The sequence below is a fragment of the Myotis nattereri genome, assembly GCF_964212035.1.
Source record: "Myotis nattereri genome assembly, chromosome: 10".
Taxonomy (NCBI): domain Eukaryota; kingdom Metazoa; phylum Chordata; class Mammalia; order Chiroptera; family Vespertilionidae; genus Myotis; species Myotis nattereri.
In genome coordinates, this window is record NC_138085.1 from 79544900 (window position 1) to 79833257 (window position 288358).

At 46.5% G+C, this 288358-nt stretch overlaps 1 protein-coding gene across 1 annotated transcript; it reads left to right on the forward strand.

The window, feature by feature from the left end:
• Nucleotides 1-11958: 11958 nt before the first annotated feature.
• NBAS (NBAS subunit of NRZ tethering complex) lies at nucleotides 11959-217560 on the forward strand (the record flags this gene model as incomplete). Its single annotated transcript, XM_081100575.1, has 52 exons — nucleotides 11959-12075; nucleotides 14151-14205; nucleotides 16253-16289; nucleotides 17281-17358; nucleotides 17677-17724; nucleotides 19509-19552; nucleotides 29875-30008; nucleotides 30994-31127; nucleotides 32080-32178; nucleotides 45974-46112; nucleotides 49658-49726; nucleotides 52487-52615; nucleotides 59187-59250; nucleotides 60368-60561; nucleotides 61918-62175; nucleotides 63325-63450; nucleotides 66246-66397; nucleotides 67537-67674; nucleotides 67929-68007; nucleotides 72613-72717; nucleotides 73254-73390; nucleotides 88590-88673; nucleotides 93455-93608; nucleotides 99362-99547; nucleotides 100809-100982; nucleotides 105805-105938; nucleotides 110541-110603; nucleotides 112419-112541; nucleotides 117722-117824; nucleotides 121846-122075; nucleotides 126129-126241; nucleotides 128959-129072; nucleotides 131702-131815; nucleotides 134159-134316; nucleotides 135024-135113; nucleotides 148280-148447; nucleotides 150403-150516; nucleotides 150836-150959; nucleotides 153704-153780; nucleotides 154114-154251; nucleotides 161719-161948; nucleotides 162479-162589; nucleotides 170443-170693; nucleotides 173363-173697; nucleotides 187792-188010; nucleotides 192678-192880; nucleotides 194927-195016; nucleotides 197692-197887; nucleotides 206600-206739; nucleotides 209879-210023; nucleotides 212408-212536; nucleotides 215915-217560. 52 exons carry the CDS (start codon nucleotides 11959-11961, stop codon nucleotides 216188-216190), a joined length of 7122 nt encoding a protein of 2373 aa, XP_080956701.1. The 3' UTR covers nucleotides 216191-217560.
• Between the last annotated feature and the right edge of the window lie 70798 nt (nucleotides 217561-288358).

Below are 288358 nucleotides of genomic sequence, written 5' to 3' on the forward strand. Positions count from 1 at the left end.
GCTGGGGAGAGAGGATTGGGGACCAGCCAGGCTGCTGCCCGGGAGAGGGACAAGCCACCCGCCCATGGTCCCCTGTGGCTGCAGCCAGCCTGGGCGAAGCCGGCCCAGGTCCCAGGTGCCTGCGACTGTACAGAGGAGGGAATCCTGGGTCCTGGGTGCGGGATGAGGCAGAGGCGGTTAGGGGTGATCAGGCCGGTAGGGGAGCAGTTAGGGGTGATCAGGCAGGCAGGCAGAGGTGGTTAGGGGGTGATCAGGCAGGCAGGCAGAGGGGTTAGGGGCAATCAGGCAGGCTGATAGGTGAGTGGTTAGGAGCCAGCAGTCCCAGATTGTGAGAGGCAGTCGGACATGCCCCGAGGGGTCCTGGATTGGAGAGGGTGCAGGCCAGGCTTAGAGACAGGCCACCCCCCCACACACACAAATTTCGTGCACCGGGCCTCTTGTTACATATAACAGGATTCACCTGACACTCCAACAGCCGAGGATGACACATCAGGCCAGCAGCTTCCCACCTCCAGGGCCACCTTCACACTGTGTTTTATATCCTCCTTGTATGTCATATAAGTTTACATGAGTGATAACCCCTGAAATTATTCAATGTATCTGTTCTGAAAAGATGCCATGTACCCCACATTCCAAAGACAGGCACAGATCACAGATTGTGGGGGACGGGCAAAAGGGGAATCAGAAATCTGATTCTTGTGCCTTGAGCCAATCCCTGTCTTAAACATATAAAAGGCTTGAAGGTGCAAGCTAGAGAAAAGCTTTTCTGAAGAGAGTCGTTGAGGCACTGGGCGTGTTTCCTCCCTCAGAGGAGAAAGTGTTTGCCAGGGGCTGCTCAGGGGCCTTTTGGTCCGGAGTCTGGGAAGCAGAGCCATGCGACAAGAGGCTATGGCTAGCGAGCTTCAAGGTGGCTGGGCGGGGAAAGAGACAGAGGGAGGCGGGAGGGCTGCTGGGGAAGCAGACCACGTCTCCGAACACGTGGCTTTCTCCTCTGAGGGCCAGCTGGGCCTTGGAGAGTGGACCTGCAGCTCTCTGCACACAGAATGTGCCCAAGAGAGCTGCCCAGAGAAGCTCATCACACAGACAGCACCCCCCCCCCCCAAGAACCCAGCTGTGTTCACCTTATAACTGGAGGACAGGCATCTATCACTTGCCTGGTGTAAGTGGCCCTTGGAGAAGACCAGCAGAAGAATCTCCAAGACAATCCCAAAAAGTACCCACTGAGTGGAAGAATCAGCCTTGAGTGCGATGGAGCCAGAGAGCACAGCAGCGCATCACCATGGCACCAAGTGAAGGTGGGTATCTCCCCACCTCAGATTTTATCTCCTAGCCCCCCTCCCCACCCCACCCCCGCCCCGGGCGGGCTCAGAAACAGCAGCTAGTGGGAGAGGGGAGGGCAGGGAAGAGGCTGACTACACCCTCCACCTCATTGCAAGCTGCAGGGGGCGGGGGGGGGGGAGGCTATAGTTTTGGTTAAAGTTGTGGATTTTTATCACTACACTGTTTAAGTGCAGATATGAGCTATACTGGTGGTGAGTGTAACCAGACAACTTTTCACTATCTGAGAGTGACCAGAAAAGCCCTGGAACATGCTAGAGCAGTGGTCGGCAAACTACGGCTCGCGAGCCACATGCAGCTCTTTGGCCCCTTGAGTGTGGCTCTTCCACAAAATACCACGTGCAGGCACACACATACAGTGTGATTGAAACTTCGTGGCCCATGCTCAGAAGTCGGTATTTTGTGGAAGAGCCACACTCGAGGAGCCAAAGAGCCGCATGTGGCTCGCGAGCTGCAGTTTGCCGACCACTGTGCCAGAGGCTCCATCTAGGCCAGGGAAAGAAATAGCCCAGAGAAAGGGTTTCAGGGTAATGGGAAATGTTTTCTGCTTATGATGTATCAAGTTTAACTCATTTAATATACTGCTTTAATACATATAAATGAGAGAGAGAGAGAGAGAGAGAGAGAGAGAGAGAGAGAGTGCTAATGCCCTCAATAATGTGAATTGGGACAAAATGTGATTGGCTATCCTCCTTGGCAGGTAGGACAAGACCAGGCAGAGAAGTAGCAGGCAACCCTTTCACCAAACCATAAAGTATGGGTACCCCCAGTCCAGTATCTTTCTGGTCCACTCTCCCCAGAGCAGGCTGATTAAATGGGCACCTGCTAACCTGGAGACAGGCCTGGAATCAATCCCCTTACCTGGCCCCAGAAACGCAGCTACATAGCTAGGTGGGAAGACAACTGCCACTAGGTGGCGCCACAGTGCAGCTGAGCCAGGTGACATTGGAACCTGTGTTAAAACTCCCAGCTTGGGACTTCCCTGGTACCCCCTCCCCCAGCGTATTTCTGTAACTGCACAGTCACCCCACATCTTACACGTTGGATCTTTTGGACCCCAGGATATCACAGTAATTTCACTATGTTATCCATGGACCCAGAAGATTGTGCTCTGTATTTTCAAGTAAGCTATCGATAGCTCGCTGCAGAGCATGTGGTCTTGCTACTCCGAGGACAGACTTCAGAAATATGCCCTTCAGTTGCCCAGGGCAGTGAAGGAGGATAGGCCCTGGGAAGGGCTCTGTAGCCCAGTCATCCCAAAGGCACACAGTCCCCTTCCCCCTTGCTGTCTCATTCCTATTCAGCTCAGCTAGCACCTTGCAGCAAATCCTGATTAATGTCAATCTCCAAACTGCTAGTTTGCCCCAGTAATTATTTCTCCTTTTCCTTAAATTTCTGGCTTTCAGCTGGACATACGGCTGCCCAGAATAAAGACTTCCTTTTCCAGCCTCCCCTGATAGCTCAGCATGGCCATCCCCCTGCGTTCTTGCCTGTGGCCTGTAAACAGAAGTGTCCTTAAGGGAGAGGGCATGTCCTCCTTGCTCTTCCTCCGTCCTGTTGGCTGGAATAGGGATGTGACGGCTGGCGCCGGAGCAGCCATATTGGACCATGAGAAGAGACCCCATGTACTGAGGACAGCAGAACGAAACAAGAGAAGGGCCTTGAGTCCCTGACACCCAGGAGTGCTGTGCTAGCCGAAACTGTGGCTTTCGGGTTCTTACCTGTGTTTCTGCCCCACTTGGCTGAAGGTAATCTTCATTACATGCCCCCATTAGTTATCTCTTGCTACAGGACAAATCGCCTCAAAATCTAGTGACTCAGAGTGCAAACACTCATGCTCCCTTGCCACTTGCATGGCGAGGGAGTGCAGGAGCCGCTTGGCTGGGCTCCTGGCCGGGACTGCAAGCTTCTGAGGCTGCTGAGGGCGGCTCAGCTGGTAAAGGCAGCTGGCCCTCGTGACCGTCCAGCAGGGACCTCATCCTGGGCCGCTGGAAGGTTCTCAGGAGGTGGCTGCTGGCACCCCTGCCCCACCCCCTGGCCACCAAAACAAGTGAGCTTGAGAATAAAGCCGAGTGAGGGATATCTTTTATGACCTAGCCATCAAAGCCACCCACTGTCACTTCTGCAATATATTATTGGTCACAGATGCCCATTCAGCGTGGAAATACACAGAGGTGTGAGGGCAGGTAGACAAGGCTCATTGGAGGCTCCCACGCCCCACGTCTTCCCTGACGACTCGGTATCTGTTCAAGTAGCCGGTGATAATCCCTCCAAATCAAGGAAAGGTATTTTTGTGCAGTGGCCTCGGGGATAAATCATGTCCCTTCTACCCCAGCTATTGTTGCCATTAAATTTGTTGGCTCAGCTTACTTAGCCTATTTTTCACAATTTACCTGATTCAGAGAGCAGTTTGGAGATGGCTCACGTTTAAACATCCTCTTTTTCCCCTCTGAATTTCCTCCAGCTTCTCGGCTGAGCCAGAGTCATTGAATTTTATGCCTTTGTCAAAATAAGCTGTCAGCAACTGGGCCGGATCTATGAGAGGGCGCCATCGTTTGCGCTGCCCCAGCTTTCACCTTGCAGTGCGTGGGCCGGAGGGGGCCCGGCAAACAGACATAAATCCGGAGCTCTATAATTCTCTCTCCCCCAAGAAGTGGCCGTAAAGCCCATCACTCCAGATATATGGGGAGAGAGAGACAAAGGACAGCCTGCGATGAGTTTCAGAGGGGCCGTAAAACAGAAAGAGAGACCTCACTCATGGTGCCGGGCTCATTAGAAGCCAGCCGGGCAGGGACGCGATTGACGGTGGGCCTGAATGTCACTCCCTGTCCCACCCCCGCCACCCTGAGCGCTCCTCAGCCCCTGTGACTGCTGCTGATGGCTCTTGGGGAAATGGTACTGCCTTCGGAGTCTGAGCAGGAGAACTTGGCCTGGAGGGGGTTGGTGTTTAAGAACAGACTGTGCGCCAGACGAATAAGTGGTCTGAATGCAGCCGCCCCAGCTCTGCCAGGACCCTCGAGTCCTGTGACCTGCAGGAGAGACTCGCTGTGCATCACACACAGGCCGCGGGCCTGTCTTCTCAGCCTCCGCCCCAGCGTCCTTGCTTCACCCTCCCTCCTTCCCGTCTGTGAAGGCTGATCACAGCTTTTCCTCTTAGCAGAGGCTTGGGTTTTTATTTAATGCAGACCAAAACAAGACAACGTGATATACTTTAAAAGGGGGGGGGGGGGTAAAGATGGTCAAGATTTAAAAAATATATATTTTTTTGTGGATTTCAGAGAGGAAGGGAGAGAGAGAGAGAGAAACATCCATGATGAGAGAGAATGATTGATCGGCTGCCTCCTGCATGTCCCACACTGGGGATCAAGCCCACAACCAGGGCATGTGCCCTGACCAGGAATCGAACCATGACCTCCTGGTTCCTAGGTCGACACTCAACCACTGAGCCACATGGCCGGGCAGGTCAAGAATTTTAAAAAATGCCCGGAGAAACTAATTTTGATTGGAAATTCATACTGCCTGGGCTTAGGTACCGATGATGTTACAATAAGACTGGGAACGTGGGAAAGCTGCTGCACTGCAAGTGTAGGTCTGAACAATGATGTTCGGGTTACTATGGCTACATAACAAATTACCCCAAATGTCAGTGGCATAAACCATCCATGTATCATGCTCATAGATTCTGTCGGTGGGGGGAGGTGGGGGGCGGGTGGACCTGGCACAGCGGGAATGGCTTATGTCTGTTCCTCAATACCTAGCACCTCAACTGAAAGACTCCCGGGCGAGGGGTTGGGCTCATTTGCAGGTCTCTTCACTCAGGTGATGGTTGATCCTGTGCCGAGACCCTAGCTGGGGCGCCTCCACGTGGCCTGGGCTTCCCCACGGCATGGCGGCTGTACTCCATGTGACCAAGCTTCAGACGTCCAGCGGTGTCACTTCCTCCCGTGTTCTTCCCGAGGCAGTTACAGAGCCCTGCTCAGGTTCAAGGGGATCATCGATCCCACCACCCGAAGGGGGAGTGTCCATATGTCATTGGAAGAAAAGCCGGTGGGACAGGGTATACGTGGGCGTGGGCGTGGCCGTGCTTGAGAGTTCTCCAGAGCTTGGCATTCAGAGGAATGGCTTTCAGGCCCTCAAGGAAGACACTCCTGAGTGTCTCAAAGGGATGGAAGAAGAATTCACAACTGTAAGCTCCTTTTATTGACAGCTCCAAGAAAGGGTCTCAGGGGCCTATGTCAGGTGTTGGGTAGGAAGAACAGTCAGTTCTTTTGGGAGCCTTGAACTTTCCCAGGCAGGGACTTGGAGGAGGGGAGGGGGGCTGTGGTGAGGACCAGCCTAACATCCTGAGCTGTCAGAAACTACGCCAGGATGTAAATCTTTTACATGTAGGGGGCAGGGAGTGGACAAAATCCTGTGTGCTGAGAATCTGTAGTTTCTAATGGGCCCAGACCGAGTCCTCGGGGAGAAGGGGGCTCGGAGGAGCCTGGCTGTTGTTCGGTTAGGGAGAGAATCTTACGTCCCCCAACTCCGCGGATTAAGGAACCAAAGCGCAGACGGATTGATCTGTGCCAGGCCATCGAAGAGTCCGTAACAGAGCTTTGGTTCAGAACAAGGCCTGTTCACGCCGCTCCGAGAGTCTACGCCGGAGGCAGCAGGAGAAGGAAGACTGCACAGGTCAAGATCAGGGGGGAGAAGAAATGACATTCCACACCTGTGTGCTTATGGCCACACCGTTGAGTTTTACCCCTGAGGTTCAATGTCAGTCCTAGAGAAATTTCTAGCACGGTGGTACATTTAACTTCAACATACTTTTCTCTTATTTCAGTGGTTCTCAACCTTGGCTGCCCATTACAGTCACCTGGGAATCTTTTTAAAATCCTGATTTCTGGGCCTCATCCTCTGGAAATTGTTTCTTTGTTACTAATGTTGTGGCCCCACCCCATAACAAAGAAACGGAATTTCCGGAGGATGAGGCCCAGAAATCAGGATTTTAAAAAGATTCCCAGGTGATTCTAATGTGCAGCCAAGGTTGAGAACCACTGTCTTACTTGGTTACTTAAGACTGGTAAAGACTTTTGTCTGTCCCTAAATGCCTTTAATTTTTACTTATTTATTTATTTAATTATTTAATTCCTTCAGGGCTTAATTTGGCTGCCAGGCGTCCTTTTAAATCATTAATGTATGTCTTTCCTGGGTTAAAATTGCATTTAAATAACAAGGTAGACTTTAAAAACTGTAAGAATTTGATATTGGGCATTCATTTTTATCTAAACAGAAACCGAAAATGATGAGGACTTCAACAGGAAACAGTTTGCTGCATGAAATTCCACCGAGGAGCGAACATCATTAAAGTGGAGAGACATTTCATAATTCCACCGCAAATGGTCCGTAATCCTTGGTGTTTAATTTAGCTTTGCCAGAGAGGTCGGATCCTAATGTTTTAATAGCTTCTACATGTTCAGTTAGTACTTGGCCTTATCAAAACACATTATTAATTCCTCATCTGCTTCACTGAATCCTTGTTCTGTTGGTTAATGTTTCCCCTGTCATTTTTTATTAGAGGAAGCTCAAGGATAAAGTGAAGGACTTGGCCATAATTTCATTACCACAGGAGAAAAAAATCAGAGCTCACGAATGATCCACTTATGGGGAGAACATTTTCTTGAATCTCGATTATTTTGCTGGAGGAAATAAATGATTTTTTAAAGCTGCAGCCTCTCTTTTTTAAGCCAAAAGGGTTAATCTGGAATAGCCTCAACATAACCATGAATAATTCATGCAGTCAATACAATTGTAGTACTCAGGGCCTACCTGCAACCTGGCTTTAAAAAGCCATTGTCCCTGTCTGCAAAGAATTAGAGTATTTTGGTTTTGTAGCTGCCTATGGGATTTTTGAAGGATCGGTGTTATCTGAGACTCCCCAGGCGACCCCAGACTGTGGACATGAATGGTAGTCATCGCTGTAACGGGAAACACTGTCATGTCACTGGTCCTGCTCCAGCTGGTGACACCGGAGCCTCAGTCTTTTGTAAAGTCCCCTACCAACCCCTGCTGGGGAGCCCAGAGGCGTCTCGTGCATGTTGGCAAACACATGCATTCCTCCTGGGCGCTGCCAGTCTGCCCCTTTGGAGCCACTGTGGTGCCTCGTGGACCTGCCGGTGTGGCCTGCACACCTGGGAGCTGCAGGGCTGTTTGTGGCCAAATTCCAAGAAAGCCTTCCCCCTTGGGCTTCCCTCTCTGAGGTTCAGGGTGTTTCACTTCAGGCAATCTGTCAGACAGGACATCCTGAAAGACTCCCACAAACGCCCAGAGGACTCGCTAACACGTAAAAACAAAACCACAACCTTAAAAATGAACCGATGAGCCCAGCTGGTGGACGCTCAGTGGTTTTGAGTGTCGACCTATGAATCAGGATGTCACGGTTCAATTCCTGGTCAGAGCACAGTCCAGGTTGAGGGCTCAATCCCCAGTGGGGGGGCGTGCAAGAGGCAGCCAATCTATGATTCTCTCTCATCATTGGTGTTTCTATCTCTCTCTCCCTCTCCCTTCCTCTCTGAAATCAATAAAAATGTATTAAAAATATATTAAAAAACGAATGGATGAATTTGTCAGAAAGTAAAGGAAACCCTAATTCCAGGCAATAGGCAGAAGATTCCATAGAAGCAAGCAGTGACATCATCAGTTGCTTGGGGGAGGGGAGTGGAGATTTAATCTTAGGGCTGAGGTAGGGTGGGAGGGGGAGGCCAGGTCAAAGCCAGAGATCTGTGAAGGGAAGGGTGTTGGGTCACTGATCGCCCCACGTAAAGGTAGGGCCTGAGAAGAGCTACACAGTGAAAAGAAAACCCCATAAAACCGAGTCAGACAGCAACCAGACCTGTCCGCTCAGCCTGGGATCCAAGTGGATGTAAAAGTCTGTGAAGATTTGTGAAAACAGTCTGGTCCTTTTGCAAGTTTGGGGCCTGAATTTACATTATTTGTTGTGGAGAGCGGCTACAGCGTTTGGAGGTCAAAGCCTCGGACTAATGAGAGGGCACAGTCCTCTCGTGGCAAAGCCACGTGCAAGTCCCAGCTTGGAGGGCAAAGCCCTCCCAGCACAATTATGGCCAAAGGCTATGGCTGTAAGCTTCACCTTATGGTCCGAACCTGTGGTCCCACGTGGCTGAGTGATATGGGCTGCGGGAGGTGCAGCCAGTGCTGCCAAAACAAAGCTTGATCAGGTGCAGGTAATCGAGTAGATTCGAAACCCGCAAGAACATTGTAAAGATCTTGATCTCGCCCTTACTTTGCCTCGTGGAATCTGGCTATAAAATAAAGACTCGGCTTGCAGGTGGTGGCACTGTCTCTCCATCAGAGAGCAGCGTCCCATCTAGCCCTGGCTTTATTCTCTTGTCTTCTTTAATCCTTCACTGCGCCCCCTCAGGTTCACCCCTGGCCGTACTTAGCGCAGCACCATTTGTAACTTTTGAAATAATTTAGAATCTTAGTGGACCCAAGTCTCACAGGTACTTGTGAAAGTGAAGGCAAGTTTTACGGGGAAGGGACCCTCTAACCCAGCCGTGGGCAAACTATGGCCTGCGGGCAGGATCCAGCCCATTTGAAATGAATAAAACTAAAAAAAAAAAAAAAAAAAAAAAAAAACCGTACCCTTTTATGTAATGATGTTTACTTTGAATTTATATTAGTTCACACAAACACTCCATCCATGCTTTTGTTCCGGCCCTCCGGTCCAGTTTAAGAACCCACTGTGGCCCTCGAGTCAAAAAGTTTGCCCACCCCTGCTCTAACCCCATGGCTTGAAAAATGCTCACAGATTGGATATTAAAGCATATGAGCAAACAAGGTACACACACACACACACACACACTCACACACACACACACACACTCACACACACACACACTCATTCTCTCTCTCTCTCTCTCTCTCTCTCTCCCTCTCTCATATAAAGAAACAAGCCACCATGAGCAAGAGTCAGGAGAAAAAAAACACACAAAGATCTTTAAAGATGTCAGGTATTAGGAATAATCAGGTAGAAATTTAGTTCCGTTGAGGCATACTTGGCATGCTATGAGAATATAAAAAAATGGGAACATTTTTCCATTTTTTTTCCTTCCCCTCATCAAAGGCTTATAAAAACGAGATGACTTCTTGTGAAAATGGGTATGTTTTCCTTATTAAAATCATCTTTTGCACTCTCAAAAGTTTCTCAGTTTGGACAACTCACTCTACCTGTACAGTCAGTGTAAGTAAGACCAGCTAGCAGTTGGACTTCAGCCAGGCAGCCTGCCTGAAACCTCCCTGTTGAACCTTGATCGCTTTTCTGCCTTTTCTTTTCCAGCCCCAACACCTGGCATTCTCCAGGACAGCTCTTCTCACGCACACGTATTCTTACCACCTGCTTCCCTTTTGCTGGCCACCGCACGGCCTTCCCCTCCCAGGCACTCTTCTGGGTTTTAATCAGTGGAGGAAGCTTCCTAGCCTGCCCGTGTGCTCAGAGCACTTCTGGTAGAATTTCCCTCCCGGGAATCTCTCCCGGTTAAATGCACAGTCACTTTCCAGGTGTGGTAGTGTCAGCACAACAACATCAGCCCCCAGGAGTCAGTCAGGCATGGCCTTAGGGTTCCTGTTCTGTTATACGAATCGGGTAGCAAATGGGGAAGGGTGAGGATGAACACAGGAATTAACATAATGTGGTGATGGCAGAGGAGAAACACCTCTTGGTGGTGTATTTGCGATTGTCCCCTTCACAGCTAAGAAGGAAGCATCCTTGGTGGGTTTGGCCAGCCACCTCCGGGCTGTGATGGTGCTGGTCAGTGATGAAGAGAATGGATGACGCAGAAAGCAACCCCACTTCTATCTGAGAAAGGATGAGACCGGGAACTTGGTGTGCAGAAATGGTAAGGGACAGTGCTGAGGCCATGTCCCAGCCCAGGGGCCTCCCCTCCTGCTTCCCCAGTGAATGGCGTCCCTACCTGCTCACGTTCTACAGCCTACCACCTGAGAAGCTGGGCACCTTGTCAGCCCTGGTGGGATGGGGAGGGAAGTCTGGTGTTTGCAATGGAGGATTTGAGAAAAAGACAGCTGTTGGGAGAAGTCCTTCGGGATACAATGTGTCAAATAGGTTTTCTGGACAGTTTTTCGTTTATTCAACAAATAATATATATTTTGTCCTGTGCTCTGTTCCAGGCACTGTTATAAACTCTGAGGATATTCTTAAGGGACCCTATGTATCTAGCCGCTCATCATATCCTTTATAAAAGGGGTTCTGTGAGCTGCTCTAGCAAATGACTGGAACCCACGAAGGAAGTCTTGGAAATCTCTGATCTACAGTCGATTTGTCAGACGCACAGGTGGTAACCTGGGTTTCCATCTGGCATCTGTGGTGTGTGTTGGGAGGTGGGTCCGGTTGGGGGTGGGCAGTCTGTGGGACTGAGCCCTGAGCCTGTGGGATCTGTGCTGTCTCCGGATAGACAGTGACAATTTTTTAAATTTGCAATCACCTTCCCTGAACTCGGGTTCCCAGATCCCCCTCACCTTCTGTGTTCTTTTCCCTAACACTTGTCATCCCCCAGTTTTTTGCCCTCTGCAAAAACTAAGCACAGACCCCGCTGGCCCTCACCGCCTTCCCCAGCTTCTGTGGCATCATTCCTTTGATACCTGTGATTGGCTTAATCTGTGGCGTCGCCTGACTTCTGGGTGCTTATTTAAAAAAACACTATTTGCCATCTTTCCATGTATTAGGCAACAAACCCATAGAGGAATGCTAGCATCTCAGGGGGGGCCTTTTTACCATTTTTTTTTTGAAAACTTTGTCTATATTTACTTCTTCTTTTTTTTTTTTGCTTAAAGTATTACAAAAAGTATTACATATGTCTCTTCCCCCCCCCCCCCCCGCCCTTGACAATCCCCTGGCCTCCCCTACCCCCCAGTGTCTTATGTCCATTGGTTATGCTTATATGCATGCATACAAGTCCTTTGGTTGATCTCTTACCCACCCCCCTCCTGCCCTCCCACCCTCCCCGGCCTTCCTGCTGTAGTTTGACAATCTGTTCGAGGCAGCTCTGCCTCTGTATCTATTTTTGTTCATAAGTTTATAATGGTCTTTATTATCCATGAATGAGTGACATCATGTGGTATTTTTCCTTCATTGACTGGCTTATTTCACTTCGCATAATGCTCTCCAGTTCCATCCATGCTGTTGCAAATGGTAAGAGTTCCTTCTTTTTTATAGCAGCATAGTATTCCATCGTGTAGATGTACCACAGTTTTCTAATCCATTCATCTACTGATGGGCACTTAGGCTGTTTCCAGATCTTACCTATGGTGAATTGTGCTGCTATGAACTTTTACCATTTTCATGTTACAGAAGCTGGCGGGGGAAGAGAGGTGCAGACTTGGCTGATCGCACGCAGATGAAGACGCAAGGAGCGCAGAGAAATCCAGTCATATTCCAGACAAGCCACAGTCCTCGTACTTCCCAGGCACGACGGGGTTAACCTAACATTTCAGGCCAGGAGACTCCGCCCCTTCCCCCGGGCAGGAAGAGCGGTCGCGGTCGGGGAAGCTTGTCCCTCGCGGGCGGCCGTAGTGTGGCTCCCTCCGCTGCCAGGCCCGGACAACATGGCGGCCTCCGAGTCCGCGCCGGCTGTCACTCCAGGCGCCGCGGAGGGCGAGGAGGAGACGATACTCTATGACTTGCTGGTCAACACCGAGTGGCCCCCGGAGACAGAAGTGCAGGTGAACCGGGCTCCTCTAGACCCGGGGCCCGCTTGGCGCGACGGCGCCCGGGCAGAGCCACGTAGGAAGGGCCACGTAGCGTGGCGGTGCTGGTGGGCGGGGGAGCTGGGCCCGGCCGCGCGTCTCGTTGCCTAGCAACGGCGCGGCGGGTGGGCAGGGGTCAGGGTCCCGGAGCCGGGCTTGGTGTGGCCAGGCGGCACCGCGGGCTCTGGTTCTGTCCCGGGCGGCACCGCGCGAACTCTGGTTCTGTCTCGGGCGGCACTGCGGGTTCTGGTTCTGTCCCGGACGGCACCGCGGACTCTGGTTCTGTCTCGGGCGGCACTGCGGGTTCTGGTTCTGTCCCGGGCGGCACCGCGGACTCTGGTTCTGTCCCGGGCGGCACCGCGGGTTCTGGTTCTGTCCCGGGCGGCACCGCGGGTTCTGGTTCTGTCCCGGGCGGCACCGCGGACTCTGGTTCTGTCCCGGGCGGCACCGCGGACTCTGGTTCTGTCCCGGGCGGTGCTGGGAGGGGGCTGCAGCATCTGACGCCAGGGCCCCTCTCACCCGTGACTGCGTGTCCCCTCCCCTCCCGGGCGGGCCCTCCTGCAGCGGGACCCGGAGTCCGTGGACCTTCCGGCGGCTGCCACGGAGCGGGCGTCAAGCCTTCACTCCCGCCGGGAGCTGAGTTGCGCCCGCTCTTGAGTATTTCACTCAACAAGCACTTACCACGTGCAGGTGTGTGTGGGCCCGTGTCCCAGGTACCGCGCCCGGTGCTGGGCGCCCAGGTGAAGCACTTGCGCGGGGCTTGCAGTGTGGAGGGGAGACAATCGGTCAACATTTCACCCCCTTCCCCCCCCCCCCCCCCAGCCATCAGCGCTGAAATAGCCTCAGGTGTGAGGAGGGAGGCGCTGCTGCCACGGGCTGGGTTCTCTGCGGGGAGGGAAGTCTGGTGTTTGCAATTGAGGATTTGATAAAAAGACAGCTGTTGGGAGAAGTACTTGGGTCACTGGGGCTGTCAGTTCCCAGAGAGGACCTCCCCGGCCCGGCCGCAGGGTGAAGAGAGGAAGCGGGCATCCACGTCTCCCCGGCAGATGTGTATTGAGAGCCTCACCTGGGCCCGCACGGGCTCAGACTCCGAGGGTGCAGCAAGATGGAAAAGGACTTTTACCAAAGATTACGGAGTCCAGGCCATATAGATTCTCTTCTACAAAATCTTTCAAAAGTGTTTCTGTACCGGAGAAACTACTCATTCTCCTGTGCAGTTTGTCTTTCTCTTTAACCTTCCCGTTGCAGTTCCTGCTCGTCGCGAATAACGTATTTTGTAGGCTGGCAGAGATCTGTATATATTACTGTTTTTCAGGTATTTCTTTAGTTTCTCTTTGTTTTTTACCGGTGTGAATATTTTATAGGTTATGCAGCCAGGAAGCAGCCGCTGCTGCTGTTGGTTGGATAAGTTTCTGCCCCTTTAGCACTCATTGGTGAATTACAACAATGATTCAGAATACTTAACGTTATACATTGATTTTTAAAAAAATAAGCACAGCATCAACTTACATTGAAACCTCATGGCACTCAGCATGTGTAGTGCCTAGAATTGTTTAGCCCACACAGCCTGTTTGAAATAAACTTAACTATTTAATGTAGCAATTATATATCAGTGTGGGCCCCACTAGTATTTTCTCTGTGGATATAAAACATTCAGTGCATTTGTCTCCAGACATGAACTTATTTAATCTAAATGACCCCTTTTCCTGCAAGCAAAACGTGGTTAGGCCTCTCTGTCCCCCAACTGGTCTTTGCCCTGGACTTCTCTTGTCTTTGGACTGGCGTTTTGATATGAAATAGTTCCAGCCTGAATCCTCCCTTATCTCTGCAAGATTCATCCTCGCAGATGCCTGTGACTCCGTTATGCTCCCTTGTACGCCCACCTTCCCCAGGCCTGCTTCTACCTGTTTCTGTCTAGGAGTAGTTTTTAAATACTGGTAATTTGTACCCAGTGCTCTGAGTAGCCACAAAGAAATAGAACTTTACATAGTGTGTAAGGATTGCTAGAAAATTCTCAAATGTAAGTTTTTTGTTTTTTTTTCCTTCTGCAGCCTAGAGGCAATCGAAAACATGGTGCATCCTTCATCATCACAAAAGCAGTTCGAGGTACGGATAGCTTGTTTATTTTTTCTACATGTATTTATAGACATCTAAGTATATGGCTAGCAGGTAATTCCCCCCACCCCCATCCCCACCCCCCATTTCATTCATATCTGTGCCATTTTAGGAAGTGTAGGAATTTAACCCTTTGTGGTCCAGTGTTATTTTTGGAATTCAAACAGTCTGGTCCAAATTAATTGACGGGATTGAATGTTGAACTTTTTATTGTTCTTATTGCTCAACGTTGGACCTGCTCCTAGCGCCTGGTCTGTCGAGTCAGCCTCGAGGTTGGACCGAAAAGGGTTAAAAATGTGTTTTTTAGACTTTTAACATGATAAGCGCCATGTCAGTCACCAGTGACTGACACTGTCCATCGAGACTGGTCGGTCACTGGTGCCTCCAGCGTATCGGTGAAATCGGATATTGCAGGTTAAATGGAAAGGAAGACAAAACAGGCTTGGCGCTTAACGTGTTAATGTAGAACCTGAGAAAAGTGACGAGCATACATGTTACCTGAGTTTAATTTTGTATATGTATCTTCATGATAGATGATATGTATATATAGACACATATGTCTGCATGTATATGTGTGTATGTGCACACACTTTTAGTGCAGCGTACAGCTAATGTGTGGCCTGAGTTAGCCATTATGGATGTGTTCAGGAGGAAATGAAGACAATCAAGCCGAGTTTGAGCCTCAGAGAGTGCGGACATTGAAGGTGAAAGGACAGTGGCAGGCTGTTCTAAGTGGCTTACATGATGTTTCAGGTACATCGGGCCAGGGTTAATTAAATTGCAAAATTGACAAACCAGGGCATTCTTTAACTGCTGGTGGACTGTACACTGTGCTCACAGGATCGCACTAGCCGCAGTGAGCGGTGCTGGGAGGGCTTGTGGGCATTGGTACAAGGCTTTACCAGGCCAGCAAGCTGGTGTTGCTCTGAGTGTATGTGTTAGGTGAGGAAGCTTGCCCAAGGTCATTCATTTGGAATTTGACTGCATGCCTTTCTGGTCCCAAAGCCTATCCTTTTTTTTTTTTTTTTTTTTTAAATATATTTTAATTGATCTTGGAGAGGCTGGGAGAGGGAGATAGAAACATCAATGATGAGAGAGAATCATTGATCGGCTGTCTCCTGCACGCTCCCTACTGGGGATCGAGCCCACAACCCGGGCATGTGCCCTTGACTGGAATCGAACCCGGGACCCTTCAGTCCACAGGCTGACGCTCTATCCACTGAGCCAAACCGGCTAGGGCAAGCCTATCCTTCTTACACTGGTGAATGTGAGCTACTCATAAAGAGGAGATTCAGTTTCCAAGGAGCTGAGTACTTGAAATTAACTGTAACTTTACTTTCTGAGAAAGGTAAAATAATTTTATCTCCTGATACAAGAATCGCTAGCATATGCAATTTTCGTTATCATAAATGCTTTGAAGTTCTGGAAATTCAGAAAATATATATGAGTCATAACATTTATTGTAGAAAACTTAGAGAATATAGGTAACCACAAATTAGAGTAAGTAAATTACTCATTTTGCCACCCACAGGCAATCTGTTATCCTTCAGACCTTCGCCCACTTAACTGCATACACATATGTTCACACGCACATATGTTTTAAATGAGATACTATAAAACATTATTTGTCAAAAATGTGTTAGAAATTGGTTTTCATGGACTTCCCCACTTTTAGATATTATTTAAATTTTTACTATAAAGTATAAAATGGTATCTTAATTTTTTATTAAAAATACGTTGGTTTTAAAGGGCTGTTACTATGATTTTTTTCTCCATGGTTTTATTAAAGCCTGTTTGGCAAAATTTAGCATTTCAAATCACTTTTACTTTTTGTACTGTTAGGAAATACTTCAAAGTTTTGAATACACCAGCTTGGAACTTAATATAAACAAATATATGATCTTGTAAAATACATATTTATTCTCTTATTTTAAGAGTTGTAGTCTGTTTTGTAATGACTCATTCTACAGTGTATTTTGGATTTTATCAACAAGAAATATTTGGCTTTGCTATTTATTTATTTATTTATTTTTTACAGATCGCTTATTATTTTTACGCCAGTACATCTGGTACAGGTGAGTCATTAATTCCACAGAGAAACGGTATGAACATCAAATACAATTTTGTCCTGTTTATGATTTAAGTTTTCAGAACTGAAGTGTGATATAGATGCTGATAATAGGTGAACCCAGTTTATAAAATAGACATTTCGTATATTTGGCACACTCTGGCGGGGTATCTTACAGACTTGGGGTGATTTCCGTCCCTTAGTCATTATTCAGATAGTCTCCTGACAACTTGTGCTTTCACTGATGAGCGTCTGAGCCTTATCCTGAATGATGAAGGCTCTCTGCCTTATCTCGAATGTCCACACGAGGGGCTGCAGCTTGCAAAGCTTTTAAACAACTTTTGTGTCCTTATTGTCGTATCCCCTCTCGTGCATCAGAGAAGGTTCTTTTGCTTTCAGTTCTTGAGTATTTTTGAATTCTTTTGAGTGTTATGTGTGTTTTCAGGCACAGTGCTAATTTTGAGTCCTAAGAGGAACAAAAAATGATTATTCTGACAAAGGATATAATTCAGCTTTTAGATATGTGTGTAGGAATAGTTTTATGGAACTCTTTACCTTGGATTGCTTTTCCCTTGAGGACGTCTAATCTTACAAGCTGCAGAGATAAGATAGATAATATAGTTCTATGAAAGAGACCTTTGGCTCTGCTCTAGGGCTAGCTCCAGTGTTTTCTGTTTTCCTCTGGGGTGTGTGTGTGTGTGTCCTTCACGATTAGATTTTAAGCTCGCTAATGTGTTGTGGTTTCAGCCGTGTGTGTGTGTGTGTGTGTGTGTGTGTGTGTCTTTCACAATTAGATTTTAAGCTCGCTAATGTGTTGTGGTTTCAGCCGTGTGTGTGTGTGTGTGTGTGTGTGTGTGTCTTTCACGATTAGATTTTAAGCTCGCTAATGTGTTGTGGTTTCAGCCGTGTGTGCGTGCGTGCGTGTGTGTGTGTGTGTGTGTGTGTGTGTGTGTGTTTCACGATTAGATTTTAAGCTCACTAGTGTGTTGTGGTTTCAGCCCTGCACCCTTTTTGCTCCCTGATGGACTGGTTCGCTTGGTTAATAAACAGATAAACTGGCATTTGGTCCTTGCAAGGTAAGGATGTATAAAATTCATGTTTCTCTACCTGGGTAAGCATTTAAATTTCATTATGGCATTCATTTTGGGGTGTTTATGGCTTAATAGTCTTGACATTTATTGTATATAAATTCCCTTTGACACATTGTTTAAATGTGTTAATTCAAGCTATATTTGAATCATTTTGCCTGCTTTTGTACCAAATGTCATCTAATTTCAAGGTCTAAAGATGAAAACATTTAAAAATGATTTTAACTTCTTAAAATCCCTCCATGTGTGTGGAAGACTGTTACAAATGTGCATACAGATTTTCTTCTTCTTTCTCCCCTATGAAAGCAATGGAAAGCTTTTGGCTGCTGTTCAAGATCAGTGTGTGGAGATCAGGTAATTGTTAATATTCATATTAAAAATGTCCTCTGAGAAGCATTTTACTTGACGGATGAGAACTAAGAGTTTTAAAGGGGGCACATTTAAAGGGACTTTACCATTAACTCATGTTTCTGCCTCACTGCTTCTTTCTGGAGAACCAGGAGTTAGGCCTTGTCTGGATCAAGGGGCAGTTCCCAATTTTAGGGCGCCACATGTTTTGCCTGCTGTTCCTAATGTCCCAAAGAATGAACTGGTCTTCCGTAGTTAGTTGCATTTGTTTTATCGCTTTTGTCACTGATACATTAGTTAAAAATAAAGCGCACGGAAAGCCCAGCTTAGAAGCCTTCTAGATGCGTACGTAATGCCCCCGAATGTCTCGAGAGAACAGAATGTCACTGGTCTCAAGTAGTGTGTCTTGGTCTTGTGCGGACCCACTGTCCGTCTACATACAGCTTGATGCCGACGGAGCAAAGCGGCCCCTCCTTTTTCATACCTTCCTGAGCGTGTGCTTAGCTGACTTCACAGCACATAGTCCAACAAGGGTGGATTCCGGAGTTCTGGAAAATACACATTGTCTACTGAGAAAGTAAAGTTCCTTAAAAGACAGCAGAGTGATCTGGGGAAGTGGAAAGATGAACATGCCCCTTTAAGAAAATATCCTTCATCATTTAATTAGCAATATGGTGTTTGACAGCCTTTTAAATTTGTTTTATTAATTTTACAGAGAGAGAGGAAGGGAGAGAGAGAGAAACATGAATATGTTGTTGCACTTATTGATGCATTTATCGGTTGCTTCTTGTGTGTGCCCTGACTGGAGATTGAACCCACAACCTTGGTGTATTGGGATGATGCTTTAGCCAACTGAGCTACCTGGCCAGGGCCAATAATGACAGCCTTTTAAAACTACATTACTTAATTTGGCATGGCTGTCCCAGGCGGGTTCCTCTTCTTTAACAGTATGATTAAGCACCATGTGGGTACAGTGTTTGAACTCACGTATGCATAGGATGGGCTAGCATTTCCTCTTCCATTTGTTGCAGCAATGTGAAATGCATCTCTTTGAGAGTTGTGCTGATAGTGTGACTCCTTTTTTCAAAAATTAAATTTATTGGGGTAACATTGGTTAATAAAATTATATAGGTTTCAAGTGTGCAATTCTATGATATATCATCTGTATATTGCACTGTGTGGCCGCCACCCAAAGTCAAATCATCTTCTGTCACCACACTTTTGACAACCTTTACCCTTAACTCCCCTCCTCCCCCTTCCCTCTGATAACCAGCATGTTGGTGTCTATGAGTTTTTGTTTGTTTCTTTGTTCATTTGTTGCTTTCAGTTTTATAATCCACATATGAGTGAAGTCATATGGTTCTTGATTTTTTTCTGACTGACTTATTTGGCTTAGCATGATATTCTCAAGGTCCATCCATGTTGTCCCAAATGGCAGTATTTCATCTTTTCTATGGCTCAGTAGTATTTCATTGTATACATGTGCCACATCTTCATATCCACTCATCTATTGAAAGACAGTTTGGTTATTTTTATGTTTAAACTCACTTGTGCTTATGTCACTTCATTCTTGTTATAGCTCCATTCCTGATGAAAAGAAATGTTGGAAGAAAGTAGTATCCCTAATGCAAGGGTCTTATTTGAGGCACAGAACCCCGTCTGTAAGAGCAGGAATGATTTAGTGCTGTGTAGAGAAGTTGTCCAGTCTGTAGTATCTGTGGTGGTGAATGGTAGTATACAATACTGTTGTTATGTAAAACTATTGTCTTCATTTTGTGCATACATTGCAGGTCTGCCAAAGATGATTTTACATCTATTATTGGGAAATGTCAAGGTAAGAGTTTCCAAAATTTCTAAAAAATGAAAATTTCAAGTCTGCAGTAGTTTACAGTATCTCTTAAAAGTCAGAATAGAGATTAAATAAATATTTATTAACAAAGACTGTTAAAACTGCTTATTAAAATTTTAAAAAATCTTAACTGACATCTTTTACTACCTTAATTTTGCTTTAGGATGTGCATTTTGGAGAAATTTGAAATTGAAACTTTTTTTTGAGTCTGTGTTTTACTTTTCATTTACAGTTTACATTCAATATCACTTTGTATTAGTTTCAGGTGTATAGCATAGTGGTTAGACAATCATATACTTTACAAAGTGTTTCCCCAAATATTTCCTTTCCACTGGTTTTTATGCTATGCTGACAGGCTCATTTATTTCATACTCAGGACCCAAGACCTTTAATGAAAAGAAGAAACCTCTGTTTTTGCCATTGTTCTTACCTTAGCCTTTCCCCACACTGGGTAATCATTATTGTCCAGAAAAATTTTACTGAACCCCTCAATGCTGCTTAAGTATTAATATAAAACTATTAAGAGAACAAGTTTTTTTTAAAAAATCTGAATCTAGATTTTTTTTTTCTTTTTTAAAATTTCTTTATTGATTAAGGTATTACATATGTGTCCTTATCCTCCCATTACCGCCCCCCCCCCCACTGATGCCCTCACCCCCCTGTTGTCTGTGTCCATTGGTTAGGCTTATATACATGCATACAAGTCCTTTGGTTGACCTCTCCCCCTTACCCCCACCCTCCCCTACCTTCCCTCTGAGGAGAATCATCGATCAGAATGAAATTGAAACTTTTTAAAAAGTCTAAGCCAGTTTTGTGATAAAGTATTTGTATGTGTCTGTAGTCTTTTATTTTGAATTCAATGAAGAAATAAATATTTTGGTGTAAATCAAGAGTTGGTCAGATGTGGCACAAGCCTGGCCAGTGTTGCTCAGTGGTTGAGCATTGACCTATGAACCAGGAAGTCACGGTTTGATACCTGGTCAGGGCATATGCCTGGGTTATGGGCTTGATCCCCATTGGATGTGCAGGAGGCAGCCAATCAGTGATTCTCTCTCATCATTGATGTTTCTAACTCACTCTCCCCATCCCTTCCTCTCTGAAATCAATAAAAATATATTTATAAAACAGTTGGTCAGATACATACTAGTAAAAAAAGTCTGGGATTTGCTCATTCTTTGATATAGTCAGCAAGAATTTACTGAGTGTGTTTTATGTAGTGTGAATCATTCCTGGTACTAGGGGTATTACTGTGAGCAAAAGGTGTGGTCCCGTACCTCATACAGACACTCAAATACATGATTGTAAACTTTGACAGATCTGATGAAGGAAAAATACAGAGTTGGGTGAGAGTCTCTAACAAGGAGTGTGAGATGAGAGTGTTGAGAAAAAGTGACTTTTGGAAAGCAGCCTTAAGAGTGAGTAGAGGGTGGGAGCAGTGGGGGAGGTGGGTGGGTGCTTGACCTGCAGGAGCGGTGTGTGAAAAGGCAGCTGGGAAGCGTATACCGGGAAGGCAGTAAGAGGGCATGATTAGGTGAGTGCACCCATTCCTTCTGCTTATTTACAGGGCCTGCAGTTCGTCTGCATGACCTTGTGTTAGTTTAGCTGTGGTAGTTGTGGGAATCGTAATGATGACAATCCTGGTTGTTGTGATGACAAACATTTACAGTGTCCTTACTGCGTCCCAGGCGCTGCATTTTCTCATTTAATTGGAAGAACATGGCACTCATGTTTTATCTTAAAGCAGCGTTAGGATGAAATGAACATTTGACAGTGAAAGCGAGCATGGAGAAGGGAGGCATCGATTGTTTTGAAATGTACAAAATGGTGAAAGACAGGATTCCCCAAGCCCCCCATGGAGATGCTGGTCTTGAAGCTCTTTGTCAAATGCATATTGGTGGCCTGGGGCCAGTTTTCTTCTAGTTTTTCTCATTCTCAGCCATCCAAATGCATTGAGAAGATTAAGAATTAAATGTTTTAAAAATGTTTTGAGTTCCCATATGAATGGTGATTTTCTGTTAGTATGTCAGAGAATCAGTATTCTTAAATAATCCACATGTACTAGTGGATAAGGTAGTAGTAATAGAGTTCTTATAGAGTTTTCTTTTATTAAAAATTGAATTTATTGGGGTGACATTGGTTAATAAAATTATACAAGTTTCAGGGGTACAATTATATATTACGGAGTTCTCTTGACGTACAAGATATACATTTTATGGCTTAAAGCAAATGTAAAACTTATCCCTCCCTGTTATCTGTTCCTTCTGCTCAATTCCCTGGATGGTCAGTGGTACCCTTATCTGTATCAAGCTGGAAATGTAGACTTTTTTTTCTTCTTTTTCTTTCTCTCCCTTCTTTCTTCAACAAATAAACATTAAGCTTGCCACTGCGTGCCAGGCGCTGTCCTAGGCCCTGTGTATGTCTGCAGTGAGGCATGATACCAGCTCCCTAGACTGAAGGTCTGCAGCCCCTCAGGCGGAGAGAGATGGGAGTTTTTGCAGTGGTGCCGACTGGCACAGTGGAGCAGCATCCCCGGTGACTCCACCCGGGCCTGCGAGTGTGTTTAGGTGGCTCTTGCTCCTGCTCCTGCGCTCAGCCCTCGGGCCCCAGTTCTGGCTTTTAACATTTTCACTTGCTTTCTCGTGACTGTCTCCTGACGGTTTTCTTCTAGATGCTCTTCACTAATCCAGCTTTGCACAGCTTGCCCAATTGGTCACTCATAAAAGAGAATTACCATGTTACCTTCAGATCTGGCTCCCCTGTCCTCCAGATAGGTGACTTTGGACAAGTACCCTTACCTCTCTGCGTCTCAATTACCTGTAACATGGGTATGATGTGATAGATGGGGTTGTGGAAAAGTTATGTGAGCGTATGTAAGTATGTTAACCTCTGGGCCTACGAAATAGGAATAAAGCTCTTAGCATAACGTCTGACACTTTGCAGGTACTCAGGAGACATGAAGCTATTACTGCTGTTGTTACTCTGCGGAAAATCTGTCAGTCATTTGCCATTGACTGTAGAATGCAGGTTAGAGTTTCTAATTCAGGGCATGAGACCTTTCACAGGCTGTTTGTCCTGTGGATGCCCCTGCCACATGTCTGCGGTTTTCCAACCCCATCGTGCTTTTTTGTTTGGATTTGGTAATCCTCACCCGAGGATATTTTTCCATTGATTTTTAGAGAGCGTGGAAGGGAGAGGGAGAGACAGAGAGAGAGAGAAGCATCGATGTGCGAGAGACACATCAGTTGGTTGTCTCCTGCATGCGCCTGACTGTGGCCAGCTACGAGGTGTGTGTCCTTGACCAGTATTGAACCTGCGACCCTTCAGTCCTTGGGCCGACGCTCTAACCCAGTGATGGCGAACCTTTTGAGCTCGGTGTGTCAGCATTTTGAAAAACTCTAACTTAACTCTGGTGCCGTGTCAGATATAGAAATTTTTTGATATTTGCAACCATAGTAAAACAAAGATTTATATTTTTGATATTTATTTTATATATTTAAGTGCCATTTAACAAAGAAAAATCAACCAAAAAAATGAGTTCGCGTGTCACCTCTGTCACGCGTGTCATAGGTTTGCCATCACTGCTCTAACCACTGACCAAAATCGGCCAGGGTCCCAGCATTCTTTTTATGACTTTGTACCAATAGTTCCTTTTGCCTAGAAGTTCCCACCATTATACTTAAGTAGTTGCACATATTTTAGTTCCAGCATCAGTTCTTCTGGAAACCTTTCTCACTGGATCCTAATCTACTTTCTTTTTCTAATTGTTTATTTGCTTGTCCGATTCACAGTTAAATTATAAAGGCAGAGCTCCTGTCTTACTCAATGTTTTTTTAAATTTAAATTAATTTTTTTATTCCTAGTGCCTAGCATGGTGTCTGACTCATAGTAGGTACAGAATTTTTGGCATACAAATTTTGACCCTATCAAGTGGGTATTGGCACTTGAGAACTATTAAAATGATTTTTATGAGTGAATATATGAATACAGTATACTTGCCTATATCCTATGGGTCAATTTTAGAAATTCATGTATAATATGTTTATGTTAAGCATATATAAATTTATGGATAGTTGTCATGATATGGGTTTTATTCCTAATGTACACAAATGTATGTACATACCATGAATGGAACAGTAAGGACAGATAAGGAGTCCTGTTTGCATAGTATCATCTTGAGAATAATAGAAGGGAGTAGCGAATTTCTAAAGCTTGGGGCTTTAGCATTTTCTGAATTTACTTCCTATGAAAGTAGGCCAGACCTGGCTTAAATCATATACAAGGATCAAAAAGTTCCCAGAAGAATAACTTGAGGATGATATTCAATTGCCTTTCCCTCAGTGCTGCCCTGGTGTTGAGTGAGGGCTTGGAGAGCCGTCTGTGGGCGTCTGAGCAGCTGCTGGGAATGCCCAGACTCAGACAGACGGGGCCCCCTTGAGCTTTGGCAATAGACACCTGCCCTTGGCCAGGTGAGAAACACACAAGTTAACATGAAAATGGGAAGCCTCACCCTTCAGTCTTTCACCCAAATGGTAGTACTTGTTAGAGTTTTAGTGTGTACAGTTAATGTGGCAGCTTGGATGGGATAATGATGCTTTGAGAGCTAATGTTTTATTTTGTTGGCTTCTGAATGTGTGAATTTATGACCGTAATGCTGCATTAATGGCTTCTTTCCATTTCATATAATGTGAGGTAACGATCATTTGCTTATTATCTGGCTCATCTTTATGGGAATGACTCTCATATGCCAAATGATGTTTCACGCCTCTGCCCGCAGAAACGCAGCCAGTTGTACTTAATGCATTTTTGAAACTACATATTTCGGAGTCTGTGGACCGAAATAGGAGCTGTTTGGTTCCACTTTGGCATTTTTCAGTTATTGTTTTATAAGATGTAGGCCATTCGAGAATGTTTTAAATGTGCTTTGCAACTTGTTTGGGTTCTGTTTGCCAGGCCATAAAGAGGAATTCAGTCTTTCCCTCTCTGGAAGAGTGCCCTGCAACTAGAACATGGAATTGGACGTTTTAAAGCCTTACTGTGTTAATAAAGAGGTTTTCTGCACCTCCTGATTCTGAGATACCACAGACCAGGGCTTCCCAGTGCTGAGCCGCAGCCTGCTTACTCTAGGTGTGTGGGTCCCATTGGCCTCCACTGGCCCAGGGCCCTGTGACAGCCTGAGCTCAGACTGGCTCCCTCTGGTTTCCAGCAGCCTCATCCCTTTACCTTCCGGTGCCACACATGCAGCATTTCCGTGTGTGTCTTGACCTGAATAAGGTTGCAGAGCATAGACTACTTGGAGCACCCAGATTTGGAAACGAAACATTTCATTATGGAGCCTCTGGTTTTACAACTGTTTTCCCCTTTTTGTATTTTGTTGGAGAAAAAAATCTTCTGTGTTGAAAAAATAATACACATTCTCAGAAAAAACTTTAGAAGCTAAGAATGAGCAAAAAGTAGAAAATAAAAGTAAATGCACCATCCAGAGATAAGTAGTAGTAACATTTTATGGTCTATTCTTTAAGACATTTTTCTGCTAGTACCCATTACTGTCAATGTGATCTGTGAAAATAAAATGTTAAGTCTTTTAGGTTGAAATTTAAGAACTTTCCAAAGTATCTTTTTTTTTTTCCAAGTGAATAACACCTTAGGTGTTAGGCTGTAGGTGTCCTAAGTCATCCAGAAAGTGCCTGTAAATTTGACCTCTGAGCAGTAAGCAGCCCAGTGCTGTACTTGGTCCCTCATGCCAGGCGGGAAGGAGCGTCACTAGGCCTTGGTGCAGACGGCCGTGTAGAACACGGGCAGCAGATACTGCATCTACGTTCCTGGGGATATTGGTTTGTTGATTTTATTTTCCTTAAATCTCCTTCTGGTTTGGTATTGGAGTATTCTTTCTGGTCTCAAAATATAAGTTGGCAATGTTCTTTCCTTTTCTGCTTTAGCAGAGGTTTGTGTAGAATTGGAATTATTTTTTCTTAAATGTTTGATAAAGTTCACCAGTGAAATCAAGTTTTTTTGTATGCTTTTAATTTTTTTAAAAAATATATTTTACTGATTTTTTTACAGAGAGAAAGGGAGAGGGATAGAGAGTTAGAAACATCGATGAGAGAGAAACATCGATCAGCTGCCTCCTGCATACTCCCCACTGGGTATGTGCCCCCAACCAAGGTACATGCCCTTGACTGGAATCGAACCTGGGACCCTTGAGTCCGCAGGCCGACGCTCTGTCCACTGAGCCAAACCGGTTAGGGCATGCTTTTAATTCTTTTTTAAAAAATTTTTATTTATTTATTTAATCCTTAATTAAAATTTTAAAAATTATATAAAACGTTTAAAAAATTTCTGTTTCCTTTTGTTCTAGTTTTTCATGGAAACTTCTTCTAAATTATAGAATATATTGGCTTTAAATTATTTATAATATTCCCTTATTATCCCTTTACTCGTTATCCTATCAGATCTGTACTGATGTCCCCTCTGTTGTTCTAGGTATTGGTAATTTGTGTTCTCTCCATTTTTTCTTGATCAGTCAGGCGAGGGTTTTTTCAATTTATTAATTTATTCTTCAGCAAGAAAACTTCAGGTTTTGATTTCTTTGGTTTGTTTGATTGATTTTTGCTATTTTTATTATGTCATTCCTTCTGTCTATTAGGTTTAATTTGCTCTTATTTTTCTAGATGAAAGAAGTTTAGATCATTGATTTTGAACCCCTCTTACATAAGTATTTTAGGCTGTTCTAATTTAAGCATCTTTTTGTTACTGGTGTCTAATTTAATTCTGTACTGGTCAAAGAACATCTACAATATGATTTTAACCTTTTAAGTTTATTGAGTCTTGATTTATGGTCCAGCATGTGATCTGTCTTCATGAACCAAAATTTTTAAAAAATAATTTGATGAAAAGAATTTAAAAGAATCTGATTTTGGGGTATGGTGCAGTTATTGGTTATAGTGTTTTATAATTGTCAATTATATTTTTTGCATTAGAACTGTTCAAAATTTTATATCCTTTCTGATTTTCTCTCTAGTTGTTCGATCAGTTGCATAGAGAGGTGAACTGAAATAGCTAATTATAATTGTGTATTTCTTTATTTTACCTTTAGTTCTGTCAGTGTTTATATACTTAGGAGTTCTAATTTTCAGGAGTGTATACATATTATTCTGTCCTCTTGTTGAAATGGGCTCCTTTGCCATGAAGAACTGTCTCTTTTTAACTTTAGTAATACTCTTGTCCCAGAATCTGTTTTCATTAATGATAACATGGTCACTCCAGATTTGTTCTGATTAGTATTTGCATAACGTATCTTTTTCTCGCATTTTACACTTAATCTGTATATTTGTATTTAATGTAAATCTGTATAGTAAGCGTATAATGGAATTTGCTGCTCCCCCCCCCCCCCCAGTCTGAAAATTTTTGTCCTTTAATTGGAATGTTTAGAACATTTATACTTAAATGTAGTTACTGGTGTGGTTAGGTTTAATTCTACCTTCTTGCTATTTGTTTTTCTCTGTTTCCTTTCAGCGTTTGCTCTGGGTTTAAAATGTGTAGTTTATTAAAAATTATTTTATTGCATAGTATATATCCATTCACTCCTGGCTCTTTTGTACTCTTTCAAATTTTTTTACATATGTTAAACCCCCACAATATATTGTTATTATTGTCAATAACTTTAAAAAATGTTTCTATTGATTTTAGAGAGGAAGGGTATGGGAAAGAGAGATAGAAACATCAGTGATGAGAGATAATCATTGATCAGCTGCCTCCTGCATGCCCCCTACTGGGATTGAGCCCAAAACCCTGGCATGTTCCCTGATTGGGAATTGAACCCTGACCTCCTGCATAGGTCAACGTTCAACCACTGAGCCACATCGACTGGACTGTCATGTATAATTAAAAATATTTTAAAAAGTTAAAGAATGTATGTGCGAGATTGTTTATTGAACCCTTCATTTTGCAAAAGGAAACTGCTCCCCAAGGTCACACTGAGCCCTTCCGTGGCTGTCCTGAGAGTAGAACCCAGAGTTCCTTAGTTTCCAATCCTTGGCAATGCCCATTTCGAGTTTGGGCACATGGGCACTGGATTGACGCACTCCTTTAGCACCCGAGCACCGATTATGGACCAGAGGGCACGAGGTCAAGTTACTCCCTAAATGGGCACAGGGCCTGACATTTTGGAATTTATAGTTTAATGAATAGGAAGGCGATAAAAGTAGACAAACGAAGGTATTATTATTTGGGATAAGAACGGTGAAGGAAATGGAATCGTTGGAAATGAGGACGGTGATGGGCTTTGAGGCTCCGTGGGAGGGGGACAGAGAAAGCCTGCTGAGGACGTGATACTGAGTGGAGCCTGGGAAGGTGCTGGGAGCCGGGAAGGCTTCAGCGGGAGTGTCCAGGCAGAGGGAGACTGACCTACGCTTTGAGGTGGCAAGAGCTGGACCACGTGGCAGGTGGAAGGGCTGCGGCAGGGCAGGATGTGAGCAGGTATGCCAGCTTCACCAAGCACCTGGCAGGTGTCAAATGAGGCTAACATTTTAAAAAATATATATACTTTCATTGATTTCAGAGAGGAAGGGAGAGGGAGAGAGAGATAGAAACATCAATGATGAGAGAAAATCATTGAGTGGTTGCCCCCTGCATGCCCCACATTGGGGATTGAGTCAGCAACTGAGGCATGTGCCCTGACTGGGAATCGAGCTGTGACCGCCTGGGTCATAGGTCGATGCTCATCCACTGAGCCACGCCGGCCGGGCAGATGAGGCTAATTTGACCCCAGCCTTTGGAATACTTTTCAGACAACTCCAAGGACACTTGCAGCTCTCCCAGACCACACAGGCAGCTGGGAACATCCAGTGATAAAATCTTTATTTTCCAGTTATTATGTAAAAGCTTACCTTGTAATGAAAACATCTTTATCCGAGTCAAACACATGCTGAAGTTTCCAGAGCCCCTGGTTATAACCAGGAGTAAAAGCAAAAACAAGTCCCCTTCAGACGGAACTTATTTCCGAACAGATACAGAATGTGGTGCGTAAATCTGTTTACCCAGGAAAATGAAATAGGAGGCAAAGCCTGTTGTCACAGGGAAAGCAGTCATAGTGGGGAAGTGGGGCTGTGTTTGTGCAGTGCAGGAATATTTTCAGGGCATTAAATTGTCGTCGTGTTTATGGAGAATCTGTGTGTGTGCACATCTTGTATTCTTGTGCAGTTTATCATTTTGTTCCCATGTTGACTTCCAAGTTTGATTTTTTTTAAAGCTATCTGAAGACAGAGAACTCATTTCTTTACCCATTCTATTACCGTTAAAAAAGATTGCTTTTCCTGAGTATATGCAATATCTTCGTAGGCTCTGAGAAAACCCACCAAACCCTCCTGTATTCTGCTCTGGATTCATTTCACCTTGATTCTCCTGATCATCTGGAATTTTAAAAAACGTATTTTTATTGATTTCGGAGAGGAAAGGAGAGGGAGTGAGAGGTAGAAACATTAATGATGAGAGAGATCATTGATTGGCTGCCTCCTGCACGCTCCACACTGGGGATCGAGCCTACAACCTGGTCATGTGCCCTGATCGGGAATTCAACTGTGACATCCTGGTTCATAGGTCAATGCTCAACCACTGAGCCACACAGTCTGAGCTGGAATTCTTATTGGTAAAAGGAAGGCACTGCTCCTCCTGTCTCTTCAGTTCTGATATTCTAGCAGGGGGAACTGAAGCAAAAACAAAAAACCCAAAACCATTGGAAACCTCAAATACAGGTGTTGGGTTATTAAGGTGCTGATTATCAATATTTTATAATTGTGTGATTAAGAACAAGTCTCAGTTCACCTGCCTAATATATATTTTATATGTGTGTATACATATTTCTGATACTTTCAGCATAATCATGCTATTTCCTTGGCATCTATAGTTGATATACTAGTATTAAAAGCTCTCGGTTGAAATGTTTAATTTTTGCTTTTAGAGGAATTGCAGTCATTGGATTGGAATTATTTTCTGCCCATTCTCTATGCTTTTAATCTCTTAATTCCAAAGTATTGGAGGTGTATTATTCCTGAGCCTCTACCAGGCCAGGCATTCAGGGCGCTGGTGTCCGTGGGCTTTGCTTCTCAACATGTGGGCAGAGCTGGCCATGGTTCAGGTTTCCCACTCCTACCTGAAGGGGCTTCAGGGAACTGTTCCCATCTGTGGAACCGAAGCAGGAGAGATCCTTAGGAGGTGATGTAATATGATTGAATACTTCATTGTAGTGGCAGTAACTGTGTTAGCGTTCTTTATAATTTATTGGCCAAAGCACTCTTTCCTCTTTGTTCCAGTTCCAAAGGACCCGAAGCCCCAGTGGCGGCGTGTGGCCTGGAGCTATGACTGCACGCTGCTGGCCTACGCCGAGAGCACCGGCACCGTGCGGGTGTTCGACCTCATGGGGAGCGAGCTCTTCGTGATTGCCCCGGTGCGTACGTGCCTTCAGCCGGTAACATGGCTTCTCATGTCCTTTTTGTGTAAGCACTTGCGTGAGTGAATGTGAAGAGAGGGGAATAGGAATATAAATCTGAATAGTAAATGGTGAACTTAAGATGTGCTGAATCTAGGTAGATATGCATACATGAAATAGTTTATTCTTTTTTTTTTTAAATATATTTTATTGCCTTTTTACAGAGAGGAAGGGAGAGGGATAGAGAGTTAGAAACATTGATGAGAGAGAAACATCGATCAGCTGCCTCCTGCACACCTCCTACTGGGGATGTGCCCGCAACCAAGGTACATGCCCTTGACCGGAATCGAACCTGGGACCTTTCAGTCTGCAGGCCGACGCTCTATCCACTGAGCCAAACCAGTTAGGGCGAAATAGTTTATTCTTTGTATTTCGTAACGCAGTATCCAGATGCAGTCCACCGTTACTAACACGTGGTAGTAAGTACTGAGTAGAGATACCAAAGGATGTTATAAGCTTCCAGTGAGGGGAGAAGTTGGCAGTAAGTGAGTACTTTTAAATGTCCTTTCCTTTAAAGGGAAATGGAAAGTAATTGGAGACTTTTTTTTAGCTTTGGTTACTGCGGGAAGTAGAAATCCACATTTGAAGGCTTCTATCTGAATTCTGTATCTCAGAATCCTTTGAGGCTGAATGGTGGCATTGCTGTGTGTGTGTGTGTGTGTGTGTGTGTGTTTGTGTTTGTGTGTGTGTGTTTGGCTATGGATCTCCAGTGAACATAAGTTCACTTATCTAGGTGAACATCTCATCCAAAGAGGCAGCTGTGGTCCCAGCTGTGGTTGGAAGGCTGGTCTAAACTTGGGTGTCTACTTGTAGGCACTCTGACTGGCAGATCAATTCTGGGGCTCTCTGATGTAGAGTCACCTGGTAAGGCCAATGTCTCGGATATCTTCACTTACAGATGTTAACTTCTATCTTTTTAATAACTTAATTTCTCCCTCTTTAGGCATCGAGTCTAGCAGGTGATTTGAGCTATGCCGTTGCTGGGTTGATCTTTCTGGAATATAAAGCAAGTGCACAGTGGTCTGCAGAACTCTTAGTCATCAATTACCGAGGAGAACTTAGAAGTTACCTTGTAAGGTGAAAGTAAAATACTTCGTTTGGGAAGACCTATTTGACAAAACAATGTTTATTTCTCTGGATTAGTGTCAGCTTTTGTTGTTTCTTTTTTTTTCTTTCAGCATTTTATTATGAAAATTGCAAATATAATAGGAAGTTTGAAAGAATTGTATAGTGAAGACTCATATACCTCAACTTACATTCTACTAGCATTTGTACTGTACCTGCTGTCTCACATTCCTATCCAGCCATTCATCAATCTCAGTTTTTAATGAGTTTCAGAGTCACTACTTAAATACGTTAGAATGCCTGTCATTAATTAAACTTCAATATTTGCTTATAGTTTTTTTCTTTTGAGATAAAATTTGCATACAACAAAATGCACAGATCTTAAGTGTACCAGCCAGTGAGGTGTGGCAAATGCATACACTTGTGTAGTTCAAACTCCTGTGAGATGCAGAACATCGGCGTCATGCCGGAGCGTCCCTCATGCCCCTTTCCAGTAAATCCTTATCCACACGCACTCCCGGAGCAACTTCTGTTTAGATGTACAGGGGGGCGGGGTGGGGAGAGGGATGGTCACCAGCATTCCGTCCACAGCGCTCATGACTTGCTTATCCATTCTTCTGTTGTTGGACTTCTGAGTTTCCAGTTTTGGACATTGCAAATAAAACTATGGCCATTCTGTCTAAGTCTTTATGGATACACATGTTCATTTCCATTGGTTCACTATCTCTGAGTGGAATTGCTGAGTTACAGGGTAGATGTAGTTTATCTTTATAAGAAACCACCCGACCTTTGTCTAAAGTTTTTATATTATTCACATTCCCACTATAATGTATGAGCGTTCTGGTGGTTTTGCATCCTCGGCAGTATTTGTGTATCTGCTGTTTAGGTTTAATTACAGTGAGTGTTGAGTGGCCTCTCACTGGGGTATAATGGCGTGTATTTCTTTTCTACCTCCTTCCATTAGCGTTGGGACAAATCAGAGCTATCAGGAGAGTCACTGTTTCAGCTTCAGTGGCCGTCATCCCCGTGGCGTCAGCACAGCGGCCTACCACCCCGGCCACAGGTACGCAAGCACTTGTTCTCTCGTTGGGCGGAGTCTCGGGTGGACGTGGAAGTCGTGGCACAGTTTTAGAGAGAAATTGTCTGTTCTGACTCTTCTTTTTTTTAAATTCTCATTTCACGATATGCTGAGAGAGAGAGAGAGAGAGAGAGAGAGAGAGAGAGAGAGAGAGAGAGAGAGGGAGAGAGAGATCGAGATATCAGTATGAGAGAAACATGGATTGGTTGTCTTTTGTACATGCTCCGACGGGATGGAACCTGCAACCGGGCATGTGCCCTGACCGGGAATCAAACTGCCACCTCCTGGTGCGTGGGACAAGGCTCAGCCAACTGAGCCACCCCAGCGAGGCGGTTTTCTCTATTTAAATGTGTGTGTATGTTATACATGTGTTTGTGTGTGCGCGTGTATTATATGGGAACGCAAGGTACAAAGAAGCAAGGGTCTTAACGGTGCAGATAAAGTGATGTGGGACCTGGATGGAGGAGAGCTTCCCTCCGTGTAGGATCAGGGAAGTGTGCAGGTGGCACTTGCTTTGGAGAATGGGTACGGTCTGGGCCTGAGGGGCATCCCAGACAAAGTGACAGTGTGAGCAGTGACAAGGGGAAGGCAGCTACAGTGCATTTTTTTTATTGCTTAAAGTATTACAAAGAGTATTACATATGTCTCCTTCCCCCGCCCCTTGACAATCCCCCAGCCTCCCCTCCCCCCAGTGTCTTATGTCCATTGGTACAGTGCATTTTTGAAACCGCAGGAGGGGTAGCCTGGCTGACACTGCAGGGTGTGTGGGAGGGGAGGACAGGGGGTGGGCGTGATGGGAGATTGGGCATTGGAGACAGCTTGAGGTCAGGTGATTGGAAGCACTACGGGGCTGCCTGCTCTCTAGGGCAGGTACGTGTTTGAGACGAGGACATGTGATCAGGTGTGCTTTCAGGAAGGTTGATTCAGTTGGGAGACAGTAGAGCAGGGGTCCTCAAACTTTTTAAACAGGAGGCCAGTTCACTGTCCCTCAGACCGTTGGAGGGCCGGCCTATAGTTTAAAAAAAAACTATGAACAAATTCCTATGCACACTGCACGTATCTTATTTTGAAGTAAAAAACCAAAATGGGAACAAATACAATATTTGTATTTGCATGTGGCCCCGCGGGCTGTAGTTTGAGGACCCCTGCATTAGAGCCTGGGTGACCCAGGTGATAATGGACTAGTTCAGGCCCCAGGCAGTAGGGCCTCTTTATTTTCTTACACAGATTTGCTCTTCTGTGTTTTGCCACCTTTGGGGCACTGTTTATGTACGTATCACATTTTATTATTATTTTTATTCTGAAGAATAGGTCCTATATCTTGCATTAGAACGCCAGGTACTTGAAGGCAAAGAATGCGTCATGTACGTCCTGGTCAGTCACAGCATCTAGTGTAAGCCTGTTAATTGATGCCTCTCCCTCTCGGGCTCCCTGGACTGTAACTCTAATTTCCCGAGTGCAGAAGAAAATGGTCTCTCTGTTTTGATTTTTCTCTTCCCTCTTTCTTCTCTATTTGATATTCTGGTCCATCCCCCACTTTCTTCTGTTTTATTTTTCTTGTCCCTTTTCCAAGAAGTATATTTTATGTCTTAATCCTTTGCTGTTTTTTCTTGTTTATTTCACACTAACTACATTGTTTGGATATTTTACAAAGGTCAATATTTGTTATGTTTTTTCCTAGCAGTATTTCAGGGGGTTAAGTGGGGTTTACTTGGGACCCTAGGTTTGAAATGATCATAAAATAGTTGTTACATGATACCAGTTTGTTGTAAGTCAGATTACATTCATTATTCTGAATGCTTTCACTTTTGGCCCAGGATCTAAACAAACTGTAGGCATATTTTTAGGGGGAGAATGGTCTTTACATATAAAGTTTGGAAACTTAATTATTTTATCAAACCACAGAGGGGTGGGTCTCTTCTTGGTTCTGCAATCATATACAGTGCAATTCTTGATAGCAGTCAGCGTGGGATGGATGATTGCATTAAGGTTTCTGGATGGAAATTGTTCTAAAGTAAGGAGTATGTGTAAATGCCCTGTTGTGCATGACCAGAATCTTGCTAGGTTGTTCATGTTTTCCATTAGGTGTTCTTTTTAAATGAGAGAAGCGAAAATGTTCCTCACATTTTTATTTATTTTTGCTTGCTCTAGTAATATGAGTCTGTGATATTCATCACCCACAAGGATTTTGTAAATGTGAGCTAAATCGGCCCGAGTGGAGCTGGGATAAATTGGTGATGTACAGACTCAGGGTTTAAAGAAATGCATTGTTTTGCCTGATGCTGTGAGCCCGCTGCAGAAGAGAAAGCAAGGTGGTGAACGGGTGATATAAAACAGAGATTGATAGAGGCTGTGGGATAAGCTCTGTGGGTTTGGTGTTTTGATTCCTCCTTTTCACGTTTCCTAACTCACCGCCTGATGACCTTGTTTCATCCTCCCCGACTGCCTCCTGGGCCAGTCCTGTCCCTCCTACAGGCACCCAGCTCGTTCCCTCTGCTCTTTTGGGTGCTTCGTGTTCTCTTCGTCCTGTTGATTTTGGCTCACGTTGTTCCCCGGGTCCTTCTTAGAGAGGCGGCTTTGCACTTTCAGTACAGGTGGGCGCAGTGCTTGGAGCTGGGGATCCAGCTGTCATGCCCGCTCTCTGAGTGGACAGCCCTGCAGAGGAGTCATGTAGTCACAGATGAGGGCATGCCCTTGATGTGAGTTCATTCAAATACCAGACTCTATCTGTGTATGTATTTTTAAATGACATTGCTTTCAACAGCTTACCGCTTGTAAAGAAGCTTGTATTCCTAATTTCATTGTGCATTTCTACAAGCAAAAGCTGACTTACTCAATTTTGAATCTCAGCCATTCTTTGGAGCTACACAGAGATAATTAGTGTTTGAAGGTAACATCTAGACGGGGGGGGGGGGGCAAACTTTTTGATTCGAGGGCCACAATGGGTTCTTAAACTGGACCGGAGGCCGGAACAAAAGCATGGATGGAGTGTTTGTGTGAACTAATATAAATTCAAAGTAAACATCATTACATAAAAGGGTACGGTCTTTTTTTTTTTTTAGTTTTATTCATTTCAAACAGGTTGGATCCGGCCCGTGGGCCATAGTTTGCCCACGACTGATCTAGACTCTAGTTTACATCACAGCAAAGAGAAAAGATAGAAAACACATCTCTCTTGGGCCCTTTTAGGAGCAACCCATGCTCAGAATCCTTGGTGACTCACATAATTGATTTTAAGTGTGTAATCCAGTGATTTTCAGCAAATGTATAGATTTGTGCAACTGCTACTACAGTCAGGTTCAGAATATTTCATTATCCCTAGAGATCTCTCCTGTCTTTGAATTTTATGGAATTCAAATTGCATCTCAGTAAAACTGTAATAGATAAAGGAATGAATAAGAGGAAAAAAGACCCTTTAAACAGGCTTTCATTTGAACACTTTTATCTCTGTTAAGAAAGATACTCGGGTTTATGGTAAGAGAGGCACTCATGTTTCCTGCCGTCCGTGGGCGGAACCCTCACTGAGTGATGTATGTCATGGTTATGCAAAGGGTGAGTCCGAGCACTTGGATGATTTAAGTTTTTTTATCTCTCTCAATAAACCATGTTTTAGGCCAAGTACAGCTTCTTCAGAAAGAACTTGAGACGTTGTTTACAGGGAATAAGAAGTGATGGTTTCAGATTGCCTTATAGTAGGTTGCAATCAGATGACAAGCTACACTGGCCGAGAGTAGTTAGGGAATGGCATTCTCCCAGCATGCAGTAGGGACTGCTGTCCTGGGCACGGCTGGAGTAGGGCATAGTCTATAGAAAGCTGTTCTTTAGGGGAGACTGAGAAATACCTTTAAGTAAGGGCATGCTGAAGTGTTGAAGGGCCATGCTCTGGGTATATTGGTTTGTTCATCTTACCTGGCTTTCCGACTTCCCCTAAACAAAACGTTAAGCATTTTAACTCATGAGTCTCTTACACTCATGGGATAAAGGGAGTATTCCAAATAAAGAGCTCATACTTAGTGGGGGATCAAAAGTGCTTGGTGTGTGCATGAGCTCTCCATTGACGTGATGCTAATTTCACTGGCCCAAAATGCAAGGGAAACAGTCTTCACGTGGAATGGGAAGGGGTGCCGTAGAGCACAAAGAGGGGCCACAGCACTCTTATCTAGGGAAATATAGGCTCATTCCACAAATGATTAAATTTGATCTTGTGGCGAAGATAGTGTTGAGTCCCCTACCTGAAAGCTTCACCCAAAGGCAAGGGCAAATTCTGCTGCCCTCCAACGGGGTGGACCTTCCATCTAGACCTGCGAGATACTTCTACAAGGTAGTCAGTGGACTTCCACAGCCATTACATCACCGTAACGTGGCCTGTCTTTCTTTCTGGTTCCTAAGTCATATGTATTCTGGGAGAATCAAGGCACTGATACGTGGAAAGATACACTATATTGACAGCTAGAGGAGAAGATAGCTGTAACATGCATACTAAATTTTTCATAAACCCTAACTAGATAAGATTAATAATTTTCTGAAGGATTGCAGGAAAATGAGCACGGGGTCATGGTCATTGCGATTATCTCCCACTGCGGGGAGAGAGAGCACTTGGCCTTCGGTAATACAGGGTCTGTTGGCATTTGGGAGATTAACGTGCAGCCTTGTGCCTGAGAAGTATGAATGTCAGTAATCCAGTTGACCTTATATTAAGGGGTTTTTCATTTCGCTTCTCAATTTCTCATTCCTCTAGCATGAGAAAATTCTTCTTTTCATATTTCAGGTTGGTTTTTTGAAGAGAAGTGAAGCTGTTGTCTGTAGGAAAGCTGCATTGTCTTGGTAGAGGTGAAAGCCCTTAGATGTGAATTAAGGGGCTTCTGAGCTTCACAGACTAATTTTTTGGTGATGGTGGGGGTGGGGGGTTGCTTTATAGGCATTTGTTTCTGGGGAGGCAGGGAAGTGAGTCTTGGCCACATCGTATGGTCTGTTTTGCCCAGAATGTTAAGGGTGGGTAGACATGTGTGACTCAAAGTATCTTGGTTCTTAACAGCCTCCAGCTGCCTGCTTTTTAAAAGTAGAAGACAATGCCTTATTAATTTGAACATTTTTAGCTTAGTATTGAAAAACATTAAGTTTTTTTGGAAATCATCTTTCACCCATCCATCACTCCTACATTCAGAGATTCTTTGATAGGATGGGCTCATTCTCATTATGTTACCATTGCAATTAAATGGGCCTTTTAAGATCTTTATAAATTTTTGAACCTGTTCAGTTGGTAAATCAATCAGTCAACCAATCTCTCTATCCCCTCTTTCTTTCAGAGTGTTTTGGTGGTAGTTTAACTTGATCTGACTTGGGTCAGATTGACTTTCTTCTTAAACTCGGAGTGATGCTAGCTGGGTGGGTCCCTCTTGGGAGCAGAGAGTGGAAAGAAGGCTGTTGAGTCTGTTTTATAGGAATGAGGACTGATGCATACCCAGGCTCCTCTCTCCAAGACGTGATCAGGTTGTTGTGGGATGGGATCCCAGCATCTGATTTGATAAAAGCCTCTGTAGGGCATTCCGATCCCTTACTCCCCCTTTGAGAATCCTTGGCTAAGGCTTTGGGAGATTAAAGAAAATGAACAGGAGGTAGCTTTTCCTTTGAGGTTGCCCTAGTGAGGAATAGGAGTACATTTTACTGTAGGTGTTGCCTGCCTTCCATGGGTTATGGCTGCCTAGAATGCTGGATTGAGAGGTGCCATGGAGCCGCGTCTAGCCCATCAGGAGCTGCCCGTGTATGACACAGGTGTGCAGTAGCAGAGGCAGGCTGGGTGTTTCTCTCCTCTTCCCTAGCTCGTGAGGGGTGTGTGTGTGTGTGTGTGTGTGTGTGTGTGTGTGTGTGTATGTACACTTACGCTCCCCCCTCTGAGTGTTCATTGCTGGTATATAGGAATACAATTGATTTAAGTATATTGATCCTGCATCCTGCAACCTTGCTGATCCTGATTATTAATTCTAGTGGGTATTAGTGGAATCCTTTGGCCATATTTTTCTTTTACCTACTCTATGAATTCTTTATAGGCAGCTTTAACCAAACATTCAACCACTTAAGTGCATATGTATTATCTCCCAAATCTGTGTCCCGTAAGTCCCCCCTGGGCCCCAGAGCGATTGGCCCAGCCCCACAGAACTTGTCTTGGATAGCCAGCTCACAGGTACCTCATATTCATTACATTCTAACTGAATTGATCATATTTTACCTCCAGCCCTACATTTGCTCCTATATGCCCAAACTTGATATATAGCATTTCACCAGGCCAAAACCTGAGATTCACTTTCGATAACTGTCTTAACTCATTTTTATGGATCTTTAAGACTTGTTGATTATTCTTCTCTCATAGATCTCAGATTTTTCTCCTCTCCATTTCTACTACCATCTTATAGTTCAGAAACTCATTACTTCTCACGCAATTTATTATCAAGTGTGTTCCCTGCTTTCTGTCTGATCCTCCTCTAATTTGTTTTCTGTTGTGTTTCTGGCAAGGAATATAGGTCTTACAACACAAGCCTGAGCTTAAAAATTCACCTCTAATTTCCTTTAGCCCTGGGAGAGAGCGACAGCTCCTGGGTTTAGTATTAAAGGCCGACTGTAGTTTGGTCTTTTGACTTCTCTAGGCTCCTGTCACTGCCCTTCATGTTTCTTTGCTCCAGACCAATGGTCAGCACACTTTTCTGTAAAGGGCCAGTCGGGCTCTGTTGTAACTGCTCAGCTCTCCCCTGGCAGTGTGAAGGCAGCCGTAGAAACACACGAATGAACGCGTGTGAGTGTGTTCCAGTGCAGCTTTATTTACAGAAGTAGGTGGTGGTTTGGATTTGGTCCAGAGGCTATGGTTGTTGACTCCTGCTCTAGATAACTTCAGACATGTGTGAATTCTTGCATTTCTCCGTGTCTTTGTTTGTTAAAGCCTTCATGCTGCTGCTTACTTGTTTTGTCCTCTGCCTATAAAGCCCTTCTTGCTCTTTTTCTGACCTCTCTGCAGTAGAATGTCTAATGTATGCCAGTCAACCATCTCTTTGAATATGGGTCCAATTCTGCTTGAAAGGTATAAAACGAGGAGTGTTGACTTTTACAGATTTCTTACACCTCTTATTCTAAATTCCAAATTACATGTGAAGGAATTTATAACCAGGTACCACTCAATTTTAAATACACTTAATGCCTAATTATGAAATTGCCAGGAAAATGAAGTTTTGCTTCTGAACTAAGCCGTCTCCATTTCTCCATTCGTGCTTTCTCCATCTGAGCAAAATCCTCAGGTTTTGTCTTCACAACTAACGATTCAGGATAAGCAGTTTTCCTTGGTGATCCTCACGCATGTGTCCACTTGATAGTAGGATGCTTCGTATTTCTATTCATGGTGAACCGTGTCCTGCGGAGCTCAGCTCATGGATTTCAGCGTAATGGAAGTGTGCATTCTCAGAGCGTGGTGCCTGCCCGGCGGCATGCATCACCGGGAGAGGCTGTTGAAGATGCAGATTCCTGGGCTCTGCCCGAGGCCCACTGAGTCAGACCTCTGAGGGGTGGCCCAGCAGTCTGCGCTTTCACAAGCCTCCAGGAGATTCCAGGCGTGCTGATGTTTGAGAGCCACTGATGGGAACCGTCGTGGTTATGCGTGTTCCCTTCTTATAAGCTCTTTATCTAATACACTAGGGGCCCGGTGCACGAAATTCGTGCACTGGGTGTGGGGGGCGGGGGGGAGAGTGTACCTCAGCCCAGCCTGCCCCCTCTCACATACTGGGAGCCCTCAGGCGTTGACCCCCATCACCCTCCGATCGCCTGATCGGCCCCTTGCCCGGGCCTGACGCCTCCGCCAGAGGTGTCAGGCTTGGACAGGGGACCCCCATCTCCCCCCGATCACTGGCTCTGGCCCCTGCCCAGGCCTGAGGCCTCTGGCCCAGGAATCATGCCTGGGCAGGGGACCCCCATCTCCCTCTGATCGCTTGCTCCACCCCCCGCCCAAGCCTGACGCCTCTGACCCAGGCTTCAGGCCTGGGCAAGGGGACCATCATATCCCCCCAATCCCCGGCTCTGCCCCCCACCCAGGCCTGATGCCTCAGCCAGAGGAGTTGACCCTCATCACCCTCCGATCACCAATCACCGGATCGGCCCCTTGACCAGGCCTGAGGCCTCCGGCAGAGGTGTCAGGCCTGGGCAGGGGACCCCCAGCTCCCCGCAGTTGCAGGCTCCGCCCCTGCCCAGGCCTAACGCCTCTGGCCTAGGCGTCCGGCCCAGGCAGCGGGGACCTGCAGTGGCAGCGGGGGGCGCCGCGATCATGAGCTTCGCTTTAGGCCCAGGCAAGGGACCCCTAGCTCCTGGGACTGCCAGCTTCGACCTTGCCCAGCTCCCATCGCTGGCTCCACCCCTACTTCCTGCTATCACTGGCCAGGGCGGCAAAGGTGCCTGATTCTCCGATCTTTGCCCTGCCCCCCAGCTCTTAGCTCCCCCCTGGGTTTCCGATCACTGTCAGTGGCAGGGGGCTTCTTCCTGCTTTCCCTTTCGCCTCCCTGCATTGTGCCTACATATGCAAATTAGCCGCCATCTTTGTTGGCAGTTAACTGCCAATCTTAGTTGGCAGTTAACTGCCAATCTTAGTTGGCAGTTAATTTGCATATAGCCCTGATTAGTCAATGAAAACGGTATCGCCGTACGCCAATTACCATTTTTCTCTTTTATTAGTGTAGATAAAAGTAATCAGAATTTAAAGTATTGAATGAGTAACAGTTTTATAGTAAAGAATATTTAAGTTATACTAAAATGAATTAAAATGGGAACCATTCCAATTATTCCAAGAGAGGAATGGCTTCTAGCTTTAGAGTGGAAGGCAATGATTTTTGAGCCCTTACTTTGGTCGTAAGCATAGTCTTAAACACTTCTCAATTTTGAGACATGTCGTTTTTTCTTTATTTACTTTTTCTTTTTTTCCTTCCTTGCTGATTGTATGCCACAAGCACATTGGTCCTTGGACAGAGAGTATCAAAGTGTCTCTGCTAGTATTTCAGATTTCTCTCCTTGGATTGAAGGAGTGTCAAGCCACTAGATGGCAGACTCTTCCAACAATTATTAGCTTGAAGAACCTCAATAAGCCATTTATAATCCTTGGCAATAACTGTAGCGCCCCGTTTAGATCATCGTTGTTATGTATGTGTGATACTTAGGGGCCAGCTGTCTGCCCACCTCCCGCTCCTCAGATGGTCTTGTCCACCCCATTATTACTGCCTGTCTCTCTGCTTCCGCCTGCACTCCTGCTCACTTAGCCCACTCCTCCCTGTGCATTTTTGCTGCATCAGTCACAGTTCATTTTTGTTGTCTGGCACCTATGCTCCTGCTTTGAGTTTGAGACTCCTAGAATGTCAGAGCTGGAAACAAGATCATCCATCACGGGGCCCAGCCCTTCATTTCTCAGGTGGGAGAGCTGAAGCCAGAGAGGGTGAGCCACGGACAAGGACTGTGTTTTAGTTATCTTCGTGTCCCTGTAGTTCTCTGCAGAGTGTGCAGGTAGGTGTTTCTGGAGTGAAACAATGCTGGGAAATGCTGTGAAGGACACACACACACAGTCTCTGCCCAGGTGGCTCTCCGTTTGGTCCTGGGGGCATGATGTAAAGCAGTGATCACCAACTGGGGGTCCGCGGACCACTGTGGTCCATGGGGTCTGAAAGGTTGGCAACCACTGGTTTAAAGAACTGTTGCTGTATAGAGCAGTGATGGCGAACCTTTGGAGCTCCGCGTGTCAGCATTTTGAAAAACCCTAACTTAACTCGGGTGCCGTGTCACATACAGAAATTTTTTGATATTTGCAACCATAGTAAAACAAAGACTTATATTGTTGATATTTACTTTATATATTTAAATGCCATTTCACAAAGAAAAATCAACCAAAAAAATGAGTTCGCGTGTCACTGGTATAAAGGATGGAAGGTGATACATGCCTAGGAAGGGAGCAAGGTGAATCGTTTTGTGAAGAACCCTTTGGACGTCTGTCCTGCTGGCCTCGCTAGAAGCACTTTCTGCATGTCTTACCTCTCTCTGAGCACACCGTTCTCACACTGGTGTCTGTGCTCTTGCACATCAGGTTCTCTCGGCTGAGGATGCTCTTTCTGCCCGGGAAACTGTTTAAAGGGCAGACTTTTCTCTGGCCTCTTCTCCATGTAGTTCATCCATCCTTTAGGCTGTGTTTGCACCCAGCTCAGAGGTCGTGATGAGGTCCTGAGCAGTGGTGGTCTGCTTGGACCCGCCCTCTCCCCGGGCCTGTGCTCATTTTCCTTCCCGGATAGGAAAGCACGCCCAAGGCTGTCCGAGGAAAGGAAGCGGGGACGGGACCCGTCGATGAAGGCTGTCAGTCCCCCCTTTAGATCCACATATGCACACGTGCATCCTTGTAGCTGGAGCACCAGCGTCCCCAGGTTGCCATACCATCTTATGGGGACAATACATGATTGGTCCATCATTCTGCCTCTTTCCCCACTTACTCTTCTGTTTGCCGTGAATGGTGGGGGGGTTGTTTGGAAGCAGGTACTGAATCACTTTTGTTCATTCTGATCTTTTCATATTGTAGCCAATTTGATCTTTGCATGGCCATGATATTTGTGAGAATTTGATAGAGAGGAAGTGTTTCCTAGTATCAAGACCAGGCGACAATAGCTCTGAAATCTCAGCTCTGTATGTCCTTTCGTAGCCAGGCAACTTAAAGTTCCCTATGTCTGTTTTTTAATCTGAAAATTGGATATGACATCTGTCCCCTCCACAACATAGTAGTGCAGATTAAACAACAATGCTCAATCTCCTGAGAAAATAATTACAGTGTTGGTGTAAGTATATATGTTACATATTCATCAGACAAAAATTATTTTAGTTATCAGGATCTGCTGTATCGTGGCCTTTTGGGTTTTGTTGAGTTCTCAGAAACTTTTTATTATAATTACTAGAGGCCTGGTGCATGAAATTTGTGCATGGCGGTGGGGGCGGGGGGTGTTCCTCAGCCCAGCCTGCACCCTCTTCAATGTGGGACCCTTTGGGGGATGTCCGACTGCCGGTTTAGTCAGACATCCCTCTTGCAATCCAGGACCGCTGGCTCCTAACTTCTTTTTTTTTTTTTAAATATATTTTATTGATTTCTTACAGAGAGGAAGGGAGAGAGATAGAGAGTTAGAAACATCGATGAGAGAGAAACATCGATCAGCTGCCTCCTGCACACCTTCTGGGTATGTGCCCGCAACCCAGGTACATGCCCCCGACTGGAATCGAACCTGGGACCTTTCAGTCTGCAGGCCGACGCTCTATCCACTGAGCCAACCCGGCTTTGGCGGCTCCTAACTTCTTGCCTGCCTACCGGTTCGATTGCTGACTAACCGCTGCCCTGCCAGCCTGATGGCCCCCAATTGCCCTCCCCTGCTGGCCTGATGGCCCCCAACTGCCCTTCCCGGCCGGCCTGATGGCCCCCAATTGCCCTCCCCGGCCGGCCTCATGGCCCCCAACTGCCCTCCCCTGCCAGCCTGATTGCCCCTAACCGCCTCTGCCTCAGCCCCCACCACCATGGCTTTGTCTGGAAGGAAGTCGCATGGTCGGAAGATGTCCGGTCTCCTGGTCTAATTAGCATATTACCCTTTTATTAGTATAGATGTTACTGACTTTTAATGATATATTTTATGCACGACGTGTTTTCTGTTTGGAAAAAAACATTACATTTGGAAATGTAGATATTCAAAATTACCTGTTTTGTTTCTATCTAGTCAGAGCAGTTTTTCCTGACAAGTTTACTTTCAAAAAAAAATATTTCTTTATGGAAAATTGGAAGCGTGTTCATAGAGAGTAGGATGCCGACTCCCTTGTGTCTGCCGTTCAGTGTGATGATCAGCTCATAGCCAGTCTCGTTCTGTCTGTATCCCCAGTCATTCCTCCACCTGTCTGCTCCTGCATCATTTCAAAGTAAATCATTGAAAGCATAGGATATCATTCAGTATTTCAGTTGTCTATCTAAAAAATAAGACCTCTCATAAACATGAACATGAAGCCATTATCATATTTGAAGATAATTAACAATAATCGGTCAGTGTCATCAAACATCCAGATTGTGTTCTTTTTATTATTATTTTTTTATTTTTATTGATTTCAGAGAGGAAGGGAGAGGGACAGAGAGGCAGAAACATCAATGATGAGAGAGAATCATTGGCTGCCTCCTGCACGCCCCCTACTGGGGATCAAGCCTGCAACCTGGGCATGTGCCCTGACCGGCAATTGAACCGCGATCTCCTGGTTCATAGGTGGACGCTCAACACTGAGCACGCTGGGCTCGCCTTCATTCTTTGTCTTTTGCTGAGAGAGAGAATGAGAAGAGGAGAGAGTTAGTTCTGAAGGCACCAGGTCATTCGCACTGTATTTCTTACTGTCTAGATTTTTAGGGCTTCCGCTGTTTAGATTGCACCTTTGTAGTGCTGTTTAAAGTATTTTTGTCAACTATATTTTCTTCAAATTGGTAGTTAGATCCAGGGGAATATTATGATTTTATCTGCAGTGAATATACCTTTTGGGGGAAATTACTTTAGTGCAAAAGAACCATTTGAGCAGAATGGCTGCTCGAGGCAAGGACTGCTCAGATGCTCGCGTGACTTTGGACCCAGGCCTCCTTCCCGGTGAACTGGGCTAATTATCCGCTCGCTCTGAGGACGGGCTTTGGGTAGAAACAGCTCTAGTAGGTTTGCTGCAGGCCATCTTCCTAAAGTTTGTTGCTTGCCTTTTGCGGTGATATACACTTGTTAGAGCCGTATATAAAAGCAGTAAGAGCGTGGCTGCGAGTGACGGCTCCAGGTGTATTTCTGTGAATAAGGCACATTGCCAATACTTCATGAATTTTGAGATTTTGAGTTGGGCTGAGCTCCGTGGCTACACCTAGAAGGATTTTATGCAGTTTTGAATGATTTACATTTGACAGTATGTGGTAGAGATGAGGGTTGTTTTTTGTTTTTTTGTTTTTAATGGTTGCTGTTCGCTTAGTTAGAAAGGAAGTGATGAAATGAGGAGAGACAGTGGTGGAGTTAGAGTCCGCCAGGTCGCCTGGGGCTGGGAAAGGAGCAAGTGCACCTTAGATTTCTGGGTTTGCTCTAACAGATGCCGCACGCGTGGTGGCTGAGAGCATGTTCACTGTCTTACGGTCGTGTGGTGAGAAGTCCCGGATGGGTCTCGCTGAGCTGAAACCAAGGGGTCAGCGGGGCTGTTCTTTTCAGGAGGCCTCTCGGCATCTGTTCTCTCGCCTCTTCCAGCTTCCAGAGGCCGCCCTGCTGCCTTGGCTCATGGCGCCTGCCTTCAGCCAGCCTGGCCTCGCTCACGTCGCTCTGGCACCGACGCCCGTCCTCCTCTTCTGTCTTTAAATCCCCTCATGGCACCCGGTGCTTTGCTGCGATTCACACACTATGTGTCTGGGTGAGGAGGCACGTCTGTTTGTTAAAGTTTATTGGTGTTGATAGTTTCTTTGCTATTCAGTGGCCAACCTTGAAACATTTTTTCTCATTTCTAAGTCCCCATCGGGGTTTAGGTGCTGAACTGTGTAAACCTTACCCCTGCATAAGGAAAGGTGAAATTCTAATGGAAAAACCTGGCTTTCTTTGCTTGTTTCTTCTAAAATATTTACCTTCTAGGTTTAGTATGTAGTGATCTGACTTTAGTTTTCTTTGAGAAGGTAACTGTGTCTGCTCCCTTTGTTTCGATGTTGTCTTGTTTATATTGGCACCTTAGCAATTCTTTTCGTTTTTCTCTTTCGTAGACTTTTGCTGGTGGGCGGATGTGAAGCTGCCGAAGTGGGCACCTCGAAAGCGTCCAGCGCTGGCCTCTCTGCCTGGAGGGTGCTGTCAGGGTCGCCTTATTACAAGCAGGTCACCAGCGGCGGAGACACGGTTGCTGTGGTGAGTCTCAGTCCCGGCATTTCACTTTGCTGCTGGGCCTCGGGCAGGCACGCCCTGGGCAGGATAAAGAGGACGAAGTAATTTGTCCTGAATGAGGAAAAGGACTTAATGCTAGTGACATTTTAGTGCTCCTTTCACATATCCGATTTATCTAAAGCGTATGGCATGTGACTTATCTTCATTGTTAGGAAACAGTCAACCTAGCCGTAGTCCTGTTACTTGAACCTGCTTATTGGACATTATCATTTTTTAAGCACTTTTTCTGTCTGGCAGCTGTGCTGAGTGCTGCTCTGTGTATTAGCTCATTTAATTATCAGCGACCCTTTCAGGCAGGGATTGTTACTACCCAAGCCTGTTGATGAGCCATGAAGTTGGTCAGCTGCGAAGCCCGTAGGACAGTGGGGCAGGTGTAACTGACAGAGGGAGCGGTCTGGGGAAGGGGCAGTCACGGCGAGGCCTGCCGTGGCCCTGGCTCTCTGAGCCCTCTGTGCGTTCACTCTGTGTGTGTGTCTTCCCCCTGCCCTGCAGCTTTGGTCCTGGCATCTTTTTAAAGACAATTGCCGGCGCACTGACAGAGTAAGTGGGGAAAGGAAAATATTGATTGCCAGCTGAATGCTGTGCCGTGCGATTAACTTCTTGAGATGCTGCAAGTGCATTTTCGTTATGTTAGTGGCTTTTACATAAGTCTTGCAGCTAAACGTATGGTCATTCTCCATGGCCTTCCCCTGCCTCAAGGTCACCTGCATGATAGGGTTCGTTCCTTTTGTCAGGTGGCAGACATCGTCCTAATGGAACCTCCTCTGATTGTTTGTTTAAGGTGGCTATTGTGTTGGGGTGGATATTGACCAAAAAATGCTGCTGCCATATATTCTAGGCTCTTGCGAGGCTGCTAGGTTGTAAAACAGACTGTACAAAATTCAATATATGCATTGACCCAAGTTCCCAAATTAATGCTCCTGTCATCTGTGTGATAGTTTATTTATTTGTTTGTTCAACATTGAATCACTGCTCTAGGCAATAGAAGGTGAAGGTAGGAGCTCTCCGGGGCTTTCTGCTCGGGAGGGTACAGCTGTGTCCAGAACTGAGGGCGATGAGCTGCACAGGTGCCAGGCAAGAGTTCAGTTCCTGGGAGGAAGGGAAGAACCCGGGCTCAGGGGTCCTTTGTATGTTGTTTGGCCGTTGTGCTTGGAGGCCTTGAAGATTTTCTTTAGCTTTGAAATCTAATAGCTTACTTAGGGTATTTCTTAGAGTTGGTTATTCTGGGTTAATGTTCTCAGGGTACCTCTTTCATTGTATAAATTCAGATTTTTTCTGTTCCTGGGAAGTCCTTTTGGATTATAAATTTGAAAGTGATTTTCCATAGGCCTCAGACCCTTTGTTAGTTTCCTTTGTCTGGCTCCCTGGGCTCTGTAATTTTTTTCATTCTGCTTTTGCTCGCCACCAGGCCTTGAAGTGGGCCTGGGGTGGGGGTGGGGATTGTGGGGACATGACAAGAGCAAGTGAAGTGACACCCTGGGATTTGGTGATTTTTCTGTTTCTTCTTAAAGTTATTATGAAGATTGGCTGTCCTCAATCTTCAGTTCCAGCTGTGGCGGGGTTTTTATGTAGAATTAGTTTTCCGTTCTTGTTCTTTCTTGTCATTGGAGAAAATGTTGGGAGCTAGGCTGTCACTAACGTCTTCAGGTACTCAGTTCTGTTAGGACAATTTTAACTTCAACAAACAGTACCTCCCTCCCCCCCCCCTTCCCTTTGCCTTTTTCTTTGAAATTAAGTACAATTCACATTATGTTAACCATTATCCATTTTGGAGTATACAGACCGTGGCGTTTAGTACATTTATAATTTTGTGCAACCATCCGCTGTCTAGTTTCAGAACATCTTCATCACTGGCAATTGCTAGTCTGCTTTCTATTTCTATGGATTTACCTATTAGTGTTCCATGTGAATGGAATCATGCCATATGGCCATTTGTATCTGGCTTCTTTCATTTAGCATAATATTTTCGGGGTTCATCCAAGTTGTAGCATGTATCAGTATTTCAGTCCTTTTTATGACTGAATAATATTCCACTGTGTACATATACTACATTTGTCTATCTATTCTTTAGTTTATGGACATCTGAATTGTTTCCATTTTCTGGCTGATATGAATAGTATTTCTATAAACATTTGTGTACCAGTATTTTGCCGGAAGCTGATCCATCCTTGTTGCTTGACACAGTCACTGCAGGGAAGAAACATCTGCATAGCATATGTTTCAAGGGACCTGGCGTATATGGCATACTGTTCTTAATATCTTTGCTCCCCTTCTTAGCACTGTGTGTTTTAACCAAGGTCACCTCTCAGAGAAAGGTTGTTTCCCCAGGTGGGGATTTTTTCCCTGGAGTTAGGGATTAACAGGACTACGGAAGGGAATAAATCCGTAAGACCCCTTAACTAAGTGCCAGGCGGGTAGTTAATCACTTTAACTATGAACAATCACGATTAAACTACATAATCTTTACTTAGGATAATCTTCAGTTACTTCCTTGTAGCTTAACAGAACAATAGAGTAACCTTGGAATGGAGGTAAGAAATGCCCTAACCTTTGGAATAGAATGGATAGGATTAAAATAAACTGGTATAAATACAGATGTAACAGGACAATACAGACTGAACCTGGCTGGAGAACCTGGATAGAACCTGGCTAGAGAACATGGCGAGAGAACCTGGCTGAAGAACCTGGTTAGAGAACCTGGCTAGGCTGCTGATCAACTGAACACTGTCTCAGTGTCATTCCCTCTTTGCCAACTCCGTCCACACCTTTGAAAACCCCTGGACCTGCTGGGGGTGGACCCCGGCAGTATTTGTTTGAAAACATACATTGAATTATTTTGGGTATATGCTTACATGGAATTGCTGGGTCCCATGGTAATTCTAAGATTAATTTTTTGAGGAACAGCCATACTTTTCCATAGCACCGGACCATTTTATATTCCCACCAACAATGTGCTAGCATTCCGAGTTCTCTACATCTCCAGTGACACTTGTTAGTTTCCATTTAAAAAATTATACCTATCTCCCTCTCTTGCTTTTATAAATATATTAAATCTAAAGACCAAAATAATCTTGTGTTATTTAAAATGCTGGTTTCTAAATGGTGATTACTTTTATGGTATTTTTCATGTGTAGAATTAATTCCTTAATGAATGAAGTTTCTGTTGGAAGTTTTGATCTTTTCCATAGTAAGGCCAGGATAGAATGATAACCTGGGCAGTGTCTTTGCGTAGAGCTAGGAGTAGATTGCAATTTGCATAGATTGTATTAGACTTATTATGTATGTATTTAAATAGCATTTGATTATGGGTGTATTTATAAGATTTACCGCTTAGTGGATTTTTTTCCAGATAAAAACTGTCTCACCGATATCTCTGACACCTATCGATGATGTTCTTAATCATTTCTTTAAATACTAGAGTTGCTATAGTTTTCAGTTTATGATAAAAAGGACTTTTTACAATGAGAAAATATTAATCTTTCTTTGTATGATGTGCCCTTATGCTGTAGGTACCGAAGACACTGGGATTATTAAGGATGCTAAATGTCAAGTTATACAGTCACCCAGGACAAGAACAGGTAACTCACAAGCTTAACCTGTGATTCGCAGATACGTTCACCAGTGTACCATGCAGGGCACCGCTGAATGAACCTTGAATGTCACAGATCTCCCTCTGCATGTTCTCTTAATTGTACCCTGTGTGGGCACATGCAGCAGTGAGACTTCATGGAGGTGTTCACTGAAGATTTGTGTATTTTACTATTTTTTTAAAAATCCCTGCGGGCATTGTGGTGTCTGGGGACGGACTCATAAAACAAGCTTGAAACGTGGATATTTGTTTAAGCTGGCTATTGGGTCCATGGGTATTCATTTTACTATAATTTCAACTTTTCGTGTGTGTGAGTGCAAATTTCTACAACAAAATGCTTCAAGAGGAATGATAAGTTTGCAGTATGTATGTCATAGTATCAAAGGAAACTAAGAGGATCAAGAACCCACCCCATTAAAAGCAGTTGTTACATTTTACTTAATACAGTGATTGCTTAAGTGTCTGCACAGAAAGGAAGGAAAGGAGGGAGAGATTAAATCAAAAGAAAATTGCACATGTTCATTCATTATTTTCCTGATCACAATGCTATTGTAAATTACTTATATTATTGCATTCAGTATACATTTTTCTGTTTGTTGTTATTAAATAGATTCATAAACTTTCTCCTTGCTTTGAGAGCATTTTTAGTGGAGTTGTTTAACGAAGCCTTGGTAATTCCTGGGAGTTACCATATAGGTCACACGTGACTAACTATTTTGATGACAAAAACAGTAAAGGATCCCTGAGCCATCATGTCTACTGAGGAGCATGCCTGTGACACTAGGAAGGCATGCCCAGCTGGCAGTAATTGTGATGCAGCAGAAGTGACATGGACTGGGGTCAGAAACTGCACCCCGTTCAGCAGAAGTGACATGGACTGGGGTCGGAGACTGCATCCCGTTCAGGTTCTGCTGTCTGCACTGAATGCTCTTGGGCTGGTGTCTTAACGCTTTTAGGCCTTCAGGTTCTTCCTTTGTAAACTCTAAAGCAGGGGTTCTCAAACTTTTTAAACAGGGGGCCAGTTCACTGTCCCTCAGACCGTTGGAGGGCTGGACTATAGTTTAAAAAAAAACTATGAACAAATTCCTATGTACACTGCACATATCTTATTTTGAAGTAAAAAAACAAAAAACGTGAACAAATGCAATATTTGTATTTGCATGTGGCCCGCAGGCCGTAGTTTGAGGACCCCTGCTCTAAAGGATGGTGAGAGATGCGTCAGCTCCTAAGCGTGCACGCTTCTGAGGCTCACTTGATGCCAAACCATAGGCTTATGAACTAGAGCTGTGGGAGGAAGATGCAGGTCCTTCTCCTTCTAGCCATGCCTGTCTCCATCGCACGGAAGGGAGTGCAGTAGTCAGAACTCTGCTGGAGTGCTTTTGCTTCTGTTGCTTTCCTTTCCCAGGCATCTGTGTTTTAATCTTTCTTATGTTTAGTTTTGGCTTTCTGGGGTAGAGCGTTCTATCCAGGTGAGGTGAGACTGGAGGATGCTAATCTTCAGTGAGCTTAGAACATCCTGATGGTTTCTTCTATCTACTCATCCAGCAATTTCCTCACTTCCTCAAATTGTACTGTTTGTTGATGACCACTAATGTAGATAACATGGTGAATTGAGTCAGATGTCATTCTGGATTTTTAGTGTAGTCATGTTTGGGTTTTGGTTCTGTAGCTGATATTTGGCACTATTCTTGAGCCATCACAGGGAATGGTGGGGGCATGACCCTCCTAAGGGCATGCATGCTACCTAGTCCCTCCTGATTATTGCCGTCTGGGGATGGGGGCCCTGTGTTGCCAGATTTCCTAAGGGTTCAGGAGAAGTAAGGTTCTGGGCTGCCATTTTCAGGTCTCTGTTTGAGTCTCGAGGGTAAGCTACCTCAGGCCCTGTCCTAATCCATGCTGACTGAGAAGCAGGTGTCCAGTCAGTGTGTTGGGTTCTTCTGAGTCTGTTGTTGGGGTTAGACAGGTGATATCCCTGCTTGTGTGGTTCCTCTCATGGTAGCTGAGCAAGACTGGTTTTCTCGTGGGAAAGGCTTGAGATTATTTGAATGAGTAGGACTTGAAAGATAAGATTTTCTCTGTGAACCATGAGGTTGGCCATGTAAAATCAGTGCATACACGGTTTCTCTCCTCTGTGGCAACAATTATTGGTAGTCTTTAAATGGGGTAATTTGCCAGCTGAAGCATTCATGGTGCTCCCCAAGTTAAGAAATGCCTTTCTTCCCCCGGCTGCCGTAGTTCCGTCACCCTTGGGTCCTCTTCTCCTGTCTCTCTCTTCCTTCTCCTCCCTTTCCTTCTCTTCCGCGGCATGATTTGTGCCTGTCTGTGATAGATAGCATATTCCAGACATTGTGTGCAGATAGAATTTTGTAAAGATGTGAACCCAAAATTCAAGAAATTCATAACCTACTTAACATCAACCCATAAAACTTAACATCAACTACCATTGAGAACTCATGGTAGTTGATGTGTGGTATTAAGGAATATTTTTATAATGATATCATATTTGGTTTTAGGGTGATATGTAAATTATTACGCTATAAAACGGATGTGAAAGTCCTCCCGAAGGTTAAGAGTCCTGTTTCCATATGCCGGGGCACATTTGTAATGTCACGAAGCTGCTGGAACCCTTAGTTACGAGAGATCATTGATGGCACGGCACCCTCTGAAGCATGTTATTAAATCCTGGAAGTCATTTCTGTCGAGCTGCAAGCCCTCGGCCTGTCATTAATGCCGGGTAATTTCTGTGCAGGACGGGATCTTTAAGATGAGCCTCTCTCCAGACGGGACCCTCCTTGCAGCCATTCACTTCTCAGGGAAACTAAGCATCTGGGCCGTCCCGTCCCTGACGCTGCAAGGCGAGTGGAATCAGCACGAGCAGGTACGTCTCTCAACTCTGATCTTAGAATGATTCTCGCTTGAGGGTGAGCCCTGGTGATGCTGACTTCATTTTGTTGATATTTTACTGTAGTGCGCTACATAGTTTATTCTCATCATTCCAAACTTTAGTTAAGTTATAAGTGTAGTAGGACAGATAAAAACGGAGCAGCCCTGTGTACTGTTGTTAATTTCCAGCATGGTGCACTCTGAGTGCGAGTGTACCCTGTCCGTTAATTCTCCATTTCCCCCCTTTTCTTATTCCAGAAATACAGAGTGGAGATGTTAGGTTTTTTTTAGCAAAAGTCAACTAATGTGATTAAAGCTTTGGAGGGTCAGTATTCTAAAAGCATTACAATGCTTCCCAAATTTTGCAATGCTAGTAATATTGGACTGACTTATTGGCTTGAAGGAAATTATCACTCAAAAGATGGATCGTGAAGATATTGAGAAAGATAGAGCTGCTAACTTTTTAATGTCTTACAATGACAGGTTTTTAAATGAGTTGTTTAGGAACAGAATCAACATCAATTATAAATTAGAATCATGATGGGCAAGTGAGGTCAGCTTGTAGAATGCCATGTATTGTAGTAGACTGAAGATTTAAAGAAAATCTTCTCAGTGGCACATAGTTTATGTTACAGAGCTTTTCCTCTTATCAGGGTTATTGTCCATTTCAGCACTGTAAGGGTTAATTTCCCTTCTTTCACTTCCCAGTCCCCCTTTGCCTATAGAAATACCTTGTCACCAGCTTTGGTGGATAGTTCTGTAATTCGAAGATTAGAGCATTTTCCCTGAATGATATGAATGGAGTGATATCCGTTTTGAGAATTCTTTTAAATTTCATCTCACCAGTTAAATTGCACTATTGAAATCATTCTTAATGAACTAACCACATTTTTTTTTCAGATTAGTAGAGGAAAAGAGAAAGTGTCTATACATTTTCTTTACTCTTTTCACTGACTTAATTTACTCATTTTTGCTATTCAGTTCTTTGATATTTTTAACACAAGTTTAGGAAGATTATTTTTCCCCCTTAGCTCCTACCTTGAATTTAATTTGGTCTCTGCATCTCTACCACTCTCTCTCACTTACCGAGTCTACGCTTGTTCTAAATGGAAGAGGTGCTCATTGGTCTTCGTCCTCGGTAGCTAACCAGAAGGGACAGTCTCTCTCCTGAAATTATAGCTAATATGACTTTATCTTCATTCTAGAAGTGGAATGGGTCAGCTCTCAAAACTGGTCCTTTAATTTGTTTTAGCTAAGCATGCCAGAGAATGGGTCGAAAAGGTGCCTGTATTTTACATGGTGGTAAAGTATTCAGCTTTCGTCATTTGGGAAGATCCTGATATTCTGTTTTATGTGGGAAATTTTACATTTGGGCAAATTTTTTCTTAAATGGTGAAAAATTTTAATATTAAAGGCATTTCCCCTCTCCCTGATTTTCTGTTTTCTTAAATTATTTTCATTCACCTAATAGAAAGCACACTTAATATTTCATCTAGTGAATACCCTAGGACAGTGGTCGGCAAACTCATTAGTCAAAAGAGCCAAATATCAGCAGTACTTCTTCAAAATAGACTCGCCCAGGCCGAAAACCGACTTCTGCACATGGGCCACGAAGTTTCAATCGCACTGTACGCGCGCCTGCATGTGGTATTTTGTGGAAGAGCCACACTCAAGGGGCCAAAAAGCCGCATGTGGCTCGCAAGTTGCAGTTTGCTGACCACGGCCCTAGGATGTCATACATGGAGCATAAGAGCTATTTGAGTAAAAACCATTAGTATGCTTTTTGTTTACGGAAATTCTGGATAGCCTTTTTGTGTGCATCTAAAGACAACTTACATCTCTTGACCTACGCTCATTTTTTTAACTTTTTTTTTGGTCTTAGTTGCCAATTAATGCCAGTATAATCCATTACTCTTTAACTCATAATGTTATTCACTAATTGGAATTTTATAATGATTCTATTAAAATAGTTTAAAAATCTTGAAACTCAGGAATGAATAACTAAATATCTCAGTAGTTGGACTAGGTCATCAGTAAAGTAATGGGAGAGGAATGGAAGGGCATTCAGAAATGGCAGAGCAGGTGCATGGTGGGAGGAGATGACATCGGGCTAGAAGTTAGTCTCTAGTGTAGAAGGCGCTGCTGTGGCCTGATTGACCTGGGGTACCTCAGTGAGCTTCCCTCTCACCTCTCGTGGCTGGGATCCAGGGACCCCAAGCAGTCTGCTTATCTCCTGAGCACTTGTCCCCGGGTTAGTCTCAGGTAAGCAGTGGAGCTGATGCCCATGCTCTTTCCATTACCATGTTGGAAAACAGATGCATTTTAAAAAGGTTGGAAAAAAAAGCCTGTTTATTAGACTTTATTTATTGGCTGATCTTTAAAAGAACAGAGACAATCCTTTCTTTCAGCGAATGTAACACGAATCTCTTCTCTCCTCAGATATGTTGAACTCTGAGCTAGTTAGTGTGTCCCAGGTTCTAGAATAAATAATTGAGATAGCCTGTCATTGCTAAACCCTTAACTTTATAATAATGTCCACAGCACATGCTGGGGTGGGACAGGAGAGGGTGGTAACTCTGTCCCACAAAGGGAGTCTGAGCACCCACACATTGCTCAAGTCTCCCACCTGTATCCTGGGGATCAATCACATTGGATTGGGCATTTTAGATTTGGCCTTTGATATGCGAAGGAGTCATTAAAATCTAGCCTGCTAGAGTAAGTGCTGTAAAGCTCGTAACAGTACTATAAAGAGTAAGTAGCTACTATATTCATAACAATCATCATAAAATAAAGTTCAGCGATTTTTTGAATCTCTACCAAATGCCATAGTAGAAAATGCAGTAAGTCCCAGTCCTTGCCCTTAAGATGTTCATAGTCTTGCAAGGGAAATGATAAACAAATCAATAACATAACAAGTTCATATTATGAGAAGATAAGCTCAGAGGAAAGGCACATCAATTCAGCTGATGGTGTCGGCAGGAAGGACTGTTGGGCATAAATAGCATTTGTGCCTTAAGGGTTGGCTGTCCAGAGAGCAGTTTTCATCTGTTTCATTTGCTTCACAGAAACCCTATTAAGTTAAAAATGGGTTTATACTCATTTTAATAGATAGGAATGCGGTGAGCTTAGGTCATTAAATGTTAGTTTTAGAATTAAGATTTCATTTTGACCAGGCCCTGTGACTTCATAGGGCACACCTTTTTTCAGAGTATCTTCTGATAGTGCTTACATGGAGACATTCCGACTTCATCTGAGCAAAGCAGGTACGAGCTGCGGGATTGGTGGGAAACGGGCAGAGAGCCCGTGCCATTGACAGAATGCCTCCCCGTGGAGTTCTGCTCTTTACTATGTAGAGACGCTGGGGAGGTGATGTGAACATGTGAGACATGTGAACAGCTTCTCTCCCTCCGCTAGCCATGGTCAGGTGACGCCGGGCCAGCCTCGCAGGTCAGGGTTCTGTCTCTCTCTATGGCTGCCCTGGAAAATGAGTGCACAGGCCACTTAGTTTAACATGTGAAGCGCCCAGCCTGTTGTGTCTTCTGGACAGAAAGTATAGTGTCAGTCACCAGTGACTGACTGGGCACTTGACGTGTTAAAATAGATGCTGTGACAATGTATAGGGTATAGCTAGAGCTCCTAATTTTTCCTGCAGCCTTGCCTGAGAAGAACTGATGTTACAGTTGCCCTGTACGAACGTAAACTCTTTTATCAAACTGTGGGTTCAGCTCCTCTGGGCCTTTCTTTCCGTCATTTGCAGCTTTAGTAGTTTTTATGTTGTGCTTTGATTATTTTCTCTATAAAATCTAATGATTAAAGATAGCAGTGCCAGTGCCTGTTCTGATTTACTACTCTCTGGTTTTGAGTTATTCAAGACTTTGGCTTTCATTGTCAGTACGAAAATCCATCTGGCTGGAAATCTGCGCGTGGGGAGCTTTGTTCATCTCTGGAATACAGTAAACTGCTAAGTGATTTTCATTTCAAACACTTCCCATATGTTATGTTTATATATTTACATCTCATTTTTGGCCTTAATTTTTCTCTGAAGAAGTTTTATTACTTGCCTCTTTGTTCTTCCTTAGACATAGTACACAGAAAACTTAACTTTTTCACTTCCATTTTCTTTTCTTTTTGGCTCATAGTAGGTAAGGACTAGTGTTGTTAGATGGATGAGTCAATGAGGGATGAGTAAGAAGATGACCATTCAGGTGCTGAATGTTGGTACAATTCACAGCTGATTCCACGGCCTCACTACTGTGAGCTCCTGGACATAGATTCTGCATACGCGCTGCTTCCATGGGGTCTAACATGGGGCTTGGCATGTTAAATGTTAATAATGTTTGCGGAATGAATACACTTTTGAAAGGTGGTTTTATGTTGTCAGAGGCAGGGGCTTCACTATATTTAGCTTCTAGCCATTAAAAAAAAACAGATAAAAATTCTTACATGTGAAGAAAATGCTGGTTTAGCCATCACAGCCTTTCTATACAAAATCTATAACTGTTTCTTGGGACATCCTTCTCCAGGTGACCATGACGCTAAAGTGAGGGCACCTTAGGCTGTTTGCAGACATGTGGTAGCAGGTCATACAAAGAGGGGTAACATGGAGATTCTCTTCAGAACACATCAATGTGGTGCCAGGAATGAGTCCCCTGCTTTGCTCTGCTGGGTCATGGGAGCTTGGTGATCTGCCCTCCGAGCACCAGCCGACTGAGTGTGTACCACATGTCTAAAGCATGGCCAGCTCACAGTTCTCTGCCTACAGAGCGTGTGTCACATGTCTAAAGCATGGCCAGCTCACAGTTCTCTGTCTACAGAGCATGTGTCACATGTCTAAAGCATGGCCAGCTCACAGTTCTCTGTCTACAGAGCATGTGTCATATGTCTAAAGCATGGCCAGCTCACGGTTCTCTGCCTACAGAGCGTGTGTCACATGTCTAAAGCATGGCCAGCTCACGGTTCTCTGCCTACAGAGCGTGTGTCACATGTCTAAAGCATGGCCAGCTCACAATTCTCTGTCTACGGAGTGTGTACCACGTGTCTAAAGCATGGCCAGCTCACGGTTCTCTGCCTACAGAGCGTGTGTCACATGTCTAAAGCATGGCCAGCTCACGCTTCTCTGCCTACAGAGCGTGTGTCACATGTCTAAAGCATGGCCAGCTCACGGTTCTCTGCCTACAGAGCGTGTGTCACATGTCTAAAGCATGGCCAGCTCACAGTTCTCTGTCTACGGAGTGTGTACCACGTGTCTAAAGCATGGCCAGCTCACGGTTTTCTGCAGAGTCCTCGGAGTTGAAGGCTGATGAGGTCAACCAGGACAATCTATTTCTTCCCTTAGTATATAAACTTAGCCTTCCTCTCCCTTCCCCAAATAAATGTAGTCTTTTATGGTAAAGTTTAAAGAATTAGATCTTCTGTTCTCAGGGACTACTCTGAGTGACTTATTATAGTAGTAGAGGATAGGAAGTTCTTTCAAGCCATGGAAAGAAATAGCAATTTTAATAGTGTCAATAGCCACTGATAAATTGCTAATAGCATATATATGTTTACAGTGTTATATTAGGTGAAAGCATATCTCTCTATCTCTCTATCTCTATCTCTATATATCCATATATCTATATCTATCTACATCTAATTGATTTCAGAGAGGAAGAGAGAGGGAGTGAGATAGAAACATTAATGATGAGAATCACTGATCGGCTGCCTCCTGCATGCCCCTTACTGGGATTGAGCCTGAAACCCAGGCATGTGCCCTGACTGGGAATCCAGCCTTGACCTCCTGGTTCATGGGTCAATGCTCAGCCACTGATCAACACTGGCCACGCATGAAAAGCATATTTGACTTAAGTATAGAATCACTTTTTTAGCCTGAAGATTTCAGATAAATGCCCAAATGATTCTTATTTTGGGACCGGTCTTTTTCTGTACTATTGTAATTCTGAAGATTAAGTAATTAACTGGGAGCCAAAAGGAGTCTGGTAGTGGTGTAATTGCAGTTGTTTTAGGATATTTGAGAGATAATGATGTGCCCTTGCATCCACAAAGGTGGATAGAACATTATGTTGCCGTGAGATTAGAACATGAATGGACTCAGTTTAAAGATTGCATGCTTATATACTTAACTTAGTAGATTTTTAGTCATAGTCAGAACTGGATTGCTTAGAGGTTGTGGAGTCCAAGCTCAGAGCCATGGAAGCTGAGCCTGAAGGGGTTGCTCAGTGACAGTGGCCGGGGTCGGACTGGTGTTCCCAGGGGCTCGGCTGTCCTCCTGTCTGTCAGGGCGAGTGGGTGTGAGTGTGAGCAGAATCAGTCGTTAGTGTATCTTGCTTCCGTTTGTGTTAGTTGTATCCTTCTGTCTTACTGGTCTCGTGCATACTGTTTTCTTCAAATTCAGTCCCAACACCCAATGTGCACATTTTAAGTGTAAGAACAGTTGCTTTTCAAGCGTAAGGAGAGGAGATTTTGACCAGGTGAACGGAGCGGTCAAAGGGAAGCAGCGCCTTGATGATGGTCTCATCCCTTTCTCACACTGCGGACTCAGCAAGTCATGTGCATGTTTTCCCATGTAGCCAGGGTATGATGACCTCAATCCCGACTGGACACTCTCTACAGAGAAGAGGAAAAAAGTCAAAGGTGAGTCCAGTGAAATATGATATTTAAACACCTTAAGAGACTCCGATTGTATAGTAAAGGTGCTCTTTAGATGACGTGATGGATGTAGGGGAGGGAACAAATCTTTTTCTTTTCTTCCTCTTGGGTTTTTACTGAGCCCTGAAAATTAGACAAAAGACAGAGTAACAAGAGGAAAACAAGTAGAAGCCCAGTAGCATGCACAGGGAGCGTGCCCGTGGGAGCACCCCCAGATGAGGAACTCCAAGGGTTGGTTGGAAATCGTGCTTCTGTAGCATCTTAGAAAAGGGACAATGCATTTTAGAGAAGTGACAAGACAAAGGAAAAGAACTTTGAGTTTCTTGAGTTCCTTCAGCTTAAAGTATTTATGTCGAAGTGGCGTGTTTTGCGTCGGCCCTTACCCTGATCCCCTTCCAAGTGTGAGAGGCAGTCAGCATTGAAACCCATCATACATTTGCCTTGTATTTTTAAAAAGGGTATAATTCTCATATTACTGTTTGTCTGAAAAGTGATGTATGAATATTTTCCAAAATATTTTATAACCTTGATGATTTGTGCACTTTGTACCCACCTACCTTTTAGTTTGTTATGCTGAAAATGTGAAATAGAGTGCTGTATGTTTCATTTTCTGAGAGGAACTCTGCATCCCTGTAATTTTGAACTTTGGCAAATTCTTGGCACTCAGGTGTTTATTAAATAAGCTAGCGGCCCAGTGCATGGAAATTCATGCAAGAATAGGCCTCCCTTCTCCCAGCTGCCAGCACTGGCTTCCCGCCGGCACCGGCTTCCCTCCGGCACCTGGGACCCGGGCTGCTTCCCTCTGATTGCCACTGGCAGGCACCCGGGACCCAGGTTGCTTAGCTCGGGCCCCGGCTTCGTCCGGAAGGACATCCGGAATGACGCCCGAAAGGACATTTGGTCTAATTAGCATATTACCCTTTTGATATTACAGATTACCGTTTTGTTAGAATTAGAGTGATGACTTGTAATTCATTTGTTCTCATTATTTGCCATATCTTTAGCGCCCCAGTCTGGTGGTTAAGTTGGTTATTGGACCAGGTGTGTGGTAGCGAGCCCACACTGGCAGGTGCATGAGCATGGGCTCCCTTTTCCCCGTTAGATAAAGAGTCCTTGTACCCGCTTGTCGATGTGAATTGGTGGGCGGACAGTGCCGTGATCTTGGCTCGCTGCTCAGGGGCTTTGACCGTTTCCTCCGTGAAAACTTTGAAGAATCTACTGGGAAAATCCTGTGAGTGGTTTGAACCGGCACCTCAAGTCACCGCTGCCCACGACGGGGGATTTTTAAGTTTGGAGGTAATACTTTCCTTCCAGAGCCCCTGTGTGCTTGAAAGAAAACATGAATTTCACCCACAACCTAAAGCTCTGTATTTGTTAATCCTCACCTTAGGACATTTTTCCATTGATTTTTAGAGAGAGAGGAAGGGAGGGGGAGAGAGAGAGAAACATCGATGTGAGAGAGATACATCGATTAGTTGCCTCCTGCAGGCACCCTGAGGAGGGCTAGGGATCAAGCCTGCAACCATGGTACATGCCCTTGACTGGAGTTGAACCTGGGACCTTTCAGTCCACGCTTTCTACCCACCGAGCCAAACTGGCTAGGGCAAGATCTGGTCTTTTTGTTGTTGTTTTTCTAATTTGTTATCCCATTTTCTAATTTTGGCTTTAAGAACAAAAGTCTGTGATTGGAATCACGGATTGAGTGCAGTAGAAAAAAGATCTATTGTTTAGTCAATTAAAATTTTTGCATTGTAGAAGAATGAGGAAAATGGATAATCATTTTGCTATCTATAACTATTTTTTCTTCACTGACATGATAGATTTTTTCTTTTTTTCTAGATTAATCATTTTAAAATGTAAAAGTTATTGCTACCTAAGAAATATAGACTTTAACCTATTTCTATGAATATGACAATTTTAAAAAATTGTTTTTTTTCAGTAAGAAAAGCTTGTTTATCATGACAAAAGACTGGAAAATAGAGGCTAGTAATTTAAAGTTAGGTCTTGGTCATTTAAAATTCTGATTGTAAGTCTTTGAAGGCTAGCATCCTTCAATAGCTTTCACTTCGATGTAGATGGACAAGTATTTTTCGCCTCAAAGTTTGTTACGCAGTCTATGTTATTTGGAGAGAATTAAGGCCTTGCTTCTAAGCCAACTCTGCTAAGTCTGAAATGAAAGTTATCTTTACCAGTCAGGCTTCCAGACTCAGAACTTTGTGAAGCTCCTGGACACTTTTCTCAGTTGAGGAAATACATACGTTCATGTTCCTTTTCTAAATAGATAAGACAAATCATCGTCTTACTTCTTCACAGCTGGTATGAAAATAGCAGCAGTGAAGAAATTAAGATTCTCGACTCCTTCATGTCCCTAGAATTATCACCAGGCGTGTATGCACGAGATCATCCTAATGACTTATTATTACAGCGGGCTTTAGTTCAGAGATCAGCAGCCAGCAGTGCATTGGGACGCTCCTGGAGCTGTTGACGTAGACCATGTTTGTTGTTGGTGCCTTTGAGTTCCATTTTTAGTTTTAATCACACGCCTGATGAAAGGAATCAAACCAGAGTAGAATTAAAAGTGTTTTTCTCGTTAACGCTAACACTTGTCTTTGGTTCCTCACTATTAGTTTAACATGTCTCTGTACCGTTCAGTGTGAGATCAAACTTGCCCCCAAACGCTCTCGTTTGGAGACGAGGGGTGCAGAAGACGACGAAGGGGAGGAGGACGCCGACTCTGATCAGGAAGTGTCTGCCAAGGCTCGCTACTTCGGTTATGTCAAGCAGGGCCTGTACCTGGTGACCGAGATGGAGCGGTTTGCCCCGCCACGGAAGCGCCCGCGGGCCATCACCAAGCACTACCGCCTCGTGAGCCTGCGCTCCACCACGCCCGAGGAGCTGTACCACCGCAAGGTGAGCCACCCTACGCCATGCTCGGGGAGCCCGAGTTCACCCATGGGATTGAGACCAAAACCTCTTTCTTTCTTTTTTTTTTAAAATATATTTTATTGATTTTTTACAGAGAGGAAGGGAGAGAGATAGAGAGTTAGAAACATCGATGAGAGAGAAACATCGATCAGCTGCCTCCTGCACATCTCCCACTGGGGATGTGCCCACAACCCAGGTACATGCCCTTGACCGGAATCGAACCTGGGACCTTTCAGTCCGCAGGCCGACGCTCTATCCACTGAGCCAAACCGGTTTCGGCAAAAACCTCTTTCTTTAATAAAGGAAGGAATTTAAAGAGGAATTGTTGTGCCCTGGTTGGCTTTGCTCAGTGGTTAGAGCACCGGCCCTCGTTTTGAAGGGTTGTGAGATCAATTCCAGGTCCAGGGCCTGTACCTGTGTTGCAGGTTCAATGTCTGGCCCTGATAGGGGCAGAGTGCGGGAGGCAGCTAATTGATTTGTCTCCTTCACATCAATGTCTCTCTCTCTCTTTCCTCTCTTCTCTTCCCTCCCCACCTTCTTTCCACTCTCAATGGAAAAAAATATCCTCGGGTAAGGATTAAAAGAAAAAGGGTGGGGGGTGTTATATTATCAACATGTTTAAATCATCAGTAGTATTTAACTTTTGAAAATAATGCAGGTCTTTGTGCCTGAGTCCTGAAAATAAAAGTGATGAAAGATGAATCACTTAGCCTGTCCACGCTGTGGCTGAGCCCGGGATGCTGCTGCCCCTCCCGTGGCCTGTGTGGGTCCCTGCAGCCGTGTCCTCAGGCTCCAGGTGGTGCGGGGGACCTGCTCGTGCGCTTTCTCACGGGCTCTGCGTGGAGGCAGAGGGGGCCGCACAGGTGCTCCCAGCGGCGCTGCTGCTGAGGGACCTGGGCCGAGCCCCTGCACCAGCGCAGGCTGCTGGCCCCGCCCCTCCGGGTTTGCTCTGTGAGCGTGGGCATTCCTCCTCTTCCCTCCGCTTGTGTGAAAGCACTCAGTCAACGCTGGGTCCGTCTGCCGTGAGACTGGTTAGGAATGCTGACCAGGTTAGAGGCGTTCATCACTCACCACATCATCCCCGTGACCCGGGGCAGCTCGGTAACGCTCCTGTGTCCCTTTCCTTGTCCAAAGATCGAGAGTGAAGAGTATGAGGAGGCCTTGTCTCTGGCGCAGACCTACGGCCTGGACACTGACCTCGTGTACCAGAGGCAGTGGAGGAAGTCGGCGGTCAACATCGCTTCCATTCAGAACTACCTGGTAGGTTTCAAGATCTTGGTAAGGTGGTAATATTCCAATTTATGGAACATCTTTTGGCTAAAGGGCTGCATATGAGAGTACTTTATATTGCTGACTTCTCTGAAGCTGATGAAGTATGTTTTACTCAACCCAGAAAAATGACCTTGTTACCCTATTTTATTGGCCCTGTTGCTGGACTTTGGTGCTGGAGACACAGGAATGAATATTTACTGATAAACCAGCCGACTGCCTGGTTTTGGGCTAATCCTTCCTCCTCATCTACCTCAGTTACTTCTCTTTACCTGTATCAGTCAGGGCCCCACCAGGAGCCAGAACCCATACAGTAATTAGGGCAGGGAAAGTGTGAATGTGAGAATTATTTTACAGTAACAACAGATTAACTATAAAGGGGTAAAGAGGATGTCAAGGAATTCCTTCCACCTAGGGCTGAAGGAGTGTACCCGGGAGGCAGGGCGGGGGGGGGGGGGGGGCGGCCTCGGAAGGGAGGCTCCTCCCCGGCAGGGGTCCAACCCTCTTTGGACAAGGAGTGGGTGCAGCACACTGGACAGAATTGCAGTCCTCCGGATGTTGTGGGCCAGGATTGCTCCTCAGATGCTGAGCTCGCTTCATAATTGCCCAAGCTGGCAGGCAGAAAAAGGCGGGGTGGATGGGCAAGCCGGGTGCCTCTTGCTGGGGTACGTCAATGAGTGGGGATTGGAAAACCCTAGAGCAGGGATCCTCAAACTACAGCCCGCGGGCCACATGCAAATACTAATATTGTATTTGTTCCCGTTTTGTTTTTTTACTTCAAAATAAGATATGTGCAGTGTGCATAGGAATTTTTTTTATTAAATCTTTATTGTTCAGATTATTACATTTGTTCCTCTTTTTTCCCCCCCATAACTCCCCTCCTCCCAGTTCCCGCCCCACCCTCCGCCCTCACTCCCCACCCACTGTCCTCATCCCTAGGTGCACGATTTTTGTCCAGTCTTTTCCCGCATCTCCCACACCCCTTTCCCCCCGAAGAATAGTCAGTCCATTCCCTTTCTATGTCCCTGATTCTATTATAATCAACAGTTCATTCTGTTCATCAGATTATTTATTCACTTGATTCTTAGATTCACTTGTCGATAGATGCATATTTGTTGTTCATAATTTGTATATATTTGTTCATAGTTTTTTTTTAAACTATAGTCCGGCCCTCCAATGGTCTGAGGGACAGTGAACTGGCCCCCTGTTTAAAAAGTTTGAAGACCCCTGCCCTAGAGACTGGCAAGCAAGAAACCCGCCATCAGCACTTTTTCAGCTCAGGGCTGGTAGATAGGAGCCATGTCTAGGACTGAAAAGAAAAAACTCCCACTGGAGTGAGCGGGCATAGTCTGGGAGGCTTCCTCCTCACTGGGAAGTGAAATTCAATGAGAGGTGGTGCTGGGGACGGTGAAGGGGGAGTGGAGCCTCTGTATAATGGGTTTTTCTATGAGGAAGCTTGTTATCTGACTGAGAGGACAAGCTTCATGCCCAAGATATAAATAACTGCACAGAAGATTCCATGTAAGTACTGTGGGAACCCAGTGAGGGAGCGGTCATTACAGACCCAGTGGTTATGGGAGGCTTTAGCTAGTGAAGACGTTTTGAGCAGGGATGAGAAAGGACTCAAAGTAGGCCTTCCAGAGATGGGAGAGGGACCACATTCTTAATGAGACACATGTCTGAGCAAATTGGAAGAACATGAGCATGATTCATGAGGCCAGTGACCACATCTGTCTTATTCATTGCTGTGTCCTCCAGTCTAGTCCAGTGCCTGGCAGTAAATATTTCTTGGATGAATAATGAGCTCTGTTAGTAAACCAGTCTGCTGGGTCTGATGGTCCGCAAGAGGGAACACTGTGAAATGTGATTAGAAAGACACATTGGTTTGGGTTTGGGGGGTTGTTGAAAGCGCATGATGACTTAGGCCTTGCTTCTTCAGGGCGTGGAGGATGATTGTGGCGGTCTGACTGTGGAGGTGCAGGGGAAGGTGGTGTAGAAGGTGAACTGGAGTGGAAGGAGCAGGTGGGGGAACCCTGCAAAGGGTGAGGACTCCTACAGTGTCGCAGGTGTTGGGTGTTGGTGACAGCCACTGGAATGCAGGCCACAGACACGGAGAAGGGGAAATGAATTAAGAGACATTTAAAGAAAGAATTGATATGCTATAATGTGTAAAAGAATATAGGGTACGAGTTGGATCTTCAAATTTGTAACACTAATGAGTTTTTCTATGAAGAGGGCAAGTCAAGGGTTTTGAATGGAGTCAGAGGAAGCAGTTGGGAGGGAGGAATAGGCCGTTGGTCTTTCCAAAGAACAGCATGATATGACTTCTGTGATTCAGTTATCATCCATACTTAGTGACACATCTCATGGTCAAATAGACACAGAACCTCGATGTGCTCTGCCTCATTAGATTTGTTTCAAAGTTACGCACGCTGGTTCCACCTTATCTGGGCTTTCTGCTTTATTTTCTACTCTATTATATAGTCCCAGTGAAAAGTAGAAAACAACTATAAATGTTTGGAAAGTTTTTTCTTTTCTGTTTCCAAAAATGAATATGTAGCTTTGTGTTTCATTAAAAGAAGAAAGACAGCAGTTGGAACCACATTCGCACCATTGAATTCTAATCATCACTGGGGAGTGGGAATTACCTTGATTCTATTGACCCTCTCCAGCAGCTGCCTAGGCTCCTTGAGGTATAGCTTTACAGTTCTAGATGGCAGCTGTCAGCTGCTAATGGATGGTCTGGGTTGATTGATGGCTCTGCGTTTCATTTTCTTTGCATCCAGAGTAAAATAAAGAAACGGTCCTGGGTTCTTCATGAGTGTCTGGAAAGAGTTCCTGAAAACGTAGACGCTGCGAAAGAGCTGCTGCAGTATGGACTGAAGGGCACAGACCTGGAGGCGCTCTTGGCAATAGGAAGAGGAGTGGATGAGGGCAGGTTGGTGACAGAAGGATTAGGGCGCAGAAGGGCAGCTGACGTGAATGCTTTTAAGCTGAGACATTGGGAAGGGTAAACATTCCTCTATTTAGGTTATTCTGTGATGAAGCAGTTGCCTTTGATCAATGTTGTCTTATTTGAGGTCCCAGTTGTCTTTTCTTTTAGTGAAATGTATTTACATATGATAGCCTGATGATAGGAAAAGAGCAGATGCTACAGACATTTACCGAACACTGGCCACTTCTAAGCTCTGGGCTTAAGGCACATACCTAGTGTGCCAATAAGGCCAATGAGTCCCCTTAGGCAAGTATGAGCTTCATTCACTTTCTTTTTTAAAATAAATATATTTTTATTGATTTCAGAGAGGAAGGGAGAGGGAGAGAGAGAGAAACATCAGTGATGAGAGAGAATCATTGATTGGCTGCCCTCTGCACGCCCCATGCACTGGGGATCGAGCCTACAGCCCAGGTATGTACCCTGACCAGGAATTGAACTGTGACCTCCTGGTTCATAGCTCGGTGCTCAATCACTGAGCCATGCCAGCCGGGTTCATCCACTCTCTTTATCTGTGACATCATACCAGCCTCCCAGAATCACCTGGAGTGATGAAACTGTATATCTGGTGGAAGCACCTGATAAACCTTTAAGCCCCGTACAAATGTCAGTTTATAGTAAAACAAAGTGATTTGCTGAGAGCCATTGCTCATCAGACATTTGGAACATTTTTGTGAGATATAAATGCCATAGGATATCTGATACATAAATAACGTAAAGGAGACCTACATTCATTATCATTCTGAGACCTTAAATAGAAGTGATTCAAATTGTAAACTTGGGCACCATTTTCTTCATAGGCTGTTTCACATTGGGTGCATTTTTTTCCTAACTAGTTTTTATTTTCTTGATTTGAAAAATTTCTCGATGTGCTGATCATTGATAACCTGGTGGCATTGTCCATCCCTAGGGGTATAACCAGTGAGCCACTTTGTTACAATGGCAACAGCTTTCTTTCCAGTGAGGAGTTGTTTCCATGGAAATCCAATTAATGATAAAGTCAGTCACCGAAGGGAAGAGTGGGTTTTCACTACATGAAATTAAAAAAAAAAATCAAAATAGATGTGTGTTTTCTTTCCCTGCAGATTCACGTTACCTGGTGAGATAGACATCGAGGGCATCTCCTATGAGGAGCTCTTGCCTGAGGATGAGCCCGCCCAGAACGCAAAGGAGAAGGAGCGCAGGAGGAGAGGAGAACTGCTTCGCTTAGTGCACTTTTCAGAGTAAGGGGTGTATTACTGCTCCTTTGGCAATTTCTCTAAAAGAATGAGTCACCTAACCCTGTCCTTTGCTGGCGATAATTGCTCTAAATGGTTTCGGCAACTTGCATCAAGTGCATTTCATATTTTACCTTTGTGCTTTTGTCTGCTATTTCATGAATTGGGGGCTCAATAGAATATAGATCTTTTTTATTTTAACTCTTAGAGAAATGTGCTTTTTTGGTAACTAAGTGGCTTGATTTATTCATTCGAAACAGGTTAACGCTGGAACAGAAGGAACTCTGCCGTTGTAGACTGAAATTATTAACCTACTTAGACCGGCTGGCCACCTATGAGGTAGGGGCTAGTTTTAATAAGCCAGTTATGTTTATTTGGTCTGTCATTACAAATGCTGTGGCTTCTCTGATACCTGACATTCTTGGTCTTTAGAACTACTGAGGTGGGAAAAGTTCATTATGTCCAGAAACAGGTTCTCTTGTGTACCAGTTTTGGTAAAGTTAAAGGGTGTGAAGGGCCAGAGTGATGTTGTTAGTCTAGGGAACGGAAGTGCTTTAGCCACGTCCCTCTATCTGTTCCCTGCATCTACAGTCCTTTCACTTACTTTCATTTTACATTTCAATTTTAAGGTTATGGAATACAACTGTCTCCAGTACATTTCAGTATATATTATGTTTTAATAATCCTAATGTGAATATTTTGTTTTAATGATTTGTTAGTAGGTTGAACTTAGTTAATTGAACTTGGATCCAGTTATGGCCAAAATTAGGCACTTGAACTTGAAAAAGGAGACTTCATATCTGTTTCTTCAGGTACACACACTCTCCACGTTGGCCATTTCAGTGGCACTCTGTACTGCAAGGCCAGTTCGGGTGCTGTTAAAAGTGAGAGAAACATTTCAGGACATCCCCAGCTCAGCTTGCTCTCCCACATGTCCCCACAGCTGAGGTTACCCAGGATTTCCTACATTTCTAACCGTGGAAGTGTGACTTCACTTGCAGATTACTTTCTCAGCCTGTGTATGTCTCCTCTCTGGGGCATACCTTTACTGACCCTTGGTACTGGCACATAGTAGGCACTCAGGATGTCACACCTGATGATGTGATGCCTAGCCCCAGAATAATGGAGGTGTTTAGTCCTTCTGATGCCTGCAGGCAAATCCCAAAGCATTTGATTCCCTGCCTGCTAATATGATGGAAATGCTTTTAGACAAAATACTAGTGACAAAAGAGGGCTATTTCTGCGCTTATTAAAAATCATAGCAATGGGTATATCATTTCACACGAACAGGTTACAAAAACTTCCTAATCTATAATACAGCCAGTTTGAATGTTGGAGGATCATATTTTTAAAAGCATATCATTTTAATTATATCTGGGCTCTGTGATATTTAATATATATAAATAATATATATATATAAAAGCATGATGTGAACTGCGGAAGTCAGTATAAGATATAGTTTATCATTCTTGTATTGTTAGCCCTCATTTTACCAATGACAAGATCTTAAAAAGAAAAGTTCCAGTTACTTTTTTCATTATTTTTTAGTTATTGAATTGCTTTTTCCTGTTTGACAGTAGAAAGGACATTTATTATTACATGGTAATAGTGATATTTAAAGTATTTGTTAAACCCACTGTTTAAAGGAATTAAACTAAGCTTTTGACAAATAAATAAAGTTGAATTTGGCTGTTGAAGCTTAGAAATGGAGATATCCTCCTATATAATAAAAGCCTAATATGCAAATAGACCGAATGGTGGAACAACCAGTTGTTATGATGCGCACTGACCACCAGGGGGAAGATGCTCAATGCAGGAGCTGCCCCAGCCTGCAGGCCCCAGGCCAGCCAAGGCGGGTGCCAGCGGGGGCCCCCCCGATTGCCCTGCCAGTTGCCCCGCTGAGGGAGGTGACCAGCGGTGGTGGCAGGGGTCAGGGCCGGCCAGCAAGTGGTGCTGGGCCAGCCAAGGCGGGTCCAGCGGCCCCCCCCCCCCCATCACCCCGCTGGTTGCCCTGCAGATCGGCCTTGATTGTCGGCCAGGCCTGCCTCTAGTACAGGTATAATGGCTAGTAAGTAGATAGTGGTAGAGACAGACCATTGCATTTTCATCATAGGGCATGGCTTATTTTATTAATTCTGTGATAGATGAGATGAAAATGGACTCATTTGCACTTTATTCAAGTGCCTACTACATGCCAGATATTAAGCCAGTGCTGGAGGTTGAGAGATGACAAAGGAACAATCCTTCACTAGCTAGGAAATAACTGATGATAATGAAGGTGCAAAACGTTGATGAGGGAGCCTAATGGAGAAGAATGTTACATTTTTCCTGGAGATGTCCGAGGCGACACTACATCGGGAGAAATGGGAGTCCTGTTTCAACTAGTCCTGAATACAGGAAGGCAGGTTTAGGGGCTGCGGGATGCGAGAATGGAGGCTCCGTAGAGGTAGGGGTTTGTGTTTGCTGCAGTCCCCAGCTTGGAATGATGCCTGGTTTGTTGAGGAGCTCAGTAAATATTTGTTGAGGGGTCCAGTAGGGAAGAGACTATCTTAGATATACCCACACATTTGCTGAGGACCTTTGTCGTTGGTATCTTATGTACGTAATCCAGATAGTTTCCCAACAATTCCCAGAGTAGATACTATTAGCCTCTCAATGTTATGGATATGAAAACAGGCTTAGAGGAGGTAAATAATTGGTCTAGGTCAGTGGTTCTCAACCTTATGGCCCTTTAAATACAGTTCCTCATGTTGTGACCCCAACCATAGAATTATTTTCGTTGCTACTTCATAACTGTAATGTTGCTACTGTTATGAATCGTAATGTAAATAGCTGATATGCAGGATGGTCTTAGGCGACCCCTGTGAAAGGGTTCAACCGCCAAAGGGGTCGCGACCCACAGGTTGAGAACCACTGGTCTAGGTACACACGGAGCAGGAATGCATAGCTGGCCTTCCTGTTGAGAATCCGTGGCTGGACACAGAGAGGCCTGTGGTGTGAGGTAAACCGTGTGCTCCTGACACGGTGAGCGGAGGGGAGGAGAGGTGTTAGGATGGGTTGTGGCCGCATTTGGAGAGGCCTGTCCTGCTGTGGCAGGAGTTGCATTAACTTGCATTTTTGTCAGCGGCTACATTTAGGAAGGAGTAGGGAGTGGGCATTGGAGCCTGTGGTGTGGGCTGCTCTCCCGAGGAGTGGGGCAGGGAAGGTAGTTGTGGCTAGAGACCTCAAAAGAGTTAAGGGCTGTTTTCACAGAAGAAGGAAGTGTGGTTTATTTGAATTTGAATGGGAATGAACCAGGAGAGGGTGAGGGGGATTTACTGAACAGAGAGAGCGGGATGAGTGTGCATGGAGTTCCTTTCCCCCCACTTCTCTGTCTGCTCCTCCGCCTGCATTTCAGATCCACACTCCCTTTCCCTGTGCACCTTTTCAGTGGTGGTGTCCTAAGCTCCTTTCATTTCATCCCGCTTACTTTCCCTGGAGTCACACTCGCTTCTGCACTAGGAACTGCATCACATGTGTAACTCATGTCCCACTCCAGACTCCTCACCTGTGTACCCACCTGCCTCCTGGGCAGCTCCTGTTCCATGTGCTGTGAGCCCAAACTCAACGTGTTCCCAAGGAACGTCTCCCTCCCTCCCCTCCTCCACATGTCCTCATTCTGCCCTCTTTCCCCTCCCAGTGAATTCACTCAGAGTTAACATACTTATCGGTTATTTATTATGTATGCTATGGATCTGGGGTCAGCATTGAACATGGCAGACGTGAGCCCTAAGTCATACATCGTAGTGGGGAGACCTACACTTGCAGTCGCCCTGGCTAACTCCTTCCTGTTTCTGCGTCATGCTGTTTCTGGAAAGCCTTCCCTGCCCTCCTAGACGAGTGTTTCCCTTTGCCTGGTTCTGTTGGCTTGTTTGTCTTCATACTAGATTTTTTCTTTCTTTTTTAAAATTTAAATTCTTTATTCTTTAAAGTATTATATAAGTCTCCTTTTCTCACCATTGACCTCTCCCCCAGCTGCTCCCACCCCCTGCACATGCCCTCACCCCCCTACTGTCTGTGTCCATTGGTTGATCTCTTACCCTCATCCCCCCTCCCTTCCCTCTTAGGTTGGACTGACTGTTTGATGCTTCTGGCTCTATTTCTGTTCATCAGTTTATGTTGTTCATTATATTCCACAAATGACTGAGATCATGTGATATTTATCTTTCTCTTGACTGGCTTATTTCACTTAGCATATTTTTATTGATTTCAGAGAGGAAGGGAGAGGGAGAGAGAGAGAGAGAAACATCAATGATGAAAGAGAATCATTAATCGGCTGCCTCCTGCACGCCCCCCACTGGGGATCGAGCTTACAACCCAGGCATGTGCTCTGACCAGGAATTAAACCAAGACCTCCTGGTTCAAAGGTCAATGCTTAACCACTGAGCCATGCTGGCTGGGCCCGTACTAGATTTTAAGCTACTTGAGGGCAGGATCCATATACTTACTGTTCATTGCATCACTGCTGCCTGTCCCAGTGCCCGTAGCACATAGTAGGCACTCTGTAAACATTTGTTGAACGATTAAATGGTTCCTTTCACATGTGACCGAGTTCACTGCAGCAGCATACAGTTCTCAGCGTGGCAGGTGCTCATAATGCATGCCAGGCGTGGCTGTTGCTTATTTGTTTTTGCCAGGTGGTGGCTGTTAGTTGTCCTACTGTAATTAATTTAATTTTTATTGTCTATTTCATTTACTTCTGGATTTTAAGATATTAACAGCATTTATGAACATCGCCATTTTCAAAATAAAGGCAGGACTGCAGATGTAGTACTTTAGTTAACAGTTGATAGTGTAATTAATTCAGGCCTTATTTATTTAGGTGCACAGAATCGTAAAGGTTTTTAATATATCCCTGTCATTGGTATTCAAAAGGCTTTTCATTAAATCACTGTTTTCCTTCAGCAAATCCTAGGAGTGTCCCATGCATCCGAACAGAGATATGACGCAGAATTCTTCAAGAAGTTCAGAAATCAGAATATTGTTCTCTCAGCAAGAACTTATGCGCGGGTAATTGCTTTTTTATAAATAAAACAATTGTGGTTACTAACAATTTCTAAATCTCTGAGCTATTCAGTTGATGTTATCGCATACATATGCCATTACATTTCCTTTTTTTGTTGTAATATTAGTAAATGTATACAAAATGAAATCATATTTAAAAAAATTGTATGCTCTCATCCTCCTGTTGTCCATGTCCATTGGTTTGGCCTCTATGCATTCATACATGAGAGCATGAGTGGCGGGGGGGGGGGGGGGATGGAGTATGGGGGTTTAATGGAGGGGATGAGGACACATTTGTAATACCTTAACTAATAAAGAATTAAAAAAATAAATAAATAAAAATAAAAAATTTTTATTCTTCATTCTGACTTTTAAAAATAAATGTTTTTGTAGCTTTAGATTGAGAAACATGACAGACTAGGAAGAATCAGGACTATTTCACAATACTTGACATCAGATCTGCATAAAAAGTCAATGAAAAGGTTTTGAATGTTGTCAGACTTTGTTTCTAAAGTTTCTAAAGGCCCTTGCCTTCTGCACAGGAAAGTAACGTACCGGCCCTGGAGATTCTGTTCACCTACCACGGGTCGGACCTGCTCCCTCATCGCCTCGCCATCCTCTCCAACTTCCCCGAGACCACGTCCCCTCACGAGTATGCTGCTCTGCTGCCCGAAGCTTGGTATGTGCCACTGTTAATGGAATTTTACCTACTTTCTAAATTATGACAGTTTTTGTTTCATGCTGAACCCCTTAAGTTGAACAGTAATTTTAATGTAACCTATTTAAACCTTTTTTCTGATTATAAAGTTATTTCTGACTTATTTTAAATGATCCTGAAACCACACTGTTTTTGCACAAGCAGGGCCACCTTAACTTAATGGGCATGCACGTCCCTTTTTCTAAAAGCCCCCTGATTTGACTGCGGTGAACTCAGCATGTACTGTTTTCTGGTTAAGAGCAGGTTTTCAGGATAACGAGATCTGTTTGACTTAGTTATAACTTTCAGAAATTGAGGTGTGGGCTGACCACATTAGGAGTAAGACCAGGGGCCCAGGGCGACTGAAGCCTGCTTCTCTCAACAACCCTTTTTCCTCTGAAGTTCCAGAGGCAAAAGGCCAGTGCGAGATCAAAGCAGCATGTTCCTGTTCCTTAGACTAATGCTCTTATCTCAGTTCGAGGCTGTTTGATTGTGTTGTAACATGTGACATAGACTTCCAGCCCACTGGCTCCACTTAGTCCCTGTGGGACCACCCAGGGGGCTTCTGGGGGTCAGCACATCTCTTTTGGAGAAAGAGGAACAGAGAAGGTATTGCCTCAGTGCACAGCCCAGAGATGGGTAGGCCATCAGGCCAGGCCTGAGCAGACCCGGGGGAGAGGGGAGGGCAGGGCACACCTTGCTTGCCAGTGACTGCAGAGCCAGAAGGCAAGGCTGTGCAGCCACTGTGAGACCCCCCACCTCAGGGCACCAGCCCACCGTACATGTGGCTCCGTCATCAATTGCATGATGCATCCTTTCTGACTTGGAGTTGATTTACCTTTAAAATGAATGGACAGTCCCTGTCTTGCTTATTCCCATTGCATGTTTTTAGTAACAGGTGAATTGATAGACAGGAAATCTGTTCACACACTGTAAAACACCGTAAAGGATTATGACACACCTGATTGAAATCATTGTTACAGCCCTTGACCTACTGGCAGCGTCTAGCTTTAAGGCATGTTATTGGAACTGGGATCACTTGGCTTCTTAATTCCTTCCCCGCCACCCCAACTCAGTGTCATGGTTGTAGGCTTAGGTGTCGATGATGATGACCAACATTTATGGAGTAATTACTGTGTATTGGCCCGTACTTCTGTCTGGTTTCCAAACACTGTTGGTATTATCCTGCTATTCTAGAAAGCTGAGATTTACAGAGGCTTATTAATATGTTAAACTTCATATAAGTGCAGCCTGGATTTGAATCTATATTTACTTAGAGTCAGTAGGCTCTGAAAATATAAATTATAAGCTCCTTATTTTGCACTACTTATAGTGCTAAAAAGTTACATTTTTGTTATGATAAAAGTGAACAAAAAGAAAATGCTGGGAATGCCCTTTTGTTTTCCACACTTTTGCTTTAGATCTGAATAGTGATATGTAAGTGTATTTTATAAAAATGTATTTATAAATATTTTCTAATATAATTAATTTCTTCTTTTTTTCCTCCTCACAAAGTAGATCTAATTTGAATGGAAAGGACTTTTCTACTGTAAATTGTTAATATAGAGTGAGGGCTACTGTTTCTTAAAGTGCTTTTAAAGGCAATTTCTCCTTAGATTTGAATACATTTATTGTTACTGTCTCCTGATGATTGCTTAGCTAAACATTTGATTTTCACCTGAAATTTCATCACAAAATAGTTTTACAGTGCAGTGCTACATTGTCTTTGAATGCCCTATGTTTTCTTTATGGGGTCTTCCATAAACTGATTTAAAATGTGACAAATATTTCAGGTATACTGTATTGCAGTGGAGGATAATCAGAAGATAAAGTTATTTTGCATCTTTGTTTTGAGATATGTTGCTTAGACAAACTTTGAAAAGACTGATTTCTTCTGGGTCCATAAGTTATGTCCATTTTAAACACATTGAAAAAACACAGACATTTTTTGGGTTAATCTTTGTTTTTCAAGAAAGTCTTTCACATTGAGTCTACTCTGTCTCCCAAAGTAGATGTGACTGCAAAGCCAAACCGCAGCTATGTCTCAGGCCCCGCCTCTTCTGCGAGGTCTTCCGTAGTTATGCCTTTCCCTGTGTTCTCATAATTCTTTGTTCATTCTTGTAGTAACCACTTTTTCTATCGCATCACAGCAGTCATTTTTATATCTCCTTCCTCCCTCTTGTTCCCTTCTGTAACAAACGCTCAGCTTCAAGCCCAAACAAACTTACACGCAGAGACCATCGCTTCCTTATTTGGGGATCCCCAGGGCCTCAGGTGGTGCTTGGTAGTGGGTTCTCTGAAAATGTTTGCCAAGTGGGTCAGGTCCATCCTGTGCCCATTTGAATAAAAGACTAAACGATGTCCCGAAGGGGGTTCACTTTGCTTCCCGGCACTTACACCGACGTGATATGGCCATTTGTCTTCTTCACTTTCTCCGATCATCCTTGGCCATCCTGTTTACAGTTTACCACACTTGCATCCTCCCCTCCCGTTCTGTTTCTTCCTAGCATTAATCACTATCTACTTCAGGTCGAGTTTTAACTGATTTGTCTTGTTCATTGTTTGCATTTCTAAGATGTCAGCTCCGATAGGAAAGGGAATCTTATGTTTTGTTTCCGTCCTTACCCTCTGCACTTAGCATAGTGCCTGGCACCTTGTAGGCACTCTGACTGCTTGTTGGATGGGTGAAAAAATGAACGAATGAGCATAAATTCCATGAGGATAGGACTTTGTATCTTGTTCACTAATACAGCCTTAGTGTCTAGAGGAGTGCTTGGTACAAAGCAGGAACTCAGAGTGGTTTTGAATGAACGTGTGGACTGGTGTAAGTTGGTTTGCATGAATGCGTGTACTAATTGAAATAGGCGGGGTTTTACGTTTTAGAGTTCAAGCTGTATAATATTTTGGAAAGCAATAGTAAGTTGTGCCAACAAGTTGACCGTTTAGTCTGTTTTGAGAGCCCATTGGCAGAACTTTTGCCTTGGCATTTAAACACAATTTCATTTACCAGTTTTCATTCAACAAAATTTCAGGATTATGATTGCTGGGAAACTTCCCTGGTATGTGTTATTTTGTGTTTTATATTGTCACTCTTAAATCACCCTGTGTATTTGACATTGATGGAATGTGACGGAGTTTTGTAAAACTTTGGAATTATATTTTCTGTCATAGATGTCATCTTTTTATTAGCTACTGTCTCAGTTTGTCACTGCCATAAAACATTGACACTTTATACTCCAGGTGACTGCTTTAGTTTTTAAGTAGAAAGGTGACATTTTTACCATCTTTATTAGCTCCCGTAATTTGTGACAACAAATTTTTTTGTAAACCAAAAGAAATATATTTTTTTGACTTTTGGTATTTTTGATGTTTATAGCACATTTTATTTTTTATTTTTCAATTACAGTTGACATTCAATATAATATTAGTTTCAAGGATTATAGCACACTTTAGAAGGATTATTTGGAGTTTTCATTTATGCCTCTTTTTCCGTTGTAAGACCTTTCCGGAATGATGAAAGTATCTCGTTTAAAAGGTTGTATTTAAACAGTTGTCTGTGAAAGAGTACGGCATAGGGTGAGGGCACTGACACCAGAGCCACGTTGCCAGATGCGTGGTCTTGGGTAAAGTTTTAACTGTGCCTCAGTCTACTCATTCGTCCATTGGTGATGCTTACAGTACTTATTTCATAGCGTTGTGAGAGTGATTAATAACCTAATGTATATAAAACACTGAGGCCAGTGCTTGGCACCAAGTAAGGGCTACTTTAGTGTTAGCAGTTATTATCAATGCAGAATTTCATGCTGAGACCATGGCCTCATACTAGTATACTTACATACGACACATACTTATTATTTTAAACTTTTAATTGGAATAATTCTATAGTGACAGAAAAGTTGCAAAGATAATACAGAGACTTCATGTGCACCCTTCCTCTAGCTTGCTCTTTCTTACATAGCCATCGCACATTTATCAAAACTAAGAAATTATTGCTGGAATAGTCTGCTCCAAATATAATGTGACAAACGCATTCCTAAAAACCACTGCACTATGCAGAATTGTGCAATGAAAACCACAGGGTTTATGGGGAAAATAGGGTTAGGGCCCAGCATTCAAAAACTTTGTGCAGTTTAACGAAGTTAGGAACCTAATAAAAGCTGTCCCATAGTTTTACACATTAAATGGTGAGAAACACGTAAGTACAAAAATATGGCACTTGACCTTGAGTAAGACCTGAAAAAGACTTGGCTTGTGGGTCTGGGTGTCTGAAGAGACGCAGCTCATGTGTTCCTGGGAAGTGGAGGGAGAGTGCGATTAGCAATCTGACTGGGAGCTGTATGTAACAGATGTGGATGGGGAGCGGGGAGGCTAACTCACTCCCGGAACTGAGGTCGCTGTTGGGTGTCTGCACACATGATCTGACGTGGCACGGCCCAGGTAAGAGCAGTTTTCTATGTTCACCTCATGTTCCTTGTGGATGAAATTGTGCACTAGCAAACACGAAATTTGTGTCATGCTCAAATTGTTCCCCAAGGTATCAGTTTATTGAAACATATCAGCATTTTCAAAACATTATTGCCAAGGTGGCTATACAATAATATTGACTGAACTACATATTTATCTGGGTTTAACCCGCTTCTCTAGTGACGCTTTTTCTGTTTCAGTGTCCGATCAGGATAGAACCTTGCATTCAGACTTCCTTTCACTTATTTTTTAACATATGGAAATAAACTGTCCTTTAATGTCTGTCAGTCAGAAATCCGTTGACATATATTTACTAGACAATGAACATTGATACCCATATTTATATTCCTGGATTATCTCCAGAATCAACACAGAAAGATTGAATTGTATTTAGTGTGTTTTGAGATATTGCAATATTTAAATATTTTATAGTATAAGTTGCAAAACCGTTGATAGAAATAGAATATCCAGAACACCTCATTCTCTTCATCCTCCCAGAAAAGCTGTTACTATAGTAACTTGGTGGCTTGTTTGCTTGTGCATATCTAAGCTGAGACTGCTTGATGGATGACTGAAAGTTTGATCATGAAAAGCATACTGGGACATGCAGATGGACTGTGCTTGTGTGAGCCATGGAGACGCTTGAGGTGTTTCCATTTTCCTGTCTGAATTTGTGCTTATATGGATTATTTGTTGACTTCTAATCATTCTCTACCTTTAGTTCCACTGCCATTTATGTGACACATCGTGAAGGGTAAACATGAAAAGTGGCTCAGTGAAAAATGTTACGTCACCAACTATGGAGATGACGTGGCATGTCACTGATCTTATGTCAGTTACACCCGGTCCCATATTCAGAAACTGCTTTGTCCTGGAGCATGAACAACACTCCCACCTACCTTCATTAGAACAGCCTTGAAAGCAGTAGTCAGCCACAGGAGAGACCTCCCTGAGACTGCACACCCTAACTCCTGTGTTTGTCCCCGGCGTGGCGTTTCATTCCCTTGCCAACCCAGATCACCCTGCTTTTCTTAGCCTCTGTCCCTTTTGTGCACTCTGCCCCAATGCTGATGCAACAGAAAACCCAGGGTCTCCGGGAACTTCCTCATTACCGTTTTTCATTGGGCCTTGCCGGCGGGAGAATACGTTTTATATCCCTTTCTTCTCACTGATCAGTCGTTGCCACTCACCCAAAGCTTAGAAGGCCTTTGGGTAACGAATTTGGAGGATGTGTTTCTGTTTTCAGAGGTTGCTAGTATCCTGCGGCATTATTTATTTACTTTATGACCAGACTCACATATATCTCTTAATAAAGTGCTATGAATACATTGACACACGCAGTGATGCTTAATAACTGTTGAATGAGCAAATGATCGTCATGTGAAGAGATTTGGAAAACAGGTGGTTGGTGCGGCAAAGGCAGTAAGATGCAGTTGAAAGCAAGCTCTCTGAAGCAATCGGGAAAGGATGGTTTCAGACCGCAAGCAAGTGGTACCCTGGTCTTGTTCCCCTGCCACCCTGTCACATGGGATGTATGCGTATCTTTCGTGCACTCATAAATCACATTTTTGTCTATATATTTTTGATTCTGTGTTAAGCATAAGGGACCATTAGGCTCATTTGGCCATGATACACTTTTCTTTTATTTAAATGTTTTAAAATTGTAAAATGCACATAACAGAATTTACCCATATTAACCATTATCATGTGCAAGTACATTCACATTGTTGTGCAACCAGTTTTCAAAGCTCTTTTTTTAAAAAAATATTTTTATTGATTTTTTACAGAGAAGAAGGGAGAGGGATAGAGAGTTAGAAACATCGATGAGAGAGATCGATAAGCTGCCTCCTGCACGCCCCCCACTGGGGATGTGCCCACAACCAGGGTACATGCCCTTGACCGGAATCGAACCCGAGACCCCTGAGTCCGCAGGCCAAAGCTCTATCCACTGAGCCAAACCGGTTCGGCTCAAAGCTCTTTTTATTTTGTGAAACAATGGTCCCCAGTAAACAGTTAACTCCCCAATTCTCCTTCACTCAGCCCCTGACGACTTTCTGTCTCTGTGAATTTGACTATACAGTATTTCTGTTTTTGTGGCTGGCTTAGTTCACGTTAACACAGTGGTTCTCAACCTTGGCTGCACGTTAGAATCACCTGGGAATCTTTTTAAAATCCTGATTTTGGGGCCTCATCCTCCAGAAATTCTGTTTCTTTGTTACTAATGTTGTGGCTCCACCCCTAACAGAGTGACAACACGTCCTACAGGAGGCCGAGAGCTACAGGAGAGGGCAGGGAACAATTTGTTATGGGTGGGGCCACAACATTAGTAACAAAGAAACAGAATTTCCGGAGGATGAGGCCCAGAAATCAGGATTTTAAAAAGATTCCCAGGTGATTCTAATGTGCAGCCAAGGTTGAGAACCACTGACATAACATAATGTCCCCAAAGCATGACACCCTCTTAGTGAAATTAGCATGACTGCTGGGAAGATTTGAGTGGCTTCCACCTGTGGGCCATGATTCTCTTTTTGCTGCAGAAGGATTTCTTAATAAAATAAGGGGTGCAGCTAGATTCTAGTTCAAGATGGGAGTTACTTCACCATGATTGCCCGACGCCGTAGGGAGAACCTCCTCTTCATCTTTTGATGATAAACTGAAGGGAACGTCTGACATCTCTCCTAATACCTTGTTTTCTAAGTCTTGGATTTGAATAGCCAGAATCTGGAGACTTTTTCTGTTACTATAACAGCATAAAATTTGTCATAAAAGCAAAATATCAATATGCATTTTATTTAAATTCCCAGTAGGAGAAATCTGATTTAGGTGAAATTGATTTACTGTATAACTTAAATCACCAATAAAGAATTTACCTTTAAAAAGGTCAGATGACATTACTCTTGTTCTTCACAACTGAACAGTAGTAGGGGTTTACTTTTTACCATTTTCAGTTTCAAATTGATGTTTTGATATTTTACATTTCAGCGATTAAATAATTTGAACCATCTTTTCCATTGAAGTCAAATTTGACCCTAGGCAGCTCACAGTTCAGAAAGTAAATTATTGTTTGGTTGATATTTTTCTTTTTATCCTTGAAAGACAGTAGACGACAGTATCAGAGTCAATTACTCTTGCCTTAGTTTCATAGTTTTAAGGATATTGTAGGTATTTTTCTCCCATAAGAAACATAGCAGTGTTTCTTGCAAAGCAGATGTTGATTTTGAATTTCAGCTGCTTTTTGGTGAAATTTATAACTAACGATGAGTACATGTGAACTGATTTAAAACTTAAAGCATTTCTAAATTGCTTTATTATGAGTTTATTTTCTTGAAGGAACATTTTATAGAAGATGAATGAGTCCTAGAAAATTTTGTGTTATTTAATAAAAATGTAGGGAATACTTACATGCCATATAGAGACATTCTGTTACAGGAAATAGGTGGATACAAAATGAGTCAGATATGGTCCCTGTCCACAGATAAATTAGAATCTAGTAGGGAAAATCAGACAGGGTAGGTATAGATATGATACCATAAAATTAAAATGTGTCTCCTAGGAGGAATATAGAGAGGGTCAGAAATGGGAGAGATTACTTGCTGTTACAACAAAGGTCAGTGAATAAGAGGCAAGGTGTGTTCTACGTCTTGGAGGTTGAGTGTGTTTCTGATGTTTGGAGGTTTGAATAGGTAAGAGTCTGAGTAAATATTTAATGTGAAGTTGTTCCATCTACTTAGTCCTCACCTAAATCATACTGTTTAGTCACAGAGTCCAAAACATATTCCCAATTACTAGTAATTTGTTAGTGGAAAATGAATTAGTGTAGACGATTTCCAATAAACAATACGAATCTCTTTTTACTTTTGTTTTATGTAGCCTAGTCCTGTTCATAAAGATTTTTTTTTCTTCCCTGAAATTTTTAAAAAGCAGTTTTTATTGGGCATTCTATTCCCACCATAATTTTGTTGTTGTGATGAAATATCACCACAACTGTAGCCTCGATCGTTAAATGTTATGGAAAGATTGGGGCATTGCATTCACTTTTTGGTTCTCACAGGAAACATAAAAATGTTCCTTTTCCCTTTAAAATGGAAAAGTTGATTAGTTACCTAATCAGAATTCAATTCCCATATGTGCAGTTTATTTCTGAGCTGCTCTGAGCAAAGAACAATAAATTGGTTTGTATTTTAGTCTTGGAATAAGCATTTGGCCTTCACGATGACTGTTAATAGAGAGGAATACAGAGAGTACTTTACGGAATGGGCTGTGTCGGCAGTTTCTGATCCAAGAATAACCTGGTGTTTGGATCAGGAAAGAAAGGCCTAATAGCCTCTTTCGTCTGGGCTCAGGGTCTGGGCTGGCAGTGGGATAATTGATTGGCATGTCTCCTGGCACTGTGGGCATGTTAGATCTTGACTCAATTAGCTTTTGTCTTTCTGTTTATTTAAAGTAACAACAAAATTAGGATTTAAGGCAATTTCTTTGATTAAGAAGGTACAAACAAAATTATTTCAGAGTAATTTTTATGGGGCTTGGAAAGTATGTTGATACTGATATTTGTTATGCATTTGATACCCTAAAAAGTGCTAGGAAAATGAGGTTGTACTTATTAATTCTTTTCCTGTTTCATTCCAGAAACATTTCATGATTGAGTATGGAACAGGTTTTAAAAATTTACAAGTTTTATGTTTTACATATAATTCTCATCGCATGTTTATGAGAGAAGCAGAAAAGGCATTATCATCCTGCTTTAAGAGGCATTAGTGAAATATGTTTGGAGTTAATGAATTATTTAAAAATACTTTTAATTATATTATTGTGTTAGTGTGTATATAACTACTGTCAAATGTTTTACTGTGGCTTAATACAGTTTATAGTTTCTGAATTTTATTCTCCTAACAGTTGTTATTAGGTTCAGCATTATCTAGTGATTCCACATGGTACTATTTTCATAGAGATAATATTTTTCTTTCATTATATATTTTCTTCCAAAATTTAAATATCTTGACCAATAATTTGAGAACATGTGATCCTGAGGAAGATTATAACATCTTCTGAATGGTTGAACTCCCTCTGGAAATAGTCCCTATAATTCTTTTTGATCACACTATATCTTTTCCAGTCAAGATTTCATTAATATGTAAATACTTGCCTGTAACTGCAGTGAATCTTTTTATCACACTATGTTTAATTAACATATAAATAACCCTGAGAGACACTTTCCCAATTTCTGATATGGGCACGCCTGTGTAAATATTGTATTTATAATAAGTAAAGTGCTATTAAGAATCAAATTCATATTTTGTAGACAAAGCACATGCATTAGCTTAAGAAATGTTTTGACCTCGACGTGTACCCATTTTTTAATCCTAAAAGTTTACATACTATCTACTTACACCGACTTTGGGGAGAAAATCTGTGGCGCACATAAACGTTGGGATCACAACACGATCCTGATGTATTTGATGTGCAGACGTGATAGTGTGGTCCCCTGGGAGAGCAGAGGCTCCCACCAGAAACAGGTGTATGTCTTGGTCCTGATCCCTCCCGGCTGGGTTACTCTGGGGAAGTCACTTAGCTTCTCTGCACTTCAGTTTCTTTTCGTGTGAAATGGGAAGTTGTATCGGTGTTGTGGTGATAACTTAATCTCAGGGCCATATCCTCTGGCACAGTGCCTAGCGTGTAATTGTTCAGTGACAGCAGAGGTGAAGGTCAGAGAGGACACATCTGCAGCAGCAGCAGCAGCAGCAGCAGTTCTTGGTACATTTGGTGGGAATGGCATGCTATAGATACCTTTTAGTGTGGAGTGTATTCCGTCTTGCAAAGGATGAGTAAACAAAATACAAAATTATACCAGGGACTCGTCCTCCCTGATGCCACCAATGGCTTGGTTTCTCGTCAGGGGCAGCGCCCTGTTCCTAGGATCAGGCACCTGAGATTTTATATTTGTCATTTGTTGTTCAGATGAAGTTTCATGTCTTCATTAAGTCTTCTTCTGGTTCTTAAGAGTTTTGTTGTTGTTATTTTTGAGGGTTCCGATTTTAGAATGAAAATGTCAGTGGATCTGTTCCCACTGATTGTGAAATTGTTCGTTCAGAAAGTCAGTGATGAGTTTTGAGCTCATGCAGTTTACTTACCTGCGAATTTGTCATTGTAAATGGGATTTGTGGGGAGTTTGAGGGGTCCAGGTCCTCGAGGGGTGTGTTTCCACTCTTGCCTCTGTCTACACATGGCAAACATCCGAGAATGCTGGTTAGTTCAGGACGTCTTATTAGTCTCTGCTCTATTTTCTAAGTAATTTATTAATTAAATTGAGTTCCGTTGGTCCAGAAGAGAACTCTAAATAATGCCTTTAGATGGTTTTTCCATCTTGGCATTCTGAGTGATAACTAACTTTTTAATTGGTTTTCCATTGAGTGAGATTTGTTCAGTGATGGTAACAACAGTGTAGGCCCAAATCATTATTTTTTTGTCCTTTATTTACCGGAACATTTTCTTCAATGCTAATAATAGGAATAAATACATCTCCACATCTTAAACCCAGTGCCTGAAAGGGGCAATTAGCAGTAACTCACTATTTAGCCTATTGTCTCCAAGGCATAGACTATGAATAAAAGAACTTTTGTATGTTTATTCTTGATAATGTTTCTTTGAAATAAAAACTTATATTTAGTGTGAGAAATAATTGGTAAAAGAATAGTTGAACATAACAGAACTTGTTATATTCATTCTTTTCCTGCTGACAGGTAAATGTTACCTTCAAATGAAACCAGCAAAGTTTATTGTTTGGAATAAAACAATGAACAGGGTTCAGAGCTAAAGCAGTCATTGTTTTGTGAAGAAATAATTTAAGTTTACTGTGTACTTTCCTTTTTAAATGGGGATGATGCATTTAAATTTTAAGACTTCCCAAGCAAAGGAGAAATAACAGAAAAAAAGAACTAAACCAGTGGTCGGTAAACTCATTAGTCAACAGAGCCAAATATCAACAGTACAACGATTGAAATTTCTTTTGAGAGCCAAATTTTTTAAACTTAAACTATATAGGTAGGTACATTATTATTAACTTAATTAGGGTACTCCTAAGGCTTAGGAAGAGCCACACTCAAGGGGCCAAAGAGCCGCATGTGGCTCGCAAGCCGCAGTTTGCCGACCACGGAACTAAACTATGTAAATGTTTATAGAATTTCAGATCCCAAGTTTAAGGTTTGCAACTAACCAAGCTTTGTACAATCTTTAAAATGAAGCCGTATGTCTTCTAGGTTTTGTTTTGAACCCCAATTTCACATAACCCACCTTAGTGATAAATTTACATGACTAGTATTTTTGTTGTGAACAGAATTAATGAAAAGGTTTTCTCTGCATTTTATTAAGCATTCTATCATTCTGCCTACCGTATGAAAGAATAAGTAGCTAAAATTTGGGTGTGTTTTTTTAGAAGGTAATGAGAGAACTAACCAATTATTTTGAAATGTAAAATTCAAAATAATTGTGACATTTAGGGGAATGTATATTCTGAAATATCTCTCCACCCCGAAGCATAATGACATGTTTAACTATGTAGATTGTATGCCATTACTAGTATAGCTTGCCCTTCCTTCAGTTTAGTAATCTAAATTAGGAAAGCATTCATGTTCTCATTCTCATATCTGCAGGTCCTGTGTAAATGTACCTCCTGACATGTCTGTTTCTTATGAACAAACTGTCCCCTTTCGTTGCTCTATTCAGTTTTGAATTTTTGTGATACTCATGAGATCACTCATGAAATCTTATGCTGTCAACTAATTCAGTTGACACATGTTAGTTTAGAGTCTGCTAAGTGCCAGGTACTGTTTTGCTGAGGATGTGGCAATAGACAAAACAAAGATGTTTTTACTTTAAACTCCTAACGTGGGTTCTAAAATAATTTGCTTTATAGCCATCCTGTAAGAAAATAAAAGAGCAGGGAGATTTTATTTTTTTAAATAACCATTGATGATGAAAAATAAGGTCAAGCCATATTTGGTAGTAGTTTCATTTGACTAATAACCGACATTCTGGTGTTGAGATTGGCTTTATATCTTACTTTAAATATATCCTTTCAGTATGCATGTAAATGGTCCTTATTCACAAATCAAACCTGGTGGCTCCTATGTATGAAGCAGAGGATGCTGGGAATGGGGATGGAAATGTGTTCGGGGCCAGATAATAGTCCCGTGTCCCTTCTGGAGGCAGGAGAGCGTGCTAGCTCAAAGTGCAAGCTCTGGGCCCGGCCCTGATCCTGTTGAAAGCCCAGCTCTGTCATTTATTAACTTTATGAGGAGGGGCAAGTTAAGCTAGGCCTCAGGTTTTCTCGTAATAATATCAAGAAGGTAATATCTGCTACATTAGATTAGTAGGGCTAAGTGAGGGATTATGTGTTAAAACCATTTTATCCTGTCTGACCCATAGTAACAGATCAGTGAATGTTAAAGATTATTACTGTTACTGATCATCACTGATCAACTGCTAGCACTATTATCGGTGGTGATCAGCACACTTAGAAACATTCAGTTGTGCTGAGTGCCTTGAAAGTGCAGCAGAACCACTTTATATTAACCTGGGACTCTTCAGGCCTGCCTTTCGGAGTGGGCCTCTGCTCAGAGCTTGTTTTTAATACATGTTCTGATAAAACTGGGAGTGTTTTCTTACCCATTTCTGCTCAGTGAAGCTTAACAAAGTTTTACAACTTTCTAGTGTTTAGATACCAAGTACATATTATTTTTGCTGAGGGTTCCAGGCCATTACTAATCATTTTATTAATAACCCTTGTATCTAATGTATACTTCATATAGAAACTTCAAATCTCAACTTGTGATACATTTTTCTAAAATTCTTTTAGGAAGCATTTTGTGTAGTCTGTGGAACCATATCTGCATTAATTAGAATTTTCCAACTTCCTCAGTTCATTGCTGTCATTTATTCTCATGTTGGAAGAGTGAACATTGCCGTCACTGGATCCAAATGTTCTTTTTTACTTTCCATTTCAGTGGTCTGTGATAAAATCGTTATTGACAAGGAAGAAAACGAAATAGTTTTTCACTTGGTGACATTCATTGTAAATAACCACCTGTGTGCTTCAGAAATTTAAAAATCTGAACTCCAGTGCCTTAAAAATATATCTGGTACAAAGTTAGCTAGGGCATTACATGCTAGCTAAAAAATGGGTAAAATACTGTGTTTTTAAAATATTGTGTGATGCATTTTGTATTGCACGTATCTAACGGGGAAGTTAGAATTTGGGTAATTTGCTCCAGTAATAATACTGCAGGGGGTGCTGCCCAGCACTGCCCACTCCCAGGCGTCCCTCTTCCGCTCTAAAACCCTCCAGGGGTCTCTTGCCACCTTTTACATGAGGCCTATCTCTTCATCAACATAATTTTCAAACATTTACAAACTGTTTTTTGTGCAAGGCATGACTTACAACTTAATAGGACAAGAGAGTACAAAACATAACCTAATAATACACAGAAGTGCGATTCTTTCTCTTGGGCTATGGTCAATTTTAGGAAAATGCTACTGTTGGTCTTCAGAAATGTGACAGGGAATGTCTTCATAAACTATAAGAGTAGGCAGTTGAAATTTGATTTTGCGTTTTTGTGTTTTTTCTTAATTCAGAATGTTTCTGCTGTTTTCATGGATTCTTGGGTTGTGAGAGCTAAGAGGGACCTTAGAGATCATGTTTGGAGGGCTTCATTTCCGAGGGCCGCGTGCCGAAGGCTGCGCAGCTATCAAAGGCAGGTGCTTCTGTTTGCCGGGCCTTGGGCTTTCCAGCACGTCTGTTTTACCTCACTTTCCCTTGCTGACTTAGTCTCTGGTTTTTGGTCTCCTACATTATTTTTTAATTATGAATGTGTTTGAACAGCTTATTCTTTTTATTGCTTTTATTGGGGATATTGGTTAACAAAATTATACAGGTTTCAGGTGCACGATTCCACACACATTATCTGTACACACGGTATCGTGTGTTCATTATCCCATCAGGCCTTTGCCACTTTAGGTTCTTCTGTTCGCTTTTAATGATATTTGTAATCTGCAAAATCATTTCTTTACTCTTGCTATTTCCGATCTATATCTATGCTGTCCAATACGGTAGCCATTAGTCACATTAAAATTAATTAAAATGAAAATTCTCTTTTTTAATATCAGTAGCCACATTTGCAGTGCTCTATACATGTACTTGTAGCTAGTGGTTCCTTCTTATGGTCACAAGAAGTTAGGTAATTTTTGAGGGCAAGGGACCATTTATGTTGCTATTAACATAAAATATGGGCTCCTGATAAGTGTTTTAGTGTGAACGAACTCATACCCATACCATCATTGAGTTCCTTGCCAAATGTTGTTTTTAATTTTATTTTTTTTTATCTTTTATTACAGACGCCCCCCCATTATCCCGTCATCGTCCCTGTCCTCCCCTCTCCCTCCCCATCCCAGGCCTTCACTGAACTATTGTCTGTGTCCTTGTCGGATGTTTTTGTTTTGAGTTTTTCTTTTCTTGTTGAACCACTTTATGATAGAAGAGAGATCTGCGGTTTGGTATCTCCATTTCCATTGTATCTAATATGTATCACGCACCACGTAACATGCCATAAGCAGGAATCTTGGAGATGAAAGGTTATAGAGATCTTTGCCATGTGTTCCTTGTGTAGCCAGTCATTGTGGTAACGTGTCATTTAAGTTCTTATGTGTTGTTTTTTAATTTAAGTTATAGCGGTGACTCCTTGCTGATCATTCCTTGGCATGAACGGAAACACCGAGATAAAGATTGGTGCGAGGAGGCGGCGTGCAGGTAAGAGCGGGCCGGCCCAGCGCTTCCTCCCACCGGGCGCGGACGGGTAGGCGGCCCTGGGAACGGGCTGTGCTCAGTGACCACTTACTTGATGGGGGTCCCTGACTGACAGAGTTTGAGTGAACTTGAAAAAAACCCCAAAAGCTCGACGACTCAGTTAGCATTATTTTAATGGAAAAACATGAAAGGCTGCAAAGGAATCGCTCTCACAGTGGTTCGCACACACAGTCGATTCATTCTGGGAGTTCACTTTCAGTCTTTGACATATACCGCCATTGTCATCGTTGTTAATATGCTCTGCATGCGGATTTGTTCTTCATTCAGTTTTGTTTTTCATTTTTATAAGCTTTAACCCTGGAAAGCCTCAGAGTGTGGAGGCATCAGGTACTGCAGAAGGGGGTGAGCGAGGGGGTGGGGCTGAGGGCCGCACGAGGTGTGTTTGGACCCTTCGTCCCCACTCCTCAGAGTCCGGGAAATACTCCGTCACCCGCTCTCCGCCATGTTCTCCCGATGCGAGAGCAGAGCTGTAGTGTGGGAGCCAGGCAGTGAGCCAGAGGATCCAGCACTAGGCACTGGCACAGCCTGGGGTGGGGCGGAAAATGCGGGCACGTGGTGAAAGTTTCTGTACCGAATGTTGAAGCTGTTTAAAAACCCATAGTCCTCGGCTCCCTTTCCTTGGTATTCTGCTCACCAGAGCAGCTATTTTCAGTTCTTTTAGAAGATTATTCTGGCATTTCCTCCATATCGCTGAATAGCAACGGCACAGCTATTTCTGGACTTTTTAGTTCTGGCTATTACTGCGGACCTCCTCGGATGAGAAATTATGGCTTAGTTTATTTTTACTCCTTGTACCCTGTCTTCCCTGAGTGTTTACATCCCCTCCCTTAGAAAATCTTTTCCTGTCGTTTCAGTGGAGTCTCAGGAGAAAGTGGAGCTCAGTGCCTGGTATTTCCAGCCACACTTAATAGAAGTCTTTACTTACCAGTTGTACTGAGAGTTTAAAGGGACGGAATCATGGAAAACGGTGGAGGGTTGATGCCAGTGGCCATGGTTGTAGGGAAAGGTGTGCCGACTTGTTGCCCACAGTTCTCTCAGCGTGCGATGGGCTTCCTGACAGAGCCACGCTGACCCAGCACCTGCCTATTCACCCGGTCCTTCCAGACCCCGAGCTTGTGCCTTCTGACAAGTAGATAAATCGCGTGAAAGTATTTCTTCTCAGACCAGGCATGGCAAGCTACAGTGGGAGTAAAACTTGCTGCGCTGGAACTCCCAAAAGTATAAAAATGAAAAGCCAGGAAAAACTTGACCGAGGAAAGGTGCTTTTGAAGACGATAGAGAGTTTCAGTGGGACAGGTCACTTCCTGTTGCCCAGTCATTTAGTGAGTGCCTGCCCACTGGTAGATTCAAGGATACTGAGGGGGGGCCAGGCACAGGCCTGGCCTCTGCAGGATGCAGCAGGGGGAGGGTGCTCACACAGGATGCAGCAGGGGGAGGGTGCTCACACAGGATACAGCAGGGGGAGGGTGCTCACACAGGATGCAGCAAGGGGAGGGTGCTCACACAGGATACAGCAGGGGGAGGGTGCTCACACAGGATACAGCAGGGGGAGGGTGCTCACACAGATTGCAGCAGGGGGAGGGTGCTCACACAGGATGCAGCAGGGGGAGGGTGCTCACACAGGATGCAGCAGGGGGAGGGTGCTCACACAGGATGCAGCAGGGGGAGGATGCTAACAAAGGATGCAGCAGGGGAAGGGTGCTCACACAGGATGCAGCAGGGGGAGGGTGCTCACACAGGATGCAGCAGGGGGAGGGTGCTCACACAGGATGCAGCAGGGGGAGGGTGCTCACACAGGATGCAGCAGGGGGAGGATGCTAACAAAGGATGCAGCAGGGGGAGGGTGCTCACACAGGATGCAGCAGGGGGAGGGTGCTCACACAGGATGCAGCAGGGGGAGGGTGCTCACACAGGATGCAGCAGGGGGAGGGTGCTCACAAAGGATGCAGCAGACGGGGGGGGGGGTGCCCACACAGGATGCAGCAGGGGAAGGGTGCCCACACAGGATGCAGCAGGGGGAGGGTGCCCACAGAGGATGCAGCAGGGGGAGGATGCTCACACAGGATGCAGCAGGGGAAGGGTGCTACACAGGATGCAGCAGGGGAAAGGTGCTCACACAGGATGCAGAAGGGAAGGGTGCCCACAGAGGATGCAGCAGGGGGAGGGTGCCCACAGAGGATGCAGCAGGGGGAGGGTGCCCACAGAGGATGCAGCAGGGGGAGGGTGCTCACACAGGATGCAGCAGGGGGAGGATGCTCACAGGATGCAGCAGGGGGAGGGTGCTCACACAGGATGCAGCAGGGGGAGGGTGCTCACACAGGATGCAGCAGGGGGAGGGTGCTCACACAGGATGCGGCAGGGGAAGGGTGCTCACACAGGATGCAGAAGGGAAGGGTGCCCACACAGGATGCAGCAGGGGAAGGGTGCTCACACAGGATGCAGCAGGGGGAGGGTGCTCACACAGGATGCAGCAGGGGGAGGATGCTCACACAGGATGCAGCAGGGGAAGGGTGCTCACACAGGATGCAGCAGGGGGAGGGTGCTCACACAGGATGCAGCAGGGGAAGGGTGCTCACACAGGATGCAGCAGGGGGAGGGTGCTCACACAGGATGCAGCAGGGGAAGGGTGCTCACACAGGATGCAGCAGGGGGAGGGTGCTCACACAGGATGCAGCAGGGGGAGGGTGCTCACACAGGATGCAGCAGGGGGAGGGTTCTCACACAGGATGCAGCAGGGGGAGGGTGCTCACACAGGATGCAGCAGGGGAAGGGTGCTCACACAGGATGCAGCAGGGGAAGGGTGCTCACACAGGATGCAGCAGGGGGAGGGTGCTCACACAGGATGCAGCAGGGGGAGGGTGCTCACACAGGATGCAGCAGGGGGAGGGTGCTCACACAGGATGCAGCAGGGGGAGGGTGCTCACACAGCATGCAGCAGGGGGAGGGTGCTCACACAGGATGCAGCAGGGGGAGGGTGCTCACACAGGATGCAGCAGGGGGAGGGTGCTCACACAGGATGCAGCAGGGGGAGGGTGCTCACACAGGATGCAGCAGGGGGAGGGTGCTGCTGTGTAGGCACCAGTGTCATGAGTGGAGGAAAGGCTGGGCGTAGGGGCATGGGTCGGGACACCTGTTTCAGTTTTCGACTCAGTTTCAATCTTGCGGCATTTGAAGGCCCTGCAAAATATCTGCAGAGCACCTGGGAAGCGTTTTGGGTATCTAAGGGAAGTTCGGGTTAGGGGTAAAAGTATGGCAGTTACGATGTCTGTGCTAATTTGTATTTTATAGTTGAAAGGGGAACCCAGAAAGAGTATAGAATGAGAAGAGAGCGGGACGAAGTGTTTGGAAGAACAGCTATTTAATGGTGGAGGGTATTCTAACCCAGACGAATGAAAAGAGCAGCCGGGAAGAGGAGAGAGCAGACCCATAGCGGAGTGGAAGGAGAGAAGCATGTGAGTGGAAGGAGAAAGTGGGTGGAGTCTATGAAATGGTCAAAAGGAAGGACTGAAAAATATATCAAAGGTGCTCCAGGTGCTTGCGGGGATGTGTGCTGCCGCAGTGGGGGGATTGCGGAGGGCGCCATGTGACGTTTCCACTGTGGGGAAAATCCCTGGTCAGAATGCTAATGGCAGTTGTGAGCCTAGGGGAGTAAATGGCTTCCAGTTACAAGCCTTAGAGGTTGTCTAAGGCATGTGGATACGAAGTCCAAACATCTATGGGCTTTGTGTCTGGGCAAATATTACAGCTACTAATCTTTCCGATAAAATAATACCCATAAATCAGAATTAGGCACCTGCCTGGGGGCCAGCTGGTGTTCTCCTTGGACTTTATATTATTTAGACTATTCTTGTATAGTATTATTCCCATTTTTATCTGAATTAAGCAAATCTCAGACTACTTTTCACTTACGAATTTAGACAAGGTTTCACGGCTTTTCATGATGGAATTATGCTTCATCTTCAGTTCTGACTCCAAGCCCGCCGCCTTATAATAGTAACAATTAGAGCGCCTGTCATGTATTGCCAGCCTGCTGTAGATGGATGGATGTCCCTAATGGAATGCAGCGTTTTCCCTTATGTCTCCCTGAGATATATTAGTTTAAGCGAAAGTTCCTCCTTTTTAGTCCTTAACCCTGGAAGGCCAGGGTCATCCTCATACGAGCCGTTTCTCTTTCCCTCCTGATGGCGAGGGGTGTAGAGCGATGGCATATTTGCACATGCCAGTGTAGTACTATGTTGTTGACACCTACACAAGGTATATTATCATCATAAGGTATATTTCCTTTTATTTTTATAGAAAACAAGCATTTCTTAATTTCTGTTTGCATCAAAATCACCTGGACATTTCCCCCCAAACAGGTGATCTTGGTTTGGCAGCCCTGCGGCAGGCACCTAGCCGTGTGCATTTTGTGAAAGCATCCCGTGGTGACTTTCATTTTGCTAATACTTGTTTGACTGATTTGGGGCATAGTTGTTTTGATTTATTGTCCATTCTGATTTTTTTTAATTTGGGAAAACTAGGAGGAAAATAAATTAAGCACCTCCCAAAATGCCCCATTTATCTTGTACATGTGCACATACATATAGGAAAACACATGTGTGCATGCACGCGCGCACGCACATACATACACACATATTTCCTGTTTCTGTAACCGAGCCCACTCCCAAATGATAATCTTTCCCAGCATTCCAATCAGTTACTAATTGTTCCTTTTTGCTTTACAGAATGGTTGTTGAGCCGAGCCTCCAAGACGAGAGTGAATTCTTGTACGCTGCTCAGCCTGAGTTACTGAGGTTCAAGACCACCCAGCTTGCAGTAGAGAGCGTGATGGACTGGTACCAGACCCGAGCAGAGGAGATTGAGCATCATGCTGGACAGGTGAGGGGCGGTGGCAGCTGCCTCTCAGAGGTGCCAGCAGCTGCCTTGGGTCCTGAGGGCTCAGTGCGCGGAGTGGCTGCCAGCAGTGGTGCCAGGGTCGTGTGCATAGTTTGCGAGGGTTGAATGAACATTTCTTACCACTTTGGTTCATTTATCATTTGTCTAGAAAGTTTCTGTGGCTTTTTGGAAATTATTAAAGAGCAAACATATGCAAGAAAAGTTGTTAAAAATCTTTCTTTAAAATGTAAGCTGTGAAATATGGCACATACTGTTCGAGATTTTCCATGTATTTTTAGTAGGTTTAATACCATGTTAATTAAAAAGATTGTATCAGCCTAGAAATGCTTGACAGTCCCCTGTCACATTGCAGTAACACAGTGAATCGTAATGTTGCTTCTCCGAAACCCTGCTGGAGGCTCTGTCCTAACGTTTTCCTTAACCAGCCTCCGTTCCCACGTGCCGTCTTACTGACATGCATGGCACTGCCTTAGAGAAAGGGTGTGGAAGAGAGAGGGAGGGGACTCTACACTCGCAGACATCCAACTGCTAATCTCGTCTCTTCCACCAACGCACCTCGTGACTCTGGGCCTGCTACCGACCTTTTTTAGTACCTTAGTTTTTTCATGGGAGAACAGAGGCAATAAACGGGAGGGAACATTTCAAATTCTGCTAGTTGAGTGATCTGCTAATGTAAGCAACAGTTGTCTTCATCTCAGAGGGCAGAAGTCAGCGGTTTGGAGCAAGGGGTGGCGGTTGCACTTAGGAATCTCATTCGGGGTCGGGCCAGTGGGTGTCTTTTTTTTTCACGTGCAGTCTTAGCACTGGACCATCCATCCTACCATCCGTTTTCCATCTGATGGGAAGGGTGACTTCAGGGGGTCTGACTTCTATACTGTGGGAGGGAATGCGTACCCCCTGTGTTTAAATTTCTGTGCACTGTCTCTGGCCTGGCCCTCTGTCTCCATTTGATAGCCTGGAGTTTCTGCTTAATCTGATTCCCGTTTTTATTATTCATAGAATTGAAGATGATTTATTTGCAGGAGCTGATGGGAACGTAGGGGATGGCCAAGAATACTTATGATTTCTGAGTTTTTGAAGATGACTGCGGACCATAGTAGAAACTGTTTAGAATCGCAGGCTGCTGTAATGAAGAGAGTCCCTGGAGATGGTCTGGTCTGATTTTCTGGGTGGTAGTAGGTAAACTAAGGCTCACAGAGAGGACAGCGAGCAGCTAGCTCAGGGGTTGCAGTGACGGAGCCAGGTCTCTGTGATAGTTCTCTTAGAGCCCACATGCAAATGAGCAAGTGCACAAACTTCAGAGCAAGAGGAAGTAATTAAAAAGTGGGCTCAGTAGTAAACATTTTGTAAGACATTATCCTGCTGAGAAAATCATAAACATATCTTATTAGTAGAAAACTTCCAAAAAATTAATATAATATGACTTTGTGGCAATATATAAGGTAAGTAAAATACGTAAATGCTGGGTCATGACTGTGCTGGAAGTGTAGTTGGTGAGAAGTCACCTTGAATGAGAGGGCGGGAGCTGTGATTCAGGTGTTGTATTGTTTGAGTTAAATATCACAGATTGACGTCTGGGATGTGAACAGCTCATGGTAAGCTTTTTAACAAAACGAAATAATATCCTCACTTGATTATATAGTAGTTGCATTCCAGGACATTCTGTGTAATTTAACCCATACAAAAAAAGACTTGTGTAAATACTAAATGAAGTCGAGGTCTGATCCTTGTAAGTAGGTTTTGCAGAACACCTGAAAGGTAGGCAGGACTCAGGACAAGGTGGTTACGTGGGCTGCCCTGCACGTTGTGGGGCATCTGGCCTCGCTGGCTCCCACCCACCAATTCTTGTGATAGACAGAAACGCCCCCTCAGAGTTTCCGGGTGCCTCTGGTGGACCCTTCTGCTTCCATTGGGGACACATCTGGAAATGACCAGTTCATATTGGTCAGATTAAGCAAAGGCATTTTAGTTTGCTAATGCAGGAGAAACCCACTTGGGAATAACTCGTGGAGAAAGCTCTCAGGTGAGCCGGTGAGGCACATGTTTGTCCAAGTGAATGTGTCACTCGTATCTAGACATCTTTTCACCTGGTTCCCAGGACGTGCCTGGCGTTTACCTCTGTCAGTGTCACCAGGAAAAGGATTCCTTGTGGACCAGTTCAGTCTGAGCACTTGGTGGTTTCTTAACTGAACCAGCGAGAGCTTTTTGAGAGTAAGGAGGAAGGCGGTGTGAGTGTACTGATACATACATTTAAATAACTGATATCTCAGTAGCTCTGTTATTTGAACTGGGAATGAGAATGAAAAACTTCTCATGTCTAAAAAGTGCTGGACAGCCACCTTGTGCATTTCAAAAGATCAGTAATGGCTTCTCAGTTTGTAGTTTTTAAATATTTCATAACCCAAATTTCAGTCATTATTCAGGACTTAAAAAAAATAGCAGTAATGCAAAGAGAAAAAGGGCCACACTGAAAAGTGGAATAAATTGTCATTTTTACACTTATCTATATTCTTATTTATTTGTTTATTAGTACTTTATTTATTTAATTTTTTAAAAATATATTTTATTGACTTTTTACAGAGAGGAAGGGAGAGGGATAGAGAGTTAGAAACATCGATGAGAGAGAAACATCGATCAGCTGCCTCCTGCACACCTCCCACTGGGGATGTGCCCGCAACCAAGGTACCTGCCCTTGACCGGAATTGAACCTGGGACCTTTCAGTCCCCAGGCTGACACTCTATCCACTGAGCCAAACTGGTTAGTAGTACTTTATTTTTTTAAGAGAAGTTTTTAGGTTTATAGAAGAATTGAGTAGAAAGGACAGAGTTCCCTTTCTTACCCCCAACCAGTCATTAACATCTCACGTTTGAGTGCTGCGTCTGTTACAATTGATGAACCAAGATGTCCTTTAGCAGGTGAAGGGGAGTGAACATCAGTGCAGCCACACAGCGGATATTCCTCAGCACTGAAAAGAAAGGAGCTACCGAGTCAAGAGCAGGCACGGAGCAGCCTTAAGTGCAGGGAGTGATTTATTTAGCTGCCTTCGAGTCTCTCATCTCTCATTTATTTAAAAACATTTCTAATGGAGGTGTTGTTCTTCAGCTTCATTTCAGGGGTTGGCATTTCATGTGGCTTATGCTACAATCAAAGTGATATCTAGCATAGTTTCATCTTTTTCATTTTAAAAATTTAATTGATATGGGACTTCTTTTTCCTCAGTGCCTGCAAATACCTTTAGCAAAATATTTTTGTTGGCTTAGAATAATGTATCTCGTGGTAAAATTTGTCCAGGGAGGGCTTGGGGTTTGTGCTATAATTCTTTGAATGGCATGAGCACCTACTTTCCTATGAGGTGTCAGTTATTTGATTCTAAAACACTTTTACTTCAGTAAGTATTGGGAAAGCAACAGTTTCAAGGTTGATATGAAAAAGATGAGTCCGGATCACAAAATTGGTGAGTGTATTACATCGCTAATGTGCGTATGAGTTAAGTTTTATGCATCAAGTTTTCTTGTTTTCTGAAAGCGCACCTGAGATAGTGTTTTTAATTGGTAAACAGGTAGATGGGTCCATTCAGACACGACTTGAGTTTTCATTGTTAGACATCGGGTGAAAATGTGATCTGTCAAAGCATTACTGGGTCACTCCCGTTGTGCCTCAAACCTCCCTATTCTGGTTCCCTCTCATGTTTATTCCACTCTTTCCAACTGAACATGCATTTCTTCTTTCTTTCGCTTTATCTTCACCTGTTGATCCTGGGTCTCTGAGGGCTGTGGGTGGATCTGTAACATGCTACTCCCTCTCCCCTTCTCTCCTCACCCCCACCACCTTCTCCGCAGTGAATCGCTTGTATCATTGGGAAACTGGAGAGCCTCTTGCATTATTCCTACTCTTTCCAGCCTTTCCCTGAAGGCATGGTCTCTTCCTGCCTTCCAGCTGCTTGCTTTCCCTGTGCTCTGGACCCCACTCCCACCTGCTCAGCCATCTGGTCTCTCTTCTGTATCTTCACCCGTCCTCACCTGTGTCTGTTGCCCTGCGGGCCCCCCCCCCCCCTTTGACATAAAGTTCAACTCGGTGCTATTTTATGCGTGCAGAACCATCGAGCCCCATTCCCAGCTCAGCTTAGCTGACTCCTTTCCGTCACAGCCCAGCTAGTCGCTGTCTCTGGAGTCACTTGCTCAGTGTCCTGTGACTCTTCGTTTCCTGGAGTCTGGCTGCTCCCACCCCTCTACTGAAGCCGCATCATCCCAGCTCCCGTGGGCCTCTCAGTGCCTGGGCTCCTGCCTTTGCTGTCTAACAGACTGTCCTTTCCCTTCCTGCTTCCTCCCTCTTGCAGTCTCTCCTACCGAGGCTCCTGGGATCCCCTGTCCCTTCTTGTCTTTGTCTTAGCCATTCCTGTTAGTCTCCTCCACGTGGCTCCTGTTCTTTGGTTTGTCCCTTAAAGATTGCTGTCCCTCGGGTGCTGCGCTTGCCACTAGTAGCGAGTCTTCTAGTGCTCGTAGCTGCCATTCTCCCAGCGTCAGGCCTGTTCGCCCCCAGTTCATTGTTCCATACGTACTTCCTTAGGATCTCTCCGAAGTGTAAGTTTATGACATGCCTCAGTCGGAAGTCCGTTGGTAGAATTGCATTCCAGGAAACTGCAAATTCCTTAGCTCTGCAAACAGTGTCCTTTGTCATCTGGCCCCTCCCTGTCTCCAGCCACGTTTCTCCTGCTTCACCTCACACCCCTTTCCAGTTGTAGGGAACTAATTTGCTTTTGAACAGATTGCGCATCTTTGCCTTCCGCTGCTCTCTTGCCCTTCTCCCTCCTTCACCTGCTAACCCCACTGATTCTCTAAAGCTCTGGGAGACTTGGCCACACTCTCAGGGGGGGCTCCGGGCCCTCTTTTTTGAGATCATACTCACCCACATACCTCCCTCCCTCCACTTCAGGCATTGTCTTACTGATTGTGTTCCCTGTGAGATGGAGAGATCTTGGAAGGAGAGACCTCTCTCATTCAGCTTTATATTCCTAACTCACACAGTGGTGCTTAGCTCATAGTAGGTCCTCACTGAATACCTGTTAGTCTGGGAGTGGGAGTAAGTAAGGAGTAGTAAGAGGCACTATAGGTGTAGGCCACCTTAGAAATTTGCTATCTATCAAAATCTGTCATTTTGTAAATCTTGTCAAATGATAGAGTCAAATTGCTGTCTACTGAGCATCTGTAGGAAAATCATTCTTCATTTTGTCTAGGAGGAGTCTGCATATGTGAATTAAGGCAGAGAAAATATAGATTGAATGGAAGTGCCATATGGAAGGCACTGGGAAAGGCTGGGTACTGGAGAGGAATATGAAAGCAAAACAGTATTTTTAAAGCAGAATGTTACAGTGAAAATAAGATTAATTTGGTATTATCACTAACTAGCTATGATTTCCCCCTGCCTGTTAATGTTGTCAGTTAAACAGATATTTGTAAAACTACCCTGTAAACTATAATGGTCTATGGATTTAAGATGGTTGTCTTTCTCTTACCATCTTTATCTGCAGAATTTCTTGCTGACTGTATGATTCTTTGAAACTGTATGATTGTGATATATTTGATAAGTAACTCTAAAGTTTTGTACTAAAAATGTATAATATTGATGATGTGATTTTGTGTAAATTGGTTACAAGAATTAGCTTCTATGCAGAAGGCTTTTGCTTGAGGACGTTGGCAAAGCCTAGCTCAGGCTTACTGCTGCCTTTCTGTTTTAGGTTGACTGTGCATTGTCCCTTGTTCGGCTGGGGATGGAGCGGAACATCCCTGGCCTGCTGGCCCTGTGTGATGATTTGGTTACTCTGGAAGCGCTCGTCTACGAAGCTGGCTGTGACTTAACCCTGACCTTGAAGGAGCTCCAGCAGATGGAAGACATTGAAAAGCTACGGTTACTGATGAATAGTGTAGGTGTAATTTTAACTCCTGTTTTAAGTATTCCTTATATACTTTAATGTGTGTCTCAGAGCCAAAGCGGAAATGTCCTCCAAACCCAAGAACTTAGTAAATTAAGGAAGGGTTCTTGACTTTCTAAAACTGTTTTCAGTTTGATGGGTAAGTTACTGAAGGCCTCCAACACTGTTCTGGTTGTTTTGTATCCTGCCGCCCTTTATTCATACGCATCCATATGTAACCACCCCGCCTCACCCCATTCCAGCAAGGCATATTTCTAAACTAGCTCTCATTCTAGTATTCATGATTCTAATCCTCCACCGTGTTAAAAGACACAGCTACTCATTTATTTCAAGATCTGAAAAAAAGATTACTGGAGGACAGAGGGCTGGGTGTGTGTGTGAAGGAAACATCTTGACTTCAGGGTTAGTATGTTTAGGAGAATTTGCCTGTTTTCTTAGATTTTTTGGAGGGGTCATCCTGGGGAGAAAATACATTCCTAAAGTTAGGAATTGGTTTCTGCTAAGCCCACCGAGTAGAGAGATACCTGTGACTCAAGAATGATGGGGCTGAGGAGGTATTCACTGCTTTTCCTGTCTCTGCTCTTGGGTGGCTGGTGTGAATGGGCCAGGCCTTCATGGTCACAGCCACCCGATAGCTTCCCTTTCTCCCTGACTCTTCTTTTCTCTCCTGTGCTTTCTCTCCATCTTCCTTTCTCTCTCTCATCCCTCTCTCTCGTCATCTTTCTCCCTCTTACCAATCCCCCTTTTGCCTTTCCCTCTACCCCTACCTTCCCTTTTTCTAATTATTAATTTCTTTTCTGGGTCTGAACACCTGTCTCTGGCTCTCGCTTCTTTATTACACACTTCTGTTGGTCTGTGGTGTCTCTCTGACAATATACCTGCCCCCCACACATACACACACTTGTGGGATAGAATGTGTCTTCGCTCTGGGAACCTCCTGACTCAGCGCTGGCCTGTGCGGGGCGGGGGTGCGGGTGCGGGGGTGGAGGGGGGAGGAGTGCGTAGGGACCCAGAGGGCGCTGGTGCCGAGGGGACAGGCTGCAGGCTGGAGCCACTCTTAGCTCCCCGACCCCAGGAAGAGGTGGTTCTTCTACCTCCCAGGCCGCGGGGCGAACCGGAGTGTCTGTTTTAGGGCGCGCTGGGCTTCCTCTGTTGACTCAGTACGATCATCGGGGACTTCTGGAGCGTTAGTCTGGAATAAGCAGGTGTTTAATGTAATTCAGTGCGGGCTTATTTTTCATTGCATCTTCAGTGTTCCGAGGACAAGTACGTGACAGGTGCCTACCAGTGGATGGTCCCGTTCCTCCACCGCTGTGAGAAGCAGGCCCCGGGCGCGGCGCAGGAGCTGCTGAAGGAGTACTTGGTAACGTCAGCCAAAGGGGACCTGAGACTTCCCCTGAAGATATTTCAGCATTCCAAGCCAGACGTAAGTAGAAACTCTAACGTCGGAGAAATCTCTGCACTGCTTCCTCTGTAGAGTTAGGTTTTGTTTATTAAATTTTAATAATAGGCTTTGCAAGTAATTTCCCTTTCAACAGAAAAGGAAATGGTTGTCATTTAATTCTTTAAACATGTTTCAATAGTTCGGTCCAGAATTGTTTTGGAATTCTGTAAAATGTTTATTTTAACTGGTTTACTCCCATGTTTACTGACAGTTATGTTTTGGAACTGGCAACACCAAAAAGACTAACAGGTGATAGGCATTGAACTCTATCGGCAGGTGCGCTGACAGTGTAAACTCATTTAATCCTCATAGCGATCCTGTGAGGTAGCTGTTTTCATTATGTTATATCGCGAGAAAAGAGAACCGCGGGCTAGAGAGGCTGTGCAATTGCCCGGCCCCATCGTGAGGAGTGGGACCTGGCTTCAGACATTCTAATCTCACAGTCCCGTTCTTAGCCACGTGCTTCCTGCCTTTGAGGGCCTTCAAGTATTTAGGGAAATCTTTGGGGTCTCATAAGGAGATCTTGTCATTATTCTTTTTTTTTTTTTTAAATATATTTTATTGATTTTTTACAGAGAGGAAGGGAGAGAGATAGAGAGTTAGAAACATCGACGAGAGAGAAACATCGATCAGCTGCCTCCTGCACATCCCCCACTGGGGATATGCCCGCAACCCAGGCACATGCCCCTGACCGGAATCGAACCCGGGACCCTTCAGTCCGCAGGCCGACGCTCCATCCACTGAGCCAAACCGGCTTCGGCGTCATTATTCTTAATAACTGTTTGCTTAGGATTGCTGATTGATAGCTCTGTATGTCCACTGGGCTCAAGCAGTTGTTGAGGTTTTGGGGGTAAGCCATTTGGTTAAGGGCAGCATACTCCTCCAAAGCAAACCATCTCTTAGTTTAGCCAGAGGTGAGATGTGCTGGTTCAGAAGGCAGGACTCCCTTTCCTGGGAGGGACTCAGGCGGTGGCCCTGTCACGTGGGGCACAGATTTTGTAGTGAGATTCAAGCATTAGATAGGGATTCAAGCAGAAGTCATTCAGGCCCCTCCCACCCTACGTTCTAATGGGGGCACTTCCTTGCGCTAGCCTTTGTTACAACCTGAAGTCCTCCAGGGCATGTGGTCATAACCATAGAGTTAAGATGAAAAGGAAAGCATTGCTTATTAATTAGCATGTTCTTTGGTTTCTGGAAGCTCGTCTGTCATTGGCTGTTTGAAAGTTCCCATCTCCTCATATGCAGCTATGACTTAGTATTTGGATTTTAAATCTGGGGAGCTTCCCTGGGAGCCGGGTGAGCTGCTGACGCCCGAAAGATACTGTGAGAGCAGGATGGATCGGGTATGAATGTTTTATGAGGAAGAAAGAATGACTTTAAATTCTTGTCAGTAATCTTGCATGTGATACTTCTTCCTCACAGAATCTTATAAATCCTTTGTGTATAGTCAGTTTTTTGTTGTTTTACTTGGCAATTTAGCATGTGCCTTTTGAATAAAACATAGAGCCCTTTGAAATATGTAAGCAGCGCAGGAGAGAACAATGGTGTTGCTGGGCTTTTCTCTCCGGCTCCAGCTTCTCTTGCTCCCGTGTTATCTTTCTACCACACACATTGGACCACGTGACCGTCGACAGAGCGCCTCCAGGGGCTGCCATTGCCTGCAGCGTAAACACTCATCTCTCTCGGGTGGCCTGGAAGGTTCTTTGCGGTCTGCTCTTGTCTGCCTCCTCAGCCTCACTTCCCTCCATGGGTGCACTAGGCCATGGCTCCGACCGTCTCCCGTCGTCACCCCGCCGCGTCTGTCAGGCCCCTGTGATCTCATGGGCCCTTCCTTCTGCTTGGTGTAGGCAGCCCCCTTTCCTGCACTCACACAGCACCGCCTCCCCCGGGCCCTGCTCTCCCAGATCCCCTCTCCGGTGAACCCTCTGGGCCTTACCCGGAGGGCCTGTTCCTGCCTCTGTAATAGCTTGTCTCATGCTGTCGTGCAATGATGTGTTCACACCCTTGTCTCTCCCCCTGTTTCCTGTGTACGGTCTCTATGTCTTACGTGTTTATTACAAGGGGCTAACATGTTGCCTTGTAGAGAGCAAACGCTTGGTAAATGTTGGCAGGGCAGATGGATGAATGAATGATGCGTGCATGAAATCGGGTCTTATTTTTCTGCTAGAGTGACTTGATTACATTGCTTTTATTGTACTGGATTGTTTACAAAAAGAGCGTATCTGGGATCTGCCATGAGTCATGCAGAGTAGATTTAGTAATGTGGCAGGAACAATGATTTTTTGTATTCGACAGTTTAGGCTAAGTTATGCTGAATTAACAAATGAGCTCAAAATCTTAGTAGCTTATAACAGCAAGTATTCATTTCTCTCAGGTGTCATGTAGGCTGTTGATGGGCGTCTGCTGTGTCCCAGGTCTTATTCGTTCTGGGACATCGGTTGAAAGAACAGCCCCCTTCTCTAGCTTGTGGCACAAGAAAAAGGGCAAAGTTAACCACACAGTGGCTCTTCAAGTTTTAGCTCAGAGTGGCTCAGGTTACTCCTCTCACACGTCACAGGCCAGAAGCGGCACATGGCTGAGCCTGCTGTTAATGGAACAGGGAAGAATAATCCTCTCTTAGGGAGTCGGGAGTGTGTAATTGGCAACTAGAATACAAGCACATTTGTCATCTTTACATTCTCACATGCCTCAAACTTTTCTTCTCTTTTACAGCATCCTAAATCACTCCTCTCTGGTTTCTCTTCGCTTGATCTGCCTTTGGAAAGTGAACCTGCCTAGAGAAGATTTAGGAATAAAATATTCTTTGTGCTCATACTGTCCTGTGTCTTCTATACTAGTATACTTTGAATGCCCTAGTGCATCAGGCTATGTGCATTTTTAAAATTTTAATTTTCTAATTTATTATATACCATCCCAGATATATAATAGATTAGAATTTGGGGAATAGGGGTTCTGTAATACGTGTTTGGCAATTTATCCAGTGATTCTGAAGGAATGCTAGGGTTAGGACAGTGATGGCGAACCTGTGACACGCTTGTCAGAGGTGACATGCAAACTCATTTTTTTGGTTGATTTTTCTTTGTTAAATGTCATTTAAATATATAAAATAAATATCAAAAATATAAGTCTTTGTTTTACTATGGTTGCAAATATCAAAACATTTCTATATGTGACACGGCACCAGAGTTACGTTAGGGTTTTTCAAAATGCTGACACGCCGAGCTCAAAAGGTTCACCATCACTGGGTTAGGAACAGCTGTTATAATTGGGAATTCACTGTATATGATAGTTTCTTAGGTGCAAGATTTTAGTTCTTTCTGATTAAATAATTCAATGGGCAATTTTAGTTTTAAAATTACTTCTAACTTAATGCTTATCTATATATAGAAAAGGCTAATATGCAAAGTGTCCCCTCGGGAGTTTGACTGGGAGACTGGGAGTTCGATCGCTTGCTGTGATCACCAAGAGGCGGTGCAGAGCGAAGGAAGGCTCTGGCTGGCAGCCAGCAGCTGGCAGCTGGGGAAGGAAGGCACCAAGGACCCTACCTGTGCATGAATTTCATGCACCAGGCCTCTCATTGTAGAATATTTAGAAAACTTAGAAAAACATAAAGATGGAAATATATTTTTTGGCAGTATTATTGACGAGATAATCTGAAATCAGAAAAAGGTAGCTATTTTAATTAACTTTTAATAATACTTTTATTACTGCTACCTGTCCCTATTTTACCAGTTTGTCACTTTGAAACCTTGGACAACTTTTTGATGCCACATTAATGTTATATATTTTTTTTCTTAACACCTTGAAGAAAGGTATATAAAGGCTTTAACCCAACTACTTAAAAAAATCTTTATTTCTCAGGTAACCTTGAATGTTTCTTTTCTCCATCTATTGATGTGATTTTTCTACGGAGAAAATGCCTTTGTTCGACAGTTTCCCTCCATCACTTTCCTATCTGTTTAGTGTTTCTATTAGAAGGTTAAAAACTAGTAGATATTATTATGGAAATGATCTTAAACTTATTTTATTATTGAAAAGGTCTCTAAGAAAACTGTTGGAAACTTCCATTTTTTTTAGTAGTGGCAATAATATAAACATTCTACACTTGTTTTATTTAATCCACACAACGATGTTATACCTCTTAGGAAGTTGTTCTTAATATCCAGGTTTATAGATGAGAAAAACAAAGCACAAATCTGTTATTTTTATGCCCCAGAAATCTAAGATTGGAACCTGTGGTTTGCAGTGGGAAGTGGTATATCCTATATAGAAAGTGACTCAATGTAGCCATTTTCTGCATCAGAAATATGGAGTATATTCTTGGATTTGAATAGTCCTGCATTACAATGTGACTTTGGGTACAATGTCAGTATTGTTTAGTTAAATGACTAATATATTATGCATCTTGAAAAATCGAACATATCTGAATATTACTTAAGGAATTTTATATATTTTTGTAGTTGAAACACATAAAATATGGCTTTAGGGTTATGTTTTTAATGAGTTGCCTTTTTAATTCACTGTGTCTCTTCTATCTTGAATGGGTTGTAAATTGAATCTGCTTTTAGCAGATGCAAAGCTTATGGGTACAAATTATCTTTTCTAGCTGATTCTATAATTAAAATGTGATTTCATTTAGAATTATTAACGATCCCCAAAGTCTGTAAGCTAAAGAAATATCAAGATTTGTTTCTGCAGTTGATTAATTGAACTATTTAATATTCTATTGACAGTGGCGCTGGGGTGTGGAAAACGTGCCTGTAAATCTATTGACATTTAGTACAGTGTGCTTTATTTTCCCCAGCTGCAGCAAAAAATTATTCCTGACCAGGACCAGCTGATGGCAGTAGCTCTGGACTGCATCTACAACTGTGAACGGACTGACCAGCTCTTCCTTTGCTATGACATATTAGAATGTCTGCCACAGAGGGGATACGGGTGAGAAGCTACATTGCCAATCTTGCAGTGTCTCTGTATTCAGTGTCTCTATATTCTCACGGTTAAAATGAAAATGTTGCTTCCTTGAATGTTCATTGCCGAGAATTTGAGGAATATAAAAAAAATATAAAGAAGAAAAAGAAATGATCTGCAAATCAGTTGCTTACAGATAAACTTTTGTTTTTCTAGTAGTATATGGGAAGTCACTATAATTTCCTCAACCTTGATAATTATCCATTAAAACAGAAGCAAAAACACCACTATCACCACAACAAGAAATACTTTTTAAAAAGTGTATAACAATGATATGTCTTTGTTTTAAGTTATGTTTCCAATTAATCATTTTCTTTATTTGTATTTCTTCTATGAATTGTTTGTTCTTGACTCTTGCCTATAGAAATCCCTTTAAGCAGAATGCATTAATATATATAATTCACTTTATTTTTTTCCTTTCAGTCTTACTGAGATATAACTAACATACAGCACCATATAACTGTAAGGTGTACAGCATAATGACTTGACCTGCATATATTGTGAAATGATCACCATAAATAAGTTAACATTCATCACATCATATAGATACAAAAGAAGAAAAAAACCCAAATGTTTTTGTGATGAGATCTTTTAGGATTTACTCTCTGAGAAATTTAAACATGCAGCAGTATTGACTATAATTGTCATGCACATTACATCCCTAGGAGTACTTATTTGTCTTATAACTGGAAATTTGTATTTTTTGACCACCTTCATGTAATTACCCCACCTTCCATTCCCTGCCAATGGTAACCACAAATCTGATTTTTTTTTCTGTGAGTTTAGTGCTGTTGTTTTTTAATTCTACGTATAAGTGAGGTCATACAGTATATTTGTTTGGCTTATTTCATGCAGCATAATATCCTCAAGGCCCATCCATGCTGTAAGTGGCAGGATTTTCTTTTCTTTTTTTATGGATGAATAATATTCTTTTGTGATATATATCTCAGACACACACACACACACACACACACACACACACACACACATGATAGATATGGGAAGTCACTATGTATGTGTCACACACACACATATATCAAATTTGCTTTATCCGTTCATCTGTTGATGGACACTTAGGTTGTTTCTATGTCCCAGCTATTGTAAATAATGCTGCAGTGAACATGGGGTGCAGATATCTCTCCGACACAGTGATCTCATTTCCTTCATCTATATACTCAGGAGTGGAATTGCTGGATCACATGATAGTTCAGTTTTTAATTTCTTGAGGAATGAATTTACATAATTTCTAACTGGGCTTATATTTAAGTGGGAATTTATACAACATTCCTTTGTTTCATTTAGTTGTATGCAATCATTTATATTTTCTTTTTGGAAGTCAGACAACATTCATTCTTTTAATCACTCCTTCAAATCTAGAAAATGTTATAAACTTAACGTCTGGAGAAGTTAATACCAACATATGGAAGGGCACGGAATGCAGTCAGTGGACCTGTTTATAACCCTTTGTGACTTTAACCAACCCACTTAACTTCTTGGTCCTCAGTTTCCTCATTTAAAAAATCAGATATTGATTCGTGGAGGCCTCCTCATGCTCTGATTATTCTCTTTGCCCTTCCCCCCCCTTCTCTCTCTTCTTTTCTCCCTGCCTTTTATCCTGTGTGTGTGTGTGTGTGTGTGTGTGTGAAATGAATGGTAGAAATCACCAGTTTTGCAACCCACTGTGAAATACTTGTTTCATGCCTGAATTCAGGCGAAAGGTTTTCTAAAAAATAAATTTTGCGTGTGTGTAATTTCACTGAGGAATTTACCTTTATAAACCTTTCATCAAGCTCTGAAATGTAGCTTCACTGGGAGTCAGACTCCTGGCAGCCTGTGCCTCCTGGAGAGAAACAGCAGGAAGTAAAATTGTTTCCCCGAATCTCATCAGTCCTTTAAACTGCACTCTGGCTTACAGTACATGCAGGGGAAGAGGAACAAGTTAAGCAGAGTGTGAGCTATGCCACAGTCACGGGACTTTTCACGTTGAGAAGTCAGTGTCCTGGAGAAGAACAGTGGTGAGGTGGGGTGCTACAGTTCTAAACCCAGCGAGTCCAAAGGGACATAACCCCCTTCAAAGTTTTCACTGGAATCATGTGTGAAGCAGGAAAAGTCAGGAGATTGGAAGACAGTGGCTGCCTCACCTTTCCCAGCCTTGAGATCCTGTCTTCTGAAAGCAAGCACTCACTGTAGATGCTGTTCTTCTTGACTTGGCCTCTGCCAGCTTGAGGCCTCCTTTGTTGCCCCTGACTCAACTGGGTAAAAGTTGACTTCCTGACACGTATATCTTCAAAAACTAAATGTCTTTGACTTTTTTCAGTAAGATCAAATAAGCATAAGCTTATCAATTTTTAAACAGTAATTTGTCTACCATGAGGAGATAGTCATAGTGCCAATAGGATGAGGATATTATTATTTGTTTAAATATATTTTTATTGATTTCAGAGAGGAAGGGAGAGGGAGAGAGAGACAGAAGCTTCAGTGATGAGAGAGAATCATTGCTTGGCTGTCTCCTGGAGGCCAATAGGATGATGATAATAAAATAACTTTTTAAATTGTAGACATGACAGTTCAGGAGTTAGTATATTTGTTTCAAAGAGTATATAGGCTAAAAAATGCCTCTTCTCTGTATGAGGCTGAAAGCTATTTGAGCTTCAGTTGAATGATTTCTGATCTAACAGATTTTTTTTATTCTTTTGTAAACACACAAAAAACACGTGATGCTCTTTTGTTACATTTCTTCCTTAACGGCTGTATATCCCAATTATAATGTTTAAAATAGCTTGTAATTGTACATTAGCTCACTATGAAAATATAGGGCTTCGGAATATTTTCCATGATTCTCTTTGCTCTTTGTGCCCAGTTTGCCAATTTATATTCTCCCAGTGATTGGTTGTTTTTTCTTGGTGGTTCAGTGGTTGTTACCAAATAGTAAACAATTTTTTTATTTTTTGCCATTTAGAGAATGAACAATCACTTACTAAATTTAATTAAACTTTTGTGCATCTTACCTAGGCAGCATACTTCATCTGGCTGAAAGAAACCTTTTGTCATTGTGTTTGTGAATGTCAGTTCACAAAGGAAGAACTACATTCTTGCCAATCAATGACAAATGTTTATTACCAAGCTATTAACTGATAATTTAAAAAATATTATTCCTGGATGTTAACGGAAGTTAGATCTGACAAATGATCTTTTTTTTTTTTTTTTTTTTTGGAAAGACTTTAAATGTAATATACCTTAATTTATCACTCTAGTCCAAGTCTTAAAATTTGGTTCAAAAAGATAGTATAATCTTTGTAAATTGCACTAAGTAACTGCCAAGTAGATTTAGAATCAGGACAGATCGTTTCCAAAATAATGAGGCTTTTGTGTTCAAGTTAGGTCATTTTTAATTGTCCAAGTCCAGACAAAGGCTCCAGGACTTGTCATTATTATTTTTTCTGGGTATCTCGCCTTTATACTTTCCTGCCGCTTTATACTTCCCTCCCTACTGCTTCTCTTCTCTTGGTCTCTTTGTTAAGAAAACCCTCCAATCTTGCGGGAATCCAGTTGGGTCAGTGCGGCAGCTCTGTTGCCAGCGTCCTCTCCGTGGGTGGGACACAGCTGTAGAGGATGGAAGAGGACTTTGATAGCAGCTGCCAAATTGCTGCCTTCACTTGTATGTGCTAGAGCAGGGGTGGGCAAACTTTTTTACTCGAGGGCCACAATGGGTTCTTAAACTGGACCGGAGGGCCGGAACAAAAGCATGGATGGAGTGTTTGTGTGAACTAATATAAATTCAAAGTAAACATCATTACATAAAAGGGTACGGTCTTTTTTTTGAATAGTTTTATTCATTTCAAATGGGCCGGATCCGGCCCGCGGGCCGTAGTTTGCCCACACCTGTGCTAGAGCCATGCGAAGGCTGCCCGACCGGCACATTTGCACCGGTGTGTGACTTTTTCATGATGATGTTTCTCTCAGTCCCCTGTCCACGTGCTTCCCCACAAAGGGTTTGCTTTTACTGATGGCCCTGCTTCCCCCTGGTTCCTTCATATTGAAGTGGTTGCAGAGGGAGTGACGATATGAAGAAGAGCCAAGAACTTAGGATCCTGATGGAAGCTTCCCAGGGTATCACAGGTGGTGTAGACAGGCCGGGAGGAAGCCATCATGCGGGGCCACTTTCTTGCCTGTTTTATTGGTTCAAAGAACAGAAATAAATGACAGTTTCCTCCTTACCTTCTTAAAAGAAAAAAGACAATTGGTTTATAATTCTTTTTTTGCGTGTGTCTTTTGGTAGAACTGAACTTAGAGTTCTTTAGAAAATAGTTGCCCATGTCTTGCTAATGTAAAATAGAGAATTTTGTTCTACTCCGTTATGTTTTATCTTAGTCTCTTGAGGCATGAAAGATGCTGAACAGGTTCAGGAGATAGGCCTGGAATTTCACCTGGACTGTGGAAAATTGTGACGTATTAAGTTCAGGAAACAGCGTGTCTTTTTTTTTTTTTTTTTCCAGTCAAGTGAGTTTTGAACTTTTTTTAAAGAACTACTACTGGAATTTAATTGTAATTTATTTCTTAATCCTTTAGCCCTAAGACAGAGGCAACCACCGCTCTTCATGACATGGTAGACCAGCTGGAGCAGATTCTCAGGTGAGAAGAGTGACAGTCTGTGGCTCTGTGCCGATTGAGAAATGCCACTCTAAATATGCTTAGCAGCCATTTCCAGTTGGACCGATGCATGTGTGACTCTTGTGAGTGAGTTGTCTTCAAACAAATACAGTGCTAGCTTGTTTTACAAACGGCTAGAGTAATAAGATCGTGGGCTTCGAAGACTGGTAGACCTGTGTTCAAATCTAGGTGTGGCCATTTACCAGTGGTGTGATCTTTGAGCCTAGGGTTTAGTATCTCCGATGTTGAACTCATGAGGTTATGGAATTAACATTAGAGTAAGCATTTAAAGTACTTTGCACACTGTAGGTAAACAACAAAAAAAATTAGTTCCTGTACTAATTACTGCATTTATCAGCAAACAGTGTTCTTTATACTTCTAATTTCGCTTTTTGGGACAATACATTTGATTGAATATCCAGATATAGCAAACTGCACTAGTGCCTTTAAGTAACTGTAGTAATATTCTTTTACTGTCAAATGAAAAATTAAATTGTCTCTTTTGGAGACTGAAATTTCCCAGTTTTCATTTAGGAAGTCTAATATTTATTAGTATTTATTTTTATATAAGTATGTAATTATGGTTGTGTATAATTTTTAACTATTTGTATTAAAAATAAAATTTTAGGAATGATAAACTTTGTTCTTCCTATATGTAATTATAGAAATTATAGGAAATAAATAATAACATTGACTTATTGTGGTAATATGTATAGTAAAGTATAATAATTTGGAATCTGTGAATTAGAAATTATTTTCATTCAAATTAAAGGACTTTAGTATAAAGATATTTTGAAGTTCACTGGGTTAAGTCAGTATAGATTTATTCCTTACAAATCTTCATGGTTGCCTTTGTCCCCTATGAAACTGAACTGCCTCAAAGATCTACAGTGAAATAAACAATTTATTTCACCCTCTGTCACTGGTTGTAGCTGTGGGCGGTCCTCATAGTCGCTTATACTCTCAGTCCCTCCAGGGAACAGTACCATCCTGTAGGTTCTGGATGATACCGGCCTTCCACTATTGACCTTAACTGCTGACCTTTTAAAATAATAACTTTTTAGTCCTGTTCCACCTTATAGTCATTAATAGGTGGTAAATGTTTTGACGTGGCAGGTGACATGACCCATGAAACCTGTCTTTGTGAAGAGTGATTAAATGCTAACCAGTCTCTCCGTAAGCCCAGAAGTATTTAATGCATAAATGTGAGGTCTGGCGAGGTATTCCCGGTGTATGTCCTGCTGATAGTCATGGAATGGAATATCTCAAGAAGGTTCATATGAGACCAAGAAAGTCTGTGATATATTTTGTATGTTTATAGAATGGATTCTGGAGGGAGATTGAGTCTTATGATATTTCTGTGGCTTTCCAACTATGAAATTCTTTGCTTATTGCTTTTTTAGCAGCCTTGCCTGTAACAAAATACTCAATAGGATTGTTAAGAGTTAAAGCTGGGTATTGAAATGATAAATTTGGCTTATTTTACTGACTTGATGCTTTTAGAGTCAGGAAAAGTGTATTAGAGGATTTGGAGAGAAAGATATGTTATGCTTGTGTGTGCTTGTTACTTCTTCCAAGCATATTGTAGTAAAAGTCAGTAGGGAAAAATGATTTGATATATAATTACTGGTTTGTTTGTTTGTCTTTTTCCTGAGAAGTAATGTAATATATAAAATTGGGTTGTTCTATGTGTGTGTGTGGTTTTTTTAATAGGAAATACCTAACTGCTACTTATATATTTAAGATGCTTAGACTTTGTTTGGTAGCCAGACTTGAAAAGTCTTCTTTCACTTCCAGCGTGTCAGAGCTTCTGGAGAAACATGGCCTTGAGAAGCCAATTTCATTTGTTAAAAACACTCAGTCGAGCGCAGAAGAGGCGCGCAAGCTGATGGTTAGACTGACCAGGCACACCGGTCGGAAGTGAGTAATGAAATTGGTTGATGCTTGTATATGGTTAAAAATAAGGCTGCTTTTTTTTTTTCTTCATTGAGTTATACATGACCCACAATAAATTGGCGTATTTAAAGAGTAGAATTTAAGTTTTGATAGATGTATATGCCCATGAAACCGTCATTACACTCAAGATAATAAGCATCTGGGTAAATCCTAACTGTCTTTCCTGCCCCTTTATACTTCCCTCCCTACTGCTTCTCTTCATCACACTCCATCCCCTCTCCAGGCTGCCACCCACCCACTGTTTGGTCCCTATATATTACTTTACATTTCCTAGGATTTTATGTAAAAGGAATCAACAGTAAGCACTTGGGCGGGGGGCGTTGTCACTCAGCATAATTATTTTGTGATTCGTCTATGTTGTATCATGGATCAATAATTCATTCGATTTTACTTGCTGAATAGTATTCCATTGTATGGATTTATCACACTTTGTTTATTCACCTGTTGGCAGACATTTGGGTTGTTTTGAGCTTTGGCTCTTACAAATAAGCCATGAATTTCATGCACCAGTCTTTGTATGGACATGTTCTTTATTCTGGATGAATCCATAAGAATGGAATGGTAGCATCATTTGGTAGGTGGATGGTTAACTTTTAAAAAAAACAACCTGCCAAACTGTCTCCCACAGTAATTGTATCATTTTCTCTTCTAACCAGTCTTGTGGGAGGGTTCCAGTCGCTCCACATCCTCATTAGCACTTGTTATGGTTTGTCTTCTTAACTTTAGCTATTCTAATAGGTGTATGGAGTGGTCTCTACTTTTGGTTTTAATAGCTTTCTCTAATGAGTAATAATGTGCTCAGTTGCCATTTGGTCATTTTTAAAATTAGGTTGTTTGTGTCCTTATTATTAATTTTGAGAGTTCTTACATGTTCAGGATACAAATCCTTTATTAAATATGCTTTGCAAAGATTTTCTCTCTTCTGTGCCTTATCTTTTCATTCTTTTACCAGTGTCTTTTAAAGAGCATACTTTTAAAATGTTGATGAAGTCCAGTTCATTCATTTTTTCTTTTTTGATTGTGCTTTGGACATCATATTGAGAGACTTTCCCCACAAAGATTTTCTATAGCTAGAGAAATTTTATAGCTTTGTAGATTTATACAGTGGGCCTCAAAATTAGATAATATTTATACAGTGGTCCTCAAAATTAGATAATATTAGTTGTTTTGTTTATTTTGGGGTCTTTGTGTTTACATATGAATTTTAGAATTAAGTTTGTCATTTTCTGCAAAAAACAATCTTGTGGATTTTTGATGGGGATTATGTTGAGTCTATAGATTCACTTGGAGAGCATTTCTGTCTTAAATTAGTATTAACTCTTCAAGTCAGTGAATTCAGCATGGTTTTCATTTACGTACATCTTTAATTGCTTTTAATGATCTTTGCTGTTTTCAGTGTATAAGTCTTGTACTTATTTTGTTAAGTGTATTCCTAAATATTTTATTATTTTTGGTGTTACCGTTTTTCATTTCATATTTGTATTGTTCATTCCTAATGTGGAGAAATGCAGTTGAATTTTGATATGTTGATCTTGTGTCTTCCAGTTTTGCTGGACTCATTTAGTAGCTCCAGTAGGTTTTTTTTTGGAGATTCTACAGAGTTTTCCATGTCACCCATGAACAGAGATGACTTTACGTCTTTCTTTCCAATGTGTGTGCTTTTTATTTATTTTCCTCTTTTTTTATTGGTGTTAGCATGCTATATTTTGTGATATACGGCATGGTTCACAGGTCCTCCCGTTAGCATGGTATGCCTTTCACTTTTAGTTATTTTGTGTTTTTGCGTTTGAAGTGTGCTTCTTGTCGGCAGCATATAAATTGGGCCTTTTATGCTGGGATTATAAGGGAATTAATACCCATTATACCTGCCCTCAAGCAGTACCAGCCATGAGATGGCAGAATAAACCTATACCTCCCAGGCAACTCCTGCAGTCAGAGCCTCAATTGACAGTGAAAATTGCTTATGGAATACCGCCAGTGTTGGCTTGTCCAAGGACTCTCCTGCCTAGCACGTCCCTGCTTTCGTGTCTGCCTCTCTTTCTACCTCTCTCTTTCCACAGTGCACTGTAGTGATTGACATAGTTGTCATATATTCCCTCTGACCATACGCTTCTCCAGGGCAAATGTCATAGTCACATACATCTAACATGGGATCTTGCATAGCAGTGGCCCTCTCTTAATAGTTACTAAGTGAGTAATTTAGAAGGGTTTGGCATCTTACGTCTTAAGATTTTTTTACAACTATAAACGAACGGTCACTATTTCTGATCATGCCAAGTTTGAAGCTACTCGTCAATAGGAAAGCTCTGTTGTTGCTGGTAGATTATCTACTGTCTTTCCGTTGAGTCCCTCAAGTACTTCTGACGTCCTGAAGGTGATTTCTGTCCTGGCGGTCTGCTTCCTGTGAATGTGTAGGATGGCCAAGCATGCAACACACTGAAGATTCTCAGAGGGAAGGGGGTGGGAGCGCGGGAAGAGATTAACCAGAGAACTTACATGCATATATGCATGACCCATGGACACAGACAATAGTGCAGTGAAGGCCTGGGGAGGGGGTAGGAGTGAGGAGGGGATCAAGGGGGAAAAAGAGGGGGCATATGTAATACTTTCAACAATAAAGGTAAATTTAAAAAAATGAAAAGAAAAAACCCAAAAAACAAACAAACAAAAAACCAAAGTAGTCAACTTGAAATGTACCATTTCACATATGCTACAGTAGCTGTGCCTTCTGTACCCAAGACTGCTCTCATTCACGTTATACAGGTGGTGGATTTCTTTGTCACACATCAAGTTTTACCACCTTGAGTGTAATACTCTTTCTCCCAGGAAAATGCACTTCTATTGCAAAGCTGTAACTAACACATAGTGTTTATATGCAGAGATCTCTCTCTTAATTTGCAAACCCCTTCAAGTTCTACTCCTGGTGTTTATTTACTGAACATGTTTTGAGAAGGCCATTGTAAATAATGCCCTATAATCTATTTTAATTAGAACCTGTACTTATGGACAGCCATGTGTGAGGAAACAATAATGCCATCTGTCCTAGCCTTGATGGCTTCCAGGAGAACAGCTGGGCCGTGAGAACTTGAATTCAGCTAGACGGTACCTCGTCTGATTTCATCCTCAGGTGCCAGGTGGACACTCGCTTCATCAAACCCTTTGCCACTTCTCCGCAGCCAAATCTGAGAGCGCCTCTAATTCCTGGAGGCCCACCTACAGAGTTCACATACCAGGGTCTCACTGTTGTGAACATTGCAGGGATTTTCCTGGAAGACTTGCCAATATATCAGTTTTGTGTATTTGTATGCTGGGGGGAAAGTTTCCTTTTATGCTTTATTGAATGTGGGAAGGAAGTAACTTTTTATTTTATGTAATAAATATTAAATGCTATAAGCAAAATAAAGCATATACTTATTAATAGTTTTAGGTGAAAAATTCCTGAAGACTAGAATTCTCATAGGAATGATCCCACATATACACTCTCCCCCTCATGGCAATGCTATTATAAACAAACCGTTTGTTTGCCCTGTTTCCAATGCATAAAAAAGAAAAGATGCGTGACAAAGAAACATTCACTTGGCATTTGACAAACACAGTGCAACACAAAACAAAACCTGCCCTTTTCAAACAATGAGATTCATGATCATGTAGAATTTCAAGATTAGAAAGTAAAGATAAATGATGATTCCAGGCTCATATATATTCCACAAAGATGAACAATCGAAAGAGGCAAGAGGATTTCAAAGCAACTCTACTCCCACGAGACCATGCGAGTAGCCGTGCATGTGACTATAGAAAACCAAATGTTTTTGTAACTTTCAGATTCATTCATTCACATTCACATTTATTGAACATAATTTTATAGCAGAAAAATGGGGGGAGTGTCTTCACACATTTTTGTTTAAGTTAATCCTCCCAGTGTACAGAAAGAGAATCTGAAGCTCAGAGAAATTAAGAAACAAACATATTTAAATCCACACAAGTGATTGTTTTTATAGTACTTAGGGACATCTTGCTTCAATGCCTATGTTTCATCAAAGCTACACTCATCCATTCCTGTCCCTCTCTGAGATGGGCTCTAAGTGAGGCAACTGAAATTCAGGGATATTAAATGACTTGCTCACAACCATGCAGCTGAGAGGTGACTGTGGGTGAAATTGTTAACAAAGCCCTTTCCTCGTCTGCAGGGAAGTCTGAACTGTTAACTCTCTAGCTCTGTAACCCTGGCTACCAGCGTAAATGGTGTCTGATCACCCGGCTCGGGTGGGCCTCGCTGCTGGTGTAGCACCTTCCTGCTGGGTATCTCGCCTCTGCCCGGGAGGGGTTGTAAATGAACTAGGACACCTGGGTGTGGTCACCGGCGTGTCCTGGAGGGGACCTGGAAACTCTGCCTATGGAATTGTTACAAAAGATACAGGCTCTTGTGGGGCATGAGCCCTTCCCAAGCTAGAAAGGCTGGATCCTGCAACTACCCTATGAGGCTCCGTCGTCTTCCATCTGGGCTGACACCTGGGAGGGAGGCAACCCCTGCAGTATCCTGTGACGACTTGCTCTGTGGACTGCAGTGAGGTCTCCCCCTGAGAGGAACAGCCGATGTCCCCTGCTGGTGATGTCCTTGCTGGTGTGCTGTGGGTCCAGCGTCTGGACCGATGCCACGTGTGGCCGGTGGTGGCCTCTGGGTCCACATGTGTAGTGGAAGTGAAGCAGACCCCGGCTGAGGGCTGCAGAGTGAGGAAGGTGGGATTGGAGACCCCGACTCCCGTGGCCCAGTGCTTTCTCTGCTAGATGCAGCCGCTTTCGCACTGGGCTTTGGTTGGCCCCAGGCCCTCCCAGGGGTTTCCCTGGGCTGTTGCCTGGTAGCACTCTCCCAGTTTCATGTCTAGGCGGCTGATGAGGAGCCCGCCTAGCAGCATCTCTAGCACTGAGGCAGTGCTGCCCGGCTTTCCTGTCTTCAGCCCAACATTATTCCTGCAGATTCAGACGAGATACGTTTCTGTTGATTATTTGGGAGCTTGTGGCATAGAGAATGGTGGCACCGGTTTTCTGTGTGTATGTGTGTATGTGTTTTTGTTTTTTCCGCTCTTGGCCCGTTGGAGAGATTTCAGGACTTGTCATTATTATTTTTTTCTCCTCTGTTCCCCCAGGCAGCCCCCCGTCAGTGAGTCCCACTGGAGGACGCTGCTCCAGGACATGCTGGCCATGCAGCAGAGCGTTTACACGTGCCTGGAGTCGGATGCTTGCTACGAGGTAACCCATGGTGTGGCTTCTCTCCTTGGATGTAGAAATCTGGCTGATACAGATCGTTTATTGGACACACTGTGGGGACCAGTGACTTTGCTGGAAGTGGTCCTGTGGAGTAGTAGCTGGTGATGGAGTAGCACTTCATAGTCTGAGTGCCCTTCTACCTCGCTTCCTATCTCCCCGCTCTTTGTTCATTGCAACCCCATCTAGTTAGTGGGTCAGCAGTCCTCGGCTAGGAAACTCTGAGTCACACCTGACCCCTCTCCCTTCCCCAGTTCTGGTCACTGAAGCTCACGTACTGTGCCTTATTTACTGAGAAACCCGTCCTGTCTTCATCTCTCCTGCAATAATCCTCCACCTCGTCTCTCTACTTCCACGTCTCATGTTCACAGGGACCCATACCCTTCTTTTAAAACAGATCTTTCCAGACAGACACCCTCCTTCCTAACCTTTGCTGCTCGTTCCCTGTCAGTTACCAGCAGTCACCCCCACTTCTCGGCCCGGCCTCGGAAGCCGCAGCGGACTCCCGCCTCCCTGTCCCCGCTCACCTCTGACATCCACCAGGCCGCCAGGTGCCGCGCCCCGTCCGCTCCGGCAGATCTGGCTCGGATCCCTCCACGCGCTGTGCTGCTTCACGTTTCTGCGACGGCACGCCTGTTCCCTGTGCCTGGATATACTTATTTCTCCTGCCTTTGTTTGAAAATCGCTGATCATTTTCAGGACTCAGCTCACTACGCCCTCTACAAAGCCTCCCTTTGTCCTCTCGGGCGACTTGCCTTTCTTTTCAGTGCAGTTCCTTGTTTCTGTGTGTTTCCTCCGCTTGGCCATGAGCTCCTCGGTGGGCACCATCACATCATGCTCACCCCCGCGTTCCCCAGTGCGTCTCGGATCTGGGACACAGAGGCTCCTGCAGGCGGGTCGTTAATGCACTGGGAGGCAACCGACGGGGGTTTACTCGTTCTTTTGGGAGAGACATGTTTTACACCAAATTTCTCATAGTTTGTATAGAAAACGTATCTAACCCATTTTTATTTTTTTTTTATTTTATTATTATTATTTTTTTAATATATTTTATTGATTTTTTACAGAGAGGAAGGGAGAGAGATAGAGAGCCAGAAACATCTATGAGAGAGAAACATCGATCAGCCGCCTCCTGCACATCCCCCACTGGGGATGTGCCCGAAACCCAGGTACATGCCCTTGACCGGAATCGAACCCGGGACCCTTCAGTCCGCAGGCCGACACTCCATCCACTGAGCCAAACCGGTTTCGGCCCATTTTTAATTTTAAGAACAAAAAAGGGTTCTTATTTGAATTTTCCTGTTAAGCTTGATACAAAATATAGACTATTTCTTGTGTCACTGTGCTCTGCAAAGCATGACTTGTTGATAAAACGAGAATTATAAAAATAGGTGCCTCTTTTATGAAGTAGGTTGGTATTTTAATTCAAGGCAATTTTAACAAAAGAGCATGCAGACTGTTAAGAAATGAATGGCTTTAAATTTGAGCTTCACGTTTTTAAATGCTTGAACGAGTATAAAGTTTTTAATTTATGGTTACAGTGTCAGACCATTACAACTGCCAGCAACTTCTCTTTTGTATCTAATGTGGAACTTGAATTCCAGTTTCAGGGTAAAAATATCTGTATGCACCTGGGGTTCAAACCTGTCATTTGTATGTCTGAATTGGTGTCTTTAAGTTGGAGTCACATTATTTTAGTATTTTCCTGTTTCTGATTCTGATTAAAAAATTGTTAGTAAGTATATTACACTTGAACTAGCTCCTGTGTGGAGCAACGTGTCATAAACAACTTGACATATTAAATCACTTTTATTACATTTTAACACCTTTTCATTAGGCTTTGGCATTTCAGTGACTTCTGGCCATTAGTTTCTCACCTTGGAGAAAACATTTGAAAGCATATTGTAACAGTTTTGAAACGGTTCTAGAAGCAGGTAATATAGATTTGGCAAACTTACCTTGTTAAATATTGTTTAACTAGAGGCCCGGTGCATGAAATTCATGCACTGGAGGCGGGGGGTCCCCTCAGCCCAGCTTGTACCCTCTCCAATCTGGGACTGCTGGCTCCCAACTGCTCGCCTGCCTGCCTGCCTGCCTGCCTGCCTGATTGCCCTTAATCGCTTATGCCTGCCAGCCTGATAACCCCCAACCACTCCCCTGCCAGTCTGATTGATGCCTGACTGCTCCTCTGCTAGCCCGATCACCCCCAACTGCCCTCCCCTGCCGTCCCCAACTACCCTCCCCTGCCGGCCTGGTCACCCCCAACTGCTCTCCCCTGCCAGCCATCTTGTGGCTATGGGTGCCATCATCTTTGAGGGCGTGACAGTCAATTAGCATATTCCCTCCTTATTGGCTGTGGGTGCCACCATCTTTGAAGGCGGAGCAGTCAGTTAGCGTATTTCCTCCTTATTGGCTGTGGGCGCTGCCATCTTTGTGAAGGCGTGAGGGTCAATTAGCATATTCTCTCTTTATTAGATAGGATATCCTTTAAATTATACTGTATTATCTTACTGACTTTTGGCCCTTATATTAGGTTTTGCTGTCCTTGGAAAATAATTTGTAAGCTCATTGGCACAATTTTGAAAATATTTTACAGCCTAAAGAGCAGAAATTTGTATTCTTCATTTTAGCAAAGCCTTTTACATTTTAGTGAGTAAATTGTATTTTTCAGAATTGGGCATTGACTCCTTCCAAAGGATCAGAGGGACTGTTACATCGAAGTTATTTGGGTCACTGGGAGTGAGCCATTTTCACCAGTTAGGTATAAGTGGTTAGGGTGATGTGCTTTCTGTCACAATTAATACTTTTATTCTTACCAGTAATTTCAGTAAAGGCCTGTCTAAAGATGCTTTCCTCAGAAGCCTAGAAACGTGAAAATCGGACAGTATTACTAAAGACAAGGAAACTCTTTTTCTTCATGAAATCTTTTTTTCATTTTTTTCTATTTCTGTGCTATCTGCATCCACAGTGGCATTTTTGGGCAGAGCATTCTTAGGGAAGTCCTTGTTCTAATTATATATTGATATTATTAGTGTAGGTTTAAAAGGCTGTCTTTATTTAAGACATTTCTGAAGTAAGTAATCTTCCTTTTTGTGATTAGTGCTGGTTTTAATTTTTTTGCACTCACACATTTTCTATAATAAATTCTACATTCATAATTGCAGTATTCTTTTGTTTTATTTCAATTATTAAATGTATTGGGATGACATTGGTTAATAAGATCAGATAGGTTGCCAGTGTGTAATTTCTATGAAACATGATCTGTGTATTGCATTGTGTGCCCATCACCCAAAGTCAGATCATCTTCCATCACCATATATTGGCCCCCTTTAAACTATCTTAATTATAGGAAACAATTTATGTCAGTTGATGATATTTGTTGCCTAGTGGAATACAGTGATATTTGCATGAGTACCTCCCATCAGGGGCTCTTGTTTCATTTAAATAACTTTAATTTACAGATTGGAAAAAAAAGCCTCCATGTTATATGGTACATTGTAATTTCAGTGGCTAGGTCTAGGTATGACATTGGTAGCTTGGCTATTTTAATTAGTAAGACTGAGTTTAGATGCTTTAAGCAGTCGTGAATTATATGTATTATATTCAAACATTTTATTTTTAAAAATTGAAGTGGTTCTAAATACTTTAAACAGAGTGGCCCTGTTGAGTATAGGACAGTATTCTAATAGATTCTGTTTTGAAATGAGAATGAACTTTAGCTATTTTACTTAAATATTCATTGTAACACAATTAGAATATTATGTTTAATATTGGTTTGCTTGGTTAAATTATTCCTTCTAGAAGAAGGAGTTTTTTAATTGAGGTGAAATTTACATAGCATAAAAGTGTGCTTTGTTATCATTTAGTGTATTTGCAACATACACAGCTGCTACCTCCAGGATGGGAGTATTTGTAATTTATTTCATTTGGACGGCAGAGCCTTCACTGAGTTGAGAATCGAATCCTCTTTTTTTAAGCATTCATTCCAGTTTCTTGTTTTCCCCAGATATTCGCAGAGAGTCTCCTGTGTTCCAGTCGCCTTGAAAACATCCACCTGGCTGGGCAGATGATGCACTGCTGCGCGGGCCCCGCACACCCGCCAGCGAGCGCTGCCCAGAGAGGGAAGGCCCCGCACAGGGTGAGCTACGAGGCCAGCGTCGACCTGGTGCTGGCTGCCAGCAGGGAGTACTTCAATTCTTCCACCAGCCTCACCGACAGCTGCATGGACCTGGCCAGGTAGAGGGCCTGTGTTCTTCCATCCGAGGGGCGGGCGTCAGGACACAGACAGCATCGTGGGTTTTATTCTTTACTTACAACATCCACTAACACGCCTGTACCCTGTCCGTGCTGTATGGGGCACAGTTATTTATTGCTCGCATAGAGAATAAGCTTCATTGTGTTATGAATATTCATCAGCTTCCTCGCAACCCTTTTCCCCAGAACGCTTCCCCATCGTCACTTCTGCTGATTATCTGTAGGCTGTGTTCCTCTTCTGTGGGAAGAGATTCGGTGACAGCCTGGAAATTCAAGTTCTGGCAGTTTCCAGCACAGTTAGGTGATGTCTGCCTCCCTCCCATGGCTTCCGCTCTGATGAGATGATAAAGCTCAGAATTCCCTTACAGGTGGAAATTTCTCGAATATGAATTCAGTTCCCCATTGGCCTGTTGTACTGGAAGTTTAGAGTTCACCTTTTTACTGTTGATTCTTAGGACCTTTTTTTTTTTTGCATAAGGGACATTGCCCTTTGCCTGCCTTAAACATTCTTAACTGTGTTGCCAAGTTTTTATTTTATATAATTTATCTTTTAAGTTGCTATCAGAATTTTTTAAAAATTTGATTGTTCTTCTTTCCTCTTATGGTTGTGGTCTTTTGTGTCATCCTTTGGAGGTTGTTAATTCCTAAGGCCATTAAAATAGTTTTTATTATCATTTCTTACCACTCTGATGGTTTTATTTTTACATTGGAATTTTATGCCCATTTGGAATTTATTTTGACATAATGATTGTGGAAGCTATTTAGATTTATCTTTATCCCCAAATGACTAGTTATTTCAACTCTAGCAAAAACTTCAAGGTAACTGTTTCTTCCAGTGATATCTTACCACAGAGAAAAACCATGTTTTCTCAAACCATGAACTTGATGAAATTGTTTAAATAGTAAATTTTTGTCTTCTCTCACAAGGGATTGCATGTCAGATGATGAAAATACCAAATAGAGTAGCCTTTGAAGCGGGGAGTGGTTTGACCTACATGTTTTTGGCAGGTGTTCTCAGAGACCATTTTAAAAACTGCCCTTCCTGTATTTCCCCTTCATTCCATCCCTTTTTTCTGCCATAGGACAACCTTAATTTTTAAAAGATGTCAAAAGTCTATAATGTGGCACCAAACTGATGGAGACCTGTGAGCTGGATGTATTTAAATGTTCCCAGTGGTATTAAATGTAGAAATAGCCCATACATTCTTATTGGTTAAACTGTTATTTATTAACTAATATTTCTTTTTTTTAAAATTAAATCTTTATTGTTCAGATTATTACATTTGTTCCTCTTTCCCCCCCCCCCCTAACTCCCCTCCTCCCAGTTCCCGCCCCACCCTCCGCCCTCACTCCCCACCCACTGTCCTCATCCATAGGTGCACGATTTTTGTCCAGTCTCTTCCCACATCTCCCACACCCCTTTCCCCCCCAAGAATAGTCAGTCCATTCCCTTTCTATGTCCCTGATTCTATTATAATCAACAGTTCATTCTGTTCATCAGATTATTTATTCACTTGATTCTTAGATTCACTTGTTGATAGATGCATATTTGTTGTTCATAATTTGTATCTTTACCTTTTTCTTCCTCTTCCTCTTCTTAAAGGATACCTTTCAGCATTTCATATAATCCTGGTTTGGTGGTGATGAACTCCTTTAGCTTTTCCTTATCTGTGAAGCTCTTTATCTGACCTTCGATTCTGAATGATAGCTTTGCTGGATAAAGTAATCTTGGTTGTAGGTTCTTGGTATTCATCACTTTGAATATTTCTTGCCACTCCCTTCTGGCCTGCAAAGTTTCTGTTGAGAAATCAGCTGACAGTCGTATGGGTATTCCCTTGTAGGTAACTGAGTTTCTTTCTCTTGCTGTTTTTAAGATTCTCTCTTTATCTTTTGCTCTTGGCATTTTAATTATGATGTGTCTTGGTGTGCTCCTCTTTGGATTCCTTTTGTTTGGGGTTCTCCGAGCTTCTTGGACCTGTAAGTCCATTTCTTTCACCAGGTGGGGGAAGTTTTCTGTCATTATTTCTTCAAATAGGTTTTCAATATCTTGGTCTCTCTCATCTTCTGGCACCCCTATAATTCTGATGTTGGTACACTTGAAGCTGTCCCAGAGGCTCCTTACACTATCCTCGCATTTTTGGATTCTTTTTTCATTTTGCTTTTCCAGTTGGGTGTTTTTTGCTTCCTCGCATTTCAAATCATTGACTTGATTCTTGCGCTCCTCTGGTCTGCTGTCGGGAGTCTGTATATTATCCTTTATTTCAGTCAGTGTATGCTTAATTTCTAGTTGGTTCCCCAATATAACATCGAGGGTCTCATTAGTTTTCTTGTAGATCTCATTAAGTTTATCGGTGGCTTCTAAACAGTTCTTAAGAGACCTTAAAAGTGTGGTTCTGAACTCTATATCTTCCATTGACAATTTTGTCCTGTTTCTTTGTCTCCACATTTGCTTTCTTGGTGCACCCCCTAGTGGTCTTTGTTTGCAGTCTTATAGTTAAATCTTGATTGTTGTAGCTAATTCCAGGGAGGGTTTGACCTCCAGGCCAAGTGGCTATGAGAATCAGCTGTGTCTGCAGTGAGAGAACTTCTGTCCTCTAGGGAGGTGCTAATCTAGCCTTTGCCTGAGGCTATCCGGCAAATGCCTCTGTGCAGGGCTTGGGCGGGGCGGGTCGCACAGGATCAACAGGGTGGGCTGGAGAGAGCAGTTATGGCAGCTCTCAGTCCTGTCCCCAGGGGCTCTGCCTCTCTGAGTCCCAGCACCCGCTGCAAACCTCGGAGAGAAAGCTGCACTCGCTCTGACCGAAGCCAGACAGTCCCGCTTCTCCCGTTTGAGTCTGGGTCCCTAAAGACTCGCCCGGATCTGGAGCTCAGAGTCTGCGACTCCCTCCAGATTGAAAACGCCAACCGCGCCCTCCGCCGCCAGCCCGCTCCAAGCACTCCGCACCTCAGAATTTGACTTCAGCACTGCGCCTCCTCTGAGTGTCCGTATGCGTTTCTCTTTCCTCCTAGTTGTAGGACTTCCACTCAGCCAGCGTTCCTGTGGTTCTGGGTGATGTCCCTTCCGTTTTTTGGTTTCACTTTTGAAGTAGTTGTTCAAAGCAGCAAACTCCGGTGTTAACCTATGCCGCCATCTTGGTTCCTAATATTTCTGATAGAGGAAGCAGTTATGAATATTCACAAGATAAAATAGTCAAACAATCCAGAACGGATATACATTAACAATAAGTCTCTCTCCTCATTCTAGTTTCCCTGACTTTACCCCTCAGCTATTTTTTTATATTAGTTTCCTATGTGTCCTTCCAAAATATTAAATGTTACCTTCTTTCCTAAGTCACAAGTAAGTGCTTACTACTTCTACATACTTTTCTGTATCTTGCTTTTTTTTTCATTTATGATCTATATTGAAGATTTTTCCATATGAATACATATAATTTTACTATATGTCAGCTTGTTTTATTCTTCTTTAATGGACTGGGAATCCAACTGTGACCTTCTGGTTCATGGGTTGATGCTCAACCACTGAGGCACATTGGCCAGACAGTCTCTGGATTTTGAAGAATTTGTTTAAAATATTTCAAAGTTATTACAGATTCTTAAATTAGCAAATCACTTTCTCCTATTTTTTATTGCCACATTAGTACATTACCAACCGCCTCTTCCTTTTTCAGGTCTCAGGGGAGACAAAATTGTCACTGAATCAAGACATTTCTGTTTTTGCTAGAAGAATAGCTGGAAATTATCTGCATCCTGTCTTTATTTTCATCCTTTCTAATATCTTGCTTCCTATCAGTGTAATCCTGCACAAATCACTTACCTCTCTGAGCTCCGATTGTGGCTTCCTCAAAAAGCAAGTGATGCTATTTGCCTGTCTCATGGGCTTGTCCTGAGGACTGAGAGAGAACAGAAAGCATCTGCGGAACACTTGGAAGTAGTAGGTTTTTGATAAATATGTGCTGGATCTTATGTTGTTCAATATACAAAGGCAACTCAGCCAAACTTGTTACTGCTTTTTAAAATGGGTCTCATTTCTCTTAGGTGCTGCTTACAGCTGATCATAGACAAGCCCCCTGCCATTGAAGAGGAGCTGGACCTTATCCAAGCCGTCGGATGCCTAGAGGAATTTGGGGTCAAGATCCTGCCTTTGCAAGGTGAGTTATCTGCTTAGTGTTGTACTGATCACTTATTTTGCATTAATTTCCTACTGTTTCTTTTTAGTTTTTTAAACTGAAGAGTACCTTTGGTTATTTAATCCATCAGCAGTAGATCCCAGCCATTTTTCAAATGAAACTTAAGTGGAAATCCAGAAGAAAAAAGAAAACGGACATTTTATCATAATTTTATTTTTTCAAGGTTACATTTATAACACTGAAAGAAATAACATTAGTACCATCAGCGAGGCTACTGGATAAAAACAAAGACAGAAATTGGGATTATGGATGAGAATTGCAGATTTACATCAATTTTCGTATATAGTTTATTTCTGCATTTTGTTTTATTTGCATAGATTTAGAAGTAGCTATATATGATAATATTTCATTTCTTTTCATGCTTACTGAAGACTATTCTTTAATAGCTCTATAATGTAATTTTAAAGAGGGGGTGACAAGAAGTTCCTGTTGAGAGTCTAATTGTTAGCAATATCTTGACATTGCTCAAGATCTTTCACCTAAATGTAAGTATCAGGTGAGTACCAGCCAACACAAGTTACTTGTCCTTGTCTGCTGTGTGCTGTGAGTACAGAGTGCATCTCCCCCTGCCCTGACCTTCTCCTCACAGGTGGGAGGGAGAGTTTCTGTTACTTCAAACCCTGGACTCACCAGGCCAGTGCTGTTCAGTGGTTGAGTGTTGACCCATGAACCAGGAGGTCTCGGTTCAATTCCCCCTCAGGGCACATGCCTGGGATGCGGCTGGATCCCCAGTAGGGGGCGTGCAGGAGGCAGCTGATCAATGATTCTCTCATCATTGATGGTTCTATCTCTCGCTCCCTCTTCATTCCTCTGTCTTCATTCCTCTGTCAATAAAAAAAGATTAAAAACCCTCCCACAACCCTGGACCTCAGTGCCCTAAAGGCAGCAGGTAGCTTGGTTCTTAGGGGCATGCTTGGCTGCCTTCAGTGTAATCTCTGGTCTTTATTCCTAACTGGAAGTGCTTGGAATTGGGGGCGGGAGGATAGCTGACGTCCTTCCACCTCTAGCTCTGAAACGCTATGGTGCTCTGCTAGCAGTGTTTTTGCTGGCAGTGTTAGCACAGCAGCTGATGGGTTTGAGTATCTGCAACCAGACCTACAACCCTGCAGCAGCCTCTGAGGCACTTCCTGCCGTAGGAGAGTCTGAAGGAAGATGTTTGCCCTCCTGTCCTCCCAGCTTGATCTGTTGATTGGGAGTTTCTGTTAGAAGACCTTCCGGATGTGGAGACAGAATGTGTCCCTTGTATGCTGTCTGCTGTTTACGCTGCCTTTGTATTCGTCAGGGACACTGGACCGACAAAGGAACTTGATATTGCGAGATTTAGGGCCCGGGTATCGTGCTGTCGTCAGGGAACAATGTTCTTTTTGTCACCTTGCTTTGTTTTGAAGTCCTCTTTGCCCGCCCTTCAGGAGTTACTGTTTCTCATCAGGTGAAGGCTAGTGGTACTGGCTGAGTTATAATCAGTGAGTTAATAGGAAACAGGAGTGAAAATATTATATAGAAATGATTCCTAATGTATGAGTCTCCTACGAATTATTTGTATGTGTACACGTGTGTGCCTTTCCCTATAGCTTGGGTGCTTATGTGAATTATTCCTACTATTCACATGAGCAGATTTAGGACATTTTAGTTGTCTCCCAGGTTCTTTCTGTAATAGGATGAGTCAGTTTTCCGGACGAACAGCACACGGTGAAACCCAGCCTTGGGCCAGTTTTGTCGCTTACCACTGGGTAGATGGACAGGCAACTCAGCCTTACTCGGCGCTTAAGCTCTCCAAGTCTCTGCTGTCATTGTTGTTCTTTTAGTTGAATGTACTTGGCACTTTCTACTTGAGGGTGGAATCAGAATGGTGTCACCTGCCTCCTCGTGCTCCCTCCCTCTTTTCCTCTCCACCATCCCTTCCTGCTCCTCCCTTCCTCCCCTTTCCTTCCATCAGTGAACACTGAATTCGGCACTTTATTCCAGGAACTGAAATAGTGAAGGGAAGAGTGAGGCACACTTGCTGGCTTGGAGGGACTGGCATATTGATAACAAGACAGAGCCACACTGGGGTGTCCTGTAGGGGTTTAAATGCCGATTCAGCCACTTGGCGCTCAGTGACCTGTGGCAGCTTAAAGTCTTTGAACTTCTCCTTCCTCAGATGGGGATAATAATAAAATATTCCCCTGACAGTTACATCTTGAAACATTAAAAATCCTTACAGTCGAGGATATCATACTTAATAAGCATTTCTGTGACTGTCAGTAGTAATAATAATAACTAGTATTTACTGAGGATTTTATGTTCTCTGTATATATACTTCATGTGTGTTTATGTGTATTAATGAATTCTCATACATGCCTTACGAAGTAGAGACTATTCTTGTGCCTTGATTTCATCATCTGGAAAGCAGAAACAGCAGCAGTCACTTAAGCTAGCTGTTAGGAAATAAAACGCTTTCTTCCTGCTTCCAAATGCCAGTTCATTTGCTGCTTCAGATGTTTGGTGGGAGGAAAGATCCATGTTGTACGTTTTTTATTCAGAAGCAACAATAATTTTACCTTTTTTAAAAGTTGTGTCTTTCACTCCTTACTGATCTGGAGGCCAGCACAGTTCTCATTCCGTGTCGTTGTCTCTCGTTAGGGAGGTCATGTACCCGCTGCTGATGCCTGTCATTTGGTCTCTCTCTCTCTCTGCAGTGCGACTGCACTCCGACCGGCTCAGCCTCATCAAGGAGTGCCTTTGCCAGTCCCCCACGTGCTACAAGCAGTCCGCCAAGCTGCTGGGCCTCGCCGAGCTGCTGAGGGTCGCTGGTACGTTCCGATGCTAAACTGCAGAGTAAGGTTTCTGTGTTACTCTCACCACTGTCCTGGGCGGACATCAGAAGATGGGCATATTACAGAAATGTCACGTGGGCCTCTCCGTAGGACTTCTTGAGTGTCCCCTTAACATAATGCCTTTACGACCTCGTCTCAGAAGTCACACACCATCTTTTCCACCTCACTGTTTGTCAAAGTAAATCGCCAACCAGCCTCCATGCAAGGGGCGGGCATTAAGCTGCATCATTAGAGACTCGCATCTGTGGATGTGGTGTCAGTTCCGTTTCATGGACCCAAAGCCTCGTCATGTCCTCCTCAGCCTTCTCTGCTTCCGGCCAGACAGCGGTGTTTTCCTCAACAGCTTCCCGTCCCGCCACCCTCCTGGCCGTTCTCCCTCGGAGTCTTATTTTGTTCTGTTTGGAGCATTTTCCTAGGAATCATTCTTTTCAGGCCTATTTTTGGTTATGCTTTTCCTTTTAATCACCTGCTCAGATGGAACTTTCTAGAATTAAAAGCAGTTTACTATTTCTACTTTGGACTTCAAGATGACGGACCCATCTTCACATAAAAGTTTACATGAAAACAGCAGTCATTCTCATTTTGCGCTCTTACACTTATCTAAGTTACTTCTTACTGTGTCCCTTATGGCGGGACTCTGAATCTCACTTTGCACATGTGGAAACAGGAATAAAGAGGTTAAATAATTTATTCCTTACTTTGAATCCTTTACTGTTACTGTACTTTTCCACCTTTTTAGACGTTGGATGAGGGTAATCAGTGGACCCTGACTTAACGTCAGCTGATTAGGGGCTTTCGCTGCACTTCACATTGACACCTGGATTAGTGTCTATAGCCCAGCCACGCTGCCCAAGGAGGGAAGTCACACCTGCCCTCTCACTTGTGATTAGATCTTTTGAATAGACGCAAACATTTCAAGAGTATTATCTAGGAAATAGGTTTTCCATTGATTGCGATATGTGCATTTGTTATTGATAAACTTACACACATTGTTCCATTTCCTATATTACATGTTACTGCAGGGGTGGAAGATGTTCCCTTCTTTCCTTCTAATCATTAATTTGACACAAAAAAAGATTAATAGGGGAAACACACATTTCATTTCATTCCTTCCAGAGCCCCATAAAGACATGAGATTCAAAGGCAGTTGAGGCTTCTATGCCATCCTGGGCAGAGGGGAAAGGGTAGGGGTTTGGGCTTCCGAGGGGAGGAAGGCAGTTTACAGGGTGGTGGGAAGAGCAGGTGTTTGGTGAACAGATGTTTGCCACACCACACAGGTAAGTCCTTCTGATGTCAGAGTCATCTCTGGCAATAGCTCTCTGCCGGGTACAGCCCCCTTGTCTACCCAAGTTCTAGGCAGTTGAGGCAAAAGCTCTTCCCGAGTCAGCCTGGTCTTGACGGCCCCGCACAGTCTAGGGAGGCGTGTTCTAACACGAGTGTGTTGTTCTCATGATGGGATCCCCGTGCTGGAGCAGCTCTTTTCAGAAGCAGTTTTTAGACGGCCTTGAGCCAGTACTCGCCTTGGATTTTATTTAAACCTGTGAAGCACAGGAAAGGTTCATGGGAACAATTTTAAAGTTTCATTCAATCCTTTCTGTGATATGTTTGCTTTTTCTTTCAACCATTTTATAGCTTAAAAATGCAAAGACCATATACATATTTTTTCCTGGAAATATTAAAAATAATTTTAAGGTTCTATTACCTCATTAAAATATAAAATATCTTTTTTCTTTTTAGCCTAAATAGACAAATTGTCTTTATTGTAACTTTGAATTATTTGTCTTATAATTGAAAAGTACATTCTGAATTGAATCTGTGCCCATTTCACTGAGGATATTTTTTTGAGCCTCTGTTCTTTGCAGGACTTGGGCTGGGTCTTTAGGATTCAATACGAAGCAGCCCCTGTCCTTCAGGAGCTTAAATTCTGATAGAAGGTGCAGATTGTTAGAAATATAATGGCAATAAATTGTATTCGGTGAATGGGAAGTAAAGGAACATGTAGGAGGCACACCTAACCATGGATTTTATACGAAGAACGTGTGGAAATGCCCAAGAAGGAAGTGATGTTCAAGCTGACTTCTAAGAATGTTCTTGGGAAAGTGATTTAAGATCTCTGTGTTAATGTAAGCTGAATTTGGTATAATTTCTTAGTGTCTAGATGTTCACTATGATAAAAGATGAGCACTTCAGTGAAACAATAAAATTATATCTATTTTACTTTGTGTTTAAACTTTTCCCTCCTTATATCTGTCATTTTAAATTATTATTAGAAATAGAACATTCAAAGGGCAACATACAAAAGTGAAATTTGTTTGTAGCAAGAAGCTTAGAATCCAAGGAAGTTTAGAGCCCAATTTTCCTCCACGCCCTTGGGTTGGGGTGGTGGTCTGGCTGCTGTTAATCACTATTGCTCAGGAGACAGACCTAATTCGATGATTCATAAGTAGGTTAGAAAGTAAAAGTTGCTGTGACCTTTTGTCCTATCATCTTTTAAAATCAGTTCCATCTTGACTTTTAATTTTTAAATTACTTTGAGAGATGGGTTCGTGAGCTCATTTATGAATTGATGCTGCGAAACCATGAAGTCATTTGTATGTGTTTACAGGTGAAGACCCAGAAGAAAGGCGTGGCCAGGTTCTGATCCTTCTGGTGGAGCAAGCGCTCCGTTTCCATGACTACAAAGCAGCCAGTGTGCACTGTCAGGAGCTGATGGCCGCAGGTGAGCTCGGCCACCCTTAGCACTTTGCTCGTATCCCCTTTAGGCGATGCGGATGGCAGGGTCTGCTCTGAGATCAGCTGGCCTGATTGGTCAGCCGGCATATGGTCATGAGATGGGAGCATCTGTGAGCACTGATGAGTGCTTACGCCACGTGCTTGTATATGTATCTAAATTCTTTAATGGACTCAGAGCTTGTATCTGAGATTTTGGTTGCTTTCCATTCCCCATTAAAACAGCCTCATAAGATTAAGAACAAGTTTATGTAAAATATAGTGTCTCTTTATGTATTTGTTATTTAAAAGTAAGTCTAAGTTTTCAAAGTATCTACCATTTGTGACTATATAGTCAATATTTCTATTCTTTAAATTTTTTTTAGAAGATGGGATAGAGCTTTTTAAACAGATATTGAGAAATTGGGAAGTAGTTTGAAACCCTAAAGTTTTGGATATTAAAATTCTAACTCCGGTCTGTGGAGGATAGGCAGGTGTTATTGTAGAATAGTTTCTCTAATAAACAGCAGCACATTCCCCAGTGGTATCGTCTTATGCCGGGCTCTGCACGGAATGACAGACTTTTGCAGCAGTGCCTGACTATATGGAAGCCCAAGCGCATCTCTTGCTCCATCTGTGCTTTCACACCAGCGGTTAAAGTGCATTGCCTCACTCTGTGATCATTCACAGAGCCGTGCACCTATGACTTGTGCACCTTTGGTATGTATTCTGTTAAAATGTTATTTTGCCACTTGTTAAAAATGATAAGGAAGACTTTATTCAGGGCTGGTGCAATGGATGTTGAGGCAGTTGCAGTAGGGGAGAGAGACCGAGCTGAACTCTGAATGTAAAAAAGACAACTGGGGGTGTATAGCCGAGGAACAGAGCGAGCGGGGCAGTGGATATGAAACATGGCTGCAATGACACATCGAGGGGAGTGGCGTTCTTGCCGACCCATCATGGCAGGCTCTTGCTAAAGGCAGGGCTGGGCAGTCAGATGTCAAGGGTGAAGGGTAAGGAATTTGGCCAGATGTCCAGGGTGGTTAGTGATCAGGGATGACCTGACTTAGCAGGATTCTTGCTGAAACTGGATTCTGCGGGCTCTGCAGGCTCAGCAGGGACTGGGCCGAGCGGGAGGCCTGGTCGGGACAAGGTTCAGATGAGCCTGACTGTGGTTTAGTCAAGGAGAGAGCTGCTGTCAGTGCAGCTGTGAAATGCCTGACACACGGGAAATCTCACGGTTTACAACCTCAGCATTAGAAAGGTATTTTCATAAAAGAGCCATGTTCTGTAATATTAACCAAGTGATTTTGCAACATTAAGTTTAAAATAATTGTGGTTTTCTGGAAAACCATTGTTGTATTGCTCTAAAATTGTTTACTTAGAGAGCTTTATAATAATTTTATTCCCATTAGTGGTGGTACCTGGCTTAAGTTTTACTTTATATATTTATAGGAATTGTTTTAGGCGGGAGCCTTTGTACTTAGAGAAAAAACGCTACTTTCAAACTGGAACTCCTTGGAGTAAGAATAAAAGTGTGTAATAAAAGAATAAAAGGGCTGACTGTGCTCCTGGCTCGCTCCTTGGATCTCTGTCTTCGATAAAGCGAAGGAGTCTGTGGAGCTGTCTAGAATAATTTCTGTTTCTAGCACTTTGCAGTTTACAAAGTACTTTTAAATACAAGTGTCATTTAACCATTCCAACAGCCCAACGAGGAAGGCATTATTGTCTCGTCGTCGTAGTAGAAGAAGTGTGATTAGTTGAACTTTCTCCAGCTCACACAAGTGTGTGGAGCAGGCGTGGGCCAAAGCCGTACGTTTTCTGAATGCACACATCCAGGTTTTCTGGTTTTTGTTTTTAAGTATTTTAGAGAGGAAGGGAGAGGGAGAGAGAGATAGAAACATCAGTGATGGGAGAGAAATCATCAATGGCTGCCTCCTGCACGCCCCACACTGGGGACCGAGCCTGAAACCTGGGCATGCGCCCTGACTAGAAATTGAACCATGACCTCCTGGTTCATAGTTCGATGCTTAACCACTGAGCCATGCTGATCAGGCCAGACTTACTGCTTTTTACTCAAAATCCAAGTAGATTATTTGTAGTCATTGTCAGGCAATCTGAAACTTAACAGAGTTGATCAGAAACACGTGTCTGGAGTGGCGCTGAACAATTGGCCGATAAGCCAGCATACTGCTCCTGTTCTGCCGTGTCCTGGTGTGCTTCTGGTTCCTAAAATTAGCATCACCGCGGACTATGGTCCTGCTCTGGTGACACAAGACTTGAGCAGAAAGCCGTTGACACTCTCATGTGAGATTGGTTAAAGTCAGTGTGATTTTTCTTGTTAACTCTGCAGGTTATTCTAAAAGTTGGGATGTTTGCAGCCAGCTAGGACAGTCAGAAGGGTACCAGGACTTGGCCACTCGTCAGGAGCTCATGGCTTTCGCGCTGACGCATTGTCCTCCCGGCATCATTGAGCCCCTGTTGGCAGCTAGCAGCTCCCTGCAGACAGAAGTAAGTGCTTCCAACACTGTGGATCTGAACTGTGTGAAGGGCGTTTTTGGGGTGTGGGGTGTGGTTTGTGGTCATTTTAGGAAATAAAATAAGCATTTTAAGTTAGGGAAGAAAAATAGCTTGTTACTCACGTGAAAAGGAATTTGAAGATATCAGGGTATAAAACAGTGTTGTTTGCTTTATTGTAGCCAGGAAGAAAGGATACAAAGCAGGTGAGAGAAAAATAGAAATTAATATCAAGAAATAAATTATTGAATATGGTGGGAAAAGTTAGTGTTGTCAAGAATAAAACTAAGACGTGGTCATGTAAAATACATTCAGAACCCAGTGGTGGCACCATCCCTTAGTGGTCCTTAGCGGCCTGGAGTGGGCTGGGGCGGCGGTGAGTTTCCTGACACCCGCGGGGAGTTCTGCGTAAGGGAGGAGAGTGCCCCCGGGGACACTTCTAAACCGAGGAGGAGGCTCTGGAATTCCCACGCGCGTGTCCTATTCGTTCACCGTACATCGGGCTTCTCACTTGATTCCACCTCTGAAACGGTGGGGTCCTTGTGAAGCCGTCCCGAGGGCCGCAGTCCCGCTCCCCGGACTGTTCAGGAGGAAGCAGGCCTCGTCTCCTCCAGGGAGAGCGTTCAGATGTCCACCTGCACTGGGAGGAGAGGCAAGTTTAAAAACACATTTCTTTATCACGTGTCTTGTTCTTTTTTCAGATTCTTTACCAAAGGGTGAATTTCCAGATCCACCGGGAAGGAGAGGAGAGTGTCAGTGCTGCGCCGTTACTTAGCAAAGCGCCGCAGGAGGTGAGCTGGTGTTGGGGGGGAGGGATTGGAAGGTGCCTGGGCGTGGCACGAAACGGGAGTCACCTGACCTGGTGTACAGGACGTGTGTGTGTGCGTGTGTGCGTGTGTGTGTGTGTGTGTGTGTGTGGTGTGTCTGAATGCACCGGCGCACATGCACTTCTTTTTCTTTTTTTGATGTTAGCGCTTTTCGTAATAAAGTATTTTTTTTAACTTTTTTTTTGTTGTTTAAAGTATTACGTATGTCTCCTTTTTTCCCGATTGACCCCTCCCCCCCCCACTCCTGCCCCCCAGGACAAGCCCCCACCGCCCCAGTGTCTGTGTCCATTGGTTATGCTACTATGCATGCATACAAGTCCTTTGGTTGATCTCTTACCTGCCTCCCCCCCTTCCCCCGCCTTCTCTCTGAGGTTGGATGGTCTGTTCAGTGTTTCTTTGTCTCTGGATCTATTTTTGTTCATCAGTTTATGTTGTTCGTTATATCCCACATATGATTGAGATCATATCTTTCTCCTACTGGCTTATTTCGCTTAGCATAATGCTCTCCAGTTTCATCCATGTTGTTGCAAATGGTAAAAATTCTTTCATGTTTCTTTTTTTTTTACGTCTGTAGAGACTTTTTCTTTTAAACATTTTTGTGTGTGAAATATAGGGTGGGGCACAAGTAGGTTTATAGTTGTGAATACACAAAACACAGTTTATTCTTGTATTATTATTTATCAATTATTATAATATTTTCCATACAAACACCTGTGAACCTACTTTTGCCCTAACCTGTATAACATTCACATAGAAAAAAGACACAATATAAAAATGTGCAGGTCAAGAAATGGTCACAGGAAAGCATCCATGAGACCTCCACGCAGTGACACCTCCACACAGTAACACCCCCCACGTGACTGGCCTGCCACAGCCCCCTCCTCTGTTCAGTCTCCAGGCTGTCTCTTTCCTCCCAGAGAGCCCCACTGCCCTGACTCATCGATCCCAGATCTTTGTGTGTGTGTTTTGTTTGTTTGTTTTAAATAATTTTAATACCTTTCACACCCCTCCCAAAATAATAGTTTAATTGGACCCGTTTTTATATGGTTGCGTTTGCGAGAGACACCCGTGCCGTTACATGCAGTGTGTTATTTCCTGTTACTGCTGTATAAGAATTAATGCATGTGCACATGTGGCAGTTTCTCCGTCTGATGCTGATTGACGTTGGTTTCAACTTTAGCTTCTAAGAACGATGCTGCAGCATCACTGTGTGTGTCTCTGGTGAGCAGGAGCATACCTGTCTTCTGGCATCCACCTGGCCTGGAGGTGTGTGCTGCCAGCTGTGCGCATGCTCAGCCTCTGTGGACACTCGCCAGTGGCTTCCCACAGGGTCTCGCCCATGGCACCCTGACCGCAGCGTTTGAGAGTGCCACTGACTGCAGTCCACCTCCCTGGGTGGCTGGCTTTTAAAACTTAGCCTATTCTCTTGAGTGTCTGCTGACATCTTGTGATTTTGATTTGCATTTTTCTCATTATTAATGAGGTGGAGTTATCTTAGCAAAGATCCTGTTTTGAGAGGTACCTGTTCAATACTTTTGCCCATTTTTTATTGACTTTTTTCCCCTTTTCCTCATTGAGATCCTCAGGAATAAAATTTGTATGAACCAATTACGGAGGAGTATATACCCACTGACACCTCTTTTCTATCAGTCAGTGTTTGCTGCATGGAATGTAGCTTTCCATTACTGTCCTAGCAACCTCAAACTGGCATTTCTTTAGGTTGAAGTTTCTGATATTCTAATGAGATAACAGATGATAATCCTTTTTACACATTGGCTTTCCACAGGATTTCTTTCATTAAAATAAGCTTCACTTTCAAAGTGTAAAATGTCATTCATTTTTCCATTAACTATTTTGGAAGACAATTGGCTGTGTTCATTTTGCCAACTCATCTCCAGTTGTATGCGATATAGTGTATAGGTACTTCTAAAAGTCTGATGCAAAGCTTCAGTTCTTGATGGTTAAGCTTTTTCTCAGAGTGAAATAAGTATAACTACCCTGTTTCCATAATTCTTTTATATTAAATCTCACAAACACATTGAATGTACACGTGTGTCCCCAGTTCAGTGTCAAGTGAGTTGAGGCCTCAGAGTTACCGATAATGGGACTTTTGCCCTTAAGGCGTTTTCTCCCCATCTCCTTGTGATGATGGCTCCAGGACAGCTCTGGCCACGGAACTTGCTCAGTGAGGGGAATGTGTTGTCTACACTGTCCAGCAGGCACCACTAGTCTCAGGTAGCTCCTGAGAACTTGAAATGTGACTAGTGCAACTGAGGAATCAGTGTGACGTTTTATTTGAACTTAATCACGTTAAATTTAAATAGCCACACGAGGCCACTGGCTCCCAGACTAGACACCCCAGTTGTGGAAGATCAGCCTCAAGGTGGAGTTTTGTGTTCTGCCGTCAGCACCGCAGACAGCGGACTTTTCTTGTGTACGCGTGTGCACTCTGGATGGAAGCCACAGCATTTCCCCGGTGCCTGGACCGGTGTGGATACTTTTTGTCATTCGGCACGTTTTGACTTAGAGTTTCACTGATTGGTTTCTGTTGGGTTTTCCGCACTGGATGTGGATGCACTTGTGTTTCCTTCATGGGAATCAGGCAGTTCTTACTTTGGCTGATGGTTATGGAATGATGTGTGTTTACGAGTTGGCACATTTTCCCATCTTTCGAGGGTGAGTGGAAGACCTCCTTTTAGTGACATATTCTTTATGCCACATTTTGCATCTTTTGAGTAGAATCCTTTCCTACTGGGCCAGCACATCCCACATTTTGTCTGTCTCTTCAGCCTCCTCTCCTCTCCTGCCTCCTGGACCCGTGCTGTGTTCCGGTCACAGTGACTGTACCGTCGTTCTCCGAGTAGGTGCCATCACACCTTCGGTGTTCGAGTTTCCTCCCTGCCCGCACTGCTCTCCTGTCTGGCTCTGGTCACCCATCTAAAGTATCATCTACTTTGAAAAGTTCTCTTTGCCCCCACATTCTCCCATCACTGTGTCAGCGTGGAGTGGTCTGTATGCATTGTCTGGTAACTGGAAGTGTGCCAGTTTTCTCTGGATTCTCTCCATGGAGTGCTGGTCATGTGATGAATGCCCAGGAAATGTTTGGTGACGCTCTGTGGGGAGACTCCCACAGCAGAGATCAGTCTGTGGAAAAGTGAATTAGAAAGTCCACTTCGGCCTAAAAACGAAGAGGAATTTCCTGTTTAACTCATCTGCATGCGGTGCGGTGCCTGGGATCCTGTTGGGTTTTAGCCGTTGTAAGGGCTGCACCATTTCTCTGTTCAGTGCACAACTGCAAAGTGTGTCTGCTGAGTTCAGCTCCGAAGCTCATTCTGAATCTCCATCCTTATTTATACACCCATCAAAAGCCTCTGAGACGTCTGGGTTTCCTATTTCCTGCTTCTACGACGAATGAGAAAGTGTTGGCCTGACCCTGTGGTGGTTTCTTTGGAGTAGGACGCGCTGTGTTACCGCAAACGGGTGCGTGTTCCTCCATTAGACTCTCTTTGTAAATGCAGGAGACCCACAGTCCTTTACATCTTCTGCTTAGCAGGGAAAAGGGATTCTTCCCAAACGATTGTCTCTCCCACCGTTTTTTTAGCTCCTTCAAAGCCGTCCTGTCTTCCTTTGTCCTCTTCCTGCAGCTGTGATACATCTAGATCTCGTGAAGTGCTAATCCAAGCCCTCAGCGAGCACATTATGGCTTTGATTCATGAAGCACATTTCAGAATATTATAGCTGCTATTATTAGATTAAAATACAGTGCCCAGCTCTGCGATGCCGCGGTTACACATTAAGAGATATAATAACCACATTAAATTACAACTCGTAAATGAGAGCTGACTGGATGTGTAATCTGCTTAATGCTCAAGACTTTCATTACTGAGCTGTGGAAATCATGATTTTTATTTATACATCCCAGCAAAGTAAAGATGTAATTGCTATGCAGTAAGTAGCATTTGCATCAGTACCACTGTGGCCTACAAGGGGGAAGATATTGCCTGTTGTCCCTGTGAACAAGATATTTGTTTATAAATAGAACAAAATGCATTGGGAAAAACCACCAAAATTACAGTTTTTCCGTTTCTTATTAACGTTGGTTATTATGTTTTTTAGATGTAACAGTACTGTATTAACATTTTGTTTAGCTAGTGTTCGTTATGTTACTTAGCCAATGGTGTTTTCCCCAGATGAATCTAATTAGAGCTGGAAATGGATAATATACAAGGTGCCCATTAAAAAATCATTTTCACTGTGGGAAAACTTGTTCTGAATATTTTAAGTGGCTACAGATTGATACAACTGGACAAATTAATGTTTAGAGCCGGGCCTGGACTCTAAGCAAAGAGCTATTTTGAATTTATGAAAGGATAGATTAGAAATACCATTTAAATAAAGGAGCACAATGGACGTTGTATTTTAATACCATGGGCAATCCTTTCCTGTCCCACTCACCAGGAGGTAGATATTTGGATTGTTTCCACTTTTGAGCTCAAAGGAGTCATGTTGCTGTGAATGTGACTGGACTGTCTTTGGAAATAGGTTTTGATGTCTAGGTCCCTGGGAGCAGAGGTGCTGCGGGGTGTATATAGATTTGTAGAAACTGCCCATTGCTTTCCGGCTGCGGCATTTCCCTTTCCCACCAGGAACCACCAAGGTCCCAGTTTCTCCACATCCTTCCTCATCAGCACTTGCTGTGGAAGGGCTGTTTGATGAAAGTCATTCTTACGGATGTGTGTGGTAGCTCATTCTTATTCTGGCATGCAGCATGCATTTAAAAAAGTATTGTTATTGATTTCAGAGAGGAAGGGAGAGGGAGAGAGAGATAGAAACATCGATGAGAGAGAACCATTGACTGGCTGCCTCCTGCACACCCCCTACGGGGGAATCGAGCCCACTACCCGGGCATGTGCCCTTGACCGGAATGGAACCTTGGACCCTTGAGTCCACAGCTGACACTCTATCCACTGAGCCAAACTGGCTAGGGCCAGCAGGCATTTTTGAAATAATGGCAATGAGCATCTTTTCATGTGCTTCTCGGCAGTCCTATGCCTTCTTTGGTGAAATAGCCATACATATTTTACCCATTTTACAACTGGATTATTTGTGTGTCCTTATAACTAAGCTATAAGAGGTTTTTTGCTTTTAATTCTGGATACAAGTCCTTTATTAGATGTACTAGTATGAGTTGAAAATGTATTTCTCCGTGTTTGCCTTGACGTTTTCCTTTCTTAATGGTGACGTGTGAAGTACAAGATTTTAAGTTGCTGCCCTGCCCTCAATCAGTATTTGCTTTCACCGCTTGGAAGGAAGCTGTGCCCAGCTCATGGTGTGAAGATTCACTCCTGTGCGTTCTTCTGAGAGTCTGATAGCTTCCTCTTTCTGATAGCTTCCTCTTAACTGACCTGTTATTGACAGGTCAGTGACAGTAAGAAACCACTTTTTTTTAAAAAAATATATTTTATTGATTTTTTACAGAGAGGAAGGGAGAGAGATAGAGAGTTAGAAACATCGATGAGAGAGAAACATCGATCAGCTGCCTCCTGCACATCTCCCACTGGGGATATGCCCGCAACCCAGGTACATGCCCTTGACCGGAATCGAACCAGGGACCCTTTAGTCCGCAGGCCGACGCTCTATCCACTGAGCCAAACCGGTTTCGGCAGAAACCACTTTTTATATAAAATAAGTACAGGCTTAAAGAATGTCCACATGCCCAAACGTGTATTTACAACTGGACCTCATGCCCTACACAACAATTGACTCAATAGGGTCTTATTTGTTTTGCTTTCTTTTATGTTTCATGATAGCTTGTTCCTTCTTAAAGGATGTTGAATCTCATATATAGTATGCACAAAGACACAAATTAATATTTTGAAGCTTTAAATGAAATAATTTAGTCTGGAGTGGGTTTTTGTTTTTGTTTTTTTTAAAATATATTTTATTGATTTTTTACAGAGAGGAAGGGAGAGAGATAGAGAGTTAGAAACATCAATGAGAGAGAAACATCGATCAGCTGCCTCCTGCACATCTCCCACTGGGGATGTGCCCGCAACCCAGGTACATGCCCTTGACCAGAATCGAACCTGGGACCTTTCATTCCGCAGGCCGACGCTGTATCCACCGAGCCAAACCGGTTTCGGCTGGAGTGGGTTTTTGATACTATTACTGCTTTACTGTCTTTTCGTGTGTGTGTGTGTGTGTGTGTGTGTGTGTGTGTGTGTGTGAGAGAGAGAATTTTGGTTTGAAGGCTCATTTTGGGTCATCTCATTCAGTTAATTTTTATCTTCGCAGACCTATGCACGGATTCATACTTTTGTGGTTTCCCTCCCTCTAATCCCAGGGTGCTTTCCTGCAGAGCCCTGTGCTGTGGTGGCTTTCAGATGGGACTCCTCCCGCCGCAGGGTTGAGGATGTGGGAAATACGGACTGGGAGCCAGTGAGGGATTTGGGCAGTTCCTTAGGCCCTGGCTTTGTTCTCTGCCTCCCAGGGCCGCAGCTTCATAGTGTAAATGCATAACCCCAGGCAGTGCCTGCCCTTGGTCTCCCTTCACAGGGGGTCCTTTTGATTCATAATTCCCTGAAAGGGGCACCTGGCAGCCACTGGCACCTCAGATTTCTGACTCTCAAAATGTTGAATTCCGTTGGCTTTGAGCATCTTTTGACTCTTTTTCTATTATTCAGTATTTTGGGGCACTCTGAGCATACTGAGACATGAACTCATTGTTCCATCTTGACTGTAATTCGTAATGTTTTCTTTAATTACAAACATAGTACAGGCTTTTATTATAACAACCCATTTAAGGGGAGGCAGGGGTTCAGGTAAGTAACATTATCTGGCATATTTTATTTCTTAAAAGTAAAAAAAAAAGATGTGAAACATCTGTGATAGAATCCTAACATTTGTTAACTTTTGATACGAAGTACATGGAGATTTGTGATAACTATGGTCTTTCTGCTTTTTTAAAATATACAAGTAATTTCATCAACAATCCTTGCTCCACAAAGACACCAGTCCTCTTGGCCTTCTTGCCTTTCTGTAACCCTTCCCACCCCCTCCTGCCTGTGCTCTACCTGGAGTGTCCTCCCAGATAACCTGTGGCTTGTCCTCTCGCTTCCTGCAGGTCTCTGCTCAGCTCCTCCCGGAGAGCTCCCCTGCGCTTGCATATAGCCCCTGCCCATCCGGCTCCAGGCCACTTTCACTTCTCGCGGACTCTATCCTTTATCTGATGCACTTCTCTGACATGCTTTCTGTTTATTTTCTGCCTGTCTTCTCGGGCAGTGTGAGCTCTTTGTGGCAGGAGCCATGTGTTTTTCACTGCTTGGTTTTCAGCATGTAGAACAGTGTCTGTCACTGTTATGTTTGATGTCATAAATATTTGCTGAAGAATCGATGCATAAAACAAATGAGGAAGGTAACATGTGGATGTAATCGGTGGGGATAAATTCTGTCATTACACAGGGAGGAGCATTTGAATGGGGCCCAGTTTGATAAGTTCTCAGTTCATTGGTGAAATAAGGGGTTGCCTTTGTTTCCCAATGTGCTGTGAGTTTCTTGAGAGCAGGGAACTTGTCTTAATTGTCATGGTAACCCTATTGCCTGGCACTAGGTCTTAAACATTGTACACATGCCAGAAATATATGTTCAGTCAACTTGTTTTGTGGATATGTTAGCTGTGATGTCCCAGAAACCTGCATTTTAAAAGATGGCCCAGATAAGAGTCCTGGAAGACCAGATATTTACATCTCAAAGGTCCAGGGCAAGCTCCCCTAGAAGGACTTACCTGTAAGTCAATATCTACTAGTATAAGCCCTTTATCTGTAAGCCCTTTGAGAGGAATTAAACTTTGGGAAGGTAAAAGGAATGGGAGGGCTTTGAATTGTTCATGAAGCCACACCTCTGGCCCTGTAAAGACTTCTTTTGTGAAACAGGACAGTTGTTTTTAATACCTCAGAATTGGGTTGCCATCTAAATGTTGACAAAGGACTGACAATCCATCCACCTGTTTTTGGAATGTTTCCATCTGGGTGCATTCTCATTCTTTCAGACTTTGTAGTGGAGGAGGGTTTCTAAGGCGGGGGCTGTGAGCGTAGTGTAGCAGTCACAGAGGGTCTAGTTTGCGGGTGGTACATAGCTTAGGTCATCCCGGAGGACCATAAAGGCGTGGGTATGTGGACCTTCGTCCATGTTCCTCGGGAACAGCAGAATATGTCTGGTTGTAAGATAGTATTAAAATTACTGGTGCCATTGACGGCTAAACCTCTCTGTCACCATTTATATTGGGACCAGGCTGTGTTGGAAAACAAGATTAGCCTCCTTTTCTTGAGGGACTTAGGGTTAAATTTCTCCCAGTTGGCAACTCTACCCTTCAATGATGGTATCCTGAGGCACTGTGGACTGGTTACCCAACTGCAACAGACAGATACGTAACAAGCTGAAGGTTAGAGGCATCTCTGCAAGTCCCAGAGCCACCCAGGAGGGGAGTGCTCATCCCGTGCGGAGGGCAGCCTTACCCACAGTCACAGAGGCCGGGCACTCTGACGTTGGATGTACCCCGGTCAGACAGGTGGCCTGCACTTCCCATGTGAATGACTGTGGCCCTTTTCCCCAGGCAGGGCGTCCCTCACTTGATGACCCCTGGCCTTAGCCGGCCTCCGGAGGTCCCCTTCATGTCTTGCTGTAAAATGAGTGCCTAGTGCCTCGGTCGCCTTGGTGGGAAACCTGTCCTGTAACTCTGCCTACATTTTTCCTGTTGACCCGCTGCCCTGCCTGTGTTTCCAGCAGCCCCGGTCATTTAGCCCTCGCAGGGAGAGAGCAGCTGCCCCATGGAGGGAAACAAAGAGCTCCATTTTGGCCATCTTGTTGCTATCACTTTTAGTTAAATCTTCCAATTTCTCTAAGTAAGTGCAAGTGAAGGCTTCCTATTACTAGTAATTTTATATCTGCAGGAGTATTAATGGGGGCCGTGGACTGGGAGTTGTTGGCCTTGGAGGCACATTTCCCATGGTAATTTTGGTTTTACCGTGACATCTGCAGATTTATATTGCGTAGTGGTTTGAAGAGTGCTGCTTACAGGTTGAGCTTTAAGGGGGTGTCACCTCCTGAGTTGCTTGAACCCTCTTATGTGACTTGGTTTCTCTCCCTGCTGTCTAATGCAACCGCCAGGACTCGGGGGGCTAGGTGACCAGCCTTTATGCGCGTGTCCCCGGACGAGTCAGTTATTTGATTACAGTTGTGCTGGAATTTCCTATGGGGCTCCTGCTTGTCCCGAGGGCTACCTCCTCACACCTCCACATACGTACTTCGTCACCTAAGAATACCCGACGTTTGAGCTTGAAGGGAGTAAATGCCCCTTGTCTTCGGAGCTGAACAAGTTCAGGCTCTCATTTATCCAGCAAAAGGTTTTGTTCAGACTCTTTGAGAGCAAATCCCATTGAAAACCCAAAGTTAAAATCCACCCACCAATCTTTCTCTCCTGTCCTCAGTGTATCCAGTCTTATCTTTAGCCGGGGTATCTCAACCCTTAACCTTCAGTTCCACCTCAGGAATTTTTTTCTTTAAACAGCTCAGATAAAGTCAGGGCCTCTTCCCTTAAAACAGGGAGGTCTGGAATTCCACGAAAAACTTACCCATCTTCACCAAAGTTCGATGCAAAGCAAGGAGCTGGTGGGGCACACGTGGCTTCTGCTGCTACCTCGCACGGAAGTGGTCCTGGCGGGCTTCCTGGAGTCTGCCGCACTACCCCATCAGTGTTGACATAAGAAAAGTCCAGACTGAGAAGGGCGATGAAGCAGTGAGTCCTGGCACCAGATGTGAGCAGCTTTGTTGGCTCTCGGTTCTTGAGTTTGGCAAAGAAAGAATTCAGAGCCAAGAACTCTAGTGCCAAAGGAAGTTTATTTAGCAAGCAAAGTGCACTGTGCTCAAGGAGGATTCGAGCGGCTGCTCCGAGAGCTGCCTTGCCTCTTGGGAAGAAAGTCACAGAGCTGCGTGCGCCATCTCAGTTTCCCCATCCTGCTTGCCAGGGGATTTCCTTAGCTTCTCACTGTCCTGCCTCAGATACCTTTAGCAGTAGTGATTTAAAAATTGGGCATAGAAAAAGAAAATAAAAATATACTTCATATACCTCTATTTTTTCTAACTGCAGGTCTCTTAATCTGGGTCCAGCCAAGAATGCTAAGCGATCCAAGAAGGCTTTGGTCTCTAAAGCCCCTAAAATAGTGAGACAATTTTGGTGAGAGTGTATTTGTGACTGTGTGTTCATGTGTGTGCATATGCATGGGCATTCAGTTTTCTGGGGAAAGAACTTACAGGTTTTATTAGAAATGTGTAGGGGTTCGTGACTCCCGAAGGGAGCACTTCTAAAATAGAGCCTGGCCTGTGAGTTAGCAGAAGAATTGAAGCAGTCACTTTGGAGTGATTTACTCCATGGGGCATTTTTCCTGACAGACGTGTCTTCTGACAGATACTTCTGACAGTGGCATCGCCGGTAACCAAGGTTGCATTCTTAATATTTGAGTTCAGGATGAAACTCGCTCTCAGTGTCTGGTACAGGTGGATTAAAGATATGTTGGAGGAGTGGGATAGTGGTTGGTCTCAGTTTGAGCCCGGTCAGCCCAACTTCCTGGCTGTGTACCTCCAGCTCAGTTATGGTAGGCAAACAGCTTGCTCAGAAATTAACCCTGATGGTACCGGACACCAGAGAGAGCAGCTCTTACAGATAAACTCTAAGATTATTCACTCTGGTCATTGGTCAACAAGAATCCCTTCTGTGAGCCACGCGTGGCATGTGGAACCAGCTTGCTCTTGTGAGCCCGTGCCCATTTGGTAAAGGTGTGTCTGGTAGGTTTGGAAAATATTATTAGTCTTAGTCAGTCAACCTTCGAGCTCTGAGGCACACTTGACATAATGAGATTTCATGTTAAATTTTATGCTGGGAGTTGTTGATTTGGTTTTGGGGATTAGTCTATTTCTGCTGCTGTACACTCTAAATTAATTAGCAGCATGCAGCTACGAATAAAATGTGCAGCAGTAATCATTTCAGGATTTTGCCTAACCTCTTTTTTCTTTCTTCATTACACGAAGTTGAAAGAGAACTATTTTCCTCATTAATGCCTTTGGTTACACTATAATCGTGGTGGATTGCCCCCAAATTAAATCTCCTCTGTGGTCCAAATGAGCTTTTTATTCCACTTTCTCTTCGGCAGTTCTCATTAGGGGATCTCTCACAGAAAGCCTTTTATCACACACATTCCTGCGTGTGAGGATTTCGCTTATCTTCCAGAGCAAACTTTTACGTTTCATACGTTTTAAATTGCCTTTCTTTATTTTATTTTATATTTATTCATTAAATTTAAATTCTTTATTGTTTAAAGTTAAATTTCCTCTCTTGAGTTAGCCATCATGTGTAAAGTTTAGGTTCATTTGGTGAAATAGAGTAGTTGTTTTACAGCCTGCGTTATTTGACATTTTTCGACAGATTTGATTTTCCTGTGCATGAAGTGGTGTTCTGTTTAAGTGCCCCATTTCTTACCGTGTTTATATGTTTAGTTCTACTCTTGGCTTAGTTGATGACATTCAAATCATTCGGCACGCCTTCTCAATTAAGAAGATTCTGAAGATGAGCAGGAATGGAAAGTGTGACATGAAATCTTATTTGAATAACACTCAGCTACCGCAAACATTAACATGTTAGGCTTTAGAAAATGTGTCTTCAAACATTTAGATAGAGCAGTGACCCCGGACTTTTTACATGTCCACAGATGCAGAGGACACATCAGGATGTTCACACACTCAGAGCACATGGTAATGAATAACCATTGTCCCTGCCCTTGAAAAGCTGTTGTCTAGTCAGGAAGGCAAACAGACAAACAAAAACACTTGCACTATCAATATATTATGGTAATGTCTTAAAGGGTCCCTGCAGTGCTCTGAGCGCAGAGGATGGGGTGGTACGCTGTCTCACCAGGATTTACAGCAAAACTATTCTGTCAGGGAAAAACACTTTGTGACCTTGGAGTAGCAAAGATTTCTTAAATAGGATACAAAAATATTAATCATAAAGTGACAAAATGATAAATTGGACAAATTTAGAATTTAAGAACTTCTATTAATCAAAGACACCATTAAGAAAATGAAAAGATAATCTGCAGAATAGCAGAAAATATTCACAATTCATATACCTAACAAGAGATGTGTACCCAGAATATAAAAAGAAACCTTGCCGAAACCGGTTTGGCTCAGTGGATAGAGCGTCGGCCTGCGGACTGAAAGGTCCCAGGTTCGATTCCGGTCAAGGGCATGTACCTGGGTTGCGGGCACATTCCCAGTGGGAGATGTGCAGGAGGCAGCTGATCGATGTTTCTCTCTCATCGATGTTTCTAACTCTCTATCTCTCTCCCTTCCTCTCTGTAAAAAATCAATAAAATATATTTAAAAAAAAAAAAAAAGAAACCTTACGAATGAATAAGAAAGACCGACCACCCACAGAAGCATGGGCAAAATACAAGAGCAGACATTGCACAAGAGAGGAAACTCAGCCGGCCAGCGAAGGCATGGGCAGGTGTTCACTCCATTAGCCGCTGGAGAGGGAGCCCCCAGGTGTCAAAACCCTGCAAAGCACAGGGGCCCATTGCTGGCCAGACCTGGTCAGAAAGAGGAGACGCTGAAGGCTGGCGGCCTGTGGGCAGCACAGCTTGTCTGACCTGTAGCTTGTTTTTGTGTCTGATGATATTCTAACACCTACTCTGCAGTGGTAGTGTAAGACTTAGCAGTGTTTGACTGAACAGTTCATTAATCTAAATAGTAAACACTTTAAAATGTCTTGTCAAAGAAACAAGCATGAGGGTATCTCCTTGGCGGGATATTCCATTGGTAAAAAATCAAGAACCCATTTGTACCTCCTCAGTGTTTCTGAAAGGGATCATCTGATGAATGCACTATGAAGTTGTTTCCTTTTGTTTTCTTTGGTGTGTGAGGAACAGTAGGCCCGTAGTGCTTGCTTTCACGTGATTGTGTTATAGCAGAGATGGATTTTCCAGTTTATCTGTCTTCATGCCCTATCATTCTAAGGAGCCACCTCATCACTCTCTGTTCTCATGGCAACGCGCCTCTCGGCTCCTTCTCCATCACAGGATGCAGCTGGCGCTCCCGGCAGCAGCTCAGCGGACCTGCTCCACTGGACCACGGCCACCACCATGAAGGTCCTTTCCAACACCACGACCACCACCAGGGCGGTGCTGCAGGCCGTCAGCGACGGGCAGTGGTGGAGGAAGTCCTTGACGTACCTCCGGCCCCTTCAGGCAAGCATGGCTGCTTTCTAAACCCACTGCGTGGGCTCTGCCGACTCATGCACCCTGCTCGCGTGGCTTCCACTGTCACTACAGTCCTGTCTTCCCCAGATTGTTCAGATAATCTCTTAGGAAATCGGGGCCTCCGGTCAGATGGGCGATGAGTGATTTACTTTTTAGAATGCAGTGTCCTCCATGGAGTACTTGCAAATACGTTCAGGCGTTTTCTGTGTATCAGGTACTGTGCTGGTCCCTGGGGGTGGGGAAGCACTTGGTCTAATGCCTGTCCCCTGAGGAACCTATAGAACGCAACAAATAAAGCAACAGACCAAATATTTGTGTGATAGTGCCATGGCGGGCTATGGAGTGCGGTGAGGACCAGCAAGGTGCGTGCGGGACAGTGAGTGATATTGGGGAGTGGAGTTCTGACTTCGAAGGGAAGTCAGGTGTCTCCAGAGAGCAGGAGGAGTACAAAGCCCTCTGCGAGGGAAGGTGCTGGACATCTTTGTAGAAAAGAAAGGCCAGTGTAGGGTGAGCAGGGTGGCCCGCGGGAAAGACAATAGCTGAGATCAGAGGGCGGGGAGGCCTCGAGCGGGCTGTGATGAGGACCACGGCTGGGCCCACAGGATTTGTTCTGAGTGCGATGGGAAGCTTCGGGAGGATTCAGGCAACACAGTGTGTGATCCAGCTGGACTTTTACTAAGATCCTGTGACGGCGTGTCGGCAGCTGGCGGGAGAGAGTCAGGAGCAGCGGAGACGGACCTCTGTTGCGGTGCTCCAGCAGGGCGTGGTGCTGGCTGGGGCCAGGGTCTCCAGGGAGGAGGCGGGAAGTGGCTGGCTTAGGGGGCGGGGTGTGGACCTGCTGAGGGTCTGGATGTGGGGTGCACAGGGAAGAGGCGAATGCAGGATGATAGCCCGGACAGTTGGGTACGTGGACTAAGAGGCTGTGTGCCTGACTGGTGTGAGTCTGTAGCGCTCTCATTGTTGCAGGTATCACTGGGTTATGATTCCGGTTGCTGCGCTGTCTCACCTGTTGCACCTTTCCAGGGTGTATGTCTTAGGTAAAGTGTTAGCGTTGTGCCCGCGGTCTAGTTTTTGTTATATGTCCCTTGTAAGTGTTACCATCATTGGCAGCGGGCGGCGTCACTGTGTCCCTCGGCTGTGCTTGGCGTAGAGTAGGTGCTCAGTACACGGGAGGGCGGGCGGATGCCTTTCCTTGCCCTTCCAGGGAGGAGCTGTACAGTTGATCTGACGAAAGCAAAACAGAAGTGTAATTACGGGAGGAGAGATGCTGAAGTGCTGGCTAATGAGGAATGCTGATGGCCAGGCGGACAGGCGCTGTGGCTGGGGGTTGAGGAGGAGATGGAGACTGGAAGGGGCATGGCTTTATCTGCCTCCATGGGGCCCGGGATGGGAGGGAGCTCTCAGTGGGCGGACAGCATGGACAGGAGCCTAGAATGGGAGAAAGCGTGGAGGTGGGGTGCGTTCAGCAGGCCAGTGTGGGGAGAGCGAAGAGCTAGCCTTTCATGTCAGCTAACATTTACTCACTTAAATGTTATCCTACATAGTTTAGACTTGACACTGTTGGCTGTTTGCATTGTCCAAGGCTACTAAAGGTTTTCTGAGCCGGGGAGCAACACGCACGAAATGATGTTTTAGGAAGCTTATTCCGACGAGTGTGGAAAGCTTGCTATAGGTGTAATAGCGGTCGCTTCCGTGTTCCTGACTGACTGATGTCAGAGTGACCAGGACACTCGGAGGCGCTGCAGGGCCCCCCGAGTTGGTGATTATTCCTCCAGCTTTGCTGGCATCGGTGTCGCGCTGACACACTCTCTTTGGATCACACAAAGCACTTTGATTGCTACTCCTGAAATCCTCCCCCTCCCTCCCTCCCTCCCTGCTTCAATTCCCCGCACCCCAGCTCTCTTTCGTTTTATCTACCGTTTTTTTCACTTTGTTCTATTTAGGGGCAAGAATTTGGTGACGCATATCGAAGCGGAACCATAGCCAATGAAGGTCTAGAAAGACAAGGCTGCCACCCTTTCTATGAGTCTGTCCTCTCCAATCCCTTTGTCGCAGAGGTAAGGACAGCATGCCTAAGCACATCGCTGTGCCGGTCGCACTGCTGTGGGCATCACAGTATAAACAAAAATGGACATTTTCCTGAGAATTAACTTCTGTGGCTTCCTTCTTAATCATGTTATTCACTGGTTTCTGTGATTTGTTTTTTGTGCATAACAACATATTATGAGGTTAAAATAATTTTACACAAAATATGCATTAGTAAGTGAGAAGTCATCCTTCCAGTCACCAGCAGATATAAAATCTTGTAATTGTGTTTTCTAAGAATGTCTTCATAGAAAAGGACCCCCTACCCCATGGCATTCTTCCTTTGTCCAGTCCCAGGTGACCTACGGCACCTACCAGCATGTCCCCGTGGAGAGCTTTGCGGAAGTGCTGCTGCGAACTGGCAAGCTGGCCGAGACGAAAACCGAAGGGGAGGAGGTGTTCCCCACGACAGAAGGTACGAGCCTCAGATTAGGAGGACGGTAAATAAATCCGAATGAATGAGTTAGGAAAAGCGGTGCCACACTTTTCAGTAATCCTGAATGGCTTAACCTGACATCATCATTCATTTATTTAAGACATTTATTACCTTCTATTCTTCAGCTGCTTATAATATTGAAGACTTTAAAGGATACATATGATAGAGTTCCTATTTTAAGCTGCTAATTATGCAAAGTGATTCTTATAGTGAACGGTACAAAGTAACCAATAAATATTTCTTTCTCCTCTTGTGTGTTAATAACTCGTATTTGCTTCATGACATATAGATATGGATTTCATCTTCAGAATTTTCTGTGTGGTGGCATATCTTTCCACGTAGAGATTTTTTTAAAAGAATTAAAAATAATATATTCAAGTTTACCAAAGACACTTATCCATTTGTTCCTAAATACGTTGTTATCAATAATTCTAATGTCTGAAATAGATGTCTTTGACTATTTGAGATTACCAAATATTTGTCAGAAACTCAGCATAATTGAAGAGTTATAGAGGATAAATGACCGAAATTAAAAATTTTAAAAATGTGATTCTTGACTTGGGTTCAGAAGTAGGTTATAATGTAAATTACACTTCCCAGCATGATCTGACTTTTCAGATTTTTTAATAAAGTTGAAGAAAAGGTTTTTATGAGAACTAGCTGAAGAAAATTGATCATTACTTATTTAGCTAAATGAATGATTTAATGGCTAATGATTCCCGAATCGATAACATGAGCAGCTTTCCTCTGTGAATTCAGTCCTGGAATGGAATGGATCATAGACTGCTTTCCAGGGCACTCATTCTGCAGTTAGTGCTTGCAGACCCAGGCCGAGGTCTCACCTGGTTTCGGCTGGAGAACTATTTTAGGAAATTGCACTCAAGGATTGATAACCAACATTGCAAATTAAATTAAATTCATATGCACTGCTAAATGTAGGGCAGGCCTCTTTAAACATGTACGTATATGTATACGTATACATATACATATACATATACATACACACACACACACACACACACACACACACACATATATATATATCTTAATGTAACATCACTGTGACTCAGTCTATAGCCAGCATGCCATCTGGGGGGTCCCAGCGAGACCCTGGGGGATCGTCTACATCAGATCCTACTTATAATTTTGTCAAGTGTTTCTTCCAGTGACTTGCACATTCAAAGACTGAGACTCTTCCTGGAGGTGGGGTTTGCATTCTATTTTGCAAGACTCTTTGGGTGTCACTGAGGGCTGCCGAGGAAGTGTTGATGCCCGGGTGGAGTGGGGCCACTCGCCTCACTCCCCATGGGTTTCCTGCAAGCACCCAGCTGTTAGCTAGCAGGGGCTGTGGGCTGGGCACTTGGTGGTGGAGATCAGGCGGTTGTGGTCCAGTTGTGGGAGGAAAAGTTGTCATGAGGTAAGTTCAGCAACACTTGTGTTAGGGATTAGGGAAGAGAGAGAAGCCCTTTCCTCTCACCCTGGGGGCACATGGGTGGTGGTGTACTTGACACCGGCCATTTTCCCAGTCTCGGAGTGGGAGGTCCTGGGCTGTGTGTGGCCGGAAAACCAGTGTGTGAGTGCTGGAGACAGGCAGGCACACCCGGGCCAGAGGGCCTGCCAGGAAAGCCGTTTGGGAAGGAAGTGACCGACAGGGAGCTTGAGCGTTTGACAGTTCTCAGAGGGGATCTTCCGTCTTCTCTTCCCCTGCATTTTGCTATGAACACTTTCAAATGTGCATAAAGTTGGGACAGTTCTACAGTGAACTCCCATATACCTTCCATCCAGATTCGCCAGTTACCATTGTACTGTACTCTTCAGACCACCACCAGACTCGCTGCCCGGCTGTCAGCTAAGCTCGGATTATACAGCGGCCTAACTTCTAGTCCGAGTGAGACACAGTTAGGCAGGGAAATCTGGAAAAATATCATGTGGTCTGCTTCTGAAGTCAAATGTCACTTGCTCTGGATCGTGCACAGTGTTCCCCTCCATCAGCTTGTGACTGCATGGGGCTCCCTGCGCTCGCTCCTCCGTCCGAATGAGCGGCCTGGGTCCTTGTTCACTCCCCTGCTCAGGACACGGACGGTGTTGGCAGCCTATGCGCCTTCATTAAAGCTGCGACATTTGCCTGTTGTCACTTACATTTTTGTGTAGCAAAGCTGTTAATGGTCGGGATGTTTTACGATATTGTATAATCAAAGCAAGTAGCTGCTGTTCTTTGTGGGCTGTGATGAAGGGGGGTGTTCCTGACAGGAACAAAGCCATGTCATCATCATGGTAGTAATCAAAGGTTTGTCCTGGATTTGTACTCAGAAAGAGATTTTGTTGCTCTGATCATTAGTACATATAAGGCCACCTTCCCTATTAGCTGCCACTGATAAACATAATTTTATAGCATGGCCCGGGCCTTTAAAATCAAAGGATTCGCTTTAAGGCACCATCCTCTTTGATCTATTTGCACTCAGGCTTTGCAGCTACACCAGCAGGACTTCCTTGTGTCTGAATAACAAACAGCATCGTTTGTCTGAGTTAAGGCAGGGTGACCATTTGACATGGTTTCACGTGTCTGTATTTAGATGGGGCTGCGTAGACTTTCACCAAGTGTCTCAGGGAGTCCTCTGAGCCAGTTGTCTGTTGAAAACGTATGGGACTGAAGACATGGTACTCAGTAACTACGCATGTCGTACGGATCCTCAAGTAAACTAATGCTTTTCCCCCGTGTTCAGTTCTCTTGCAACTAGCAAGCGACGCGTTACCCAGTGACATGACCTTGGCTCTCGCTTACCTCCTGGCCCTCCCGCAGGTAAGTTTACCCTTTCTAGCAAGAAGGACCTAAAAGTGAATTAATTAAAGAGCTACTGCTCATGGGAATTGCTTGTTTTACATGAACACTGTACATTGTAGAGAGTAAATCCTACAATGTTAGCCAGATTGCTGATTTTAAATCTGCCTTTGCATGCATAGGGTCTGCCTTTATCGTGCCTCCTGAATTTTAATGTTGTCATATCAAAGTGAGAGCGAGTTGATGTGATGGAAACTTTGAGTCAAAATTCTGCAGTGATGACTAGCGAGGCCATGGTTTATGGTGGTCTTGATTTCCTTTCAGCTGAGTTCATGCCATCACGTTCCCTCCTAGGTGTTAGACGCCAACCAGTGCTTTGAAAAGCAGTCCCACTCGGCTCTGTCTCTCCACCTGGCAGCATATTACTACAGCCTGCAGATCTATGCCCGGCTGGCACCGTGCTTCCAGGACAGGTGCCATCCTCTTTACAGGGTGAGTCCTCATGGTTTCTGCCTTTAAAAATAATATATATTTGTATTGATTTCAGGGAGGAAGGGAGAGGGAGAGAGAGAGAGAAACGTCAATGATGAGAGAGAATCGTTGATAGGCTGTCTCCTGCATGCCCCATACTGGGAATCGAGCCCGTAACCCAGGCATGTGCCCTGACCGGGAATCAAACTATGACCTCCTGGTTCATGGGTCATTGCTCAACTCCTGAGCCACGGCGGTTCCTGCCTTCTCCTGAGCAGAGGTACAGTTGTTCCACAATAGTTAAAGCCGGTGTTTACCGCTTTGGAGGTACCATCTGCTCTGCCCCCAGATGCGTCCCAAGTGGCTGACAGCCTTTCTTCTTCCCGGGCATCTGTAAGAGGTAGTTTCTCATGTTTACTGTGAATGCTGAGTCTCCTCCCAGCTTTTCTGCCATTTGCTTTATTTTACAAAGGTCTTTGGAAAGGCCAAAGTAGCAGGAGAGGTGGAATGAAGAATTGGCTTTTTAATGCACTGCCCAAAGGGAAGGTGGTCTGTCTAGTGCAGGAGGCAGGCAGTGCAGTTCTATGAGGAGTGCTCACTTTAATTTTTAAGCCGTAAACATGAGCGTAGCCGTTGTCCAGATGAAATGTTGAAACATATTCTGCCTACTTGCCACCAACCTTTGGACGCCTCGTATGCTAATTGCTGAGCGAAAGCACAGTTGTCAGCACTGGGAATGATCCACTTTTTGCACTGGGTCATTGAAAGAGAATTACCACTTTAAGAATAAATAGATCGCCGTGGCAAGTTTGGCGCAGTGGATAGAACTTCGGCCTGCAGACTGAAAGGTCTCAGGTTCGATTCCTGGTCGAGGGCATGTACTTCAGTTCAGGCTCAATCCCTGGCCCTGATGTGGCCTGTGCGGGGGTCAGCCAATTGATGTGTCTCTCTCACGTCAATGTTTCTCTCTCTCTGTCTCTCCCCTTCCCTTGTACTAGCTCTAAAAAACGAATCAATAGAAAAATATCCTCAGGTGAGGATTAACAAAAAAACCCAAAACAAAACAAAATAATAACTAAACAAAATAGATCAGACTTTTCCATCCACCACGCACACAAATCCAAGGTTCAGATTTTATGAAGGCAGGACTTTCTTTCCCCTGGCCCGAAGCAGACTGGAGAAGTCATTTCACATGTGTGCCCAAGGCCTTGCTGCCTCAGAACCTAGGCACCTGTCAGTATGTGAAAACATCCCATTCGCGGCAGCACCGTGGCTCTGATTCACCAGTTTTCTTGGCAAGAGGAGGGTGTTGGGAGCATCCACAGTGCAGGTTCGTCTCCCAGGGCGGCGTCCTCAACCACCTATGTGTGTGGTTCTGACATAGTTTCATTGTGACGACCTTTGGCCAAGAAACAGGAATGTTTTCTTCTTTTTAGCCTCATGATATAAGATATTTATTTTGGGAATTCCAACCTTTTTATTTATTTTTTGATAGCTACTGCTTTGTACAGTTACTTTATTCCATACTCTGGTCATTTTCCTTTGTCTAGTTTTTATATCTCAGGCGTATTTTCATGTGAAATATGAACTAGATTAAAAATTGATGAACAGTTCATTAGTACATATGTAATAATCAAATTACATGCGTGTGCTTTTATCAGGTATGTATCAGGTGACTGCTTTGTGTCAGGCAGTGTTTAGGTCCTGGGAAAGCAGCAGGGAGCTGCGTGTATAAAAGCCCTCGTCCTTCCAGGACTGACATTCTATCGGGAACGGCGCACCATGAACAGAATGAGTAAATAAAATATAGACTGAGTTAAATGGTGATAGGAGCTATGGGAACAAACAGCCAGGGGTAAGAATGTGTGTGTGTGTGTGTGTGTGTGTGTGCGCGCGCGCATCTGCCTGTCTGAGGAGTGAAGCTTAAACATAATCAGCAAAGACCTGAGATCAGAAGGTAGCCTTTGAATAGAGACAAGACGAGAGCAGCACCAGCTCTGTTTCAGGAGAAGCCGGGACTCTGGGTATGGACCTGGGTGATCTCTGGCAGGCAGGCCTGGTGGGCCATTTCCGGGAGGTAGGGGTGGGGTGCCTCACCCTGACCCCTGAGTCCAGTGTCAACTGCATGTGACAGGAAAGGCCTCAGTGAACGGGCCACTCCGCCTCCCCCAGCCATGATCCTGACACCAGCTCTCCTGAAGTTCATGTTCAACTGTTCAGAGTTAAAGTTTCTCTGAAGTTAGCACCCTGTCACCCCTCCAGGCCCCTCTGGAATGCCTCCTCCCCCCACTGTCAGCAGGTGAGGGTGAGGCTTGAGCTCAGTGGAGCCCGGGGGGCAGCCTCCTTTGCTCCCAGCAGACACCCTTTGGGGCAGTTCCTGTCCGGCACCGTGAGGTGCTGTCTGCTCCCCACGTGCTCTTGCTGAAGGCAGAAGCCCGCCTCCCTACTCCGCAGGCCCCCCCTGCAGCTGCTCGGGGTCTGTGGGCCTGTGCGGAAGGTGGAGGCCTGTCTTCGGCTGCAGTTTCGCAGTTGGAGGGCCGGTCTTGGGTTTGAAGGAACCCTCCTGGCACAATAACTGATGTGTAGGTACAGCTGAGTTTCCCAGCGATACCTAATGGCTCATTATTTGGGTCTTTCAGCATCTTCCTGTGCATAAAACAGCACCGCTGAGTGTGCAATTAAATGTGGCTAGCTCCTGATGAATCATCGTGGAAATTGAAATGAGAGTGGTTCCCATTGTTGCCTGCACATAACAGTGCTCGGCGAAGTGTCGCTTGCTCTCAGCCCGACTGGATTCCATTGCCATAGCCTCTCCACCCCCGCCGTTCTGTGCTGCGGGGATGATAATTTAGGCAGATTACGAGGTTTGAATATAAGCATCGATATAATTGGGTGCGTTTTTTCTGAGAAAAGGCCTGTGCTCTTGACAGAAGCAGCGTCTGAGCCCCCAGCACGGGCTCCGGGACCCCGGCGGCTCTCTGGGTGACCTTCCGAGCAGCCCGCGCCGCCTCCGTTGGGCTGGGTAGTGATACAGAGGGATGACTGGCAAGGGCTCAGTTGGAGAAAAATTTTTCTTCTGGTATTTGTTCTGGTTAACTTGGTCTTATGTTCAAAACACAAGGCGCACATGGCCAAGAGACTCAAGTGGTGCAAATGGGGTACCATGCAAAGTCAGGGTTTCCCTCTGTGTCTGCCAGAAGTAGTTGGTGGAGAGCTGTGTCCGTTTGACAGTTTTTATATGAATCTCAGTGGGCCATACACATTGTTTTCTTCTGTGTTTTCACTAATATATTACGTTTGTAATTATTATAAATGCATCCTGAAGTGTGATCTTTTCTAGCATTCTTTTGAAAAAGTTTCAGAAGATAAAATCATAATAATGGAAGCATATTCTCTAGTCTTGTATTCTGGAGAAGCAAACCCAGCAGGGCTGAACGCGAAGCGTCATGGTAGACTGTTTCTACAATGTGCTGAGCTTTTTTTAAAGCTACTTGATTGGAAGTACCGAGTATAAAATTATCTCAAGCAAATAAGAGTCCTGGAGGGGAAGCACACCACCTGTTTAAAACTTTCCCCGCAATAATGCCCAGAAATGGAGACCATAAACCAGAATGGATTGATTACCTCTAACTAGCGAGCAGGAGATTAAGTCATGGAGCATTCTGTTGTCATGAATATTTATGAATCTTTCATTGTTACAGGGACTTGACCATATTCTTTAAAGAAATCATATTTTATTCACCCACTCCCCCCCGAAGAACTGCATTGCCAAGTGTTGGAAAAGTAATAGAATAATTTAACTCCATGCACTTTCATTTTTAAATTCGGATGCCTTTTGGTGCAATTCGTTTTTGCAGCCGTGGCGTGTGCAGCCTCCCTTTGAATACAGACCGTGGGTGGTTTTGAAGCCCCTGTCAGGTCCTTCCGAGCTTGTCAGAGGCTAACAGCTTTCAGACCCACGATGATGCATTGCATTTGGTGGGAAACGGAGAGGCTTGAATGTGTTCTGGGCAGAAGCAGTGACTTAGGTGCGAGGCCAGGAGGTTGGAGTCCTTCCTTCCCGCAGGGCTGCGGCTGTGATGCTGAAGTGTGGGTTGGCATCTGTGTAGCAGGCATGGCGGCCTCAGTGGGCATCATAGGGCTGGTAGGAGGGTGTCTGTGCAGCAGGCACAATGGCCTCTGGTGGGCATCGCGGGGCTGGTAGGAGGGTGTCTGTGCAGCAGGCATGGCAACCTCCAGTGGGAATTGTAATGTTCGCTTGGAGTGAATTGATGTATATATGAGGTGAAGTGTTGGGGTGAGTTGGGGGTGCTTTGGAGTATTTTGAGAGAAATTGTGATAAACCCAGGTGTAGAATTCTTATTAAAATACTAGAGGCCCAATGCATGAAAGTTCGTGCAAGAGTAGGTCTTCCTTCCCCCGGCTGCTGGCACCGGCTTCCTTCTGGCACCCAGGACCCGGGCTTCCCTCCTCTGGCCTCCCACAGGCACCCGGGACCCGGGCTGGCTTCCCTCCAGCCCCGGCTTGGTCAGGAAGGACATCCGGAATGATGTCCAGAAGATATCTGCTCTAATTAGCGTATTACCCTTTTATTATTATAGTTTGGAAGTAAGCATGGACACTCAAGTTCCCTGAGGAAGGGATAGGAAGTGGTGATCATGTCAAGGAAACGGTTTGTGTAGAGAACTAGAGCTGACCACATCCCATCCACTCGGTCTCATTAATCTCTGTAGGGCTCCGGACAGGAGGAATTGCTCCAGCGTCACTAATGGAAAACGTGAGGCTCTGAACGTGAGGCAGGGACCATGATCCGGGCTCTTTGACCCCAGTCCCCATGTTTAGTTTCCCGTAACTAATTGTCCCCTTTCTTGGAAGACTCTGTGAGTTGCCTCTTCTCATTGGTATTCTGTTTTAACACAAAATGTGGACGTATTGAAAACCTCTGTACACTTAGCACCTCCTTATGATCCACAAACGTGGAGACACTCAGAAACCCATCATCAAGGAATTAGCAGGATGCCCCTCGTGCCCCACTTTATGAGGGTACAATTTTAAAAGGAGGCGCCTGCATATCAAGGGATTGAACAGGAAGTGGTATTCTTGCCCATGATTCTAAAATTCTCTGTTACTACTGAAGAGGAAACAACAAAGGGCTTAGAAACAGCTCAAATCAAATATCCAGTTGAACACCTACCTCTGAGTGTCCTCTGTGGTCACGTGTCTTTACACCGTGTGAGTGTGTGCAGGAAAGGGGTGAGAGGAAGGGCAGGGCAGTCGGATGTGCTGTGGAGTGAAGCATCAGCCCATCCCTGAAGTCGGTCGTCGGCCACAGGACTCCAAGGCCAGGCCTTACTTCCCCTTGGCGGGAGCTCTTCTCCGCACTGGTCCCACCCAGACCCTCCCCTGCCTACAGATATGACGGGATGGTTCTGGGGGGCTTTGTGCTTGGAGTCACAGCCCCACCTGCCACTTGCCCAGAATGGCCTCGGGCCTCCTGCCCGCCGCCTCACGCCTCTGTAAAACAGGGTACCAGCAGGCACCTGGCCCCCAGGACGGCTAGCACTGAATGAGGTTCAGCTCACGTTGCCTAGCACTGTTCCTGTTCCAGCCTGAAGACTGAAGTAGTCGGTGTTAGCTCTTAAATTTTTCTTAGGAAAGTGAACGAATGTAGTGTACAATGAATAGGAAATAGAAATTATGTGCAGGGGGGCTGGACTGTTTCCGATTATTAAAGGAGAAGAGGGAAGTAGTTTAAGCTGCGTAGGACTTTACTGACTATAATTTGTTGATCTGAAATTGTATTTCTAACAAAGAAATTGGTCCTGAATATTTATTGAACTAGTTGCACACGGGTTTGTAGCTGACTTTGGAGAATTGGTTTCCAAAGCCAGGCCTTTTGACTGAAGACGCCCCCACCCCCTCCCACCCCACCCCGATCTTTGAGAGTAGGACTCAATGTCTGCCTAGAGGTTGGGGAGAATTCTAATGTTGCCTTTTCTCAAATCCACCTGTTGGAACCCAGGATTTCTTCAACTGGCTTTTATCAGTACCCCCAGGTTCTTCCTTAACAGGGTCGAGAGGGAGAACAGCAGGCTAGGTTTGTAATATGGACTTGGCATTGACAAATTCCCGTGTAGCTCAAAATAATGGCTTACACATTAGAACTGCTGACAGCTTCCTATAATTTGGTACATGTCTGAGACACAAAGGCAGATTCTGGAGTTTTTCCTAATTTGCTTATATTAAAATATGTACTGTGTTTTCCCAGAAATTGGGAGTGATTGAGTTAATGTTCACGTCATCAGTCTCCCAGAGTAATTTTAAAATCATGGCTGAGCTGCTGTTGCTTCGTTGACACCCAAACCAACGTTAATATAAATAAATGTGCCCAGTTAACCACATATTTTTCTTCCTGTCAGCTGTCAGAGTTGGGTTTGTTCTGTTTGAGTAATTTCCCATTGTTAGAGCAGCTGCTGGGGATTGTAGAAGAGCATCCCATTGAGCCCCAAGTCGAGCAGAGGAGACACTGGTTGGGCGCCTTCTTCGGCAGCGGGAGTGTTGGTGATTCTAGGACAGTGATGGCGAACCTTTGGAGCTCGGCGTGTCAGCATTTTGAAAAACCCTAACTTAACTCTGGTGCTGTGTCACATATAGAAATTTTTTGATATTTGCAACCATAGTAAAACAAAGACATATTTTTGATATTTATTTTATATATTTAAATGCCATTTAACAAAGAAAAATCAACCAAAAAAATGAGTTCGCATGTCACCTCTGACATGCGTGTCATAGGTTTGCCATCACTGGTCTAGGAAGAGGATGTTTCCCCAACGCAGCCCTGGAGAGGACACTTCCCCTCGTTGTCGGGCGTTATCAGTGGCCACTGAGCTGCAGCCTCGTCCCTGAGAGCATGCAGAGGCCCCGGGAAAGCTGGTCCAGGGGCTCTGAGGACGGAGACCACTTCCAGGACGAATGATCCATGGTCGGTAATGGGGACACAGCCGTTGTAGGTGATGGTAGTTGAAAAGGCAGGAATATATTACTTATGATAGCTTAAGTAATTACTTAAGACAAGATGGAAGAGGAGCCGAGCAGGAGCTGAGGGACCTGCTTGCACTCGGTCCTGTGCCCTCTGTGGTCTGCACACTGTGCCCTCTGCGGCTGTCTGCTCTGGGCCCCGTGAGCCTCGGTTTAGTGCCAGCGGCAGGTGCCCGGTAGACATGCTTTCTTCCTATAATTTTTAAAAATATATATTTTTATTGATTTCAGAGAGGAAGGGAGAGGGCGAGAGAGAGAGAATCATCAGTGATGAGAGAGAATCACTGATCGGCTGCTTCCTGCACACCCCACACTGGGGATCGAGCCCACACCCCGGGCCTGTGCCCTGACCAGGAATCAAACCATGACCTCCTGGTTCCTAGGTCAACACTCAGCTGCTGAGCCACTCCTGCCGGGCTTCCTGTAACTTGTTGTTGTTGTTACTCACAGGCTGATCCCAAAGAGCTAATCACAACGGTCACCAGGCACGTGACTCGACGTGGCCATGAAGCCTGGCCCGAGGACCTGGCCTCGCTGACGGAGCAGTTGCACTACTACAACGAGCGGCTCCTGGACTTCACGCAGGCGCAGCTGCTCCGGGGCCTGCGGAAGGGGGTGGATGTGCAGCGGTTCACCGCTGACGACCAGTACAAGAGGGAGACCATCCTGGGCCTGGCGGAGTAAGGGACCCTTCTGTCTCAGAAAGGGGGGACTTGAACGTCACAGAGCAAGTTGAGTCGTCAGGGCTCCTGATCACAGTCCTTTGTGTTGACTTTCAGGGTTGCTCCAGACAGGGCTTCCCCTCTCTCATCCCATCACAGGAGAGGGGTGTGCTCCCCCAGTGGGAAAGGGCTGTCCTGTGGCTTGTAGGATGGTTAGCAGCCTCCCTGACCTCTACCCACTGGCATGCCAACAGCATTCTCCTCCTCTTCCCCCATCGTGACAATCAAGAATGCCTGCAGTCAAGTCACATAGCCCCTGAAGGACAGATCGCCCTCGGTTGAGAGCCACTGGCCTAGACAGTCGCAATGCACCACAGTGAGAGAGGGGCAGTTAAATCCTAGGAAGTGCTTTCCCTGAATTACATGGAGCGTCTGAGTAAGGACTGCTCCCCTCCCAGCCGGAGAGCAGTCCCGATGGGCCTTTTCTGTGCTGCTCGAGGTGACGTGTTTCTCTCTCCTTCCCCGCTGCCGGCCACCGACTCGTGAAGGACCCTGGAGGAGGATGTCTATGGGGTCGCTCTGTCTCTGGCGCAGCGCTACGGCGTCTCCTGCTGGGAGGTGTACATGACCCACCTGGAGTTCTTGTTCAGCGACAGTGGGTAAGCGCACAGTCCGTGCCGAAGTTCATGTCCGTGCCTGTCTTTTCCGTCTATTCTAGGAGGATCGTGGGTGTAAAGTAGAATCTCACTGTTTCTTCTCAGCCCAGTGTCCTTGTACATTCTTTATTCATCTGGGGCACACCAGTATTCTAAGAATCGCCTGTTCATTTTTGTTTTTCAGTAAAAATAGTCCTGAGTTAGATACTTTAACCTTCGTTCATTTATTCAAAGGTTTTTATTGAGACTCTATTTTGTACTAAGAACTAGATATGGGGTTACTATAATGAACAAAAGCAGGCATTATCCCAACTGTCTTGGAACTTGTAGTCTAGTGTGGGGGACAGATTGTAATGGAATAGCACCTTAAGCAGATGTGAACTCAAATCTGTGGAGACACCCTGTAAGAGAGCCCACAGAGCCCCACGTGTGTCGCTCAGTGGTTGAGCATCGACCCAGGAACCAGGAGGTCACAGTCCCATCCCTGGTCAGGGCACAGGCCCAGGTTGCGGGCTCGATCCCCGTGTGGAGCATGCAGGAGGCAGCTGATCAGTGATTCTTACCATTGATGTTTCTATCTCTCCCTCCCTCTCCCTTCCTCTCTAAAATCAATAAAAAAATATATTTTTTAAAAAAGAGAGAGCCCAAAGAGGGGATCTGCCATTGTCAGGGAAGGCTCTCCTGAGGAAATACCTCTTGAGCTGAGATGTAAATACTGAGTTGAAATTAACTGCACTGCAAGGAGAGCAGGAACCATTTTCTCGGGGACAACACAGGCAAGTGCATAACCTGCTTGACAGGAAGGAGCGCGAGGTGTCTGAGAGCCCGGCAGGTGGACAGTGTGGGCGAGCCCCTGAGAGTCGGGGAGCCGGTGTGGGATGGGACTGGGGAGCAGCCTGGAAGCCAGACCCGCAGCAGGATGCAGGCCCCTCGGGGCTGGGCTCTCCCCTAGAGCAATAGGAAGCTGTTAGAGGACCTGGTAAAGGAACGGGAGTCATGGGTGCAACTTACATTTCAAAAGGTCACTGTAGTTATTGTACTGAGGAAGGATTTCAGGGAGGCCAGGGTAGGGATATGCCGACCAATGACGGAGCTGTTATCGTGACAGACTGTGTGACGTGCTGGGAGTAGGGATTTGAAAGTACGGAAGGAGAGGTGCGAATGGGTTTCAGAGATGTCTAGGGGGTGAACTAGATAGTGCTCAATACACTGATTAGTAAACATCAACTGGATATGGAGGTGAGTGGAAAGGGAGAGGTTAGGGTCTGCCTGTTGGATGGTGAAACGCTTAGAACTTAGCATGGTTCATTTTTGTTAATTATTTGAAAGTTTAGCGTCTACATTTTAAGTGTTTATGAAATTGCTACATGGGTGATAGTATCATCTACATAAATACTGAACTGAACTAATCAGTTTGGATGCACAGTAATATGTTCACATACATGTTTCTTATGATATGTGTGTGTGTGTGTGTGTGTGTGTGTGCGTGCGTGCGCGCGCACATTTAAAAATACCTTGGCATTTTATTAAACATCCTTTCATTGAATGTTACATAAAAGGTGACATATCTGTACAAACAGGATGCTTCTCTGGTCTCTTAGTATATTACAAATGATCAGGCATTAAATAACAGGCGAGACTGTTCAGGGCGGCCATTAGACCTGATTGCAGTGATGATGCAGCCGCCATCGACTACAGGAGCGGGAGATCATTGCCTCCTGGCGCCGTGCTTGTGAGTGGCAAACACAAACACCCTCCTGATTAGCCAGTGGAGTTTGGTGCGCCCCAGCCGTTTGCCTTGCTATTCAATCTAACTTGCTAGCACAGGTATTAGAATCAGCCTTGTTAATACAATAGAAATGGCCCAGCATTTATTTGTCGAGTCAATACTAATGGGAAGTTAATAGGTCAGAGTCACAAGAAAATTGATGCTATTTGCCTTAGGTTTAGTTCTACTGTTTCTTTCAAAAGACTCCTGCCCCCAAAAGTTGATTTTTCTAATTTTACATTCTCCTTCCTCTTGATTGAATTTGGAGCTAGGCCCTGTGTCAGCGCATGGACACATGTGCGCACTCAGACGGGTTCGGGGGAAGCAGCCTCACACAATAGAGTGTAAGTCTTCATTCACGTGGCTGGCCACTTCCTCACTGTGCCTCTCCAGCTTGTGTCCCTGCCCGAGGCAATTCAGTTCTCTCAAACTCATTTCCCGTGGTTTGGAGTCTGGTGTGATGAAAACGAAGAGGCTTCATCGTAGAAATCAAACCCCCAGGACCTGATACATGATTGGTGCTTAATTAATGGCAGCTGTTCCTGGAATTTCCCTTCTGCAGAAGGAGAATTCTCATAAACACCCACATTGAGTTCCTTTTGTTATTGTTCTTTATTTTTTCTCTTTTTATTTCTTTTTTTTCTTAAACTGCTGTGATGGCTTTAAGTGGCCACATGGCAGACGCTGGCTTGCTCAGCCTCTTGGTTCTACTGGGGCGAGTTCAGCTCCCTGACAGAGGCTTACCTTCACCATTGCCAGTTTAGCGGACAACCCCATCACTGGGCTTCTGTGGACACGTCTGTGGCGCTTAGAGACAATGTTAGCTGCCAGCATACATGTGACCTCATGGTGAGGGCGTGGGCTTTGGAGTGAGACCACAGTTCCCACATCTGCCCGTAACCCCAGCTGCAGCACTGAGCATCTCCTCATCCCCAAGCCACAGGTTCCTCAGTTATCAGGACTGGTATCCTTACCTTAGAGCAGGAGTGGGGAACGTCCGGCCCATGGGCCATATAAGGCCCTCGAAATCATTTGGTCTGGCCCTGGAAATAAAATTCAGGCCCAGGAAAAATCCAACTTAGCATAGGAAGGTTGAACGTAGATATTCGGGTCACAGGTCTCACATGGCTGTTAAAATTGGGCTGCGTGTTTGGTTTAGATCTTCCTTTTGGCCTATGGGGAAAAGAGAACCATGGTTATGATTTGTGTTGTGCATAAGACAAAACCTACCAGTCCTGAAAACGGAAGCTAATTACCGCCTTTACCAAAATGGAAGCGATTCCGTCCATGTACCTGCAGCCTTCCTTTTCATGCCGTGATCCTTCAGGTCCCTCTCACCCAGCAAAGGCTCCTGGCAGTGGAACAGGACATCTGCAGGACCCATTTTAGTGTTTCCGTCCAGGGAAAGTGCTCAGGCTTTGAGTCCTGCTCACCTGCATTCACACCCTGGCTCTGTGACCTGCTCAGGTGAAGCGGGCCAGATGTGCAGGTCTCTCCTGAGGGCACTGTTAGCCTTGTGTTGCTCATCTGACTTCCGAACCATTGTTTTCCAAGTCAGGACCCCAGTTACTAGTATATCTGCTTTGTGAGAAGTAAATGAGGTGACATGGTGCTCAGTATAATAAGTCCTCAATAAATAATGCTACGCCTATTTCTGTGCTGTGGTGTCTCTTTTTTTTTTTTCTTAATATATTTTATTGATTTTTTACAGAGAGGAAGAGAGATAGAGAGTTAGAAACATCGATGAGAGAGACACATCGATCAGCTGCCTCCTGCACATCTCCTACTGGGGATGTGCCCGCAACCCAGGTACATGCCCTTGACCGGAATCGAACCTGGGACCTTTCAGTCCGCAGGCCGACACTCTATCCACTGAGCCAAACCGGTTTCGGCCTGTGGTGTCTCTTAAAATATTTTTGTTAAAGAGATAATATGAGACTATAAACCAGTCAGAATTGACATTTTATGAGAAATTACAGGCTTCAGGGCCAGGGTTGTCCTATGGCCAAGGAGACGCAGCCTGTTCTCGTGGCTGTCCTTGTTACCACTGTTCATACCAAACGCTCCGAGAGGGCCCACCGACTCTTCCTGCGACAGGAAATCACTGAGACACTCATTTGTGATCCTCAGCAGCTGTCTAGGTGCCTTGAAAGTTAAATTCTGTCTTTTGTTTCACAAACACACATGTTCAAAATGCTGGCAAATGGAACAATGCCATGATGGTTTGCCCACTTTTCCCTGCATAGCCACACGGTCAGCTGCCAGGCGGCCTCACGATCAGATCTGCCCCATCAGCTTCATTCCCAGGCCATGGTGGGTGAGTGTCTGCCTAGTTTCCCGCAGGTCAGAGTCCTCGAAACTGAGAGGGTAGACTTGTCTCTCTCCGCAGGAATTGGTGGAGGCCTGTTCACCCTCCATCGAGGTTATTAATTTGGATTCATAGAGCTTCCACCTCTTAGGATTCGACTTTGGGGAAACGCCTAGAAGTGACTGCATCTGAATGGTGAAGCCCTCTCCAGCCCTTCCCAGCAGCCCTGCCCCTCTCCCTGTCTCCTTTCGCCCTCCTCTCCCCTCCTAAGCGCTCCTTTCCTCAGCTAATGGAACCGAATTATCACTCCATCTCAGCCTGGGTGAAGACATAATGCATTTCAATAAACTTGTTTTCCTACATGAATATGAGGCCTTTCAGCACATGCTGTTCTTGAATTACGTTTTTGGATGATTGACAGCTTGAAGCCATCACAGAACATGCTGACCGTGGACTTAGCAATAACCATTTATTCCTTGTGCTTTGAGTACAACTACTGCTGATTTCTTCCTGCAGTTAATCTCTGAAAGTTAAGTATGCATTATATAAATGTATAAGCTGCTGTTGGAGCTAAATCTTGGTTCAAGAAAAAGCCTTAAACAGTTTCTAAGGGTGATCATTAATTTGATGAGTGAAAAGTCCCCGGCGGTTCCTGGTATTTCTTCCTACTCTTGAATGTGGGCTCTTTGGAATTGTTTTCTAAGCAGAGATTTCATTTCTTTTTCCAAAGGGAAGATCACAGCTTCTTTCAGGGGGAGCTGTTGAATGGGTTATTGATTGCTGGCATCTATAGAAGATCTTAGCACGTTGTAATTTACTGAAGAGGGAGGTTCTGGTATTTATCATGTGTCAGGAAAGGTATTCCAGTATCTCTCTTGACAAGATAATTAGGTAAAATTGCACATCAGGCAAACTGAATTGTGGGCGCAGAAGAATACGTGGGTGGGCGAGAAAGTAAAGTTGATTGAGAGAGACGGTGTTCAGAATCAAGTCGAACACAAAGGAAGTCAAACTGTTGTGGTTTAGTCACTGTCCGTCCACTTTGTGGATGAGTCTGTCTTGAATGCTTGTCTCCGAGGGTCGTTAGGAATGCGGTGTGACAGGAGAGCTCGGAGACTACTGCTCTTGGAGAGAGAGCAAAGGCCGGTGTTACACAAAGAATCGGCTTTTGAAATGGTTGTGACGCGGGAACAGGGCCTTATCCGTCCACGGCTGCATGGCGATAAGGGGAACAAAGCCACACGAGTCCAGGCCGATCTGACACCGTCTTAGGAGTCACTTACCCCCTCTGATCGCTCACCTGTTGGTTGGTAGGTACTTAGACGTAACCGGCCCAGCAGGCAGCACAGTGAGTGCAAGCTTTTCCCTTCTCCTTTGGGCATGTGCTTCTGCCTGCAAAGCTCCATTGAAACGACTCATCTCGGTGGTGTGACGTGGGGTAGTATTTACTGCTTCACACCATTGTGTTCAGACTTCACTCGGCAAATTATGAAGGGAATCAAATTCTGAGTCGCTTTCATATTCTGCTGTGTACACAGTGTCTTTCTCAGATGATACACTGCGTATTTTGAATAGTGAGAGTGTCAAGAATTTTTTCTGACCTGCCACCCACTATCCTCACCGTGTCTTGTATAGGCCTGTGCTTTCTTGTCTGGAAACTTTGTTCCTGTTATTTTCACTCCATTCCTTTCTCTGGTGCCAACTCAGGTGCTTCTGTCACTAAACCTTCTTTTATCATTGATAGCGACTGTTTTTCAAGTTAAAGCTTGAGTGGCCCTGCTCTTGATTGGAATATAATTGCATGCATTTGTCAGCCCATCCTCTTACTTAGCATTGTTGTTCAGTTCTGAGTGTTTATAACAACTAGGTTTGCAGACTGCTGGGTGAGAGCTTGATGGAAATCTTTGCGCCCGCCCAGTGTGGAGGACACCCAGGGTTTGTGCATCCACGCGCCTGTGTGGCACGGGCGTTGAGTGTGTCCTGTGTTCCACACACTGGTGCTCGGCCCTGAGAAACTAAAGATAAAGGAGATATGGTGTCATCTTTGCCCTCAAGTGGTGCACCACCTAGCGAGGGGACAGACTCGGTCGGACACAGTTAAAGAGGCTGAGTCCCGGGTGGAAGGCTGTCAGAGGAGACAGAGGGAGATCTTTAAGACCAGGGACATTGTGTAGCTCAGGATATCTTTGTAAATGTTTGAATCGCGTCTTAATGGAAAAATAGCATTTCTCTTGAAGTGAAAGGTCAAAGAGCATTTTTAAATTACCTGCTGTTTGGACTTTATAGTTTGGAGCTGTCATCCTAAGTATCCCTACTACTCATAAAAATTGTAAGACATAATTTGTGTTCACTTTATCTGTATAAGCCAAAAACTCGTGTTGGCACTTTCTGAAGGTGGGAATTCCAGTAAAAAGGGAGTCATGTTTCCCGGGAGTTGCTCTGAAACCAGGTGCAACCTGACTTCGCGAGGTACTGCCGGAGTCTGTCTCACTGCGCCAGGCACTGCCCCGGGGGTGGGGGTGGGGGGCGGGCTGCTGCCTCACCGACCTGGGCATGGGACCCACACGGCTGGGCTCTGGGCTCTGTGCTCTGGGCGGGAGAAACACAAGACCAGCATTAAGCCCTCCTCTCACCCCCAAAATACACATTGATCAGCCAAACACAGCTCCTTAACATTTTTTTTCTGACAGTTTAACATTAGAGAACATTTTTATTATATTGTAAAGACATCTAAGTCAAGATGAAAATAATAAGATGTGTTTTTATTTAAGTGGCATTCCTAACTACAGCTAATTCAAGTGAAAGTGAAAATACCTATTCTTGCTGATTTTAATTGTGTTTGAGCATTGTATCAAATTTGGGTCTATCCAGTATCAAGATAAGGCTCTTGGATGTCATATTTAGGCCTAAAAGTTGGGGTTGTTTTCGCCCCTCACAGGCTTCCTAAGTCCCTGAAATAATAAGGTTGTTTACATTTCTGTAATGAAGCTCCGATTTTACATTTGTCTTGTGACATGAATAAATAATGCCGAGTGGCAGCCGGCAGATCTGGGTTCATTTCCTGGCTGTTAAGCATTGGGCACCTCTCCCAACTGCAGGCATGTGAATAATGCCTGCGGGGATGCTGTAGACCCGTGGGAGAGCACATGAACATCGCATTGAGCAATAGAGGCATTCAATACACCGGTTTTCCTTTATAAAAACCACCTGCATCTTGGTGCTCACCGTCTCTGATTAGGCAGGAGGAAGGGGCTTGTAAGAAGTAGCCTTTCCTATACACTGGTGTGGCTCCAGGGTTGAGCGTCGATCTCTGAACCAGGAGGCCACGGTTCAATACCTGGTCAGGCCACATGCCCAGGTTGTGGGCTCAATCCCCAGTGTGGGCCATGGAGGAGGAAGCTGGTCAGTGATTCTCTTTCATCATTGACTAGAGGCCTGATGCACAAAATTCATGCAAGAGTAGGCCTTCCTTCCCCGGCTGCCAGCACTGGCTTCCCTTCAGGACCCGGGCTTCCCTCCAGCCGCTGGCAGGCACCTGGGACCTGGCTTCCCTCGCAGCCCTGGCTTTGTCTGGAAGGTTGTCCGGAAGGACATCTGGTCTAATTAGCATATTACGCTTTTATTATTGTAGATGTTTCTATCTCTTTCTCCCTTCATCTCTGAAATCAATAAAAAAATAGAAAAAAATAAAAGAAGTAGCCTTTCCTCCCAGATTAAAAAAAAATCTTGTTTAATAAAGGAACCAAATTTTAACATAATTTTTTTGTCTTTTAATTTCAGTTTGTCCACAGTAGAAATAGAAAATCGAGCCCAAGCCCTTCATCTCTTTGAGACTTTGAAGACAGACCCTGAAGCCTTTCACAAGCACATGGTAAAGTATATCTACCCCACCATCGGGGGCATGGACCACGAGAGGCTGCTGTATTATTTCACCCTCCTGGAAGGCTGCGGCTGCGCAGATCTGGGGAAGTACACCATTAAACCGGAAACCCACATTCGGCTGCTGAAGAAGTTCAAGGTGGTGGCATCAGGTCAGATGATCATTTTCCAGCTTGAATTCATTTAAAAAATAAGAATAATAGTAAATACATACACACACACACACACACACACACACACACACACACACACACACACTGAGCGGCCAGATTATGATGACCACCTGACATTTGTAGGCAAATTATAATTTCGCGCTGAAGTTGCTAGAGGGCCAGACCATTATAAATAGGGAAGCAGGTTGTTTACCACGACAGTAGAAGTGATTTTTTTCTGAAGATATGGCTAAACAACGTGATTTAACAGCCTTTGAACGTGGGATATATATGTATGTATGTGTGTGTATGTATATATATATATATATATATATATATATACATACACACACACACACACAGAATGGCCAGATTATTATGACCACCCCATCAGTACTTTGTTGGGCCACCTTTTGCCTTCAGTACTGCGGCAATTCTTCTTGGCATTGACTCCACGAGATGTTGGAAGCTGATGTGAGGACTCTGACACCATGCCTGATGAATAGCACTGTCCAGTTCTGTGAGATTTGATGGTTGTGGAACCAGCTGCCTGATGGCTCTTTTAACTTCATCCCACAAATGCTCAATTGGATTGAGATCTGGTGATTATGGGGGCCACCTAAGCAAGGTAAAGCCTCTGTCATGTTCTTGAAACCACTTGTGCACAATACGAGCACCGTGGCAGGGCGCATTGTCTTGTTGGAAGAAGCCATCTCCATTGGGATATGCCATCAACAGGATAGGATGAACTTGATCAGCAACGATACTTAGGTATGTGGTGCTATTCAGACATTGTTTCACATGAATTAAAGGGCCCAAATCATGCAGGAAAACATTCCCAAAACCGTAACACTGCCCCCACCAGCTTGAAGGGTTACTCATGCATATGGGTGCATGCTTTCATGCTGTTTCCGCCAAATTCTCACTCTGCCATCTGCATGATGGAACTGGAAACGTGATTCATCGGACCACATGACTTTTTTCCAATGCTCAACTGTCCAATCCTTGTGTTCCTGTGCGAATTGGAGACATTTTATCTTGGTAACTGCAAACACAAAGGTGTTCGAACAGGCCTTCGGCTTCCATATTCCATACGATGCAGTGTACAGCTAATTTGCCTACAAACGTCAGGTGGTCATAATAATCTGGCCACTCAGTTTATACACACACACACACATAGAGAGAGAGAGAGGGAAAGAGATCGACATTGATTTGTTCCACTTATTTAATCATTCATTGGTTAATTCTTATATGTGCCCTGACCCTAGATCAAACCCACAACCTTGGTGTATCAGGACAGTGCTCTAACGAACTGAGCAACATGGCCATTTTTGAAATTAAATTTAGGGATTATTTTTCTGTACACAATCATGTCCGTGCACCATGGCTGGCATAAATCTGAAACCATAAGATTTTGATGCTAATTGTCTTTAGTTATTGTATTTTCAACTCCTTCACTCACAGTTGGGGGAATTTAGAGAAACCAAGATACCAATTGAAAGTCGCAGTGACTGATAGGAGACCTGATACTAAAATCTAAAGTTTTGACTCCAGAGGTGTTTTTTTTTTTTCCCTACTCTCATTGGTTATATTTTACAAAGGGCCAGTGCACAAAATTTGTGCACTTGGGGGTCCCTCAGCCCAGCCTGTGCCCTCTCGCAGTCCAGGAGCCCTCGGGGGATGTCCTGGGAGTGGACCTAAGCCGGCAGTTGGACATCCTTAGCGCTGCCGTGGAGGCGGGAGAGGCTCCCACCACCGCCACTGTGCTAACCAGCCGTGAGCCCAGCTTGTGGCTGAGTGGCGCTCCCCCTATGGGCGTGCACTGACCACCAGGGGACAGCTCCTACGTTGAGTGTCTGTCCCCTGGTGGTCAGTGCGCATTATAGTGACTGGTAGTTCCACCGTTCAGTCAATTTGCATATAAGCCTTTTATTATATAAGATTTGTACAGGATAAGACTGTCTCACTTCACAGTAGGCATTTGGCAGAATTACACCTGAGTGAAGCCTGTATGTTTAAAGCATATGTGGAGACCATTAAAGTAAGAGCCTTTGAATCTTTGATAAATTGTGGGAATCTTTAGAATGGTGTCCATCTATCGTCATACTCATACGAAGAAAATTAAACACACTAACACCCCTCAAATCTCTGTGGTACTTTATAATTTACAAGGCACTTTCAAGTCTATATTTATTTAATATTCATGACAATTATGAGAATTTCCTTCAGTGTATCAGTATAAAGTTTACTGAGTAACCAAATTAGACATGGAGTAGAGACAGGGGACAAGGGGTGCGATTCATGTCAGCCCTCAAGTCCTTGATGAGATGCCAGGTGAATACACATGAACCCGTGCGGTTTGGTGTGGGCACTGATCGGGGAAAACAGGGCCACAGAGGGTGGCAGGAGCCAGGAGGTCCGGCGTCTCCAGTGGCCGGAGAGGAGGCGGAGGCTCACGGGAGTGAGTGGCTCATCGGGATTGCAGTTGATCACACTGCAGGCTGAGCCCAGAACTCAGACCTTCTGGTCTGTGTCACGGGCGACTGAGCGATATGCTACACCTGCACTGGCCGATGGGTCTGCACTGAGCCGCGCAGGGGCTGGGCGTGTGTGCGAAGCCTCTGCATTGTGCTGGAGAGAACTGCTCTCTTTCCCTCTCTTTCCAATAGGTCTGAACTACAAAAAACTGACCGAGGAAGGCACGAGCCCCCTGGATGCACTGCAGCCGGTTCTTTCAAGTCAGAATATCTTATCTATTTCCAAGCTCGTTCCCAAAATCCCGGGCAAGGACGGACGGATGCTGTCCCCGAGCTCCCTGTACACCCTCTGGTTACAGAAGTTGTTCTGGACCGGAGACCCTCAGCTCATCAAAGAAGCCCCGGCGTCCCCGCCCGAGTGGCTGCGCGCCTTCGAGGCCTGCACCAAGTACTTTGATCGCCTGCACCCGGGGGACCTCATCACTGTGCTGGATGCAATTACGTTTTCTCCAGAAGCTGTGACCAAGGTAACCAACGACTGCGTAGAGTGGATGGGACATTTTAGGAGGCATGAAAGCTGCTCTTACGTTCGGTAGATTTTGTTTTTATTTCCTTCCTGGAAATGCGGAATAGTTACAGTTCAGATGTGCTCTAGTTTTCATAACATGGCATTCCATAGTAAAGACTGCATCCCGCTCTCCAGTGGGCAGGTGGGAGGAACCTCCAGTGCCCAGCCCACCTTGCATGCATCCGTAGCAACTTCGCTGTGGCTAAAGTGAGCCCGGAGGAAATTCCCTATGAATCCCACGGAGTACACGACTTGGTGATAGAATCATCCGTGGGAGTGGGGGTTGCATTTTCCAGTGTCTACTCCAGGCTCAGGGCTGAGCCCTTTAACTGGACCCTAGTTCCTGCTCTAGATCCCTAAGCAATGTGTAGTTTCCCTCCGAACAGATAACGCGGGTCATTGTCTTTCCTTCTTGCCCCCTCGCCCCGACCTCACTGTAAATCTCTCACTGGCATGACCCCTCCTACAAACCCCCCGCCTCTGTCTCGCTGCTGAACGTGCTCTCACACAGCCTCCTTTTCATCTCCTCCGGCCTGGCTGTGCCGCTTGCTGTCTCATCCCCCAGGTTGGCAAGCCCGCCTGGTACTCCACCCCAAGAATTGTTGTTATAGCTCATGTTATCCTGAAAATGGAGTAGAAAGGCTAAGAGTTCAAGTCATTCGTTTGGAAGCTGGCACAAGTACAGCTTCAAACATCTCCGGGGAAGCCTAGTTTTAACTAACTTGCTGGGTTTATGGTTGTGGATAACCAATGACTTCGTTCTCTTATTAGTGTAATGGTTTTAAATTTTACAACCACTACTATCAGAAGGAGATCATCAATTTTGTGTTTTTGTTTTTTTAAGGAAGAAAATAAGGCTCGTTTTAAAGGGAGGTAGTATGATAGTATGACATATTGAAAAAGAGCACAAGTTTGGTAAACCCGGCTTTGACCTTTGAACCTGCCACTTAGGGTTCTGTGGTTTAGCCTCAGGAATCTGTTTGGCTTTCTGCCTCCTGGAGGCAGAGGCTGTGGCTGAGTAATCTGTGAACCACATAATAGTGTTACTCTGGTTTTAATAGGTGAGTTCAACCAAAGTCATCTGGTAACAGGAGCCACAATTTAAACCCCTCAGGCTTCTTCCGGGGCCTCTGCTCTGACCCTGGAACTGCACTGTAGCTAAGAAGTCCTGGAGCCAGCAGTCAGGGGCCATTCTGGGAACTGGGGGAGCGGGGACCAGGAGCCCCGAGCATCTTCAGTCCAAACAGGCTGAGCCTGAATGAGGAAGGCCAGGCAGGATCCTGGCAATGTGGGGGACAAGGCAGGAGTCCAGCCCACATTGGTTTTGGATCTGCTAGACCTGGAAGAGGCTGGAAGTCCATTAGCACTGCAGGATGAATACGCTGGAGGGAGGGACCTGGGACCTGGCTGCAGGGGTGAGGCAGGAACAGACGGGGAAGGTGGAGGGTTAGGGCCTTCGCTCCCCTCAGGCTGAAGGAATTTTAACTGTTTCTTATGTGAGGGCGGGAACAGAGCAACATGACCAGCCAAGGCCATATGCTAACTGCGAACATGTGTGTAGAGGTGGACAGATGGTTCTAGACTTCTCAACAGCAATTATTTACTCACGAGTCAATGCAAGAATTGGATGTAGAGTCCACGTAGGTTTTGAGTTGTCATGCTGTTTTAATGTCATGGTTTTAAATTATAGCACATTCTCATGACCTTAGTTTCTTAACGAACTGCAGATGCATGATGCAGCTGTTCGTGAACATCTGTGCATTTTCCTGATGCAGGGCTGCCCCAGTGCGGACCGAGTCAGTGGATTATGGCTTGTCCTTCTCTTAGTGCAGGTGGTATCATCCTCGGCAACGGTCCCAGGAGGTGGTTTTCTGCTGCATCAGGTTAAGCTGTAGAAAAGTGAGGCAGAGACATTGAAATCAATTTTATACTTTCGGTCTAGCTTTGTATTTTCCCTCGTTTGATTAATTGGCAAGCTTTTTAAGTTGTCATCCAGAGAGAAAAGTATAAAGTTTAGATACAGTGCACGTTTGAAATCGCTCAATGCGTTCTGCAGAGAGAAAGAGAATAAAATTCAAACTGCAGAGCAACCTGCACATGTCCGAGGACACATTTGGAAAAGGAAATGCCGCTGGATTTGGCCACATTTGCAAAACACCAGATGTTCCCACAGCTTGGGAGGGATGTTAGAAATGTAAAGTAAGTGAATATACTACACGCGTGTAGTGTGCAGTTTTCAAATGGGTACGCATGCTGGGTTCAGAACCAAACCTTGGAAAGAGCCGGTGAGCTAGTGCCAGAGTGCGTAACAAGAACAGCAAGCTCCGAGGCCAGAATTCAGAGGGGCGGGGCCCCAGAGCCCGAATGTAGTCCCTGTTCCGGGATAAAATGAACCAGGAAGGCTCTTTGCCCTCAGGGTAATGCCCGTTCGGTTACTGTTTGCATTTGCCACTTCGTAGAACTTCTGGGGGAAATATTCACAGCGTGGCATTAGTCCCGTAGGCAGAGGTGGAATTTGCATGATGTTGGAGGTGATGGATATATAGAAGGAAAGGAATACAAATGTGTGAAGTGCATGTGCTCCCATTCTAAATTTTGTCTTTTGGTTCAGTTGGGTTAGAGTTGCTTTCCTATTGCTTTTTTAATTCAGTAATTAGAAACATTTTTGTAGAAGGTACAGAGAACAAGCTAGTGGGTTAGAAATCCAGGAAAATGGTCAAAGAAGCTTAAATGCAAGTCCAACACTACTGGTGTGGCTCAGACACGGGTGGTTCTATCGGAGGAGCTGTGTGTAATCTCAGCCTTCGTGTTTTATACTTCCCACTCCCTTTCAGTTGCTGGTATAGCTACATGAGAAGTAAGGGTGTGAAAAGTACCCCTCTCGCTTACTAAATGCTTCCCAGAAGTTTGCGGGGATCCTTCTTTGAAAACCCCAGGTAGTGACAGAATTAGAAAAGGCCTTCTCGGATCCTGCCCAGAGCTCATCCTGGATTGGACAGGCACTTGCCGCCCTCACCCCACCCTCATGCACCCTCTGTTTCAGCTCCCGCCGTTCCTGGTGGGAGGACCCTGTCTCCTTTGGATTAGAGCAGAAAATTACTTGAGAGCCTCTTATCTAGATTGACCTCTGACCTTTAAGCATCATTTCTATTGATAATTAAGCTACTGCCCTTATATAGATGGCATCTTTCTTCGGGCTCCTGACAGTCTCCACTTTTTGGTCCTGCCTTCTGGAGCTGTGGAAACAGCACAGGAAATCTGTGTTTCATATGATGACAGTTCAGATTCTTGAAATAAGCTGCTGTTTTCTCCCTTATCTCATTAACCAGACTATGTGACATAAGGCTCTGGAAGAATACATTTATCTTAAAAACTGGGATATGACTTAAAAATCCAACTTAATATAAAGCTCAAGAATCATTCAGAGGGCCGCATTGTCGCTGTACCTTTAGGGCCTTCACGGTGCTAAGATGGCCTTTTAACTGAGGATGGCAGCACGTTTTCACTGTAATGGGCAGTCGGTGTCCAAAATGTGTGTGAGCATGGTTAGCTAGTGCACATTTCCTCACCACGTGACAACATACCTGACTTTCCGATGCATCGATCGAATGCATGTTATGTAGATTCAGAATAAAACTCTCAGTATTTAAGCATCAGCTATGTGCCATCTATAATATTATTTGCCATTGGTGACATTAAGATACAAAAGACATTCCTCTAAGAGACTTAAAATGAAGTTTTTCTTTACAGTAACATTCTTAATATTGAGAATTTTAACGAAATTGGAAATTCTTTGAATGTAGGGCTGGTGCCTTTATCTCTAATATTCTAGTTCCTAGCACAGCATAAGCAGGAAGTCGTTGAGTGGGTGTTTAAATAGTTATTGTCACAGCTTGGTGATTCTTATACCTTTAGATCTTTGGATGCCTTGACGTTCTTAAAAATTACTGAGGACCCTAAAGAACTTTTGTTTATGAAGTTTATATTCATTGGTAGTTATATTAGAAATTAAAACCAAGAAATTTTAGAAATATTTGTTTAGTTCATTGAAAACTACCAATAATAGACCCATTATAGGTGGACATGAATAGCATATTTTAATGGGAAATAACTATACTTCCAAAAGAAAAATAATTGATGAAGTGTCAGCATCATTCTACATTTCTATGTCTGGTTTCATAGGACACGTCTTTGTCATTTTGGTTGAAGTAAGTGAAGGAAATCCAGCGATGAGGCCTGAGAAGCGGGGGTGCTGTAATAGACTATAATTTCGGGGATTCTTCGATAGTGACTGAAACTCAGCAAGCGATGGAGCTTAAGACTAGTAACGTGGAAACGGAATCCATGTCATGAACTTTTTGTACTCTGCTCACATCAAAACTGTTGGTTTAGATTAGCGATTGCCAACTGTTTTTATCTCATGGCACATAAACTAACTACTAAAATTCTGCGGCACACCAAAAAATAGGTTATATTTTTTTGTTTATCTGACAAAAAAACACACAAACAAGTTAATTTTGATTTATTTACACCAGACAGCTACTGTTGTGTTGGCTGTTGTCATTTTCTTATTTGACAATTTGAGGGAAAAGAGGTCAGTGCCCCTGACTCAATAGGCAGGCATGGCATGTTTTAAACGTTCCTGCAGCTCACTGTCTGAAAACCACTGGTCTAGATTACAGTTTGACTTGATCTTGCACCCAGGTCTGGTTTGGAATAGAATGCATTGGGCATTTGGAAAAGAGGGACCTGCTGAGTTACAGAGAGAACCCCGATGCTGACATATCGCTTTATGTACTATGAGCAAAGCATGCGCATGAGTATGAACCCCCTGCCTCAGCAGATGAGTCTTTAAGTATCGGGAAGCTGTCAGCTCACAGTGGTGGGCACAAGTTTACCAGAATTCTAATTTTTCGCTTGAGAGCTCAGATTTTGTCATTGGCAATAAATATAGTGAGCTGTTTCTATTGAAATGACAGGCTCACTCCGTTCACTTGGAGGACTGTCTGCCAGACGCCCAAGTCGGAGTACCCGCCGTGTCTGTCCCCGCTCTCGCAGGCGACCGGGCCGCTGCAGAAAGCAGCTCCGCCAGCTGCAGCCCCGCCGCCCACGGCCTGTGCTGCTCGCACGCGGTGAAGCGCTCTCGGCGTAAACCTCGGCTCTCCCCGCGGGACACGGAGGACTTGTGCACTCAGTGGTTGACATTTGGTAAAACTAATAATTTTTCCTCCTTTTTCAAGAACATGCTTAAGTGAAAATGCCAATGATGCCGTCCCTTGATTTGTGCTTAAGTTCCCACGCTTTTATCCAGTATTTTTAACCATCACACAAATATCAGTGCAGTGAAACTAGGTAAATAATGAAAAGATAATTTAATGTCATAAAAATAATTTCGACTTGGGAAAGCCCTTGAAAGAGTCTGGGCCTCTTGTGGCTTGTGGGCCTCACTTCGAGAACCACGGTCATAGGCTGCTGTTTCCCAGACCATTCTTTCTATATAGAGAATTATGTCATCTGCAGACGGCATGACTCTTTATTCCCATGTGTTAGGATTTTTCTTTTCTCAGGATGTATGAAGCCTCCCCCTCTGGTCACTTCAGTTAAGGGCATTGTAGTAAGAGTAGCAAGACACCAGTACCAGCAATATGGGAGCAAGGGAACGGGCTCCGTGAGCGAAGCTTCCCAAACACGGATGGGCTGTGACCTGAATGTGTGAACCTGCTCCCTCTGGCTCTCCCACTCTCACACTCACTCACACTCACACTCACTCTCACACACACACCCTCACATTAAAGTTTCCCTGGAGAGGCACCTGTCTGGTTGCATGTCGCTGTCCGGTGTAGAGCAGAGGACAGTGGATGGCCACTGTCCAGCCCCTGGGCTGCTGCCCGGCTGCATCGCTGCCTGGTCCCGCCAGCTGTGCTCAGATTAGGAAGAGGTTGTTGCCACGCAGATAACCTATCTTAAAGGGCCCCTCCTGGCTGCTTACTCAACGGAGGGCTGTGGATTAGCATTCACTCTGAATACTGTGACTTGTACAAGTCCACGAGTTCTTTCTTAAATGTTGTCGGTGTCCCCCTGTGATAACAAGGGGACCAGCGTTTCCTTCCAGAAGTCCATCATAGTCATCCGGGTGCACCTCCACCTGGCTCAGGTGAGCCAGTTCCTCCATTGACCTTTCAAATCCAGCCTTGCAAACAGGTTTACAGGAGGAGAGAGTATTACTGTAATGTTCCCTGTGGTTTGTCCTGTCAGCCATGTGCACAGCCCCATCATAGAAGTCTGTGCACCGGCCCCCAGGAGGTGTCTGGCGGCAGCCCTCGCGGCCCTGTCCTTCATAAGTGCGAGAAGGGCCTTCCCCTTCCTGCGAAGTGTATGGGCTCCAACCTCACAGGGGGTGGGTGGGATCTTGGGGAAGAGAGAGGAATTAATAAACAGCCTCAGAATAACGTGCAGCAAATTTTAACATGAAAAAAGCAGCAGGGAAAGGAGTGTGAAAATAACCTCCCCATTGCACGCTCCTGTCTGGCAGACTTCACAGACTTCACAGCGTTCGCGTTCAACAGTAACCCTTCAGTGATGTGGACCCTTTCCCCTCCCTTCCTTGTTCATCCAGCCCGTCCCCTCCTCTTACTTAGTCCCTGGACTTAGAAACAGATTTATCTCCTGATGGCTGTCGTATCAAGGCCATCTCCAGCTGTGAAGGGATGTGCACTGAGCAGCCGTGCCCTCTCCCTTAGCCAGTGCCCACTGCGCTCTCTACATGGGACCCAGGACCATTCCTGTCCAGTGGACACCGGCACGGGAGGCAGGGTGTTTGCCTGCTGGACAGCCAGAGGGAACGCTTTACAGATGAAGGTGTAAACAAATAGCTTAGGGAGCAATCACTTTCTCGGGTATTTTAAGAGGGACTGCAGCCATCCCAGTGGCCTGTGGCTGCGGAAGTCACCTAGGATTTGCCCAGGTCTCTTAATGAAAAAGTTCCACAGAATGGTTAGTGTTGAGAGCTTTTACAGTTCACCTTCATGTAATTTATCGGAATGAGGTGCTTTTATGCTTAAAAGTCTTGTTTCTCTGCATCAAAAATAATTCCAAAAAGAGGAATTAACATTTAAAGTGTTTCTTGTGACCATAGGGCTCTAATATTTTTTATGATAACTCTGCATTGAGTTATTGGTTGAATTATTGCATCGTACATTAGATCAGAACAACATAGATGCATTAACATTTTTGATAAATAAGTATTAACTATTAAAAATAAAATTGTATTTTAAATGTGCATCTCAATGAGGTGGGTAGGGCTTTAAACATTGTTTTTAATTAGTTTATGTGCCCTTGGATGACTGTTACTTATTGCTAGATTGAGATTGCATTAAATATCAATTCTTTCCATTTTGCATTTCTATAGATATGAATATTTAAAAGTCTTGTTCATGTAGTGGATGGGGAAGGAGTGATGTCATAGCAATGCCACTCATTTCTTTGAATGCCTTCCAAGCTATCACCCAAAATTCAAATAGTGATCTCTTGTTAAAAATGATTTTTAATGACTTATCAGCTGACAACTCAGTTTTGTTGAGAATAAATAATTGGAAACTGTGTGATAAGCATAAGGACATTTGCTCTCCGCTGTTGGAATCCTTTCACACACCAGTGTTTTGAATGGCCCCTCTGTTGGGCATTCTGGAGCTTTTTGGACTCCGGGACAGTGTGTCCCAGTGGGATTCGGGGAGGCCTCTCCTGGGTGAGCGAGGCAGGCCTTTGGTGAAGGGAAGTGGTACCCTGACTCAGGAAGGTCACTGTTAGGAAAGAGAAGTCAGGGAAGGAGGACATTCAGAAACCAGTGCCCTTAAACCCGTCTGCACCCGTGTATCCTTTGAAAAGTCTTTGCGTGAAGGTGGCGCACACACCCCAGGTGGGAGACCTGGCCCCCAACGGAGAATGTGTGGTTTCCCAGCATGCTCCGCGGTGACCCCGGCCCCCTGAATGCGGGCCCCGCCTCCCGCAGGACAGTCCCTGCCTGAGCACACCTGCCGGCCCTGCCCACCTCGCCTTTCCTCGTCCCAGAGCAGTGGCTCCCTGAGCCTGGAGGGAGGAGCATCACCTCTCCCTGGCAGCGCGGGTGGGGAGGAGCTGTGGGTCAGAGTCCTGGGATATTTGATCTCTTTTAGAAACAATTCTTCCTCTTCCCCAAATGTAGTGTTAGCTGCTGCTCTGCCCTCGGGACCCCTGCGGCAGTGAGCCACTGTTTCAGGGGCATGTGATCCCCCTGGGGTGTTTGCACGCTGGCAGATCGAGGGTCACAGCCTAGAGCACGCTCTCTATAAAGCCGCTCTCTCTGCCTGGAGCCCGCCCCGCCCTTCCCCTTCCTCCCAGGAAGACCTGTGCAGCCTCCACATCCTGGTGGGCTGCCCCACCTTTGTGCAGACTTGCTTGCCTTTTTTCCAAGATAGATATTTTTATTTTTTAAATATATTTTATTGATTTTTTACAGAGAAGAAGGGAGAGGGATAGAGAGCCAGAAACATCGATGAGAGAGATCAATCAGCTGCCTCCTGCACGCCCCCCACTGGGGATGTGCCCGCAACCAAGGTACATGCCCTTGACCGGAATTGAACCCGGGACCCCTGAGTCCGCAGGCCGACCGACGCTCTATCCACTGAGCCAAACCGGTTCGGCTATTATTTTTATTTTGAAATGGATTAGGGAGAGGGAGAGAGGGTTAGAAACATCCCTGATGAGAGAGAATCATTGATCATCTGCCTCCTGCACACCCCACAATGGGGACTGAACCCACAACGTGGGCATGTGCCCTGACCAGGAATCAAACTGTAACCTCCTGGTTCATAGTTCGACGCTTAACCACAGAGTCACGCTGGTTGGGCCAGACATTTTTCTAGGTGCACCCACATACTTAACTGATACTTCAGCTGCGCTTTACGAATATCTATTGTTATGTTTGGCTTCCCCATTGGGATGTGTATCTTCACAGGTAGGGAGTGTGTGTGGATTTACCTGTGTATCCCCAGGCCTAGCATGTGGCGAGGGGTGGGGTGTTTGTGCTTGAAGGGGGGAAAGTTGAAAAAGTCCTACAAGGTTTTAAATGGAGACCACATCGAGTGGCTATCTAGGCCAGGGGTGGGCAAACTTTTTGACTCGAGGGCCACAATGGGTTCTTAAACTGGACCGGAGGGCCGGAACAAAAGCATGGACGTAGTGTTTGTGTGAACTAATATAAATTCAAAGTAAACATCATTACATAAAAGGGTACAGTCTTTTTTTTTTTTTAGTTTTATTCATTTCAAACGGGCTGGATCCAGCCTGCGGGCTGTAGTTTGCCCACGGCTGATCTAGCCATCCTTTATTAATCAAAGAAATTGTTTTCAATCTCAGAGTAATGGTGATGTGGAAATATGTGAATAAAATAATTTTGCTCTTGATTTGCCATTGTCCTGCGTCGTGGCTGTTTCGGTGTAAGCAGCATGCCAACCCCAGTTTCCCACCTGACTCTGTGGGTAGCAGCTGGGTTTTCTCAGGCTCCTGCATCTCAATCTCAGCCTTATCTTCAGAGGCATGCGATGCTCATTTCAAAAAGGAAAAGTGCCTGTTTCACCAGACTGATCAGCCTTGAAGCGCCTGCCCGTGATGAAAATGGCTGCGTGGACTTCAGATCGAGCCAGGCCCTGAGAGCGATCGCACTGAAGGCGTCAGCTCCTGCTTCAGCTCCTTCCTGTCAGGCTTCCCGGGCGTGAAGGTGATGAAGAACCTCCCGTGGTCACCACTGCTGGCTTCGTCCTCCTCTCTGATGGCCTTTACTTGCCCTCTGCGTCCCAGCCACGCCCTTTCCTCCCAGGCCTGGTGACCTCTTGGCAGTCTTCCCTTGTCTTAAAGCCCACTCACGCCCGAGGACTCTCCTGACACGTAGCCTCCTTTACAACCGTCCTGTCGGGACAAGGGTGCCTCAGGACCCTCCACAGCATCCTGTCCTGACCCTGGTGTAGGTTTATGAGGATCATGCTTCCCCACATTTCTAGCCAGACTTGGACCACCTCGGGGCGGGCCTGATCTAGCCCTGTCTGTGCCCAGCACGGCCCAAGGCACCCAGCGTGCAGCACCCACTCAGGGGACGTTGTCTATAGAATGAATGAACAGAAAGTCATCGCTAGTTTAATGTCCTTGTCCCAATGACATCTGGCCCCAGTTTTGTGTGTGTGTGTGTGGTTTTTTTGTTGTTTTTTTGTTTGTTTGTTTGTTTCAAGTCCTTTAACATATCCTTTCCCAGTTTTAGGCTCGTGGGGCCCTCGGCCAGGAACAGGGTTTTGCAGAGTAAATCAGAGCCTTCCGCCACATTCTGAACACACATTTCTAGGGACACGTCAGCACGTGTCATTTCATTGCTTCTTGAAGGGTCTTTCCCCGGTTGTTGATCAGAGATGATCAGTTCTCAGCAGCTACTTCCTGTTGGTCTGAGATGGGCAAACTTTTTGACTAGAGGGCCACAATGGATTCTTAAACTGGACCGGAGGGCCGGAACAAAAGCATGGACGTAGTGTTTGTGTGAACTAATATAAATTCAAAGTAAACATCATTACATAAAAGGGTACGGTCTTTTTTTTTTTTTTTTAGATTTATTCATTTCAAACGGGCCGGATCCGGCCCGTGGGCCGTAGTTTGCCCAAAGCTGGGCTAGACAGCGTGTGAGGTGCCAGGGATGTTTCTCTTGGTCTGTGATGGGCTAAGCCCGTGGTCGGCAAACTGCAGCTCGCGAGCCACATGCGGCTCTTTGGCCCCTTGAGTGTGGCTCTTCCTAAGCCTTAGGAGGACCCTAATTAAGTCAATAACAATGTACCTACCTCTATAGTTTAAGTTTAAAAAATTGCTCTCAAAAGAAATTTCAGTCGTTGTCCTGTTGATGTTTGGCTCTGTTGACTAATGAGTTTGCCGACCACTGGGCTAGACAGCGTGTGAGGGCCAGTGATGTTCCCGTTGTCTGCGATGGGCTAGACAGCATGTTAGGGCCGGGGATGCAGAGACCTAGGAAGCACAGCTTCTGCCGTGAAGGGGCTCATTGTTTAGTCAGGGAGACGCACAAATAAGCAGACGAGTTGAATGCAGTGGGACCTTTCTTGGATCTGGGAGAGCGCCGAGTGCCTTAGGGAGGCGTGGGAGAGGCGTGTGCCTGGGCTGAGATGGTGTCAGGGGCGATGGCGTCCCGAGGGTGAACTCTGAGCTGATCTGGAAGGACCCACGAAGAGAGGCTTGAGCAACGATGACCTTTTCCCCTCGGAACCTGAAGTTTCCGGTATTTCTTTGGAGGAAGATTCTCCTACAGTGTTTTTAAATGGGGACCAAGTGAGACAGTCCATGTTATTGTCCTCGGTGGTGTCCGCATTCCCGGAGTGCAGGTTGTGTAGCCAGCCAGGCGCCCGAGGCCATTTACAGCTTATTCTCAGTTCATCTCCCAACTGTAGATTCCCCATATAGTAGCTCAGGGGCCGGTGAACTACGGCCTACAGGTCAAGTTCAGCCCAGGCCTGTTCTCTCACAGCCCTTAGCTGAGACTGGGTGTTAGGTCTTCCTAAAGCATCGTGAAAACCAACCAGCCCAACAACCACAAGAGCGTGTAGCAGAGACCTGCACGGCCCTGCTCTGTCTGAATGCAGTGCTCCCGGGGGTCCTACATCCACCCTGAGCTCCCACCTCGCAGCTCCCGTTTGCTCTTCTGTCTTCTCTAAATACTGTCATCTGTCCACCATACATTCAACAAATGGGGCATTCATTGTGTTTGAGCCACCGTCCGGGTTCTGTGAAGATAACAGTGACAGGCAGTAGCAGATAGAAGCTCCATGTCAGCTGTGAAGAAAGAAACTAACGCCGAGCCCAGCCAGCGTGGCTCAGTGGTTGAGCGTTGACCTATGAACTAGTAGGTTGGTTTGATTCCCGGTCAGGGCACATGCGTGGGTTGCGGGCTCAATCCCCAGTAGGGTGTCTGCAGGAGGCAGCTGATCCATGCTTCTCTCTCATCATTGATGTTTCTATCTCTCTCTTCTCCCTTCCTCTCTGAAATCAATAAAAATGTATTAAAAAAGGAAAAAAGCTAACGGTGGGTCAGGAGAAAGCCCCGAGGGCAGCACCGGGGCCAGCCAGGAGGATTCCTGGGAGGACTTGCAGTCAAGGCACCAGCAGGTGGAAGGGCGCTGAGTGAGGCCAGGAGGCCGGGAGTGGAGGGACAGTGTGGAGAAGGGGTGGAGGTGAGACAGGCAGGTGAGGTGAGGGAAGAGCAGGTCCTGTAGGCTTCGGAGACTGGCTTTTATTCTTAGTGAACTGGGAAGCATGAACGGACGTGAGCGGAGGAGTGGCATCATGTTTGTGAAATGTCACTCTGCTGCTGTCACGCTGGAGTGGCCAGTCCACCCCCAGTCGCAGTGGTTTCATTGAACACAGCAAGCGTGCAGGCTCCCTCATGCTCCTGTTCCGGTGAGAGGCGGCAGAGAGCTCTATACCACCGTCCGTAGGGTCCAAGCCGAAGGACGCTCTACCGTCTGGGACCTGCACCTCCCCAGCTGCCATGGCCAGGACAGAGGGAGACGGACAGCAGTGCATGCGGGTTGTTGGTCGCAGTGGCTCAGACATGACACGTCACTGCTGTTCAGATGCCGTGGGCTGGAGCGTGGCTCACCCCAGCGCAAGGGGTCGGGCAGATGCAGTGGAGCCTGCGTGTGTGTGGTGGGTGTGTGTGGTGGTTATCTCTCTGCCACGTCCGTCGGGAGGCCAGGGAGCACCCTTGGAATATGCGAGAGGCGATGGCGGCTTGGGGCTGAGTGGTGTCAGCGAAGGGGTGGGAATTGGGTGGAGTCTGGGTGTATCTTGAAGGTAGACCCAAGGAGATGTGCAGATGTCATGGGTGACTCCTCAATCCCCCCCCCACCCCCACCCCACCATCTCATCTCCTATATTAAATGTGATTTCTTTAAGCCTGGCTCATATTTTTATCTCATTTTTCCAGGGCCTGGAAAATTGATGTTCATTATCTATTTATTGAGCAATAGAACAATTTAGTCACTTATCTTTCAAAATCCACATTTTTTGAATAGTAATTACAAATTGCTGTCAGGGAATAGTTTCAAATCTTTGATTGGTTATTATGGTAATGATGCATATGAGTGACATGTTCATTCTGTGGATTTCGCAAAAAAGACGGCTAAGAATAAAAGTACCTTGTGGATTAGGGTTAGTGAAGAAATTGCCATTTTCTACTCTGGTACGTTTTGGTCCATCTTTTTCTCTTTTACTTTTTGCTTGTTCCATCATAGAAGAATTTATAAAAAATAAGTTTGCTAACTGTAAATTCAGTGTTAAACTTATACTTCTTAAACTCACGCTAACGTCCTTCAGCAACCAACCTGTTTTTACAAAGTTAAGAGGTGAAAAACTCAAATGCCCAGTGAAATGAAATGCCCAGTGAAATAAAAGCCTTGCATCTTTTTCCTAATATTATTTGGCGTCTTAGAGGTCCTGGCTCATCAGGAAAATTAACTTAGGGTTGCATTTATTTACACTCTATATTCTTGACAAGTGTCAGGTTATTTAGTTATTTTTAAATACCATTAAAAATAAGGAAAAAAAGCTTTTCTGATGAAACTAGTGATGAGGTAAAAAAAAAAAAAAAAAAAAAAAAAAGGAAACTCTGAAAATATGCGCTCACCTCCTGTGGCCAATATCAAGTTCTAGAAAGCACAGACTTCTGTGTGGGCCTAGACCGAGCATGCCGAGCTGACAGGGTACATGTTCTTAGATGTTGGAGCAGAGGACTTGCCAACAATAAAAGTATATTAAAAGAAAAGACTCATATAAGAAGAAACCTCTTTTTACTGATTTAACAGTGCAAATGATATTCCAGAGAAAAACTAGTATAACAAAAGCCCTACCCACTGGTTCGAGTTGCATATTAAAATGTCACCTTTGCCCGCTCTGTCTCCTGAATGCCTTATTAAACACGCCATAAATAGCGCGGGCTGGTTTGTCTCATTGTTGTTCGTTCCTTTTTTTAAAGCTGTCTGTGGAAGTACGCAAGGAGATGACGAACAAGGCTATTAAGACAGTCAAACATTTTATTGAGAAGCCGCGGAAAAGAAATCCGGAAGAGGACGTGCAGGAAGCTGGGGACTCTAAGGTGACCTATGCAGATGCCCTGAGTCATCTGGAGAAATCCCTCGCTCACCTGGACACCCTGAGCCACAGCTTCATTGTTTCTCTGCAGAACAGTGAGCAGGTAATGAAAGAAACACGTCTTCCAGACGCTCAACTGCCCGGCTAATGTCAGCATTTTCTTTCATTTACCCTCGAAAGCTACATTAGTAGTTCTGGTCGGGTTTCAACCTTGCAGATATCCTTGAAAATAGTCCTCAAGCCTTTATCTCTCGCCTCTTCTTTATCGCTTGATAGTCAATTCAGTTTTCACTTCTTTTAAAAGGATTTTAGGCCACTTCGCACCACTGATAATCTGGGAAGAAAGAGGCGAGGAGATAGGAGGGGTGAGGGAGGGGTGGCCGCCAGGCTGAGGATGGAGGCTCTGGCTGGACAGCCCTCTTCTAGCCGGCGGCTCTGTGCTCGCTAACTGAATAATGGTAGGTTTCCCCCTGAATTTTCAGAAAAATTCAGAAATCGCCACCCTGCCTATTTCAGTAGGTTTTTTTTTGAGTGTATTCATTCTGTTTTTGTATTCTGTTTTCAGTATAACTTTATTATTGATATGAATTATTTTGCTAGTGAAATTGATCCCCAGTTGAGACCCTTGTGGTGTCTCAGAAAGCACTCATGAGGTTAGGAGACCCTGCCCATGGCCAGGTGTGAGGCCCACTGTGCCAGGGCTGCCCACAGAGAGGCAGGAGGCCCACTGTGCCAGGGCTGCCCAAAGAGAGGCAGGAGGCCCCGTGTGCCAGGGCTGCCCACAGAGAGGTGTGAGGCCCACTGTGCCAGGGCTGCCCACGGAGAGGCAGGAGGCCCACTGTGCCAGGGCTGCCCACAGAGAGGTGTGAGGCCCAGTGTGCCAGGGCTGCCCACGGAGAGGCAGGAGGCCCAGTGTGCCAGGGCTGCCCACGGAGAGGCAGGAGGCCCACTGTGCCAGGGCTGCCCACAGAGAGGTGTGAGGCCCAGTGTGCTGGGGCTGCCCATGGAGAGGCAGGAGGCCCACTGTGCCAGGGCTGCCCACAGAGAGGTGTGAGGCCCAGTGTGCCAGGGCTGCCCACGGAGAGGCAGGAGGCCCACTGTGCCAGGGCTGGCCACGGAGAGGCAGGAGGCCCACTGTGCCAGGGCTGCCCACGGAGAGGCAGGAGGCCCACTGTGCCAGGGCTGCCCACAGAGAGGTGTGAGGCCCACTGTGCCAGGGCTGCCCACGGAGAGGCAGGAGGCCCACTGTGCCAGGGCTGCCCACGGAGAGGCAGGAGGCCCAGTGTGCCAGGGCTGCCCACAGAGAGGCAGGAGGCCCACTGTGCCAGGGCTGCCCACGGAGAGGTGTGAGGCCCAGTGTGCCAGGGCTGCCCACGGAGAGGCAGGAGGCCCAGTGTGCGAGGGCTGCCCACAGAGAGGCAGGAGGCCCACTGTGCCAGGGCTGCCCACAGAGAGGTGTGAGGCCCAGTGTGCCAGGGCTGCCCACAGAGAGGCAGGAGGCCCACTGTGCCAGGGCTGCCCACAGAGAGGCAGGAGGCCCAGTGTGCCAGGGCTGCCCACGGAGAGGCAGGAGGCCCACTGTGCCAGGGCTGCCCACAGAGAGGCAGGAGGCCCACTGTGCCAGGGCTGCCCACAGAGAGGTGTGAGGCCCAGTGTGCCGGGGCTGCCCACGGAGAGGCAGGAGGCCCACTGTGCCAGGGCTGCCCACGGAGAGGCAGGAGGCCCAGTGTGCCAGGGCTGCCCACGGAGAGGCAGGAGGCCCACTGTGCCAGGGCTGCCCACGGAGAGGTGTGAGGCCCAGTGTGCCAGGGCTGCCCACGGAGAGGCAGGAGGCCCAGTGTGCGAGGGCTGCCCACAGAGAGGCAGGAGGCCCACTGTGCCAGGGCTGCCCACAGAGAGGTGTGAGGCCCACTGTGCCAGGGCTGCCCACGGAGAGGTGTGAGGCCCAGTGTGCCAGGGCTGCCCACGGAGAGGCAGGAGGCCCAGTGTGCGAGGGCTGCCCACAGAGAGGCAGGAGGCCCACTGTGCCAGGGCTGCCCACAGAGAGGTGTGAGGCCCAGTGTGCCAGGGCTGCCCACGGAGAGGCAGGAGGCCCACTGTGCCAGGGCTGCCCACAGAGAGGCAGGAGGCCCAGTGTGCCAGGGCTGCCCACGGAGAGGCAGGAGGCCCACTGTGCCAGGGCTGCCCACAGAGAGGCAGGAGGCCCACTGTGCCAGGGCTGCCCACAGAGAGGTGTGAGGCCCAGTGTGCCGGGGCTGCCCACGGAGAGGCAGGAGGCCCACTGTGCCAGGGCTGCCCACGGAGAGGCAGGAGGCCCAGTGTGCGAGGGCTGCCCACAGAGAGGCAGGAGGCCCACTGTGCCAGGGCTGCCCACGGAGAGGTGTGAGGCCCAGTGTGCCGGGGCTGCCCACGGAGAGGCAGGAGGCCCACTGTGCCAGGGCTGCCCACAGAGAGGTGTGAGGCCCAGTGTGCCAGGGCTGCCCACGGAGAGGCAGGAGGCCCAGTGTGCGAGGGCTGCCCACAGAGAGGCAGGAGGCCCACTGTGCCAGGGCTGCCCACAGAGAGGTGTGAGGCCCAGTGTGCCAGGGCTGCCCACGGAGAGGCAGGAGGCCCAGTGTGCCAGGGCTGCCCACAGAGAGGCAGGAGGCCCAGTGTGCCAGGGCTGCCCACGGAGAGGCAGGAGGCCCAGTGTGCGAGGGCTGCCCACAGAGAGGCAGGAGGCCCACTGTGCCAGGGCTGCCCACAGAGAGGTGTGAGGCCCAGTGTGCCAGGGCTGCCCACGGAGAGGCAGGAGGCCCAGTGTGCCAGGGCTGCCCACAGAGAGGCAGGAGGCCCAGTGTGCCAGGGCTGCCCACGGAGAGGCAGGAGGCCCACTGTGCCAGGGCTGCCCACGGAGAGGTGTGAGGCCCAGTGTGCCGGGGCTGCCCACGGAGAGGCAGGAGGCCCACTGTGCCAGGGCTGCCCACAGAGAGGTGTGAGGCCCAGTGTGCCAGGGCTGCCCACGGAGAGGCAGGAGGCCCAGTGTGCGAGGGCTGCCCACAGAGAGGCAGGAGGCCCACTGTGCCAGGGCTGCCCACAGAGAGGTGTGAGGCCCAGTGTGCCAGGGCTGCCCACGGAGAGGCAGGAGGCCCAGTGTGCCAGGGCTGCCCACAGAGAGGCAGGAGGCCCAGTGTGCCAGGGCTGCCCACGGAGAGGCAGGAGGCCCAGTGTGCGAGGGCTGCCCACAGAGAGGCAGGAGGCCCAGTGTGCCAGGGCTGCCCACAGAGAGGCAGGAGGCCCAGTGTGCCAGGGCTGCCCACGGAGAGGCAGGAGGCCCAGTGTGCGAGGGCTGCCCACAGAGAGGCAGGAGGCCCAGTGTGCCAGGGCTGCCCACGGAGAGGCAGGAGGCCCGCTGTGCCAGGGCTGCCCACAGAGAGGTGTGAGGCCCGCTGTGCCAGGGCTGCCCACGGAGAGGCAGGAGGCCCAGTGTGCGAGGGCTGCCCACAGAGAGGCAGGAGGCCCAGTGTGCCAGGGCTGCCCACGGAGAGGCAGGAGGCCCGCTGTGCCAGGGCTGCCCACAGAGAGGTGTGAGGCTGCTGTGCCAGGGCTGCCCACAGAGATGTGTGAGGCCCCATGTGCCAGGGCTGCCCACAGAGATGTGTGAGGCCCCATGTGCCAGGGCTGCCCACAGAGAGGTGTGAGGCCCCGTGTGCCAGGGCTGCCCACAGAGAGGTGTGAGGCCCCGTGTGCCTGGGCTGCACAAGAAAGCCCTGGTGGCCTTTGGAGCGTTTATCTGAATGGTCACGTGGAACAGCTGTGGGGTTTTTAGATGTTCTTTCCCGTAACTGAAAAGTTGACGGCTCAGTAAGCGCATGGTTTTCATGTGGGTGAAGACAGTGTTCAGATGTGCACACTTTTTAAAACTAAAACCTAATGCCGTAGTAAACGAACCTGTGAGGGCCACTGCCCTCTGTTCATTTTTCTTAGGTCTTACATGTTTATTAAGCACTCGAGGCCCGATGCACGAAATCTGTGCCAGGCGCTCGGCCCTCGCAGCTCCTCACAGCCCCAGCTTCATCCAGAAGGTTGTCTGGAAGGACATCCGGAAGGTCATTCGGCTGTTCGGTCTAATTAGCATATTAGCTCTTTATTATAGAGGATTGTATTCTTAGCTTGTAAAGAAAAATCCTAACTAGAAAGGTTACTCAGTGGAGAGGAATTCAGATAATGAACAACTGGAAAACTTCAAAACCCGCCTGAGACTTCTAAGCACAAACCCCTGAGATGATGGGGAGAATCAGAAGTGTGGTAACAGTGTCCCTTCAGCTTGTGTTTCTCAGCCCCGTTAGCCCGTGTGATGCACAGCATGGCGTCGTGGTGCAAGGGAGATAGGGGGCCACTGGCTGTCCCAGCTGTGACCCAGTCACAAGAACGAGGGGAAACGCTGCTGTTCGAGTGGTCTGTGCTTATTAGTGGAACAATTTTGATTAAACATTTAAATACTTATTTATTTTTAAAGCAAATATATCATATTCAAATCGGAGAATTGTCGCTACTCTCCTTGAAACATGTATGGTCTTTCAGTGGGTAGAACAGTGTGTTGGACCAAGAGGGTCATTATCAAAACAGCCGTTTGTTTCAAGGAAGCTGGAATTAAAGGTACCAGGTTGCCCTGTATTTGCTTTGAGAAGCTTCTAGATGCTTCTCTGTGTACATGTAGACATTTAATTGCTTTGGGCTATTTAGCAGTTGAATTCCACTTTATTTGTTTATTTATTTATTTATTCCCAGGAAATACTGCAGAAATACAGTCACCTCTATGATCTCTCCCGGTCAGAAAGAGGGAAACTTCACGATCAAGCCGTGGCCATGTGTTTGGACGGTCAGCCTCTGGTGATGATTCAGCAGCTGCTGGCGGTGGCTGTGGGTCCCCTTGACCTCTCGCCCAAGGACATAGTACAGAGTGCAGTGATGAAAATCATTTCTGCGTTGAGGTGAGCGACACAGGAGCCAGTGAGGACAAGACTCTGTGAGTTGAGACTCTGCCAGTGACAGTGCTTGGTTCATAGTTGTTGGGAAGATAAAACATCATCATGCCGGCACAGCGTCCCATGAACTGTGAAGTTCTGTGCAGAAGTGAGAGGCAGATGATTAGATCTCCCAAAGTCCTCTGCCTTGAGACTAGAGAACCATGAGAACGTTTCATGTTGGTATTGTGTGTAATCTGTCAAGGAAGTAGCTAACTTCTGGTTCCACACCTCCTCCCTCCTAGTTATTCTTGAAACAGGGGAAAGGCCAAAATGGCATGTGGAACAGCCAGGTTTCAGGCTGCATGGGACCTCAGGGTGGCTTGGCAGATCTCGCCTTTCCGAGTGTCCCTTCGCATAGCTGTGGGGAAATGGTTCCCAGAGGTTCTTAGGAAGCTCACAAGGCCTGGTTAGTCACAGTCTGAAGAAGTTAGACTTCTGTGAAGTGTCTTAGGACATCATTTACCTGAAATGATGGCAAAAAAAATTAAAAACCAAAAAACTCACAATTGAGAAATTCTAGCTTTGTATCCACATGCTGGTGTCTTTATAGGAATGCATCCAGAGGGTTAGAGCAGAGGGGAGTTAAGCTAAGAAAATAATGAGTCGTCGAGTGCTTTGTGTGAATAATGCAGTTAGGCTAAAAGATTTAGTTGTGCTTAATTCATTCTCCTTTTAAGCGTTCTTTGTAATTCTGTATTGCTCTTGAGGAACTTTTTGATTAAATGCATGTCAGTTTCCAGCAGCTGAACTGAAATCAAATGAGCCTTTATCAGTTTAATTACCCTGGCTTCATGCAATTTTCACCGGCGTGCTCTGAGGTAGCTGGCGATTTTATATGGAGAGAGAGAGAGAGAGAGAGAGAGAGAGGGGAGAGAAATAAAATGTAACGGTTTTTAGAAAAAATAAAGCCAAATTAATAAAGCTTTGTTCTATTATTAACATTGGCTTTGGTGGTGGTGGTTATAGAACCACCTTCCTCTTGCAAATGATGAGGTACTTATTCACCACATTTTGTACCTTGTGATTCAGAGTTATTTTTTTATTGTTTCTTAAATCAAGGTTTTACAGGAAGCTCACAAAAATAAAAATTTTGAACCATTCATGCTTTATGAATTTAGTTTATTTACCAAAAAGTGCACATTTCCATTAATAGTTAAAGGTATTTTTACATTAAAAAATTCTGAAGTAAGTTTTAGTTCTAACCTCCTTCGCTGCACCAGTTCTACTGAAGCTTTGATTTGGGCTGATCTAATAAATGTTATACTTACACACTTAAGATAGTCCATAAGTGTGAATTAAGTCTTTAGCAGTGGAAGGAAAGGGGACGTTAGGAGTTCAACCACCTCTTCGTAAAGGAAAAGAAACTCCCATTGACAATATCCATAACAGTTACCTTTCAGGGAGTTAGTAAAATGTAATAGGCATAAAATAACAAAGGCATGAAAGTAACTGAATCCAGCAGTTGGCTTAAATCATATAACTTAAACTATTCAAAAAACTCATCTAAAACGTCTTTTTCCTCTGATGCATTTTCAAAATTCGCTGGAGTTTCAGACTCACGCAATGGTACACTGGGCGTGATAATAGTGCCTGTGTCATGGGCCGTTGGGCTTGTGGAATGGCAGAATAGGTGTAAAACGTGGCAGTGCTGATCTCTGCTAGGTACCCTGGAAATAGGAGTAAATAGACCTACTGGAGAATTGGGGTGATTATTACATATTTCATATTGGAAATGGCTTGGGTATTTAATGTCCATGGAATGCTTTTTGAATGACAGAATGCAAGTAGGGTTTTTTACTCTCTTGATAGGAAAACACGAATGTATTAGACTGTGAGTTCCTTCCCGGAAGAAGCGTGTTCTTTTCACGTCCTTGCATGTAGGACGGCCCTGTACATTTGCAGACTGCAGATCCATGAAGGCCCAGCTGCAGGGGCTGTGCCGACCCCCACCCGGGGTATCTGAGTGCGGGTGCCGAGCTGTGTCTCACTGTTCCTCTCTTCCCCCCACAGCGGAGGCGGTGCCGACCTTGGTGGGCCCCGGGACCCACTCCAGGTCCTGGAAGGCGTCGTAGCAGCCGTCCGTGCCAGCGTGGACAAGGGGTAAGACTGGAACAGGCTGGCGATCTCACTCAGGGCCTTCCTCAGAGCCTCAGAATCACGTGTGTGTGTGTGTGTGTCTGTGTGTGTGTGTGTGAGATACTTCCAAGACTAAGCACTGTTTTGAGGCGTTTCTGGAAGAAAGCTGAGTGCTTTCTGCAGAACTGAAAGTGTCTCTGCAGGTGCACACACGGCTTCCCCAGCTGCATGTACCCTGTCAGCTCTGCTCACCTGCTGCCCTGAGCCTTGTTTGCTGAGAGAGCCTGGTCTCCTGACCTTCCTCCTAGGGCGTCCGGGGAGAGGGCTCTCTGGGCTTAGAGAAGGGACACAGCTGTCACCACTAACTGTAGTGACTAAGTATGGAAATTCCTAGAGTATATGTTACATTGTTTTTTACAAAGCTTTCTGTATGCTAGATCTGTCTTGTCTGAGGACTAAGCGTTCACGTTGTATAAATCTAGAAGGTATGTGTCTCTAATGCCGTTTTTAGAAAGAATTTCTCATCTGCTTGCAATGGCAGTGATAGGAATAGCGGCCACAATGAATGAATGGTTAGATACTTCCTGAGTTTACAAAGATCTCTCCTATGTCTGATATCCATGTTGACCCTGGAAGGCTTTGTCCCAGTTTTCCTTTTTTAATGGAAAATGTGATTTAATAATAATGAAGAAGTGTTTGAGAAAACTCCCAGTAGTTCCATTCAGTAATAGAGTTCTTGTTTGTGTTATTAACTTCTATGCCGTTATTGTTCAGGTACAGATGCATTTTGATATCGTGTTGATCAAGATTTATAAACACGCACATGTCATGGTATTTGCTGTTATAACATCTTTATCTTTATAGGTTTAATGATTACTATTTTTGATGGCTGCGTATGTTGCTGCCATGTTCGGGTGAGGCTAGAAGCTCAGAGAGGGGAATTGACTTTTCCCAGATCAGACCTGGGACTAGAACCGGGCTCCAGTCTGGCTGTCAGACACAACTTAGCACCCAGTTGCCTCGATGGCGTATTTCCATGCCTTGCTCTGTGCCCGAGGTCTGGATGAAGGCGTATAGGATGAGCCACGGAGGTGCGTGTGGGAGACACAGCGAGCAGGGCCTCTGCTTTTCTGCCTTTGACCTTGCATTTGACCTTGCACAGCTTCTCTGGACTGCTGCTCGTGGACCTTCGGGTGGTGAGGAACCTGCAGCAGTGGCTGATTCAGGCCTTTCACTCTCATGAGACATTTATTTGCTTCCTTTTGTGTGTTTACTGGGTGCCATGCCCTGGGAAGTCACGAGGCGCTGACTATGGGTAGGAAATAACCTCCCACCGAGGAGCTCGGAGCTCGGAGCTGGGAGCCTTGCAGGGCAGCCAGCCTGCCCTGGCCCTGGTGACTGCTGTAGTGTGGGGAGAGCTGTGCAGAAAGCCAGGTGCAGGGCGCGGTTTACACTGCTGGGGAGTCAGCGCAGGACGCCCCAGGGTGCCATCGGGCCTGGTCTAGGGAATCCGAGTGTTAGAGGAGGAGAGGGTGAAGTCCTCCTGGCTGAGGAAGGTGCCAGCAGCTGTGGATTCAGCAGAACACAGCAGGGAGATGCTGCCCTGCGTGGGAAGCATGCGGCGCCCCCCAGAGGAGGCGCACTGCCTTCCCACACCCCTGTCAGTCAGGGCTGACTGGCAGCTCCCCAGGGCGGCTGTCACCGCTGCTCTCAGGTTCTGCTGCCCTGGCCTGGCCTGCCTCCTCGATGAAAGGGACCTTCCCAGGCTCTGCTCTAAGCCCCTCCCGCCGGGGCTTCCCAGGCTTGCCCACTGGGGACGTCACAACGAGATTAGAGGGCCGTGTTTTTCTTAGTGAGTTTCCAGCCAGACACACAGAGGAATCCAATGTGGGTCTTGCATACGGACTAGCTTTTAAGCTTCGGGTTCCAAAGAGGAACACATTAGGGAATGGAAATAGAGAGCAAGGTCTTACTTTTTATTTCACAGAAAAATTACAAAGGTTTTTCACAAAAAAGCTTCAGAGCATTTTTTTTTTTTTTGGCTTAAAAAAGATGAAGAAAGACAAAGTCATAACTTTTAACCCTCAGCACAGTGAGGGCAGAAAAAGGGACACCTGTAATACTTTCAATGATAAATTTAAAAAAAATTTTGAAACTATGTCAGGTTATATGGATTTAGCTAAATTTATCATGGTGATCATTTTGCAATATATACATATATCAAATCATTATGTTAAACTAATGCAGCATTATATGTCAACTATGTATTAGTAAAAGTAGAAAAGTAAAGTAAAATGGAACTTACCATCTGACTTTGCATAGTTATTGTCAATAGTAATAGTTTATATAAAATTCCTGAGTGATGCCTGGGGCTATGATTATCGTTCATTGAAATAAGCGTACTACTTACTAAACTTTGCATAAGAAACAGAGTAGCTAACGACATATTGATTAATGGTTATTTTTATCAGCTTTAAGTAACGCAATTTAATGTGATACTGTTTAAAAATTTTATTTATTTACATAGTTTTTAAGTAGCTAATGTGGTTTGCTGTAAGCCTTTGAAAACCTAACCTTTTGCTCTCAAGTCAAGAAGAAGTACAGTCACCCAAGAAACAAGTGTTTAGGTCAGTCCCGCCTTCGATACTGGAGAGGGAAGGACTTGGCCCGCCTGTCTGACCCTTGACCTTGCCCCGCAGGGAGGAGCTGGTGTCCCCCGAGGACCTGCTGGAGTGGCTGCGGCCTTTCTGTGCTGATGACTCGCGGCCCGTGAGGCCCCGCGTGCACGCGCTGCAGGTCCTGGGACAGTCGTTCGAGCTGAGCGAGGAGGACGGCAGGCTCCTGGTGTTCTTCCGGACGGACGCCATCCTCAAGGCCACGTGGCCCCAGCGGCAGGTGAGGAGCTCGCTGCTTTGGAATGTTCTCCCTGGTCACAGACGGAGGTCGTTGGGTGCTCACTTGAGGCTGCCTCCGGGGAAACAGCCAGCCTGACACAGGGCGCCCCTCCGGCTGGCTTTTGGGGGCGACGTTGTGCGGAGGCCCTTGCACTTTCCCAGCTGCTGCCTGTGCCTGTGCAGAGCCGCCGGCTTCGTGCTCACACACGCGGTCGGTTTCTCTTCATGAGATAGTCAGGGCCTCCCCCATGTTGGTTAGTTCTGGTGGCTCCCCTTTCCCGGGGGAGAAGCAGGGCTGAAGGGAAGCGCAGTGGCAGCTGAGCTGGTTCACTTCTTCCTGCTCCGCCCAGGGACTCTCGGGCCCTCTCCCCTCTCCTGTCCCGGGCCAGAAACAGCATAGCGACCGCAGGAGATTTAGTGTCTCCACACCATCCTTCCTTCGACTCCCTCGCTCATCTCTCCTCTGGAACCGTCCCTGACCATTTCCATCACTAGGGGAGCTGGGGAGGGTGGCTCCGCTGTCTGTCACTTCTCCCCCACACACTCAGGGTCTTCATCTTCCCATTCCAGACGCCCTGAGACCCCACAGTGTCGGCCTCCCGGCTTCTCAGGTTCTGTGTCTGCCTGTCCCTCTGCATGCTCAGCGGGAACATGAGGATGGCGACGGGTTCTCGGAGTAAAGATGAGGATAGATGACAATATTGCCATGTTCAGGGACCAGAAAATGAGGCACTGCTGCCTTTTCTGTGGCTGGGGATCCTCCGGCAACATTGCAACCATCAAAGAGGGACTTAATATTTAATTGTCCCCAAGGTGCCCGGGGTAGTGGCCCCACAAATCCATGTGATGCCGGGAACCAGGCCAGCTCCTGCAAAATTAACACCGAGTCTGTGCAGCCTGCTGCCCCACTCGTCTCAGAGAGACAGCATTTCTAGTTTTCTAATGATGAGTTAACAGAATTAAAAATCCAGAGGCCCTCATTTTCAACAGCTTGAGAGGCCTTCATCTCTGTTCCGGAAATGTGCCCCAGCTTGGGGTGGGGGTGGGGGGCGGGTAGAGGAGGGGGCGGGTGCGTTTAGTGTGTTAATCCCCTGGGTGCAATTTATCTGAGTTTTTCAGGTTTTGTAATTTTCTAGTTAACTGGCGCATGAACAGTGTGGGCCAAAATACTGACGTGCCCTTAAAAAACTTCCCTCCCCGTCACTCAGTATATTTTCCTGTGTTTTTACGAAAAAAGGAACCTGGGGCTTGGAGTTTTCCTGGCCCCAGTCGGGGCACATGCAGGAGGCAGCCAGTTGATGTGTCTCTCTCACATCAGTGTTTCTCTCTCTGTCTCTCTGTCTCTCTCCTCCTCCTCCCTCTCCCCCTTACCCTCTCCTGCCTCCCTTTCACTCTCTAAAAAAAGAAAGCATTGGAAAAAATGTCCTCCTGTGAGGATTTTAAAAAGAAAAGGAGATGGATGTCCAGAAAGGAAAAGTTCCTTCCTCAGACTGAGCTTAAATGTCACCAGTTCTAAAATGACTACACCCTAAATTAGTGGCCCCGTCACAGTCTGTTTTATGACCATTTTAACTCTTCTAATCACTCCGCTAAGTTCTTCCTACCTATCCTTGTGTCCCTCTCTCTGTTCATTATATGGTGTCTGTCTTCTTCCATTAGAAAATAAATTCCATGAGAACAGGGATCATAAAGACACTCATTAAATATTTGTTGACTGAATGAACATTAGATGTTAAAAACGTGTCCAGATCACCTTTAAAGTGGCAGAGGCAGGACGGCTGGCGTTCAGTGGTGTTCCTGGCATGGACGGTGACGGTTAGACTGCGCTGCCTCCCCTTACACACCAGTGGGGTGATTTCCTGGATAATGGAGAGGCTTTGCATCGAGTGGCCGGGGGCTTGCAGACTGACTCTGATCTGTGTTAATTCGCCATAATTTACTGACAGATTTCTGGACAGCTCGTTGCTTTTCATGTGGAAGCAAACAGGTCACAAGCAGGTGTGTGCAGATGTGAGCAGGAGCTCCGTGGGCCACGCTCCCTGAGTGGTTAAAGGAGAGGGAGAGCAGCCGTGTTCACTGGGTCCTTCAGGTATTTGAGGACCTTGAGTCTCTCTCTGAGCAATGGGTGCTGCCCTTGAAGGACTTGCCCTCACCACTGGCTTCTCCGGGAGCAGAGGGACCGTGGAATGTGTGCCGAGTGCAGGTCCCCACAGCGAATCCCAGAAGCGGCCCTGCAGGGGGTCGCCCTGTCCGTGTGTTAGAGGAGTCACACGGCCTCTGAGGTCCACGGCTTGTGATGATAGAGCCGGAGTTCCCCCTGCTCCCGGCGCCTGGTTCCAGTCCTGCACCGCACCCTCCCCAGTGCCTACCTCCGCTCCTTACTTCTCTGCACGGAAATGGAAAATCTGTCAGAAATCGCTACCCTCTTCCAATATTTAAACTTTAGCTCCATTTCCACCATTTTCTATTTAATAAAACCCATAAGTATTCAGAAGTGGACATGAGGATAATTTATGTACTGTTTCTATTTTCTCATCCAATAATAATAATTAATGACTATACTGAAGAGTAATAATACGGTTTATGGAGTACTCGTGTGTCTAAATCAGCCATGGGCAAACCACGGCCCGCGGGCCGGATCCGGCCCGTTTGAAATGAATAAAACTATTGAAAAAAAAGACCGTACCCTTTTATGTAATGATATTTACTTTGAATTTATATTAGTTCACACAAACACTCCATCCATGCTTTTGTTCTGGCCCTCCGGTCCAGTTTAAGAACCCATTGTGGCCCTCGAGTCAAAAAGTTTGCCCACCCCTGGTCTGCATACTGCTCTAAATACTGCTGGCCTCGGTGAGGGGTGTAACCGCTCAGGGCCAAGCCGGAAGCTGGTGACTGGTGTCCTGAAGCCGGGACTCCCTTCACCAGAGGCTTCGGTTGGGTCTGGATCCAGCGGACCCGGCAGCGGCGCAGCGCTGGCTCCTGACACCGGGTAACAGGAGTCCAGGGCCCAGAAGTCAGCTCTGCCGCCTTTTACGGTTGTGTGGGTCTGAAGGAGGGGATCGGTTTTGTATTTTGACGCCTGCGACAGCGGCAGCTCAGCCTTGCTGGGCGAGCTCATGAAGGGGACTGCCCCCGCTGCGGCGTGGGGTCGGGTCGTCCCGCTGCCTGGGAAGCAGCCGCCAGCCCGCCGCTGCTCTGGAGAAGGGCCTGTGGTGACTAGTGTCCCTACATCAATGACAGCCTCTCCGTGGTGCCAATTACATGCTGTTCAAAAGGTGCTCGTATGTGCGTTAACAGCTGTTTCATATGCACAAACACCTTATCTGAAGGTAAAATCAGCTACTGTCGGTGCCCGTAGGAGACGCAGATTTCAGGGGAGGTGCCTCAGGTTAAGATGGTCCTGATCACTTCCAGCCAGAGAGAGAGCTGAGGTTAAAGCTTCCTCATCTGCCAGGAGGTGACGGGCCACTTTTTCAAGGACGGCGACTGTGTGAGATAAGGAGGCTGCAGCCACGTGACAAATGGGCTTGCAGCCAGGGCTGAGTCCCCTCATTCAGTGAGAGAAACACTGCTTTGGGAGGCAAAGGGGAAAAGATATGTTTGAGTCACCTTTGAGTTTCGCCCTTGATCCTGTGACGTGTTGTTCGTGGTGTCAGTATGGAATCTATACAATGCCTGTAAATACTGGGCGTTCTCACCCCAGCTTGCTGGGGAGGAACAGAGGTACTAGAGAGGTGGCTGTTACTTTCTCTTCACTGGGGAAAAGGACAGAATAAAGCAAAGTACAGAAAAATAGCCATTTCTCTCAATTTAATTTTCACTAAAAAATTAACCCATGATTCTTTATCCTAAAACAGCTATATTTCTTGTTTCCCCCTTCTGTCCTATCTATAGACTATAATCCTTATTAGACGAAAACATAGCACACATCTGGCTTTCTATGTCTTTATATCTAGCATATCAGGTTATTGATAATATAAATAATATATCTGTTATTCATGTGTGCTCCCAGGTGTGTCTGTTTGCTGGCTCTCTTAGTCACATTTTCTTATGTAATATTCACGACCCTCATATAAATACATGCAGTCTTCATCTTACAGAAGAGGAAGTGAAGCTGCAGGAAGATGCAGTCATGGCTTCAAGTTAACATGTATTTGGACTTTATCAGGTTCTTTTTCAAGCTGCATATTTAATCATATTTAATCCAATTGCCCTTTATCATTTCATTTGCTAGCCACCTGCAGGCAGTTTTCCTCTATGTTAGAGTATGCTGTATGGTCATTTCACACTGTGGCTGTGTGGGCACATGCTACGGACTGGACGACTTCCAGGAAAGGGAGGCCCCTACGTGCACATTTGTTTAATATTTTTTAACCACTAATGAGCAACGTTGCTGCTTGTGATATGAAAACATAATGGGCCAATACCATCTTCTAGAAAGAAAGTAGATAACATCATTATTTTTATGATAGTATTTATGCAGGAAATCTATATTGATCATTTGCTCTGCTGTGTGTTCTCTGCTGACCACTAGCATTTAATTATAGCTGACTTTTTCAAAACTGAAAATTTGGAGGCACTTTCATTAAAATTAAGAGCAAAAATTTCCAATATTACTATTTGTTTAGCATTGTTCCGAGGCCCTAGTCTATGTAAGACAGGAACCAGAAAGTGGAGCTGTAACACTTTAAAAATCTTAATTATTATTACTTGTAGACAATATAATTCTAATTTTTGGAAACCCAAGAAAAATATTGAAAATGACTAGTTAATAAATTGAATTTATTATAAGTGCTAAAATAAATTATAAGTGAATATATATAATGTATGTGAAAATAATTCATAAGTCACTGCTATAGGGTTTTAGTAAATATGATTGTGTATGTTACTATAATTGTGACATTTGTATTTTAAAAATGGGCATCAGTGATCTAGTAATTGAAATGATTAGTGAGCATCCAGAAGAAAATGTTTCCTGACAAAGACACACTCTTAAAAAGTCTGTGTACCCATGGAAGACTATGCAGCAGTAAAAAAGGAGCTCTTACCCTTTGAGACAGCATGGAGGGACCTGGAGAGCATTATGCTAAGCAAAACAAGCCAGTCAGAGAAAGACAAGTGTCACATGATCTTACTCATTTGAGGAATCTAATGAACAGAAACTGGTGAATAAAATAGATCCAGAGACAGAGAAACATGGAATAGACTGACAAGTCTCAGAAGGAAGGTGAGGGTAGATGGTGGGGAGGGGGGAGATTAACAAAAGAACTTGTATGCATACATATATGAATAACTCATGGACACAGACAATAGTGTGGTGAGGGTGTGGTGGAGAGAGCATGGAAGTGGGGAGAGGGGGGTCAATGGGAAAAGAAAGAGGACTTACGTAATATTGTCAACAATAGAGATACATTTAACAAATAATAACTTTAAAAGCTCTGTGTATACATTAGAAATGTGTTATACAAAGGAATTTATTACCTAACATTTTTTAAGTGGAAACTGTTATTTGCACACTAATATGAAAACAAAGATATGAATGTTTAATTTATAGTTTCTTTTCTCTTTTCTTTCCTTATGACAGTTAATGTACTTAGAATTTACAGGCTGTTATACTTTCTGAAAAGAAAGAAATCTAAATGATATTGAAAACATGAATCACTTTTTCGTATTCTCTTCCTTTTTATGGTCTGTAGCAAATAACCTGTTCTACTCCGTGTCATGTAGAGGAGAAACTTATTATTCTTCATTATCCTGCAGCTAATTGTAGGAACTGGAACATTTGCACTGCGAGGACTATCATAGACACAGCATTCAATTGTTTTAAGATATTTTCTACGCACAGCACATTTTCTACAAGTAAACTCTGTAAAAACTTAGATGATCACTCAGAAAGCCAAGAGCAGCCATTTCTAGCCCTCTCCCAGCCGCAGACCTGTGGGCACTTCACTCTGAGACTTCAGGGATTTGGGGGCTCACTTTTCAGATATGGGAAGTGAGATGCAAGGAGGGGAGGGCATTGCTGAAATCACAGGGCTCAGCGAGGCACCTGAGGTTGACACAGAGTCAAGGAGCGTGCCACCTCCGGGTCGCTCAGCGATTCCTCCTTGGCGGCATCTCCTTTTTAAATCTTATGTCCATCTTTATAATAATAATAATAATAATAATAATAATAGTAATAGTAATAGAACAGCCAAAACTTATGGCAACTCTGTGAATATTTGATATTCTGTCCTAAAACATTTTATAAATGGTGGTTTCTATTCATTCACTTGTGTACCCGTTCACTAGTTCCTTCACTCAGTAAGATTTACTGTCTGTCAATTATTAGTTTCAGAAGTGGGGATAAACCAGTGAACAAGTAAAAGCCTCTGTTTTGAAGGAGCTTCCCTTCTAATGAAGAATAAAGGGAGGAAGCACATAAACATCTAACATGTAGTTTTAAATGCTAAGAAGGAAATGAAGCAGGTGAGGGAGAGAGATAAGGGGCGGGGAATGCGCTTTAGGGGGCAGTTTTGCAGTGATAAGGTGACGCTGGAGAAATCTGAAGGAAGGGAGGGGTGAGCCTTACAGCCCACAGCTGCCTGGAGACAGAATGTGGGGGCAGAGGAAGCAGAGCTGAGCCCCAGAGGCAGAAGTGTGTGTGAGATGAGTGCAGAGCACCTGAGGGGCCGAGGCCTGGGACCAGTGAAGATGCTGAGGTCTGGTCACAACAGATGGATGGCTTGGGTTTGAGATAAACAGACACACACACATGTCTTCGTAAACAGGCAAGAAATTGAGGCAAAATGCCCAGTTACACCACCAATTTAAGTGAGTTAAAGCTTTCCCTGGCCTGAGCTGTGGTTAGAGTATCCACGTGCACACCAAAGGGTTGCAGGATCGATCCCCTGTCCTGGTCAGGCTTTGGGTGGGAGGCAACCAATTGATGTGTCTCTCTCATATCAATTTCTCTCTCTCTCTCTCTCTCTCTCTCCCTCCCTCCCTCCCTCCCTCCCTCCCTCCCTCCCTCCCCCCCCCCCTTCACTCCTCTGAAAAAAATCAATGAAAAAATATCCTCTGGATGAGGATTAACAACAACAAACATTTGAAGTGTGTTTAGCTTACTAAGTCTTCTCGATTCAGAACATCCTGACCTGCTTATAGTTATATTAGAAGCCCAGTACATGAAATTCGTGCACGGTGGGATGGGGGGTCCTCTCAGCCCAGCCTGCACCCTCTCCAATCCAGGACCCCTCCAACCCAGGACCGCTGGCTCCTAACTGCTCACCTGCCTGCCAGCCTGGCTGCCCCTTACTGCCCCCCCTGCTGGCCTGGTCGCCCCCAACTGCCCCCCTCTGCTGGCCTTGTTGCCCCTACCTGCCCCCCCACCCCCCACTAGCCTGGTCGCCCCACACAGCCTGCTGCTCAGTCGTTTGGTCATCCCTCACTAACCCCCCTGCTGGCCTGGTCACCCCACTCAGCCTGTTCGGTTGTCTGGTTGTTTCAGATGTGATGGCCCTGGCTCTTTATTTATAGTTTTTGGCCGTGCCCCCTGCTAGCCACATGCTAGGACAGACAAGCCTGTCGTCTGTAAAGTGAGGCAAATAATACTGAACTCCTCTGAGGATCCACTGACTTCCCAGGTTATAAAGTTGTTTAAAGAACAGTCAGATGCTCCGAGTGACTATTCCACCGGAGAGTGGCAGGGGCTGTGGGTCAGGCCCTGAAGGACCCGGCTGGCCCCTGGGAGCAGCACTTCCCAAAGCGATCACCAGTGGTTTCATAGCACTTACCGACTTCCGGGCAAGTGCAGAGTCCATGGCACAACCTCTTCAGATGGCTTCTTGGGGGTCAGAGCCAGAATGACCATTGAATTAGATGTTTTGGAAACGCACATTAATGTAGACAGTTTAGCAAATATATAGGTAACCATTCATTCTCTTTCAAGGTATCGTGTGAGTCTACGTTACCCCGTTCCAGACACCCTATGTCAAGAGAGGCTAGGGAACACGAGAACCAGCCTTGGGCCTCTTTTATGTTGAAAACAACCCGCGGGCTGGGCCTCGCAAACACTTTTGTCCACAGAGCTGAGAGGGCTGCGACTTGCTTTAGGGCTGTCTCAGTGTGAGTGAAATGTCACCAGCTCTTCAAAGAGAGGAACCACTCGCATTCTTTTTGGCTGAGACTTCTTTTATGTTAGAAATGGAGATGGGAGTAAAGGGTATTTTACTTGATTTTGGTTTGTCGCAAAAGTATATGACAAATGCACGTTAGTAAAATCCGTAATTTCAAATTAGGGAAATTTTTGGGACAACGTGAGCGCTTAGCAGTAATAATGCTGAAATGCAGAGTAGAAATGCATGAAGGATCATTTAAAGTAAAAACAACGGGCTAATTTTGAGTAAACTCTTAAAGCAATTCAGTATTTTAACATAACATAGATGAGACGCCGAGAAGCCAGTCCTGTGGAAATCTACTTGTTTGCATTGATTTTGGTAAAGAGCGTTAAAACCCACCCTGTGGTTTGTTCTAAACGACTTTTAACTTGAAGGTTTGAAGTTGGAAAGGCGTCGGGCTTTTGCAGGCTTTTGGTGGAGATGGGAGGTAGGATGTTGTTGAATGGCAAAAATTTTCAAGAGTGTTGAGTCAAAATCATCAAATGTGAATTCTTCTATAAACCAATTCCTCAGCCTCTGCCACCAGTTTGAATGTGTATTTCAACCTCCAGGTGGCCGTGGCCGACGTGGACAGCGAAGAGAACCGCGGCGCCCTCTTCGCGGAGCTCCTGGAGTCCAGCTGCCGGGAGGTCGAGTTCCAGCACCTGGCGCTGCTCTTGCAGGCCTGGCCGCCCGGGAGCCCGGAGAGCGCGTAAGTGGTCCAGACCCGCGGCTTCTCCCTTCCTTTTGTCTTAAAGAGCCAGTGCCTTCAAAGGAGCCAGTGAGAGAGCAGACAAGATTCGTCTTGCCCCTAAACCCAAATATTTTATTCAGAAGTACCAGACAGCACTTGACCATAGCCTCTGGTTTATGATGTCAGCAAAGTAGTTTTGTGCCAGCTGTTCTCTTTCAACCAGGAAATCTTTGACTCTCCGTGGGCGTGGCTCCCGATGCTAATTGAGAATCCACGTGGAGTAAACGGATCATTCCCGTTCACTGAGATCACACAGTGTTACGTGCAGTTCTGCACAGGAAGGTGATGGGAGCTCGTTTTGTAGATGCGGAAATTGAAGCTCGGAAGTTAAGTTATATAACTTCAGGCCTCCCGTGGTTGATACGTGAGAGGCAGAGCTCTCACAGCCACTGGCCACCTTCACAGCCCTTGCGGTTTCCAATACGTCACACTGGGCTGGCAGCCGCCCTCATGGCTGCCTGGAGCGGCCACCCCGCCCTTGTGCCGGCAGCCACGGAATCCCGTGGAAGGCATGGCCAGTTTCCTCTGCGCACATATGCTGTCTGTCATGACCTGCTGCCCCTCGTCGGCAAAACCCGGAGCGCGTGGGCCTCTGTTCCCGCCGCCTGCCAGCCCGGGACTCGCCTGTGCTCCCACGCGCACAGGTGCAAGGCCCCAGGCGCCCGCATCTGCACCCACAGCCGTGAAGCAGGTTTTCCTGAGAAGCCATCTGTGGGCATGTAGGGCCCCAGAGAACATCTGGAAAAGGCTCTCTAACCCAGGGTGGGCTGTGAGGGATTTCTGCAGAGGGAGTTGTTTTGTTTTGTGGTTTTCAATTACAGTTGACATTCAGTATTGTTCTGCGTTAGCTCAGGTGTAGAGCACAGTGTGAGACAGTCATAGACTTTACACAGTGGTCTCCCCAATGTTCCCAGCCCCACCCGCCCCCATACACCTTATTGCAGTATTACCCACTGTGTGCCCGGCTGTCCTGACGCCCCGTGGGAAACGGCCTTTCTCGTCTCTGCCGTGCGCCTTGGGGACGGCACGCGGGCTCGGAGCTCCGAGCACGGTTCGCACCTCGCGGGTGAGGCCAAGCACGGGCTCTATCAGAGCACCTCCGCCTTCCTCCTGGCCGCGTCGGGACAGCGTTTCCCTCTGCTTCCCAGCTGTCTGGGCGCAGCCGCCTCCGGGCTGGTGCTTGTAGGGACAGGCCGGGCCGGGCTTGCTGAGCCCGGGTCTCTGCTGGGCCAGGCGTCTGCTTCTGGACGAGTCCCAGGTGGTGAGGATGGGAAGCAGACATGGGACCACGAGTCAGATTGCCAGCCAGCTTTTCTGTTCAGAAAACCAGTGTTGAGTGCAGATTGCTTCAGCCCTTCAAAGGGCTCTCAGTCAGCCTAAGTGCAGAGCGTGGCCCCTCTGGGAGGTTAGTGACCTGTGTCATGGTTCCTCTCGCTTTAGAACGAGGCTCTTTCCAGGCCCTCGCCCACCCTCAGACACAAAGCGGCTTCACTGAAAACATGTATTGCGTGTAAAACATTTCATGTAAAATATCTTAATTTTCAAAGGTGTGTTTTTTATAGTCGCACATGGAAGGAAATGAGTAATTTGCTGACCTGTGTTCTGCATCCTCCGTTACGCAACCCATGGAGTCAGAGCTCACTGCCTATCTGCTCACCCTCCTCCCAGCCCCGGTCCTTTCCAGACAGGCTCTCAGAGCGCTTCCTCCCAGACCATCCGAGTGTGACCTGGCACTTCCAGCACTTCCACTGGAACCGGAACAAAGAAGAGGGTGGGGGAGAGGGAAGGCGGAGGAGGGAGGGGTGTGACAGTGATTGATGTTGCCAGTCAGCTCAATCAAATTAAAAACTCAGAAAAGTGCTCGATCCGAACCATCTGGCTGCTAATTCAGTGCGTCCACCTTCAGCTGTACAGTGTGAGCCCCAGCAGAAGGCTGCCTGGGAAGTGAAAGGGATTTGTACTTAGGGGAAATTCAGTGTCTCAGTGCATCACACCAGCTGGTGGAAGAGCATCTTGGCCACTGTTGTGAGGCAGCTGTGTTGTCCTGTGGGGCTGCCCTTTGTGCAGCGGGCAGCCTGGTGGGCAAACCCAGGGCCCCGGTTCAGACTCTGAGAGAGGAAGCAGGGTCTCGTCCGTGCGTGTAGGGAGACTCCCGTCAGCCACACTCCAGGGCCTTGTATGTGCTGTGACGCGAGCAGTGGTCCCTGAGACACAGCTGAGTTTGAGCTGAGACAGAGGCTGCTCGTGTGTGTCTCCACGTTGTCCTTGCACTTGACGTTTTTCTCAGGGGCAAGGAGTAAAATCCGTCAAGGCCCCCATTAGGCGCTCCGTGTCTAGAATCCAGAGCTGTGCTGGTGAGACAACAGACAGTCAGTAGTGAAGTTCCTGCCCAGTGTTGTCAGTAAAATCGGTGCCCTGCTCCCGGGCCGTGTCCCTGGACCTGTAAGTCGTGGTGTGTTTATGCAGCACGGGGCGTGGCAGCCAGAGAAGGGGAACAAAAGGCAAACTGTGTGTGTTTATGTCCAGAATAAGAGAACCGGGTGGAGCTCGAAGCGGGATCTCCCTATGGCTTGCGTGTGGCTTCCCCTGTCTGTGCCCCACACTGATCTCTGCTGTGCCTGCCCTCCTGTCATTAGTCCTGCCCCACCCCAGGGTCAGTCCTGATCATAGTCATGATCACATGATTAAGAAAAGCCCGTTTGGGTAGTGAATAGTTCGATGGGCCTGCTATTATGAGTGACACTTCACGGTTGCAAACGATCCTTCATTAGGCAAAGCACCGTCACAGGGCAGACACTAAATTGGGAAAACTCAGGCCCAGAAAGGTCGGTGGCTTCCCCAGAACCATCCGTCCAGGCTTGGGCTGTTAAAGTCACTTCTCCGAGGCCACCAGGCAGTAAGTCAGGTGCCGGGGGCTGGCGATGCCACTGTGAGCGCCTCCTCCGTGAGCTGTCTGTCCCCCTGAAGGACAGCCCGAGGGGCCGTGTCCTCTGGGTCATGAGTGCAGTTCGTCACAAGCATTCCACTTGGAAAGTGGGTTTTTTAGCACAGTTGTCCCAGCTCAGTCATTTCCGGGGCCTTGCCTCTTCTCCCGTAGAGCCAGCGTCACGGATAACCCTTGGGTGAGGCTGGCTGCGGCGATGCTGGCCAGGTGTACGTCGGAGAGCAGGGAGGCGCTGGGCGAGGAAGTTCTGAAGATGTGCCGCTCCCTGTACAACACCAGGCAGATGCTCCCTGCCCAGGTGAGTGGCTCCCCTGCGGGCGCCTGCCTCTTCCCCGCACTCTGCCGCGGGCAGTGTCCGCTGCTGCTCGGGAGGGACATGAGCTCAGGGTGTCGGAAGGTCGAGGGCCCCGTCAGTAGCAGGTCACACGAGGACACACAGTGCTGAAAGGACGCTGGAGGGCCTTCCTCCCTGCTCCCCTGAGCTCCGACACGGCCTTCCGTTCCCAGTCCCAGGGCAGAGCCCGCTTCCAGTCCCTCTGGACCCTGTGTGTCTCCCTCAGTGTACGTTCCAAGGCGCCATGGCACTCACAGGGTGCCGTGTGGGAGCAGGCCGGCTGGAGCTCGGTGTGAACTTGGCAGTCCTCCAGGTGGGGCAGGTCCCCGCCGCCCGGGCTTTTCCATATTTCCCACAGCATGGTAATGAGATCGCACACCCCCGTGTTTATTCTCTGTAAACACGCTAACACACGCAGCCCCTCCATTTGACCTTCGTTCTCTATGTGACCCCTGGTGTGGCTGTCACAGAGGTGTTAGTGTCATATGTAGACATACATGTATCTGTGCTTTCTAAAATGAGCACATGTTAATGACAGCTCCCCGCAGTGGACCCGACCTCGGGGGTGTGTAGTCTGAGCAGGCTGTGTCTTCAGCAGCATCTGGACAGTGGCACTAAGTTGATTAATTGGGTTTTGAGTTGCTACCACATAGGAGAGAAACTTGAAAATAAAATTGTAAATAGAGTTGTCTGAATCTTCATTGTAATCACTCAAGGAAAAGATTCCCATTCTGAATGCACATTTAATGAATTGTTTACAGAATGAGGGACTGGCTAAGTGTTTTTTGATTGGATTTTAAAATATTTAAAGAAGTCTGTCAACCACCAGAATGACAGAATTCTCCTGTGAAAAATTTAAAGCACCAGCACCAAAGGTAACTCCCTTTGCTCCCGTGGGGTCGCTACTTGCTTACCTGTGACCGGCCCTGCTATAGTGAGCGCCTAGAGGTGGGGACCACGGCTGTGTCACCTGTGTCCCCGTGGCAGGAGTTCACACACAGCACAGAGTAGGGTCTCCACACAGCTTATTACATCCTCCCCCGCCCCCGGGGCAGGTACGGCATAAGTAACACAGGGCTCACCTTTGCCATAACATGAGCTGAGGTCAGGCACGGCTGGATCAGGATCAGATGCCCAGGTGCCTGGAGTCAGTGCTGCCGGTTCGAGGTTGGGAAACCTAGTTTGGGACCCTGTTTCTCTGCTGTGAGGAGTGACAGAGGCTGCTGTTCACTGCCTCCCCCAGAGCCCCTGACTCCCCCCTCCCCCAAGTCCACAACCTCCTGGGGGGTGCAGTGGAGAAAGGCACGGGATTGAACCTCTTTTGTAAGTAGGTCATTATCACTTGTCTCTTCCAATTTGATGAGATGAAAGGTAATTATTATCATAGGAGTTTCGTTGTCACTGTGACTTGCCTTCATTTTCCCTGTGCTGCCTCAGTTCCTGTCTTACAATGGGGTACATTTATGGGTTTTTTTCCAAATGCCAAGATGAAAGGAACTGTGCAAATGTTTGTGCTGTTTTTATTGATCACTAAATGTGCTCAGATGTGATTTAAAATTGTTACAAAGGAAGGAGCATTATTGCAAATGGAAATGTCTTAGGAACTTGACCACGTGCAGCTAAAGTCAGGATGCGGGCAGCCTAAGGCAGCGGGGCGGGGCTTGCCTCTTCCTTCTCTCTTCTTTCCTCCTTTTGTGGTGAGGAGTTGTGTTTGTTGTCTTCTATGAAAGCCTCTCCGAGGCCGGCCGGCCAGTGTGAGGAAGAGCTGAGGACACACAGGTCCATCTGCGGGTCCCAATACCTTTTGAGTTTTCATGAAGATGAAATATCTTAAGTATCAGGTTTCCAGTTCACCTTGACATTGGGGTTATAGACAGGTTTTTAAACATTTAACTTGCTGATTTCCTTTGTTGCAGTGGAGGATACTGGATACTTGATAGTATTAACAATGGACAATAGTTTTTATTGTTTGTTAAGCTTCTAGTATATGCTGAGCGTTGTATGTTGTTATTAACACCCATTCTCTCCCTCCCTTTCTCTCTCTCTCTCTCTCTCTCTCTCTCTCTCTCTCTCTCTCTCTTTCACACACACACACACACACACACACACACACACACACACACACACTGCAAAGTAGACACATTACCTCATTGTCCTTATGAAGAAACGAGGGCTCTGAGAATTCAGGGAAGTAAGTGACAGTCCCACGTCCACCTGGTGGGACACTGTGCAGCCATGAAAGCGATGCTGTGGGGGAAGATCTGAGGCTCAGACGGCTGCTGACAGTGTCCTGTGCAGGGGGCGAGGCAGGTCCCAGCACGGAGTCAGCGTGTCCCCTGTGCTTGCAGTGCGTGGAGGAGCTGAGCGCGCTGCTGCGGAGCCGGACCCTGCTGCTGCCATCCCTTAAGCTGCTGCTGGAGAGCCCGGACGCCCGCCTTCACGCCGTGGCCCTGGAGCACGTGGCCGCCGTCGCCGAGGTACGCCCGCCGGCTTGACATTACTCTGCTTCCAGGACATGAGTCGGTGCGGCCAGCACTGACCGGGATTCGCCACGATTGCTCTGTCCGTGGTATTCCCTGACCACAGCCGCTCACTCTTTCTGTTTGTCTAGGAAGCAGGTATTCGTCTACTAGTATTTTACAAACATTTACAAACCAGCCTCTGTGTTTAGGTGCGGAGACTGTAAATCCAAACAGCGAAGCTGTTTCTCTTAAGAAGCCCTGTTGGCCCTTCAGGAAATGTCCTGGGCACGGGACACTCAGGTTGGGGGCTCCTGGCCTCCGGTCGGTTTTCCGTCCGTGTGTGTGTGTCTCCTAATTAAGGTAGGAGAGCGGCCACGGTCATGTTCACTGGCACCATCGGACTCGCAGCCCCCTGTCCTCTGGCAGCCTGGCCGTCTGGGCTGAGGAGGGGTGGACTGCAGCCAGGGCCTGCACCCTCTCCCTCGAGGCTGCTGTCTTGTGATTAAGGAAGAAACTTTCACCTCCCTTTTTACATTTTACACTTTAGAACTAGGTAGCTCAGGGCTGCGTTTTAACGAATTCACGTGGTGTGATTCCTACTGAAACACTCTGTAGGGAGATCATTCCTTCATGTGAGTGATCAGTTTGAAGTACTGTATATGACTGTGTGTCACGTGTTTGGGTGAGTGTTATGTGTGTCCGTGTGATTGCGTGCTTTTTCTAACAAGTGTTGGAGGACAGAGAAGGGAGGAGAAGCCTGGAGCTGGGGTGCACACAGACCCCCAAACCATGGGTGAGTCAGTGGGTGAGTGGTGAGTGAGGGCAGAGGCCCAGGACACCATGTGCATGACTGTAGGCCTTGCAGACACTGCCCGCTTAGGCCACACTGTTTATAAAACAGCACGAGAGGAAATGGTACAGCCGAGAGACGTGGAAACGAGATGCGTGAGGCTGCTGCCCGCATAGTGGGGCACACTGTTTATAGCAAACTTTTTTTGTAATAAGTAGAAACTACACTCTACAATAATGATGAAAAGTATAGCATAAGACCGTGATTTTCAACCTTTTTCATCTCCTGGCACATAGAAACGAATTACTAAAATTTCGGCAGCACACGGGTTGAAAACCGCTGGTTTAGGAAATACATAAACCAGTAACATAGCCGTGTGTTATCATTATCGAGAATTACCTACTGTGTGTAAACGTGCCGGCCTCAGGTGCACAGCCTGGCACTGTGCTCAGGGGCGAGGAATGGGCCGGGTGTTGGGAAAGGTGAAATACAACACCCATCCTGCGTGTCGAGGGATTATCTCAGGGGAGGATTGACATAGGGCCTCAAGGGATTAGGCGAAGTAGGAAGGTGACAGGACAGAGTGTGGGGCCGGCCACACTCAGGCCCCGAAGTGGCAGATCTGGTTACAGTCACAGCCCTCCTGTCGTTGGGCTGGAAGCCAGAGGATTGGTCCCAGTTTGGGTTTCAGAAGAGAAATATTATTAAGTCCCACGCCAGGAGGGGGACTGACTATCATTCAAATAAATAGAAATTACTAAAACTACCCACAGACATTTTTCTTTTTCCAGCTATTCACTTGGGTGGCCCTTGTGTTTTTCTGCCTCTATTGTTGCTACACTTAACAGCTTTATTAGTAATAGCAAACCTAACAGGACAAATAGCCTTCCCTAAAGTCAACAGTGAAATAAGTTTAAATGATCTTTGAAGTCTTTGAAATGAGGTCCTGGAACCTGAGCTTACCTCATTACTGTAATGACTCTTAGCTTCTTAGAGATCCATAAACTCAAAGACTTTAATTCAGAGAAAGTTCATTACCTTTTGTTGAAACAGGAATTAAGCGGATACCATTTTAATGGCTTGGAAGACAGTAGTGCTTTGTGCTTTAATAGATTTCTTTCCCAAGATCTGCAAAGTTTCATTTATTCTCAAAAATGAATCGCGACACACACGAAAAATCACCGATGGAGACAGGTGGCAAGCATTCTGCTCACTTTATGATCTCTATAAGCCCCCTCCTCTTCTCGAAATGCTTGATTTTGGGTTGGTTTGACTGTTTTAACTTGACCATGTATTGAGCTTGACCTCTGTAAGCACTGGGTCGGGCACTTGGAAAGTGCAGGTGATCTCAGCCCGATAGGCGGGCTGCATTTCAGGTGTGGGAACTGGAGCCCAGAGAGGTTGTCCCTGACAAGGTCACACAGCAGAGCAACCCGGATCGGAAATGGGTCTCTAACCTGAAAGCCCGTCTTTTCACCAGACCACACGCCTCTCACTCGAATTCAGTTATTTGATCAGTGGCGGGAACTGCTGCTGAGACAGGACAATAAGATAAAACCTCAGCCCGGCCAGGAGACAGACAGGTTTCCAGGACAGACACGAAGAGGCAGACAGTCGGTGCCCAGGAGGATGGGGAAGGCGGGAGCAGCTTAGCCAGGGATTTAGAGGAAATGCCACCTCGAAGGTTCCCTGGAGCTGACATTTGCGCTGGGTTTTGAGGGGCACCAGGTGACTTACAGGAAGATGGGCAGCGGCTCACTCTCAGAACTTCCTTTGTTCTAATTCTCACGTGCAGTGGGCACCGCGGACCTCCGCGTCTCAGGAGCCAGCAGGACGGGCACACTGTGCCCAGGAGGGTACGGCGGCTATACCGTCACTTGATTGGTTCTGAAAGGCCACATGTGTCCGAGGTCCCTACAGCAGCGCCCTGAGGGTGCAGTGACAGGAAGAAAGCCTGTCGTGGCTGTTATGACACCACATGTCAGGGAGTCTGGGTCTCAGCGTGCGTTAGTATTGACGTGATTCCTGCAGTAATATGGACAGCAATCGAAAATAGGAAAAGGTAAGCTGAGTGTCAGAGCCATGGGAGACCGTTCACAGACTGAGGAGATAGCCAGGGCCGGGGGACCGCACAGAGCGCAGTGAAAGGGCCGTGAAACATTTGGGGAAGGTAAGTGGATGCTGAGGGTGTATTTTCTCAGCAGAGGAGAAAGGTTTCTTCTGGAAGGAACTTCTCTGAGGGCCTGTTCGGGGGAGTAGACCCAGTCGATGGGGATAGAGCATGGCAACGGGGGAGACCCTCAGGGAACTGGGGAGTGGCTGTGGAACGCTGGCAGGGAGTCAGGACGACGTCACTCAGGTCCTGACTCCGGGCCTCACCCGGCGCTGAGCAGAGCCCTTACACGCCGTCTCCCAGCCTGTGACACTGGCAGTGACAGAGCAGAGGCTAGTGCCCTCCACGCGCCCTGGGAGCGGACTGTCCCCAGGAGAGAGGGGTGCTAAGGGCTAACGCGAGAGGGCGGGCCTCGCACAGCGCGCTGAGGGTGGGGCTCCTGGGAGGGTGATCAGGCCAGCCTCACTCCCGCCTGTCTTATTTCTTGAAGGTGAATGACTCCAACTGTGACCAGGAACTTCTCTCCCTGCTCCTGGACGCCAAGCTGCTGGTGCCCTGCCTCTCCACTCCCTTCTACCCGCGCATCGTCCAGCACCTCCTGGCCAGCCCTCAGCCAGGGCGCTGGGACGCCGAGGGGCTGGCCCGGGACCTGCGGGAGGCCGGCCACGAGGCCGAAGCGGGGTCACTCCTGCTGGCCGCCAGGGGCACGCATCGGGCCTTGAGGACTTTCAGCACAGCCCTGGGCGCGAGCCGGCACTGGGTGTGACGCGGCCCAGGCCCACGCAGTCAGTCTCCGGTTTCCCTCCCAGCGGACCCGAGCACCCAGAGCCAGTGCTGGCCCGGAGGCAGCACCTGCCCCTGCTAATGGTTCTGGGGGTCCCGCAAGTAGGAAATAAAGATCCATGCTGAGCAGCCTGCCACTTGTACAGACGTTCTTGTTGACCAAGAGACTCACTCCTATTCCTGCTGTTGGAACTGCCTTTCTGAACAGAATTCAGGTGAAGCCTCCAGGGCCGCGTCCTGACGGCTGCCTGTGGGCAGGTGGCGTGAGAAAGGGAGGGAGGTGGAGAGGCTGGTGGTGGAGCAGGTGCTGGGACGCAGGCGGTGGGTGGGCCTGATGCAGGTCTCAGCGTAGGGAGGCGACTCTGGGCCCCGTGCCCACCTCTCTGGACCTTCCTCTGTCCCGTAGAAAACAGGGCATGTTCTCTACCTCCCGGGGTTGCCAAGGACGAGGGGAGGGGGTGTCGGAGGCTCTGTCTGTCAGGTACGTAGCAGGCACCCCTCCCCCGTAGAGTGACAGGTTGTGAGTGGTGACTTTCAGGCCACAGCTGGAAGGTCAGTACCAGCACTGAGGGCCGGCACCCAGGCGTCTCCACACTTAGCATCGCGAGAAGGCTGGCAAGTCCGCACGTGTGTGAAAGCTCTGCAGCCAGCGGGCGGGCTGACAGCCACATGCACACTTGTCAGGGCAGGAGAGGCATGTGGGGCCACTGATGACACATGGTGATCACGGCGAGGGTGTGCATAGCAAACATTGAGGGGTGTGACCCCAAAGCCCGGCTGTGGGAGCCTGTGCTGGAGGTGGAGGCTCAGCTGGAAGCACTGGGCCTACTCCCCCCAGGGCCTCACATCACATCCAAACCCGCAGCAGCCCGGGCAGCAGCTGGGAGGAGAGCAGGCGCAGTGACGATGGGCACCAGGCCCCTCGGAAGCTCCCTATGAGACCCTCCGGTGAGCCACGCTCCGCCCTGGCCCTGGCCCTCATGCGTAAGTGGGGCAGCCCAGTCCACTCTGTGCCCCACTGGAACCCCACTCTGCCAAGGGAATGCACTCTGTTGGTGGTCCTGGGCTTCAGCTAAAGAAAGTCCCCCCAAATATACACCCCAAGCTTCAAACACGTTAACTCATTCAATCCTCATGATAACCTTAGAGCAGTGGTTCTCAACCTTCCTAATGCCGCGACCCTTCAATACAGTTCCTCATGTTGTGGTGACCCCCAACCATAAAATTATTTTCATTGCTACTTCGTAACTGTAATGTTGCTACTGTGATGAATCATAATATAAATATCTGATATGCAGGATGTATTTTCATTGTGACAAATTGAACATAATTAAAGCATAGTGATTAATCACAAAAACAATATGTAATTATATATGTGTTTTCCGATGGTCTTAGGCGACCCCTGTGAAAGGGTCATTCGACTCCCATAGGGGTCGCAACCCACAGGCTGAGAACCGCTGCCTTAGAGGGACAGCAGGCGGAGAGAGAAGTAAGCTGCAGGGACACAGAGCCAGCGGGCCGCGGTCCCCAGTGCGAGTCAGGCGGCCTGGCCCGGAGCCTCACCGCTGGCCACGTGCGGCTCCGCAGGTCCCTCTGCCGAGAAACCGGGATGAACTTCCTGGAGACACTGCAGTATTTCCCATCCCGCCCGTCCTGTGAACAGATAGCTTCACGGCAGAAGGGGGCGGCTCTGAAATGCCCTTTGACCCTTGCAGACCGTGGGCTCCTCGATGTGCCAGCCTTCACAGCGGCGGCACTGCCGTCTCTGTGTTCACGAGCCTCCTACTGACCTGCCCCAGCTCCCCACGCCCTGCAGGAAACCCAGGCACCTGCATTCCAGCTTCCCCGACACTCCAGCTTCCCCCCAGGTCAACACTCCCTGTAGACAGTTCCTGTCGTGGCGGCACCTGGCTCGCTAACACGAGGTCGTGTCAAGGACTTCGAACATGTTCACGTCCCCATTTGAAGGTCACCGGGAGCAGGGGTTAACAATCTGGGCTGCGTGTGGAATCGCCCAAGCATTTGTCCTACTGAAGCCAAGTCCCCACCCCAGCCCTGGCCCATTGAGTCAGACTATCGGGGCGGGGCCCTCACAGCCAGTCAGGGGGGGCCCGGATTTATGTCATTGACTCTCATCACTCGCTGGCCATGTGTCCACTTTCCTTTCGTTCAGAAGCAGACAAGGAGCGTGAAGGGACCTACACCCGGCCCTTCCCATTCCAGCCCCATTCTGGGCAGGTCTAGGGAGACTCATGCAGGGCAATGCAGCTCTCTCCCGGGCCCCAGGGAGGGGCAGGGGCCACTGAGAAAGGCAGGGAGCAATCAAAAGAGAAATGAAAGGCCCATGGCTTGTTGAACTTGCAGGTAAATTTAGAGCTGGGGTCAAGGTGGCTCCCAGGTCTGAAAGCACCAGCCCTGCGGGGTGTTACCTCCCCGCCTCTCCTGGAAAACTGGGTCTTTTTGGAAAGAAAACCCACTCTGCGCGATGTTTCGGGGAGCGTTCCCGAGCGGGGCTGCCCTGCTCTGGGAAGGGGCTGCGTTTCTCTCCAGCTCCAGCGCACAGCTGGGATTCAGGGTCTCTTCCTAGTAACTGCAAACCCATCCACGGAAGAACGAGAAACCGGGAGCGCAGGCCGCTGGCGCGCAGGGCACGAAAGGAAGAGAGCGGGCTCTTGACTGAGGCTCTGTGAGCTGGCTGCCTCCACCGGCAGGCTTCCCACGGCCCCAGGAGCCTGGGTGCTGGGACTGGGACTGACACCGCAGACCTGTGAGCTGTGGAGCCCGCTCTCAGCTGTGAGCCTGCGATGAGGACGTGCATCAGCTGCTCACTAGTAAAGTGAAGAGCAACGCGGACATCGTGCTGCTGTGGACTCCTGGGGCCTGAGTGTCCCTCCCCGGGGCTGGGAGGGGCCTCTCGGCACAAGAAGCAGATTCAGAGACCAGCCCCCTCAACAGTGTTAGGGCGTGGGATCCAGGTGGCCCTGGCGGGGTTCTACAGGGGGGTCAGCCCGGTGTGTAAGCAGCCAGGAAGGGCAGATTGGAATCTGCACGCCGCCCTAGGTAACCTTCTCGCAGCTGATGGATTGTTGACTTGATCAGCCATGCGGTTCAGAGAAAACCCTGGGCTGGATGAGGGATCTGGGATTGAGACCGGTCTGGCAGTTTATGACTCTGGGCAACTGTACTTTCTTGGCTTTCTCCGTACGTGTTTCCTGCACACTCTCCATGGTGAGGCGCAGATTTGGGGGGAGGAGGGGTGTATGGGGGGCCTGGAGGTGGGAGGGCGTGTCGGGATGTGGGCCCTGGCTGGACGAAATCCGGAAAAGCTGTGGAAAAGGTAGATCACTAGAGGGGACCAGCTGCACAAGTGGGGCCAGGGTGTGGTCTCTCAGGTCCTCAGGTGACTCCCCAATTTCCCTCAGGTGGGCACTTCGGTTGCCAGAACGCCCCAGTGCACCTGAGCTGGGCAGCGCCGCAGGGAGGCCGGCCCTGTTACTAACGGAACAGGAGAGGAGTGGGGGGCTGGGCCCAGCAGTGGCCCCAATTGAGATCTCCTTTAGATAGTGTCAGGGAGCAGGTATCTGAGAGCCCAGGGGTGGGAGCTCTGTGCAGGAGACACAATCTCCCCAAGTTCAATGTCCACCGGGTGCAGCGGAAGGAGCAGACTGGCCCCAGCCCCAGCTCCGCCACTTGCTAGCAGGAGCCGAGGTGCCTGCTGCTGGCATGAGGCTGCCTCGCTCGCCCTGCGACCTTTCTCACTTACAGACTCTCTGAAAGGGGGAGAAAAGCAACCCCAGCCCCTGGCCTTGTGCTTCCTTTCAGGAGCACCTGCAGGAGTTGCCATGGCAACGGGATGCAGCCTGCTCCTCTGTGCCCCAGGCTTATCAGCTCCTCACTGTCAGTTCATCGTGGTGCTGCGGGCCCAGGGGGCGGAGAGTTTACCAGCAAAGGGTAATTGCTGTGCAGGACTCCTGGTCCCAGGGACCCCCGAAGGATGGAGGTCACCAGGATCAGTGCTGTTGCTCAGGCCCTCAGCTTACGGGGTGACCTTGCTGGCGGAGGGTGAGGGGGGGCAGCAGGTCCTGACCCTCTGTGGGCCTCCCTCGGGCAGGGTGCCCACTCCCTGGAGGCAGAGTGGCTGAGCTCGGCGCTGGCAGTGGGATTGTTCATACTCCTCTTCCTTCCAGCACTTCCCAGCCTTGGGTTCCCAAAACAGTTGTGAGGTGAATGCTGTTATCCCCATTTTACAGCTGAAGAGACAGGTGAGGACAGGTTCAATGACAAACAGGCTCACCCCCATGGAGGCAGCGAAGGTGGGCCTGGGCCTGTTCCATCCGATCCCTTCCTCCCTTCCACTGCCCCCCTGTCCTGCCCCTCCCCCTCGTGCTCATGGCTGTGCTCTGGCTCACCCGAGTGACACCTGCAGACCAACCCTTGCCTCCAGGGTAAAAAAAATGGGCTTGATGCAGCTTCCTACGAATAGTCAGATATTTCCCTCCTGATGGAGCAAAGGACACTTCTGCTTCTTAGCCAGTTCAGCCGGGGGCCTGGTTAGTGTCAGGAGACCCCTGGGAGGGGAGATCTGGGTGGTGCTGAGGTGGGTGGACACGGAAGCAGAGGCGGGGGAGGTGCTTGGAATGGGTGCTGAGTGAAGGCGAGGCCTGGAGCCAGGGCGCACGGGGCCTGGCCTGCGGGGGCCTGTCTGTCTGGTTCAGAGGGGGGAGACTGAGGTTTCTGCTTCTGGTGAATTTTCATTCTTCACTCTACACCATGGGGGGAATCTTCTCCAGCGAACAGATTCAGCAAAGCCTCCTACGGGTCCTGGGCCCTGCTGATTGGACTTGAGATGGGTCTCTCATGACCGCTTGGTCCTGGGCCGGGCCTGTGGGAAAGAAGGGGCTGATGTGAGGTGACTTTGCCCTCAGCTTCCATGCGGGAGGCAGAATTGAAACGGATTTTTTGGGGGGTGAAAAAGACAGGTCTTAGGAAATTTTAGAAATTAAGGGGACCATTAAGGAAGAGCAGAGCAGCAGAAGGTATATTTCCATAGAATAGGGAAGCTGCAACAGGTACATGTCCATAGAATGAGGGAGCTGGGAACAGCAAAAGGTCTATATTTGAAAATAAGGAGAAGGAAGCCCTTCATCCAGAAGGAGAAGAAGAAAGCCCAAAGGGAATAGGAAAACAATAAGGAAGGAGGGAATGAGGGGGAGGGGGGGGGGAAGAACCTCACAAGTCCCGTGTGAGGTACCTTTGAGCTCAGGAGTTACTATAGTAACCAGTCTGGCACGAGGATCTGCAGCCTTTTTAAGCCATAGGAAAAAGGAACTCAGTGGGACCCTTTCCCACTCCCCACCTGGGAGTCCATTCTGTGGGACTCTTTCCCTCTACCCACTTGGGAGTCTGTACATGTTCTTCAACAAATCCCACTTTTGCTATACTGCTCTCTGTCTGTGAATTCATTCTTCGATTCCAGTGGACAAAGAGTGCGGGTTCCAGTCCAAAAATTCCATTTCAAAATGCCGTGGGAAGTTGATTCTAAGGAAGGGCACCAATTAGAGCAAAGGTCTTACCTCAGAGATCTGCTGACCCCTAGGGCTGCATGGATGGGCTTCAGGGCTTGAAGGTCTGGGACCCGGATGTAGGTTTGAAATTCTGATGAAGGTCTGGGCACATCTGGGCCCCGGAGGGGTGAACAGGGTCAGCAGTAGCACCTGTGGATCATGGAATGTTTGTATAAACTACTATGGGAGTCTGGACACCAATAAAGAACTAGTTACTGGGTTCGAGGTCTAGACCCCTGGATGGACTTCTGGGCCCTGGCATGAAGGTCTGGGGACCCGGATGTAGGTCTGAGTCCCGGATGGAGGTATAGGTCTGGGAGGGAGGTTTGGGCCCCAGAGGGATTCATGGCCCTGAGAGGAGGTTTGGCTCTTGGGCTGGGTCTCTGGGACAAGGAATGGTGGTCTGAACTATGAATGTAGTTTATGCCCCCATTACTGGACTGGATGCTTTATTCGAGGTCTGGACCCCAGTGTGGCCTTCTAGGCCCTGGCATGAAGGTCTGGGACCCTGATGTAGGTCTGATTCCCGGATGAGGTTATGGGTCCTGGGATGGAGACCTGTGCATTGTAGGGAGTTCTGGCTCCTGGTGGATTTCTGCGTCAGGGCCTGGACCTCTGTGTCATGGAATGCAAATGGAGAAGTGCCTTGCTTTGCTGATGGCACCGAGGCCTCACCCATGCATGGAATGGTGGTCTGGGCTACTGTGTAGGTCTGCACCCCAAAATACACACTGGATATTGGGTTCGACATGTGGGCCCCAGCGCGAAGGTCGGGGACCCTGATGTAGGTCTGAGCCCCTGATGGAGGTATGGGTCCTGGGAGGGAGGTTGGGACCCTGGAAGTGGACATGTGAACAGGGAAGCAGGGAAGCTGGTCAATCAGAAGTGGGCACAGCCGGAAGTGGGCATGGGAACAGGGAAGCAGGGAAGCTGGTAAGTCAGAAGTGGGCACAGCCGGAAGTGAACATCTGAACCGGGGGTGGTTCTTGTGATCAGTAGGAAGTAGGCACAGCCTGAAGTGGGCAGTTGAACAGGGGGGCGGGGGCAGATGATTATGCGAGGATGGAGGCGGGCCCGCATGAAGATTGAAGGGATGTGGCCAGGAGCCCCCAGAAGCTGAAGAGGCAGGAAGCACCCACTTCTGGAGCCCTTGGAAGGAGCCCACCTTCAGACCCCCTGATGTCAGATGCTGGCTCAAGAAGGGGAGAGCATGCGTTCCTGTTTGTGTGTGTTCATGGGAGCAGCAGCCTCAGCAAGTTTACTGCCCTTTGCTTCTCCTTTTGGGGCTTTGACTGGGACCTGGGGGCAGCAGGGGCTCCCAGAGAGATTCATCCCTGTGTCAGTGCCTCCGCCCTGTCTCCCGCCCTCACTGTTCCCGGGGTCCTCGTAAGTGACAGTGTAGTGGGCACGCCAGGGCAGGCTGCTTGGTGGGACCTGCAGGCTAGGTGGCTCAGGGACTGTTCCCCTTGCCGAGTGTCAGCTGGAGGATGACGCCAGGGCCTCAAAAAGCCACAGGTGCTGTAGAGAAGGGAGGGCTTGGCTGGGCAAGATCAGGGGAGGGCTTTGAGTGGCACAGGGTGGGCAGCGTGCTGGTGGCTTGGATGGGGAGTGATGGCTGGGGCACAGGCCTGGAGGGAACCTGGTGCCCGGCAAGCAGAAGGGGTGCGAGATGCTGGCACGGTCGTTGGCACTGGCCGTGGACACGGGTGGAGATGGGAGACTCGGAAGCCTTCCTAAGGACGACGGCCTGAGCCCCATTCTCCCCCGTGAAGCCGCCTGCACAGAAGGTGAGCTCGTGGCCTGGGAATCGGCTCCTGCAGAGCTTCCTGAGCTGCCCAGGCCCGGCTCCCGGGGAGAAGCTGGTGGTTGAGTGATCAATAAGCCAACCAAGGCCACGCACCACTAGGGAGTGGAAAGGAGGTAATTAAACAGCTTCTCATGCAAGTGCTCTTGCGGGATTAACTGAGGTTTGAATAATGAGGCCTCACAGGGGAAGCTGGACGAGAAATACAAATGGAGAAGCGCCTTGCGTTGCTGATGGCGCTGAGGCCTCACCTGTGCAGACAGAGACGCGGTGTGTGTACCCAGGGAGGCACGGCCCCCCAGCTCCTGCTCCTGTGTCCTGTGAACTGGGTTCCCATGATTCCCTGGGCCCTGTCCTTCTATCGCCACGGCCTCCTTCTAATCCGCTCCTCCTGATTCCAAAAGCCACTACAGCATCATGGGCCCCGGATTTCTGCACGTGTCTCCTGGCCAGCCACCCACTCTCACTTCCAGACAAAGCCCAGCGGCACCGAGAGCTCTGCCTCAGAGCGGCACTCAAGGCCTCTCCCTTGACATTTCCATGTTGGTTTCCTGCTCTGCCCCTGGCTCCTGGAGCAGTGAGCTCCCTGAGCCCCTACGCCCCTACTGCTTCCTGCCCCAGTGCCTTTGCACAGCCAGCGACGACGGTTTCCTTTCTAGGCCCTCTTCTAGTTCAGGTCTATCTCCTCCACGAAGCGCCCCGACCTCCCCAGCCAGATGTGATCGTGTAACGCTTTGTATGGTGACTTTTGTGTGTGTATGCTGGAGGAGGTCATAGGGGTCGTGGGGAAGGGCACGCAATAAGAACAGAGCCAGTGCTGCCTAAGAACGATCCACCTTACTAATGGGGCATGGCTACAGTGTTTGGACAGGTTCAAGCCTCGGACTGATGAGAGGGCAGAGTCCTCTCGTGGCCCACGTGCAAGTCCCAGCTGAAGGGCAGAGCCCTCCTGGCACCGTTACAGCCAACAGCTGTAGTTGTAAGCATGAACCTATGGTCGGAACACGTGGCCCCACGTGCCTTGTGCTAGAGTTCAGGTGCATGTAGTTGAGTAGGGTTGAAACTCACGAGAATGCTGTAGTCAACTTGGTCACGCCCCTTCTTTGCCTCGTGGCATCTGCTATAAAATAAAGACACGGCTTGTGGGCGCTGTCTCCTCATCAGGGAGCAGCGTCCCACCGAGACCCAGATTTCATTCTCTTGTCTGTCTTTTCTCAATCCTTTCACCCCCCCACTCAGGATCACCCTTGGCCGTGCTGGCGCGGCCACTTACTAACTATAGATAAGACGTCTTCTCACAGACCAGGGAAACTGGAGGATGCGCTTCAAGGAGAAAATACATTTTAAAAGTGGACCAAGGTCAGGATGTGCTTTGACTGACCCTGACCCCCACCCCCCTTACGGGAGTTTGCAGTGGGAACGCTGACCACTCCCCAGTCCCAGGCACGGGCCAAGCTGTTTGTAACATCATAGAACAGCGGTTCTCAACCTGTGGGTCGCGACCCCTTTGGCAGTGGAACGACCCTTTCACAGGGGTCGCCTAAGACCATCCTGCATATCAGATATTTACATTATGATTCATAACAGTAGCAACATGACAGTTATGAAGTAGCAACGAAAATAATTTTATGGTTGGGTCACAGCATGAGGAACTGTATTTAAAGGGCCAGAAGGCTGGGAACCACTGGCTTAGAAGATGAGCCTCCTTGTTATCGGCACCGAGCTCCTGGAGGCCGGACGGCACACGCTCCCGCCCCTTTCCGCGTTACACGGGCAGCTCGCAGCTGGGTGTAGCGCTCTCCTCCCGCGTGTATATAAGCAGCCAGCTGGCGAGGAGGGGAGAACAGGATTTTGTGGGTGACCTGCTGCTCTCCCGTGCTGCCGGCAGTACTGAAAAAAGCTCCTATGTGACTCAACCCCGTCGCTGCTGAGCTGGCTCACGTAGTGACAGGCGCCCGACCTACCTGGTTGTCTGGTTTCCATGGCAGGACGAGATGCCGGTTGGCCCTGCAGCTGCCCTGGGCAATCGGAGGGTCCTCGCCCTCCCCGCCCTGGATGTGGGCTCTGCCCGCGGTTCCCACAGCAGAGCCGGCTCAGGACTCAGCCTTCAGAGAGGAAGGTGCTGCCGGGACCATCTGACGGGGGACGTGCTGAACCCGCCAAGGCCTCTCCATAAACGTGGGAGATTCTGTCAGGTGGCGCAGGATCTGCGCATTTTGTGCACCGCAGGCCTCAGGTGGAAGCCCTTGCTCATGCTCATTGCACCTCCGCCTCCCGATCGGGAGGGGCCTGCCTTTGCTGCCTTCTCTCCTCGCCCTGGTGGACGGGGCCAGTGTTTTCTGTCACCCAGGAAGCAGCCTGGTGTGGGAGCACGCGTTTCTCATCTCTTCGCAGACTCCCAGCTTCTCAGATGAGACACCGCCTGGCGCGATGCCTTGAGCGTGAGTGTCCCGGGATTTCTGCGTGAAGGGGAGGGGAGGGGCAAATGTGCTGTGGAATTTCAAATGTGCCAGGCTCCGGGAAAGTATCATGGTGCGTGGGTTCTGTGGCAGGTCTCGGCCCTACAAACACATTCATGTTTCTGCTGCGAGAGGGGAATAGGCACATGAAAAGGGATAAAGGCAGTATTGAGCATCAGTGAAGTTCAGGTCAGGTTTTGAGCAGAGAAGTGGAGAAAAATTCCGTTTTATGACCTTTTCTGATGCTGGGGCTGGGGCTGGGGCTGGGGTCTGTGCGCCTGTACGCCCTGGGGAGTCGCCTTAGGCGTTGGGCAGGGCCGCTGGGGAGAGCGGGCAGCTCGCCCCCCGACCCCCACCGTCCCAGGAGGGCTGGAGACCCCCTCAGGAGTTATGTGACCCTCAGGAGGCTGTGTTATGTCACATAGACCCATCCGTGAGGAGAGGATTTAGCCGAGTGGGAAATTGCAATTTTAAAGGTGCCCGAGAAACCTTAGTGGCCTTAGGAGAACCTTCTGGAATCCCTGACCCTGGCTTGTGAGCACCTGTGGTGGGGGGTGTGGCAGGGAGAGGCTCCAGGTGCCAAGGGCCTGCTGCAGCCCCAGCACGTGACTTGAACGGGGTGAACACGGTCTTAGGGGAACCACGTGGCCAGCGTGGGCGGGTCCCTTCAATACTTCATGTGATCACCTTCCTCCAATCACCCGGCCCTTGCACTTTAAAGGGCCAGCCATCTGGGAGGGTTAGATGAAAAGGCAGGTGCGGGTGTTTAAAGCAGCGGTTCTCAACCTGTGTGTCGCGACCCCTTTGGCGGTCGAACGACCCTTTCACAGGGGTCGCCTAAGACCATCCTGCATATCAGGTATTTACATGACGATTCATAACAGTAGCAACATGACAGTGATGAAGTAGCAACGGAAATAATTTTATGGTTGGGTCACAACATGAGGAACTGTATTTAGAGGGCCGGAAGGTTGAGAACCACTGGTTTAAAGGGAAAAGACAAGTCCCGTGGGAGACGGTAGAGCTGTGGGCCTTCCAAGAAGAACAGCCTTAATATCGAGGAATCCTTGCTGGGCCGGGTAACCTGGATACCACCTCTCAAGGAACACACAGATCTGCTTTCTAGCGGGACCTCGGTAGCTCTCAAGTCTCAGCTTCCTGGATTTATTGCAGGTCATTAACTGCTGGGCTGGGCACAGGGAGGAGGTGAGATGATGAAAGCAGCAGCCAGGGCTGGGGAGAAACACTTTGGCCCCTCTTTGATGCTGGGAGTATGCTGTTAAACCATTATCACCTGTTCATTCTTACTGTGACGTTGGGGATGAAACCTATTACCTAAGTGGCAGGGATTTTTCATTCATTCTGTGGAGTCCGGCAGATTTTAAGTGGCTGAGTATGAGAGAGAGACGTTTCTTGGGGGAAATTAGAGCTTGGGCGGGCAGGGCCTGTGTGAAGACCTGCTGTCTAATTTGTAAGCCAATGGGTAGTGAAAATGCAGGAGCCATGGTTCAGAAATTAGTCCGTTTCTGGATGGTGGCAGTGCAGAGCTATTATGAGCAGGCTGTGTAGCCCACAGCGCGTGTGGTGCTGGGTGGTGGTCGTGGGGCGGGGGGAGTTCTTTACCCTGACCTCCGCGGCCACATCGACTACAGGAGGTCATATATTACAAAGGGGCACAACTTCCTGTCTTGTGGCTCATTTACGGAGCATTGCATTGAAAATTGGGTCTTATTAGTATCGGATGGGAAAGAGAGAAAAAAAAATGAGAGAGAACTAATGAGAGAAGGAGGAAATGATTACTCAACATTCCCCATTCTCCTTTGCTTGATGGGTAACATGAGTGTAACATACATATTTCATGTGATATTTTTCTATTCTCATAAAAAATCCAATGTGTATATGCATTAAGTGAAGAAGTTCCTGAAGGTGGCTGGTTTAATTACATAAAAAAAAAAAAAATTCTCGAGACTTTCATCTGCAAATGTGACACAATAATCTGTTTACTGCTTCTCTTCTGCCGAGGGGTTCACCTGACAGTAGGGGGTGAGTGTGCTCTGTGAGCTGTAGAGTGCTGCTCCCACATAAGGTGGGGGTTGCCAGGGTTCCTGTGGATGCCCTTTGCCATGGACTGGACGTTTGTCACCCCCAAATTCATGTTAAAAGCCCCAGACCCTGATGTGTCTGTATGGGGAGATGGTGCTTGCGAGGAGGTGATCAGTTTAATGAGGTCCTCAGGGTGGAATCCTAATGGGACAGGGCAGGTGCCCTGGGAAGGAGAAGAAGAAACCCCAGCTCTCTTTGGCTCCATGCACACTCGGAAAGGCCGGGTGGGGTGCAGCAAGAAGACGATCTGCCGGCCGGGAAGAGGGGTCTTACCAGAAACTGAAACTATCAGCACCTTGACCTTCGACGTTCTGGCCTCCCGAGCTGTGAAACATGAATCTATTGTTTATCTCTGAGTCGAAGGTATTTTGTTATGGCACCTCAGCAGAGGGCCGCCTCTCAGAAGATTTCCTTGAGCCCTTGCTGGGTGGACACCCCGTCCATGTCCATGGAGAGCGGAACGTCATGCCAGCAGGTCTGAAGAACCCAAGAAGCGAGCCCCTTTCCAATACCGAGGAGCACCCAGTGCTCACACACCGCGTCTCTGCAGCTCTGTGGCCACTGCCCTCACGGCCTCTGGCTGCCACACCTGGTTTATTTTCTCAGTGCCTGATGTTAGCACCGGAGAAGTCGAGCTCTTGAATCCGCTTTCACACATCACAAAGGAACGGAGATTCGACGGGGACCCCGAGTACCCACGTGTGGGTTGTGACTTGGCTAAAGGGCAGGTTGGCCAAGGGCCCCGCAGTGCGTATTATTCAGAGCCTCAGGTTGGTACTCAATTAATAATCGCTATAAAGTGTTTTGAACATCAACTCTGAGCCTGACAAAGTTCTGGACACTTGCACACATGTCCTGTTTTACTTAGTGAAATGTCAGCCAAGCTTCCCTCACAATATCATTTATGAACTAAATGTGTCTGGAGGATCACACCCCAGCTCTAGATCCATGGGCTCACGTTTCAGCATCTAACTTCCTAGGTAGACGCTCCCACGGTGCCAGCCAGCACGTGTTCTAGGAATGAAAACCATTCGCCACGGTGTGCGGTGGCAGGCCTGGGCTTGATGCTGCGTCTCTCGGACTCTGGAGTGAAATCAAACGCTTCTTCGTTAGAAGCCTGTTATCAGGTGTGGGAACTGTGTTTCTGGCAGCGGCATATGCAGGTCACCAAGACAGACCCCAATGGGAACACGCACTTTTAATTTAAAACGTTTTCACTTTTCATAGCAGTAGACTATGGGTAACTAAAAAGCCCTCAGCACCACACATCTGCTATAGGCACCATGATGATATACAAGTTCCTGGCTCCATGCCTCCCAAGGCAACACCTTCCGACCCTCTCCGCTACGTCTGCTGATACCATTGCGATTCTAGGTAATATAATTATTCTTCTATTTGCTTTTACTAAGTCTCACACAAACAAAGGAAATGATATAAAGCAAGGAACCTCGGATCATTAATTCCAAGGATTCATAGGGCCCAGACTGCCTTCCCCACTGACCATGGAGCGGGATCATGCAGGCCTTCGAGGGTGGAGTGTGTGGCCTCTCTCAGTGCAGGCTGAGTTGCATAGGAAACACTTGATCCTATTTCACAGTCCTTGTGTCCACCACTTCCTTCTGCGCAGGTGCGGATGGCACACAAGTCTTCTGTCTGGGGCTTGTCCTCTCCCACAGAAAGGGGTCGGAGCGCTGCACTCTGTGGTAGGTAGACTCACTTGCAGCCCCTATGGGCAGCCTCCTCTCCTGTAGTCTGGCAAACAGGCTGTAACTTCTCTGGTCCCGTTTCTCTTGAACTAACATGGTCTTCGCTCTTGCTGTCCATCTTTGTGCATCTGTACATGAGTAACATCAGTTATTAAGTGTTATTGGAGCCGGTTTTTATTTCTTTTTAAAGAAAAGTTGTAAATAGAAGTTCTAATATTTTCTTCCCATACTCTAATACATTCCCTTGCACACCTCTGGCCTGGGTCGTGCATCTAACCCAGAGGACAATGTCTGGGAGGGACGGCTTCTTAGAGTCAGGCAGCCACGGCATCCCTCTCGACGCAGGCTGCCTGCCTTATGTTCATCCTTCTGCCACTCGCCTGCCTCAGGGGACCCCGCAGCCCATGTCCCGCTCTCCCAGATGGACTTCTCAGGGATGCTCATCCATTGTCCTCGGGTGAAGCTGCCCCAGCCTCTCCTCTGGCTTCTGAAACGGCTTCTTTTATTTCCAGTGGTGTCCTCGGCTACTCGCTTCACCTCTGTGGACTCATACTTTTAAAACTCTTCCACTGTCACTTCCATGACCTTTCCATGACCTGTGCTCCACCTGCTAGAAATATATTTTCACAATTAACATCAATGGAGAATCATTTACCATTGAAGCAACTTAAGTGCTTAAAAAAGTTCACATGAACACGGGACCCCATATTTCCCAAAAGCTCCCACCAAAGGGATCACTGAGCTTTCGGAAAACGCTCCTTGGGCATAACTCTAAGACTCAGGAGAGAGGCCACCATCTTGAACAGAGTCCACAGTCTTGTGTTAATGGCTTTGGCTGAATTTGTGTTCAGCGCTTGGTTTAGAGGCTGCACTGCTAATATTTTGTACATTGGGCCAATTCTCGAGTGATTTCAGTATTTCATTTATCAACTGATTTAACTTTTAATAGTATCCAAAGCCATCTCATTAGATGAGCACCACTGTAATAGCTATCCCATCATTTGAGTGAATTCAATTTGAGCAGAGATAGCCCAAGGCAAAAGGCAACCGCGGTCTCGGAAATATTTTTCCATCGTCTCCTCCAAACAAGGCTCGGCTTATTCTGTGTGCTTGACTTGGGCATGACAGACCGATCTCCAAAAGTCTAGGGGCACTGAAGGAGAAGTGTGGCCTGGACACACTGTCCCTGTGTTCTCTGTCCCTGTCCCAGCCAAACTTGGGGCGTTTGGGAAGATTGTGGTTGTGCCTGATGAACCTCTGAATCCTAGGACCTTGTAAAGTTTTTGGTACAAGGTAGAGAGTTATTAAATGTTTGTATTGAAGTGGACCTGAATGCTTGATTCCAGGCACCAGAGGGTTCTGTCCTTGGTCCTGAATCGTTTACTGGTTCTTAGATGATGTGTTTAATGGAGCCATAGAGGATATTCTCTGACCCTCTCTAATGGTGGTAAGCTGAGAGGGACTGAGAAAACATTGGGTGACTGAATCAATTCAGCATCAAAAAGATTCTACTGTGCATAGACATCTTCAGTAGAACAAAGACTACAGCAGGTACATAACTCGGTAGCATTTCTCGCTCCTGGAGGGCGGAGACTGTCTTCCATCTCGGCAGCTCCTGAATGTAGGAGAGGGCAGGGTACAGGTTGGAAGGACAATATGTGATTCTTGAACAAGATTATAAGTCCTACATTCCATCCAAAAGTGATTGTCTTACAGGTACACGGTGGGGGAGATAGGACAGGCATGACTTAGCTACTGAAAGGAAGGAAATATAAGATCTTGAGTTGCTCATCAGTCTAATAATGACAGGCTTATGTGGTTCTCAAAGCAGCCAACTTTTCCTTTGGCTGTGTGATGTAAGTTATCCAACCGTGGAGGTGACAGCTGAGCTCTGATCAGATCTGATCTGCGCCTCTTCAGGTTAGGGACCAGTGCCAGCTCCCTGGACTAAACTCTTGAAAGAAAACTCTCAGGTGAAAAAAACAGAGCATCTCTGGGAATCTAGAGACATCCGTTTGCCTATTCTTTTAATCTGAAAGCATTTATTGAGTTGGTTCTCCGTGCTGGGCACCTCAGAGGTACAGAGGAACATAAGAAATGGTCCTTTTCCCCAAGCAGCTTACAGTATCATAGTGGGGTAACATAAAGGACTATTATACAAAGGGAATACATTTTAGGAAAAACCTAGAACAGTCTTTGTGCCTGTTGTATGCCTTTCCAATGAACAGAATAAAAGTTCTCAAACTTGAATGTATGTAAGAATCACCTGCCAGAGAATCAGAAGGTTTGGAAATCCAATTGTAAGGTGTTCTTCAGGTGAGAATGATGTTGTTGAACATGGACCTCACTTTCAGGGTGAGGCGTCAATAAAAATTTTCAGAAAGAAGCTTGACATGTGTTTTGGTCAGGGTTCTCCCGAGAAACATAACCAGTGGGCTATCTACCTATTTATATTGGTTATTGCTGAGAGCCAGGGCACCCAGTGTTGTGAGCCCAAGTCAAGGGCAGAAGACCCATGCCCCAGCTCAAGCAGACAGGCAGGAACCAGTGGACCCTCCTCCTATTTGTGTTCTATGGGGATCCTCCATGGATTGGATGGTCCCACTGCATCCACTGAATCAAATACTAATCTCATCCAGAAACACCTGCCCAGACACACCCAGGAATAATGTTTAATCTGGGCACCCCACGGCACAGTCAAGTTGACACAATAACCACAAGAAGATGTGAGAGGGTGCAGGGAGAACATTCTAAATTTGGGGACAGCAGGACTGAAGGTTCAGAGTGACGCTTAAATGCATGTCTGTGCTGGGAACAGTCCCATGTGAGAGAGATTTGCTTCCTCCTCACCAATGGTCAGGATGATTCCATTTACTGGCTGGCTGAGAAAGCCATTCCTTGCTCCCATCCTTTCCCCTTCTTCCTCCCTCTTCTCCCCTCTCTCCCTCTCCCCTTCCTTCAGCCTCAGTGCTCCACATGCAACCCTCCAATAGTTATAACCCTGACGAATAGATCCCTCCCCAAAATAGCCCGACTGACTTTTGGTTCAAGGCTTATGAATCACCTGGCAAAAACAGAGGTCCAGATAAAGGTGGAAAGACATTTTGGGGCTCATCACTTATTCTTTTGCTCTTTCCGAGTATTCCAACTTAGCCAGATGTGAAGCTAGAAATGAGTCATGCGGGTGGAGGGAGCAGAACGCTATCCTTGGGTAGTTACAACCCCAGATCAAACAAATTTTTTCTCAGATGTTGGGAAGAGCTTGTGGTAGGAGCAATGGGAGATCATTTCAAGTCCCTTGGCTGTGCCATGGACTCACAGATCCTCTCTCTGTCCATCAAACCTGTAAGAGCCTGTATTCTAGACCCCAATGGAGTTGCAGCTCTGAATATGTCTGCCCTACAGGAGCTCACTGTTGTGTAGGGGGATTCAGATAAGAGCAGAGATAACCCATTAGCAGGTAGACTGTGCCCAGCACGGCCCAGGACTCACACTTATTAAACATCGTTAAAGGACTGTGAGTATAGCTTGATTTCCTATCCCTCAAGCACAGATAATAGGATGGGAGGGTGTAACAGGATGGGAGAGCACAAGCCTGGTGGGATGGTATTTCCAGCTCAGGGATGCTGGATGCTGGTCTGAACCAGGTAGACCAGCTCCTCTCACTCCCCACCTGCTTGTAGGAGTCCCAGCCACTCACATCCCCAAGCGTTCTCCTGCCTCCTCCCACACTTGCTGCTCATTAATGCCTTCTTGGTTTCAAACTCAAGTCTTCTCATGCTGGGCATTTATTCCATGTCACCTTAGGTCCCTCCTGCCTCAGAATTGCCCCATCTAGCCTGAAGGACATACTTGTGCTGCTGACCAAGGTATTTGAAAGGAACTGGAACTTGCCTCCACCCCTGGGTTAGAGAAAGCCTTGTGGAAGGGACATTGGGGCTGGGCCTCCAAGGGCAGCCACTTCATCTTGTGGGAGCTTGAGACATGACTCCCAAAGCCATGCAGAGGCTTCCCGGGGGGGGGGGGGGGTTGGTCATTCCCACCCTCAGAAATGGACTGTAGACTCAGCACCCCTCAGATTAGTCACTGAGGAGTGAGGTTCACTGTTCTTGAATCTTCTTCCCTCCTCCATCCTCTGTAGGGAAATGAGTTTCTACAAGGGTTTTGCCTGCTGTAAAAAGAACAATATCCTCTCCTTTGCTCTAGGGCCACCCCCACATGAATCTGAATGAATATTAAAATTGGATAAAAACATCTGTGTTTCTTTGCCCGTGATTTAGTTGTAGTCATGATTTAGGTGCCACTCTGGCATTAAGGCTCAGATCAAATGTCATGGCTTCGGTAAACCCTCACCTGCCCCTGCCCCACCCCAAATTCAGATGGGATGAAAATCCTAACATTTTCCACTGTATGCATAGTTATTTATAATTTACATATTTGTATGACTAATTTACATACACTTATATAATTTATAGATATATTATTATAGACGTATAAATATGAAAATAATGTATAGTTGTATTATCTTAAGTAATAGCAACAAAAATAGAATATTTAATGGTTTGGATAAATATGTCATAGATGATATTCTAAATCATATTACAGAATCCTTTTTCTGTTACTGCTGTTTTTGGCTGCCACGGGAATCAGTAATAATGCTTTAAAGTGAATATTAAGATTGGATGTGCTTCATTATTTTTGAAAGTTTAACATTAGACGATAACGCAGGTTATTGAAGTGCTGGGCTCGGCGTTTAGAAGCTGCTCCGCGTTCGCGGCTGTCAGGGCTGAGAGGCCTCCCTCCTGCGAGGAGGTGTGCTCCCTCCGGAGAAGGGCACGGGCACCGCTCACTGCGTCGCTGCGCCAGGCCTCTCCTTCCTCACTGCCAGCCACCAATTACGCAGCGGTCCCCGTGGAAAGTGGGCTAGTCAATTTCCATTTTCCCGACGTCTGGCAGTTCTTCTTGCAAACTAATTGGACGATATTTCATTTTTACATTTTTAAACAAAGGGATCCAAAAGCCCGTGGAAACTTCATTGGGAGGATTTTAATATTAAGCCGGCGAGAGGCGTCGGTTGAAGGGTGCCCATGTGATTGGCTGATCTTCGATAACCAAGCACATTGGCAAGGAAATCAGAGAGTGACGGAAATGTTTTCAGAAGCGCTCTTCCGCACCCCAATTCCTTCAAAAGAGCAGTTACTTCACCACTTGCCCTTTCCGTGGGAGGGTCAGATGAAACCTGCTGGTATTTTTAAAAAGCTCTCTACCCGCGGCACACTCCTGTGAGGCCTTATCCTCACGGGGCCGGTCACCAGCTCCGACACCGCCTCTTTGTAAAGGAGAGATGCGTACCCTATCTTCCAGATCGGGAACTCTTCAAGGATGTTGTGTGCTCGGAAAGAAGGTCACGGTCATGCCTGACCTGATTGTGAAGTTTCGTGGAAATTCTATTTTGATACCCTTTTCCCTTTTCAGATAATCTCACCAACGGATCCTGCGACACTGTGTTCGCCTCGAGCTTGTGTTTCTTTGCTGTGTTACCCCCTCATAAACGACGCTGGGGATGACTTTTGTGGGGGGCCTGTCTCTGTCACCTCACTCGGGAATCCTTTTCGACTCCACCGGCCATGTTTGTGCAGTGTGCCTGTAACACACAGCTCCTGTCACAGAATTAATTCTTGAGCCTGTCACTCCTCTAATGTAGCATTCCTTTCACGGCTCATATGAAGCCATTCTTCACATGCGTCCCTCCAGTCACTACCTCAGGGCCCCCAGGACCTGCAGGACACAATATCAGAGCACCTGTCACGCAGGCTGCAGTGGGCACGCCTATGCGGTGTGCAACCTGCACGGCTGTACCAGGCGTGGGGACAAACCACGTCAATCCAAACCCATAGGGTGGGACCTGCTGGACACATCTGGACTTTAACTTAGCTGCCTGCCAACACAGGGGTTCCCTAACGTCTTCTGCTAGTCATTTCCCCACACAAGATTGTGCGTCTTCCAAAGGTATTTCTGACAAACGGTGCAATTTAATTTGTCACGTATTTCCATATTGTAGTTCTGGGTAACTTTAGCCATGCTCCTGTGGCAGGGAGAATGAGGGATTTAACCAAAAAACCCGATATTCTGCATTTTTTTTTGTACTTGGAAAGACAAACATATGCACATTTAGGGCACATAGATGATGTTTATAATAGTGGCATACATTCTAATTTCAAATAGAACACTTGTTCTTGAAATGTGGTTTTTGTTGACTTCTTATGTGATTTGGTTAGGATGACATCACTGTGAACACCCTCATCCCGCCTGTAAAGACCTCATCCTCAGAAGCACCAGTGCTTCCTTATCTCGTTTGCTTGTGTCTGTGTCAGTGTTGTCTTTTCCTGGGTGTTTCTTTGCAGGATTTCTTTTAAATCCTTTGTCCATTAGTAAAATAACCACCAGTATAGCCGGTGTGGCTCAGTGGTTGAGAGTTGACCTACGAACCAGGAGGTCATGGGTTCGATTCCCGGGCAGGGCACATGTCTGGGGTTGCAGGCTCCATCCCCAGTTGGGAGCATATAGGAAGTGGCAAATCAATGATTCTCTCTCATCATCGATGTTTATCTCTTTCGCCCTCCTCCTTCCTCTCTGAAGTCAATAAAAATCTATAAAAAAATCATTTAAAAAAACACCCACCAGATAATATAGTCGGTAACTTGCCTGGGTACCTGCACGATACAACACATGGCAATATAATGTACAGAACAATGAAATTAGCAACAGAGCCCCACCCGCCGCCAAGCCATCCTGTCGGGGAACTCAGTGTGATCCCATGTGGCCTGGACACGTGGTCACGTGATGCATGGATTGAATAGGGTGCCAGGGTCATTCTGAGAATTGAGTTAGCACAGTATGAATTCTTCCTTCTTTTTTAAGGTAAAGAAATAAAAACAGAAGTTTTATATTGTCCTCTCAGCATCACAGGATGGCTATCCCCCAGGTAGAGATCATGGAGGTTAAATAACTTCTTCCTCTCTGCTCCCACCTGTATCTACACTTGAAAAGAAAGTGAGCCCGGCCGGTGTGGCTCAGTGGTTGAATGTTGATTCCTGCACCAAGAGGTCACTTGGTCAGGACACATTTCCGGGATGTTGCTCCATTCCTAGTAGAGAGTGTGCAGGAGGCAACCGATCCATGTTTCTCTCTCATCAATGTTTCTCCCTTTCTCTTCCTCTCGCTGTCCCTCTCTTTAAAAAATCAATAAAGACCTATTGCAAGAACATAAAGTGGCATGTGCCCAATGTAGGCTATTTGGAAAGAGAGAAAAGCATGAAAATAAAAACAATCTTAATAATACCTCCTCAGAAATGACCACCTAACATGGTGGTATATTTCCCTCCGAGCTATTTTAGGGCGTTTAACACATCCAGTTAGGACTGTACTGTGGGCACATGGTTCTGCACATGAGTGAGGGCCCAGGAGACCAGAGCTGAGGGTGGAAAGGCCCTTTTCCTGGATCTATAGCTATTGCCCTGGAGGCCTAAGTGAGAAGAACAGGGCGCACAGTAATGCGTGTGAAATGCCCTTATTTTAATAAGAACAAACAAGGGCACTTCTGTGTGTGCTCGATGGGCATGGGGGGAAGTGGGGAAGCATACAAGCCAGGCTCTGCCCCTCCGGGGGCTGGGGGAGCTGCAGAGGCTGTAGGGAAGATTATTTTTACTGCATTTTGTAGTCATTTTTAAAGAATTATGGGGCGCACATTTTACCTTTCTATATACATATATATACATACACATAATATACTTTTATTGATTTCAGAGAGGAAGGGAAAGGGAAAGAATGATAGAAACATCATGATGAGATTCATTGATTGGCTGCCTCCTGCACGGCCCACACTGGGGATCAAGCCCACAACTCGGGCATCTGCTCCAACTGGGAATCGAACTGTGACCTCCTGGTTCACAGGTTGACGCTCAACCACTGAGCCATGCTGGCTGGACCCTTTCTAAGTTTTGAGAAGGAATTTAAATAAAAGATAACATGGAAAGAAAATGATAGTTTTCCCCTTAGAATTTGGCCGGATCCACCATGGCAGTGGCTCTCAACCTTCCTAACACCACGACCCTTTAATACAGTTCCTCATGTTGTGGTGACACCAATTTCACTGTTACAAATTGAACATAATTAAAGCATAGTAATTAATCACGAAAACAATATGTGATTATATATGTGTTTTCTGATGGTCTTAGGCGACCCCTGTGAAAGGGTCGTTTGACCCCCAAAGGGGTTGTGACCCACAGGTTGAGAACCACTGCACCATGGCTTCATTCTCCTCTTCCTGGAAGTTTTCTGGAACCTGGAAGCCCATTGGCTCTCATGCCCCATGTCTCTGCTTAGATTAGAGGTTCATTCTGGAGGAGAGCCAGGCCATGGGGGCCCACAGGGTCCAGGGGCCCAGGGGAGCTTTGGCCCCGCCTTTGGGCCCATCAGTCCTCACATCCTAAGTTCAAAAGCTCTCAGGTGAGGTGAGAGGCATGGCTTGGCTTCCTTTGCAGGCCTCGTGTCCTGCGTCCTAAACCTCGCCGGGTCTTAATAAGAAAATGGATTGGGCCCCAGGCTTCATCTCCAAGGTGCAGGATTGTTTTTCCAGGGCAGCGAGTCTGTGGCTCTGCAAGATCTGATTTAGATGTTTTGAAAATGGATTCTGCGACAAGGCTTAATGAATGGGGATGGTCCCTCTACGGGAACATTTTACAGTTTCCATAATAAACACGATTATTGCCAGGAGCAGGTAATTTTTTGTTCTCTGGATGTCTTTTATGGTGATGTCATAAAAGGAAGATTATGACTCCTCATCGGGAGGCAGATGGAGGAGAAGAGGCATTGTGATGACTGGAGAGGGGAGTGTGTTCTTTCCAAACAGTTACCTTCACAGCCCTCCCCATGGGCCGGACCGAACGGGGGTGTCCAGCCAATGCCTCTCTATGGGTCTGATCTTGGAGTAGCTTCCTTTGCACATTTGAAACCGCGATCCCTGGCATGGGAAGCGAGCTTTGCAGTCTGTCCCCAAACAAAGGTTCTACAGATCGCACGTCGTTCTAAAACTATGATTAAAAAAGAGCAAAACTCACTTTTTGCATCTCTTTAGTAGCAAAAAATGGGCTTACGTTTGAAATCTGTTATAAATAAATAGCCTTTTACATTTATAAAGTCCTGGGAGAATCATCCATTTTGTCCTTTTAAAGAAACAGTCTTTTTCTCTACCTAAAACAGGCGTGACCACCTCTTAGGATGAGCGTTTCTCCCATGTCTTTCATTATTGTTTAAACACCTTTTCCAGCTTTATGAGGTATAATTTAAAAGTAAAAAATTGTATGTATTTAAGGTTTCCAACACGAAGTTTTGGTCTGTGTGTGCTGTAAAATGCTTACCTCCATGAAGCTATTAATGTTTTCATCACCTCACATAGTTGTCATTCGTGTGTGTGGAGAAGATTTAAGATCTATCCTTTTTCACAGATTTCACTTTATTTATCAATAAAGTACTGTCAACTGTCATTCCCATGGGGTCCATGAGGCCCCAGAGCTTATGCATAACTGGAACTTTGTACCCTTTGACCAACAGCTCCCAATCTCCTTCACCTGTAAGCCTGGTAATTACCATTTCGAATGGCTTCCTAATATTCAATCTTTGATTGTGACACAATTTAACCAATTCTCTAATGTTAGCCATTTCATGGTTTTCAAGCTTTTCATGGGTATGAATAACACTGTGATAAACTTCCTTATAGAAAACCTTTGTCAGTTTTGCAGATTCATCTCTTGGAGCCACCCCTGAAAGTGAAATTACTGGGCCAGAGTTTTCAAACATATTGCCAACGGGCTTTCCAGGAAGTCCGTGCCGATGGATCCTTAGCAAAGGAACATACAAAGTGCATCGTGAACACGGGTGGCAATACTTTCGAGGCAGAAACCAATGGTACCTACTTATTTCAGCTTCGTTTCCTCCATGACTGGCAGTAAATCAGGTTGTAGAGGAGGCTGGGTCAGGCAGGGCCTCGAATGCCAGCAAGAAACACTTGGGTTCCAGTAACCCCTGGGAACAATCCTGTATAATTAAAGGCTAATATGCAAACTGTCCCCTCCACTGGGAGTTCGACCAGGGGGTGGGGCTGGCCGGACAACCGCCTATGGCCCCTCCCCCCAGCTGGTCCTGCCCTCGATCACCCCCACCCCGATCAGGAGTGGGGCCAGCCCGCCAACTGCCTGCAGCCCCTCCCCCTGGCCAGCCTGGTCCAATCGGCCCTGATCTGGGCCGGCTGGCCAGACCCCACCCATGCATGAATTTATGCACCGAACCTCTAGTTTACAATAATTCCGTTTAAATTCTGGACTTCAGGTGAAAATACAGTGTGATGCTTATGGAATTTGTCTTGCTTCTTTCTCTGCCATCAGACTTACAGGCAGTGACCTACCAGATCCCAAAGGTTAAACCTCCTCTGAATTCCATTTGACTTAAATAATCATGCGAAGCAGTGAAGCTGAGGTAGACTGTTTTCCTTCTTTAAAGTCGTCTTCATAGAGAGTCCATCACACTGAGCAGATTACGTTTTCAGTTCAGACTAATTATCCCTGAGTTGGACACACTGGGGCAAGCTCCGGCTGAGTGGGTGGCGGGGGCGTTGAGCCAGGGGAGGCGAGCACATGGCAGGGGAAGCAGGGAAACTTCAAAGTCGCAGCTGAAAGGCCAGGAGGAAAATAGAGACTTGTAACGTATTTGCAGAATGAGATGGGGGGGGCACCCCGAAGCAGAAGCAATTAATTCCTTTCTTTGGGAGCTAATTGGTGAATCTGTACCCTGAACTCTCCCCGTCGCTCCCTTTGTTTCGGGCCCAGGACTGGCTGTGCTTTGCATACCTAATTAATTAGAGCGCGCGCTCTCTTCCTGTGCCAAGGGCACACCATCTATCACGCGGGGCTCCTGAAGCCTTCCGAGGTGAGATTTTGGAAATGTATGCAAATTGCCTCGCCACCAGCTATGCAAGTCAATGATGGAGTCCAGGAGTTCCTCAGGGAAGCTGGGAAAGTTTTTCTGTTTTTTTCTTTACTTGGCCTTTTGTATTTTTAAATCGGGTTTGTTGGGCTTTTTACTTGGAGGCAGTATCTGGTGCATTTGAAGTGAATGGGATCAAGTTCACACCTTGCTCCTGTGAGCAGGGCCTCACTTTCCCTATTTGTAATGGAGGTGAAGGTCACTGAGTCAGAGGGTCTCTAAGGGCCCTCTCATGGCAGGTGCCCATGTCACAGGGTAGCCTGGGCTTAGTCTCCTGGCCGAGTCCCCATTTCTGCACGGCTAACGCTCTCACTGCCGACAGCCTGCACCCAGGCTTGGGACACCAGAAAGAATGGACAGAGTTCCAAATTCATGGACTTCCGAGTGTTTCCATGAGAGAAATCCAGGACGTTGTGGTGACTTAAGATCTGTTTGTGTGAGGATCTGGACCGTGTTGAAGTGGGGATTTTGTCAGTCAAACCGTCAGTGTAAACACGAATCTGATGTCAGGCCCCTTAGCTACTCACGCCGGGGACTGGACCGCCTCAGGCGGGCTCTCTCCAATGATGGAGAGGCCATGTTTGCCCGCTTCCATTTGGAGCATCATTTCAAAGCTGTCTCGTGCGTTTTCAACAGAGGGGTGTGTGGGTAGATGTGGAGGGTGCTCTCTCCGAGTCTCTGGCCTTCAGCGCTGGCCCAGCCAGGGGTGCCGCACCGCTGTCCGTGGGCAGTGCCCGGCATGCACAGACACCAGATGGTACCGCAGCGCCGCCGTCGCAGCCCGTTATGGTCCCTGTGCAAACGTCTGTGTCCAGGTTTTTTTTTTTTTTTTTATATTTTTTATTGATTAAGATAATACATATGTGTACCCTCTACCCCCCCTCTCCCCGCTCACCCCCTCACCCCCCTGTTGTCCGTGTCCATTGGTTAAACCTATATGCTTGCATATAAGTCCTTTGGTTGATCTTTCCCCCTTGCCCCCACCCTCCCCTACCTTCCCTCCAAGGCCCGACAGTCCAATCAATGCCTCTCCATCTCTGGATCAGTCCTTGTTCATCAGTTTATGTTGTTCATTATATTCCACAAATAAGTGAGATCTTGTGGTATTTATCCGCTCTCCAGTTCCATCCATGCTGTGGCAAATGGTAAGAGTTCCTTTTTCTTCTTCCTCTTCTTAAAGAATACCTTTCAGCATTTCATATAATGCTGGTTTGGTGGTGATGAACTCCTTTAGCTTTTTCTTATCCGTGAAGCTCTTTATCTGACCTTCCATTCTGAATGATAGCTTTGCTGGATAAAGTAATCTTGGTTGCAGGTTCTTGCTATTCATCTCTTTGAATATTTCTTGCCACTCTCTTCTGGCCTGCATGGTTTCTGTTGAGAAATCAGCTGACAGTTGGATGGGTACTCCCTTGTAGGTAACTGACTGTCTTTCTCTTGCTGCTTTTAAGATTCTCTCTTTATCTTTTGCTCTTGGCATTTTAATTATGATGTGTCTTGGTGTGGTCCTCTTTGGATTCCTTTTGTTTGGGGTTCTCTGCGCTTCCTGGACTTGTAAGTCCATTTCTTTCACCAGGTGGGGGAAGTTTTCTGTCATTATTTCTTCAAAAAGGTTTTCAATATCTTGCCCTCTCTCTCCTTCTGGTACCCCTATAATTCTGATGTTGGTACGCTTGAAGTTGTCCCAGAGGTTCCTTACACTATCTTCATATTTTTTGAATCTCTTTTCTTTTTTCTTTTTCGGTTGGGTATTTTTTGTTTCTTTGCATTTCAAATCTTTGACTTGATTCTTGGGATCCTCTTGTCTGCTGTTGGATCTCTGTAAAGTATTCTTTATTTCAGTCAGTGTATGCATAATTTCTAATTGGTCCTTTTTCATGACCTCCATGGTCTCACCATACTCCTTGAGGGATTCATTAAATTTATCGGCGGTTTCCATAAAATTCTTGACAAATCTTATAAACGTGGCCTTGAACTCTATATCCAGTCGTCTGGCCCCCTCCGTTTCTGCCAATTGTGACCTGTTTCTCTGTCTCCGCATTTTGGCTGCTTCCCTGTGTTGATAGAGTGGCCTGCGCGCCAGGTGTCCTGTAGGGCCCAGTGGCTCAGCCTCCCCAGTTACCTGGGGTGGACACTCTTGGTGCACTCTTGGTGCCTCGATTGTTGTAGGATCACTGGGAGGAATTGACCTCCAGGCCAATTGGCTGTGGGAAGCAGCTGTGTCTGAAGTGGGAGAATGGACCCCCTCTGACCACTGGGTACAGTGGCTCCTGGATCTAAGGAGGTGCTAATTCAGCCCCTGCCTGAGGCCACACAGCAGGAACTACGAAGAGGCTCAGCTGTGAAGCAATGCAAGCCGCTGCGGGGCCTTGGGCCTTCTCTTGGAAGTTCCGGGTCTGGCTGGCCCGGCTGCAGTTAGGTAATTATCAGGTTGCAAAGTTCTGGGGCATTCACATGCAAAAGCCTCTGCCGCAGCCTGGGTGGGGCGTGGTCTCAGGGAGTCAAAGGGCTTAGAAAGAAGCTATGGCTGATTCTCCACGCCCGGAGTCGCGCGTCTCAGTGTCCCGGTAACGGCTGCAAGCACCTCTGAGGGAAAGCGGCCCTCAAGTTCGCCCGCTGCCGCCTGAGAGAGCCGCCTCTCCCCGTATGTGTCCTGGGTCCCCAGAGACTTCCCAGAACCGGAGATCAGAGCAGTCGGGAGCTTGTGATTCAAAAAGACAGCCGAGTCCTCAGGTGCCACCCCCTTTCCGCGCGCGCGCGAGCCGCCGCCGTACCTCTGCACTCAGCCTCCGCAGCTCCTCTGGCTCTCAGCGTGCTTTTCTTTTCTTCTAGTTGTAGAAATTACACTCAGCCAGCCTTCCTGTTGTTTTGGACGATGTTTGCTCCGTCCTTTGGGCTAATTTTCAATTGTTGTGTGGGGCGACTATTTCCCGGTGTTTATCTATGCCGCCATCTTAGTTTCCTCTGTGTCCAGGTTTTCTAACGCTTTTCACCAGTGGAAGCCAGGGCTGAGCTGGGGAACTCTTTATGGGGCCAACAGGGCGACCGCAGAGGTCACAGTTACCTGTATCTGGGAGGCTGGGCTTCAAGGAAGAAAGCTAACGTTAGGGTCTCCACCCTTCAGACAGCCGGAGGCTGCAGGACGGGGCTGTGGGCCGGTGGACACCCTGCCCTGCGCTCGCCTGGTGTTGGCTGTGAAACCCCAGAGAGCGCTCTGCAGCCCCGTCCGTGTTCCGGGCCTACAGCCTGTGTGCGCCCAGGTGACCAGCAAGGCCAGAGCTCGCCGCTCCCACAGGATGGGAGACAGGCCGCAGAAAGGCAGCAGGAGGGCGGAGACGGCGCGGTGTGCTGAGCCTCTTCCTCCGGGCCCCCGGCCACAGGTCAGAGGCCCGCCTGCCCGCTCAGACTCATAGGCACCTGTTTTTGACCTAAAAAATGTTTAAAAAATCTCGACTCAGCTGATGACCTTTAAAAGGTAGTGATTTCACATAAAAATCTGATTTTCAGCCCCTTTTGAAAAGGAATTCCTGGCATCACTGAGCTTGAGTGTTCCCATGGCAACCAACTGCTTCGGTAGCTGTGTGGGGACACTCGGTGCCCCCTCAGAGCCCCTCCCGCTCTGCACCACCCCCCTCCCCTCCCGCACCCTCCTTGGCTTGCTCATGGCCTCCCTGTCCTGGGGCCCCGAGCGGCGGCCCTGGCCCTACACCAGGCTGGCAGCCCCAGTCTGGGCAAGTCTCGGGTCCTTTATGCTCCCCAGGCCTCAGTTTCCCCACATGCATTAGCGTGGGTCCAGAATCTCTCCCGATCTCACCCTTTGAGATTCTGGGATGGTTTGGGACTTTAAAATAATTGCCTCAGGTATATAGTATTAAAAGGCCTTGACGGATCCTAAGATTAGTTAAGCGCATACAAAGCCACGTGAAACTGAGCCTGTGGGCAGCTTGGAACGTGCGGGGAGAACGGAAGGGGTCTCCGCTCTTCCAACAGCCCGGAGGCTGCAGGGACGGGGCTGGGGGCACTTTTTATAATTTTTATTCTTATTGATTTCAGAGAGGAAGGGAGAGGGAGCGCGCGAGAGAGAAACACCCTGCCCTGGGCTTGCCTGGCATTGGCCGTGGGAACCCAGAGAGCGCTATGCAGCTATTGGCCTGAATCCGGGTGTCTTCTCTCCCGTCCCAGTCAGATTTCAGGAGGAGCACGCTGGGCCAGGCATTACCAGTCCAGATTCTGGTCTTGGATCAACTTGGTCCTGCTCACGTCCATTCTCAGTTTCCACCTCTGTAAGATCAGAAGAAATTTCTTCAAGCTCTAACATGTTGTGGCCCCAAGATTTATTCTGTGGCTCTAAGATCCACCCGTGGCCCTAAGATTCGTCCTGTGGCCCTAAGATCCACCCGTGGCCCACAGGGAGCATGCCGGGAAGCTGGCAGAAGCCCTCAGGTGCCCTGCCCAGTGTGCCCAGGGCAGTGCGGACCCAGCAGGGAGCCCATCGTGAGCCCCCGCCGCTGCTCTCAGAAACCTTCCATCCACCGGCAAAGATCAAATGCATGCTTAAAGCTCTACCCAGGAGAGAAAATAAGCGTCTTTGCTGTCCTTTATCTCCACTTTTAAAGGTCTTGCATGTTCAACATCTGCAGAGAAACAGAAAGAAAGGATTTTAAAAGTCCAGAAAAATAGGAAATTGGGGTAAAATGTGTTCCCTGTCAGATTGATTTTTCTAAAACACAGCACCTATGACATATTCAAAAATTCTGTACCCAGTTCAGGCTGCGTGGCCCTTTGCCCGCTGGCTCCGTGCGGGCAGCACAACTTGCTTAGCTCAGCGGTGATGGGGCCGTGGCTCTCGCCCAGGGCCCAGGATGAGCTTCCCGTCCCTGCGCCTGCCCACCGGCCTCTCCCTCAGCACAGGCCCAGGACCCACGCTGCTGACCTCTCCCCTGCATGTCCTTTCTCCTCTCAGCTTCCTGGAGCTCCCCTCACTCATCGTTGTTTTTTTTAAGATACCACTTTTTAAAAATATATATATATTTTATTGATTTTTTACAAGAGGAAGGGAGCGGGATAGAGAGTTAGAAACATCGATGAGAGAGAAACATCGATCAGCTGCCTCCTGCACAATCCCTACTGGGTATGTTCCCGCAAACAAGGTACATGCCCTTGACCGGAATCGAACCTGGGACCTTGAGTTCACAGGTCAATGCTCTATTCAACTGAGCCAAACCAGTCAGGGCTTAAGATACCACTTTTTATAAATTTTATTATTAATGATTTCAGAGAGGAAGAGAGAGGGAGAGAGAGATAGAAACATCCATGATGAGAGAGAATCATTGATGGGCTGCCTCCTGCATGCCCCACACTGGGGATGGAGCCCACAACCTGGGCATGTACCCTGACTGGGAATTGAACCGTGACTTCCTGGTTCATAGGTTGATGCTCAACCACTGAGCAACACCAGCCAGGCCACTTGACGCTATTTCTAACACTGGTTTTGCTGAGAATAAAGCACTTAAATGATAGATAAGTTGAGTGACAAATGACAGCTGTAACTTATTACACGTTGCATCTGTGATAAAAATAAAAGCAAGCGTTGAGTGCTTATCATGTACTATTGGCTGTGCCAGAGAGTTTACGTAAGTTTTCGTAGTCAATCTAACCAGCAGACGCACTTACTTCTGCATTTCGTCCCCATTTTGCAGGCGTCAGTACCGAGGCTCAGAGACATTGAGCCACTTGGTCCAGGTGGCAGAGCTGGCGAGTGCAGCGTTGAGGTCCACACGCTAATTGTTTCTACCCTAAAGCCCTCCCTTCTACCTCTCCTCCCTCCCTGGTTCGCACCTTTGTGTGGCCAGGCTGGTTTCACACAGGCTGGCAGTCTCATAGGGCACCGCTCCCCTCCCCGATGGAGCCGCACGGGCTGGGAGCGCTGTGGTGGTGGATGGACATGGTGTGATGATTCTGTGTGTTCTGTTGGAAAAAGCTGCCTCTACCTGCATCAAACATCTGTTCTTCCTTCATCACAGCATTATTCGGAAAAGAATGAAAAATGCAGATGCGGGCAATTTTAGCCCATGACAATTTTCACTTTTAGAAAATGTTGCAAATGGTGCTGCAGGAGGTACGTAGCCTGTGTGGAACAGGCGGGGACATTTTGTTCCTTCCAGACAAACCTGGAGGGGAAAAAGGGACAAAAACCCAGCTCTTCGTTTAAAAATGTTCAAGAGCTGCTGTCGCCTACTCAGTCGTCAACTTCAGGTACCAGCACTGAGTCCACACAGGCCACACGCCGGGGGGTGCAGGGGAGAGGGTGGCAGGCCCTGCCCTTGTGGGCGGTGGACTGAGTCAGAGAGCCCTGCTCCAGGGGGCAGAAACCCACTCAGAGGCTCCGGGGCAGGGTGGGGAGCGTCCGACTGTATCAGGCCCGAGAAGTCATTTGGTCTGGCCCTGCCAAGGCATTAGGGGTGAGTTAATTGAATGTGTGACCAAATGGAGCAGGCTCATTTTTAAGCTGATCATTTTGTACGTCCCGAGAATGATGTTATAAATATCCCAATGGCCCCGGCAGAAGAAAGGTTCCCACTCCTGCTGCAGGGTGAGGGGGTGCTGGAGCGAAAACACCGTGTGGCCAGGTCCCCAGGTAGCGGGGCGTGCACCGGGGAAGGTGCTGGTTCCCTCCCCTCAAGTGGTCTCCACAATCCCGCTCTGCGCTGGCGCCCGCACCTGCTGCATTCCTCCCACATCTGTTTTCTTATTAATTAGTTGCCATGCCTACCACAGGGTGATGCATGCCAATCAAAATATTCCGAAGGATGGATAGCTGCCCAAGAGTGGAGCGAACATTGTCTGTTAACGTTCTGTGCAGCTTTAATCAGTCGGTCCCTCACCTCCCGCCCTTACACACACTTGTTTGAATCCTGCCTCCCCGGCTCATGAGCTGGCGGGGGCGCGTGTGAGGGTCAGTGCCCTCGGTTGTAAAGTGGAGATGAAGGCTTCTGACACTTACCCTTGCTGGGAGGAGTGAATGGGGGGACTGTGTGCCACGTGCTTATGGGGAACCCAGTAGACAGCAGCCACTAGGATTTTTAGAGTTCTCTCTAAGATGAGGGAAGTGGGCTGTGGGCTGGGGGTGCTGGCTGGGTGGCACCCAGAGGCCTGGGCTTAATTCAGTGGGGTCTCCACTCAGGGGAGCTGGTTGAGGAGGGAGCAGGAGAGGGAATCTAAGAGAATGATTTCAGTTGGTGCCATATGGAGCAGGCCCAGTTGAGCCTTGTCCAAGTTCTATACCCATAAAATAGTGAGATATAATAAAGTGGTTTTCCTTTTTTTTTTTTTTTTAACCCACTGAGTTTTGGGATAACAGTAACAGATAACCAGAACTACCACCCTTTCGATCTCTTTCTTGCCCAGATTGGGGAGGGTTTCAAGTGTTGGTCACGAGAACCGTGTTTGTGGAAAGGACCGTGTTTGAGACTAGCACCCGAGAGTGATTGGGGATGACTGTGGACCGAGGCCTTCATCGCTCAGGTCTCACCAGTTACTGTTAGGTGCGCTGAGCCCTTTGGAGTTAAAAGGAGGAGATGGTGATGGCTCAGGGCTTCTGGAGAAGGAGGGGCCATCCTCTTCCAGCTAAGAGCCCACCTAGCCTACCAGCAACAAAGGACAAGGCCTGTCCTCGGGGGCCATGGCGGGGGTGTCTGTGACGTGGCGGCCTGGCTTCTGAGGCTCACGGGGTGCTGGTCTGTCTGGTTCTCCGTGGCCCCCTCATCTTCTGTGTGCGGTCTCCGCTTTCGGTCCTCGGCTACCAGGGTTCTCTCCAGCGTGTCTCCTGGTGACTATTCGGGAAGTTTTTCTGTATTTTAGTTGTAATTCCAGTTTGGTCCTGGGAGCGTGTCCGTGCAACATCTGCTTACGCCACCGCCATTTTTAACATTTCCTCCCCCCCACCCCCCACCCCCTGTCTTCTGTGACTCTCTAGGGTGGGATGTCATTCTTCTCTGCTTTACTCTGTCAAAGTCAAACAGCGGGAAGATCAGAGCTGCTGCTTCGTCCATGTAACAGCTACAAAATCCATGCCCTGTTCACGGGAACTACTGTAAATGCCACTCTCTCTGTATTTGTTGGCTGTGTTCTCTGTGCTCGGCCCGTGGAGCTAAGGACTAGCTGTGCAGAGATGATGAAGACCCATTCCTGTCCTGACCTTGCTCTCTGCCTGTCGGAGGTTAAGCCATGCAGAGAGGGGACTGCCCGCACAGGGAGGGCCCCACCAGGGCCTCGGGAGTGAGTGGTGGCAGCTGAGTGATATCTTTCTTAAAAAAAAATTTTTTTTTTATTGATTTCAGAGACAGGAAGAGAGAGAGAGAGAGAGAGAAACATCAATGATGAGAGAGAATCATTGATCGGCTGCCTCCTGTGTACACCCTACTGGGGATCGATCCAGCAACCCAGGCATGTGCTCTGACTGAGGGTCCAGTTGTGACCTCCTGGCTCATAGGTCAAGGCTCAGCCACGGAGCCACATCAGCCTGGCGGGATGATATCTGAGGAACATGAAAGTGACGGTGACGGTGGCGAGGACGAGTATCTTTATTGAGTACTTGTTCCATGCTCAGCGATTACCTTTTAAATTCCCAAACGTTTATGAGGGAAGAAAATTTATCCCCACTTTACAGATGAGGACACTGAGGTTCAGAGAAATTAAGTGTTTTGATGAAGGCTACACAACTACCTATGGCTGAACCAGTTTCTCGTTGTATGCTCGTCTAGAATTCACATTTCCTCTTCTCGGAAGAATCAAGCTTAGTGCGGGTTAAAGCCTCAGATTAATCTGCTACTTTGCTATTTTACAGTTTCAGAGTCAGATGGTCTGGTATTCAGAGGGCATTCTGAGGTCATCTGGTCCGTCCAGTTACAACTTAAAGCCTCATGGGGCTGTTCCTGCTTGAGAGGAGATTCGGAAAAAGACCTTGGCAGTGACCTTCACTCCAGGCAGCTTTCTGTTTTGCAGAGCTTGACCATCATAGTGCCTCGCAGTGTCTTTTGCTTTTGTGTTCCTTATATGATGCCCATTCTCCCCCCTTCTCACTGCACCCGTAGTGCAGCTGGCGTGCACTGGGATGCACAATTGTCTGTTCTCTTTGATCCTGATTTTGTTATGTGGCCAAGAAGATGAGAAGGAAAGACATGCAAATGCGGAAAGCCATCCTCTCTGGGGTACGGGATAACTACTGATTTATAGGTCTGTGTTGATTATTGATTTACTTATTTATTTTAAAAAATATATCTTTATTGATTTCAGAGAGGAAGGGAGAGGGAGAGATAGAAACATCAATGATGAGAGAGAATCATGGATCGGCTGCCTCCTGCACACCTCACACTGGGGATCGAGCCCACAACCCGGGCATGTGTCCTGACTGGGAATTGAACCATGACCTCCTGGTGAATAGGTCGATGCTCAACCACTGAGTCACGCCAGCTGGGCAATTCTTTTGTTCTCTCTAAGGTTCAATTTATTTTTATAAGAAAAAAAACTTATTGTGTGGGAAAGTTTCAGTACAGCCTGGCAGTCTGCAGCTCAGATCTAGAGCCCTCAAATCCTGTCTCCACTCAGGAGGTCAGGATGGGGTTCTGGGAAGAGAGCGGTGAAACTGACAGAGATCAAACAAAGTCCTCCTTGTGCCTAATTCACACACAGGAGGCTCTGAGGTCTTTGTGAGCCCGGAATGGAAGTGTTATTTCCACCAGACTATCTCTCAGGGATGTCGGAAAAGATTAAAGAGGCAAAGTCAACAAGTTTCTTTGAACATTCTAGCAGAAAGAACAGATGTAGGACGAAGCGGTTTTTATGCCTCGCGGGGAACGGAGGTGTTCTTGAGGAGAAGGTGTTGTGCCGGCTCTATCGATATTCCCCTTCTTGCTCATGATGGTAATACTGGAGACCCTTGCCAGGCTGCTTTCCATCGCAGCCACCACAGGGAGGCTTCCCGTCTGACCTCGGTAGTCCCCCGTTTGAGCGTTTTTTTCAGGATAAAACCCAGTTCTGTGTTAAGATAATACTGGTCACCTGCTGACACTCTAGTCTGAGCATCAAGCCTCGGCAAGCTCAGCTGTATCTCAGGGCCATTGCATGTGCTTCTCCTTATGTCCAAACGCCTTTTCTCACTTTGTACACCTTCAAATCCTAGGATCCAGGCACCTCCTCTATGAAGCCCTCCTGGCATTCTCCTCCCCTTCAATGTGAATGTATTTGAGCTTCATTCTTGCCACAAGAGAGGTCGGGACGGACCCTATGTGCACAGAAAGAGCTGATCAAGGTCTAGTTGGGGGGCCTCCGCAGTAGATACCTAAGAAAAGCTGTGCCTCTGGCCTGCTGGGGGCAGAGGTGGGACTAGAGACTCAGTGCACAGGCATTGTCCCTGGTCCCTTGGTCTCCTAACAGGGGTGACTTGCAGAATGGGAAACGTACTGCACTGCAGGTGGGCTCATGGGACAGTTGGGCTCCACTTTTTAAAAAATGAATGAATATTTTTAAAAAAATATTTTTATTGATTTCAGAGAGGGAGAGAGAGTTAGGAACACCAATGATGAGAGAGAATCATTGATCAGAATTGGCTACCTCCTGCACGCTCCACTCCAGCTTCATGGGCCAATGCTCAACCACTGAGCAACACTGGCCGGGCTAAAAAAGGAATTAATTGTTAAATAAAGGGCATTGCCGGGGCCTCTGCAGTGCCCACATCCTCTCGCTGGGGGTCTTGACAACATCTAGTCGCCCTGGGCCGAGTGCTGTTGCTCACTGATTCATGAAGGGTCCCAGGTCGCTCTGGGCGGAGGCCCAGGGAGCTCACCCGCCTCTCGGCCATAATGCTCACCCACCTCCAGTTTTCGCAAACCCTCCAGCTGAGGCTGAGTGTTGGTCTTTGTGCTCCTTCGTCAGTGTTTTGTGTCGATGCTGTCACAGAGGAGAAGTGTCCTTGAAAAGTTATCTTTTTCTCTTTCAATGTGACCGAAGGTTTTACAGAGAGTTAGAGGTGAGAAAAATGTCCTGATCTTCTTCCTTTGAAATTAAAAAAAAGTATATTTTTATTGATTTCAGAGAGGAACGGAGAGGGAGAGAGAGAGAGAAACATCAGTGACCTCCTGGTTCACAGGTCAACGCTGCACCACTGAGCCATGCCGGCCAGGCTACTCCCTTGACATTGGACAAGTCGTTTGAGCAGTGTCATTTGCCATCTTCGCCAGCTCTTTCCCAGGTTTGCTTTCTTGTTTTTTTGAGCCTGACTGAAGCTATGCTCTGCAGCCCCCATGGCGTCTCAGCTCAGCGGCCGGAAAGATGGAGAGCTTTCGGATGAAGGATTCATCAGTCTGACTCGGGAGGCGGGGAAGGCACTCTGTCCAGACGGAATGTGGAGCCCAGTTGGTGTGGCTCAGGGGTTGAGGGCTCTTTTACCCTTTACCATAATGTATTACCTCCTGCAACCTTAATTACCTTTGTAAAGGCTCTGTCTCCAAGTACAGACACACGGTGAGATATAGTGGGGGTTACCACTTCAGATCTAAATTTTGGAGGAACACAGTTATGTATTTTAAAAAAATCAGTTGTGAAAGATGCAAAGATGAGAAAGCCATGCTTTGCATCCTCCAGGAGCTTACAGGGAGCTTGTATGGAGAAACAGGCTATATGGAGAAACCTAAAGAAATACAGGAGCCATGAGCCATTTTGGAGCTGAGAGGAAGGTCAGGTAACCACGGGCTGTGGTTAAGGAAGGCTGTGGGAGGAGGCAACATGCAGAAGGCCTTGAAGGATGCATGGCCATTGCTAGAACCCAAAGAGGAGACCCTGCCTAAGCACTGAGTAGATGTGAGAAGTCAGCTCTCCGTGGGATGGAGTTCGTGTTTCCTGAGCACCTGCTCTCGGCTGAGCATCTGGGCTGAGGGGTGAGACTACAATGTAAGGGGTCTGACCGTGAGTGGCCCACACTCCAGGCGAAGGGGGCCGTTAGAGCCTTTCGAGGTTGAGAATGCACTAGACGGACAGGGCAGTGTGCAGCCCGGAGATTGGAACTTGGCTCGTGGGAAGAGCTGTGTCTCCATCTGCCATGCAGAGACGTGTCATTCAGGGACCCAGCGTGGGTACAGGCGGCGCTGCTTGTGCTTCTAACCGTGGCTCCGTCTGAGTCGCCCCGCAGCTCTCCTCCTCGGCGAACCCCAGAGTGCCTTCCCTACCCGCTTGACTTTGATCGAATACCTGCCTCCACCTGCTATTTCATTTCCGTGTTGTTCAGACTCTGAGTTCAGACTCTGAGGCAGGACCTTGTCTTTTCCTCTCTGCCAAGTTCACCATGCATGTGGGATGCCCTCCGCACGCCATGAATATTGATCAGTTTGGGTTCCAGCCTCATCAGATTTCAACCTGACAATGTCTACATCCTGGAAATGTTTGAAGCCAGAACACAAACCCCTGGTCCTCACCACCGTGTACCATTCCCATCAGCTGCTCTCAGATGCCCGCTCCCCTTGTGGCCCGCGTGCCCTTTGGAAGGAAATCATCGCTCCGTTAATTACAGCTTTCATCTGGCGGCTCCAGCATTTCTAAACATTGATTTGCATTTCATGGCGCCCGGGGGGTGGAGTGGGGAGAAGTGCCTGTGGGAGGATCGTGCTGGGTCACACACCGACATGGGGTCTTCACCTCTCCTCGCTCTGCTCCGTCTAACTAGCCCGGCCGGCAGCTCTGGCCTCGTCGCTCTGTGCAGCTTGGCCGAGTCTGTTTACAGCCTCGTGAGAACACAGGACGAAAGATGGTACTCGAGGGCGGCCTTCACGCTCAACGGCTAAGACATCCTTCCTGGTCCCACGCTTGGCGGGTGAGGCTGGGAAGCCTGGGTCGTGGAGAAACGCTGAAGGAGGCTGGCAACTGGGGCGGCAGCAACACAGCTTCATTCTCCTGGATCAAATCCCAGAAGGGCCTGGTCAGCTGACATGGGGACAGCGTGTTAGCTGTGGACGCCCCAACACTCCGGCCGGCAGAGCCCTGCTGAGCCGCTCTCCCATCCGAGGTCTGCAGGGTGCTTCCCGGCTCTCCCTGTCCATTGGGGGGCCGTCGGTCGCTGTCTTCCTCCAGTCTGGGCCCCGCCCTCTCCCTCTCCCCGGCCAGGCCCTCCTGACCGTGTGCACTGTCACAGGTTTAATCATGTAACACTTCTCCTTCAGGATTCGCCGAGGTTTGCTTATCTTCCCCGGGGAGGCCACAGATGGGGAGCTACAAATGGACGGTTTTAGTGATGTGCACAGAAGGGGTTTTGCAAACAAATGGTTTCCATAAACAAACCCTGTAATTGCCTCCTCCCGGGTGGTCACCACCCACGTCACGGAGCCGGTGGGAAGAGAGCCATCCCAACTCCAATTGGGCTCCAGGCTGGAGCGGGGTGCTCCCACCTGGGAATTTCTCTTCCAGCTGCACTCACCACCCAACAGGTGGACCGAGCCCTCACCCCGAGCCTGTGCCCTGACCGGGAATGGAACTGTGACCTCCTAATTCATAGGTCGATGCCCAACTGCTGACCTACGCTGGCCGGGATCATGCCTTACATTCAACAAGAGATCAGGAGGTGTTTGAAAGGCAAGAGAGAGCAACACTCTCCCAAGAGCCGCCAGCCGAGCCCCGCCCAGCTGTGGTGCCCAAGGAGACCACCTGACAGGGCATTTTAAGTCACTGTGACTCATGTGCTGAAGCCCAGATGGTGAGAGACACCAGATCTGTAAGGAGGAAATAATATCAATTGACACAAATTCCTCCGGAATAGAGAAAAGGGGACACTCCCAAAGTCACTGTATAAGGTTGCTTCACCCTAATACTGATGCCTAACAGAGACATCCCAGGAAAATAGAGCCACACACTGCCTTTCTCCATGAGCACCGACGCACCAGGCCTCCAGAAAAGAGCAGGGACCAGGGTCTTTGATGTAGAAAAGGGTAACGCACCCTGCAAAGCGGGACTCATCTGCAGAGTGCCTCGTGGACGTAACATCTGGCATTCGATCCATGTAACTCACCTATCAAGAGACCAAAGATGAAAAGCTATGATCACCTCAGTAGAGACATAAAAATCCTTTGGAAAAGTTAACACCTATTCAACTCTAAATACAGCAAAGGCAGCTGGGACTCACAGCCAAGCAGCAGACGGAGGGGTCAGTGGACGGAAATTCCTAAGAGGGGACCCGAGGGGAGGGGATTCTTGCTAAGTTGACCTCCCGGGAGGATGCTTCGGGGTCCCTCTGTGGCCGGGTTGAGGATCCATGGAGACAGTGCAGCGGTGGATGGCAGTGCCCAGTGCCAAGGGCCCTCGACCCTTCCCAGCCCAGACTAGGGGTGACTTGAACCCCTGTCCCCTCCTTGAGGGTCTCAGGCCCTGGCATGTGAGGCTGGGAAGGCATTTTTGAGAGGAGGAGAGGGAGCACTTCTCCATGCCCTGGGGATACACCAATTCACAGCGTGTCCCTGTGCTTAGGAGGAAAGCTGCCCACAGATACACGGACCCCGGCCTCCCTCTCAGCGCTTCTTCAGCACGTGGTTCAGGCTCAGCGCCAGCTCCGCTCACACTGTCCGGACACCTGATGTTCCATTGTGAGCTCGGGAGCCTGGGATTGCAGTCTCACTGGCCTGGCCCAGTGTGGGTGGTCAATGACCCCCCCCCCACACACACACCACCCCCCCGTCAGTCTGTCTACTTGGAATGCTTCAGGAAATACATGAGTGCGGTCTTGATATTTATTTGGGGAGGAGATCATATTCAGAAATTGATCTGTCTTTGCTAATTGGGCAGAATGGGCTCTTTCCTTTGAAATCTGATTCTGATACTTGATCCTTTAGGGAGCGCCCATTAGCATGTGACATTTCAGTGGTAGGTGCCAGCCTTGCCCCGTTACGCGTTGGTGTTAGCAAATGCGTCTGCGTTTGTTTCACACGGGAGGCTAAATGTTGAAAGCGAAACATGCGTCAGGTTTGTCTTACACGCTAGGAAGCATCCTGCCGCCCTCGTGTGAAAGTAGCGGCAGAGGAGCCTGGCCGATAGGGTCGCTCTCTTTATAGTTATCTGCAGCGTAGACAGGAATGCGCCTCTTAAAACCTCACAGCGCCTCTGTGAGGGAGGCAGCACAGACGTCCACCCGCCGTGCAGACGGGGAAACTGAGTCTCGTGTAATTTGCCAGAGATCCGAGTCAGGACAAAAGGCTTGCTGTTCCGATTCCTGGGTTACATTTTTCTCTCCGTATTCTCCATGGCAACACTAGAAGCGAACCCTGCCTTTCTAGTTATTTTGTGAAATCTCAATTCTATCCTCCGCTGAGCCCCTTGTCTGTTTTGCTGCAGACTGCATTTATTTTTCTATCTTATGAGAAACCACAATGATGGAGAGATTTGCCGTTCCTTCTGCACGTGCCCCGCGCGCGGGCTTGCGGATCGCTGAGATCATTGGATCGTGGGGGTTATTGCCCCGTCAATCTGGGGAGCTCAGCCATGCAAGGCCTCCTCTCCCCTGTCCGCACCGCGCGGCGTCAGCACGTTCACAGGTAGTCTTACAGAATGCTCATCGTGTCATCTGGAATCCAAATCATCGGAAACGCCGCCGGGGTCTGTCTGCACTTGATGAACTTGCAAAGGAAAGCTTTTCGTTTTTCTCTCTGTCCTGCCTGACCCTTTATTAGGAAAAGTCTGTGTGAGAATTTCTGTTTCCTCGTCTGTGGATTCGCTCTCTGATTCATTCATTCATCCGCCCACCTGTCCCCATCCCCCCACTGCCTGCTCTGCGGCAGGCCCTCCGCTATGGGCTGGGAAGGGAAGGGTGACAGGAGCGTCTCTCCTTCAGCCTCGTGTTCAGATAACGGACAGGGGAAGACGGCACAGGTGGGGGCTCTGCAGAGGTACGAGCAGGAGCCCTGGTGGCCAGCGTGGGTGGGGTCAGAGGTGTCCCCCAGAGGTGACATAGTAAGCCGAGTGCCGAAGGGCTGGCTAGCCAGCAGAGGGCCACCACCAGCCCACTGCAGAGCTAGACTCAGAGCCAGGTCCTCTAATGCGTAGGGAGTTTTTAAATCCTTGATACCACGATGGCCTCCCTAGCAAAGAAATCTGGTGTGGTGTGATAAGGGGCAGGGTGGGGTGGGGCTTTCTGGCAAAGGGAGCTGCATGCTATTTGAAATTGTTGAGGTTTAGGGGGTCTCAGCATGGGGTGAGGATGGAGAGCTGGGGGTGAGGATGGAGAGCTGGGGGTGAAGATGGAGAGTTGGGGATGAGGATGGAGAGGTGAGGTGAGGGGGAGAGCTAGGGGTGAGGTGGAGAGCGGGGGTGAGGATGGAGAGCTGGGGGTGAGGTGGAGAGCGGGGGATGAGGAGGAGAGATGGGGATGAGGGGGAAAGCTAGGGGTGAGGATGGAGAACTAGACAGAGGCCAGAGCCAGCAGAGCCTGTAGGTCCTGGGACAAATTGCAGGGCTTCCAGCAGGGGGGTGACGTGCTGACGTCTGATGTTGAGAAAGCTCGCTCTGGCAGCTGTGCAGGGAGGTGGAGGGCGGGAGGAGATGCTCTGACAGACGCAGCCAGCCGGGACAGACTCAGTGCTGTGCAGACGCCGGCCCAGCCAGGGTCCTCGAAGGCAGAGCTGCAGGACTCGGGACTGGACCAGAGGTGGCCAGGCACAGGGAGTGACATTCAGCTTGCTGCCTACACACTGTGTGACCTTGGGCGATGCCCATGCTTTCTGTGGGCCCGGACTCCTGGCCCATCGGACCGTCTACGTAGATCCCTACTGGGCCTCCTTAGAGACACAGAGATGAGCCCGTGAAGGAGTGAGCACGGGGCCGACTGGACGGCAAAGGGCTGTCAGGTCGAATAGGATTGGTGATTATCCCTGCACCCGGCTGGCACACGGGCTGGCAGACTCTGGCCGTGGACCCATCTGGCTCCCAGCCGCTCTTGTAAACAAAGCGCCATCAGAGCACAGCTGCGCGCCCGCGTGTGCGTTTGTCATCTTGGCCGCTTTCACGCGGAGTTGAGTAGCTGAGACAGAAGCTTGTGGCCAAACAGTATTTACAGTCTGGCCCTTTATTGAAAAAGTTTGCTGGCTTCTGGATCAAGCCGTGGGTGATGGCTGTGCCAAATATAATGATTCACTGACATGGGAAGATCCCAGAATTGCTTTTGCTTATGGATTCCTTGTCTTCGGGCACGAGGCCGGGGGAGGGAGGAAAGGGGGCTGTTTGGGTGTCTGGCTCGAAGCGATCGTCGGAAGGAAGGGGTGCGGTGGGCTCTGCAGGGCACTGGCTGGTGCCGTTCAGCTGGTTCCATTCTGGGTCCTCCCCTCGGAAGAAATGCGGAGTGGACCATGGTCACTGTAGGTCATTGTAGGGCATTGCACTTCCTGTGAATCCCTACAGGAAACCGTTGTATGTCCTTCCTTTTCCGGCCTTTCCTTGTGGTTATTTTTGCCTGATTGTTGTTCACTTCACTTATTTCCTGATTTACTGGAGTAATTTTGTTTCCCTGCTTCCCTCTCCCAGTCATCTTCTGTTCCTGATGAGTAGAAACCAAAGAGCCTCCTGGTCATTCCTTTCTTTTAAAACATATATATATATATATATATATATATATATATATATATATATATTTGTTATTGATTTCAGAGAGGAGGGAGAGGGAGAAAAACATCAATGATGAGGGAGAATCATTGATTGACTGCCTTCTGCACGCCCCACACAGGGGATCGAGCCCGCAGACCAGGCCTGTGCCCTGACTGGGAATGGAACCGTGACCTCCTGGTTCATAGGTCGACGCTCAACCCCTGAGCCATGCTGGGCCAGGCTGATGATCATTCTTGCTGCACTGCTCACCCAGCCAGCACATGCCATCGCCGCTTCCCTGGTTCGGACTGTTTGTGACGCCCCTTTGCCTTGTTGGGCTCTGAGGATGGCAGTCACACGTTTACAGCCCGACGAGAACTGAGGGAAGAGGCACCGCCGTCCAGGAACTCCACCCTCCTTGTTAGCCCTTCGGGCAGTGTAAGGGTGACTCCCGGGAGGCAGGCAGTGAATGCTGCAGTGTGATCCTGCCGTGGGGAGAGACACTCCCTGCGGGTCAGGCCTCCCCAGCTGTTAGAATCCTGCTCCTCGCAGGTCCTCGAGGCTCCAGGGCGCCCCGCAAAGGCCTAGAGCTGGGCCGGCCTGCAGGGGCACAGGCGGTGCTGTGGGCTGGCCACTTAATCCCTCCCAGCTGCATGCCCATCACTCTCTCCTCTCTCTGCCCCTCCGCCTTCTCCCTGGAGATGGAGAAGATGGATCACCTTGAAGAGGCGTCACTCACACGTCTCCCCACCTGACCTCTTACAAGGCATAGGCTGTCACTTAATTTGCTCCCTGTCACGTGCAGATCGTGCAGATCACATCTTCACCTCCTCACCTTTAGCAGAGCTTGGAGGAGGGGCTGGAAGGGAAGTTACCAAGTCAGATGACCAGCTCCCAGGGCTGCAGGTTCTGAGTCCTCCTGCCCCCCTGAGGCTGAGGGAGGAAGCTGTTTCCTGCAGCAGGGGGTGGGAGCAGGGGTGGGGGAGGGAGGGCACCGGAGCTGGGAGCTGGGCCGGACTCAGGCAGAGGCCTGTTGGGTATACAGGCTGTGAGCAGAGCTCAGCTCCCTGCTTCCGAGGATTTAGTCACAGCTTTCTGGAAACCCTTCACCTTCCAGTGAAATGCTTATCTTAAACATCGTGGCTTGTGCGCAGAATACGGAGCCGTGCTGTAGCCCCCGGGGCTCCCTGGATGGGATTTGGAGTGATCAGCCTTTGAATTTCTAGGAGCCCTTTAATCTTCTTCCACCCACAGGGAAGCACAGATTAGCCCGTGAGAAATGATATGCAACTATTTCTTTAAATCCTCCCTGGCTTATGTCTGCGGGGGTTTTGAATCCGAGGATGTTTCTGAGCTGAAGGCACCTAAGACAGTGGTTCTCAACCTTCCTAATGCCGCGACCCTTTAATACAGTTCCTCATGTTGTGGTGACCCCCAACCATAAAATCATTTTCGTTGCTACTTCATAACTGTAATTTTGCTACTGTTATGAATCGTCATGTGAATATCTGAGATACAGGATGTATTTTCATTGTTACAAATTGAACATAATGAAAGCATAGTGATTAATCACAAAAACAATATGTAATTATCTATGTGTTTTCCGATGGTCTTAGGCGACCCCTGTGAAAGGGTCGTTCGACCGCCAAAGGGGCCGCGACCCACAGGTTGAGAAGCGCTGACCTAAGAGGCTGTTAGCACGGGAGGCTGAGGCTTGCCCTTGGTCATCCCTGTGTGCGGCCTGTCCGCGCTGGGCGCCACCGCGGTGACACGGATGCCACGCCAGCCACGTGTGCCTTCGTTCTGTCGTCCCGCTTAGCCCTCCGTGGCCTCCTGAGAACGGCATTACTGTTTCCGTTTTATAGACGCGGAACCCACGTTTCAGCGAAGATGAGCACCTTGTTCAAAGACACCCGGCGAGTCAGAATCAGGGCTGCATTCGGATTGAGGTCTTTGGCTCCCACTGGTTCTGTTTTGGCGAGAGGCCGGTCGCTGCACAAATGTGTATCCGTGTGTCCCGAGGAGAGCCGAGGCGGGCTCATTCGCCACCAGGCCAACCCCAATGCAGCGGCAGGGCCCCCAGCCCACCTTTGCCCCATCAGGTCTTCCTGTGACATTTGCAAAAGTGAGACACTGTATCGCTGATGGGTTCAGACAGCTGCCTCCTTCCACTGCGGTGTCCGCTCCGTCACACGTCCCCTGGGGTCAGGCAGCCTGGAGTGGCTGTGAGCCTTTCTGGGAGTGACCAAAGCAGACTCGCCTGGCGGCTGCATTTGCGTGGGCTCAGTAGGATATATTCGCAGGGTCCCCGCCACCCAAGTTACTGCTGCCCGCCCTGGGGGAGGAGGGCTACCAGGGACGCCCTGTGTCACGGCTGACTCCCTTGCTGTCAGGACTCAAAGGTGCAGGGTCAGAGTCATATTTCCATATGACACGTCCAAGCCTCAGATTGATTCTTTGTGTTCCCTCACCCCCTCCACCTGCCCATATCCTGGGCTCCTGCCCTTCCAGAACCTTCCCTGTGCTCAGCCTACAGGGACCTCCGTCAGTCACTCCCATTGTCTTTCCTACCTAGGCCCCCGGACATTGGCATCTCCCGCCGCCCGCCAGCTGTGTGCTTTCGGGCAACTCCCAACCTCTGAGCCTTGGGTTCACATCTGCATGATGAGGATGGACAGTGTCCGCAGAGTCCCCGCTCTCTCTTCCTAGAGAGTCACGGTGAGTACCACGCGTGCTGCGGGGGGAGGCCCGAGGCCACTGCGAGTGATGAGTGGGGCGCTGGTGACCGCCGGGTGCCGATGCCACGTCCGCTGGTCAGGCCTGGCGTGGACACAGCACTGATGACCTGAGGCCCCCGCCGCTCCTTGCACAGAGGAGGTGCGCAGCCCAGATTCGGGGGTGAGGCGGTGCAATGCGATCCAGTTTCTGGAGCCAGACCTGGGCTGGATTTGTGTCGTCTTATCGTTGTGACCTTGAGAATTACCTTAGCCTTGCAGGGCTCCCACGTCTTCATTATAAAGCGGGAAGGGGAAGAAGTACCGCAGAGGGCAGTTGAGGGAGTTCACGAGGAAAAGCCTAGAGTGCCCGTGTATCTTCTAGCGCGTCACCTGGTAAACGGATTTTGCTCTTGCTGTTTGTTGTATTTGGAAAGTTTGTAAAAATACTCGCATTTATTTTATAATAGTGACCGTGGTAGGCACGAGGGGTGCACATATGGGTAGGACTCAAGGTCATTGGTAATCAAGGACATATAGATTAAAACAAAAATGAGGTATTATAAAAAATACAACATTGGGAAAATCTAAAATATCGATACTATTACATGTTAGAAAAGTTAAAGGAAAGCAACTTCTTTCATTTATGGTTGGTGGTAGTAATATAAATTGAATTTTTGGAGGGCAATTTTATGATTTCTACCTAGATTTAAAATATGTATATACTTTTAATCCAGTAGTCCAACCTTTTAATATTTACCCTAAGGAAACATTTCCATATGTAAATTATGAAACAGTTATGAGAGTTTGTTCTGTAGCATTGTTTATGAGTGAAAAATTGAAGAAAACAAACCTAGGTACTCATCAACAGGGGAATGCAGTCTATGGTACAACGATACCATGAAATACTACAAATCAATTTTAAAAAGAATTGAATTAGGCCCTGCTGGGCTGGATACGCCAAGGTTGCAGGTTCGATCTCAGATCAGGGCACCTAAAGAAGCAACCAATGAATCATGAAAAGTGTAATGACAAATTGATGTTTCTCTCTCTCTCGCTCTCCCCCTCCTTCTCTCTTTCACGTTAATTAAAAACAAGAATGAATTAGATCAATACATGCTGATGTGGAAAGATCTTGGAGTAACTTATTAAGTGAAACAGTGAAAGATAGAACAATGTGCATTTGTGTTTTAAAAAGTTAGAAAAAAATCTTTTTGTTTCTGTGTCTATGTGAATAGACAGAGTAAACGCAGATGGAAATAACCAAATTGGTGATAGCGTCTCCCCTGAGGAAGGGCTGGTTTTCCAGGGACCCACAGAATTTTGCTAAATCATCTTTGTTCACAACTTTAACAAGTCAGTGTATTCATGCATCACCGTGTAGAGGAAAAAGGAAGGACAATGACCAGGGCCTGTCTGTTGGCACTAATGAGCCCAGAGTCTAATTATCTGGGACGAGCTGGGTCTGGACTAGAAGGCGCCTGCTGCTTTGAGTGTCAAGGACATCCACTGCAGTGAGTTTTCCTTTGCTGGTCACTGAGGCTGGAGTCCGGGAGAAGAGGCTTGACCTGGCCCACGGAGCCAGTCTCACCACCGGACGTGCCGAGTGTGATCCGGGGAGAAGCTGACTCTCTCCACCGGCCTCCCAGACCCACGCTGGGAAGCCACTGCCCTCTGCCCTCTTCTCTGGCTGGTCACAGAGCCCCGGGCTCAGCCCCTGGCCGTTCAGAGGGACCGGCTAGATTCTCTGTTGCTTTGCGCTTTCACTATGTCTTCTGGGCGGGGTCTCAGCTCATCCTTGGCCTGTTTCCTCCCAGAGCGCCGTCTAGTCCAGTGATGGCGAACATTATGAGTTTGGCGTGTCAGCATTTTGAAAAACCCTAACTTAACTCTGGTGCCGTGCCACATATAGAAATTTTTTGATATTTGCAACCATAATAAAACAAAGACTTATATTTTTGATATTTATTTTATATACTTAAATGCCATTTAATGCCCTAACCGGTTTGGCTCAGTGGATAGAGCGTCGGCCTGCGGACTGAAAGGTCCTGGGTTTGATTCCGGCCAAGGGCATGTACCTTGGTTGCGGGCACATCCCCAGTAGGGGGTGTGCAGGAGGCAGTTGGTTGATGTTTCTCTCTCATTGATGTTTCTAACTCTCTATCCCTCACCCTTCCTCTCTGTGAAAAATCAATAAAATATATATTTTTTAAAATGTCATTTAACAAAGAAAAATCAACCAAAAAATGAGTTCGCGTGTCATAGGTTCGCCATTACTGGTCTAGTCACACCATTTGCCGAGGGGATTTCTGCAGACGCGAGCTGGCTCCCTGAGGTGTCGCCTGAGCAGCCAGGCAGCCACAGGCCTGTGCCTTTCACATTTCTCAGGCCTGACTTGTCTCCCACAGACTCTGGGGCCATGGGGCAAGCTTCCTAGTGGTCTGGAAGCCCCTCTCACAAGGCCAGTGGCGAGGCGAGGAGATAGGACCACAAAACAGTGCCAGTCTCTCCCAGTCCCCTCTCCAGCTTCCCCCCTCGCCTGTGTGGGAAGTCAGCCACGCCTTCCCTCGCCCTGCGCGGCAGTGGTTGGCCTGGTGTCCTGGGGCCTGAGCCTCAGCTCAGGTGGATGGGGCTCCGTGTCAGATCCACTGAGCATAGTGTGCAGCTCCCATATGACTTGGGTCCATCGGGATTACGGTCCTTAAATACTTTGCTTCCAACAGGAGAACATTGAGCCCCAGAGATGCTAACCGACCTGTCCGAGCTCACACCGCGATTCAGTGACAGAGCTGCCCGTGACTTACAGGGATCCATGGCTGGTAATAACCCTTGGCGCTCTCAATCCCTCTCAATTATTATAAATTCTAAACATGAACGTCTTCATACCTTTTGGTTGTCCGTGATGGGTATATTGGTGTAGAATCTACAAATTACAGGAGAAGGTCTTGAGAATATACTTTTTCTTCTTATATTTGTGATCAAATGAGGGAGTGGCAGTGAAGGGGACGATCTGAGACTCCAAACGGAGTCGTCGAGGCCGCTCAGGGCCCCAGTGGCGAGACAGGCTGGAAGGCAGGTCTGCACTCTGCCGGCCTCCTCTCCATCCTCATCCCATTGGCCCTGCTGGAGTCATTGATTCTCTCTGATCCTGAACCGTCCAACATGCACAAAGCTCAGGGCGGACAGATGGCCCCTCACTCCTTTCCCTCTGCGCGACATCCATCCCCGGAGGCCTCTGTGAACACAAGGCTTGCCCCCTTCGTGCATTTTTCCTTTTTATTTTTTAAAAATGAAATCGTGCTGGGCCAGAGGGTCTCAGTGTATGAACGTTGACCTAGGAACCAGGAGGTCATGGTTCGGTTCCCGGATAGGGCACATCCCGGGTTATGGGCTCGAGCCCCAGTGGGGGGGGTGCAGGAGGCAGTCGCTCGATGATTCTCTCTCATCATGGATGTTTCTAACTCTCTTTCCTCCCTCTCCCTCTCTGAAATCAATACAAATATATTAAAAAATAAAATCATATGGGTGTCAGGTGTGCAACATGATGCTTAAATATCCATAAGCATAGTGAACTTATTCCTACTTTCCCGCTAATGAACACATCTCCTCTAGTAGTTACTTTTTATATTGGCGATGACAGCACCTGAAATCTCCTTTGGCAAACGTCCAGTATTTGGTACAGAATTATTCACTGTCGTCATCCCCTCCTTTCTCGGTGACTCGGCTTCCCCAGCTCCCGCCTGTTGTGTGGTGGCCCCTGAGGACCCTTAACCAGGACCCACAGGAAAGAAACACACCCCACGCACAGTAGGTGAGCAGGCTGGTGGCATCCGGTCAGAATACTCTGCTCCGGCAGGCATGTGCTTCTAGACCCGGACACAGGCTGCCTCCAATTCCTTTACCTCTCCCGAGAGTTTGCTGAAATTACTCTGCTTCGACTTCTGTATTTCACCTCATTTCCCCCCTTTCGAGTCCCAAGGTCTCTCTTTTCTTTTGTTCCTAACAAGCTCCATCTGTAAAGTGAGGGTAATGATGGTGAGCCAGCCCGAAGGCAGAGCGTCTGTACCAGGCGAGCGCTTCCAGCTCGTTTCGGTGTGAGATTTATGATTCAATTACGCTTCCAAGGGGAGGCGCACATTTGGAAGAAGGCGGCTGGGTGAGAATTTGTAGCCGGACCCTCCTGGTGGGACCTTCCTCCTCAGGCCAGGCTCACCTCCTGTTTCACAGAGAGTTTTTGCATTCTCGACAAGCTTTGAAAGCAGTATTTTAAAATCAACAGCCCTTTAGTATGAGTCTTTTCGGAGCCGAGTAAAAACCAACAAGCATTCATTGGGCTCATTTAGCAAGTTTTCTGAGCACATGCTCTGCAGCAGGCTCTGGGGCCACAGGTCTGAGCCAGAAAAAGGTGTGGCTTCCAGAAGCCTATAGACAAATAAGGGAATCAATCCATCCACTCAGTGTTTCAGGTGTTATTGTAGGGGTTGGGAATTTAGTGGTCAAGAAGTCAGATGAGCTCCTGGCTATTATGGAGGCTACAGCCCAGGAGAGAGAGAGAAAGAGAGAGAGGGGGAGAGACTGACTTAACAAATGGAAAACATCAGGACCTGCTTACTTCAGGACTGTGGTTAGGGAAAGACTTGCTTGTCTAGGCCGAAGGTTGTCAAGGAGCGAGCATGCCAACATGCCAACATCTGGAGAAAGCATGCTCCAGATGGAGGAAGCTAAAGTGGGCCGAGCTTGCTGGGTGTGAGGATGGAAAAGCTGTGGCTTAGAGAGCGAGTAGTATCACAGGGATGTGGTGTGGCCAGTGGTACCAGGTTTCATGGGCTCAAGGATGGAATTTGGGTTTGATTCCAGTGCAATGGAAAACTGTTTACAAGTTTTAAGCAGGGAATTGACACAATCTGATTTTTGTTTTAAAAGCATAAAAAGCCCTACCTTTATCTGATCTTGGTATTAATTTTGGGGGGGTTGGCAGAGGGTGGGGGGTGCTTCATAAAATGAATCGGAGCTTTCTAAACAGATTAGAAGAGTCGTTTTCAAATCCTGGTGTGCCAGCATCCCCTGGGAAGCCCTAGAGAACAGAGACCTAGGCTCGAAGGACCACAGGATCTGGGCCTCCGCTTTCTTTCACCAAGTTCTTAAGGTCATTCTTATTCAGAACAAAGTTGGAAAATCACCAGATTAGAAAACACTGCAATTATCTGTTGTTTAAAGGATAGATAAAATGCAACCGTGAGCTCATAAGTTCCGGATGAGTTTTTAAATGGTAGTCCTTTAATCATCTTGCAGGTTTTTCTGCCGTAATTGGTCTATTCAACAGAATTATAAAACAACTGCACTTGTGAATATAGATGCAAACATTCTAAATATGAGCCAATAGAATCCAGCAATGTATCAAAAGAATAACATGTGATATGAGGCAGAGTTTTTTTTCTAGTACACTAAAGTTTGATGTCAATGAAACAGTAAATATTATCCATTATATTAACAAACAGAGAGAAAACCTTCTGGTCATAATAATAAATTCTTAGAAGGCACTTCATAAAATCCTGCAGCAATTCCTAATAACTAAAAAAATGAGAACCATGTTGAAATACTTAAATATGATAAAGATGAAACCCAACCACAATGGCAGTATCAACAACTAGAAATTGCTGCTAAACATTATTTAAATGAAAAAATCATTTCAATTAAAATCAGGAACTGTATAGTTTTCCTGTTATCCCTTCATTATTTTTAACATGGTTGGGAGGTTTTAGTGAATGCAAATCAGAATAAAATAAAATAAAATAACTGCTATTAATACTTGGAAAGAAGAAGTAAAATTATATCTTGGAGCTTATGCTATAGTTTGTGTTTGAAAACCCAAGAGACTAATAAAATAAGATGACACATTTGTGAAGTGCCTGGCAGAGAGGCCCACGGAGCAGGTCACTGCTTTATCAGGCCCTCCTGGTTTCCATGTGTCTGCACAACCTGGTTCTCTCTGTCTCTCCAAATGCAGCTCCTTTCCCTCTAGCCGCCTTCTAACAAAGCTCTCCCCAACGGACAATGAAAAGGGGATATGAACCAAACAAACTGATGAACAAAACAGACCCAGAGACATAGAAGAATGAATAGACTGTTGAACCACAGAGGGAAGGCAGGGGAGGGTGGGTGGGAAGAGATCAACCAATGAACTTGTATGCATATATGCATAACCTGTGGCCACAGACAATTGGGTGGTGAGAGTTGGTTGGTGGAGCGATGGGAGCAGGCTGGAAGAAGTTAATGGGGGGAAAAAGGAGACCTATGTAATACTTTCAACAATAAAGATTAGAAAAAAAAGGGATATGAAGGAAGGACTTCTACCTTGCAACAAAGGTTAGATAGGCAGTCATGAATACAAAACTTTGATGAGTGAGTCTTTGAATTTTGGCTTAATTATTACCTCATTATAATTATAACCAGAAAGAAGTCCAAATTCACTGCCATTTCGACATTACACCTCCATTCATTTTTTCTTATAATAATCTCTGATGATTTTGCAAAAATGTCTCTATCAGGACTCTGATTGTGAGTACCCATTTAAGTAAATAGTCCAAATTGCCAATTGGACTATTTACTTATTGTGTATTCTGAGTGAATGTAAATTGTCTTATGTTCCTTGAAAGGAATTAGACGTGGCTTGATATATTAATGAAATCATTACCATTTCATTAAACCCTATGCTTTGAACCAGTCTATTCTGTGGCTTATTGAGATGCAGAAAGTGTATTCTTTTATGTGCATAATCACAGTTGATGTGACAAATTTACAGGACTCAAAAGCTGCAGCTCTTTGCATGAAATACTTTCCTGTATATGCATGAAATTCTGTGTATAGTCCTAAAAAAATCAGGTGCATTGAAATAATAAGGAAAAGACTATGCAAAACAACTTTTTCATTTCAAGAAAAGAGGAGAGATTTTTATCTGGTTCTCAGGAAGTAAGGTTGACTCATTGGATATGCGTATCGATTATTACGTGTAGAAATACCTTCCAACCTCTCACTCTTAGGAGCAAAGTTTAGGAATACTCTTGCATCATAACTGGCATTATTAGTTACTTGATGAATTCCTTGATTAAGAAAGGAAAATGAAGTGTCACCCAATTCTCTATGTCTATGTCAAGGTGAAAAAGGTTAAACATTCAAGCTCCACAATTACCAAAACTATTGTAGGATTTAAACAATTAAAACAGTAGCAATAACAATAGTAAAATAAGCCAATGCTTTGGAAAATAATCGTATCTGCCATTTAATATTTTGAAGGATCCAGGAAGGAGCCACAATATTAGACTGTGAGATCTCCTAGTTGTATTGGTCTATGCAGGTGTGAGGAGGGGATGCGGTATCCGTGCCAAGTCGCAGCATTTGAAGGCAGGAAATGGGCTTCCATTCTGTTTCTGTCAGTCATCTACTTCTGCATTTACTTGTTGGTTATTTGCTCCGTGGAGCGACATTTTATTTTCACCTATAAAATAGGGAGTTACAGAGCCTGCTCTACCATTTTCACAGGATTGTTTTGAGTATTAAATAAGAAGGTAGATTTGAATGTTTCTTGTAAAACTGCAATTTCCCATAAAACTCAGGAGGTTAGCATTATTACTGGGAGTGAGGCTGAGCAGGACCCACGCTGAACGTCGGGTTCCTATGGGAGAACCAGTGTGACTGACTAGGCGGGCCTGGTTGAATTTGCTCTCACTTTGGTTTTCCTCGCTCGGCTGCGGGGCCAGGCAAAGGACAGCCCTGAGATCTGGAGGGGGAAGTGGAGCAGGTAGTCTGTCATGGAGGTGATGGTCCCAGAAGCTCCCACGGAGGGAGGACCCCTCTGTGTGAGAAGATCTCCAAACCAGGGCCTTTCACTCCTGTTTCTTAGCCTGGAGAGAGGTGTTCACGTCACCTCTGAGCACCTGGTCCAAACATATGCTTCCTGGCTTTGGAATTCCTTGCTGGGCTGATTAGTGTGGGAACACAGTCCTCCCTGGGTTTCCCGGCGTTCCTGCATGTGTCAGGCCTTCAGAGCAATAGAAACCCACCAACTATCCAGAGAGGGGACGCCTTCTCCCCCCCAGGCCATCTGCCCCCTTCTCAGGTAATGCCATCCAGAGACTGCGTTGCATTATCATCTCCTCAGAGACGTTTGCTTATATTCCAGGTTAGAGGCCTTCCCCTCTTCTCCCACCACAGAATTTGTTTGCATTATTCAGAGCAAATTGTGTGATTCCCACCCCTGTCTGTCTGTCTGTCTCTCTCTCCAGAAGGGAGGATGGGAAGATGTGCCATAGCTTCCTGTGTTCCTATGGAAACGCGGAGTTTCAGGATTTAGGGGTTCTTCTGGCTGGAACTGCTGTGTGTGCAGGGACATCTGGCCCCCCCAACAGGCGAGGTCACGTCTCATCCTTCACAGTTTTGGCCTTGACAATGACTCCTTGCATCGCTTATTGGTCCCGCTCAAAGTCATAACCAGTCGCATGGACCTGCAGCTTGGGCTCTGGGATGATTAGCATTCTTCATCGGTCAAGTTTAGGGGTCTCTGGCTGAGAGTTGGAAACTTCCTCCTTTCTTCTTTTTGTTGTTGCTTTGGCGGCCTTTAAAAAGAAACGGGCAAATCTTGTTCTAGTGCGTGTGCATTACAGCAAGGCGATCCCGTGAGGCTGGTCAGACACTCCCTATTTGTTGGTCCCTGAGAGCGAGTCCTACATCTCCGTGTGGAATTCCTCTGGAGGGAGGCTGCCATCTGCTGGGATGGCAGGATGTTGGGGAAGAGAGTGGCTCTTCACAGTATTTGGTCTATGTTCACAACCCTTTGGGAAGCAAGGACACAGGTTTTACTTGCTGGCATTTATGACACTTTACCGCTTGTTTTGTTTGTTTGTTTTTCATTTTACCACTTTCAAAGCGCTGTTGTGTAAGTCTCTGTGACAGCTCTGTCACTCAGGTATGACCACCTGCATTGGACAGAGGTGGGGGCAGACCCTTGGAAGGTTTAGGTGACTTGACTGAAGTCGTGCTTCTGGTAAATCGTGGAGCCTGGATTTGAATTTGGATTGAGTGACAAGACCCACGCTGTTTTTTATTTTCAACACATTTTGCTACCCAGTGTTCTTCAGCCTTTATTTATTTATTTATTTTTTTAAATATTATATTGATTTTTTACAGAGAGGAAGGGAGAGGGATAGAGTTAGAAACATCAATGAGAGAGAAACATCAATCAGCTGCCTCCTGCACACCCCCTACTGGGGATGTACTCGCAACCAAGGTACATGCCCTTGACTGGAATCGAACCTGGGACCCTTGAGTCCGCAGGCTGATGCTCTAACCACTGAGCAACACCAGTTAGGGCTTCAGCCTTTATTATCTTCCTGTGAGCGTGGTGCTGGAGACCTGGTGTTGAGTAGATCTCCCGTGTGTCGTCAGTGCACGCTCTACCAAGGCGGAGACGCACAGTTCCAGGAAACCTGATAAAACTGGAAGCTCAGAAAGGGGTCTTTTCTATTGTCAATGCTGACTTTTGGCCAAACCTATAGCTCACAGAAAAATAAAACTTTCATAAGAAAAATGACTTCAGTAAGAAGAAAAAATCCTTACCTCCTGGAATAAACATTGTAAGTTTAAAAACCAGGAGGGCACCTGCTAGTGTGCTCAGTGGTTAAACCTATGAACCAGGAGGTCCCCGTTGTTCCATTCCTAGTCAGGGCATATCCTCTGGTTGCAGGCTCAATCTCCAGTGTGGGGCATGCAGGAGGCAGACGATCAATGATTCTTTCTCATCATTGATATTTCTATCTCTCTCTCCCTCTCCCTTCCTCTCTGAAATCAATACAAATATATTTCTAAAAATAAATAAAAACCAGGAGAGCAAAAGATGGGAAATCATACCATGTACTTGGACTTAAAAATGATGAGTAAATGAGACCAATATTAAAGGAGAAAAGTTAAAAGCATCGATGGAATTGGCCTCCTACCTCTCACACAGCACGCAGCTGAGTGGGTCTCAGCATCCACCGCGGAATCCAGTGGAATTGCCATTATGTGGGGAAAGGTCCTGGTGGCACTCGGTGGCTGGCCTCAGGTAATTGGCTCACCTGGTGCATCCTGCTAGATCAGTTTTAAAACCAGTTGCAATTCTATGGAGATGAAAATCAGCACACATTTGGCAAATGCCCTAAGGAGGAAGCAAAGTGCAATGATGAACAGTCCCATGGCCTTGCTTGGCATTATGTCCCAGGTCCCCCCAGGGTGGGTGAGAATTCCTGACCGGCTTAATGTCTGCCTTAATGATGACAAAGGGCGACGGAATGGTGTGTAATGATGTTTTAAGTACATCCTAAGTGGAGGCTCATGACCAACATGGAGGAGCAGAGGAAATACAAATGAACGTTAGAACTGAGCAATAACTTCAAACCTTCTCCCGCTGCAGCCAGGATTCATGACACCCCGTCTTCCAGTTAGACCTTCCTGGGCTGCAGTCCTCTGCCACCCCTATGGCCATGGCCGGGGAAGTGGCTAATCTCCATGGCAACAGTGCCCACCGGTCAGGGTTGTTTGAGGATGGATGGAAACGATAGAGGTGCACTCCGCACACTGGGTTGTCATAAAGAAACCTACTCCTTTAAGGTATGAAGTTTATAAAATAGTCAAATTCATGGAAGTGAAGAACAGAATGGTGGTTGCCCCAGCCTGGAGGAAGGGAGACGGGTTTGTAGGGTGTGTGGGTTCTAGAACTCTGCTCTAAACCCTTTCGCCCACAGCTGACAATTGTGTACAGTACAATGAAAAATCAGTTAGGGGGGGTGGATCACATGTTAACTGTTTGCAATAAAAGAAAACTTAAAAACATTTAGTTCTCAGGATGTTGTTTTTATAAGCACAAGAAACTTAGACTTGCCAGGATTCATAGCGCTGTTTGTAGCCAGTGTGAGTAAAACAATGTTTAATTGTTGTCAGGTTTGGTGTCAGGGTCACTCCTTCCCTGGCGGGCGGTTCTCCTAACGTTTCCAGGAGAATCCAGACCCTGACTGTTTTGTTAACACCATTTCATGGTTAAAAATATAAACTTCATCCTATGCTGAAGGGTGGTATTTGTCACTCACTGTTTGATCCCTAGAAACAATTTGTTTGTTTGTTTATTAACAATTTCTTTAAAGTAATAATAATAATAGTGTCTCCTGACTCAGTTTAGCAAGTAACACATTACCAAATGCCAATGTTGGGGAAACTCTCATGGGTTCTTATTTCAAATGTTGAAATATATTTTTTTTAAAAAAATCAGAAAAAATCTAATGAAAAAAATTCTGCAAAATAATTTGTGAGCAAAAACCTTTTTTTTAAAAAAAAAAATCTCTAAGTGAATATTATTTAAAAAAGCAAATGACCAGACACTGTAAATTGTTTGTATATTCACAATTTTATTTGGAAAATTGGGCATCAAATCAGAAAAAAAAATAAAAGTGGTACAAGAGCCAAGGCTGTGCCAGATGAACTGGATTGTAAAGAAACTGTTCTATACTTTGAAGGAGACTAAATTGATTAGTGACTGGAGGCCAGCAATCCAATTTGTGAAGAGGACGAGATGGTGCCTAGGAATTCTTGGCTCAGAAACACTCTCCTAAATGCTAGAGGGTGCAGTGGCCTGAAAAGAATTTAAAGTATGTCCTAATTTTTTTGAAAATGGACATTTTCCACGTTGATTTCTCTTTCCCGGGTTACAGAGCACAGCTGGCTTTCTGATACTGCACCCGCATTTCCCTTTCAGGAGCGTGGGGAGGCATCGTAATAAAACCAACCCGGTGACACACTTGAAATTTGGGGTGCTTGCAAGTGGTCTGCTCCTTAACGTCCAGGACTATCATGGTATATGTATTTTGCTCCTGATTGGTTAGAACCTGAGTAAAAAACAAAACAAAACAAAAACCACGGTAGCAATGACCTCTGGGAAGCTGGAGTCTTGGGTTCTGTTGGGAGAGCTTAGAGATCTCTCTCCGTAGGACTCAGGCTTGGAGAGCCAGGAGGAGGATCACTCTTCCCTCAGACTCAACAAACTGTGCTCCCCCAGCCGGTGTGGCTCAGTGGTTGAGCATCTGCTGGGGTCCAACCCCGGCAGGTCCAGGGTCCCCAAAGGTGTGGACGGAGTCAGCGAAGACTATCCACCCTCTTCCTACGGTGGAGTCCTATCCATTACGAGAGTGGGGCTTACCTAGGGGTCCCTGTTCGGGCGCCAGATGCTGGGGTCCAACCCCAGCAGGTCCAGGGGTTCCCAAAGGCGTAGACGGAGTCGGCGAAGAAGGAAGTACACGGAGACAGTGTTCAGTTGATCAGCAGCCTAGCCAGGATCTCCAGCCAGGATCTCCAGCCAAGTTCTGGTCTGGATCTCCAGAGAGGTTCTGCTTAGGATCTCCAGCCAGGTTCTGTGTCCATGTTCTCTTGCTAGGTTCCCCAGCCATGTTCCCCAGGTCCCCCAGCCAGGTTCAGTCACCAGATTCTGTAGCCAGGTTCTTCAGCCAGGTTCTGGCTAGGTTCTCCAGCCAGGTTCTGTGTCCATGTTCTCTTGCTAGGTTCTCCAGGTTCTCCAGCCAGGTTCTGTAGCCATGTTCCCTCGCTAGGTTCTCCAGCCAGGTTCAGTCACCAGGTTCTAGTCAGGTTCTCTTGCCAATTTCTGTAGTCAGGTTCAGTCCAGGATCTTTTGCCATGTTCTCTCCAGCGAAGTTCTTCTGTCTGTAGGTTCTGTGTAGGTTCTGTCTTCTTAGTTCTGTGTTCTAAGCTCTGTCTTCTAAGTTCTGAGTCTTGCTGTCTTGTTACATCTGTATTTATACCAGTTGATTCAATCCTATCAATCTCTATTACAAAGGTTAGGGCTTTTCTTATGTCCATTCCAGGGAGTAAAGATTATGTAGCTTAAGCATGATTGTTCATAGTTAAAGTGATTAATTACCCGCCTGGCACTTAGTTGAGGGGTTTTATTCCCTCCCTTCAGGGGAAAATCCCTACCTGGGGAAACAACCTTTCTCAGAGACCTTGGTTAAAACACATAGTGCCAAGAAGGTGAGCAAACATATTAAGAACAGTATGCCATATATGCCAGGTCCTTTGAAACAGCAAGGATGGACCAGCTCCCGGCAAGCATCGACCTATGAACCAGGAGGTCATGGTTCCATTCCCAGTCAGGGCACATACCCAAGTTTTGGGCTTGATCTCCAGTGTGGGGCATGCAGGAAACAGCCAGTCAACGATTCTCTCTCATCATTGATGCTTCTATCTTTCTCTCCCTCTCTTTTCCTCTCTGAAATCAACAACAACAACAACAACAAAAGAAAGAAACAAACAAGAAAGGAAACTGTGTTCACCTTCAAAGAGAGAAAGACCTTCCCCAGCCGGTCTGGGTGTCAGCACATCTCACCTGGACCCTCGTCCCTCTTCCTATTGATTCTCTTCCTGGCTTTGAGCAACTGGATGACCCAGAATGAATGAGTTTGAAATAGAAAGTAAGCCATGTGCATACAAGGCACTATTGGCTGTGTTTGCTGCTTGATCCCGAGTACCTGGCTGTGTGCTTGCGCCGTGAACTCTCCTGAGGACTGGCTGCAAGAACCAGCGGGCAAAGGCCACACCACATTCCAAAGCACCCTCACTCCCCCAGACGCTCTTGGATTGTTCGTTCAAAGGCACCGAGTTCAGAAACAGCTCCTCCCACCTCATCTGCCGTCCCCTCTTCCTTCGCCAGCGGCCCAGCCTCAAAGTAAAAGGGCTGCCCCCACGCGCCTCTTACCTCTGCTCTGGAGCTTACCTTCTCCCCGCGCCAAACAGCTTGAGCATTTTAAAATTCTCTAAACTGATTGGGGTATATAACATATAGAACAACTATAATTTGATTTAACATTGCATTATTATATTTTACTAGAGGCCAATGCATGAAATTCGTGAAAGAGTAGGCCTTCCTTCCCCGGCTGCCGGCACTGGCTTCCCTCTGGCACCTGGGACCCGGGCTTCCCTTGCAGCCCCGGCTTTGTCCAGAAGGTCATCTGGAAGGACATCCGGTCTAATTAGCATATTATGCTTTTATTATTATAGATGTTATGTTACATTATATTATAGCTAGAGGCCCAGTGCATGGATTCGTGCATTGGTGGGTCCCTTGGCCTGGCCTGTGGGGATCGGGCTGAAACCGGCTCTCTGACATCCCCCAAGGGGTCCCAGATTGTGAGAGGGTGCAGGCCAGGCCGAGGGACCCCACTGGTGTACAAATCCATGCACTGGGCCTCAGTATGCATATAAGATCTTTGGTTAATCTCTTCCCACCCTACCCCCTCCTCCCTTCCCTCTGAGATTCATCAGTCTGTTCCGTGTTTCCATGCCTGTGGTTTCCGCTCCTGCGTTGAGCTTCTGCCCCCTGGTGGTCAGTGCATGTCATAGCTACCGGTCAGATGGTTGAACGATCAGCTGGTTGCTTAGGCTTTTATATATATAGATGTCATATAACTATGTAGATTTTCTCTTGTTAGACTCGGAACTCCATGCTAAGGATTGAGTGGCAATCATCTCATCAGTCTCCTACGGTGTCTGATATTGTGCATCAGATGTGGCAGATACTCAGCGAGGGACTTGGGAGTAAGCTGCCAGTGTGGCAGTACATGTGTGAGAATCTGCAGGAAGAAAGCTCTGGATTGGGGACATTTCAACAGCAGAGATTCTTCACCCACTTGGTGTTCCTCACACAGATTTCCAGTCTCCCGGGAAATTAGCAACATGTTCTGTAGCCTGTTTTCTGTGAGCAACTTGGAGACAAGGCTCTCTTCTCTCCAGCGGGAGGGAAGCTGTGTGGGCTGGGCTCAGGCACGCTGGTGCTAAGGCAGTCCATCCTTTGCCAGCTGCGTGATGCAGCCTTCACTCTCTGAACCTCAGTGGCTCTGTCTCTGAAGCGGGGACAGGAATTCTTACCTCCAGGCCCCTTCCGAGGGTAAGTGGCCAGATGACCTTCGAGTGCCCGGCTGTGTCTGGCCCACGGCGGGCTCTCAGCCAGCTGTGGGTCTGTCACCATCCTCATTAGAATTAAAGCCACTCCAAATGCCTTGCACACTTTGTCCACATAGAACATCTTCATGTGGAAGGAAATTGGAAAATGTGGTTTATTTGACATGTGTCACCACTGTGTGTTTAAAATTCATCACCAGCTCCCTCACAGTTCTTTGTAACATTCATTATAGTCGTATTACCTGAGAGCCGCCGAGCCCAACGGAGGCAGACAGGACGTAAACCCTGAAAAATAATCAGATTTGGTTCATGTGATAATGATTGCAATTGACTACCCTGGACTCTCAGGCGCTGTACTAGAGGCTCTGTGTGCATTCTCTCTCCAGACGGAACCCGTCTTCCTGCCCGCTGGTAAATGGCACCCCATCTGCTTTAAGACATTGGCTTGCCCTGGTTGATTCGGCTCAGTAGATAGAGCGTCAGCCTGCAGAGCAAAGGGTCCCGGGTTCAATTCAGGTCAAGGGCACGTACCTTGGTTGCAGGCTCCTCCACAACCTGGGCCCTGGTCAGGGCATGTGCAGGAGGCAACCCATCGATGTGTTTCACATCACTGTTTCTCTCTGTCTTTCCCTCTTTCTTCCACTCTCTCTAAAAATCAATGGAAAAATATCCTTGGGTGAAGATTTTTTTAAAAAAGACATTGGCTCATTTTTATGCCCATTTGCAGGGCTGGGCTACGTAGCAGACAGAGGGGTTTTATGTTGAACACTGACTCGTCTAGAATCACCCAGGAGTCCATCCCGAGGTGGTCACCTTCTGGTTCTCCCGTGAAGCCGGGGCTTTACTATCGGACTCGAGCAATGCTGGGTCAGGCCCACGCTGTCCCCGGGAGGCGGCCTGCTGTGACGAAGTGGGAGCGAGTTCCATCCAGCCCTGAACGCCGGCCTGGTGCCTGTGCACACCCATCCCACGGCCGTGTGGGCATGGCCCTGCTAGGAGTCACTCACTGCTCCACCCCTGAGGACGTTTTTGACGGTAATAGAGTATAAGGAGGTAGAAGAACTGCGGTTCCTCACTTCCGGCCTGGCCAGGAGGCTGCAGGAGCGGACCTCAGCGGCGATGGGAACGAGGCCGGACCGACTCACAGGCACACGTGGAAATTGGCAAAGTTCTCCCACGTCTTATCATTTACTTCGTCATCGGGTTCCCACCTGTGCCTCATTAGCTCTGCTTTCTGCATGAGGAATCTGTGGCTCCAGGGGCTTAAGTCATTGGCTGGAACACACGGGGAGTCGGTGCTGGAAATGAGAGCTGGCCCTGGGCCAGTGATGGCGAACCTTTTGAGCTCGGCGTGTCAGCATTTTGAAAAACCCTAAATAAACTCTGGTGCCGTGTCACATAGAGAAATTTTTTGATATTTGCAACCATAGTAAAACAAAGACTTATATTTTTGATATTTATTTGATATATTTAAATGCCATTTAACAAAGAAAAATCAACCAAAAAAATGAGTTCGCGTGTCACCTCTGACACGCGTGTCAGAGGTTCGCCATTACTGTCCTAGGTCTTCTGGCGTCCCATGGAATGATTTGATGAATAGACAAAAGTGACTTTCAAATGATCACATCTGCGCATGAGCTGGAGCAGCCCTCCTGTCTGTTTGCTTGGCGAGGACCAGGTGAGTTTGTGAATGGACTCCTCAGAGGGGCTTCCACAGGGTCGGCCATCTTACATTCATGGCTCCTCGGCGATTGCATTTACAAGACTCATTTGCCAGCCTCGTCTCCACTGGGAGCAGGAGGGCGAACGTCCTGGAGCACCTCTGAGAAGCAGCCCGGAGGTGGAATCCCTACAGCCCTGAATGAATGGGCATCCACTGGTTGCCACAGATGGCTGGTGGGGACCTGGGGAGGTTGTGTGACCTCAGAGGGTCGTGGCGTGGACGCGTGGCGCTGTGGTTGCCTGAGCTGGTGTGTGCTGGCCGAGCAGTAATTAGGACGCATCTCATGATCGCCGGCCTGCTGAGACTCTCAGGAGAGGCGATCCGATCTGCAGAAACTCAGCCTGCTCACTGGCAACGGACCCGTCAGTATCTTCTCGCTGTCCTCTTGTGAGTGAAAGTGTGTTGCACTTCACGGAGATGTGAGGCTGAAATGTTAATTGGATAAAAGATGGGAATGCTCAGGGATGGTTCCCATAGTAACCAGAGTGTGTGTGTGTTTCATATATGCATTAGGAGAAAAAAAAGCAGCTGATCTTGGTGTGCAAGTCTGGACCGTGGAACTGGGAAGGGAAGTTGAGTCCCCAGAGTCCGTAGCCAGATGCTGCATTTGCTGCTTTCCTTGACTTGGCCATTTTCTCTTCAACCTGCAGTCACCATTGCTGTCTCCTTTCTTTCCTTGGCTTCACGTAGGCAGGGGGCCACCTTGCCCAAGGACACTCTGAGGACAGAGCTGCTGGCTTAAGAGTCAGGGTCCTACACAGACAATAGTGCAGCCGAGGCGGAGCGGGGTGGAGGGGTCACTGGGGGGAAAAAAGGGGCCATCTGTAAAACTTTCAACAGTAAAGATATTTTTTTTAAAAAGAGCGCGGATCCTGTAACGCAGCATTATTTCTGGAGGTGGTTGTGCCACCCAGCCTCTGAGTGTGATGGGACCAGGGCTTCGCTGCAGTGAGCCTGGGCTAAGGCCCCGCTTCCGCTCTGCCCACTCGGACATGCCCCTTAACTAATCAGAGCCCGCTCTCTCGCACTCCCATCAAAGGGAGAATAAAACAGCTCCCAGGGCAGCCTCCTGCTAGAAGACAGAGAATAAATAGTGCCCTTTTCTTGCCCAGGGGCCGCATACAAGAAGGACAGCCACCTGGGTGGCTTACACTGGTTACTTGGAAGTCACCACAACCTGGAAGGGCCCAGGGCTTGCTAACCGCAGGGAGCATGTAAGGAAGAGTCCATCAACCGGGAGAGTATTGTGTTAAGCGGAAAAAGCCAGTCAGAGAAAGACAAGTGTCACATGATCCCACTCATGTGGAGTCTAATGAACAAAATAGATCCAGAGACATAGAAACAGAAAACAGACTGTGGAATCGCTGAGGGAAGGAGGGGGAGGGTGAGAGGGTGGGAAGAGATCAACCAAAGACCTTGTATGCATATGTGCATAACACGGACACACACAATAGGGTGGTGAAGGCTTGGAGCTGAGGTGGGGGGATGGGCTAGAAGGAGTCAATGGGGGGAAAAGGACATATGTAATACTTTCAACAATAAAGATTAAAAAGAGTAGTTCATAGGTCGAAAAGGAGGCTTTCTGAATGGGGAGAATGAGGAGAGAGGAAGAGAAGAGCGAATGAAGTTGAACAGGGGTTGCTCCTCTGTTTAGCACACACGTGTGCCTTGGCTGGGCTCTTCAGGTGAGGTCAGCCACTTTCGATTCATCTCATGGACCCGAGACCCAGCTCAGGGGCCGGTGCTTGGTCAGCTGGGCAAAGGTTGATCGGCCCTGACTCTGACCTGGTTCACCTGGCAGTAGGGCAAGTGCATGTCCCAGGTTAGAGAGCAGAGAAGCAACTTGTAATGTATTTAAGTGTTTGGCATCACATTATTCTGATAAACAAGTGTGATAGGATTGTTACTTTTCCTGTTGTTTGGATAAGAATCTTTCTGAAAACTCGTGTCTCCTCGGGGTTCCTTGGGGTGGAGGGAGGGATCTTCACTTCGCACAGCTTCGCTGGAGAGACAGTGAGCACGTGGTGGCAGCTGTCTTCCTTTGGAGACCTTGAAACATTTTGTACTTGGTTTATCTAAGGGGTGATTTTCTTACAATGTCAGCATCTGCTTCTCTGCCCTTTGGGAGGGAGAAGGGGCTCTGGGGTCCCCAGCAGACTGCTCCTTCCACAGTATTAGATCCAGCCCCGTCAAGTCAAGGTTGCACGGCTGTCCTCAGCACCCGAGGGTGGCTGTCATCTTGAAGAAACAACAAAATCTCCTTACGGCCCAAAGCAATTAGTTTGGAAGTTTTCCCCTGTGGGCTGTGACATGGGCAGGTGGACGAGACAAGAGCAGATGTCCCAGATTTGGAGACGGGGTTTGACCTTGGAAGGCAGCCCTGCGGTGTGGGGACACATGCAGTCTGGCATTGAGATGACCTTGTCTTGAATTCTGGATTCCACCACACGTTTGCTCTGTGGCCCTGGATAAGTTCCTTCACCCCATCTGGGCCTCCCTTTCTTCACTTGTAAATAGGAATCGCAATAGTACTTGGCTGCAGAGTCATTAGGATTAAACAAGCTCATACATATAAAAGTCTTAAACCGGTGCCTGGCACATAGTATATTAACATACGTATTAGTGGCTATTTTCATTCTTTTTAAAAATGTATATTTTTGTATTGATTTCAAAGAGGAAGAGAGAGGGAGAAAGAGATAGAAACATCAATGATGAGAGAGAATCATTGGTCGGCTGCCTCCTACATGCCCCCTACTGGGCTTGAGCCCGCAACCCAGGCATGTGTCCTTGACCAGAATCAAACCTGGGACCCTTCAGTCCACAGGCCGATGCTCTAGCCACTGAGCCAAACCAGCTAGAGTGATAACAATATATTTTAATAAGTATGATTATCTCAGTTGCTTACAGGATCTTTGGGAGTAGATTACAGAATGTCAGGCTATTGGTGAAATGGTTTTAGGAGAGTTGAGTTGGATTTCCTCTGCGTTCTGGCAGGGGCTGGGTTTTTAATAAACACGCTGACAGCAGGGAGTAAAGATAAAATAGTTTGGACATTTTTAGACAACCCCAAGGGAGAAGAGCTTGCCAGCATGTGGAAAGGGCAAATGGTGGCACAGGATGGGCTGGGAATTGGAGTGCCAATGGACCTGAGTGGCATGATTTTCCTTAGGGCCGTGTCCTTCCAGAGAGAGAGGCACTGGCTCCTGATGCCAAGCGGGAGGAATGGCCAGCGGTCGGCTTTAATAAGAGCAGAGACCAGCCGAGCAGGACGGGCATGGAAACACCAGCGGAAAGGTGAGCCATCAGACCCTGCCCTTCCGACGCCAACCGAGGCCTTAAACTTGAGGATGAGACCTCGCTGTGGCGTGAATGAGGAGCCCCGGGACAGATCCACGTGAATTGTGACCTTGGGCCGTGGAACCTTTCTCAGAATCCGTGTTCTCATGTGTAAGAGGAGAGCATGGTCCGTCCTTGGCAGGGCGGCTCTGAGCGATGACCCCAAGTGCTCTGAGCATCCCTTGCACATGCTGTGTCCTCAGCGAGTGGCCACGGAGCTCGGGGCAGTTCAGAAATCAGGAACTGGTTTTCACAAACATTACAGCATCGCCCTCTCTGATGACTCCATGAGCAATGCACCGGTTCCCTCAGCAGCTGAGCTTGGAGACATGACTGTGGGACCGGCCATCAGCTGGGTGTTGGCAGCTGCGGCCTCTGGTGGAAGGGGACAGAGGAGCACTGAGATGCTGGGGTCACGCGAGGCCTTTCTGGGATGGTGGACTGTCATGGTTTGCATCTTCCCACCCTCAACTGCTCCCCACCCCCCCGCCCCAGCCCAGGGCCAAATCAATGGCTGATGGGATCCTTCGCCACCTGCCAAGTGCTCACCTGGAAGTTTGGGAGGCCCTGCCTGATGGATGCAGGACCCCAGGAAGGTCATGAACTGTGTCTGGGGCTTCTGGGGTTTCTTCGAGCAAAGAAAACACCTGGATTCAGGGCTGACCCTGCCTAAGCCTGGCCCCCGTCCCTGCTGGGGGCAGCCCTGGGTCGCGTCTTGAAACATGAAGAAATTGCATTTATTTTTTTAAGCGCTATTGAGTCTAACACAGGATGGCCATATATTTTAAGCATCCACAGCAGGGCACTTCTGAGAGTGCGTGGAGGCACCATAGAAACTCTGCTGGGGTGACAGGCGTGGCTAACACTGTCCGGGCAAAGCAGGATGTATGGTCACCCTGGTCAGATGGCCTGCGGTCGGACTGTGCCTCCCTGCATGGTGTCCTTGTCATTGTACTTGCAAGGACTGCAGCACCGAGCTGAGAATCCATCTGGGTTTGGGGGTTTGCTTTCGCTATCGTTACCAGTTTAATTCCCTGAAGACTCTGCTATGAGGAAGACCACTAGGCCTTGGAGCAGTAATATAAGTTCTCCCATTTGCATAATGAGCTACAGTTTACAGAGCATTTCCACACACACATGTCACCAATCTGGACCTCCTCCCTTCCCTTCATACCCCCAAACCGCAAGCCTGCTGCCTGGGCAAGCCAACGTGGCCCACACCGAACTCCGCGGTGTCCGCCTGGTCCGTTACCACTTCTCCGCCTCCGGGAAGCCTGCCCTGGCCGGGACTCACCATCCCCACCCTCTCAGAGAAAGGGGTCTTTTCTCCGTGACCTGTTGCCTTGTCTGCCCCGCTTACCAGAGAGCCAGTCCTTGAAGGAGGGACTGGGGCTCATCCCTCTGTGTCCTGAGGGCCAACGTGGAGCTGGGACTCAGAGACTGTTGGCTGAATGAAGGAACCTGGGCAGAGCAGTGCTTCTCATACTTGAATGTGCACCAAGCATGTCACACTCAAAGGCTAACACGGGCCAAATAAACAAGGTTTAAGTGTATGAGGGCTGCAAAAAAACAAAAGCTTCAGTTTTCATAGAAACATAGGTTTATTTCGATAGAGACATGCTGAATACAAAGGGCTGAAATAAATGAGTCATCGTTAACATAAAATAATAGAACATTTTAATAAAAATTAATATTTTTTCTTGAACATTAACTTACCAGACACTGAACAACTGCACAAATTAATAAGTGTAATGCAAATAACCCTATTTTTCTTGTTCTCCAAAAGCAAAATATTTCCTGTTGCGCACACCAAACAAGTCAGTCCAAGACTAATGACGTGGCCATTAGCTGCTAAAATATTGGCTGCTAGTATTAGTGGAGAGAAATGGTGTGCCTGCATGTAAGGGAGATGAACGCAACACGATTATACTAGTAATCAGTCATTAGCGAACGTTGTAGTTTGTTATTAATAATTATGTATAGCTGGATATTGTAAAAATCAAGTTACACAATTTTTATTAAAACGTTTCTTACATACCATTATATTAGCTGGGCCGCAAAAATGTTCTTTGTGGGCTGCAATTGGCCCGTGGGCCATGGGCCGCAGGTGTGACCTGCTTGATGTACACCAGTCACCCAGAGAGCTTGTTAAGAAGAGTCTCACATGGCAGGTTTGGGAGGGGCTGGAGATTCTGCATCTCCCTAGGCCCCTAAGCCATCCTGATGTAGTTGGTCCTTGCCCAGGCACTCAAGCACTGGTACTTGAACTTGGCTGTGCACTGGAGTCACCTGGGGAGTCTTAAACCAGCTCAGGTCTGGACCACGGCTATGCAACTTCCAAAAGGAAGGGTGCGGTCCCTATAAAACAGGGAAGAAGAGCATTAAGGGACTTCACATCCCTAGAGTTCACAGAGGACACGGCCATCCCGCCATTCTTTCATTGGCTCTTTACAACCTGCGGGGAAGGCATCCCTCGTATGAGCAGTGAACTCTGCAAGGCAGTCCTTCTAGAGCAGAGACATGAACCAGACTGGCCCTTAAATCCCAAATCTAATATGTTTCTGAGGTTGATGGAGAAAGGTCAAGGTTGTTGGTCAAACCCCAGCCCTGACTCTTAAGCTGGGAGTCATGTGTGAAGTCTGACCTAGTTTCTTCTGCGTCCCCACTCCCTCCCCCATGCACTCGGGGAGTCCGTCCTGCCCCTCCTCTGTGTCATCAAGTCCATGGGTGACACACGGCTCGGCCCTCCTCCTCCCCAGCTGTCAGACTCCCACTCCTGCTTCAAACCAGGCTCCTGGGCCCTGCTCCCCTTGGCAGGTTTGGTCCCTCCCACGGCCCCTCTGCTTGTCACCAATGTCTGTTTCTCCATTTGTTTCTTTAGCCTGTGAGCTCTTCAGTTTCATGATCCACATCTTGTTTTTTGTGTGTTGCCTTCACACATTACAGGGTCTGATCCAAGAGATGCTCAGTAAATATGTTGAATAAAAAAAAAAAAGATGATAAAATGATTTAATCTACTTTAGAGATTTAAAACTGTCAGGACTTGGGAGATAAAAGATCATATTTTGCAGTTAAAAGCATGTTATTCAATGTAAGATGCTATTATTACTGTTGATCTTGTTACTTATTAATTTTATTTTAGCCTTCCAAGATGCAGTCCTGCTTGTGCATTTTGTGCCTGAAATTTTCAATTGAGTGACCAGTATTCTTGCTGTTTTAGCAATTTAAGAAATGCAAGGAGAAAAAGGGTCATTTAAAATTAGCCAGAAGATAGGGAATAATAGAAAAAAAAGGAGAGAGAAAAAGAAACATTACCCATAGTCTCATTACCCAAATATAAACTGGTAAATCTTTGATCTATTTCTTGTTAGTCTGCTTTATGCACACAGAATTTTTTAATATAGAGTCCTAATGATGCTGGGTTTTTTTGCCCATGTATGCCTTGCCTTTTAATTTAAAACTAGAGGCGTTGTGCACGAATTTGTGCATGGGTGGGGTTCCTCTGGGTGGCCTGCAGGGATTGGCCGAAACCTGCAATCCAACGCCACCTACAGCTCCTACCTGCTGCTCCTGCTCATCCCGCTCCACTGTGCCTGCTTCGGGCTCGCGCCCAATCAGTCCCTATCGGGAGAGGCTCAGGCTGCCACAGCAGCGCTCACCTGCCATGAGCCCCATGTCTGGTGCCCTCCCAAGGAGAGTGGCCTGTGGGATCGGGCTGAAACCGGCTCTCTGACATCCCCCGAGGGGTACTGGATTGCAAGAGGGTGCAGGCCAGGCTGAGGGATCCCACCAGTGCATGACCAGGCCAGCGAGGGACCGCAGGAGGGCTCCAGGGCGTGTCCAGCCTTCTTGCTCAGTCCCGATTGGCCAGACCCCAAGCAGCAAGCTTACCTACTGGTTGGAGTGTCTGCCCCCTGTTGGCCAGTGCACGTCATAGCGAGTGGTTGAGCAGCCTTAGCATATCATTAGCGTATTACACTTTGGTTGGTTGTTCGGTTGTTCTGCTGTTCAGTCTGTTTGCATATTACCCTTTTATTATATAGGATTATAGCACACTCATTCTCTTACTACTTTCGCAAGCATCCTTTTTAATGACAGTGTAATACGGTTACAAGTGTGTGCACCGTAGTTTACATATATATTACCTTGTGGTTGGACTTTGGATTGTATTCAGTTTTGGTCCATGTTGGATGCTGCAGTGATGATTTGCTAGCAAGACTTGTTTTTCTGAATTTAGGATGATCTCTTTGGGGTCAATGTCCAGAGGAGTCACTCCTCAAATGTATGCTATTCATTCTACCACCAGCAAGTTATGAGCGTGACCTCTCCATGGTCCTGTTTTCAGAACTGGGGATTATAAAAGTTTAAATTGGGGTTAATTCAATAGGTGAAAAATGTCTTTACATAAATTTGCATCTCTTTGATTGTGAGGGAGTTCAAATAAGTATTGATATTTAATATGGGCTTAGCGATTCTTCTGAGCTTTAAAAGGACTTTCTCTGATATAAACGTTCTAGGCAACTGTCATAAAAGCCTCTTCCTGCTTTAAGATCTGTGGTTCTATAACGTTTGAGCACCAATGTCCTGTTTCATAGACACACATGAGCAACATCTCTGCTTAACCCATGTGAAAGTTAGTGTCTACTCTTCTCATAGATGCTTTTGCTGCCTTTGCTTTTGGTGTCAAATCTTTAAAAAGAAAACAAAACACATCAAGTAGTTTCCTGCCTATGTTTCCTTAGGGAGTTTTATGGGTTTGGATCTTGAGTTCAAGTCTTTAATCCAGTTTGGATTGCTTTATGTGGCATAAAATAGAGATTCAGTGTCATTCTTTTGAATGTGGCTGCCCAGTTTCCCTGACACCATTTATTGAAGAGACTTCCTTCCCTGCTGCCTGCTATTTTTGTAATTTTCTTCTATTAACATTCTTAGTGGTCATTGACAATAATAAGGGAGGGATTCAGTGTAATTAATTTTTTCACAGATCCTACTTGAATTAAAAGAGAAGTATAATCAACTCGTTTTAAAAGTGTTTTAATTAAGAGGAAGCTGTGCACCACTTACAGGGTGTTCTTGCCTGGCTTTTGGTAGACGGGTCCATTTTGATGTTATGTTTTACATTTGTCATTGGACTTACAGAGACGAAAAGCTACTATCCCTCCAATTAAGAGTAATCTTTTCTTACAAATGGACATAAGCCTCAATGATACCATTCCATTTAGGAAGATAGGGACAATATCAAGAAAAGAATTGGTGAAAATTTGTTGTTTTTTTCATGTCATTCTGGGAGGAGGGGGATGTAATTGTTTCCTTACCTATGTTTTCAGGGTGATGATGTGTGCCAACAACTCAGGCCTGAAACTTTCTGCAGACCAGTGGCGCACAAGTCAGGACAAATCCACATATTTCCCCCGCGGGTTGACTAATTATATTCTAGCAGAAACTGAGAATGGGAGGCAGGCCAGGAGAGGGAAAGAGAGAGGAGGCTAGGAAACCCACCTCAGGATTCATCAGCGTTTGAATGCTGGGGTGAGACATCGACTCAGTAATAAATGCATAGGAAACAGAGCAAAAATTATACTAAAATGTATTTAAACATTTCCCTACTGTTGGGTATTTGGGTTAATTCTGTTTTTAGCTCTATGCATAAAGGAAACTCTTTGTGGAAAAATTATGGGCAGTATAGCCTTTTTCCTTTCATGCTTTCCGGGTTTTGATAATCAGCCTATCTTACTCTAATTATCAAAAAAAAAATTATGTTAAAACTACTAGTACTCGTGTTTCCCTTTTTGCCCACTTGATGTTTTAACAAAGAATTTTTCCTAAAATAACTTATTTCTATATCTTTATTTATCTGGATACTAAAATTCCCAAAAGATATGGATATAATGTCTAAGGTACCTTTTGATTCTAGTCTGTGATCTTATGATATATGTACATATTTGTCAAAAAAAGAAATTATGTTGGTATCAAGTCACACTATGTATAATGCAGCACTTAAATTTCAATCTAGCACAACAAAGTAAAATGTTACTTTTAATTAAAAAAAGACTGTCTGCTATCTTGTGTCACTTGCTGAGAGAAATTGACAAGACTCTTTTGTGAACATAGATACTGTTAGTTGGAATCAGTGCTTTAATAATCTTGAAGAATTCCAGACACTTATTAGGCAGTCACACAATTGATACTTGCCAAGTAAATTTGTGCTAAATAAGAAATCAGAGTATTCCTGTTGGTACAATTTTGTTTTATTTAAAATACATTGGATCTTTTGAAGGATATGATGCTTCATGGGCCAGGTTATTGTAATTATTATTAACTGGAATTTGCTAGGATTAAAAAAATAGTTGGCTGATTATCTGAAATCACGTCACACCTAAGTTTAGGGCTCTTTCTATACAGAGAATAATTGGGACATTGGCTTGCCAGGAGACAAGGAGATAAAATAATAGCCTTCTAAAAGTTTTTTCTGTGTTTATTTTTGGTTTTTCAGAATTTAGAATTTTAAAAAAATTATCACCTAAAGCCTATGAAGTTTTATGCTTTGGAATCTGAGGGCTTCTGTAATGATTAAATGATGCTTTTTAAAAAGCCTGTGTTTGTGTGTGTGTGTGTGTGTGTGTGTGTGTGAGTGTGTGTAAAACATTTTATTAAGCAGATTTTATATTTCATTTTCATAATGACAAACTAGCCACCTTTCCTACAATTCTTTTTTCTTTCTTTCTTTCTTTTTGTTAATCCTCATCCAAGGATATTTTTCCATTGAAATTTTAGAGAGAGTGGAAGAGAGAGGGAAGGACAGAGAGAAATATCAATGTGAGAGAAACACAATGATTGGTTGCCTCCAGCATGCACCCTGATCATGGCCAAGGCCAGGGAGGAGCCTGTCACCAAGGTACATGCCCTTGACCAAAATCGAACCCGGGACCCTTAGGTGCACAGGCCAACGCTCTATGCACTGAGCCAAACCCACTAGGGTGAGGAAGAATTCTTGATTATCTAACACTGACGTTAATGCCAAGTTCAAGGAAATAAACTTGGAGAGGCAAGCGCTGGTGTATTTTCTGCAAATGAAACAGGTTATTATCAATTTCTTCAAAAGGG